Source organism: Poecile atricapillus, chromosome 1, assembly GCF_030490865.1.
Source record: "Poecile atricapillus isolate bPoeAtr1 chromosome 1, bPoeAtr1.hap1, whole genome shotgun sequence".
In the NCBI taxonomy this organism is placed as follows: domain Eukaryota; kingdom Metazoa; phylum Chordata; class Aves; order Passeriformes; family Paridae; genus Poecile; species Poecile atricapillus.
In genome coordinates this window covers 33,159,744-33,376,288 of record NC_081249.1, presented here as the reverse complement: position 1 = coordinate 33,376,288, position 216,545 = coordinate 33,159,744, and the positions used below count along the sequence as shown (strand labels likewise).

At 40.1% G+C, this 216,545-nt stretch overlaps 6 protein-coding genes and 1 long non-coding RNA gene across 23 annotated transcripts; 2 read left to right on the top strand and 5 right to left on the bottom strand.

The window, feature by feature from the left end:
- Positions 1–11,731: 11,731 nt before the first annotated feature.
- Positions 11,732–18,588, bottom strand: CHST7 (carbohydrate sulfotransferase 7). Its single transcript, XM_058832643.1, has one exon. It carries the CDS (start codon positions 18,467–18,469, stop codon positions 17,066–17,068), a length of 1,404 nt encoding a protein of 467 aa, XP_058688626.1. The 5' UTR covers positions 18,470–18,588; the 3' UTR covers positions 11,732–17,065.
- A 28,640-nt stretch (positions 18,589–47,228) lies between these two features.
- On the top strand, positions 47,229–71,052 carry TUBGCP5 (tubulin gamma complex component 5). 2 transcript variants are annotated; one of them, XM_058862889.1, is made up of 24 exons: positions 47,229–47,484; positions 49,999–50,052; positions 50,136–50,244; positions 52,221–52,317; positions 52,914–53,024; positions 53,552–53,631; positions 54,100–54,235; positions 55,626–55,743; positions 57,171–57,260; positions 57,974–58,067; positions 58,383–58,629; positions 58,744–58,946; positions 59,608–59,723; positions 61,026–61,294; positions 62,193–62,391; positions 63,787–63,975; positions 64,525–64,707; positions 64,952–65,036; positions 65,140–65,260; positions 65,962–66,140; positions 66,875–67,000; positions 67,609–67,697; positions 68,808–68,908; positions 70,013–71,052. In XM_058862889.1, exons 1-24 carry the CDS (start codon positions 47,333–47,335, stop codon positions 70,057–70,059), a joined length of 3,195 nt encoding a protein of 1,064 aa, XP_058718872.1. In that variant the 5' UTR covers positions 47,229–47,332; the 3' UTR covers positions 70,060–71,052. The 2 variants fall into 2 exon arrangements, with proteins under 2 accessions (XP_058718872.1, XP_058718879.1); XM_058862896.1 differs by lacking the exon at positions 52,914–53,024.
- Positions 71,053–71,797: 745 nt separating this feature from the next.
- On the bottom strand, positions 71,798–77,383 carry LOC131575104 (uncharacterized). Its single transcript, XR_009276706.1, has 3 exons — positions 77,206–77,383; positions 73,945–74,092; positions 71,798–72,302 (listed from the first exon to the last, which is right to left on the bottom strand). It is a non-coding gene; the product is annotated as an uncharacterized LOC131575104 (long non-coding RNA).
- Positions 77,384–77,644: 261 nt separating this feature from the next.
- On the top strand, positions 77,645–151,723 carry CYFIP1 (cytoplasmic FMR1 interacting protein 1). 2 transcript variants are annotated; one of them, XM_058830019.1, is made up of 31 exons: positions 77,645–77,714; positions 96,104–96,227; positions 96,785–96,874; positions 97,465–97,542; positions 98,577–98,678; positions 100,161–100,342; positions 101,392–101,488; positions 101,627–101,755; positions 103,187–103,291; positions 103,453–103,544; positions 104,800–104,917; positions 105,618–105,740; positions 108,259–108,384; positions 108,683–108,849; positions 110,587–110,734; positions 112,605–112,758; positions 113,968–114,124; positions 114,684–114,780; positions 115,170–115,246; positions 115,343–115,451; positions 116,026–116,145; positions 117,976–118,175; positions 124,898–124,985; positions 135,874–136,017; positions 137,489–137,579; positions 145,342–145,472; positions 147,729–147,801; positions 148,911–149,005; positions 149,454–149,692; positions 150,539–150,686; positions 151,125–151,723. In XM_058830019.1, exons 2-31 carry the CDS (start codon positions 96,111–96,113, stop codon positions 151,287–151,289), a joined length of 3,762 nt encoding a protein of 1,253 aa, XP_058686002.1. In that variant the 5' UTR covers positions 77,645–77,714; positions 96,104–96,110; the 3' UTR covers positions 151,290–151,723. The 2 variants fall into 2 exon arrangements, with proteins under 2 accessions (XP_058686002.1, XP_058686003.1); XM_058830020.1 differs by lacking the exon at positions 112,605–112,758 and adding an exon at positions 112,153–112,300.
- Positions 130,296–130,967, bottom strand: LOC131575097 (fibronectin type III domain-containing protein 9-like). The gene has a single exon (XM_058830122.1). It carries the CDS (start codon positions 130,965–130,967, stop codon positions 130,296–130,298), a length of 672 nt encoding a protein of 223 aa, XP_058686105.1.
- Positions 151,724–154,353: 2,630 nt separating the features above from the next.
- On the bottom strand, positions 154,354–167,252 carry NIPA2 (NIPA magnesium transporter 2). Of its 15 annotated transcripts, none has more exons than XM_058830059.1 (9): positions 167,116–167,248; positions 166,231–166,291; positions 164,096–164,152; positions 160,238–160,298; positions 159,645–159,860; positions 157,836–157,892; positions 156,969–157,059; positions 156,273–156,433; positions 154,354–155,309 (listed from the first exon to the last, which is right to left on the bottom strand). In XM_058830059.1, exons 5-9 carry the CDS (start codon positions 159,781–159,783, stop codon positions 154,672–154,674), a joined length of 1,086 nt encoding a protein of 361 aa, XP_058686042.1. In that variant the 5' UTR covers positions 159,784–159,860; positions 160,238–160,298; positions 164,096–164,152; positions 166,231–166,291; positions 167,116–167,248; the 3' UTR covers positions 154,354–154,671. The 15 variants fall into 15 exon arrangements, with proteins under 15 accessions (XP_058686042.1, XP_058686051.1, XP_058686023.1 ...); XM_058830068.1 differs by having other exon boundaries at positions 166,231–166,294; positions 167,116–167,237; XM_058830040.1 differs by lacking the exon at positions 167,116–167,248 and adding an exon at positions 166,828–167,044 and having other exon boundaries at positions 166,231–166,294.
- A 3,752-nt stretch (positions 167,253–171,004) lies between these two features.
- NIPA1 (NIPA magnesium transporter 1) lies at positions 171,005–186,443 on the bottom strand. The gene is made up of 5 exons (XM_058853981.1): positions 186,205–186,443; positions 182,945–182,992; positions 178,898–178,988; positions 177,508–177,668; positions 171,005–176,269 (listed from the first exon to the last, which is right to left on the bottom strand). Exons 1-5 carry the CDS (start codon positions 186,362–186,364, stop codon positions 175,758–175,760), a joined length of 972 nt encoding a protein of 323 aa, XP_058709964.1. The 5' UTR covers positions 186,365–186,443; the 3' UTR covers positions 171,005–175,757.
- Positions 186,444–216,545: the final 30,102 nt, after the last annotated feature.

The following is a 216,545-nucleotide window of genomic DNA, read 5'->3' as shown; positions in this document are numbered from 1 at the left end:
TCCAGTAGAAACAAGCCTGCAAAGTGAAAGAGGAGGAAAGTGTGGAGGAAACAGTGAATTACAAAGCCAGGAAATGGTTTAAACAGGCAGCTCTACTGTGGGAACAGCACTGCAAACAATTACTATTCTTAATCTTGCAGTCCTAAATGCTGAGAAGTTATGTTGGCTTCTGCATACCTTATCTAAAACAAGGGCAGTGGGATAATGCAAAAGTAATAAAACCGCCCCATCCTGACTGATCATAAAATCAAAGGCTTTTACAGGGCAGAACTGACTTGCTTCTACTCCAGAGCAAGGAAAATAACTTTGAACAATTTTTTTAAAGTAACCTCACATCATTACTTATGTTTTCTTGATTCTAAAATGCCTATAGTAATGTTGAGACCAGTTCTATGGTAACATTATTGTGATAAAATATGGAGGTGCCTTATGAAACATGCACGCATACAAACAGGATGCAAATGCATATCTAATATTTGAATCTGTGTTGCGGACTCAGATAACATTTCATATCTTCATTTGATACTTGCAATTTATATAAGGTTTTTGTTATGGAAATCAAACACTTGCAACAAAGCAATTGAATATTAGAATCAGTTCAGGTTTTCAGGTAATAAAATGACCTATCTGGTTTGGCTGCTTTATTCACTCTGCCTCTGGTATTTCTTGATAATAATCTATTTTGCACTGCCCCACATGGACCTGATGACATCCAAAATGCCAGTGGGTTTGAAGATTTATCTAGGGACTGAATGTTAACTGGGTGAGACAGCTCATTATAATTTATACTAGAATAAAAGACTTTATTAGTTGCCTGCACTGTCTCTGTCAGGGAACTTGCTGGTGGAGAAAGATATCTGCAGGGAGGGAGAGAAACTCTGGCTTATTGGGCACCTGCTAAGGTGCCATGGGAAAAGCCAGTGCTTCCCTCAGGTTCTTGTGCAGTGGTACAGAGCTAGAAAGGATTTCTATTGGTGCTTGCAAGGGAGCAGCAATCTTTGTCCTAGGAAAATTAAAAATATTTGGGTTAGTTCTAGCTTTTATTAACATAACAATTTTAAATTTAATTTTCTGAAGCCACATTTCCTGCATTTTTTTAACCTTTTGGAGCTTGAGAATGTCACATAGAAATACATTAGATACAGATTTTAAAAAAGGAGAGAGGGAGTCAGAATAGTCAAACTTCACTTTGGTGCCTGAGTACAATTTCAAAGCCATGCTATTCTGCTAACTTATGCAGATTTGATTAATTAAATGGCAATAATTTGAAATGCTGCAATTAAAGGTTGCTTTTCTGCTTCTAATTGAAAAAAAAACCCTCCAGATTTGCATTCCCTCAGAGAAAGTGAATGCCCAACTTAAAAGGTTTTTGCTGTAATGTTAAAATACTTAACTTTAGGCTATGAGAAATGAATTGGATTTATTTTTTAACTAGTAAAATCTCTGAAGTTGTTATTATTGAGGCAAAGAGAAGTAGGTCACACAGTTCCATGTTGTAATATATTTATGACTTTTGTTTCCAGACTTTAGTTTAATCAGGGAGGTTATCCTCCACTGCCTGATTTTGAATTTCAGTCCTAAATTGCTTGGCTTGAATGTCTCGATGTTGACACAGATTAATACCAGAAAGCAGAACACCAGAAGGCATTCTCTGGATCGTATCAGCCGATTAGTAATAGCTGTTGCAAAATAACAACTCCCAGCACACGGGGTCATTTGAGGTAAGTTTGTCTGATTTGAGTTTGGGATATCAGAAGTAAAGAAAGAGAGGTAAAATCACATGACCTATAGCTGATTCTGGTGGACAAGGAGAATGTAAGCCATCTAAGGATGTTCCTAATTTGCTTCCTTCCTTCAAGGGAGACAGGCTGCTATGCCTTGCCTTTGCAGTTACAGGCTGACTGCTACAGGTTGCCAGTTAATTAGTTTTGGTCAGTTCATAATACTCAAAATCAGAAGCAGCACTTAACCTGAATTTTCAGGTTCTTGTAGCTCTTACCGTCTTGTCACTTAAGATATAAGCATATCAGTAAGGTTTCAGGTGGTGTCTTAGGGTTATCCCAAACATAAAAGTGCACTAGGTATCAAAAGCATATTATGCTGTCCTGACTAAGACTGCTGTGGTAGATAGTCTGTCCAAAACTTTTGGTGCTTCAGTTCCCCTGAGGCACCTAAAGCCTGCATGGTGTGATAGTTTCAAGCTGGGAGCAGTCCAACCGCTGTCAGGGAGGGCTGTAATACATCTTAAATCCTATCCTCCCAAATAAACACAGCTTTTTGTGTGCAAGAAACTGGGTGCTACTGCACCAAATGTCTTTAATGATGCTGAAGTAATTGCTGCAAGCAGAGATTAGTAGAACTGGAATATAGTACTGTATCCCCTGAGACATCTTCATTGTGTTGGCAGCTACACAACTGTCCTTTCAATATTTGCACTTGAAGCAGTGAGGATATAAGGAGAACAGCAACTCTCTGCAGTACCAGGGCTTGGTTTCTTTGCCTTCAGCACACCAACGGTGTGCAGGTCTCCAAGTCCCAGCTTGGGAGCTCAGTATCCTAAAGAGGTTAAACGGCAAGGAATTATCATGTAAATACAACAGTGGGTGGGGAGGAGAGAGAAAGCAAAATACTGTGAAAGCTCTCCATGTTGTGGGGATAGTAGCAGTAGAGGATGGGGAATAAACACCTGCTAGGCTTTCTGCCACTGGCTGGCTTGTGTACAAGCTTGGCTAAACTTTCATTCATGTGGACAAAATGCTGCAGTAACTTCAGCTTTGGGTCTCTTGATTGAGGCTTCATCCAAGGAAAGAAATGTTAGTGCTGGTTGGAACTCCTATCAACAAATTTCAGGTTAGTTATGAAGATGGTGTAACTTGTGGGCAAACAGTAGAGGTTCTCAGAAGCCAGGAAAATAGGCCTCAGAAAAGAAAAAGCAGAGAACTTAGAGCTAGCTGCAGCTGCAAGGCCTGAAAGTAACAAAGATACAATAATACAATATGCAAGGACATGAAACAATAGTTGAGATTTTAGGCTTGGCCAAGATAGACCTTAAGACTGCAGAAAAATATGCTTGCCAAGGTAACAGAAAGTTTTAAGCTTAAAAATAGAGTACTATGTATTGTTAATAGAAAAAAAGCAAGCATTGTTTGAAGAAGGTGTACGTGTGCTTTTAGTGATTGGATAGAACAATTGTCTGTAAGCTTTAGCAATATGCCATTGGCTGAAAAACTTATAAAATGTTCTGTAACAAAGAGATCTCTGGCTGCTCATGGAGACATGAGCTTGTTCCATCTCCTGAGTCTGTAGCTGAGAGTGGTGCCCAAAATAAAAGCTGGTGACGCATCACCCAGCAGTCCATCCCATTTGTGAAAAACCTCCAAGAGTAACTGTTCTAGGTCAGCATCATCTTTCCATTTATTACTTCCTTACTTCAAATAGACCTTGGAGTCTCTGGGAAATAGCAGGTACAAGCTGGTGTTGGCTTTTGTGGAGTTGCTTGTTTCACACTGAGTTACACCACTGGCTGTGCTAGAACAAGTAATCATAGTTGTCATTTGTAGTCAAGTCAGAAATAGGTCTTCTCTTCTTATTTGGCTGATAGTAATGCAAAACTTACTGTGGCTTGACACATTTGTGATACACATGAACTTTGTATTTTATCTCAGAAGTGAAAAAGGCTGGTCAGGTCTTTCCTCAAGGCAAAGCCAACGACTCAACTCTCTTCTCACAGTAAAGAACTGATTTGGAATTCCCTTCCTTAAAATCTAATTAATGGTTTCCACCTTGGAGCCCACCAGTTGCTTTGATACCCTTTTAGGAAGGGTTGCAAGGCACAGCAAAAAGTAAACATTATTATGTAGAGAAATAAAATACAGATTTACATCAACATGGCTGGGATAGAGAGGTGTTATAACTTCTAAATCTGTCGTTAGAAAGAGTCAATGATCATGCAGACAACGAAGGTCTGGATGACATACTTAATTTTGTAAGATATTTGGAAAGTCCCTTCTCAAGAAGCCTTGGCTCATGCTGTCTTAGTCACTGTAGGAAGATGAATCTATGAGGATTAATAACTGACTATTTATTCTCTGTTCTGTTTCTTATCTTTTCACCAGTTCTCACAGTGGAGAGAATTTACTAGCACTGTCATCTAGAGATTTGCAGGGCTGGATCTGGAAAAGGGGACCATAGGAAAGTGAAACGTGGGGGATATTCAGGTAATTTTGGAACCCAAGGTTGATTGTAAAATGGGATGTTGCACTTAGTGAAAAGCATCTCCAGTGTGTGTGTGCCTACAAGTGCAATGGCCTATAAAATAGCTGCTTGTCTGTCAGAAAGAGCTTGGAATCATCCTGGTTAGTGTTCAGAAGACAGCAGGAGTGATTAAAAAGACAATGCTGAGAGCTGAAGCCAAACTCACAAGCCATCTGTGGCGCTATAAATCCAGTGCAGGAACTGCTCAGCGGTGCTGTCCAGAACAGCGATGTGTGGGTGGCTTTGCCAGTCCTCTGGGAGGATGTGAGGTGGAGCCTTGGCAGAAATACCAGAGGAGAGTCTGCTTTATCTCACATTGTCCTATCATATATAATCGGTAATTTTTCAGTATGCTAACATCAGCTGAATATTCGAACTGGATCAAACAAAGGAGGAGTGGAAATAATGAAAAGAGATGGTGATCAGAATTTAACTCTGCTTGAAGAGCTACAGAAGTTCTGCACACTGGATTTCTTTCCCCAGCCATTCTGTATTTTCTTAAACCTACTTAATAAAGGATATTTGTCAATCTAACATTGCTTCTGTTCCAAGACTAGGGCACCTTTGCCATGACTAAGTTCAATATTCTCAAAGCAACTGAAATTTGTTAATCCAGCTATCTATTATTTTTCCTAACCAAGAGTGAGTTCACAAAGTAAAAACTATTCCTGCTAAAGTAATCCACAGTCGAAGACAAAGTGATTTCTGAGAAGTACTAAAAGTAAAAGAAGCCATGTGTGGTTTTAAGTTAGGAGCTGTTTTATTTTTCTTTTAAGAAGAATTTAAAGAAGAATAAAAAGTGACAGCTTACATGCAGTTTTTGTTTAGGGTAACTCTTGAAAATGTGATTATTTCTATATACACTATATGTCCTGAGACGTTTAATCAATAAAATAAAATTATCAAATCCATCCATATTAATAATCTCAAACAAAACCATGTCTGCTCTCTTATTATGGGACAAGAAATCAAATTTAAATACTAAATGTTTACATACAATCTGAAAAAGGGAATTATAACCCAAGGCAAACGTACAGCTATCCTGAAAGCACCTTTTGTTCGAGAAAGGATGAGTAATTAAACACGTCACAGCTATAGAGAGAAACTTGGTTTATGGCATGAAATTTTCTATAACAATTGCAGTACTGAAATGCACCTGTCTTTTGCTAGAACTGCCAGCCTAGTCTGCTCAGCAGTGCTTTTAGTTTTTACGCTGCAATGAGGAGAAAGTGCTTCTCCACGGTTTGCTATGCCCCACTTCTCTCTGTACATTGGTCATCCTGTGCAGAAAATTGTTTCTGTGCTATTACAGCAGTGAGTTTGTCTCGTGTGGTAGGTTTTAAAACAGCAAAGAGAAGTTGCACTCAGTAGGAAGCAGAGCTCTCCTGGTAGCCTCCGCTGTGTGGGAGGCAGCCACCTCCCAGCCCCTGGACCAGACACTGTGGGGTTGGATGTGGCTGTGGAGCTCCAGCCACCTGCTCCCACCCAGTCCCTCGGTACTCAGACCTCCATAGCCCAAAAGAGCCAGCTGGGCTAACTGAAGAGTGGGATTTGAACGGTGTGTATCCACGGTCAGTGATGTGGTTTCACGCCAGCCAGCAACTAAGGCCACCTGCTCACTTGCCACCAGTGAGATGGGGGAGGGAATCACAGGGACAAAAGGGAGAAAACTTGTCGGTAGAGATAAAGACAGTTTCATAGGGAAAGCAAAAGCTGTGCACACAAGAAAAGCAGAACAAGGAATTAATTCATTATTTCCCACAGGCAGGCAGGTGTTCAGACATCTCTGGGAAAGCAGGGCCTCATCTCACACAACAGTGACTTGGGAAGACAAACACCATCACTCCAAACGTCTCCTGCTTCCTTCTTCTGCCCCCAGCTTTACATGCTGAGCATGAGGCCACGTCCCCTGGGGGTACCTCTGTGGCCAGCTGGGGTCAGCTCTCTTGGCTGTGCCACCTCCCAACTCCTTGTGCACCCCCAGTCTCCTCACCGGTGGGTGAGGAGCAGAAAAGGCCTTGTTTCTGTGCAAGCACTGCTGAGCAATAAGGAAAGTATGCCTGTGTTATCAGCACTGTCTGCAGCAAAAATCCAAAACACAAAGCTGCTCTGAAAAAATCTTAACTTCCCCAGCCAAAAACAGCTCAGTTGGGCTTTTCAGCCAACAGCAGGAATTTGGGGTTAGACCCCAGAGAGCCAGTGGTGTTGAGCAGCTTCAGTGAAAGAGAGGGCCCCCAAAGTGCATAGTGTATCTTCATCTAATGGATCATGGGAGAAAGTCTCTTCAAGCACAAGAAACACCCATGTTGGTAAAACCCTACTGGAAGAATAAACAGGGAAAGATGTGATTTACCCTGAGCACTGGTATTTAAAAAGGGAGGAGAAGGGAATGCCAGCAAATTCCCAGATTTCCCTTCACAAGGAAGAAATTAATTGTTATAACACTATGGTCAAATGTAAACAGAACTTCCCTCAGGTTACTATAAGCTATCCATAGGTGCATGCTTCAGTACAGATGCCCTATCTGTGTGGGGCAGGACAACAGCAAGTAACAAAAAAAAAAAAAAAATCCAAAAAGCTTCTAAAAAGAAAGGTGGTCCATACTGGGCCTTTAGCCAATAAAATCTGCAAAGATGGATGTGCAATTTTTCTTGTAGAATTACATACTTTATTTGGAGAATAATACTATGCTTGTATGAAAGCACTTGGTTACAAAAACCAACCTGATTTTACCTTTTAGCAGTTATTCCAAAGTTTGACTGTCAAGTCAGGATGTGAAGGATTTCAAAGGATGCAAACTTCACTCTATTAATTGTACTTATGATATTACAGGTATGCAAATTACTGCTTACAGTTACATATGTCTAATACTACAGTTGGCTTAGATTAAGGAGTAACTATCACCCTTCCTGGATGCTTTTTACTTTCACTAGTTTAAAACCTCTCAATATCGGAATTAACTTCTCATGGGTAGAGCAGTGATGGAGCCCTGCAGGCATTCAGAAATAAGTCCCAGGAATAATTCTGTAGGGCCCTAGACTACTTGTGCATTCCCCAGATCAAAGCAGAGTTAGAAGATGAAAAAGTTTCATTAATTAAATGTCTAGCTCAAAATTATTCTAGCTATTCTGTAAGAGATCACAAGAGACTCGTCTTCCACTTATCCCTGGACCTTTTCTTTCATGCAATAGTACAGATTTTTAAAATGTTTGTTAAAGGCACAGCCTAACTCTTCTGAAGGACAGGATTTTTGCTGAAAGGACTGGGGCATCACTCACCTGCTCAGCAGCCAGTAAAGGAGTTTTACTCTCTGCATACTGAGGAGTGCTCCAAGGTCAGCCCTCAGGAGCTCAGTGTCTCAGAACTGGGATCCCTCCTGGCAGGAATCTGTGAAGCTGTAAGTACAGGCATGACCAGACACACTTTGACAGCTCCAAGCAACCTGAAACTCAGTTTAGAAATAAGGCAAGTTTATGCAGTCTTAAAATTGCTGACTAGCTGCTTCCTTCAGGGGTAGAATTACCAATTTACAAGCAACATGTTAAACTATGGTATAGAGCTAAAAGCAGCAGCAGGGCCACTTTCCAGGGCAGAACTATCAAGGCAGCTACACATAACCTACACTGCTTGTCAAGATTTTAATTCCTTTCCTATTAAGGAACAAAGTTTTAAAAATATTGGCTAGCTATTATTATTATCACTCAATCTGAATAAAACTGCTTTGACTGTAAGTTCTTAGAAGAGTCAACTAGCAAATATTTTAATAAGAATTTACAGAGTCAACAGGAAGATATGGTTTCCAATTTAAAAATTTAAGGATGCAAAATGAAATTCATGCCAAAGCAGCTCTGCATTTACTGCAGCAGCTTGAGGCTGGGTCCTGCTTTCTAGAAGTTTCCACACTTTAGACATAAAATACCTTGTAAACAGACAAAACCAATTTTCTGGTAAGCAAAAGCACCTCTTTTCACGCAAGAAATTGGTGTTATATAAATGACTGAAATATTTATCTGGTTACCTGATTTGAGGGCACGAAGGCAGAACTGGGACTTAAGTATGGAAGTGAATCAATAAACAAGGATGAACAAACCAAAGTGCTCTATTGAAACAAAAACTGTAAAATAGAGACCTCAATTGGAAATGAATAAGTTTGAAAGCTGAGTATTTGGAGAGTTGTTATTGTTGTTTAAAAATATAGTTCTATAGTTATATGCTTGTGACAAGAACAAGTTAGCACAGAGCAATGGTAGCAGGCTGTTTTCTGTATCCAGTAAGAGAAGTAACAGGCTTAAACTAAATCAAGACAGATTCAAACAGATGATCGAGAGCAGTTTTTTAACAATGGGCATACAGACATAACAGAGTAAATGACTGCTAAATGAAGTCTTTATCCTTGATGATTTTAAAACCATCTTGGAACAAGCGACTCATCTCTAAACCCACTGGAGAAAGAGTTAAGTATCACTAAACATTCTTAAACTGGTTTTATTAAAAAAGGGAAAAAAATAAGGGATGGGGGGTGAATACTCACAACAATTCAGTCAAGTCATCCCTGCTCAAGCAGCAGCTGAAGTGATCGTGAAAAGCCAGTGAAAGTTTTTCAAATCTTCCATCAGAGAGGCCTCTGCTGTACTTGGATTCATCTCCCACAGTCCTTTCCCATTACTTAAACAAGTGCTGCACTTAAGATCCTATCCAGAGCCCACCTGAAACTAGTTTCATGCCTGTGCATAAATAAACAAGGGACTAATCATTTCACAGCTGTATGGCAAAGCATTAAAGGCAGCTCAGCCACAGCAAGGGCCGTGCTAAGGCTGGGTGGTCCCACATCCTGCACTTGCTGGCACAGCTGGGATTTCTGCCCATGGCAAGTGAATAAGCACACAGCCTTTGCTTACAGAAACACACCCCACCTTTCCCTTCAGCTCCTCTCATCTCAAGAAAAAAAGGGGCAACAACTGCTATGTTAACGGTGCGGGCTTTGTGCTCCTCTTGATTTATTGTACAGCTCCAATATATTTTATTCAAATACTGGCAGAGGCACAATTACCAGATTTCCTCATAGGAAATGTTATGAGACACTAACCTATTGCAGAGTACTCCAGAACAAACTGGAGTGTGGAGTTAAGAACATTTCCATGAAGGTCAGCACTCCTTCCTTTTCACAGAGCACAAATGAAGCCTCTTTAAACTAGGGCTGTGGTCTTTGTGTACATTAAAGCTGATTTTTCAGAAGACATCAGCACTCTGTACAGATCTTCCTGTGGATCATGGGGCTTCTGGACCACCAGCTTCATAGCTAGTCATAACATGGTAGTCTACCATATCAGTTCCTAAATTATAGGAGTTATCTTTTAAAATGAGTTGTTTCTTCCATCCCTTCCTGCCATGCTGTTCTCATGGTTAAAAAAACCCTGCCTTCTTCCAACTTCCAGGCTGAAATGATTCATTGCTGATGTGTAAAAATCTATTCTTATGCCAGTATTGTTCATAGCTTCATTACCTCTCTTCCACACTGCTGTTCATGCTGCTGTGCGCTGCTGTCCTCTTTCAACCTCGACTTTGAGACTAAATAAACCACACAGCTTGGTCCTCTCCAAGTTATTCCACCTGACATTTCTCTGTATCTATTAAAAATATTACTTCACCCCCTTGGGGCTCAGGTGCCTATGACAAAGAACAAGTTAGTACCACCATACATTTTCCCTTTTCATGACTAGCTCACTCAGGGCTTCAGAGTCACCCCTTGAGCCATCAGTGCTCCTTGACCAGGCACGCCTGAACGCTGACTGCTGCTGCTACAGCAGTTCTGCAAAGCCAGCTCCAGCATACCAAAACTGTCACTCAGCTTCTGCTTGATTTGGACTTGGCCTCTTCAGAAAATCTAAATGACTTATCTAACATCTCACAGACGCTGTGGCACCAGGGACTAAGTCCAGCTCCTCTGAGAGCTTTTAAATACCCCAGCCATGAGATACTGCCTCCATCCTTTTTACCTCCTTCAGTCTCCTACCAGATTGCTGCCCGCTTTCTAACCTCTGGCACAGACCAGGCGGTGCTCCTGGTGCCAGACGTGCTGCACGATCCATTCCTGCCCCAGGCGTGTCCAACCCTGAGTGTTGATCAAGTGCTGCACTGGAGAAAAAACCACCACTTGTGATACATGACTGATGAGGAGCATGAAAGGAGAGGCAGCAGACACTGAGTCTGACTCTTTCAGCGGTTGACTTTGCAGCACAGACATTGAACGCCTCTGTAAGCGTGCATAGACAAGAGTTTTCCTGGCATTTTTTAAAAAGCTTATACTGAAAACAATAGATGTCAGTGATATGCATGTGAGTCACTGCTAGAACTGGGACTTTTAAATACAGTGTACAGATACCTGTCACTTGAACCAAGGACACAGACAAGGACTTCCCCCAGACTGTTCTGGTGACTGGTGGTAATGCCCACTGCAGAAGTGACTGCAAAGGCACTCCCAAATCGAGCTCAGACAAAAGCAGCTGGGTGAGACAGCTCTCACATCATCCCTTGTACTCACAGACCGAGCCCAACAGTAGCAGAAGGTGGGCAAAAACTTTATTTTTACAAATTTGAGCTTTAAAACTTCAGTTTTGCAGGAGAGCACTTCTTCCTGTGCATCCCACCCTAATCCTGCTAGGAGAGCAGGTGGGCAGTTAATAAATTCCTTATACAGAGGGAAAGAGGGGAGTCTCTTTTGCAGAAGAGATGTGTTTATGTGGGCTGGGAAAGATATAGGGGAAAGCAAGTCACCATTGCCTTGTGGACCAGCTCGACATCCAGGGGCTGGTCCACTGCCAGTTGTCTGCACAGCCATTTGAACTGAGACATGGCAAAAGCAGCTGTTGAAGAGTTACCAGTTTCCCCCTGCAATTTGGACTCAGACTCACCCTGCTCTCCATCTTCTCCCCCTTCCTTCCCTGAGCTTTCCTCCTCTGCCTCCTCCAAACAATACACTCAGGGCAAGTCCCAGTTCTTGGTCCCTACTTCTAGCTTGTCGTGTCCATGTTCCTTCCTTCCCTCACATACTCCTAGCCAACTTTTCCAACTAAAGCAGTCACAACTTCCTGTCTCTCCTCATCAAATCCCAGTCCCTAATTCATCCCACACCCAAGTCATTTGCCCAACAAATCCCACTACCCTCAACTAAAAGTGAATTACTTTCCCCATTCCCTCATGTTTACCCCATTTATCATCAATGTCTTCTCCCTCTCGCCTATAGTATTTTCCATTATCAAGCACTGGAAAGCTGAACACTGGATTTGGGGGTCTTCCTTAGGAAGAACTACAACAGGGAAAAAGGGGATAGGGAAGAAGGCATCAGTGGGAACCAGGAATGGCAGCCTCCTCCCTGCTGAGCCCAGTGATGCAGCCCCTGCCATAGTTACATGGTTTTGATTCCCGCTGTACCACATTGAGTTTTCTATGGGAAAGAAAGAGGTTTGCACATGCTCACTGGAGATAAGACCAATGCAGTTTTTATTTGGTATAAAATAAAGATACACACACATACCAAAACCACTTTTACTGAGCACGTGCTATCCATTTTATACAAACATTAATATATTTGGCCAAATCAGAATAGAAAGCAGAGGTAAAAATAAAAACATAGGGGACATCCTCTACAAAGAGGTAATTTCCCCCTACCCAAACTGGAGTTCCTGTCCCGAAACACTGAACCGGCAAATGATTTCCAAGCAAAAATCTTTGAGAATATTTGAACACAGGCTAAAGACCACCACATCCTAAGTTAAAAAAAATATGCAACTGTTTTGACTGAAATTCCAAGAGACTTAAACCTTATGCCCATCACAAAAAGCTTCAGTCTATATACAGTTGAAGTTTGTCAAAGTTGGACCTTTAGAAACACGGCAACAAATTTGGAAGCTCCAGGGAAGGACTGGATTCCCACTTAACAACAACCAGAAATGGCACTGCAGGTGCCCCAGGTTAACAGCAGAGCTTAACATCTCAGTGCTGGAAGCAAAAATTTCACAGTATTCAGTATCCAGACTGTGGATCCTAAAACATTAATCAGCTTCCAGCCTGTTGTTCAGAGCTGAGACTGCCAGATATACATCTCAGCAACAAACAACAGGCCCCTTAATCACTGAAACCCACCACCTCAATGTGTTTGCATCCAGCATTCATGTCTTTCAAACACAGCCAAGAGAAGGACAGTCTGGACCTGGCCCCTCATACACACACACACAGAACCAGCAGGGTGTTGAAAACTGCTAGTGCAAGGTTTGACAAATCGTATTTCTCCCCTGTCATTCTCCATAGCAGTAGGTGTCACATCAAGTTAAATGGGAAAGACAAAACAACATCTCAGGTAACCCCAGTGCTGCATGGATTGCATGGTGACTGAGAAATGACATGCACCATCAGAGAGTCTCAGTGACAGCTCTCTGTGTCCAAGAAAGGAACAGAACATGCTGTCAGGCTTGTTGGCTCTCAGGGTTTCAGTTGTTTAATTGCGTTACCATAACAAACCCAGAAACTCTGCAGTATTTTTATCATTGAGCTTCACTGAAAGTGGTGATACTGAGAACTTAATGCAGAAACTCAGGACTTTTCTTGATGCCCAGACTGATGGGGAGGAGGGGGATAATATGACTCATGCAATACTGAAGTTGTTAAATAAGTAACTTCAGAACCATTCTAACACTTCTATTAGGTACTGCAACTGATGCCAAACTATTTCTATTGTACCTGCAGTATGTAAGTACATACTGTGGATATCTACAAGGACTCCATCAGTAATATCCTGAGGAGTAGAAATAAGGCAGGGCCCAAGTATTTCTTGGCCCTGGACTCCCATCATTGCCCACAAGAATGTCATTAGTTTGCCTCCCCAAAAGAAACAATTTAAATACAGGTATGATGTTGTAAAAGAGCAGTTAACATGGAAATATCCCAGCCTTTTATGAATAATTACAGTACTGAAGTTTCCAGCTCTCTTAACTCAGTGACAACCAGAAGTAAAGTAAACACAGACGACAGAAATGTCTTGTGAGCATTTGTCAGTTTTGTACCCATTTCCCACTATGATTTTTAAATAAATTAAAGTTCTTAATTCATTCTAGCACAATGTAGCACAAGTAGGTAATTTTCATCAATCTCAGTCTGAAATACTAAAACTTTATGGCTGAGTCCTGCACTCCAATTCTAAGCTTTCCAAGTTCAAGTTGGCTATAAAAATGTGTTTACTGTTCTCTTGCTTATCATGCCATGCTCTGCTCTAAATGAGCAGTTACGGTTCAATTTTCTACATCATTCAGTAGAACTGTGACTTCACCTCAAGTGAATTACTGCCCAAGCCATAAATGCCCAACTGCTCTCAAAATGCAGTCTAACTACGGATGTCCTGCTTTCAGCAAGTTCTGGTTGGTACCAAAGATCTCTGCCACTAAAACTCCATGCTAGATGTCATAATCAGTCCTGTTTCTGTCTTTTCAGGTAAATACCAACACTGACATTTGCTTTTTCTTCACGGCCTGAGTTTCAAGACCAAGTACATGCTGTAATGCTGAATGATGCTGTCCAATGCCAACAAAGCACCCTGAAGAGAAAAATGGGATGCATTTGTTGGTGAGCCTTAGTTGTCCTCCTTGGGCAGGAGAATTTCAGAAAACCTTCGAACATGTGACTGAAGCGCACATGTCACACCACCAGTCATTAAGCAATTGTCATCCACATACTGTTCTAAGATGTCACTCTGGCCTACTTGCTCCTTTCTCAGCTTTGGATATTCCCTATGGGTTTTTTAGATGAGTTTTCTAATGAATTCAGGTGCACTGAATACAAACCAAAAATTGCACTTGCTATACTTTGTACACTTTTCCCAATGGAGGCCTTTTCACATTATACCAAAATTAAAAAAAAAAAAAAAAAAAAAAAAATCACTCACGGAGAGCAACCGGGCTAGTGAAAAACTTGCTGACAGAAATAATTCCTGACACAGAAAATGCACCTATCATAGAATATCCTGAGTTGGAAGACACCCACAAGGATCAGCAAAGTCCAACTCCAGGCCCTGCACAGCCCCAACAGTCACATCATGTGCCTGGAGCATTGTCCAAAAACTTCTTGAGCTCTGTCAGGCTGGTGCTGTGACCACTTCCCTGGGGAGCTGTCCCAGTGCCCAGCCACACTCTGGGTGAAGAACATTTTCCTGATATCCAACCTAAACCTCCCCTGACACAGCTTCAGGCCGTTTCCTGGGTCCTGTCACTGGTCACCAGAGAGAAGAGATCAGTGCCTGCCCTTCCACTCCCCCTCATGAGGAAGCTGTGGACTGCAATGAGCTCTCCTCTCAGTCTCCTCCAGGCTGAACACACCAAGTGACCTCAGATGCTTCTCACCCTTCTCCACCTCTGCAGCTCAAACATGGAAACAGTTTCAGAAAATACCAAATAATTTCCAATAAGAGGATTTCCTCATAGCTATAAGAATCTAGTAAAGCTACATGTTAGCACTTCTTGGCTCATCATGATGAACCATTTTAAGTGCAATTAAGTGTGAATTTTGAAAGACTTATGAAAGATATTTACCACCTGAAATGGCACGATGAGATTCCCTGTCAGGGTGAGGAGAATGCTTAACTGTTGCATCACACAATTCTGTGACTGCAACTTGCTAAGAACAAATCGACAGGATATACTGGATTTTAATCTCCCATTCAATTTAAGAAAATAAGTACCGTATAATCTTTTGGCATGCACAAAAATCTTAATTTCTTTCCAAACCTGTCAGTGCAAGCCAGGCTGGGTGTAGTCCCAGAAAAGCCTTCCAAAATAGGTTACCTGACACAGGTTATCAAGGCATTGTACAGGTATTGTCTATCTATACAAATATCAATATTAAATGCCACTGAAACACCCAGAGACAAATTCTGGTGTCACAGGCACTGTGAGAGAATGCAGAAACATCCCTTAGATAATACACAAGGTTTCCCAGCACAAAATGAAACCCTTTAATTCTTACTTCAAGCAGAAGCCCAAGGTTGCAAAACTGTAGGAAGTACGCTACAGGAAAATGGATAAATTTGTTTAAAAACATTTTTATGACTACATTTTCCTGTCAGATAATGAAAGAAACCTGCTTCTTGTGCCAACATACTCTCAGATGGGAAGATCAAGGGAAAAAAGAGCTAAAATAAATGAAGGTTCATCCTAACAGTGACATGCTGTACAGCATAACACTCAAGAGCACAAAAAATGTACAGTGCAATTCAAACACCTCCTCCATGATAACATAACATCTTTGAACTGCCTTTATTTTCAGCATTTTATATAAATACCGCTTTCTTTCTGATCCTGGATTATTCTCAATTTGAAACCCATATTCTGGGTTTGTATGAGGACCGCATATAAGCATCCCTAAAATCTTTTACAGTCTTGTGGGGCCATTTAAAGACTACCAGACTGTAATAGATTCAAAAGCAGTCTCTATGAAATGAAGGAACTGCATCCCTAAACTACAACTGAACCTTCTATCCCCACATCAAGAAATTAGGAAACAAAGATACTTGCAGATACACACACACCTTCTGGCACAAGTTGCAGGATATCTGCAGGAACACATAATTTTAAAATCCAAAATAAAACTCCAGGGTTTTTTTTGTTTGTTTCATTTGTTTGTTTTTTCAATGTAAGATTTTATTTGTGAACTTCATGATTAATTTGTCTTAGCCTCTTAGGAAACATTTGTTTTTGTCCAGGAGTTACCAGCTGAGAGGATGTTATTGTTTGGCAGGGATGTGATCAGGAGGACGCTAAGCACGACACAATGTGTCAGCCCGGAAGAGAGAGAAGAAAAGTGATTCTCTCATCTGATGGAGAAAACAAAACGGAAATGTCGAGCATTTGCCTTCCAGTTTCATTCACCCCTACACGTGTTCCAAAGAAACATGTTAGTCACCAGTATCTCACATGAGTATCACCAAACTATATCAATATATGTATATAAAAAAAAAAATCCTACTTTCAAAACAATTACAGATTTCTTATGAAAAGCAAAGATTTCTGCCACAAATATCTTTGAAACACATAAGCAGGCGAATGCTTTCCCTCTCTGCATGACCGCATACCCTGCTGCTCAGAAGGATGGACAGAGCTGGACACAGTTCCTCTTCCCTCAGCCCCCTCCCTGCAGCACCAGCAATGAACAGGGGCAGAGACCATCCCTGCAGAGCAGGTTTGGAGCAGGAGAGCTGAGTCCCTGCAGCAGCAGGCACCCTCCTGGCTGTCCAGGGCTCTGCTGACCTCTGCAGCGACTTCACAGAAGCCTCTTGGTTTTACAGTAGCAGTAGGACAGAGGTCAGTGTGATTCAGAGCTCCAGAAGGGCAATGCTCTCACAGAAGCACCTTCTAGGCCCTCTAGTTCCTTGCTGAGAGTCTTCACCTGGGGGATTTTTAAATTTTCATGCAGTTTGTTTGTAGCATACCCGTGCTTTATACAGGGTCACGGTTTCATGCTAAAAGGCTCCAAAAGTGATGCCGTACTCGGAGGACGCCTCTCACTAAACCCTTCTCGTAAATAAAACATCCCCCTGCCCTCTCCACGCAGCCCAGAAGGAACACACACAAACCACAATGAAGCCACAGCGGCAGGGGGTGCCTGGGCTCTGCAGCCCTGCCTGTACCCGAGGCGAGGCGAGTGTCCCTCAGCCGGGGTTGCCCCCGAGGGAGCGCCCGGCCCACCAAGTGGGCGCCTACCATGGCAGCGGTGACCCCCGCGCTCAGCTCTGCCCGACGGCGCCCGTCCGGGACGTGGGGCTCGGGCGCTACCGGGTATCGCCGGCGCTGAGGGGGTAGGCGAGGATGCTCATGGCCTCTCCGCACGCCGCCTCCACCTGCCGCACTTGCTGGCGGCTGAGGCGCTCCCGCCAGGCGTGCACGGCCTCCCGCGCGTCCCGGGCGGAGATGAGGAAGGGCCGGTCGGAGGAGTAGGCGGCGCCGCGGGTCATGTTGAGCACGAAGTCCTCCAGGGCTGGCGGCACCGTCAGCCCGGCGAAGCGCAGCAGGCGGCGCAGCTCGGCGCGGGGCTCCCGCACCAGGTCCTCGTAGCGGAGCTGCGTGTAGCGGCGGCGGAGCCAGTCCGGGGCGCGCCGGGCCAGGAGGAGATCGCGGAGCCAAGACTGGCAGATCACCTCCAGCGCGCCGCCGAGGAAGAACTCGGCGCGGTGCTGCGGCTGCGGCGGCCGCCCGCCGCCCAGCAGCCCGGCCGGCAGCAGGAGATGCTGCTGCTGGTGGCGGGCCGGGCCCCGCGGCTCGGTGCGGTGGCGGCTGCGCAGCACCTGGACGCTCTCCCGCAGCAGCGCCTGCCGCGCCTTCAGGCGGGAGTTGTGGACGGCGCGGGGGTCGCGGAAGAGCTGCACCACCCGCAGGTTGAGGCCGGGCTCCCGCAGCAGCGGCAGCAGCGCGCCCAGCTCCAGCAGCCGCACGTCCTTGATGACCACCACCGGGTACTTGCGGCACTCGGCCTCCAGCTCCCGCAGCGCCCGCGGCGGACACGTCTCCTCGCAGGTGGCGCCGTCGACGAGGCCGATCTCCCCGCGGGGCCGCGGGGCGGCGGGGCAGAGCGGCGGCGAGCAGATCACCTTGTTGGTCCGCCAGCCGAAGATGCTGGTCGTGGTGAGGTTGTCGGCGGCGGGCGGGGCGGGGGCCAGCGGGTCGCGGGGGCCGGACGGGGCGGTGTAGAGGCGCAGGACGGAGAAGTCGCAGCGGAAGAGGGCGCGCAGCATGTCGCGGAGGGCTCCCTGCAGGCTCAAAGCGTCCCCCGGGTAGAGCGCCTGCCAAAGGTGCCACATGGGCTCGTACAGGTAGAAGACGTCGGGGTGCTGGTTGAAGAGCTCCCCGAGGAAAGAGGAGCCCGTTCGCCAGGTAGCGTGCAGGTAGATGTGCCGCTTCCCCGCCGTCCCCGCGCTGCCGTTACCCGCCGCCCCGGCCGTGCCCGCCTCATCCTCCTCCTCTTCCTCGTCCAGCGGCGGCCGCTGCTCCCAGCCCCACTCACTCAGCGCCTCCTCCAGACTTGGGCAGCGCCGCAGGAGCGGCTCCTCGTCCGTTCGCCCGCGCCTAGCCCCGTAGTCCAGCGCGTAGGGCACCAGCAACAGCAGCAGCAGCGTGTACAGCACCAGCACCGCGGCGAAGCGGCGATGTTCGCCTCGCCACCGTCGCCGGCCCTTCATCGCTGGGGCCGGCTCGGACCCCGGCTCCGCCGACCCTCTGTCTGCCGGCGGGCGGCTCTTTGCGGAGAAGCAAAGTTAGCGGCGGCGGCGGGGATGTGGGCGGCGGGCGGTCCTCCCCGCCGGGGAGCACGCCCACGGGCACGCCGGCCCGGCTCCGGGCCGCTGGCCGCGCCGCCCGCCGCTCTCGTCGCCGTCTCCTCCTTCTCGTCCTGCTCCTCCTCGCAGCGCGACGCGGAAGCGCCCGCACCTGCCCCCGCTGCCGCCTGAGAAGCCGCCGGCGGTGGGGCGCGGGCTGCTGCTGCTGCTCCCGGAGCCGCTGCGCCGGGCTCCGGGCCGCCCCTCGCCCGGCCTCCCTCCCTCCCCCCGGGCAGGGCCGGAGGGCGGGCTCGGCACGGCGGGACTCACCCCCGCCCGGGAAGGGGCGCACCGAAAAGGAGGTGTGTTAGCCAGGACAGGTACCGAGCAGCCGAGGGGGTCCCGAGGAGGACAGGTTGGTCCTGCTATTCACCAGCGCTCCGGAGAAAGAACACGTAAGACACTACAGTAGGGAGAAGAGGTGCAAATGTATTTTTAGAGTAGACGACAGATATTAAAATCTGCAGTGAGTTTCAGAAATGCTGCAGTTCGGCGCTATAGAGAGCTGCGGGGTTTCTCAGCCGCACTTTTGTCTACGTGTGTGTGCTGATGGGATGCGGACATCTCGATCATGACTCACTGCTCCAGTTCTCACACCTGTAAGTTCCAAAGCTGTCTGAGGGGGGTCACCCTTTGCAGCTGGAAGGAAAAAATGGGCACCCACAGAGGGACGTTCAGCCTATTGTGGATGTCTTCCTGGTAGTCCTCACCAGCAGGAGAGGAGAGTTAAGAGTAGTAACAGTAGGAGCATAAAGTTACCAGTTTAGAAGTGGACTTCTAGTTTTTTTGACATCTAAGATTAATTGAAATCTCCCGGGAAATGTAAAGTCAACAAGATGTTGACGTCAGGTATTTAAATTAAAATGTACAGTCTCAGAGTCTCCAGCCCAGCCCCTACCTGACCTTGGAAGATGCTCACATAAGGAGATGGACCATGATCCCATGATCCTGGTTAAGGCATCCAGACGTCGGGAAAGTGAGGTCCCTTTCCTGCTGATAGCGTAGTGGGAGCTGCTGACAGTCCTGACCTCTGCCTCCAGAGGTGGTATCCTCTGTAAAACACTACTAATATTTAGGTATGGGGTGCAGGGAGAAATTTAGAGAGGATAACCCAGTTCTTGCCCTCGACGTACGATGCTTTGATTCCCAGAAGAGCCTTTGTGGTATATAAGCACTTGTGGTTAGATACATGACACAGCCTTTGTCAATGCACAACAGAGAGCATAAACCCATTAGTTTCATGGGTTCTAAAAATTCTCCATCTGTAGTATAGATATATAGATACACAGCCTGAAGATTTTAGACATAGTGTGAATGTCTAGTTATTAAATAATAATCTAATTATGAATTTGTCAGGCAAAGCCCAAGGACCAGAAATCAATGTGAGAGAGAAAAAGCATACTTCTGTACAGGTGGGGAGCCAGTAGTCTGCCTGCTAATGCTTTACTTGCCCCATGTTAGTAAGTGTTAAAGGCTGGGCTTCCTGCCCTTTATAGCGTGCTGAGTGAGTACGTGGTGCCAAACAAGATTTGTGAGCTCATCAGCAGAAGAATGTTGAAATTATACATTGGAAAGGAAATTCTGCCTCAACATACATTTTACTGTTTATATCTTTAAACACCAAGATACACCAGTATCTCACACTTAGCAATGTGAGTTTCACCTCTGACTAAGTAATATCAGGATTTCATCCAGACTCTCAAGCAACTAAAGGAGGACAACAGAATAAAAAAACACTTGCCAAAATCAGGTTACAGTCTTGCAAAAAAAAAAACAAAAACCTTTCCCATCCAAAAAACCATGCATACTAAGTATTTTGAGTCTGACTTGTAGCTGATTTGTGTGGCATCATGCAAAATAGTAATTTGGATAGATTTACCAAGATGGGATCCTGAGAAGTGCCAATGAGAATGGGTAACACTAAATTGCCAGGATTTCCCCTTTTTAAGATAAAATACTGGGTTGGCAGTAGCATCAGCACCACTGGTGGCCAATGAGCCCTCCCGCAAGATGTGTTAATTTAAACTAATTTTGTATGGATTTCTATGACACATCCTTAGGCCTAAGAACTAGAATCAAGGTCTTAAACCTGCCTAACTGAAGTAAAGCTGTCTTTCAAAGAATCAAACATCTCACAGAGTAAGACAACCTGTCAGAAAAATGTGAAACCATAGAACTAAAACTACATATGTCTTAAGCTGATTATTTTTTGCAGACAGTGGAGCTACAAACTTCTGTGGCAACTGTTCTAGAATAATTAAATAAAATAATTTTACCACAAGTTACATAATTTAGTAAAAATAAAACCATAGTTGTTAAAAGATTAGTAGATCAAAAAAGAATGACAGTAAATGTTTTGTTCTGCACCTTCATAACAGTTCCTCTCCTGCAAGAGGATTAGACTGTGTTTACTTCAGTTGTTTTGGGTTAGAGCTTTTTTGGCACAGAGGGATTCCAGCAAAGCCAGTATTTATTTTGCCACCCAGCAGGTGCCTGAACTAGGCACTAGTAATCGTTGAGTTCCAGCCTTCTTGAAGCAAGTGTGTACTTCACAAGAATGTATAGAATACCTAACCTGAGCACTGGGGAGCAGACTGCTGGTCTGAATGGAGTGGGAAGAGATCAGCTTTCTCTTTTATCGATTTTCAGTTCCGTACTGTGTTCTCTCTTCAGCACAGATAAGAGGGGTGATTTTCCTATTTAGGCTTTTTCTATAAACCATAAAGACACCATTTACATATACAAATGATCTGCAGCTCCTTCTAAGATCAGGACAGTTCTGTAACCAAGGGAGATAGCCAAGTTATTCACTGATCTGTGAAGCAGTCTTCCCATTTGGCATCCAGGTCCTGCCATTTTTTGGTGATAATTCTGTGCTTAATATTATTTTTTTAAAGAGGGGGAAAATAATATAGGCATAACATGTTCTGCATACTTCAGTATTGCAGTATTTCCTTTCTAGTTTCCAGGCTTGTCACTGTAAGTACTGGTTGTTTTTAATATAACATAACATTGGCTTCCTGTGTATTATCTCTCTAACTTAATTTTTGCTCTTCTGTCTCCCACGGTGCTTCTACTGTCAAGAGAGGCAGTAAATGCTGGAATTCAGCATTTCAGCCTCAATAATTTTTATCTTCTCAGCAGAGGCTTCAAAATAGAAATAGTTGCCTCTATATCTTGCAATCTTTCAGCTCTCCCATGCTCTTGTCATTTTCACAGAGTACTTTGTGAGTAAAAATAGCTTGATTTGCTGATAAAATTAAACATGCTTTGCACACAGAGCACCGCCCTCAAACATCCTGACTGTTAATGAGCTCTCTGCTTGCACATGTTGTCACTCACAGGCTTCAGCCAAGAGGAAGTCCGTGGTTAGTAGCAGCTTAAAAACCTTCCAGAAGCCAACAAGCTAGGACAAATGTCCTTATTTTTGAAGTTACTTTGTCATCAGATGTTCCAACATGTGCAATACCACATGTTTTGCATATGGGATCAGACTTAGTAACTCACATTTTAGAAATTACATGTTGAGAATAGTGGGAAGGACAAGCTGGTCCAGGCAAGATGGCTGGTTGCAGAGGGACTTTTTGTAGTGTAGTTTTCCCCAAAAGTGGAACAGAGATTGAGGACCTGAAAAAGGTCAAAAATGTCACAGAAATTCTGAGAGACTCAGTGGAAATTTAGAGGATCTGAAGAAGGTGGGAAATAAGAGAAAAGCAGAGTAGACTTCTAAATCCAGGGTTGGTAAGCAGTTGGGTGGAAGCAGCTTCAGATGCAAAACCACATTCAGAAGGTAGCAATTCAGCTTTCTGCATGTACACCTGATGTCACTCTTGAGCATCTGCAAGGAAGACAAGGAAATGATGCAGGGAAACTGAAGCATTCTTAACTATCTCAGTCTTGTCTACTCCTGATCATTACACTGGCAGAAATCCAGACCTCTGAATTTCTCTGTGGGCTGATTTGAGAGAAGCCAGGTGTACAGTTACTGGTCACAGCCAGCATGGCTTCATGAGAGGAAAGTCCTGCTTAGAAAACCTGATTTCCTGTTATGACAAGATAACCCACTCAGGTGATCAAGGGCTTGGATTTCAGTAAAGCTTTCAATACTGTTTCTCACAGGATCCTCCTGGACAAAATATCCAGCACACAGCTGGATAAACACATGGTGAGCAACTGGCTCACTACAGGTCAGGCATAAAGGATTACAGTGAATACAGACATTAGGCTGGTGACATGCCCCTAGTGGAGCACCACAGGGCTCTACCATAGGTCTTGTGCTCTTACACATCTTCATAAAGGGCTTGGATGCAGGACTGGAAGGGATACTAAGCAGGTTTGCAGACAATACGAAGCTGGAAGGAGCTGCTGCCTCCCTCAAAGGCTGGGAGGCTCTGCAGAGAGACTTGAACAAATCAGAGGCTGGGCAATCACCAACAGTATGAAGTTCAGCAAGGCAAAGTGCTGGATTCTGCACCTGGGATGGGGCAGAATGTATGGACAGACTGGGGAATGAGATGCTGGAAAGCAGCACCATGGGAAGGGACATGGGGGTCCTGATCAAGTTGAACATGAGTCATCAGTGTGTTCTGGCAGCCAGGAGGGCCAACTGTGGCCTGGGGTGCATCAGGCACAGCATCACCAGCCGGGCAAGGGAGGGGATTGTCCTGCTCTGCTCTGCTCTGCTCTGCTCTGCTCTGCTCTGCTCTGCTCTGCTCTGCTCTGGGGCAGCCTCACCTAGAATATTGTGTGTGCAGTTTTGGGTGTTGCAATATAAGGACAATATAATACTATTAGAGAGTGTCCAAAGGAGGACAACAAAGATGGTGAAGGGCATTGAGGGGATGCTGTCTGAGGAGTGGCTGAGGGCATTTGGTCTGTTCAGGCTGGACAAGACTGAGGAGAGACCTCATGGCAGTCTACAGCTTCCACATGAGGGGAAGGGGAGGGGCAGGCACTGTTCTCTCTGGTGAGCAGTGACAGGACCCGAGGGAATGGCCTGAAGTTGTGCCACGGGAGGTTTAGTTTAGATATTAGAAAAAGTTCTTCACCCAGAGGGTGGCTGGGCACTGGAATAGGCTCCCCAGGGAAGTGGTCACAGCACCAAACCTGACAGAGTTCGAGAAGCATTTGGGCAACACTCAGGCACTAGGTGTGACTCTTGGGGATGATCCTGTGCAGGGCCAGGAGCTGGACTTTGATGATCCTTGAAGGTCCCCTCCAGCTCAGCATATTCTGTGATTCTGTACAGCTTCAGGTTTTGGCTAATACAATTACACAGCCACCATGCAACTCATACCAACCAATGGCTCTGCAAAAGAGCAAGGGTAGCAGAAAGGCATGAGACTCCTCTGTACCCCTCAGACTGAGGGAAGCTGGCAGCTGAGTCTGGGGACCGACAGCGTATGTGGAGTTGGAAGGGAGCAGATGCATTGCTCCCTTCTCTCAAAAATTTCTCCAGTTATTCCTAAGAACTGGTGAAGTTGTAAAGTTAGGCCTGCTACTGCTCTCTGCTTCCTGACATACTGGCTGGGTACAGAGAGTGAGCTGAGAAGGTGTTCAGGTTAAGCCAAATTCAGCACTGTAGTCTGTGCTTGGGCTCAGGGTTGCTGCAGCAGCCTGATGAGTACCTAGCTATGGGAGCTCTTCTGTGCCCAAGAGAAGCAAAGATGTTTTATTTCTGCTTTTGATTTATTTAAAAATGAAGATATAGTTAATATACTACACTGTAATTGTCTGAGTAGAGGTTGTCTGTGGCTTTCCAAGAAGATGAGATCTGAGTATTGAAATGGCAAAAACCAAAAAAAAAGCAAGCAGGAAGGTTTGGGGTTTTTAAATTTAAAACATGGTTGTGCCATCAGTGATCTTGTGAGCTCCTCTAACTTCCTCTAAGAAAGGAAGCTAATGCCATCATTGAAGATGATAGAAAATGCCACTAGGAAATGTAATAAGAAAATGCAGGAGGTGGAAGGCAGAGCAAAGTAAGCTTATGTATTTGTTGAGGTTCCAGAGGAAGCTCAGAAGGAAGTCTGTTAGTATTTATAACAGTGTAAATTCAAATAAATCAGCGACAATGAAAGAAAAAAACACCTATTCTGTAATCCAACTCAATGCTAATGTAACTTGAGTTTTCCTGAATTCTGCCAAGGATGACTCTAATCTGAAGACTTTAAGTCTCTTCTCTGTCGAGTGGGCCCATTATCAGAAAGGCAGTTCTTTCACAGCCCAGAAACACACTACACCAATAGCCAGCACCTCCATCACACTGCCTGGCAATTAACAGTAGCTGCCACAGTAAAATTATTCCTATGGTAATGTGTTTGGGGTCTCACAGCTTTGAGTACAAGAACTGCCTCTAACTCATAAAATGAGTGGGAAATAATAGTTTTTAATGGCAGAAACTGTGAATCTTTTTCTGCTTTCTCTCATTGTCACAGGCTTACTATTACTGACTTAGAGATGCTGATTAACAGCAAGCTTTTGCAACTCGACAAGTTAAGCCATTGTGTTGGCATAATTAGGGAACTAATTCTTTCACAGGTCACTCAAGCGAAGAAATGAACTAGAAAATTTAAGACCTATTTTTAACGGGGGATTTTTTTGTCCCACAAATCAACCTCTCTGACAGCTATTGTAACAAAATACTTGCAATTCTCCTGCACTTTCTTAAGGCAACACTTTCATGCACAGAATATATTTTTTGGACTGAGTATCTATCGGCCCTTTTATTCACTTCAGTCGTATGTGCAAATCTGTACTGGCATATGCAAATGAAAATGCTGAGTGCTCAATCACTGCACCTACTTTATAAATATGTCCCATCAAGTTTTCTAAAGATAATTTTGTAAATTCAGAATTTCTGAATAATTTCTGCAAATTATTCCCAGGAGACATTACTGTGCCTGTATGGAAGAAAGACAAATGCCAGAATGTATAATTCACTTGAAAATTAATCTTGTATATGCTTGTGCCAGATTATTTAACTTTCATGAGGAAAATGTTAGCAGGGAAAAAGATATTGATTCTGGGAAATTCCTGGGTTTCTGGAACTTCTGGGTACCAGGTGAACTCTGTGCCTGTCATTACTGGTTATTAATGAGGAAGTCTTCTCTGGGCTTGTTATGCTGTTAATTGGGGGTTTCCAACTGGAATGGTAGTCAGCAGACCACAATTTCTTTTTTCAGCTGTCTAATGAGTGCAGCAGATTTGAAAATTGGTGTTAGTCTCTTGCTTTGGGCCTTCACTACCAGCTTTACAAAATTTGTCCAAAACAACCATAGCACAATTATGCACCTGCAGCACACCATTTATTTAGTGGGGCATCCTTATGCCTGTATGCTTTAAACACTGGATGAAAACCATTTTGGTTTTACTGTAAACTTCTATAAACAAAGAACTTGTACACTGCTTTCTGTAAAAGGAGACTGCTTAATTATTCTCTGGGCAGTTTTTGGCATACAAATGTTAATTATCAGGCTTTGTTACTTTAGCTACATAGACAATTTAATGCACTTTCAGGTTTTATATGGCTGTGAAAATTGCCATGAAAGTTAAATAATTTTGAGCACAGAAATCATCTGCTCTTCAGTAGCTTCACTCTTATTATACCTATTAGAAAAATGAAGAGAAAATACACAAGCCTAGCTCATGAAAGAAGTGGGTGAACAGGGAAAAAAAACAGAGTAAAAGGTCATTACAGGATATATGGGCTGATTTTCTAAGGAGAGATAACTGTTGTTCTAGCTGAATAACAATAAAAAAAGTTACATGCAATTGCTGAGCTGCTGCAAAAATTTATTTCAACCATGCAGCTCAAAGAAAAAATATTCAAATACATCCTAAAAACTTCAAGCTGATTTCGGCACAGTTTCTGCAATACTCCTCAGGTTCTCAGAAGAATTGGGCTAACTATGGAAATGTTCTGGGAAAACCTGATCCTCTGCCCAGGCAGATTTCACACATTATTTATTAGCTGCTGAACTTTTCTGTAGGCAGAAGAGCATGTAGGCATTGCTGGTGGTCAAATCAGGCTGCTCCAGCTTGCTGGCCATGAGGAATGGCCAAAGCTGGAGCACATATTTGAACTCCCTATACCTCTGCTCTGCTTACAGGGAAAATTATTCTAGTTTCTTTTGCTGTATTCCTTGGTGGTGGTGGTGGTTGATTTTTCCTTTGTCCTTCCTTCACTGTCTTCTATCCTCTTACCTATGGGTTTTTTTTATGTTTATCCTTTTGCTGGATGGTCGTATCACTCGGCTTCCAAGAAAAAGTATTGATGCATTTGAATCTGAAGCAGCTCCCCAGGCAGGAGCTACAGAGGACTACAGAGGACTTTTCATTGGGGTTTTTTTTTTTTTTTTTTTGGGTTTTTTTTTTTTGGTACTGTGGTGAAATGCCCCTGCTTTACATCTTGTTTTGAGAAATAGTCGTACTTTGTGGTTTTACTGGGTGGAGATTTTTATTTGTGATTTCTTCTCCAACCTGCCATTGGGAAATACCCCCTGAAAACACTGCAAGACTACTGGCAAAGCAGGAAGACACTTTTACTAAATTTTCTAATATTTTAAGTATTTGAAATTCTTGTCACAGCTGCTTCCATCTGAGTTCTGAGGAAGGTAAGTTACCTCAAGGAAGGTAACTCTAATGGGGACCTTACCTGACTGATAGGTCCAGGCTAGGCTGAATTGAGATCCTTGACCATGGGGGGGGGGGGTGGGGGAGCCCCATGGGATTTGGGCAGGGACAGTGGGTGCCCTGAGGGGCTCAGCATTTTGAAACTGACAGTTTTCTGCACCTTTGGCTTTCTGCTGGGAGTCACTTTGCTGACACCCACCTACATTTGAGCTGAGCTGCTGCTGAAAGGGACTAGGCTTTCCCACTTGCACTCACTCAGAGTTGCTAAAAAACATACTAGTGGGTTATTGTCTGTGTATCTTCTTGAAAACATAACACAAACATGACAAGGGTCTGTCTTCTCTGAGCCTCCTTGATGCACACACAGCTGTTTTGCAAAGGGGCTGGGATGTCCTCTTGAGTATGGGGACTGAGTCCAATAACTTCACCATGAAGAGTCGTGACTGCTCCCAAACTTAGCCAAAGTAGGGAGCTAAACAGTTGCTTTACATTTTAGTTATTTGGGGGTTTTATCTACTTGGTCTCGGTGATAAAAGCTTCCAAAGAGGTTTCACCCCAGTTCATGGTCTATAGAATGACTTGAAATAGAGGCATTTCTTAGCAGTGATATGACCTTGTCTCTTGAGTAACTCAGCTACAGCAGACTCATCTGCGGAACACTGAGGACCTTCCTTGAGGCTCTGGTTTAAGTCATCTCCTGAGCGACACCTCCTAAAAACACAGACTTGGTCAGGAGTACATAGTCCTCATCCAGCTCTCCTGGCATTGTGACTTACTGATAGTCAGTTAACGAGGATATCAGTCAATTTAGCCATGCCTGGTGCTTTGAAAAACTCTAATTAAAGTCAGTTCCTTCATTCTTAACCCATTTTGTTTCTTGCTCTTATAAACCTGGGTTGTTTTTTTCTTTTCAGTATGAACCGCCTTTATTCAAGAGTGTCTTGGGCTTTGATGTGCTGCACCTTACAGCATCATCAAAAGGGTTTTGTATAGAAATCTAAATCACTGCTTTTCACAGTAGTTTGCCTTTACTGACTAGAAGGGTTCAGATGAAGCCTAGGGATTTCTCAGTGCCATCCCTCTTCCTCTGGGGAATACTGACAGTTATCCTGCAAGGAAGTCAGATAAATCACTTTGCTTAAATGTTTTGTCTGGGATCTAAGATGCTCTGTGTCTATTTACTTTGTTAACTTACCTTTATCCCGTGGAAGTCCTAAAAATTTAGTTTCTCTTTAAAGGGCTCCTGCAAAAACAATTAAAGTAATTAAAATTATCTCTGTTTGTGTTAAGAGACATGTTTTCCTTCCCTACGTGGCCCAAATAAGAGCTTCCTGTGATCTGATTTCCAGCCAGGCATATTGTAGGATGGAGTTTTACTGCCTCAACCACAATTCCTTCTGTCCAACAACATGCTCTAGTAAAAAGTAGTTGATGTCTTTTCTGATTTAATTAGTGATGCCTCCAAATGTCTCCTGATGAAATTATAACTGATGTCAACACCAAAGTTGTGGCTTTGCTGAATGCTGTCTCAATTTCTGCTGCCATTGAATCAGAAGACTGTCAAGAAATTTAAAATAACTTGATGTGCTTAGTAATTATAGTGACAAATCTCAAATTTTCAAATGATGGATATTTGTCAGTCATCGGTACTCTCAGCAGTAGATAAGTAGATAAGTATCTTCACAGCTGCAAAAATGCACAGGTTTTCACTGTAATCCAAAACACCTTGAACAGTATCTACAGGAAAGGAAAAGCAGAAAAGCATTGTAAATTTAAAAATGTGTTTATCTATTTCAGTTTGGAAAAGAAAAAAACAGTCCAAATGAAATCGCACATGGCTAATATTTCAATCCCAATTAATTTCCAAACAAATTGAACTGCTGTCTTTCTATTACCATTTTAAGATGCATAATTTTGAAGTTCAGGAATCAGAAAGGACTAATTTTCTCCATGTCTCTTTGAACAACATAGGTTTTATAACAAACTAAATTAATTACTTAAAAACAGAAAGGGTATTTCCTGTCTGCACCTTACATTTCTCCTGCTTGTGTTAACTCTGCTCTTTTCCCTTTCTGTGTCAGCCTGCATCAGTCCAGAAGGAACATCTTTGGAAGCATGGGCTTCTGGACCCAAGGTCTGGATGTGGCTGCTAGAATCATAAGCTTAATAACAGGAAATGGCTGAAGTTTTATTTTGAGAGAGTGGTGTACTCATCTGTGTTACCTGTTGACAGAAATGCAATTTATTATGTATTTCTGATGTAAAAGAATGTATTTTGTGGTTGAAACACAATAAAATTAAATGAGTTACAAATCTCTCTTTAATTCTTATTATGCAGGTGGGATTATTCCTGTTGATCTCACATTACTTTCACAGAACCTTTATAATATGAATATGAGAAAAATAGTTTCAGTAGGTCTTGTAACAAACATTAATTAAACAAGAGCACACAACAGTCTCAAATCTCCAGGGTATTCTAGATGCAAAGAATTGTTCACTTTCTTGATGAAAATATTTAAGATCTTGTTAAAACTGTGGAAAATTTTCTCACCTACATTCTCCTGCCTTACTGACAGGTTTTGTTGGGTTTTTTTTTCCTCCCCCAGTCATATAGTATTCAACTCTAAAAATCACTCTATGCAGCTGGGGACCTCCTTGCAGCTCTGGCTGGAGTGCTGCTGATGTATTCTGAGCTTCTGCAGTCTTTGAACTTCTGGTGGCCAACACTGTTGCTTTTCCAGCCATCTTGGACAAACTTAACATCGTTAGTTGGACATACTCAAACCAGTTGCAGGAGCCCAGCTGATAAGTGTATTCACAGCAAATTTGACATGTTTGAAAGGTGCTGAGACTTTGAGACTAATATTTTTGGCTGTGTCTTTTTGGCTGCTGATGTTGGCTGGGCTGTGTATAGACATGGGCCTCTTACACCAGTCATGTGCAAAGTTATCAGTATCCTTGTTGCAACGAAAAACAGGTAAGAACATGGCTATAGATGTTCCTTTGGCAATGATAATAAATAACTGAAAATAAAAGGTAGGAAAAGCTGGGCTCACTGACTCTTTCTCCAGTGCATAGGATTCTGGAAGGGCAGAGTCTGGCACTGCAGGCAATGAGCTCATCGCATAAAATAATGTTTTCTCACTGTTTCAAGGTGAACTGGAGAGCATCTTGGGAGGCTTAGCTGTTGACATTGGGATGTTTTCCATGATTTTCTGTTTTGAGGAGTCTGGAAAGTCAGTCTCTCCTCAAGTATCAGATGTCTCAGACTCATTTGATTACTTTTTAGGGGTTTTGCACAATCCAAACTCCAAGATTTATAGATCAATCAGGTAACAGAATCATGGCCACTTGAGTTTGAAGCAGACCACTAAAAATGCAATCATTTTTATGCAAGCAATGGAAAAAGCACTCACAATTTGCAATGTTATAGGCTGCTGTTCTGATTTATTTCTTTAGAAAAGTGGTATGACACATATAAACAGGTTCTTAATTTCTCAGCACAGCCTTATCAGACAATGGTTTTAAAACCACATTGCCTTTGTTTTAGTAGAAGTCACTACAGAAATTACTGTCAGGAAAAAACCTCTAACACAACAAAGCTTGCTGCTCAAACATAATTTCATTGAAAACTTACAACAAAGAACTAATGATTTATTTAATCCACTCTTCTTTCTTTAGATGTACTTAAAATCAGAAGACATGCTCACAGTAGCATAACAAGTTGGAATAACTTTCCTGTTCAAAACTGGGTCATTTATCACCTGACTCATTTCTGAAATCTAGATAGAGGAAACCTACACGAAAAGGAAACAATATCACAGGTAAACCTATTCCTAGGACAGCTTTTCTCTTCTGACATGAGCCTGTGCCTCAGCAGCTGCAGGTGGTACTCACTAGTCCACTGCTTTTACAGCTGATGCAGGCTGATTGTCATTGGGATTTTGTACCTGAGGCAAGTCTGACTTGACCACGTAGCTTCTAAGTCCACATAGGGGTTTAAGGGTGTTATGTTTAAGAGAATCACTAAATTAAAATCCCACTGCTCAATTTGAAAAATCCCCTGTGCCAGCAGGTTTCTAATTTGTTCAGGCACTTCGGCAGAAAACATCTGCTGGAAGTAGCTGGCATGATTGAAGGAGGGTATCAGAGCAGACTGCAAAATGTCACCTGCTATAGCAGGGTGGTCTTTTTAATATTTAAAAATACATGAATATGCCAGTGCCTCTCATTGCTATTCTGATATGTCCCATGTCCCTATATCTAAGTGAGTTTCAGCTATGAAATGCAAATGATGACAACGATTTTATGGTTATTTAAGTGCCAAAGGCTTTGCAGTGATATTCCAGGCACCTGAGCCTGAAATATCAGTGATGTTTCTAATTGAGACCTGAGCGTGGTCTCAATGTGTGCCTAATTCTCTTTGTCCTCAGTGCTATGCACAGCATATATAATATTGCAAATAGTTTCTTCCTGCACGAGGCTGTCCCCTCTCACCTTTCCATTTCTGTTGAAAGTGAAATGTGGTCCTGCCATGCCAGAATTTAAATTATAATCTGTTGTATTAAACCTTATATTAATCTACTTTAGTTACTTTTATTTTAAATGCAGTGGCGTAATCATACAGATATGCAGCCTTATAAAAAAATTAAAGTAGGCTCCATTTAAGAGAATAAAAGCTTGGAATTCTGGCTTTGTTAATTAATTGAAGCTCACTGTGAGGAATACTTAGGATTTAAATGTCCTAATATAAAGTGCTAATTTAAAGGGTGGTAAGTGACAGCCACATAGCAGATAGTGTGTTGTTACAGATAAGGCATGAAGGTAGGATTTGGGCTATCTGGATGCTGTTGCCTTTTCTTTTATACTGAATAACTGCATGACTTGGGACCAACTTGAGCCTCTCAGCATTTGTTTGTGTTGATCTTGACTGGGAATACTACTGCAATCAGTGAAATACAGACAAATACATAGCTCTTTGCAAGTATTGAAAATACTATTATCATTAAAAGGACACAACACAAATATCCAGGTTTCAGGGTAAATTGGAAATTCACTGCTCCTCTAGCCACACCATCTGCTCAGGCCTACAGGCAGAGGAGACTGGTGTAGTATCTAGAGATAAAACAATTTGTAGCACAGGGGAATAAAAGTATCTCTGCAGTGGACATATTAAGCTGCTTTTTTTTCACTTCTAATCTGTTAATCATGCACAGGGCTTAAGTATAGCTCAAGGCAGACCAGACCTTGAGTGATTTAATTTTGTGCTATTTATTGAACTGGATTTAATTTGAAGATATGTTGTTACCCACTGCTCAGCAGTTCTTAAAAAAAATGAATGTCCATAATGAGATTTCTGCCATGAATCAGGGATTGTGTGTTTAAAATGGGTCATGGGGCTGGTCTTTCCAGGCTCCTGCGACAGCAGCTGCACTTAGAACAGTCATGCAGGTTAACCTTTGCAGGATTCACTTGAGGGGCAGATTTGGGGGCACTCCTTTTAAAGCAGCACCTACCACCCTTGTTTTTTTCAGTTTTAATTTGTTTAAAGCAACTGCAGCCAGCAGAGAAAGCAGAGAATAAAAATTAAAAGAGAGAGTCATGTTTGAAGGTGAGGGCGTGCATTAGTAAGTCTGAAGTAGACCACTGAAGATGGAAGCTGGTAGCTCTGCCAGTCCAAGAGAGAGTCCACAGGAATCCCTGATGAGAAAGGGATAGGCCACAATTTCAGAAGCTGCAAAGGGTTGGGAGACTGAGAATCCCTAAATGTAGTCAAGCATTTCCAATGCTTTTTTGGCCTAACATTTGTAACTGCTGAGGACATCACAGCAAATCTGAGAAGGAAAGAAACAATCAAACATTTAAATATGTTTTGGGATTATATGAAAAAACAGGAAAATAATGGAGACTATTAAAGTGTGCTGAAAAGAAGTAACTATTAATTTAAAAAATTTTGCTTTTCTAGTTTCTGGAGGACCGTGGGCTGCTTCTGCAACGCTTTTACCAGAAAAGCATTACTTGATGATTTTTTTGTCCCCTGTGTATTTGTGTGAGTGACTTCAGAGTTGAATGCATGAAATACCAGAAAATTCACTGGCCAGGCCTGGAGATGCTGCTCTTGTTCAAAGTAAAGTCAGATAGACTGGAAGCATTGTAAGATCTGGGACAAAGTGATTTCAAAGTGTCCACACCACATCCTTGCTGAAATAGTGTGCAGGAGTACATGTTTATAAGGTTTACTCCTAGTTTGCATTGATTGTGCTGTGACATCTGCTGCTGTTCCTTATTTCATATATGGGACTTGGAGGTGCTGACCAGCAGCAAAGCCTGTCTGCTCCTTCAGGACAGCAATTGTTGGCAGTTTTGAGCATGGCACGTTCTTTGGCTAGGAACATGAAGAAATACTTCTGTAAGGAATTAAAAAATTAAGCAGCACTATACTAAAATATTAAATACGCCTGTTAGATCATCTACTTCCTTTCCCCATAAGCCAGTTTGCTTCATCTAGCACAGTGAAAGATACAGATATTACCTTTCATGATTACCTGATTTCAAACTGCATAGCAAAGTGAGGAATCAGATCCCTCATGAACTAACTGTATCAGAAAAGTAATAAAAAGGTTGAATGTAAAACTGCCAATGTCAAACTAATGCATTTCTTTTTCTCTCTCTATCTGTTTTAGAGTCAGACAAGGAGTAGTTTCAAAAGTCACCAAGAATTCTGACATTTTGTTCTTCCTTCTTCACCTTCTCTCCTAAATTTTCTCTTTGTCATGATCCTGGCTTGCTTAACAAAATTTATTTGTCTACTAAATGTATGTTTTTGATATCGTCACTGTACAGCCAAGCGTTTTCTTGGAGTTTGCTTATAAAATCCTCAAGGCTGAAAGTGCTGAAAAGAGAAAGGGCACATAAAGAAAGAGAAAACATTTTTCTGAGCAGCATTAGTCCAATACAGCTGCCATGGAAGCCCACCTGTCCAAGCTATCTGCTATTACTCAGTAGTGTTTCGGGCAAGTGAAAAAAGTTACTTCTGTTTGTTGGGTTTTTGTTTCTGTTTTTTGTTTGTTTTTTATTATTGTTTGTGGTTTTTACTTGTTTCTGTTTGTTTGTGTTTCTCTTTGCTTGTTTGTTTGGTTTGTTGGTGGTAGGTTAGCTTTTCTTTCCCAAATTCATTAAAAATATGAAAGAATTTTTAAGGGTTTTTTTGGGGTGGGAATTATGGCCATCACAGGTCAAGACGCTCATGGAAGCCCTAGACAATTGCATTAAAACACAAATCTGAAGAATACTGAAAAAAAAATAATCCTGTGATGATTATGAAATGTATTATGTTTCCTCTGTAATGCAATCAGCCTATGGGCAGTTGGATGCTGTCTGTATCTGACAGCAGTCACAGAGGATCATTTTCTTTTCCTCACACCTCCATATTTCTTCACACCTCACCAGCCCACTTTAATCTCACTCATAAATGGCTTGGAGATGATTATACTTACCCCTCTGAGTTGATCTATTTCCAGAAACTAGTGGCAGAATGAGGCTTTCAGGCAAATAAGGTGATCTTTTCCTAGTTAGCTGCTTCTTTGACCATCATAGTCTCCTCAGAAACATGCCATTTTTGTTGTTTCCTTTTCTTATGTCAGCTGCACATTTATTCCCTCCAGCCCGAGGCACTTTATATTCCTCAGAGGCTTGGACATCAGTTCAGCATCTGTCTCTCTGTCCACAAGGGATAAAAACCATTATTTAGTAGTTGGTTAAGTCTTAGAATATAAAAAGTTGTACACTCTGTTCCCGAGAGTCACAGTTTCAGCTGATCTCTTCTTAAAAACAGCCAATGGCACACGGATCAATATCTTAACAAAATTAAGGCAGTCAGTAACAAGACAGACATTTCAGTAAGTTTTCTTTTGATTTTCTGACAACCACTTAGTGAGCCTTAGCACTTTTGTCATACTCTTTTGTCAAAGTTTGCATTTTTTTCACCCAGATGAGTAAATTAAGGGATAATATCACTGACCCCTCATGCCCATCCTGCTTTAATTTAAAATGCTGTGAAAGACTGGATTTATAGCTAGTTTGGGTGACCCGAGGGGCAGCTGCCTTTGGCTGCTCTAGTTTTACTTGTTGGCACTTGGCCTAAACTTCACAGAATGGTTGAGGCTGGAATGGACCTCTGTCAGTCTTCTGGTCCAACACTCAATCTTCTAATCTTCACATGTTTTTGTGCATCTATGTAGGAAGCATTGGCAGCTGAGATGATCACCCTGTCTACCCTCATCAGTCACTGGAGAGAGAGTGGCAATCTCAAAGTGCACTTTGTTTGCACAAGTACCAGATTTCAAATGGGATGAGTCATGGCCAGAAACATCTATTGCTCTCAGTTGACTGTAGAGAGAGCCCAATGCCAAAGCAGATGTTGAATTGGAGCAAATTTATCCTCTCTCATCTTTGTATTTACCTTTTAAACTCTCCTGACAGCTTTATGAACCCTTTGTGTTCAGCTTACTTCTGAACTAGAAAATTTCACCCATGAAAACAGGGTTGAATCTGCAGTGCCCTGTCTGAACTAGCTCACATTTGATAAATGTTTTGAAGTTCCAGGTAAGTGATGATGCCAGACTTTCGCCATGTGTCTTCAGATCTGGTGCTTCCTTACTAGGAGTCCTTAAAGAAATAAAAAAGGCTTCAGTGTATTGTCCATATATGTCAGAGAGGACAAATACAGTCCAAGAAATCTCTCCATGGGCAAAGTGGAAATGGGGTACTATCACGCTTTAGGTATGTGCACTCTTACTTACACTCAGGCATACCCTCAGTAATTTACTAGCCTCTTTCAGACAAGTCATTTTTTCTGACTCATGAAAGACAGAGTCCAGTGCTTCTTCCTTTTTCACCACCCTTTAAATAAGAGCAATCTGTTTCTATTTGTATTACCTTGCAATAACTTAATTTGCTAAATACACTGAGTAATATCCCCATCCCAGTAGCTTGTGCACTTAACCCAAGTAATTGCTTTCTGGCAGTCTTCTCTAAGAATCTGGTCTGTGCCAGAGAGTATATTTCCTGCTCATGTGAGGAAGTTTCCAGTATTTTTAACTAGAAGTGTCCTATGGTGCGTCCTTAGACTGAAGGAGGCAAGATCTTCTTCCTGCCCCCAGGCAGTCTCTCTCTCACTCCTGCCTACATGAAGATCAGATTCAAAATATGCATGTCTCAGCCTGTGCAGTGTGAGCTGGGCTACTACTGGTTTATGCTGGAAACCCACTTCCAGAAAAGCGCTCCTCAACCTCTCTGTGCTTTTTCCACCCTCTTCTGTTGTTTTAGTATGAGCTTCATGGTGTTTTGTATGTAAGAATTCCATTTCTGCATTTGTTTAAATGACCAGCTTGAGCTAGTTTGATAAGAACTTCTTTCAAGTACCTGAATATCCACCTGCCCTCAGGTATCAGATCATCATATTTCACATAGCTCTCGGATTCTCAGAAGCTGCCCAAATTTATTGCCATCTGCTTCTTGGTCTACAACTTCATTGCATCATTGACTGATTTTCTTGCTCTTTGTTATAGCTTTTCTATTTCCATTTCTTTTCCTCTTTTTCTTTTTTTTTCTTTGCATAGATATTTCATGTTTTATCTAACCAGTATTAAGCCAGCTTCTCTCCAAGTTTGACTTGTTTAGAAGGCATCACTTCTTTCATAGCTTCTCCTTGCACAACTTCCTTCCAGAAGGTAGCAGGAGAGTCTAATTTAAGCATGTGTGGCTTAATGCCTAGGTGCAATCTAGTGGATATTTGTTATACTGCTCTCCTTTGAAGTCAGACCACCTGAACAATTGCCAGCTTCTGCTGAAAGTATTTACCAAGCCAGGTGACAGCTGCCAGATGACTGGATGAAAAGCAAAATAAATTAAGAAACTAGAAAGTAGATTCAGAAAACAAACAAAAGAAACAGAGCAACCACAAACTTCATTGGCTCTCTGTGTTTAAGGAGATTCCCAAGGTCCTCTCCTTGTTTTGTTCAGCCAGGAGCTGCCAGGACATGTCTGCAGCTGGCTCAGGAGCTGATTCCCTTGACAAGCCGTGTGCTCTGGCATTATCCCCTGAGCTACAACCTGCTGTTTACAGTAAAGCTTTTCCAATGAATTTCTTTGGCACACTGGTGATTCAGCTGAATATAAACACACTTCTGGAGACATCCTGTATCCCACGGTCATGACACTTCAGTTCTAAACACAGTCCTAATTTATGACTGCCCAATTTGTGAAATACTGTCTCAGATAGCACTAGCTTGTGATCTGCCACTGTGCTTTGGAGAGTCCAGGCTGGCCACCTGGCCTGCCCTCTGTTAGTATCAACTTACCAATAGATGGGTCAATTACCTTGTGAAAATATCTCCCTTTTGACAAAGAGGCTAAAAAGCACCGGGATTTATGAGAATCTAAGCACATAAATTTTCTATATTGCAGGCCTCAACAGCTACTTATTTTACAGTGGTTTCAATGGGAACAAGAAATATAGCTTATAACTAGCTTTAGACAGTGAGTAATTAGCATCAGCTGGGGATTGCTACCACTACAGCTTGCAGGGCCCTTTTTTTGCTAACAGGAAGATGACAAGTTTGAAGGGGCTTGTGAATTTGAAAGTGATAAAATGAGGTGCTCTTCCTTAAAAGGATTAGAGTTACATCCTAGTGGTATAAAGAAGAACTAAGTCCAAGTAAGTTACCCAGGTGTGCCAGCCCCAGAAGGAAATTCATGCATATACAACCAGTCAGGGCAGGAATGGCTAGTCTTCAGACAAGTTAAGCACTTGTGGGACCTACAGGAGTACAAGTTACTAAAGCATACCTGATCATAAGAACAACCTACAATGGAACCCGCAACCCTTTTACAACTTTTCTGCAGTTTGTGGCAGTGAAAAATGTGTTTCAAAATTGTTAGGACACATCACAGCAAATAATGGCAATTCCAGCCAGATTAAAATCTTTCTTTGAAACCTTGCAGAATTAAGCATTTGCTCCCACAAAGCCCTTAATTCTCAGAACTTCTTCACCCATAAGCATGCTAAGATTATGAGGACTTTTATTATATATAAAAAAAATAATCATAGCTAGGAACTTGCACAAAAAATAGCAGAAAAAAAATAGAGAATAACTTGACAGAAGCTCATCCATATCCAACTCCTTTTCTGTGGTTTCCAGATGGCATCCATATTATCACTTGTTATGGAAGTCATATTGATGATGTCCTAAATCTGTCTTTCAATTGTCTTTCTGTGCTTAATGCTGATGTGGGCTTGTCCTAGTTAGAATTCTTGGTACTGTTAGAAGAGTCTTCCCTGAGGATTTCCTAGGATCATTTACTTTGGAATAAATCAGTCTTTCTTAATAGATATCTTAGTGGTTTTCCATGTCCCCTCACCAAAAAAAGTGTGAAGTCTGCACTGAAATCATATATTTCTGAGAGATATTCTTAATTTATGAAGGTGATTTGTTGCTTAGACATTCATTGCTCATTGTCTGTATAGATAGGTGAAATTATTTTTTTCTTGCTGTTCCTATAATACTATGCATTCTGGTGTTTTGGAATGCATCTAGCAATATATTTCGATTTCTTTTTTTGAAGTACTTTTTTTTTTTTTTTTTTTTTTTTGCATTGAGTAATATTTTTGACAGATCAGGACATTCATAATAATCAAGATAATCCGAAGGAATCCATCTGCTCACTACAGTCACCCTCTTCATGTCTAGCAGGGCAGAAACAATACTGCAGTTAGGGTGAGGTGCATCACACTTGTAATTGCGGAGAAGTTAGCACTGGCAGGTGCAATGCTCTGTGGCTACAGCCTGTGCCCAAGTTGGTAAGGCCTGCCAGCACCTAAACTGCCACGCACAGCTCACTACCTTAGTCCACATGGAAACAGTCCGTAAGTGGGAGGGATCATGGAATCATGCATGCCATCTCTATGAAGAAGCACTTCAGTGTTGTATTTCTGAGGTCCTTACAGGACTGTGCTCCTCAGTGCAGCTGGAGTGTGGTCTAGACACATCTGGGTGAATTATGTGTAGGAGCCTATCTGAACCCGATGGGCTCCTGTCATTCACTTGGGTTCAGGGAAAGCGTCTACATTGTCTCTGGACTTTTTTCCCAGAGCAATGTAGCTACATTCCTGTCTGGTACCAGCCTGTACGTCCTTGCACCTGGAAAATTCTTATGTGTCAGACCAGGAGAAAGTGGCAAGCAGACCATGGCCCTTGCAGCCACTCCCAGTGGCCTGCTTAGCTGCTGTGTACAGAGCTCAGAACATTTTTTAGAAACTGCTTCTCTCCACTTGTTTTGCTTTTCTGAACCTTCCTTCAGTCTTCTTTCTTCTTCTGCTTCCCGTTAGGCTGTTTTGCTCTTGCTGTTTTCTCCCAGCTTTATCAGTAGCTCTCTCATGTTTTTACATATTTTCATTTTCACAGTTGCTGTTATGAAACTGAAGCAGCTCTTCAGATGCTGTAACACTGAGTGTTTCTGTCTTTTATGCTGAAACACTGAGTGTTTCTTTCACTGGTGGGCTACTGAAGAGGTGGCTATAGGCCGTCTCTATTTCAGGGAGTTTCCACTCATATGCCAGTGTTATGACTATGTTTGATATCCAATGGGGCATGTACATTTGCCAGTAATTGTTAGATTTTCCTCAAGTGTCTTTTTGCAGCACACTCTGGAGAGTTTCAAGGCATTTTATATGTCTGTAAGTAGAGCCCTGTGAACCAACAGTGTATTCACACAGCAACATCTGACTTAATCATTCACTATTTTGATTAGACTCAAAACCAGTCAAAACGTGCCCAAGATTTTAACATCACTGTTATTTTGCATTAGAATTGCTACCTAGGCACTATATGTCATCCCTAAAGGCCTCAAGGAACACATGCTATATAGCAAGCTATAACAAGAGCCTTCACCTTTACTATTTTTAGTTTTCCATTACTGTATGTTTGCTTTCTATTTTTCTGGTGTAGAAATAAGCTCTAGTAGCTCTTACTCTGAATGGTTTTCCCTGTGTCAATTCTTCTTCTGTTTCCAACAGCACTGAGACAGCCCTGCCAGATTTCTGTCACAAAAATTTTGGAAGTTGATGACAGTGATTTTTGATGTATAATTTGCTCAAAGTGGGCCACCTGTTAACATTAATTTTAAGGATATTAACATTTCTCTATTTCACCAGAAATTTTGTCAGTTTCTCAAATTTAATTTCACATTGTTCAATTAAATTTTTGTTACTGGTGTGATCTGCAAGGGCCTTGTTTCCTGTATTTTACAAGAGACCATTGCATTCTCCAGATTAAGTTGACCTCTTGCTGAGGCCAGCTTGGCTTCCAATAGTTTTTTCCTCAGTGAGACTTGTTTTATGCAATGGGACATCCTCTGAACATAGATGTTGTTGGGTACAGATGAAAATATAATCCTCTACCTGGGGTTTATCTCTTGGGAATGATATGCTAAATAACATTATTTTAATTTCCCAAATCCTCCCTCATTGATTGTGTCTTTTTTTGGGAATGCTGTAAGAGGTCATGGTGGGCAAATTCTGGTCTCATAACTCTAGTCTCACAACTCTCATGGGAAAATGTTTAAGTAACTGGATAAACATTCCTCCCCTGCTGTTCCCCAAACTATATACTTTATATACTTAGTCATAAATCAGCTGGATTGTTCTGGGTTTAGCTGGGGCAGAGTGAATTTGCTTCAGAGCAGCCAGTTTGGGTCTGTGCTTTGGAATTGTACAGGAAAGTGCTGATTACACAGGGATGTTTTCCTTATCTCTGAGCAGTGCTTACCCAGAGCCAAGGCCTTTTCTGCCTCTCATCCCACCCCATCAGTGAGGAGTATGAGAGTGTAAATGGAGTTGGTAGGGGACACAAGGACAGCTGACCCTAAGTGACCACAGAGATATCCCATACCATATGGAGTCATGCTCAGCATATAAAGCTAGAGGAAGAAGAAGAGGAGGCTGTTTGGAGTGATGGCACTTGTTATCCCAAGTCACTGTTACGTGTAATGGAGCCCAGCTTTCCTGGAGATGGCTGAACACCTGCCTGATGATGGGAAACAGTGAATAAATTCTTTGTATTACTTTGCTTGTGCGTGTGGCTTTTGCTTTCCCTAATAAACTCTGTTCATTCCAACCCACGCATTTTCTCACTTTAACACTTCCAATTCTCTCCTCCATCCCACCAGGGGAAAGTGAGCAAGCAGCTAAGTGGGGCTTAGCTGCTGGGTGGAATTAAATCATGACATAGATGAAGACTCCTAGTTCCCTGATAATCTAGAAAAATGGGCTAGTAAAACCTTCATAATTTATAGAGTTGATCCTAATTTAGCATCTCCAGAGGGATGTATTTGCTAAATTCAGCAAAAGGCATAAGATAGCTGTACTGTAAGGCATAAAGCAAATGCTAATTAGTCTGTAAAACTGCAGTCATGATCTAATGCAAATACTGCTTTTTCTGTACTGATGTGCTACCTGCACAAGTTGTGCGACTAAACTGCATGCAGGCATCAATTTCATCCCCACTCTGACAAAAGGTTTGGGCAATATACGAGTGTGGGATTTGATGCAGATTATTTGACTTTAAAAGGAGAACTCAGGAAGGACCTTAGTCTTCAGCACTGTTCTTTGTATCAAAAAGAAAGCTCAGAATTCTGTTTTCTTGAACAGAGAATCAGAAAAATTGACAGTTTTTGTCACCAAGCTCCTTCTCACCAAGCACCCAACAAATTCCTCTGCACAGGGTTGTCTGGTTAAGTCTGTTTAGACTGTTCTGAGGTCTGTCTACCTCTTTCATCACCTGGACTATCTCTCATCCTTCCAAATGTCACTGGATAAACAAAACAGTTCTTAGCTGCCCATAGTAATTCCTGAGAAACTTCTGAGCATCTGTCATTTTACTTCCTTTTAGGCAGAGATATTTACCAGCGGTAGAAAGCTTCCTCAATCTCTGCTGCCAGCACAGGTAAAAGAACTTGCAATTTTCTTGCAATTATCTCAAATGTAAAATGAAGGATTCTTCCAGTTATTTCAACTTGTTTTCACAGAATCACAGAATATACTGAGCTGGAAGGGACCCACAAGGACTATCAAGCCCAACTCTTGGCCCTGCACAGAACCATCTCTAACAATCACACCATGTGCCTGAGAGTGTTGTCCAAATGCTTCTTTGGACTCCGTCAGGCTGGTGCTGTGACCACTGCTCTGGGGACTTGTTCCAGTGCCCAATCACCCTCCAGCTGAAGAACCTTTTCCTAACATCCAGCCTAAACCTTCCCTGACACAATTTCAGGCCATTCCCTTGGGTCCTGTCACTGGGCACGTCTAATCATATTAAATTACCAAGTTTCCAACAAGTTAGCCTATTATATACCAATTACATCACTTGCTCTATGTTCATTAGAAATTTGCAGCTCAAGGACAAGCTAAATTAATTCCTTGTACTTAATTTTTTCTTGAATGTCATCCATACACTGTTTTATCTATGTCTGCATATCACTGCAGCTGACAAAATTGAGCAACCATACCACTACACAAGTCATAACATTTCTGCAAATAGGGATAGAATAACAACACGCTTCCAGAATGATCTCTCCTGGGTAGAAACTTAAGCCAGTGCACTTATAACAAAAAGAAAAATCAAGACAGTTCTAGAAGAGCAATACAGTTTCAGTTAGGGTACAATGGAAGAAGAAAGCATCTACTTTTTTTTCTGGTTTTGGAAAAGAACAAAGCAGTGTATGGTAAAACTGTCTAGGGAAGTTAAGCGGGTGGGGAAAATTAAGAAGTCAGAAGCAGTATATAAATGGCTGTGACAAGCTCCACAAACTGAAACACTTGCTACCATTTGTGGAGGTCAAGTTTGCTTCCCACAAGGGATTAAAAGAACGGTTCCACAGCCTAATTTACAAACAGGTAAGAAAACCAGGGGCCAGAGCAAGTCCATTCACCTTTTGCAACAATATTACTGAAGGAAATGTACTATATCCAATTAAAAAGTCAGAGTGAAGCATCATCATTTCAGCAAAGAGGTGAAGATCCAGTTTCACTAAGCTACAGCCTGACAGCTGAAGTGCAACTATTCAGTGACACTAGAGATCATAGAATATCTTGAGTTGGAAGGCACCCATAAGGATCATCAAAATCCAACTGTTGTCCCTGCACAGGACAGCCCCAGGAAGTACATCATGTGTCTGAGGGCATTGTCCAAATGATTCTTGAACTCTGGCAGATATTTCAAACTCTTAACAATTTGCTGTCCAGGAGATAATGATAGTTGAGATACAACAGGATTCCGATGACCTGTGACTGGGTCTTCCATGACACCAAACAGTAGGTGTTACAGCTACACCTACTGCCCTGATGGGATGGATCACATAAACCTAAGCTGAACCTTACACCAAATCTTTATCAGTCTTGCGCAAAGATGTTTTGGATTTACAATCAATGATACTCTAAGGCCTTGAAATGTCTGTTTAAATATACATGAAACTAACAGGAAGTGCAAACAATTATAAAATGAAGACTTAACATTAGTCTCAGCATTTTTAAAAAATCTGTCCTGCATTCAATTGTGAAACTCCATCAGATGAAAAATTGAGTTTAAGAAGCTAGAATGCACTTCAAAGATAAAAAGTAGAAAGTTATCAGATGCCCTCCTTCCTGTTAAGGATAAAGATCATGTACATCATCTTCCTGTTGCTTTTCAGAGGCAATTTTGTGTGAGTTCTAGTGTAAATGATGAGCTATAGCCTCCTCTAGTATTCAGTCATCTGGATTGATTTTTGCATGACCATAAAAAAGCAGCTCAGCACATCAGTCTCGTATATCTTAAAGATGGTGTTAAAGTGAAGTAAAGCCACAACAGTGTTCTGTAACCCTCCCCCCCAGCTAATTATTAAATGACTGTTTCTGTAGATTTACTGAAAAACTACACACCCCCCCGCTCCTCCCCCTTTCCATAAAATCTTAAGCACTTCTTCAAACACAGTGTTTTAAATATACCATCCATCTGTTCTGTGGAATTCACCCAAAGCTTTGTTGGTAACAGAGGTGGGAACAGTGATGCATGAAGCATGAACTCCTGTGGCTGGCTTGCTGAACGATCCCCTGAAGCCTGATGGGTTTCACCCCATGCATTCCTTCACCTGCCTTAGAATGCTGCTTAGCAGATTGGCTCATCAGTTTGGATTGAAAAGCAGAGGAGATGTTGCCTGCCCAGAGCAGTTTCTCTAAAGAACACAGTTCACCAAAAGGTTTGCATTGTAATTCCTCCTCCAACATGTGACTAGGCACAGGTGACATTGTAATATGACATCATTACAAAAAGGGACACATCTCCCAAACATAATCTAATCCAATGAGAAAGTGAAGATTTTACTTGAAATACTTCTAACTCATAGCAGTGTGACATGGAAGGACAGTTGGATGGGAAAAGACTGTTATCACATGCAAACGAAGGAACAATAAAGTAAACTATTAAGTTCCTAGTATTAAACCTTTCTTAAAAACCCAGTTTAAATTTGCTTCTAGAGCAGGTCTTCATGCCTTCTCCCTGCCCAGTGCTCCCTCCCCAGCTGATACCGAACCTTGCTACTGTAAACTGGTAAAACAAAAAAAGAAATGAGGCTTGTGATGAGGGGAAAAACAGATTTGCAGCTTTAAAGACTTTTATTACTTTGGCAGCACAGATGTTACACATTTGCCCCAGCCCTGATATCCTGTTTTGAAAACCAGCAACAGATTTCTGATTCACCAGTCACAAAAGGTGTACTTTCATTGCCTGGAGGCTTTCCACTGCCTGGGAGAGTGGATCTTCCCTCACTTCTTGACACCTCCAAAGGAATGGATCAGTGAATTGATCAGTTAGAACTCCCAGCAAAAGAGAAACAAGACTATTTTTAACTTATTCCCTGTTTTGTTTCACCATGCTGCTCCATAGGCAGCACAGCTGAAGTTGTGCTTTGAGGGGAATTGGGCTTGTACAAGACAGTTGGGAAGCAGGAAACCTTTCAGACATCGCTGTCATCAAAGTCCATGTTTCATGACACTCAGCTTGTGACAAGGCAGCTAAGATCCAGAATCCTTCTCACAGCAAATATATCGCTATTTCTTTTGTGATGGAGGTGCTGAAATAGTTGGCTGCCACACTCCTCTTACCACAAAGGGCACAGGGGACACACACATAGTCTTGTTGTGCTGCAAAGCCTGGAACTTCCCCTCTGAACAGTGATTACAGGGGTAGCACAGGTATGCTTAAATACATAGGAGTTAAGTGATAACCGCAGTTATGTTCTATAAAGAACACTTGAAGTCTTACTACATAAAATTTTTGTTTAAAAGCCGATCACAGCATTCCAATTATTAATTACTACTGGACCAACCATTGGAGTGTCTATTGACTGTGCAGACTGTTAGTTAACAAATAGAACAAATTATGGCTGATGTTTGGCTACATCAACTAAAGAGTAAAAAGAAAAGACTGCTGCTAATCTCATGTGGAAGACACGGGCAATGCCAAGAGGAGATTGAGGAACACCAGTAAAATTTTAGAGACTTTTCCTCCGAATGTTCATTAAGTTAAGGCTTTATAAGAAAGGCCATGGAGCAGAGACCCTCTGAGCTCATGTTCATGCTGAGCATTCTACCTGCAGGTACACTCACGATACCACTTCCTTGCAGTTCTGAAATCTCATGTGCTTACATGCTCAGCCCTAAGGTAGGATGTAGCCTACCCAGATAAAATCATACTAGTGTTTCTTAATATGCCCTAACTTATAAGAATTTCAAAGTTATTTTATCTTAACCATTATATTTTTACATAATTCTTCACATTATGTTGGTACATTAAATATACTTTAACTTTATTAGGGCATTTCTGAGGCCTTCCTACCACTCCTCCTGATCCACTACTGGCTATTCCTTTCACTGTGCCAGTATATTTCTTAATGGAGAAGAGGAATAAAAAAATTTGGTGAGGTGGATAACAACCCAGTTAATTGTTGAGTAGATCAAGAGGGACAAAGCCCAACAGGATAGAAGGATAGAACAACTGCAGGAATGCAGGGATTGCTACAGGAATTGAACAATAATACCATCCCACCGATTTGGCTAGTTTCTTTCCAGAAAGAGTTTCATAGCTAGGCTGTTGTCCTTGAAGTCCTATAAAGCTACATGAACAGACAAAAGCATTTTAAACTGATCAGCAAAGATTAGACATGGAACTGGAACAAACTGGTTTCCCACTGCACTCCTGATGTCCCTGCTCAGGATCTGTGGACAGAACATCCATCAGCAGTGGTTTCTCCAGCTGTGCAAAATCAGAGATTCAGTCAGGGAGGAACACACCGGTTCTTATTTGGATGAGTAATCACCCTAGAAACAGTGCAGTCTTAATCTGCACCAGGGGAAGTTTAGGCTGGACAATAGGAGGAATTCCTTCACAGAAAGGGTGATTAGGTATTGAAATGGGCAGCCCAGGGAGGTGGTGCAGTCACCGTCCTGGAGTCGTTTAAGGAACGGCTGGAGGTGGCACTGAGTGCCGTGGTCTAGGGACATGGTGGTGTTGGGTCATAGCTTGGGCTCGGTGATCTCAGAAGGCTCTTCCAACCTAAGCGATTCTGGAATCAATCAGCAATTCACAGTTACTGATCCCGGGTGATTATTGGGACGTTTCGGAAGTGTCATTTCCGTGAAAAGGGGATGCTGAAGCAGTGAGGCTAGATCGGCGGTGCTTCTCCCGACGAGGAAATGTCCTGCCGGGTCCCTCTCTCCCCTTCCCGCCCAGTCCCTCACGCTCATTCCCGCCGGCTCCCTCACGGCCCCGGCCCCTGGAGGTGCCGAGTGCCCGCCCCCCGCTGCCCACAGCGCGGCCGCCAGGCGCATGCGCCGCGCGGGGAAGCCTCGCGAGAGGAGGGGCGGGAGGCGGTGGCGGCTCCGTGTGTCGCCGGCGGTGCCGCCCCAGTGTCCCTCTGTCCCCCTGTGTCCCTCTGTCCCCCTGTGTCCCTCTGTCCCCCTGTGTCCTCCTGCCCCCCTGTGTCTCCCTGCCTCGACACCGGGCCATGGCGGCGCCGCCCGTCCCCCGAGGCCGCTTCGAGCAGGAGCAGGACCGCGCCGTCCGCGCCCTGGTGCGCTGCGTGACCGGCCTGCCCGAGGAGGAGCTGGGCGGAGACCGCTTCCAGGCGGCGCTCAATTTCGCCTGGTCCAACTTCAGGTCAGCGGGAGATGGAGGGTCCCGGTGCCTGCCGCGGGGGTGTGGGACGGGGCCGCGGCCCGCCGTGCCCACCGTGCGCCGTATGTGGGGAAACGCTGAGGGCCTTGTACGAGTCTCTGCCACGCATCAATGACTGCTACTCTGTCACGTTTGAATCTTGGTTTTTTAGGGATTTTCTACTGCTCTGTTAAAAGGTGCCTTTCAGCGTGTTCATTTAGCCGCCCAAAACTTTGTTGGAGGAAGGTACATTATGGTTGTGTATAAAGAGCAAGTGAGGAGGGCTCTGCCAAATTGAGATAAACCTTCTGGCTAAGGATGCTGTGCTTCTTGTGTGCAAGGTTATCAGTATGCAGGAAGAGAATGTGTTTGGTGTTTTTTGGGCTTGTCAGAAACGAGGTCTTTATTAATTTGCAAATACGTAGTAGCCCTTTATCCTGCCACCTAAAATGCCCTTGCTCAAGTTCCACACTTGAGTGTGAAACTTCCAGTTTTCAGTTATCACAGTTATTGTTCCAGTCTATTCTGCCAGCTTGAGTTGGACTCGATGATGCTTGTGGGCTCCTTCCAACTCAGAATATTCTGTGAAAGCTGTGAAACTCTTGCATGATGTATTTCCAGTTACCGATACTATCACTAACTGCTGCCTTTTTGGAATCAGCTAGTAGCTAATCCATATGAAATCAATGCTACTTTACATTTTTCATGCTGATAGAATGCATTTTTGGAGGAGCAGTGCCATAACTGCATTGCATCTGTGATCCTAACTGCTAATAGGCTCAAATAAAATATGCAAATCTCACCCTCAGTTTTGGTCACCCAGGTGCTTGTGTAGCTGTGTGCTCTTTTGGACTGGGGAATTGTTGGGGTTTTATTTGGGTTTTTTATGTGTCAAGAAAACAGAGGGGGTGATGCAAAGTGAAACTTTTGACAGGGAGGGTTGGGAAGAAGGTTTTTTTTCATGCCAGACTCATGCCAGAGATTTCTTTCACAGATTTCACCCTTTTCTTGACGTGAACAGTCACCAAGGAATGTGCATGGAACATCAGCCTGAAATTATCTAGTATTACATTTGCAAACAGTGAGACCTTAGTTTGTAGCAGAAACTCTCCTTAGTTTCAAGTTTGTGATATTTGGATATTTGTGATTTGTATTGTTAGATTTGATGATGTTTGTGTGCTGTAGTTCTCGGATCCACCTATTTATTTACATGCAGCTCTCTAGTCCTCTTTTATTCATGATATTCCCAACTTGCCTAAAAAAAAAAGATTTTTTTTTTTGTATGTATGCTAGTCATTAATTAAAGCTTTGAGTAACAGACGAAAGGATTTTCACTGATAACTTCCCTGCAGCTTTATTTTACTTTTCAGGACAGATTCTTGGTTTGATTTTTTTACTGTCTTTTCAGTGTGATATTCTAAATCTTCCAGTTCTTATACTTACCAGCATTTTGAATTAATGATTTCCTATGTAAGCTAATGTGCTGTAATAAATTAGATATTTTCTTAAACTTAAATGCCACCTATTTAGTCAGTGCTATATTTTATTGTGCTCTTATTCCAAATCCTTATACACTGTTGAAATCAGACTAATGTGTATGTAGTTACAAAGCCTTTAACATGGCCCTATCTTCATCCTGCAGTGCTACTTATTAAAATCCTTGCTAACTGCCTTACAGTTTCACTTTCTAGTTCATTACATTGGCATTGAGGTGATTTCATACTGTCTTTTGAATTTCAGTCTATTTAGCTTAACTGTTGCTCATGACTGGGATTCAGCAGTTTTCATTTATGTCTGTGGTCATGAGAGTTTTACCATTTTCTATTGCCTGTTGCTGGAAACATTGATTTGGTTTTGAGGACATACAGAGTATCTTGACCTTGTGCTCAGTGTTGTCATATCTTATTCCCTGTTTTTTTAATCTCTGTATCTGAAGAACCTATTCATAGCCTAATTTAGTCTCCAAAGTCCATTTTACTTTTCATGAGTTCTTGTTTTCTCCCTGTACTTATATATACCTTTGTTGATATATCTGTCTTTATTTTTGATCTAGCTCTCTTTTCTCTTCGACACTCTCCCTTATCCTTTATAAAAATAAGCTTCTTTTGGATTTAGAGGCCTTGCCATGTGGGTGGTTTTTTTGCCTGTGATGCAGGTCCCAGATAATTTTGTGTATTTGACAGCAATGCCTTTGACAACACAGTTCTTGATCTCCTTGCTCTACTTGACTTAGCAGACAGCATACTTTAATTGCTTAGTTTGCTTATAGTAATTTTCCATTCAGCTTAGAGTGCTGTTTAGATGTAACCTGCATGCAATTTTTTCAATCTTTCAGGCCAATTATATTTAATCCTTCTTGAGCTAAGAGACGCCAAGATTGAATTTTGTTGATGCTTAATGCTGTTGCTAAGTGTGCATTATTAAACTAGCAGTGTCTTCATATATGTAAATCAGTTTTATTTTCTTTCTTACTTCAGCATCCTTCTAAACATATTCTAATGCAGATTTCTTACACAGATTTCACCGTTTTCTTGATGTGAACAGTCACAAAGTAGAGAGAACAATAGAAGGGTAAGTTTTATGTCTCTATATTAATAATACATTGGTTATATATATAGTTTTAAAAACCTTCTTGATACTATTTGTGTTATTAGAATACATGAAAAATTGGTAATTCATTCTGACCTTGGAAAAGCTGCAAGCTGGAAAAGACTAACAGAAAAATTTCTGAACTTGCCACTCCCAAGTACTGAAGAAACAAAGGTATGTATGTTGCAATTTCCTTGTTCTTTTCTCCATCCCTCTTGCATTTACACTGACAATGGGAACTTCGGTTGTAATGTGTTGGAAATTTCAGGTGACTTTGGAGTTGTTGTTCAGGTTATGGAGTTCCAGAAATGAAAATGCATATATTGTCTTCTCAGGGTTTCAGCACATGGAGTCTCAGGACTCTGTGAATCTCATTGCACACTCACACAGAGCAAGTGTTTTAGGGTCAGCATTGTACAAATGCTGTAGCTGGAGTCTAGGTGAATCTAGATTCTTGTGTGTTCTAAAACAGCAATGAACTGAGCATTTCTTATTCTTTGCCAATTCTTTTACCTTAAGGAATGCATCTAGGTGTTTTTGTTTTAGGGTTTCCAGTTGGAATGCTCCTGTTCTGTAGCTTCCATATTGAGACTGTGGGTGTGTTTCACCATTGATACACTTTGTATCAAGTCAGTTTAGGATATGAAGTGGATGAAGACGGCAAAAATTGTCTCAGTTTTCTTTCCAGTGTGGCAGTGTAATAATGAATTGGATCTTAGAAAATTCCTGCTGTTGGGAGATTTAAGCTTCTGATTTAAAAGGTGGTGCTCCATGTAAAGATGCTCTTTAATAGAATTGTGTCTTCTGAGTTGTAGTCTGATTTTACTTCTCATCGAACTGACATTTATCTTTCTTTGCGTTTTCTAGGTTCCTCTTAATTTGTGGGGAAAATCCAGGGGCCCTTAATAGCTTACACATATTCAGTTACTATACTGAATAGTAGTCTCTGGATTTTTGAAAATGTACCTTTAATAGTGCTTGTTTTGAGATTGGAATGAAATTAAAACCAACCAAACCAAACACCCAAGCGAGTACTTAATACATGAATTTTGCAAGTTTCCTAAGATTTTTTTTTATTTCCTTTTCTTTTTAAAAATGCAACTGGGGTATGGCTGGAGGTAGATTAATCTCATATTAGGGAAGTTAAATGGCATTTAGTTTTTAGCAGTGACACATAACTGGAAAGATTAGGTATTTACTGGTTTCTGTGGCTGGTAAGTGGAACACCAGCTCACACATGTGGTTCTGTCAATGACCTGCTGGTTTTCTTTGACAAAATCAGTAATGTTCAGTAGGAACATGTTATAATCCTTGTATAGTAGGTGAGTATCATGCTGCTTTGTCAGAAATTTGAATTATTTTTTTCTAAAATGCAAGTGGAACTCATTCCAAAACAGCTTTGTGTGTTTATGAATGTGTGAAAGTGTATAAGGATTTGGACAGCACAATCTCCATGTGTCTAGATGTGAAATGGTTGACTGAAGATCTTTGTAAAGTTACAATGAGGCCAAAGAAAAATCTTTTTATAGTAAGAAATGGTTTTATACTGGTAAACACATTTTAGGGAATAGACAATAATACAAATTTCATCCCAGTTTTGGCACAGTATTCTAACCTGATTGAAAGCCTTTTGTTTCACAACTGTAGTATTGGAGTTTTAGATTCATCCTTAGTGATTTGTGTAGATTTTCAGATCTGAGAAGATAATATAAACATGATTAAAATGTAGTGATTTTAGCTAATGTAATTTTAGCCTGTATGAAATAATTGGCCATGTGAAACGGGAAGCTAAGACTTGGTTTCCTGCTGGCCCATACCTGTGTCCTTCCAGTTCATCAACATTTTTGTGGCTGTCCATTATCCCTTGTCCTGTGGTGACTTCTTACTTTGACTTGCATTTTTTCCATATTCTCTGATTATCAGCTCAGTAAGAGGCAGCATATGCTATGGCTGCTTTTGAAGGATTTGTATACTGTTTGGCTAATTAACAGGCACAAGAAAATGGACAATTCAATGTTGCAGATGTTATTTTTGTAATTCAGGACTGGGGAATGGGAACTAATGGGGAGCAGATAATAGGCTGACTTAGTTACTGGGCAAAATCTTTTAGACCACTTACAGATTTGCTTTTTTTCTAATGTGTTTTAAAGACGGATACGCACTATTCCATACTGTCTCTTCTGTTGTGTTTGTCTGATTCGCCGTCCAACACCACCTATGTGGAAAAACCAAGAGTCAAAGAAGTGGGTAAGTTTACAAGATGTTTATATGGCTAATGAAAGATACAATCTGCAATGCAGTCTGATAAGAAGGACATTTTTCATTTCCATTTTATTGTCTCCTTCATTTCACATTGCTTTACTGATTGTCTTTATAATTTATACATTTAAAATACCTTGCAATACCTTCCCCTTTTATGTTGCATCACTTACATAAGTTTTCCAGCCACTGATGTACATTGGGAACTCTCTTTGACTTGGACCACTATCACAAACAAACGTTCTCCATCTGTTCAGCAGTGCTTATGTGCTCAAAGACAGACAGTGGATTTCTGTCCTGAGTCTCTGTCTTGCATCTCAATATTAGATCTCTGGAAAAAGTTTTGGTGATGTAAATTCCTGATGGTGATGTAAATAATCAAGGAAAGGGAGATACATTTGAAGGTTTCCAGAGGGAGATCCCAGCTGCCTGCTTTCTAAAGTAGGACTTTTTCACTCAGTGCCTGAAAATGAGGCTTGTGCTTAAGTTTGAGTGGATACCATCCCCCATTTGTTTACAGTGTTGTATCATAGACTGAAAGAAGACTATTTCAGACTAACCTAAAGAAAATCTTGCATCTTAAGATTCCTTTTTGAATGATCTCTGCACATTCCCTCGGCGGTGTTTTGAATGCACTTTCAGCCCATTCCAGGAATGTGAATATGAAGAAGTTATCTCAAACAACACTAATTACAGTTGAGTAAGCTTCATGTTTAAGATATCATATGTTGTAAGTGTGGTTGTTACTTTGAAAGTATCGCACATCAGATCATGGATATGTGGTATCTTTTTTGGACTTTTAGACAGTTCTTGGTTTACGTTGTTTACAGTCTGGGATCCTTGTGCATATTTAAATTATTGAGCTAAATGGGACTTACTAGTCGCAGTAAGTGGTGTGTTGCATTCTTGCATGTTTTTCCAGGACTAAAGTGTAGCGTAGCGTAACATAATGTTAAATGTGCTGATGGCACGTTGTGTTGCATATTTTGAGTGTATAAGCAATAAAGTTGAGAATTAATAAGGGATATACATGGTTGATACGTCACAATTTATGTCATATTGAGCCTTGTTAATGGAATGGTGGTGTAACCTTAAGTGGAAGGGAATGTCTTTTGTTTTAGCTATAGATTATCAAGATAGTTTTAACTTTGGAAGTGTTTTGGAGGAAAAGAAAGTCAGAGTTATGTGATACTTACTATTTTTATATTTATTTTTCTCTTAGAAAAGGAAGAAGAATTTGATTGGGGAAAGTATTTGATGGAAGGAGAAGAAATTTACTTTGGCCCAGGCATAGATACACCAGTAAGTAATTTCTTAAGGTAAAACCCCAACTGTATAAACTGGTTTGAAGTGTGTTAAAGACCTGATTGAGTTGTCCTAGTTTGTATGCTCTGCATGTTGATTCTTGCAGGATTCCCCAGTACTCTGCTCAATACCATGAAATAACACAGACTCAAGCAGATTAACAGAATAACTTCTGTTTTTTACAATGTTTTGACTTAGTTCTGCAATTAAACTGCCTGCTTCTGCTGGCTCTTGCAGAACCTACTGCAGTTCTGTCAACTTTTCTAGAACTCTGATTTGCTTTAAACATTATTAATGTTTATATAACTTAAATAATTCTCTGTTAGACAGTTATGTTAGTCCTATTGTCCTGAATTTACTTCATAGTGTAAAAAAGAATAGTTAATGTTGGATTGAATAGGAGCTGAATATAGAAGTGTCTGCTATGTTGTACTGAACTGTCTTGGGGTTTATTGCACTTCACAGGATTGGTCTGGAGAAAGTGAAGAGGAAGAGGACACTCAGCCCTTGAGCAGGGAGGACTCAGGTATTCAAGTAGACAGGACACCTTTGGAAGACCAAGATCCAAATAAGAAGGCAGTACCTAATGCTTCCTGGAAAGGTTAGAATAAGCTGTAATTATTCTGATATATGTACTAAAATTTAGCAAGATAATGTAGCTTTTTTATTATTCTTTTGTGAGGTATTGTGTTACAGGTCTAGAATTGTAATAAAAGGTGCATGTTACTGTTCTTTACTGATTTATTTTTTTCCAGTAAAGAAACAATATATCAGAATGTGAAGCAAAATTTATTTTCCAACAGAAATAGTTGGCTCAGTTGTGGGTATGAAATGTTTCTGGGAAAAAACGGTTTTATTTAGTTAAAATACTAGTGGCTTTCTCTTGAATAGCTTCGGAGTATTAAATGTAGCTGTATATTTTTTTCACAAAATATTGTGGGATAAATGACAGCTGCTTAATATATATTATATAAGCAGTAGCTATCTATCTGGGATTAGATAAAGTTCTGTTGACAATCACATTTTAGAAAAAAACTGTTTTAGGTAATGTACTAAATGTCTGATAAAAAAAGAATGTTGTGATAAAGTTGATGACACTTGGCAGTTTATTTTTTAAGTCAGCCTGTTTTTGTATATAGCATTTGAGAATTGCCCAAGACAGAAACACATTTTTTGAGGAAGAATCAGGACAGATACAGGAACCATGTATATCTTCAAGCTTATAGAATCATATATCCTGAGCTGGAAGGGACGCTCAAGTATCATCCAAGCCCAGCTCCTGGCTCTGCACAGGATCATCCCCAAGAGTCACACCTTGTGCCTAAGAGTGTTGTCCAAACCCTCGAGCTCTGTCAGGCTGGTGCTGTGACCACTGCCCTGGGGATGTTCCATTGCCCAGCCACCCACAGGGTGGAAAACCTTTTTCTGATACCCAGCCTAAACATCCCCTGACAGCTTCAGGCCATCGCCTCGGGCCCTATCACTGGTCACCAGAGAGCAGGGAGTCACCAGAGAGTCTGTTCCTGCATTTCCCCTCATGAGGAAGCTGTGGACCATGGTGAGGTCTCCCCTCAGTCTCGTCCAGGCTGAACAGACCAACTGACCACAGCTGCTCCTCATATGGCTTCCCCTCTAGGGCTTTCACTGTCTTTGTAGCCTTCCTTTGGACCCTCTCTAATAGCTCCTTCTTATATTGTGGCACCCAAAGCAGCTCACAGTACCCAGATGAGGCCTCAGCAGCACTGAGCAGAGCTTATTTTTTAGGAGTTTTGCAGCATTTGGGAAATGTGCAGAATTACATTTCTATATAAATTAATTTGTGCACAGTGGTATTAAATTCCCAATGCAGTAAAGTGTAAATGGTAATTCATTTGAAAACATTTGTGATTCTGCAGCTGAGTGAATAGGCTTATTAATAACTTCTTCCTGTGTTTTGTAAGCATTTCCTGCATAAATAAAAACGCCTTGCTGCCTGTCTCATGTTTTCACAGTCGGTGAGCCTGATGCCCGCAGCTGGCTGGAGCAGCACGTGGTTCCTCAGTACTGGACAGGAAGGGCTCCTCGCTTTTCACATAGTTTGCACTTGCATTCCAACCTGGCTGCAGTCTGGTAAGAAAACAATATCACTTACATACTCCTTCCTGGCATACAATGCTAAATACTGACTTTTTAAAGCCTCTTTACTGTTGGAAGCATAAAGATACTATAGTAATTGCAATTCACTAAAGAACAGAATTAAAGGGATACAAATTAATAAGATGAACAAATGAGCTGCTTTTTCTATTGTAGATTCTTATCCTTTTATTTAATTTTTACTAAGTTTCTCATGTCAGAGAGAAGGGTTTAATTTGTCAAAGACGTGCATCTGACTATTGAATTTTGTTTAGCTTGACCCTTATAAGGTCTTTGAGGACCTAATATAGGTGGGTAGTAAGTGGTCCTGGAAGTGAGGAGCCCCCTAATGTTTAAATTTTTAAAATGTTTTTGGTGCTTCCTGTAGAAAGTTAAACGTAAATTTTGTGTGGGGAAGAAATTTAAAACAGTACATTGCCATAATCTACCATGGCCTTGAAAAGAAAATGAGAACTAAAAATAAAAGGGAGTCTAATTCTTTCCTGTCCCAAATTTTGATGTATCAGCTATGAAGTTCATTAGATTTGCCCTGTGTTTTCTTAATGAATTTTTTTAATCAAGGAGTTATTTTAGTATAAGGGGGTTTTCTAGCCAGTTATAAACCATAATTTGCAATCAATATTAAAAAATGGGTAACATGAATAAAACAATACTGCTTTTGCTGCAGTGTTGTTAGATGTATGTTTTACATATATGTATGATATATAGGTAGTATTACTTAATTTGGACTTCTTGTTTTTGAGTGTGATTGCATAACTTTTGCCACTGATGATATTTACAAGTAAAAATACTAAAAATGTACATGATCATTCTACACTTTAATAAAATATGAAAAGGTACTGAGGAAGGTTTACAAAGAATTGCGTAAGACAGGATCTTTAGAGAAAATTCGTAGATGGATATGAAAGTTTCCACTTCTTAAGTAAGCTTTTGAGCTAAAGAAAGAATTTTCTTATGTGGTTCAGAGAAATTGGTATTTTACTTTTTAGCTTGGTATTTTTTCTAGAAAGTAATGATAAATTTTCACAGCACTGAATGAGAAATAACTGAATAGAAAAAACTGAATAATTTAAAAAAAAACAAACCCCAAACCCACAGCCTCCCTCCCCCTCGCCCCCCAAAATAGTGGAAATTCAGTACTTCAGGCATTTGCTACTTAATTTCTTGTCTTGCTATGTAAGATGAGATGATATTTGAGTGTTTTCCACAGTATCTTGCTTAACAATATGAAAATAAACTGTGCTTTTTTTTTTTTATATACTTAAAATGTCCCCGTGAAGATTGAATCTGCTCAGATGTGAGCTGAACAAAACTGAGCCTAAAGATTATTGCTTCATTCTTACTTTCAGGTGATTTAGCTGTTATTTCAGCCATTAAATTGTTTTAATTTCCATTTCTCTAAGGGACCACCATTTGTACGCCAGTGATCCTTTGTACGTGCCAGAAGAGAGGACTCTGGTCACAGAAACACAGGTTATACGAGAAACTCTTTGGTAAGTGCAACATCACAAAGCTTGCATTTTAACATTTAGTATTTCTCTCAAGGAAATGAGAGGTCTCTCTTTGAAGATCTCCAAAGAAGGAATTCTTACTGAGCTTTTAATTTATACTGTTTCTGACAGTAAAGGTGCTGCATGTGTGTTAACCATTCACATTTGAGGCACTGGAACAGGTTACCCAGAGAAGTTGTGGATGCCTATGATGCCCCATCCCTGGCAGGCTGGGTGGAGCTCTGAGCAACCTTGTCTGGTGAGAGGGGATCTCACTTCATGGCCTGAGGGCTGGAACTAGATGATCGTAAGGGTCCTTTCCGTTCTGTGATTCACAAAGAAAAGAGTAGCTTACTAGTTTTTTTTGGCATTGATTATTCAAGTCTAATTGTTAAAAAGAACCACTTTGTTCTTATCTTGTCCCTATGGATTTATAAAACAGTGCCCGGTTTTGGAAAGCAGACTGAGTCATCTTATAGCTTGGAAATTATCTCAACTGGAAATAAACTTCAGGAAATATTTACTTCATGCCAGTGTTTAATAGTTCTTGTTCTGGCAACAACTTACAGTACCAATAGCACTGTACTTGATTTGTGGTCTCCTGTTACTCAAAGAAAATAAACTTTTAGGCAAGGAAGAGCTAGTTTTTTATTAATTATATATAATTATAAGTCCATTAAGGGGGAAAATTACTACTCTTTTTGTTTTTTTTCAAGGCTACTTTCAGGAGTGAAAAAGCTTTTTATATTTCAGCTGAATGATGGAAAAGTGACTGTGCGGAATGATATTATTGTAACTCATTTAACCCATGTAAGTTGTTTCTGAATCTCAGAGGAATATGTCATTAGAAAGATATAATTTGTGGGAATAGGAAATTAAACTGCTTGTGGAAATTTCTGCCATTTTTCTACATATTTCTACAATTGTGTTTTGTCTAAAACAGCATCTGACTTAATAAAACTGAATGGGCTGCTCCTGTATCTGAGAACATGATGAAGCAGTAGCAATTGCAGAATTCTATAATATTTTAATTAATCAAAATAATATTGTACTGCCATTCTTAGGCTTTATGAAATACAGTTTTTGTTAGATGATTTGAAAAAGTTTTTTTTGTTTTTATTTTAGAATTGCCTGAGATCTGTATTGGAGCAGATAGCAGCATATGGTCAAGTTGTGTTTAGACTACAGAAGTTCATTGATGAAGTGATGGGACACAACCCAGAAAGCATAATGCATGGAACAGTTTCCACTCCAAAGAAGACTACAGAAGCCCCATTCAGAACCTACCAAGCTTTTATGTGGGCTTTGTATAAATATTTCATTAGTTTTAAAGAAGAACTTACTGAAATTGAAAAATGCATAATCAACAAAGGTACAGTGCAAGGGAAGTTTTACATGAGGGGGACACACAAGTAATTAACACTGCCAAAATTTGCTTTTCTGTTGGATGTTATGTTATGCATCTTGGGTTTTTTTTTATTTTCAGATAAAACAGTCACACTTTCAATAGTAATAGATAAGCTGTCTCCCAGACTAGCACAACTGAAGGTACTTCACAAGGTGTTCAGCACAGGAGTAGCAGAAGTGCCACCTGACACTAGAAATGTTGTACGAGCATCTCATCTGCTTAATACACTCTACAAAGCTATTCTTGAATACGATAGTGTTGGAGAGGCATCTGAGCAAACGGTAGGGGAAATAATTCCTTCCTTAACACAACAACACACTAGAACTAACTAAATTACTAGAATTAGTAACTAAAGCATTATTGTTTTTTGACGTGAGTTCACTTAACCTGGCTGAAAATGGATTTATGACAGGATCAAGAGCAGTAATTCCTGAGGACTGAGGGGAAGGACTGTGGAAAATCAGAGGTCAAGAAGCTGTTTTGAAAGAGGGAACTTGGGAATAGCTTTCCCTCCTATTTCTACAACTGCATAACTCAGTTAATGCTGAAATGTGGGGGTTTGGATTTTTACAGTAACTTGATTATACTATTGAAAATATAGTTGATGTCGTTATATCCTTTTGTTTTCCTGATTTCGATGTTATGAAACCACAAAATGTTTTATGACTATCCGTTACTGTTTCAGGGATGTTAGAGTGAGAAACTGTTGTTTGGATCTGTGATGACAGGAGTAACAAGAGGGGCCATGAACAATACAGGCTTCCATTAAAAAAAAAAAAGCTGTAATTTTTAGTTTAACATTTTATCTTTAAAATCCGTAGGTGTAGTTATGTATATGTAACAAACTGTGATTGCACAATTTAGAGATTAGACTTCACCATATTGCTTTCAATGCTTAATATAAAAACATTCAGCCAGTTCTATTTTTTCCTTTAAATTCAGGTATCCCTTTTGTTCTCTCTCTGGGTTGAAACTGTGAGGCCATACTTACAGACAGTGGATGAATGGATAGTCCATGGTAATTTGTTTGATCCTGCAAAGGAATTTATTATTCAGAGGTAGGGATGCTTGATACTAGACACACATAATGCTGTGCAAGTAAAGCTGTTGTAGAACCTAGAGTAAAGGGTGACAGTAAAAGTAGGTTTTCACATTTGTTATTTTGCTTAAGAAATAAATTCTTAATCATATTTCTATAACTTGTCTCAAACTTTCCATTAGGGAAATTATATAGATATGGATTTCTACCATGTATTGTTGTAGAGTAGAAATCAATTATTTTGGGTTTTTCCCATCTATAGTAAATAGCAAGCAGGCTGACTCTGAGTGTACTGAGTTTTTTTAATAGCAGGTAACCATTTCTCAAACCCAAGAGATTTGCAAAGATTACAAGATTTACTTTTAAATTCCTCTACTAATCTTGTTATGAATCAAATTCTATTTGGAATTAAAATACTCATTGCTTCTGACTTCTAGTAAAGTTAATAGGTGTCTTGAATTATATGTGTGTACCTTAAACATTACTTGAGCTGTTAGTTTTTGTTCCATTACTATGCTACATTTTGTTGGTCCCTTTTTTTTGACAGCTTGGAGTGGAAAGTGAATATAGAAATTAAAGTTCTGGCTTGTAATTACAAATCCATTTTTCCCTATCTGCCAAACTTAATTGAACCTGTCTGTTAACATATATTGAAGTGAGCATGAAGAAAGACAACACCTATAGCAGTACTATTGTAATAATTCCTTGGTAGCAGAGATCCTTAGCATCCTTATTATATCCTCTTTTTGTGGTTCTATAATTGTGTTTTCAGTTCTTCCAAGAGGGCTGATCTCAACTTATACTTCATTTTAATTATCTAATTTTAATGATGTAGTTTAGGTTTTTCCATCTGACTTCAAAGACTAAACTGTGTATCTGATGTAAACAAAAAAAAATCCAAAGCGAACTACAAATTGAGTTTCACTTACTCAAGAATTATTCAGCTTTCCTAGTAGTTGTTACTTGAGTTTGAGGTTTGAAATAAGTCTGCAAGTCAGTCACTCATTTTGACACTAAGGATGCATGCCACTGTGAATAGTTAACATCCTGGATAAATTTAATTATAATTACTCTGTTTGACTTGCTTTTGGGGCTTATTTGGTCGTACAGTTATTTAATCTCCCATGAGCTAATTGTTTATCATTTCCAGAGTTTGAGATAGTTTGCAAATAAGGATGAGCTAATTTTATACAGTTTTGAAAATGCTTCATGACTGTTCTAAGAGAAAAGCAAAGCATAGAATAAAGAGGATACATATCCTCTAGTAATGAAGTTTCCTTTTGGAAAGGAGAATACTCAAGAGCTTTTTATTTCTTCACAGAAACAAAAATGTTCCAGTTAATCACAGAGATTTTTGGTATGCTACCTACACATTATATAGTGTGTCAGAAAAGACAGAGAATGAAGAGAAGATGAGTGATAATGCCAGTGCCAGTTCTGGCAGTGATCAGGCTCCTTCAAGCAGACAGCACACAATGGTTTCTTTTCTGAAACCTGTGCTAAAGCAAATTATCATGGCTGGAAAATCCATGCAGCTGTTGAAGAATCTTCAATGCAAAGATGGTTCTCCACAGCAGGCTGCATCAAGAGGTGAGATGTACACCATTATGCCTTAGGCTGTCTAACAGTATTGGGTGTATTTTTGGTAATGGGCTTTCCATGGCTTTAGAATAATATAACACTCTGTTGAATGCCAGTACTGTGGTTGGTAATTTCAGGTCTGATGGAAAATACTCTTCCAATGCAAACAAGTGAAAAGAGCAAAGTGAATAAAGTTGACAGTTCTGTGTTCTTATTATTTCTTTAAATTTTTCTCAAACTTCTTCTCACGCGCTTACAAAACAATTTTTTTTATGAGACAAAACCAGCTTGTATGTTCTAGTAGTAAACTGATGTTTTTTTATGAATAATTGTTTTCCATTACTCAGTGGTTGAGTAATCTAAACCAGCATGTGGAATTTTTATTTTTTTTCAAGCTTTCTCATAAGTAGATCAAAGATGTTTGGCTATCTAGGATATTCATCTTGAGTGACTGTAAAAGATATTACAACATTGTAACTAATGTTGGGGTTGAGGTTTATTTTGCTTTTTTTTAAGGAAACAAAATAATTTTTTTCATCTTGCTGCTTCTTCATGTTTGAAAGTGGAGATAGTTAAATTATTTTGGAGACTCACTTCAGTACATACTGAAAGATTGTCAGGTGCTAAAAATTAATTGCCTTTGTACCTGAGGTAGGAAATTCTTTAACAACCTCCAAAATATTTCATGTTTCAGATATTCATTCTGTGGATATGCATGCAGTGCTTTTGAACATACGCCTGATGTTAGGCATTGGCCTAGTCCTATTATTTTGAATATATATTTGAAGGTATTTTGTTTTCTGAATAGTGGTCTAAATGTAATATTTTAAAAGTTAGCTTGTGAATGTTGGACTGTGGAGTTCTTTCAGTTCAGACGATGTTTTCTCCAATGTGTTGCCCAATTCAGATGCTGAACGGAAGAGTTTATATACACTGTTCTTGGAATCAGTGCAGTCTCGCCTGCGGCATGGGGAGGAGTCTGTCCCAGACATTATTACAGAACAGCAGGCCACAAAGCAGAGCCTGATAAAGATGCAGTCTATAGCAGAAAGACACTTGGAGCTGGATGATGTCCATGACCCGCTGCTGGCTATTAATTTTGCCAGGTAAATGAATGATCTTCCTGCTGTGTTGTTGAGAGCAATATTCAGCCTGATGACATTTGGTAGATCACATTTTCATTATTGTTGCTGCTGCTACTGGAAACAAGCAAGTTCAGAATAAACACAAACACCAACAGTCAGTTAGAGAAGCTAAATAGGCACTCTGCTTGTGCATGGTTAAAGAAAAACTAAATCAGTGAAGAATGTGCTACTTGCCATTTGTAGCATAGAAAATTGGAGTAGTCCTTATTATAACAGGCTTTTAGCAAATAAGTGGTTTAATAGTGAATGCCATTTTAAAATCTGAACTTTGCAATGAATTTGCTTGGTTTTTGTACACAATGTCCTTGATTTGCACCAAGTATATTCTTAGAAGAATGCAGCTTCGGTTTTGCTGTGCTTAAGTAATTTAACTGTAAAAGCCTTCCAAAACTCAAATTACTTGCATAAAAATTCTTCATTCTACATAGTGAGGTAAGTCCTGTAGGGAGTATAAATGTCTTGGAAATCAGCAGGAAAGATAAACTCTGAAAGTCTTATTAGGTGATTACAAATAAGAAAATAGTTATTTATGTTCTCACTAAATATTGTGTAAATACATGTTTTAAAACTGACATTAAAAAAGGAAGAATTTATTTTAAAGAAATCATAGATAGGACTTAGTTTCCCTTCTTTATTGGGACTATTCTAGTTGTCAGAATTGCTACATTAATTCAATATCCAGCTCATTCAGTCTATCCAGGCAACATCTGCTATGAGCCAGACTTCCTCTTAGAAGGGTTACAACTGGCAACTAGCTTTTTACAAAATATTAGAATAATTCGATATTTTCTGCGTAAAAAAAATTAAACTTACCAAATGCAGACCACAGATACTCTCTTCCATCATATAATATGTAGAGACCCCATAAATAAGATGCGTCAAACCAGTTCTCCATGTCTGGGTTGGTTTTGTTTTTTTGGTTTTTGTGTTTGTTTGTTTTGTGGGTGTTGGTTGAATTTTTACTTTTCTTTAATTTTATTTTTCTTTCCTGGGAAGCTCATTTGAATGCTGTATATGCACAATAAAGTTATAAAAGTTCCTATCAAAGTGGGTTTGTTTAGTAAGCTGTATAAAATTTGAACTTGATGTTTTTCAGAAGTATGCCTTAAGCAGTTATGTTATTGTAGAATGCTGTCCTCTGTGATCCTCTCATGTCTGGTGATACACAAACAGTATGATGGATCACTTTATAGGCTGGATGCATGCTCTGCTTATAATCAACTTTTATTATCCATGCACCATATATTTCAGAGCAGAGGACCCAAATCTGATCAAAATCTTTGAAGGCATGACATTGTTTTATACTGTGTATGAATAATGAGCCTTCTTCCCTAAGTATCTTGTTTTATTTTGAAGATTGTACTTGGAACAGAGTGACTTTCATGAGAAGTTTACTGGTGGGGATGTCTGTGTGGATAGGTCCTCAGAATCTGTGACGTGCCAGACTTTTGAACTGACACTGAGGTCTTGTCTTTATCCTCACATAGACAAGCAATACTTGGAATGCTGTGGTAATTTGATGCAAACTTTAAAGAAGGATTATAGGTAAGTAAGTAGATTTATTTTTCCTTAACTTTGTTTTTTTATTACCAGTGGTATGTCATCATAAAAGAAGCAATTCTATGTTGTGTTTCTACTCCAGTTTGATAAACGGCTATAGAAGTCATTAAGAAGAAAAGGGGGATATGACATGATAGACTCTTGGGTAAAAACTTGGTCTAGCTTGAATCAACAGCAAAGCTGTTATTTGTCATCAGTGGATGTTTGGTGTGATATTATTTCAAACAGTATTTATTAGTAGTGTTGTCATTTTAAATTCATTTCAGGGAGAGGGATGGGATTTCCAAACTATGCTATTTCTGAAAATTTCCTAGCCTGTAGGATAGCTTCCAGTGGAGTTAGTGAAGCTGTTAAAGCTTAGAGGGAAAAATGCCTTGGTTAAACAATGGATTCACTGTAGACTTTGTTATGTTTGTATCCAATACTGAGTTTTTGCTGTGAAGAATTTTTAAAATTTTTGTTTCTGTAACAGTTGTGTTTTGCATTCACTTGTATGGTGAGACTCAGGAAATGTTACATGTTTCTCTTGTTCAGGCTTGTAGAATATTTGCAGGCAATGAGAAATTTTTTCTTACTTGAAGCTGGAGATACCATGTATGACTTCTATACATCTATTTTTGACAAAATTAGAGAAAAGGAAACTTGGCAGAATGTCGCTTTCTTAAATGTTCACCTACAAGAAGCAGTTGGACAACGATATCCAGAGGACAGTACAAGGTGAAGTGTAAAACGTGCTTTAGTTATGTTTCTTTCACGCTTAGCTGTATTAATGTAATGCACACAAAACACTAATTAAAATAATGTGTTTTAATGAAGTTTTGAGCTGTTTTCTCTTTCCTACCCATGTGCTCTGGATTAAATCAGACAGTTAGTAGCTAGAAGTGAGAAATAAAAATTAGTGAAACTAACACCTCATTTAAAACAGATTCTCACCAATTACATCACTTGTTTCCTTGCATAGGTTGTCAATATCATTTGAAAGTGTTGATACAGCAAAGAAGAAACTCCCTGTCCACACCTTAGATGGTTTGACATTGAGTTACAAGGTAGCGAATTAAAATGGCTGCAGTTCTTAATCTAGAACAGATTTTAAATGTTGTATTAAAGTGACTTATATTTTCTATCTTTATTATCTTCTCCTCCTCCTAGGTTCCTTGGCCTGTGGATATAGTTATAAGCTTAGAATGCCAAAAAATTTACAATCAAGTTTTTCTGCTCTTGCTGCAAATAAAGTGGGCCAAGTATAGTCTAGATGTTCTACGATTTGATGGTAAGATACTTCTTCAGTGTAAGATACTCTGTTTTGTGGTCTAAGGATATGATTAGTCCTCTGCTTTCTACAGTAAGCAGTATAAACTAGTTAGAATTTTGATTGATTCAATAAAATAATAATCTCTGCTAGTGTTGCAAATTACCTGTATTAAGCTGAGTGTGTTTTTCACTTCTTTTCAGCCTCAGGGACAGCTCCATTCATGCATTCTCTTTGATTCAAGTCTAGTTAGTTATACTAGAAACTTGTTAGTTCATTCTACAATTAAACTTGTTACTACATTCTACATTCTACTTGTTACTACATTCTACTGAAAGAAAGTCTGTCTGCCACACCCTAATGTTTATGTATAATCTTTTTATGAGTAATACCTTGCAGACAAGTTAAGAAAACAAGATGAAAAAAGTACTCTGTTTGAGATTGAAACAGTAAACTGTTGGGGGATTACACAATGAGAGTTTTTAGTATTTCCTTCACCAAGTAATGTTTATGTTCCTCCTGTCCCATGTAAAGTGGATATAGACTTCATGTCTTAGAAAAAGAAATTAGAAAGTTGATGGGTTCATCTATATTTTGAACATCAGCTAAGTAATTATCTTCATAAAAGTATGTGTTTTTTTACTGTTTAAACTTTATGGGTATGACTTTTTGGTTAAATCTTTTCCCAAAAAGCACAACACTCTTTTTTTTTTTTTTTTAAGAACTAGTCTCTGCTGCAGAAAACTCACAGAATAAGGAAGGAACTTCATTAGAACAAGGAACACTTCCTGTATTTGGACCACCAAAAGAAAATATAAAACAACAAATACATCGCATGTTCCTCTTAAGAGTGAAACTTATGCATTTTGTCAACAGCCTGCACAACTACATCATGACTAGGGTTTGTCTTATATTGCAGTTTAATTTATATTAGGAGCTTGTAACTCCTAATAATTTTCCTTTAAAATTATTATTTTAATTATTATTTTATTTTTATATATTATTATATATAATATATATTATAATATATATATTTATATTGTATTTTTATATATTTATATTTTTATAATTATCACTATGTAATAAATTTTCCTTTAAAACCTAAAAAAAACCCCCCAAAACAAAAAGCGAAATGGAAATATAATATCCTTTCTGCACGTTTCAGTTTCAACTCGGCCATTTTAAATCAGTAATTCTAAAAATGCTTTAGAAGTTCTATATGCATATGATTGATCTTTGTGTATTACTGATTCTTTTTTCTGTTTCTCCCAGTGCTAGATGACTTAAGCACAGTAATGTAAAAAGAGGTTCTCAAAAGGCAATGTCTGTAGATACATACCTGCTCTATTGTTGCCTATTTTGCTTTTAATAAAATTAGTGTATATTCCCGTTCAGCCTGTCTGGAGATGGTCATGCCCTTGTGTAGTGGCAGTATATCTATTTATGTGAGGAATGTGGCTGTGTAGTTATGAGAAGAGCTTGAATTTTTTGCTGTTGATGGTAATTTGGAGGCTAAATTTGAGAGGGAAGAGCAAATGAATCATGCAATTTCAGGTTTTTAAAAAATATATTGGAAGAGAGGCATAATCACTTGTGTGCAGCATGGAATTTAATAGCTTCGGTTTTCTTTTTAAGATTCTCCACAGTACAGGCTTGGAGTTTCAGCATCAGGTAGAAGAAGCCAAAGATTTAGATCAATTGATAAAGATTCATTACAGATATCTATCTACAATTCATGATCGCTGCTTACTGAGAGAAAAGGTGAGTAAAAAATTAGTATATTTGATGTATTGAGTTACCAGGACATGAAAATAGTTTTGTACTAATCATGCTGTCTGTTTTGCAGCATACATACTAAACAATATATGGGTACTCTTGAAGAAATGGTAGCTTTTCATGCTCCAGTGTGAGATCCAGTTTCCCTTGCTGTTCTCAGCTCAATTTTATCAAGGAAAGAGGATAAAATTAAATTCTTTATATTGGGTACTGAATGACTTGTTTGTTTCTAGAAGATGGGAGGTTCTGAACTAGCTGAGACTTTTTAATGTTAGGAAGATTATACATAGTGGTATGGCAGGAAATGAAGGTACCTGGATAGCTTTGTAACCTTTTATCCCACATACTGTCTGTGCAAAGTCCACATCCAAGTAGTCAGCTGGGAAATGAATTGGAGAATAAATACAAACATCTTCACTTTGGAAGAATCACATTGTACTTAGGAGATGGTTTTTACAGGTCAGATTAAATGGCATATGAAACTTTGTTTATAATAAGAAAAATAAAACCACTGTTTATTTCAGTGTAATAATGAAAATTATTATGCCTAACGATGAATTTCTGTCTTACTCCTTGTGTTTTAATTATTTTAGGTAAGCTTTGTGAAGGAAGCTATAATGAAAGTGTTAAATTTAGTACTGATGTTTGCAGACCGTTGGCAAGCTGGTTTAGGGGCTTGGAAGTAAGTGCACATACCTAAAATTCTTCATGGTCATAATTTTGCAGCTCTGAGTATGACTTTGTGCCCAGAACTGCACCTCCAGGTGAGGCTGCGCCAATGCTGAAGACAGCAGGACAGTCACCTCCTTTGTCCATCTGGCTGTGCTGTGTTTGATACACCCCAGGATGGAGTTTTCCCTCCTGGCTGCCTGGGCGTCCTCCTTGCTCACTCTTCTTGAGTTCTTGTTGACCAGCACCCCCAGATCCCTTTTTGCAGCCACACCTTTCTGCATTTATGCTTCTGTTTGTGCAACCTGCTGCTTGAAGGATGATACTGGGCAAGTCTCCAAGGCTTTGTCAAACACTCAGAAGTTGATGTATGGTCCTGAAGCCAGCTGGTGTGGACTGGCTTATTTCATATTTTCAGTACTATTTTTCTTCGGCACAGATGCTACCTAAAACTTCCATCCCATTCTCCTGTGACATTAGGAAGTTGCTATTTTTGGAGTGGTTTTTCTCATTCAGAGTGTCAGAAATAATTTGTGAACGCTGTTGTTGAAGTCTGAAACTCAAGGCATGTGGTTGCATGTTCTTGCATGTGGCAGGAAAAAGTCATAACTGGTGTCATCTGTATCTTCTTGGGAGGGGAAAAAGGAAAGGAGTGACTATTGTGAACTGTCTTCTCCCTTGTGTGAGTGCTATCTGACAGAGTACTAATTGGAATTCTAGAGATTGCCAGACAGTAAAGCACTGTGGGTGTCATTGTTTTACTGACCATGTAGGTCCCGAGGTTCTCTAAAGCAGTAAGGACCTGGAAAGGCTCTCTTGCTTACAAACCTATGTAGGAAAGATAGGTGCCAGTTAGAATCACACAGCTCCTCTAAGTCACTGCAGAGATTTCTAAAATTATGAGGAAACTATTAATACCCCTTTGATGGCGCACAGGTGATCCTGTCAAAATTGCCTTTGCTTTTCAGAAGTAGCATATGTAGGCAAAACTGAAGTATTTTAAGTTCAAGCCAGAATTCTATGTAAAGAGTACTTTCGTCATTTACTGTGAAATTTTCGTCATATTTTGAAGATAATATAGGGGCTGGTCTGTTAAGCATTCCTCTGTTAAACTGTTTTGTAGGATGGAATCCATAGAGAAGATGGAATCTGATTTTAAAAACTGCCACATGTTTCTTGTAACTGTTCTCAACAAAGCTGTCTGTCGAGGCTCTTTTCCCCATTGTAAGTACATGAGGCTTTTCACATGCCTGCACTCACCCAGGTTTGCTAGGAATGTGTTTATGTTTTAATTTGTTCTAATGTTTGTTGATATATTTTAAATAATCTCATTTTGTGAGATATGCACAGATACACCAAGACTTTCCTCTTATTAAGTTAAAGTTGTTATTTTTTTTGAGTATTGTTGCCAAGCTTCTCTGTGACAGCTATCTTCAGTTCATCTGTTTACTTGATAAGGGGAAGGTGTGTAGCCAAGCAAGTGACAAGCAGTTTTCTAAATTAATGAAACTAAGTTCTGGGGGCATAGATGAGCATTCTTTTTGATGGTATTGGGAATGACAGCTGTGATACATCTTGACCAGATAAGATTTTGGTATTATGGTGCCTCAGCTGCAACTGCCCTGGGCTCTTGGCTCTGCCCATCTGTTGGAAGTTACTCCCTTGGCAGTAGAAACAGCAGAGGATGACATATCTATGCTTCTACTTACGACCTAGTATAAGCTTAAATTGTTAATCAGTGCCAGTTTGAATTAGGGGGGCAACTGCTCAGTGTGGTTGTGGGGCATCAGGGTTAGCTGGGACACAAATGGATGTTCTCACAGGTTTTTACACCATCTGAAGATATGCCCAGGGTACATGACTTAGTGGTGGACTGGGCAGTCTTAGGTTAATGTTTAGACTTGATTATTTTAAAGGTCTTTCCCAATCTAAAACCTGTGTCTAAAACAGACAATATCTGCTGTCATCACTTCTACACACATCTACAAGAGCTTGTCTGCAGAACCATCTGTGAGAATGGCTTGCTGTATATAAACCTATGCAACTTTTTTTTTGGTGCACAACAGTATTTCAAACAAAGTAGCTAATTTCTTACCAGTTGTTACCACATGAAATAACAAATGGGTAGCTGATGATGCATGTGGTGAAACATTACCTAAGCTGTCAGAGACTTACAAAATATCTCTGCTGTCTGAAGTCCCAGAGTACTGCAATTTAAAAAGTAAACCGGTATCTTCCTATTAAAGGACAAAATTGAATATTGAAATAAATGTTTGCAGAGTGCTGCAAATGCAAATATTAACCACGTTTTTATGGCTTGTTTCACAGTGGAATCTTTAGCTTTGTCACTGATGGCTGGCATGGAACAAAGTTAACACCCACTTCCACTGAATTAAGGAAGAACTGATAGCAGGATTTATGTTGAAATTCCTGTGTTAAAGAACCATAAGCATTTTGCACTCCAGTTAAAATGTATATAGCTAAATAATGCCGGTGTTTCGGAGCTGTGTAAAATATTTTAAAATGTAAATAATGTACAGGTAAGTGTGTTGGTTGTGGCAGTGTGTGTATATGCTTCAACATCGAAAAACATGTATAGTGTAAAATTCATTCCATGTAAACAATCTTACTTGAAAATACATTAAATGTGTTTCATGCTGAAAAATGAACTTTTCTTTCTTTAATTATGAGTAATTGATGGTTTACTTTTTCAGCTAATTTTTCAGCTGTGAATAGGTCACAGGGCAGTGTGCAGTGGTGTGACTCAAATCTTGGTGTTTAAAAGGTTGGTTGACTTAATTTTTGGCCTTTTTTTCTTTTGCAAAAAGGCTAAGAAGCATTCATCTGCTTTGCTTAGTGGTTCTTAAGAAATCTTTAAGAACACTGTAAAAGAAGCTGATGTAAAAAATACAAGATTAATTTATCAAAATGGATTATATCAGAACATGAAACACCAGTATTTTTTATGTTAAATGTTCAAATTCTTACTAATTTTAGTGGTAACTCTGGTCAGTTTAAGTAGGATTAAGATGACAGTGTGTAATGTATTAGTTTTAACAATTGGATTGTTGAGATGTTTCAAGGGTGGTCAGATATGACTTGACCTTTATCATTCTTTTAAGCCTTTTGCAAGCAAACTTCTACATCTAATAGCTAATCTCCTTTACAGCAGTAGATTGTTGGTACATTTCTAGCCAAGTAAATGCAGAACTTGTTCTGTACAAGATGACTTGCCTTGTCTGCTCTCCATTAAAGTTTCTCTGGAATTCTGGCATGAATATACCTGCATTAAAAAAGACAAAATCAATCATAGCTATTTATCTAATGATTTTTTTTAATAAATAAAAGATTTGATAATTAGAATTTCACTGTTGTGTGTGTTTCTGCTGAAATTCAGTCAGTAACTTAAAGTTTGAGAGGTGTTTCTTTAAGGTAAATGAAATATATTGCTACTGAAACTAAGTGGCTCATTATAAAACTATTTTTTTTCAGCTGTAAACTAATAATTACTTCATATGAAAGTGAATATTTGTGTTTGTGTTTGAACAGGAGATCTCAAGGTTCTTCCAAGGTATAAGTATTAAATGTTTTGAGGAAAATAAGGTTATTTTTTTTCAGGTAAACTGAGAAATTTTTTTTCAGCAGAAACTGAGAAAGTTTCTGCGGCCCCGTAACATGTTCTTTTTTGTTTGACTGAGTGGAGGTTTTGCTTTTGAGACAGTATGTTTTTATTGTCCTTTGCTACCACATAACACACTTTTCCAAGTGGATGTTTTTTGTGGTAGGTGGACACCTATTAACAAAAGTAATTTGTACTTCTAGTTTACGGTGACTAGTTCTCATTTAAAATTCCAGATTATGTATTTATTGCTAGCAGAGACAGTGCATTGTTTAGTAACTTTCTTACTCAGAGTAAAATTGAGTAGCATACTAAGAGTTTTAGAAGACATACTTGTGCTTGGAAGTTCAGCACTTCTGTGCACTGGTTCATTACTTTTTGAGTAGGTCCCGTACTCTGTGCTTTTGAACTATTTAACATGTTTGCTTTATTTCTGCTTCCTATACAGTGATTACCTTCAGTAAAATTCCTACTTTTCATAGCCTTACCTTGGATAATATTAGCTAGATATAGGAGAAAAAAAATCCTTTAATCCTTCATGTTGTTGAAACAATAATTCCTAGTTAATTTGTTTGCAAATTTTACTTATTTTATGTGAAAGACCCTGTGAGATTTTGCTGTTTCACACAATTTCCTGCTTAGGGATTAATGTTGCATTCTGCAGAGAGACTTCTTTGCATTTTGTAGACAAGTGATGCCTGCATGCTGTTTATTCCGCCAGCTTCCAAGATTTGCTCATCTCTCATCACAAAAGCACAGTGGAAAATCTGGCTCTGGAAACATTTACTGATTCTAGTCATGGACATCCTCAGTGTTTAGCTTTCTGTGTGTCAGTAGTACTTGGCTGACAAATTCCCTTCAATGAGTCTGTCTTATGGCATTCCTTTTTCTTCAGAGCCACAGGAAAAAACCCAGGTCCTGTTTTTTAGAGTGCATGCCCTGTGATGCCACCAGAACCTTTCCATCGGTCTCCTGGCAGTTGTTAAGATGGTTATTTACCTGTTAGGAGAAAAAAAGTTTTTTATATGAGATATGGGGTATTTTAGCTATAAATTTACTCAGATTTGCTTGTAATATTTTCTGGTGTTTTTTTTTTACAGAGGAGTGTTGTTACTTAGATTCTGTCCTAAATCTGTTCCTTCTGGACATTTTGACCTTGTTTTCAAATTCCTGTTTTTGTCAGTTATTTCTGAATTGATTTGAATCTTAACTCTTGGATACTTTTGCTTTTGTTAGAGGAGACACAGCATTTGAATATGCTTTACTTGCACTTCCGGAATTTCAAGTAAGCAATTTTGGAGATTTTAGGAAAGGTGTAATCTATTCTATGTGTGTATAGATTTAAAGGATTTCTGCCATAGTCTATTGTTTTGTGGATTGTCAAGTTTAGCTAAAGGAAAACATAAAATACTCAGCAAAGCATGTAGAAACAGAACTTTCTAAGCTTCTGGGGTATAAAATTCTTTGGAAAAGAACACACTCCATTATTGGATGCGGTCACAATTTCATTTCTACCTTTATTTTTTTCTCATTAACTTCTGGATGTAGTCTTAGCAGAGTTGCAGCATTGAAGCCCTTATCTGACTCATAACTTTTCTTTCTTTATTTTTTCCTGTGGGCTTCTGTTATCTCTAGGCCACATTTTAGCACTGAGTTCGTAAATTCACCAGTGCTTTCTTTGCTGTCTATTTTTAATAACCCCTAATTAACCACTGGGTCGTTGAGGACCTTTGCTTGTGTTAAACTCTTGATAAAAAAAGTTAGCAACCAGTTGTTGATTGGATGGTTTCCATGGGAACATGGATTAAAGATAGCAATGCTAAATTACTGGCTGATTAAAAATATAAGATATTCCTCTGACGTGCTTTTTAATCTTACTAACTAAAGATTTGCAAATTTTTCAGCTTTCTTCTTGTACTACTTTGCACGCTTAGAGAAAAACCTTTGCTCACTGATTACATTGGTGTTTGCTGGCTGTTGTAGTGTCTTGTTGCTGCACTGTGCATTGATTGCTGGGAAGGCTGCACAGGATCACATGTCTGAGGGCCTAGGGAGCTAATGAAGTTGCCAGGGATAAAGAGGCAGGGCTGGAGTGAGCGGGCTGAATTGTCTAACATACATGCTCTGATTTCTGCATCCATGACCTGCACGAGCAAAATTAATGTAATTCGTAATAGGATCAAGAAAGGATTTTACGAGTGCTATTGTCTGTGAGGGAATTGGGGGGCTCTGGGGTGGTTTGGCAGCACAGTGTGCAGCAGGCTTGGAAAGCAGAGATGGGGGACATGGGCCCATTGTATACACATAAAGAGTTACATCCCTATGGGTTAGGAATAGAGCCTTGGTCTAGTGTTTCAGGGAGCTGGAAAGCAGAATAAGGGAACCCTGCTTGCTCAGATCCCTTTCAGATGGTGTCACTCAGCACTAGGAGGGATATGGGAACCAGAGAGCTGCAGGTGTCATCATGTGCTAATAAGTATTTATGAATATGAAGCACACTTGCCATTCTCAGCTGTGCTTTTGGCAGGACATGGGCACTCAGGGGTAGGAATCTGGCTTTTCCTGGAATTAAAGGTAGGTATGAGTGATCAGATCATTGCATTTGTGTAAGGCCTTGTGGAGGGCTCATAATAGGAGTTACCTGTTTAGGTAGCTGGTGTAGGCTTCCTGCAGTGGGTCAGGTTCTCCCTTCACTCATTGTGACTTCTGAGATGCTGCTTTAGGCTTGGTCTCTTCTGCTTAAGCTCTCCCAAGTGCTGTCCTCTTCATAGGTGCCTATCTCCTGAGAGCTGAAACAATGCATTACTCTATGTAGTGTGGAACCATATATTTTTGTAGCCTTGCTGAGCTTTAAACCTTTTGCCACATACACCACCAAGTCTGTGCTGATTTGTGGTGTGAAAAATCTTGTCCAGTTTTTTAGAGTATGGACAGATGGCTGATATGTTGCCAGAAGTTGGATTTAATTTTTAAACTGATTTGTAGACAGTTACCTGCTTTCTTGTATGATGTCCTGTTCTTGAGGTCATTGGGACCATTACCTATCATGATTTTGTAAATACCTTTCTGTCTCAGGTCATGACTGTTTCTTGTGCTCTTTATGAGGATGAAAAATCTCTGAACTCAGCAGGTAAGAAAAATTAAATTAATAGCTAGATATGTTGTTAAGCTTAAACACCAAAATATTTGCAAAACCAGAGAGTAACATCACCATCTTAGACACAGTAGACCACAAGATTCCTGTTGAAGTTCTCAGGCTGCTGTGGAATGAAACTCTTCTGTGTAATCCTATGGGATCCTGGAAAAGATTCTTTCATTGCCTTTGGATAAATACTTAAAAGCCCAAAGAAGAAAAGTAAAAATAAAGTGAAATTATCTAGAATTCAGGAAGTAGACCTGTGGCTGTCCTGCAGCATAGGGCCTTGAACAAAGGTTTTATCCAGACTTCAAACAATTTATTAAGCTTGTTACTACCATGTTATCTGATACTTGTGTGGTTTTGGTGCAGGGTACATAAATTGCCAGGAGTATGATACATTACTGTTGCAGATCTTCCTAAAGATTGTTGACAGGCGTGGGTTAAAATCAGGTTAAAATAAATTCCACCCAAGAAAGGATTTCAAAATGCCAGTTAGTCTGGCCTGATGAAAACCACACCTAACTTCCAGAGGCTAAGATATCAGTTAGTGAATTGGATTGATTGGGAATATGTAGATACGTGTATCTTTAGCTACACCTAGAAGGTCTGTATTCAGTGTAGCAGGGATCATTGAGAAGGACGAATACAGTAGAGGGCGAAGAAGGTCATGGAGACCTCCTGAACATCTTTAATCAAGTACTGTCATTGCACTACTTAAGTTCCACTTAAGTTTCCACAGAAAGAGCAGGGAGTTGTGGGGGTATTATAGAATTAAATCAGGCATCTGGGATGGTATTAGGTGGGCTCACTTAAAATGGTTCTGATAGGCATGCCACATGTTACATGAGACCATAGACTTTCAGATGGTAAAATGTGATTGTCTAATTCCTATATCAAATAATAGAAAAAAACAACACAGATCTTGAGTAGCTGTGTACCATAATCTACTTTTTTTATGTGATCTTATGGGTTATTATAAACTGATGTATAGGAATGCTAATAAAAAAGCTGATTGCCTCAGCAGTGGGGGAGCAGCTCCTTTGCCCAGTCAGGTATTTAGATGAAGATAGCAAGATGCGGGGCATCAGCCAGTCCTTTGGACAAGCTGTTGTTTCCTGGACAGGATGGTGGTGCTTGGCAGTCTTGCTTTCATACAAAGCAGCTGTTCCTGGCACTAGCTGGCTTTCAGCAAGTAGGGGAGCCACAGTGGTGGTCTAGCATGGGACAGACTGGCAGACTATGAAGTATTGCCCATGTGGGGTCAAGCTGGTGTTGATCAGATCTCATGGGGAGCGTCTGACTTTGCTGTCCTTGCTGCTCTGTTGTGGCCCCGTAACAGATGTGTCTCATTGCTGACGTAAGCCGAGTGGTTGCATTAAGACAAGGCTGTTCTGAATTTGCACTTGCTCAGGACAAGGAAACAAAACTAAGCCTGCATTACAAAGGCAATTAATTTACTTAATCAAGCTCCTTGTCCCAAGCAGAGTTTTTAGAAAAGGGCATAGGATGGATAGCACTGGAGACAATCAAGTGTCATGTTAGAAACAGAAGGATCCAGCTCTGGTTGTATATTACACTTTTGCTTGAGCTGAGTTAAAAAGTTAGGCTGATAAGAAGCTGTGATGGTTGAAAGGAATTGAAATGAATTAATTTGGTATATGCACTCGAGATGTTTACAAATATATACAGAGAAGAATAGCAGCCATGTCCTAAAGAATTGTTTCATAGAAAAGACTATGGTCCAGTACTAGGAAAAAACATGGCTATGAGGATGTGTCTGATATGATGAAATAGTAATGATAACATCTTGCAATGATGCATAACTTCTCCACAAGCTGTGGAAATTCTTGATGATATGGAAAGGGTGGAATAATTGGATTGGATCACAGTTGAAATAATGAAAACTGGGAGTTTAGCACCTTATCCCCGTTCTTCACAGGCTTTCTTGTAGATGCTATTACAAAATGGTTATTTAAAGAAACTTGAGGCAGTGCAAACTTTTTGGGGAAAAACCCAACTACCAATAATTTAAGTAAAACACTCTTCTGTTCTCAGCACAAAAATCATATTGTGCAGTGTCCCCTGAACAGCTGTTGAAAACAGAGCCTTAGAAGTGCTTGCTTTGGCAACAGGGTGAAGTCTGATTATGATTAGAGAGTGTTTTCAAGAGTAAATAAAATGTTGGATGCAACTTAAAGTAGACAAATACAAGCAAGTAGGTCTTGATGAAAAAATGTTTGGAAGTTCCCATGCTCTTAGGTGACTATTCCCTACGTGGAGCAGTTTGTGAATTCCCTCTGCCATAAAATAGTGGCTGGAAAGTGCAATTTTGACAAACATCCATCAAAAAGAACAGTTTCCGTGAAAAATAAAAGGGCAGTTTGATTTTGTGGTGCAGTGTGAAGTTCATTAGATGGAATCTTGAACAAGTAAAGCTGAACTTCAGTGGGAGAACACTGCATGGAAAAAGTAAGAAAACTTTAAAATGGGAAACTACATATGTTTGATGTGGTTTACAGAAAAGTTAAAGTGGGAGGTTGTCAAACAGCAACTTGCCGATTTTTTATGGTTTTGCTTTTAATTAAGTGTGTTTGTTTCGGATACAAACACCACAGGCATGAGCACTCTGCAGGATGTTTAAAGGTTTTTTCTCCCTCACGCGATCCCTTTTGATTTTTTAAGGTTAGGTTTTTCATCTTTACGGCTGGTGTCTTTCATTCGCCATGCTAGCAGAGTTGTGAAGTGGGAAGCCCCTGCACTGACCTGTTACTGCCCGCCCCGGTGCCCCTGGGGCGCTGGTTTTCTCTGCGGACGCCGGATTGTACCGTCTGGGTTTGTACGAGTGGGCACGGCCGACCTGGGCGTGGATTTGTGTTCCGAGAGACAGATTGCCCCGTGTACAGGGCGTAGGAAGAATCGCTTTCATTAAAAGCAAAGGGCCGGTCCGGGACGCAGCTCCGCCGCCTGCAGCAGCCCCGGGAGTATTCCCGGCTCCCCGGGAGGAGGAGGAGCTGGAGCCGGAGCCTGCAGGGGGCGGGAAGGGGCGGCAGGTTTGGGATGAGGCGGGAGGAGGAGGAGCTGGAGCGGCAGGAAGGGTGTTTCCCTGCGCAACTCCCGGCTGAAGTGAGTCAGACAGGAAACTCCCTGCCAGGCGCGGCCCAGGAGCGGAGCCGCCGGGCCGACGCGACCCTCGGCGGCCGGGGCGGGCGGACAGACAGACGGGCTCCTCCAGCCGCCGGGCAGCGCCGCTCCCGGGAGCCGGCGGAGAGCGGGTGAGCAGCGCATCCCGGGGCCCCTTCGGGCGCCTTCGCCCCCTCCCCTGAATTCGGGCTTTTCGTCTGCGGGGCCGGGCTGCTCCGTGCCCCAGCTGCGCCCGCCTTGCTGGTAACCGTGAGCCCCGTACTCTTACTGGGGGGTTGTTTATCCCCCACCCGGTGTCTGGTGCTCCCCGGAGCTGGGAGGTGCCGCGGGGGTCCCGCTGCTCGGGCGGTGTCCGGGGGCGCGGCGGGCAGGGCCGTGCGGAGCCGTGGCCGGGCGCTGCGGGCAGGCGGCCGTGCCCTCAGGCGGGTTGGGTCCCTCAGCGGTGCTTACCTAAAAGCCTTCTTAGGTTTATATTTCGGGGTGTAAGGTTTAGCTTGTTCTCTCGCCTGCTTGGCCCGTGTGTCTGTAGCACTCGAGTGGTCAGAGTTCTGCCTCCTAGGCTGTCTTGGAGTGGGTTAGATGGGAAAAAAAAAAAAAAAAGTAAAAAGCTCTGTGCAGGTTCATCCCACTCTTCAGAGGAAGTAGTGTCTGTCTAAGGACGTGGAATAACTTCCTCATGAGGAACTTGAGAATTATCCAGTAAAAATAACTCTGTTGTTAATGACAGCAGCACTATAAGCTTGAAAATGCCCAGATGGATGGTCTGCAATCCCATCCCCCCTGTCTAATGAGAAAAAGTGAAGACAGACATGCACTTCATCTTTCTGAGTTTTCCTGTAGTTCACCAACATCTCTGCTAATTATTTGCCTTTCAGTAGGCTCTCATTGCTTTGATTTTTATTCCTGCGCCGTTTGATGGCAGGATGGAGTAGCATTTAGACATGTAAATGGTTGTTTGTGCCAGGAAGGCTGTTGGGAGGAAGTTGTCTTTGTGGGATGTAGCCAGTCTGCCTGAAGTGCTGGCTGGAGAGCGAGCATTGGAGGAGAAGGAAAGCTAGCTGGAGGAATTTCTTCTTAATTAGAAGGTCAGGCTTTTCTGTAAACTGTGGGAAATGGAAAGCTTAGGCTAATGAGCAGCTCCAGTCCTTATTGCATTCCGGTTACTTATTTGGCATAACTTTATTATAATCAGCTTACTGAACATGTACATATGCTGTGTTGTTGGGTAGTGTTTTCTTCAAAATTGAATTTCTAATAATACTGTAATGCAATTCATCCATCTCTGAATTATGTTTTTATTAATTGTACTTAAGGCATTTTATGCTCTGAGAATGTCTGAGCTATGTGATAGAAAAAACATTGCTACTCCTTACTTAAATTCTGATTCTTAAATTAAGTGGTACTTAAATTTACTTCTACTTTTAAAAAACTGGTTTTTTGGGTTTTTTTTTAACTTTTGTAAACACAAAGTTTCTCCTGTTATAGTGTAAAAGGCTCTTTAAGCTTTCTCAGGCAACTGGTCTGTGAAGTCTGGTTGGTGTAGGCAGCCAGTTGTCTCTGTAGCTGCCAGGAGGGAGGAGGAGGAATTTGGAAGTCTGTACAGCATTGGGAAGGCTTAACCCCAGTGTCATCAAAGATTGTTTGGCTTGCCCTCTAAAAAGCATACATCAGTCTTTCTTTGTAGCAGCTTAGATTTTTAATTTTTTTTTTAAAAGGGACTATGTACTTGGTGGAATATCTCTAATGTACTTTGGTTTTCAGGTTGTTGCAGCTAATTTATGTATTCTGAGAATAAACCTCTCTGAGTCTTAGAAAAACACCCAAATACTCTCCCCCCCCCAAACATCCCTGCTTGAAGATGGGAAAGACTTTGTTTTGTTTATAGGTCTTGGGTTTGTCAGTTTCTTTTGAGGGTCCTGATGTGAAGAGTGGAGTGGTCTATGAATTATTCTCATCTCTGCTAATTTAAAATTTCTCCCATAATAGATATCACAGTGTCTAAACTTAAAGGGAGGTAAATATGTAAGTTGTTTAAATTTTTTTTAAAAATATATAAGGAAGGGAATGTTCCACCAACAATTCAGACTTTTCAGTTTTTAACTTCTGAATGTGTGACTTACAAAAAAAGCTCATTTAGTAAATTTAGTTTCATTAAAAGTCCTTTAGTTATGTACCTGTAATGTCCAAAGTCTTCATTAACAAAATTCTTGTTTCTTCAATTTGCCTTAGATGGAAATTGTCCTCTGGCCTTAACCCAACAGATTCTCTTGGTCCATTATGCTGACTTTGTAGCATAATTAAGTAACTACCAGAAATCTGTTCCAGCTATGTGTTCCATGTTAGATGTTTGGTATACTCCTTAAATTTTGTTTAGTGCTTTGTTTATTCATTCTGGGAGAGAATTGTCTTGGAAGGTGGCTTGTTCCCAGTGGTAGGTTTTAAAATCTTGCTGTTACTCTCTTGTCAGAATCATCTGATTTTTATTTTTACACTTGTTTCTTGAAGATTTCCAAGATATTCAGGTTGAGGTGGAAATTCCAGAGTGGTTGGAATTGAGCTGCAAGGTTGGAAGAAAAAGATGAAACAAAAAAATCCCCACAGAGCTCTTTTTTGTAGAAACAGTTTTATTCGTCCTCTGGCCTGAAAGCTGCTAGAACTGCTTGTGATGCTATACAGGAGAAAATTAATTTTAATACAATTTCCATGCCTAGTTATGTGTATGTCAAGTGAGTTTCATTTTGCATTTTTTGCCCTGTGTTCTCTGGGCAAGTTCTTCAAGTGGTTCCTTTGCTGTAAAAGAGTAAAGTGAGTAAAATACAACAAGTAAAGTGAACTTGAATGCTGGGCAGCAAATTTTACCCTGCTGAGTCGGAAGTCAGCTGTGCCATTGACTTCACTGCTCTCGAAACAGTGACTGTGTGAGATTTTTAATTTCCACTGCTTATACATCTTAAAATAACTGCAGCTACTATGGCAAGCCCCAGCTTAATAAGCAATTATGCTTGAATCGAGTTAAGTGCTTGTTTACCTAGGGATGCTACAGGAGTTTGGCACAACCCAGGCGTGAGTGGCCAGTGAACTGGTTGGAGGTGGATCCATCCATGCGCGTGGGAATGGGATTAATTTAAAGGGTCCTGAGCTTCCCTGTGAACAGCGTTCTCAGGGATGAAATAAATGTAACAGGTTTGTAATTTTTTTATATCTGTAGAACATATACCTTGTTACAAGTGGCCTCTGGCTGACTTTATTCTTGAAGGGCATCTTGCTACTTTTTGGCTACATTGTTATTTGTATTTAGAACAAATAAAGTCACCAACCCTTGTCCTGGTTTTTATGCAGAACTGAGAAAGTAAAATGAAAGAAGGACCTTTTGATATTGTGACATATGACTGTATACCTACAAAACCTCACAGCTTGGTAATGGTGCTTTATATTTTAAGCTACCTATGTCAGTTCAGGGCTATTTACTGCACGTCTGCCCTTAGAAGCTGACATTAGTAGGGCTCGGGGGCACACTTTCCTGTGTAATACTGATAACAGAGTGCGCATTGATTTGCTTTGTCAAAACGTAATTCCATTAATCCACATCGCTGCCTTTCTGGTGGTAAAACTAATGTATGATGCATTGATGAGACTTGCTACAAGAGAACAGAGGTTGCAGAACAGCAGTTAATCTTTCTATCTCTTGGCACCTAAAATATTGCATGATACCTAGGGTAGCTCCTTATCTCTTGTAAACACACTGGCAAAAATCCTGAAGCTTATTTTCTCTGTAAGATTGAAAAGATCTTCTCTGTGTCAGTATGTACTATTTACTGTCTACCTCTATTATGTCTCTAAATATATGTGCACTCACAAATGTGTGTGAAAATCCTGTATTCACACACTTCAGTGTTTTGGGGGAAAAGTGGCTATCTTGGACTTGAACTGTAAAAAGTTGAGTTGTAGTAAATGTTGGTATGGCACAAATAATCATCAGGCATTTGCCATCTCAGAAGAAATCCCCTTTCCCTCAGGCTGACCATCAGCAGACAGCAAGTGAATTTATAGCTGTGTAGCTTTTCTGCAGAAAGACCATTGTGGGAGAAGTAATTTAAGATTGTGGGCAGGCGAGTTGAGCACAGATCTGGCTTGGGGTGTTGGAGAGGGAGCGCATCTCTCCAAGCCTTCCCAGCTGGTGGTGGTCCCTGCTCCTGAGGAGCAGCACTTGTGTTCTGCTGCTCTGTCCCTTCCCCACATTTTCTGTAGCTGTTTTCATTCTGCCAGACCTCTGCTCCTGCTGGAAGGGATGGGGTGAGGGCAGGGCATCAGTCTGATGGTGAGCTCAGGGAGGACTCTCAGGGTGGAAATCCCTTCATTGCTAAATTAGCTGCCTGCTAGGCACCCCCTGTGTGGGACTTAGCCAGCTGTGGTCTGCTGTGGATTTGCAGCCCTTTTAGTCATTACGTGAGGTCCCTGTTGTACTCTTCTCAAAGACTACAGAGAAATAAAAATCAGGTAACACATGTGGAATGTTCTTGATTTCATCAGAGGTAAATGCTAGGGCAGCAGACTGTGGTGCCCTCCTCTTCCTGGTTTGTGAGTGCTCCCAGCTTACACAGTGTTTTTTTTGTGGGGTGAACTTGCCTGATTTCTCTTTGCTTGAGCCAAATATTGGTAGTATTTACTATTTTATTATAGTTTAACAGTCTATCTTTCAGCAAGCTTTTCACATGGCTGGTTTTTGCAGATCTGCTTTCTGGCAGTGTTGGTCCGGAGGTAATAGAGTGACAAATAAACTTTTTTAAGCCAACAGTTGTGCATTTGGTGGGAAAAAATGCCATCCCTCCTCCCCTCCATCCACTGAAAGGCATCTTAAGAATCCAGGCAGTGTACAGACTTATACTTACTAGATGACACTCTGCAAATGATTAGCAGGGTTGAGTCTCAGTAATGTTCCTATGAATTACTGTATTCTAAAGTAAAAAGGAAAAAAAAAAATAACGGTACTTTTGGTTTTAGAAACAAACATTTGAAAACCAGTACTGTGGTTTTATGTTAGGATATGAGTCTCAAGAGTTGACACACTAAGTAGTGATTCCAGCTGTGCAAATGACACAACGTGCTTTTGGAGATTCTTGCTTTATACACTACACCTATACAAGAGATTTGTTTACAGGGTTCAGATAAAAATATGTTAGTGCTATACTTCATTTTAAAATATTTTAAATTTCTGATAGGGACATGGACACTTCGTTGGCAGGAAATAAAAATGCTGTTGACCTGAAGCTATTTATAGCGTTCTTTCAGTATAACTCTAATTCTTTTAAGTGGGTTCAGTGATATAAAATCAATAAGGAGAGTACACTGAGTTATAGATTCTGAGTGCGAAGTTCAGGCAAACTGTCATGACACATGCCTCAAGATAGATGTGAATGCTTGTTAGTTGATATCTGAAGCAAAGCTTTGGATGAATTTTCACTGGAACTGCATATTTTTTTGTATAAAATACTACATATGGTGAGCTCTTTCTGAGGAAAAAGAGCTTAAGAAACTAAAATTTATTTATTTTTTGTTTTCTCTTCTACTTTGTCCTGTACTATTTCCTAGTTTTTTTTAAGAGAACTACTAAACCGTGATTTACTCCTTGTCTGATTCACTCTCTCCTCACAGAAATGCACATAATGATAGATTTTTTTTTTAACAGCTTACGAAGTCTGGTTGGTTTGGGTTTTTTTGTTTTTAAATACTGTAATTTTGCAAAAATTGTAGATTGTTTTACTGATTTAGATAATAAAAAGCTACTTTTAAGTGTGGATTATACAAATTTGCCTAAAATATCTTCCAACTTACTTTTCACAGATGAAGCTGTGTAATTTTTTTTAACTGAAAGTGGAGAGTGTTGTATTGTTGACTTACCAAGTACCTACAGGTACAGAGGAGTGGGAATGACAGCAAACAGCCTCCCTTTCAGACTCATTTTTATTGAAGCCTTTGTTCAATTTTTAAACTCAAAATAAGGCAACACTGAAGTCAGAGCTTCAGCTGCAGGCTTGCATTCAAAGAACCCACTGGATTTAATTAATGCCTATTCTGTCATTGGAGGACATATGCTGTAAGATGGAGCTGGATGCAAAATGCAGAGGCACTGTGGCAGGGAGACCTGGAGAGCTGTCCCTGCCTGGACAGCTGCCCCAGCAGAGGTGTGGTGGGTGTCCTTCCCACAGGCAGGATGTTGCCAAGCAGATTCCCCTGAGAAGCTGTAAGACTGACCCTGCAGCAACCATCTGTGTAACTGGGCTAAGGAAGAGAATGCTGTCCTCCCCTCCCCTGAGAAAACAATGTTATTTTCCTTTATTTCTCTCCAGTCTTGTGAAATAAAAGTACAGAACTCACATGCTTTATAAGGAACTGTAGTGATAGGACAAGGAGTAATGGGTTCAAACTGAAAGAGATTAAATTTAGCTAAAAGATGTGGAAGAAATTCTTGACTGTGAGAGTGCTGAGGCACTGGAACAGGTTGCCCAGAGAAGCTGTGGGTGCCCTATCCCTGGGAGTGTTCAAGGCCAGGTTGAATGGGGCTTTGAGCAACCTGGTCTAGTGGAAGGTGTCCCTGCCCAGGGCAGAGGGGATGAACTTTGTATGATCTTTAAGGTTCCTTCTCTGAGTCTAAATAAACAGTTTGTCTAAGGCTGATGGGTTGTGTTGTTGCTTAGATGGAGATCTGAGGACTCCAGACTCTTGTCTTTCTCTCCATCTTTGAGGCTTATCTCTTTTTACCTGTACTGAGTCTTCCATCTGTGGTGCTCAGTTCCCCCATCCCCAGCTCCATTCAGCCCATGTACGTAGGTGTGCCCTTTTTGGTTAAAGTACCAGCACTCTCCTTACACCAGACACAAAGGGCAGCCACTGAAACCCATGCTGAGCAGATGTGAGCAATCTGTTGGATGGAAGACTTCATTCTGAGCAATGCCAGACTAATTCCATGTGAACTTGCTCTCCTTTCTCCTTTCTGGGGTGGTTTTTGCTTTTGCTGCTCCCTTTCTCAGTCTTTGCAGGATGTTCACAGTGGGACTGTTGTCTTTGCTAAGCAGTGAGAGAGCTTTTCACAACAGTAGTTGTAGTTTTCACATGCTTTAAGTGCTGTGCTTCAGTGCTGTGCTTCTGTACTGAACTTCAGTCTTGTCCAAAGCACTGCTGTGCAGCATTGCTTCCTACCACCTGTGCAGCAGCAGGATGAGGAACAGAAGTACAGAAGAAATGCATGTTGAGAACAGCTGCAGGAGAGAAAAGCACCAGCAGAATGCAAAAATGGGTATGGAGGAGTGAACTGTGTGAGAGGAAAAGAAAGCAAAAAAGAGAGAGGGAGGCAGTTGGTCAGGAAGGTGAAATGGTGCAATTCAAAAGTGTAATACTAGAGACTATTAATAGGGTAAGGCAAGGAAGTGTAGCAACACAGATCTCAGCATACCTAACCTAGAATGAAACAATGCTTGAATCTTTAACTTCATTGCAGTCTGAAGAGAGGCCAAATATTGCAGAAGGGGGTTCATTCTGTACATTAGTTAGTTCACTCAGAACTAAGTTCTGTGAGAATTAATTAGTAAATCAGCACAAACCCTCTCAGGCATCTAGCCCCATCAACAGATTGTTTTTAATTTTATATTTGTGACATATCTTGGGCTTCAGACTTAGGTTCACAGATGAAGCAAACCAGACAAAACATCTCTGTGAATTCTTGTAGCATAAGTGCCGTTGCAGAGGGGGGCTGCGTGCTGCAGGACAAACTTGAGACACAGGCCCTCCATCCTTGTTCATCTAAGTGAGATACTTTTGGAGGAGATTTTAGAGGCTTAGGCTTCTCCCATGCCATCATAATGGATTCTCAAATAAAATAAGTGGAATTAACAGAAATAATTTTTCATTTTTGAAGTATGTGCATCCTCTGCTTGAGCTTCCTACAGAAGTACAGCATATCACCCTATATTTTAACATCAGTTAAAATCAAGTGGTATCTTCTAAAGCTTCAAGATGTGGAATGATGCTGCAGCTGCATAGTACTGGGCCAGGCTGCCCTTCAAAATACTTGGTTGTTATTGCTGCTATTGTCATCCACTGCAGATGCTGCTGCTGTAGAATTAGTATGTGCTCATCCATGTGCTTCTGCTGGCTGCTAACACGGCAGGAAAAGATAAATACATTCTTGTGGTGCCTTGCTAGCAAAAATATAGTGACTCTAGCCTGGTGCTATGGTGCAGGAGTGCTAAGTTTGCACTGTGTTGTCTTGTTGTGAGAGAATTTCTTACTGATGCTGTAAAAAGGAGTAGTTAGTAGATACACATGTGGTGGCAGGCATCAGGAAAGGCAATTCTGGACTACCATGACTCACCAGTCTTGATCTAGACTTCATCCAAAGAGCCTGAGGCTCCCCCGTTCCTAACCTGCTGTGATGATAGTAGAGTGTCAGACCTTCCTTTTATTGGAAAGTGCTTGAATTCATCCAGGATAGTGGAAAGAGAAGTTACTTGACCAGCATAACCAATTGTCCTCTGAGTCCTGGTGGTCAGTGTGTCAGCAAGCCATTTCAGCTCTATGACAGCATCCTTAGCAGTGCTGTTCTTCTGACCTTGATTATCCTGTGGGAGGAATGGTACTGACTCACTGAAGTGTGGCTTTTAGGTTGCATTAATGGTGCAGCTGTTGCTTACTGATTGTGCCCAGAACTCAGTTTTCCAAGTGATAAGGCTGGTGTATCACTGAGCACTCGAACCTGTGCTTGTCATAGCACAGGCATTGCTTTTGTAAAGAGATGGAAGGGATGGGCATTGCTTGTTGGGATGTTTCCCTGCCTGCAGGGGACAGAAGCTGGACAGGTAGCAGTACAGATTGCATGAAAAATTCACATGTGACTGAACACAAAGCGCTTTTAATTTAGGAAGCTAAGACTTAAAAAAAAAATAAAAATCCATGCTATTAGCCTCATGTTCTTCTCCCAGTCTATGTCTGCTTTTGGAAGCATGCAGTTATTGTGAGCCACATCACCCTATAGGAATCTAATACTAAATTAATTGTCTCTATTATATGGCTGTTCTTCTGGGACTCCAGTGATGTTTGGATGGGAAAATACAGTGCTGGAATTTTTTTCTCTTTTTCACATATAAGCCTTTTTTAAAATTCCATTTGGAGATGCATTTTTGAAAACCTAACATGTCAAATCTGTTGCACAAAGGACTGTCAGCTGCTGTTTGCTTTCTTCAGTCTTTTACTTTAATCAGGCAGGCCAGTAAATGATGTGAAAAGCATTTTTCTTTGCTCCTTCAGCTTATGCAAATCTGTTGCTTAGGAACGGAAAGGAGCTCCAGTCCCAAAAGGAACATCTTAGGCTGATCCGCTTGGCAAAAAGGCAGATTGTGCTGTCCAGAGCACAGAAAAAGAGCATTCAAACAGAGAAGATCCATCGTGTTGCTGTTCTCTCAAGTGCTTTAGCTATCAGGGTGTTAAAATGTTTTCTGCTCAGTCTGAATTGATAGGTAAGCAGTTGAATGGCTGAGGTGTTTGAAATTTAGTTGAAATAGAACTAAAAGGGAGTTTTTCAGAGAGATCTTGGAGGTTTGAAATAGAAATGAATATTTTCCTAATTGCTGTGCTGTTCGTGAAGAGAAAGTCTGTTCCTTTTGTTCTCTTTCCATTACAAAGGCCCTTTGTGATTGGAATCTCATGGTTTAAATCAAATAGGAACATTACACAGAATACTGAATCAAATTTTCATAATAGAAAAATTATTTAGTTGTTTTTCTGCAATCCAGTAGCATAGAAAAATGACACAATGGGGCAGAAGAAACCTGAAAATGTTGTGTTGCTATAGTGATAAAACTTCTGCTGCTGGGCTGACCAATTCTGTTCTTGTGGGACTGTTGTCATAAGTTGCCATGGAGTTTACTGGGGTTGGTCCTGAAGACCCCAGTTCAGCAGACCAGTCAATCGTCTTTTTAAGTATACTTTCATTTTAATTTCTTTCCTTCAGTGTGTGGACTGTGGAATTATCTTTGCTTTTTATTTTTATTTTTTGTTGTAAATAATATACTTCTCTTTACCCTCTTTAATTGCAATACATAAAATTTTCCTGATTTTCATCACAGAATTCTGTCCTTTTAAATAGGGTAAGCTTTGATTTATTTATGCAAAAAGCATTTATAATAATTTATTAATATTTATATTAAATATATAATCATTTATTTTAAGCAAAACCACTTGTGGATACATATTTCAATTAATGGATTGCATGGCAATTTTAATCTTCAGTATCCATGATACTGTATTTTAATTTAAGATTCAAAGATTCTACTTTTGCATACTTGGGAATGAAGAGAGGCAATGTCAAAGGAAGTTGCTGATTAAAGTGCAGACATGCTTCCTCTTTGTCTTATTTTGAGCCTGGAGACATGTACAAGCACTTGGAGATTAAATGCATCTATTTAAAAACAAAATATGTCCAGTGGACTGCAAAAAGGCATGGGGCATCCCCTCCCGACATAATTTTTTATTTAAATGAAACACTATTTTCATCTGCAAAGTCAGAAAATATTCAAAAATTCCTGCAGTTCAGCAATTTTTTATCATTGACACTCCACCTTCATTAATTCATTCTTTGGCATGATGCCTCTCCATATTTTTAATATGAAATATATTTTTTCCACTTACAATTCCAGTGTTGGAGAACTTTTTGGGTTACGTAGAGAATGCTCTTACCAAAACCAATTCCCTGGATGTCCCAAAACTCCCCTGCTTCCTTGGGCTGCATTCTCAAGCTAATATTTGCATGTGTTTTATTGCTGTTGGACATATACTGTTCTAAGCTTATGCTGTCCTGGGTGCAGCTGGAGATGGGGTGTGCTGAGTACATCTGCTTGTCCCACTCACAGGTCTCTGAATGTTCTGTGGTAACTTCTCCTGCCATGGGGAAAGAGAGAGAAACTGTGCTTGAGTGGGTCAGGCTTTGCTGATCCCAGCTCAGAGTGTGGTGTGAGGCCCCTGGCTGCCAGCTGCAGCCCAGAACTGCTGATTCAACCCTTTGTGACCAGGGGCCCCAAACTCTCCTCTCCAGCACTGGGAACTTGCCCTGCAGTTTGATGACTATAGGATGTATTTTTCCTGGACTGTTTCAGGCTGTTTGAAGTGTAACTATTTGCATTTTGAATGGATGCATGCTAAATTTAAATTCAGTTTTCTGTGTGCTTTTGGTTAAATTAAGTTTAAAGATGTGGAGAATTTATTTTTTTTTTCTCCCAGAGGCGTATTTAAGATACTGATACAGTGTGTAGTGTGGTACCAGGAATGGTGAGGTAAGATCAATGCTGATATTCCTCTGACTCTTCTCACCCTGAGATTGAGCAGTGACTCAAATCTTTGCACGTTAAGCTCTTCCCGTGTGCCTGGCCAGGTGCTGTTAGAGGTGCTGGGGTGGATGTGTCTTTTGGGGCAAGTAGGGCAAGGAAAAGAGACAGTAGCAGTAGTTGGGCTGCTCTGAAGAGTACGGGACTTCAGGAGAGGTTTGCTCTGCTGTCACTGCTGTGGGGATGTTTGTTCAGGAGCAGATGGGACATGCCTCAGTTTACAGCACCCTTTTTCAGAATCAGTCTGAAAAGTGAGATGAATGATTCAAGGGAATTTATTTAATCCAACACATTTTCATCTACCCTTACTAGCTTGCTGCAGCACTTCATGGCAGGGCAGCCTGAAGACGCTGAATAGAGATGCAGTCTTTGCTCTCAGGCTGGTGGGGATGTCCCAGTAGTGCATCTGAAGTTGAGCTGAAGAAAGTGTGCTCCTTTACCTCACATGTCTTTTTTGCTTTTATTTTTATTGGCGGTTAATGATAGAAGGAAATCATCATCCCTGAACAGCCGAGCTGTTGCCTAAATGAGAGGAACCTTGTCAGCCCTGCGTGGTGAGGATGGTTACTGCATATCCATGTGTGATACTGGTGTTGGGGGAAGGTATCATCCACAGCACTGACTGCTGACTCAGATCTTTCCCCTGCTGTGATATCAGCAAAACCCATCTTTCATTTTCCATGGAAGTTTAATTTTCAGGGCACAAGATGAGCATGTGGTAGCAATAGACACAGTTGTGTCCACTGTCTGATCTTTCCAGTATGCAGCAATATACCAGAAGGTGTACTGTAAGGAGCTGACAGCAAAAAAACACCTGGAAATCCATTTCTAAATTATTACTTACTGCAATCCACCTTGCTTCAAGAGGGAAGCCTGCTGTCTTACTGCTCTGATGGTTGTGTGAGGATAAATCCTTAGGGATTTCAAAGTGAGGGTGCTTAGAGATCCTCAGGGTGTCAAACCTTTGTGAGTGATGAAAAGCAAAAAAGTGCCTGTCAGAAGTGGGATTTAGATTTTAATTATTTTTATTTCAGGGAAGTTTAACATTTTTATTTCAACTTCCATAAAGTAAAGCAAGAATTGTCATAAAGTAAATGCCTCTGCTTGCTCTAAATCTTCTGAAGAAAAGTTGGCTTTCACTGTAGCTTGGTATTCTCTACCTTTATTTTTATAACTGAAGGACCAAATTATGCTGTTTATCAGTTTTCTGTGGGAATGTTCACTTGACAGTCTTGGTATGGGTGATAATGACAGTTTGCAAGTAATTTAAATGGCATATGTACTTGTATTCTCCAAGAACTTTCTGTTCTTTCTCTGTGTATTTTCAAGATACTCATATACCTTTTGGGTTTTCTAAAATGTTTTGTGGTAACATGATACCAACCTCATCATCTCCCTGTCTTGTCTAACATAGCTATAACATTGCATCTGATAACTTTTGGGGTGAAGGGCTTTATTTTTCACCAGTAAGTAGATATCATCAAACTCAGTTACTTGAGGTAGAACTTTTATGTTGTGAATCAATGTCTTTTTGAAACTCGGCTGGATAGATTCCTAAGACCATTAGAGGGCATTTCTGGGAAGTCTTGGCTGTAGGCAAAAGAGGAAGGAACTGTGTGGTAATTTCTACATTTATAAGAAGATCTCAGTAAGGATACAGTTACCTAAGTTCATTTTCTTTACCCACATTTATTTAGTTCTTAACTTGGTTGCTAGCTACAAGCTGTATCTGTTGGATTCTATGTACTGCTACTGAACATGTATAAGAACAATCTTGCATTATCAAGCATATTTTTTCCTGTTTTAGCTATTTATAGGCTGAGTCCTGCTTAACTCTATCACTGAAAGAAAGCTTAAAAGCTTGTTACTTAACTCTCTAGTGTTTGGGGGATTTTTTTTTTTACCTCTAAGCTTGGGAACAGAATAGTTACAGCAATCCTTTCTCTCACAGTGATCCTGAAATTAATGCTCTGTTCTCTTCTTTCTCAGTTCTTTTTTTCTGTTGGAATACATGAAATAGAAGCTTCTCTGAGTCCCTCAGAGAGAGAAAGAAATGCAGGGATTGAATTGGAGCCTTTAGAGAAACTAAAATATATTAAGCCACAGACATGAAGTAAGAGTGTATGCTTTAGTTTTAAGTAAGTAGAAATATCTCTTAAGTGCCTTAAGAGACTGTGTTAGCTAGTAAAAAGCCCTAAAGTCTAGTTTAAAGTTCAGTAGTGTTACCTTTTACCAACTTAACTTAGCTCCAGACATAATGAAAACATTGTAGAATATTGCTTACATTTCTAGATAGAACAGATAGAATTATTTGTATAAACAGATAAAAAATACACATAGATTTTGTGTAAGAACTGACACTACTTTCATACATTAGAATTAAGCTTAGATTGTGGGAAGAATGTTTTAGGATTGTGTTTTTAGCTGATTGGATGATATATGAATAAAATTCACCTCTATTGGGGTGAACAGAACAACAACAGAAAGAAGGAGGGCAACAACAGAAAGAAGAAAGGAAAGAAACTGCTGCTGGTCAGAACATTAGGATTTTAATACTCAGAACTCTTCGCCTTCGAGACTGATGTATTTATGCAATAAACAACTTTACAACAAGCAACAAATGCTCTTGTCTCTTTGAAGACCCAAGACCCATGAGAAACTTGACAACCTTCTGTAGTTCTTATTATTTCTTCTGGTCAGTTTTCTATTTTTTTTTTTTTTCCCAAAACATTTTTCCCCATGATTTGCTCCTGTTCATATTTTCTTCCAAATAATCTGAAACTTCAGGAGGCCCAAAAGAGCATGGCTGAAGATGCATGCTGGCTGTTTTCTGATATGCTTGGAGTTAAGAATACAGACCTTGTGCAAGGACTTAGACATTATTCTGTAGTAATGGAGATGTGGAAATGATATCTCTACTAGGACTGACAATCATCTCCTCTAGATACCAAAGCAATGTTAGCAGGGCTCTGCTTACCATGAAGTTACATGGCTGAGAGCAATGGTGCAGAATTACGACATTTTAAAAAGGTTGCCAACTCTTTTTGTGAATATTTTCAATAATAATCCAGTTCTGAAGTTAAATCAAAATGTAAACAATGCTAGAGGAGCTTTCTTTTTTTTTGCTTGATTTTTCACATGGAGAAAATGTGAGAGGCAGCTCAGTGAACTTCTCCACAGTACAAGCTCTTCTGAGCAGGTCAAGCCCATTGTGGTGCTCATCTCTTTCAGAACTGAAGAAAAAGATGATATCCTAGTTTAAGTTAGTCTGTGGCCTTGCACTAACATATTGAAAAACCCCAAACCCTGGGACTGGTATCTCTTGATCCTTGGACATGGTGGGACTTGGTACTGTGAGGCTGAAGTTTGTTTTGAGACAGGAATTTTCTTACTTTGAAATCCAGAAGAGGAACTGAGAATCAGCACAGGCATGGCTCTCCCCTGCTTAGAAAACTGTGTGTGCTCATCAAACACCAAAATTTAGCAAAACAGCTTGCTGGTGTATGATTCTCCTCAAGGGAGAATGTCAGATCATGAATGTTGGATGTTCACTATTTAACTTGTGCACAACCAGGAAAACATGTTCTTGTTAATGCATTTTCACTTTAGTGCATTAAGGATGGGTCATAATCCAAAGATACCAAAAAGAAAAAATATAATTTCAGAAGTAATGCTCATATGTCTTCTGCATGAGGAAAGCTATCCTGGGAAATCTCATGTGGGTACAGAACTGAAAACACAGCTTTGTAGGAATTTAGTAAGAAAAAAATTATCAGTTTGGATAAATGTCCTCATATAACTATAATGATGAGCATGACTACAGCATTTTAGTTTGTTCTCATTTATGTAAACTCCTAATCAAACTTTTTTTTTTTAAGTAGGTCTTTTAAGTTTCTTATATTTGCTGTCATAAAGGAATCTGTTAAAATATTAGCTCTCCTGCCCAGTAATTTAATCTGTTAAAAACTCAAGACTCTAAAGGAAGCAAAGCTATCCAATTTTGTGTCTTAGAAATTTTAGCTTTTCTTAAACTTATTTTTCTGAGTTTAGGGAGAAAAAAAAAAAATCTGGTTTTGCCAGCCTTTCATCATCCTACATGAGAAACAGCTGTTGTCTTTTGGAGCTTGTTTTATCAACAAAGATAAAGAAGGGGAGAAAAAGCCTGAACCAGTTCCAGCTGTCACTCTGCCATTGCTGTTGTCAAAACTCCTGCTCATTTCTGGGGAGGCAGAGGGGAAACGTGAATCATGCCCTTACAACGTTTGCAAATGTGTCAAAGCTGGGCAGGAAGGAGCTGCTTCCTCTTTCATGTCTTGCTAGATACTGGAGTGCAAAGGCTGGAGAGCAGGGACATTGAACTTGGCCAACAAAACACCAGGCATGTAGATACCTTTGGTAAAATTGCAAAGTGGAGCTGTCAGCAAGCAACCTCAAAACAAGAAGACATTTACAACTGTCTGTGCCCAATGGCCTTTGTTTTCCTGCTCTAAAAAATGCTGATCTTTAGGAAATCATGCTGAAGGACACATACCACAACCCAGAGGGCAGCAGGAAGCTTTTGTTTCTTACTTGTGCCCCTGGCCTGTTAGCGAGGGTTTCCCAGACCTGTGCTATTAAATAGATGGCAGTGTAAGTCAGCTGGGATTTTGGGGTCTATTTTTAAATTGTTTTCTAAGTATTAAAAACAAATCCACAGATAGTCTAATGTCTTATAGTCTGAACACAGCTGATGCTGGAGGATTGCTCCTGTGCAGCTGTAAATATTGAGGGTAAAAGCATGCAGGTGTGCTTTCAGAATTGGGATGTATGGGCCACATCTTCAGAATATTCTCTTGTAGTGCTGAGGAAGTGCAAGTCAGGAGCTTGGATTTTGTGAATGACTAGCTCTGTTCAGCTGCAGAACTGGAGGCCATTGGTGGACCATGTTTTAGGAAAAGAAGAAAGATGTGTGGACTGGGGAGAGGGTGCTGATACTTCCCTTGCATGCAGTCACACCTTGCTTTGCACAGATAGTTGCAGATAGTTTTGCAGCAGATAGTTTTTGGTGTAGAACAGCTGGCCATTTTTCACTATGGGTTTTAAAACATTTTTTGTACTGCTTTTTGTGGGGGAGAGGGCTATGGGCCCACTGATCCCACCCCTGGCACATCCCAGAGTAGCTGCACACTGGGTGTTTGTACTTTGACAGGGAGGCTAAGGGGAAAAAAGTCTCAAGCTGGAAGGAGCCTCACAGTTAATCTGTTATCTTTTTTAGCTAAAGCTTGATCTGTAGATACTCAGACTCATATATAAAAATATAGATATAGACTTATCTGTAGATGTTATGACTAACTTGTCAGCTCGGTTTCCTCTAGAGTAAAACTGTTCAGTCTGGCCTCCTCACGGGACTTTTGCCCAGCCATTGAAGTTTTTTGGTGTGTGTTGGTTTATTGAAGGGAGGATACCATGTTCTTTGCTGGTCTCTAATTTGGGAATAATTGTGGTTCTTGTGTTGGGGCTTGATCTGGGTGTAGGCAGGTCTTGGGCAAACATCCTGCTGCAGGCTTCCCAGCCAGCACTCCTGTCAGTCCAGTCCTTCATCCCATTTTTGGCAAGGACTACAAATTGCACAATATGAGCACTGGCTTGTTTATTTATTTTAACAAAAACTGATATGCTCAGGCTGGGAGCAAGGTTTGGGCTAGGCATTCAAGAAGAAACAGATCTATGAATCTTTCTGTTGGTTTTTGTTTATAAAGTTGTTGGCAAGCTCTCTCCATATGTGGTACATTAGCTTTGAAGCAGTGGCTTGGTTCACAGGGTTGGTCTCTGGAGATAGACAGGTAGTCAATCCTGGTTGCTCTCTCCTTGGGGTCTGGGTTTTGGTTCTGTTTTTTTTTTTTTTGTTGGCTGAGCCCTTCCTTGGAGGTAAAGTTGCTGTTTCTGTGGATCTTTCTCCAGGAATCTGTAATTAGGTAAGAGAAAGTGAGGAGGTGTTTCTGCCAGGCCAATAAAAGTGCAGTGAGTGGTGGCATCACCAGCCCATATCAGCTGTCTTGCAGTGAGTTTTTGTCAAGGCTGCATTGGGATCTGCTTGTACTCTCCCTATATGTGGGGATGGTACATGCCAAGCAGGGTCCTGCTCCTCTGGCATGTGGGTGTTCAGTGTTCCCTTCCTCCTGCTTAGAGCTCAGGGCAGTGCTCAGCCGCTCCTTGCACCATAGGTGTATGGTTTTTCTCTGGTAAATGGGGGAAAATAACTTGCAAAAAAAATGAGACATCTTGATTAGAGATATTACCTAAAAATCAATATTTTTTTCACTCCACTGAGGAGAATGAGTAGATCATTATACAAAAGTGGATTACTGAGTTGTTCCACCCCATGTTTTCTTCCTAAATTTTCACAGCATCATAGAATGGGTAAGGTTGGAAAGGACTAAAGAGGCTCACCTGGTCCAACTTCCCTGCTGAAGCAGAGTCATCCTGGAGCACATGGCCCAGGATTGAAGCCAGACATTTCTTGAAAAGTTCCAGTGAAGGAGACTCTACAGTTTCTCTGGGCAACCTGTTCCAGTGCTTGATCAGTGGTCACAGATGGTCTAGATTTCTTCCCATTGCTCTTCTTGGTTCAAAACCCCAGGCAGTGGCAGCAGTCGAAGGTTATGGAGATTGCCATGGCCCTGAGGGGTCTGTCATCAACTACCCAAAGCAGATCTGGATGTACTAGGACATGAAACACTGGAGACTGCTGTCATCTTTTGACAGCCTGGTCTCCTGAAGATGATGTGGTTATAGAAACTGTAGTGTATAAAGTTTTGAAAGCACATTGGCTCAAAACTGAGCTTTAGAATCATCCTTTCCTTTATTGTTGATATATTTCTGGTGTCCAGCAGAACAGGTGGGGGAGGAGGAACATTTCTCAAGTCCTACAAGTAAGGACAAGGGTGTTAGTCTCAAAAGTTTTATTTAAACTTGTATTTGAAAATCAGCTGAGTTTCTTTTTGACTGTTTCCCTTCTGTTTTGGTTGAAGGGAAACTTCCCATTTCCCACAATATAAATTGCCTACTCTTCATGTTAGTCATTTGTTTACTGTGAATATACTAACACATATAAAGTTATGTCTGTGTGTATACATCTACATATCTATATATATGTATTTTCTAACCAGGTGCAAAATGACTGCTCAAGTAACTCTGGAGGATGCCTTGTCCAATGTTGACCTCTTGGAGGAATTACCATTGCCAGATCAGCAACCATGTATTGAGCCCCCACCCTCATCTCTTCTGTACCAGGTATTTTCTCATTACAGGGAAAAGTTTCCATTTCCCAGTGCTGTTAAGAAAGAGTATGTTCTGCCCAAAACCAAAGTGTGTTTATATTGGCAATATATATAAAAATTCTTTTCATAGAACCATAGGATGGTTTGGGTTGGAAGGGACTTTAAAGATCATCTAGTCCAATGCCTCTGTCATGGGCAGGAACACTTTCCACTAGACCAGGTTGCTAAAAGGCCCATCCAGCCTGGCCTTGAAGACTTCCAGGGATGGGTCAGCCACAACTTCTCTGAGCAACCTGTTCAGAGCCTCACCACCCTCACAGTCAATAATTTCATGCTAATACCTAATCTAAAGCTACTCTTAGTTTGAATCAATTCCCGTTTGTCCTGTAACTACATGCCCCTGTAAAAAGCTCCTCTCCAGCTCTCTTTCAGTACCCCTTTCAGTCCTGGATGTTGCCATAAGGTCTTCCAGAGCCTTCTCCAGGCTGAAAAATGCCAGGTGCTGAGTTTTCTTTCATAGGAGAGATGCTGCCATGGAAGACTTAATTCCATGTTTTCCTTTTTCTGCAGCCAAACTTCAACACTAATTTTGAAGACAGAAATGCATTTGTCACGGGTATTGCAAGATACATTGAGCAAGCTACAGTCCATTCTAGCATGGTAAGTAGATGTTCTGATACACACTTTTGTGTTACATAGAATAAAAGGACAGGAATGTGTCTTCTTGTAGTTCATTATAAGAATTATGGTCACAGAAAACAGTTAACCTACAACATTGCCAGGAGGAGGTAAGATGAAGAAGTGTGACTTTTCTTTTTTTTCAAGCACACGTCTCAAAAAATTTTTAAATTGCAAGTAAATTTTTAATTTTTAAAATTTTTAAATTTTTAAATTGCCTTTCCTCTTGAGCAACTACTGTTGTACAAAAGTTCCCTTCTTTCATGGCATTCTTGGAAAATTAGGAATAATATGTCTTATAATTCTATATTTCTAGAATTTCTAGAATCTAATTTCTATTTATACTTATAGATCACAGTGTCATTAGTTTTGGGAAGAAAGAAACCAGTCTGATCTGGGGAGCTAATAACTGATGATGCATTGATTCAGCTTGCAATATATGTGTGTTTGTACATATACATTCTCATAAGAGAAATAGGTTCATTTGGACAAGGGCTTGGAATGACAGAAGACACATGGATATAATGCTTTTGTATTACAATTCCTAATTGTATTGAGTGTCTTCCCTACAGAATGAAATGTTAGAAGAAGGTCAGGAATATGCAATCATGTTGTACACATGGAGAAGTTGCTCAAGAGCCATTCCCCAGGTAAAGGATGAAAACTACTGTCATGCAACGTGTGAACTTATGTATTGTTTTAGTGTGGAGTTACACAGAGATTTGTCAGTGAGATACAAAGTGGATTCTGCTTTGATTCCTGAATTGTTAAGCTGGACATGCCATAGAACAGTGTCTTTTAGCACTTGGGAACCAGTTGAATTTTTTTTTTTATTACAAGACATCTATAGCAATACCTCACGGACCTCATGTCAGTCTTACTTTTTGGTTCAAGAATAGTATAAGGTTAATGTGCTTTAAAAGGAAAACTTTAGATTATGGGATCTGCTTGAGATCAACTTTCCATTCAAGGGAATGGACTCTTCCCACTCCCAGTTTAATACTTGAATTCAAAACAGGTAGCATAGCTTGTAACAATTAATATTCAGGTTAAACACGTAAGTTTCTAGACACTACTACTTCAAGGTAGCCACTTGCAAAAGGTCAGAGCTACACCATGCTTTCTTGACCTGTATACAAAAAAAAACAAACCCTCCTGTGAATAGGCACAAATCAGCTTCAAGTGTCATGGGGTGGGAAGAATATTAAGAGGTGTCAGAAAACTGAACACAATTATTACCACAAATTGACTCCTTCCTTTTTAACGAATTTGTAATGCAATTATTTTTATACTGAAATGCAAGGAAGGCTTACCTTGTGGTTTAAGTGTTTAGAGTGGAAGTAAGGTAACCTGTTTTAATTTACAATCTGGCCCTATTTTAGTGCATGATTTTGCACTAGTGGCTTAATGTGAAAAGGTTATACCCTATACACCTTACAGAGGTGTTTGACAACTAAATTACTAGCTGTAAGGTAGTAGGAAAATCTTAGATTGTTTTGGCATTTTTTACACACAGTTAAGCTTAGAAGATTAGCATAAGATTAGCAAACTTGGAAGTTTTTGTTTTTAAGTTTGTCTCTTTATGATGACAACTGATTCATGAAAATGAATGAATGAAAATCTTAGTTGCTGAGGCTTTATTGGGGAAAGTTCCAGGTATAACAACCTCTTCAATTATCCACAGGTCAAGTGCAACGAGCAGCCTAACAGAGTAGAAATTTATGAGAAAACTGTGGAAGTTCTGGAGCCAGAAGTGACAAAACTGATGAATTTTATGTATTTTCAGGTAAAAGGAATGGGAACAATATTTGTCAGTACGCTTGTAATTTTATATTTCTGCTTCATATTGTATACTGTATACTGAGTACTGTATGTACTCAGGTTCTGAACCTAGTCATTATATGTTAGTAAAAACACACCATATTCTCTCACAGAAGGCCAGAAATTTTAATGCCTATCTTAAGAACTTGAGTCAATCTCCATTAGGACTTTCAACAAAGATTCAAAAGTAGCTGTGTATAGTCCCTATGCAGCACATGGCGACAGAGATCTGTCACTTTAGGAAGAAAGGAAATAGAAATACAATGTGTTTCACATATAAATCTCCGCACAGAAAACATTTGCTGGGGAATGAGGGATCCACAAGTCTGGACAGCAGAGCAGCAGGTGCAACTTTGCTATGGTGATTCATAATTGAGGCAAGCCCAGTTGTTGTGACCTGCCAGCCACCCGAGCTGGAGAATAGCAGTCTGTCTTGCTTTCTCCTCCCTCCTGGCAGCTTGCCATCCATTTCAATGGACTGAGGATGTTTCCAGGCATTATTCAGAGATGGAGCAACTAGAGCCTGTGAGACCCGGAGCACACAGGAAGGAGGAGATTGTTGAACTCAGTAAGACCCCAGGTTGAGGAAGGCGACAGGAAATGTTACATTTCATTCAGTCTCCTTTCATTCAAGCAGATTAGAGCTCTAAAATCAGAACAGATTCCTTTCTACATTTGAAGGTGCTGTCTTTTTCATATTTGTAGTCTCCATCTGAAATGGCGCTGGTGTGCACTTGGAAATAAGCCCTCAAATAAACATGTGCCAGGATGACTTAAGAGAGCTGGCATGTACAGTGTGCTGTGAATTTTTGTTTGTTTGTTTGAAGGGAGCGTTCATATAATTTGCTTTTTAATTCATATATATTTACCAAAGAGAATTAAATTCCTTTTTTTTGAGGGAATTGAAACTTCATGGAATCATAAAATAGTTTGAGTTGGAAAGGGTCTTGAAAACCATATAATCCAACCCCCATGCAGTGAAATGGGGTATTTTCTACTAGATCAGGTTGTTCAGAGCCCCATCTAAGCTGGCCTTGAGCACTTCCAGGGATAGGGTATCCACAGCTTTTCTGGGCAACCTCTTCCAGTGCCTCACCACCCTCACTGTAAAAAACTTCTTCCTTACATCCAATCTAAACTGACACCCTTTTAGTTTAAAAAACATTACCCCTTGTCCTATTTTTTATTTGTATTTTTAATTACTTTTATCTGCAAAGAAGATAGGTCAGGCAAGCTTGGTGGCAACAATCACTGGTGGCACTTGTAGCACACATCAAGGAGGAGCTGAAAGGCCTGTACTCATGCCTTGCTAGTTTTGCATGCTTTAAACATTTTTCTGCTTCACTGGAGCTTTCCACTGAACCAGCTCTACGTACATCATAAAACTTTGTCCCTGGAAATGTCATGGCTTTTAGTCCCTGTTTTTTCTGTCATTTCCCCCCATTAGAGAAATGCAATTGAACGGTTTTGTGGAGAGGTGAGACGCTTGTGCCATGCAGAGAGAAGGAAGGACTTTGTGTCTGAAGCCTATCTGATCACGCTGGGCAAATTCATCAACATGTTTGCGGTGTTGGATGAGTTGAAAAATATGAAGTGCAGCGTGAAGAATGACCACTCAGCCTACAAGCGGTAAGTGGCAAGGGGCAGCAGGACCCGAGCCTTCACTGCCGGGATTCAGGCCTCCCACGAGATGGCAGCAGCTGCTTTTTTTCTGACAGCTTTTTCTTCAAAAATAGTCTCTTCACACATGGGACAAGCTACCTTGAAACTAGGGATGGCTTGACTGCAGTTAGGCAGTTTTCTTTGTCCTGTTCTTCCAGCAGCAAAAGGATTTTCTGCCTTTAATGCCAAGCTGCCAATACTTACATCTTGGTGTATACTAAATGTAATGCGTGTACTTTGTTCAGTAAAGTTTCTGTTTTGAAGTTTGAGAGGCAGCTGGCTTTCTGGTCTCTTGTGCTACTCCTGATCTATTCTATTCTTGGCACGCATTTTGGACATTTGTAGCTAAGAGTTGTTATACTTGTTACTAAGATGTTTCAGCTTTGCTGTTCAAAATCATTATCAGGCATAGCAGGGAAGGGAGTGGGTGAGATACCTGTGGCCAAATTCTGTACTAGATCTACCAGATGGTGTCGGGTATCTTCTGTTGAACACAGCAGTCAGAGCAGCAGGGCAAGATGGCCTTCATGCCAGCTCTAGCATCTGTGGTCTTTCATGCAGAAAACTATTCAGTCAATGACTAGCCAAATTTACCTGTGTTGCTCCTCCTTACGTGAGATTTAGTTTCTCCCTCCACCTGTTGTAGTTGTTGTTGTGCATGGAGACCTCTTAAACTTACTTGGCTTGCTTTTCTTTTTCTTTGGAGGTGTGTTTCTAGAGGCCAAATGCTTGTTTTCTGGAAGACTGACTTTCCTGGGTTGTTGAGTGGCTTGGATCTATAGACCCACAGCTGCACGTAGTTGGAGCCCTATAGCCAATGTTTTTTTTATTTGTGCTTTATCGCACCTTCTAAGTAGGAATGAAGTGAGGAATTCAGGATAGTAAACCAGTTTATTTTGGATAGATTAAGTCCCTCCCTCTCTTCTAGTGAACTTTTCACCTTTTTTTTGAGGAGATAGGTTTACTTACAAACAGTCCTGGCCAAGGGAAATACAGTTTTTCTTCTGTTTTTAAAGAGCTGCTCAGTTCCTGCGGAAAATGGCAGATCCTCAGTCCATTCAAGAGTCTCAGAACCTTTCCATGTTCCTTGCCAACCACAACAAGATAACACAAGTAAGCTTGAATTGTCTTCTTGCAAGTTACCTAATGCTTTGCAAAAGTATTAAAAAAAAGTTCTTCCACTTTGGCAGTAACTTTTTTCCCAGTCAGTGCAACTAGTTAACTCATATACTTTTTTTTTTTTTCCTCCAGTCTTTGCAGCAGCAGTTGGAGGTGATAGTTGGCTATGAAGAGCTGCTTGCAGATATTGTGAACTTGTGTGTGGACTACTATGAAAACAAAATGTATCTAACACCTAGTGAGAAACATATGCTTTTGAAAGTAAGTTTCTTTTGGGTACAAAATTTAAAACAGAAAGTTGAGGAAGAGTGCAGGTGTTTGAATTCCAGATTGTTTCTGGTTCTTTTTTTTTAAAGGAACCAGATTAATCAAATAATTCAAATTACTGCTTTTCCCCATCACTTTTCTTTTTTTTTTTGTATTACATGCTAAAATTATTTGAAAGCTTTTAATCCATTTTTGTTTTTCATAAATTGAAGTTGACCCATTTGAACTGCATTCAATTCTGTGGAATTGTGTTTATATGAAGTTTGATGACAGCAGAAAGCAACTACTGCATTTAATTTTAGATATGTGGCAAGATAGTTTAAAAAGCTTTTGGAAGTAAGGTTGAGTATCAAATATTTCAGAGAACAAGTATCTTGAAATTAGGATTAATAAATCAGTTTAGTTAGCTGGAGTATATACTTGTAATAAGAGGGTGCTGGGAGGTATGAAATGTGGCTGATATCAGCTGCACGTCTTGCAGTGGTAGAAAAGATAAAGAGTAAGAGCTAAAAATTTGCATCATGACAAATATTTTAAATCACTTTAATGTTTAACTTCTGTAGAGCTCTCTTTATTAGGAGTAAACAGAAATCCTCTGAAACCACACATGAACTCTAGAGCATTTGCGTTCTATCTACAAGGGTGCCCAGTGTGACTTTTGTATTTAGGCCTTTTATTCAGTTGAGATGCTTAGAACACAGTAAGTTGCTCTGCTTGGCTCCTTTAAATACTAAACAGAATCCAAGAATATGCTGAGTTGGCAGGGACCCACAAGTATCATTGAGTCCAATTCCTGGCCCTGCAGAGCACCATCCCCAAGGGTCACACCATGTGCCTGAGAGTGTTGTCCAAACACTTCTTGAGCTCTGCCAGGCTGGTGCTGTGACCACTTACTTCCCTCTGGAGCCTGTTCCAATGCCCAGCCACCCTCTGGGTGAAGAGCCTTTTCCTGATAGATTTCTGACCGTACGTTAATTCAATACCTTGGACAAAATGTAATTAAATTTCTTCTAGATCCTTCTGAGCTCTTGTGGAGGTACTGAAAGCCAGAAGAGCAATCACTCATAGATATTAAATCTAAACTTCTATTACCAAATCAGTTTGCATGTACAGAATTTAAATAAAATGGAAGTGAAAAGAAAAGCACTAAATATAGCCAGACTCTTGTTTCAATGAGATTATTTTTTAATGCTAAGCCTTTAAGGGTAACTGATCAGTCTAATGTTAATGTTAAAACTGGTAATACAGGTAAAAAAAGATACAGGTACAGAAATGTATGTATTTGAAAATGTATTCTGTTTGAAGGAGGTTGGGTGTTTCAGGATTGTTTTTAAAATGTTACTTTTTTAATTATATGTAGAACAGACTTACAGGTTTTTACTTTTGCAGTCCTTTTGTGGAAGGCCTAATTTTTTCCTTTTTCAGGTAATGGGCTTTGGATTATACCTGATGGATGGAAGTGTCAGTAACATCTATAAGTTGGATGCAAAGAAAAGGATAAATTTAGCCAAGATAGACAAGTACTTTAAGGTTGGTTAAGATGTGATTTTAAAGGTAGTTTCTCTTGCATTTTAAATATGTTTAAATAGAAAAAAAAATCAATTTGGGATATAATATGGATAAATAATGGTTTCCTTTCACTACAATTTATGTTAGTAATTTATCTAATCTGATTTGTTCCCTGTGTACAGCAGTTGCAGGTTGTCCCACTGTTTGGTGACATGCAGATTGAACTTGCCAGATACATTAAGACCAGTGCCCATTACGAGGAAAATAAATCCAGGTAGGAAGGAGAAAGAAACAGAGTGGAGCATCTGGGATGGGGAAGATCTGACCCTTGGAGTATATTTTCATACTCAGCTGTTAGTCCATGGGTCTGTGGTAATTAATAGGATTTTCACTTCATCATGCTTTTGGTGTGGGTATTTCACTATAAATGTATTCATGTAATGGATATAACTAAAGAAACAGATGGTTTAAAAACCTTTCTCTGCTGCTGAGCTCATTCATGTATCTGTGACATTTATCAGCTGGGTTGGAAGAAATTAATTTTATCTTACACTAATGTAGTTTTTATTTTTTCCTTTAAATTTGAAACTTTCTTTAAAAGAAATGAAGGATTTTACTAAGCGAGGTGAGCAGTAGTAGTGCATGGGTGACTAGGCATGTGTACATTGTACATGGAGCAGCAACTTAGCTTGTCTCCCCCCTATTTTTATTTTTTTTTTTTTTTGGCTAGGTGTGCAGCACACTGAAATGGTTGGAAAATGCAGCCAGTTGTTGCATTAATGGATCCATGGTTTTTGGTTATTGCTTTGTTTTAGTGAACCTTTCTGTACTCCTCCAAGACCTTGCCTCCATGCAGTTACATGAATTTAGAATGTTGTGCTTTGCATTTTAATTCCTGCAGAAAAAAACCACATAACTTGCATGTAATTGCTAAGAGAAAATCAATGGCAATGGGCCTACTGAGCTACTAAAAATGTGAGGCTACTTAACATGACGTTCTTGGTAGCATGTTTTTTGTGTGCCTCTTCATAACATGTTAATAGTACTTGATAATGTGTCTTTTATAGCTGGGAGCATACTATACACTCTTCAGAGTCCAACAAGAATAAACAAAAAAAAATATCTGCAGGTGGCTAGATGTATCTTACAGCCTATACCTGTACTTCTGCCCTACCTTTTAATCCTTTTTGATCTTGTGCTCTTGAAGCGAGATGCTGGTTCGTATTTCATAGCAGCAACCTTTAAAAAACAAAAAGTAAAACTCCCAAAACAGAAAAGAAAAACTTCACAGTTTTTGCTTAAGACTTGGAAGAAGTGCTATTTGAACTCAGAAGGGCAGTTCATCACTAATGGCTTGTGCAGGGGTAAAGGTAGAGGTGTGACGAGACAAAAAACCTCAAACAACAGGGAAGGAAAACATATTAAAAAACAAAAAAAGTAATGTATTGTGGATCTTTCTTTGCTGTATCAGTTGTGCTGTTTATTGTCAAAACTCATCTAGATGGGGTTTTTCTTGTCTTCTGAACCAGATGGACGTGCACATCTTCCAGCAGCAGTCCCCAGTACAATATATGTGAGCAGATGATCCAAATTAGAGAAGACCATATGCGTTTCATATCTGAACTGGCTCGTTACAGCAACAGTGAGGTGAGTGGGGTTACAGCTACATATGCAAATTACACCTCACTCATTGACAGTTAATGGCTCACTCATTAAGTATCTGAAAAGCAGGTAAATCTCTGGCTTGCTAAATGACAAATCTTGGCCACCTGAGTCAAGAAAAGCTGGCTGTGAGTCTAATCCTCGTTCTCTGACTTATATTTGCACTATTTAAATTTACCATAATAATGACACATCGTACAAACTCTAATGTCCTTCTGCCTCTTCCTCTCTACCTCAGATTTATCCTAGAAATTCTGGTATGTCTCATTTAGGATATACTGTCTAGTCCTTACTCCAAACAGGAGCTTGTAGCAGTTTAAACAAAACTAGGTTAAGAGATTAGTAAAAGAATACGGAAATGCATATGTATACACACTCTTACATATATAGTATATAGAGACAACAAATAAATATGTATATAGTATATAATTGATATCTTGAATTCATCTGCAACAATATTGGGGTCATTAGGGATACCAGTGATTTCTGTCTCTTGACCAAAATCTGTGAAGTTTCATAAGTCTCTGAAGAAAAAGCTGATGTTAGATGACAAAGCAGGTGTTAGTATATGATGCTGTTTTAGTGCTTCAATCAATGTAGAAATTCAGCTGTAGGTGCTGAATACAGCATGTTCTGATGTGGAATTGGGTGTGGATTTTTTTGGTGTTTTTTTAATAATTTCTAGGTGGTGACTGGGTCTGGTCGACAGGAAGCTCAAAAAACAGATGCAGAATATCGGAAGCTCTTTGATCTCTCTCTCCAAGGCCTGCAGCTTCTCTCCCAGTGGAGTGCCCATGTCATGGAAGTGGTATGTAACACGGGAAATAAAAACAGATGAAAAAGAGGAGACTTGCTGAGGTTAGACAGAATAAAATAGCTTTGCTTTACTGGACTGAAAAATGCATGTTGTGTTTTCAAAGGATCACAGAATATTCTGAATTGGAAAGGACCCAACAAGAATCTTCTTCCCTTAGTTTCCCTCTTCCTTCACTCCTTTTCTCCTTCTGCCTCAAACCTCATTCTTAGAGGGGTGGCATATGAGATTTTCAGAGTCTAGGAATAATGTTGCTGCTTTGAAGATCCAGTAGCACATAGCTCACACAGTACATTCAACTTGTTCTATTTAATGGGTAGGTTGTCACCTGTGAACCTTCACCAGATGTTTTAATGTCACTCTTGATACAAATATTTTGTAGACTAAGAGTTCATCATTTCCTTCTAAACATTATTTAAAAATGATATTGTTAGAAACATCTGTACTGACATGCAGTCACTGAGGAAGTGACAGAACAGCTCCAACTGGCTGTGTTTAGACATCACTGCTGAGTAAATTGAAGCATGTATGGTTTTAATACACAAAAATGGATGGAAGGTCTCCCATTGGCTTTAGATGGGGCTTTTAATCAAAAGGAAAGTGAATGCAGGAAAACCAAAATGTGTGAGGAGATAAGGGAGAGGAAATAAAGAACATGCTGAGTTGTTGCTCTATATTGCAATAGTTTATTTTAAAAACAGATGTCAGTTAGGAAAGTGACTGTGCTTTTTTCCAATAAGAAGCTGTTTAAGGCAGAAATTGAATAGAAGGATGCAAGAGTCCTTGTCATGCTGCAGACATTGGATAAAAGCTGTGTGCCTTAGCTGAACCAAAACATGTTATAGGAAGGGTTGAAATGTGATTTACTGTATGAGAGAAGCCTGACTTGCTCCTCTTCTGCCTCAGATATCTCAGGGGGCATGAAATAATTTGCAGTATGTGACTCCAGTGCAGTCACAGTGTGCATAGCTGGAGAACCAGTTTTCTGTCTCGTTTGTATTTTTAACTGCCTCTTTTAAAAGCCAGTAGATGAGTCATGATTTTCCCTGTATTATCCTATTCCTATTTAAATCCACAGTGTATTTAATGGTGAAAATCTTGTTCTCCTTTTCTCTTCTAAAAGAAGAATTCCTTTCTTATTCCTTGCCTCTGCAGCTCCTAGACTTGCACCCTTTATTTCTGTCATCACAAATTCCTGCATCCAGGTCTCTTCACAGTGAAAATCTTCCTATTTTATTATATCTCTGAAGGAAGTCTCTCATTCTTAGCTCTGTTTCTATCCTACTCATTCCAAGACAAACTTTCTCTGAGCATCACAGCATGTTTTTTGGCTATTTTCACTGCTTTTCATTGTCTTTCTAGTTTGTATGGATTCCCATAAATACTTCTTACCTAAGTTCAAGTTTGTGTTCACCTTCTTCCTGTCCTACTGAGAATTTATTCTGATATGGAGTATCCTAATTATTTACTTGTCTCCACCTTCACTGAGTATCCATGAACATAGTCACATGCATCATGTTCAGATAAAAACTTGCAGCATGTGTTTGTTGTGCATCTTAACCCTGCCAGTTTAATGCCCCCAAAGAGCTTCATCTTTGTTTAATCATTTCCTCAGTGTCCTCTTTGTGGCACTCAGGTTTCGGGGTGTGATGCTCCCCTTTGCCATAGGTGAATTCATGCCATTAATCCATTATAGTAGGCAAATTTATATTGCTCTGTAATCTAACGTTTATGCTAAAGTGGTGTCAACCAGATCTTACTATGTGATGAACTCAAACTGTGAGAAAATTGTATTTAAATGTGACTAGGATTTTTCACTTGATGTACCCTGATGGATATTAGGCCAGCCTGACACTGCTCAGGAACATTTTGAGCTGTTTGCAGTGACTGAAAAGGCAGTATTTAGGAGAAGTGCATGCTGTGCAGATCATATTGTCACAGATAATTCCTCACAGCTATTTCCTCACATTTCAGCTGCGTAAACTTAAATATCAACCCCCCTCTCTCTCCAGAAAAAACCTGACAACCCAAACCTGTAGTTTACTTGTTGTGTTTTGAAATCTGAATGTGAATATTTCATCAAGTAGAAAGTTCCTCTTTTTGTGTGTGGCTCTGATGGATTTTTTTTTCTTATGTTCTGAAGTCTTCCTGTGTTTCTCATATTTGAAGCAGAGAAGAAACTTTTGCCTGTGTTAACATTTGCACAGTAGAAAACGCCCTTAAGTGCAATACCTGTTGAGTTTGAGTGGCAATTCTTCGGAATAATACAGAATCACTGGTTTTCAGGAAAAGATTTTAGGAAAATTATTGTTTGGCATTTCCACCAGATAGTCGTTTCAGAATTTATGCAAGGCTTGAACGTAGTATCAAATACTATTCCTCAAATATTCATGAGAACACTAATTCTTGAAGCATGTTATTTGTGTCCATCTGCATTTTGTGTTTCTCAAGCATTTTTGTATTTTTTGTTCCCCCATCTTTTTTCCTCCCTCTTCTGCCTTGTGAACTGCAGTACTCATGGAAGCTAGTTCACCCAACTGACAAATATTCCAATAAAGATTGTCCTGACAATGCAGAAGAGTATGAAAGAGCAACAAGATACAATTATACTAGCGAGGAGAAGTTTGCTTTGGTTGAGGTAAGAGAAATGTTTTTCTCTAGAGATTTTCTAAAGATTAATTCTATACAAAAGAGAACATTCTCTATAAGCCTTTTGCATACCCAGTGCAGAAAGCCAGCCTGCCATGTGCTGACTCTGAAGCAACATGTGCTCCTCCATTCAGTGCATAGGAGGAGCACAGCAAATCTATCCTTTATCGTTTGCAACTTGTTAATTCCTCTTTTCTCATTTTTTGTGTTTAAAAATGCAGTTTGTACAAATATACAAACAAAATACAAAAGATACATTTGTCTGGGTTGTTTGTTTTTTTTTTCAGGTGATTGCCATGATCAAAGGTCTTCAGGTGCTGATGGGACGAATGGAAAGTGTTTTCAATCATGCCATTCGTCATACAATTTACGCAGCTCTTCAGGACTTTGCCCAGGTCACACTTAGGGAGCCATTAAGACAAGCCATTAAAAAGAAGAAAAATGTCATTCAGAGGTAGCATTACCGTTTTTATCTTTTTCTATATTCTTTCCTCCAGACCTTAGTAAATTAGTTGCAGAATTACACAGATGTTAAATTCGATCTCTCTAAGTCTGTACTCCCAATCTGTCTGGCATTCGTGGTTAGCTTGGCTGGATATGAACTGGAAGTTGAGGAAGTCTGAAGTTAAAAATGAATGGCTCCCAGCATGGCTACAGCAGGAATCCAGGCTGTCCTAAGATAGGACTACTTTAGGAAGTCTTGTTGTCCCTGTTGTTTATTTTTATTTTAAGAAAATACAAATACAGTAATACTGAAAGCAAGATTAGTGTTTGTATTTTGAAGAAAGGTTTCACTGTCCACTTTATTATTCCATTGTGTCCTTTCCTTGTGTCTCATGTTTATTCCACTCTCTCTTCTCACTGCCTCTCAGCATTCTGTCTTACTTCTCAGCTGCTGCTGCTTTTGGCTTATTAGCCTTACACTTCTCTTCCATCTGCCCATGCTGATGAGTGACATTTCCTGACCTTATTTTTTTTGTCCCTAATTGTTTGCTTTTAATATTGACTTGTTTATAATTTGTTTACTCCCACATTTCATTGCAAAGCTCTTAGAGGTGAAAGTCCTTAACTAATTAGGCTATTGCTAAATGCTCTGACTACCACAAAAATGTCATTGTAAGCTAAGAATAAATAAATTGCTCCACATTATTAGGTTTACAGAAAGAGTCTTTTTGTCAAAGGATTTTAATGAAGTAGAAAAATATTACTTTCATACCTGCTCAGATTTGAGATGAGACATTTTCTTGATCATTCAGCATGCCACAAGATATATCTGACTATGTTCCTGCCAGATATCTGAGTTCCAGTTCAGTATTTGGAGATGAAGCTGTTTGTATAAATTTCAGCTGAATTTTGGAATCTGGATTTCTTCTGGAATTCTGTTTTTTTATTCAAGTCATCATTGTCAATCAATTTGGTTAATAATCTGCTTTGGTTTGATTAAATATTAATTGATTTCATAGTGAATATGTATTCAGATTAGTATAAATTTGGTTTGATTCATCCAGTTCTGGGGTCCTCAACACAAGAAAGATAGAAAGGGTTAGAAAGGGTCCATGAAAATGATCAGAGGGCTGGAACACTTCTGATATGAAGACAGGCTGGGAGAGCTGGGGTAGTTCAGACTGGAGAAGAAAAGGCTCTGGGATGCCTTATTACAGCTTTCCAGTACCTTACAGGGGCTTAGGACAAAGAGGGAGAAGGCCTTTTTATGCAGGCAGACGGTGACAGGACCAGGAGCAATGGTTTTACTGAAAGAGGAAGGCAGATTTAGATTAGGTATTAGGAAGAAATCCTTTATTTGGAGGGTAATTAAACACTGTTACAGGTTGCCCAGAGAAGTTGTGGATGCCCCATCCCTGGAAGTGTCCAAGGCCAGGCTGAATGGAGCCCTGAGCAGCCTGATGTTAGTGAAAGGTGGCTCTGCCCTTGGCAGGAGGGAAGTTGGAACTAGATGGTCTTTAAGGGCTCTACACTACCTTTTCTGATAAACAGCATGGAGTGTTTATTTTGTGGATGTGTCATTCTTGAAGACATTGGTGAAATTGTTTGTTCTTGGTTGGAATTACTCTGAGCTCCTAAATTCTGTTGCAAAGTTTCTGTGCTCATGGAGGAATGCTTATAAAAAGTAAAGAGTTCTATCAGGGCACTTGGATGCGCTGCAGTCTGAAGGAGTGGGAATTGTGTTCAGTGTTTTGCAGGCCATAAGGAAGACAGTGTGTGACTGGGAAGCAGGTCACGAGCCATTCAATGACCCAGCTCTAAGGGGAGAGAAGGACCCCAAAAGTGGTTTTGACATCAAAGTCCCAAGACGTGCAGTGGGACCTTCCAGCACTCAGGTATTTTCCTGTCTGGTGGCTGTAGTATCTGTCAACAATTATTGCATGAGGTGTTTTCTTTCTGTCCTGAACTATTTTAAAATTACAGGTTTTATTGCAGTCTTTTTTTTTATGCTAAAATTCTACTCTGATTTATATTTGCAAAATTATATGCACTTAACCAAGATCTTCTGCCTGTAATTGCAGATTGCTGTGATTTTCTACTCTGATACATAATTTTTCCAAGTGTTCAATCTCTTTAATTTGATTTTCTGGGAACAAATATTTTCTCATTGAGCTCCTTATGTTTTTAAAATAATATTTTTGAACTATATTTTGAATTATATTTGAATTATTTCTTGTCTGACTCAAGACTGACTTTTGTCTCTGGTATGGCTGGTAAAAACTTTTGTTAAGTCACACTATTCAGTAGATGTCTAGTAGTTTTAAAATATGTTTAAATTATAAGTGAACATCTGTTAAAATATGGGAAAGAATATTACTTCTGACAAAATCCCTTGCAGTGTTCATTAATGAATGATAAATCTGGTCCCTAGAATCTAATTTGTCTGCTGCTGCCACTAAAATGACATATTTCAGATGTTTTCTGTGGTAGTCATCAAAATTCCATACCTAGATGCTCATTCCTGTTACCTCCATATAGTTCTCTTTTTTATTTAATTTGTGGATTTGTTTGGAGGGTGTATGGTCTGATATTCATAGCTCATCTGAGAAATTGGGGTGAAAAATTGAAGGCAACTGTGGTTTGTGAAGACAATCTTTTAATACCTAAAATTTGTGGGAAAGACAGCACATATGGTTAATAATTTTGGGTAATAAAAAATTGCTTAATTTGTGATAAAATTGGTTTAATGAAGATTTTGTTTTGATAATTGCAGAAAAATTGTTTTGATTTCTAATTTCCTGGGGTGAAAGAAAAGGTTAAATATCACTACCAGTTTGCTTCTCCAGTGCTTTAAGGGCTTTGCTTCACCTTTGCAACAGGCTGTTTAGAGTATGTGTTTCTATCTGCTTTTTCTTCTCTTGGGCTGGCACACTTGTCTGTCTGGGTAGACAGGAAGGCAAGAGGTTGAATATATCCATTTTAGATAGGTTTTCATGGGGCTCTAAAATGGCTGTGTATGAATGGGTAATTGGTGCTACCTGGAAATTTTTTCTGAATCGTTTGATAAGCTAATGGCTCCCTGAGCATCCTCTGAAATGAGCAGGAACTTTCCCTTTGCTTGAGGGAGCCCCAGATTGCAGTGATTATTCTGAACAACCTTTCTGTATGACCTCCTCTGCATGCTTACTGTGCTGCTTTTCATTTTTAACAAACTAACATGTTTTCTCTGCTTCTCTTTCCCGTTCCTTATTTACCCATGTGTTTTTATTAACGGATTCTCTTCCCCTGCCTGCCCCTGTCTGTTGGTTTTTAGCTCTTCATGGTTCGCACTATGACAGAGTCCTTAAACTCTGCTGAGCTGTTGAAGCAGCTCAAGTCTCTGGGACTGGAAAAGCTATTGCATGTGACACACAAGTTTCTGAGGCAGTCCTACATCTATCCGCCTCTTTTAAACTTTGGTGGTAAGACATTACTTATTACTTTTACTTTTTGTGGTGATGTGAACTGTTCCACTGCAAATGGTCTGCTGCTGATTGTCAGTGGAGGTCCCCTTGGCATGGGTAGGCATTTGTGCTGGTGTGTAGGCTAGTGTTGCATCTGTTCCTCTTGCCTCAAAGGCTTTTGTCCACACAGTGCCAGTTTTCAGTTTGAAGTGGAGCAGTCGCTTACTGATAGTAATTCTCAGTGTTGCTCAACTAATGTACCATGTGTATTTTCCTTTTTTCCCTCCCCTTTCCACCATAATTGTTTCCTTTAATGATACAGCTTTACATGGTGAGAACTATGTTAGAGTCCCTCATTGCTGACAAAAGTGGTTCCAAGAAAACCTTGAGAAGTAGCCTTGAGGGGCCCACCATATTGGACATAGAAAAATTCCATCGCGAGTCTTTCTTCTACACTCATTTGATAAATTTCAGTGGTAAGATATGTAGATGATCAGTGTCCAGCTTAGCATGTCCTAACACCTCTAACACGACCTGGAAAATGTTTCCGATTGCCTAAGTCAACTTAACCTTTGGTTTATGTATCCAAAGCCTTGGTCTGTCCAAACTTTTTCTGAGATAGCACTTAGTATTGTTGTGGGATTTTTATTTTGACTTGTTATACGTTTGTTTCTAATGCGTCAAATTTCATATTGTTACCTCCCTTTTCTATTTTCTTTATGTATGTACTTATATAAAAAATAAGCCTCTACACATTGAAATTTTTTAAAGGAAGTAGTTTTTGTGTTTTGGGAGATTTTTTTGGTTGTTTTTGTTTTAAGTACAGAGGAAACAAATTCTCTGTTGTGGTAAATTCGATGTCATTTCACTACTCTTACTATTCAGTTAATTGTAATCGGAAACATGCTGTCCTAAAGAATTCACCTACTGACATTGAGTGTACCTAGTCCTTGTCATCACCATGCTGTGTTGTCTTTCATTTTTGTTTTGCTGCTGGTCTCCTTTACCCTTGGAGAAGGGGGAGCCTGTTAATATCATAGTGCTACTGGGGAACGGCGCTGCAAAAGGTCTTCAGAAGGTCTTAGTGTAAAAAGTTCATTCCTGTTTTAGTTCACTAGCATTTGGGAAAAGAAGGATGGTACCAAATATTTTCTGGAGAGGTGGGAAGCACACCTCTGGGCCCTTGACAGCATCCTTAGAAACTTGTTGTTTTAATCCCTACTTCATGTGTCTGTCTGTCATTTTCTGCCCATCTAATCAACAGGAACATGTGGAGCAATTCAGTCCTCCATAGGGAAGGATGGTACTGGGAGTTCCAGTGCAATTTTGCTTCCTTCACTTGCTGCTTCCCAAATTCAACGTATGGCTTTCTCAGCCCCCAAGTGAGAAATTGAACTAGAAATCCCTTTTTACTGGTGTACACAGTTTTTATGTTTACCTGATAGTCTCATCCACTTCCACTCTTCTTTTTTTTCTATAAGAAGGCACCGCTTTGGGGGCCAGTGAGGAGTTCAAAACTCATGGGCTTTACATTTTGAATTTGCTTTAGATTATTTGGCCTATGTACAGCTTTAGTGACTTGCACCTGCTTTTTTTGTTTTGCATTGCATCATCCGAATCACAAGTTGTATTGTACCTGATGTATTTCTATAAGAAGTATAATTCTCCCTTATTTATTCTGAAAGAAACCCTGCAGCAATGCTGTGATCTGTCCCAGCTGTGGTTCAGGGAATTCTTCTTAGAGTTGACCATGGGCAGAAGAATCCAGTTTCCCATTGAGATGTCCATGCCTTGGATTTTGACGGATCATATTTTGGAGACAAAAGAGGCATCAATGATGGAGTAAGACCACTTGTGCTCTTCCACTGAAATGATTATTCTCAATGATTGCCATTCCTTATTATAATGTTGCTGCTTTAATTGGTTTTAACAAGTAGTCATTAAGAAGGTATTCTAAACATTAATAAACTTCTTGTCTTACATTTGCCCATTTTCAGATTCTATAAAGTTTTCTTTTTGAAGTGAGTCATTGAAATACTAAACCTTTCATATAGGTATCATTGCACCAGCCACTTACTTTGCTCCTTGAGTTCTCCTTACTTATTCTTCAAAGATGTCGAACATACGAATGGAAGCCTAGTTCCATTTTGATGGACAGCTACGTCTAGAAAACAAGTTTGGGACTTCAAATATATCTACACCTTTTCTTGAACCACCTAATATTTTCTTAAACGAAAAATTGTGATCTTTTTTATATAAACTATAAAAAGAGAAAGATCCTGTTTTCGTGAACCACTTGTGGATTACAATATTGACTGGCTTACATCATCTTGGCTGCACCATCTGAAAGAATCATAACTTTTATACACATGTAACTCTCGTGTTTTATTTTTTCTTGCAGGTATGTTCTGTATTCTTTGGACCTTTATAATGACAGTGCTCATTATGCACTTACCAAATTTAAGAAGCAGTTCCTCTATGATGAAATTGAGGCAGAGGTAAAGTAACCTTACCTATTGGAGAAAAATAACCTGTACCTGAATGTGAAAATCATGCTAAAGGGCAAGGCCTTTGTACAAGATTAAGAACAGCTGGAGATAATAGAAAAACTGAGAAGACGGATCAGAAGATGAGTAACTGGTTGGGTAATATGTTGTGAAGGAACCTGTAGACCTGTGCAAAAATGCCTCACGTTAATGCTGAAAACTGTAGACCTGTGCAAAAATCCCTCACATTAATGCTGATAATTGAATGACATCTTCTCTTGTATTGGGAAATATGGATCTATTAACTTTCTTGACTATGTTTGATGAACAGTGGGAGGTCTTAGATAAGCTCTTTTTTTAATTTTAGGTGTCTCTAAACATATGATATTTTTCTCCCCAAGGTAAACCTGTGTTTTGACCAATTTGTTTACAAGCTGGCAGACCAAATATTTGCATACTACAAGGCGATGGCTGGCAGGTAGCTATTCCTTCCACTATGAGAGCTTTTTTTCACACTATTCTGCTCTGCTTTGCTGTTTAGTATATCTTAAGCATTTTCTTCCTTTCTTCATAGCCTGCTTCTGGATAAACGGCTGCGTTCAGAGTGCAAGAACCAGGGAGCAACCATTCAGCTGCTGCAGTCCAACCGCTACGAGACACTGCTGAAACAGAGACATGTTCAAGTGAGTTAACTCCTACCATGTTGTATTTGAGTTGCTTGGCAACTTTCCAATGGTGTTGATTTATGTAGGGAGACAAAACTCATTTTGTGCTTAATGTTCTGTCATCTCAGTAGCACAGCTGAACATTTGAGATCTGCTTTGTTGTCGCATGAAGGTGTAAATAAAGAAAAAAGCCTTAAAAGATCCCATTTTAATGCAAATGTCTGTTGCAGTTAAGAAAACATGAACCAAATAGGAATGCCATGGGTGGTAGCGTTGTCTTCTTAGTAATGTCTTTCACCAGTGTTCAGTGTGTTGTTGGCACGATGTTGTGGAAGCATAAAATGCTGATATAAGTACTTAAATGCAGATGCAATGTGTACTTTTACTTCTTTTTGTGAGAATTGGGATGCAAATTGTAGTACCGCATTTGCTCATGAATGTATAAATTTTGTCCATCTGCTTTGTTTCAGTGTATTTGGGATGCAAGCTCCCAAAGTGAGAGTCTGTTCATCTGTGGAATCTCATAATCCTTGTACAGTTTGTCTTGTAACCTGACTGTCAGTTCAAAACCTCACAGCATGTTTTCCTTTAGCTCCTTGGCAGGTCCATAGACCTGAACCGGCTGATTACTCAGCGCATTTCGGCAGCCATGTACAGGTCGATGGAACTGGCCATCGGCAGATTTGAGAGCGAGGATTTGACTTCCATTGTGGTGAGTGTTGTGTTGTGTTGCCGTTTTGCCAGATCACTGACACAGCAGTTGAGGTGAAACAACTCCTAACCTATCGCAGCTGAGGGCCTTGGGAGTAAAGTGTAGAGGGCATGTACTCAGAGCCATGAGAAAAAAAGGAGGGCAATCACCCTGTGACTTAAATTTTTGTAAGAGCCCACTTCTGCCCATGCTTATAAATTGCAGATCAAAAAATCAGCCTTGTGCTTGGTAGAATCAAAAGGCATTTATTTACTCAGGCAGCTTGGTTTTGTAGCATGACAAAAATATTTTTTTTGTGGAGGAATGAGATCTGACTTGTGCCTATGGAAGAAGAGCATCTGTGCAATATTGAGGTGTCCTTTTGAGTTAGTTTCCTGATTAAAATGCTAAAAAACAAATTTTATTTCAAGACAGCGTGAATTTGACAAGTAAACATGCAGTCAGAAAGAAAAATATCAGGCACTCAGTTCTGCTGGAATGAAAAATAAATTAAAAGCTGGGCAAAAGAGTTTATGTTTTTTCTGTAATAAGATTTTTACAGTGACATTTTGTCATGCAGTTAAATATCTTGGTTTAATTTTGTTGTCTACTGAAATCAAATACTGAGGCCATAGAGCCTCTTGACTTCTGAATGCTTGGTTTTCTAACTTAGAATTATTGAAATGTAGTTTTTCTTTGCTATGTGCAGTACACTCTTAGTGGCTAAGTGAACAGAAACCATCAGTTGTATGTTCCTTAGGTCACAGGTTGTGTTTTGGGGGTTTTTTGTTTTTTTTTTAAAGTTAAATATTTTCTGTTGAAAACTGGTTGGTTTCCTCAGCAAGAAACTGACCCTAATAGATTAAGTAATCTGTAATTGCTGCTTTTTTTCAAGCACAGTAAATTAAATTAAGGTATTTACAAGACTGAGCTATTTTTTTCCCCTCAGACTGGATTTTTGTAATAATAATCAGAGTAGGTTTTTTTTTTTCTTGAACGAACTTGCTCACAGGTTTAAAACTCCTTTGAAATATGGAACACTTAAATCAGAGAGCAGGCTTTGGGAAGATGACCGGTAGTTTCACACACAGCTGGAAAAAAGACACTGGATATTTCTTCAGTAGATCATTGCACAATAATATTTTAAAGCAGTGCTTGGATTTTTTGGAAGCAGATATTGTGTTATTTTTGGTGTTTTCAGTGTCTGACGTCAGATATGGAGATTTTGGTTTTTGTTAATTTTAAAGAAATTACCAGAAAGGATAATAGGAATTTCTTGTCAGGAGGAGAAATGTTATAACATGCAGTATTCACATATAGTTTTGTAGCCTGCAGCTAGTGATTTTGTGGGCACAAAAACCTTCACAACATTTGTAAATGTTTGATCTGGTCTTTCATTGCATCTTAGTACATACTGGAATAGATCATGAGAAGGATGGTAAATGTGATGTTATTCCTAACATTACCACTACAATAGTTAGTTCTTCAGTTACTCTAGTGGTGAAATAACATTGTGATTGCTTGTAAAGTAGGAAATACAGAAAAGTGCTTTTGGCCTATGTCTGACCCCATTTAAATGTTGGGGTTTTAAGTTCAGTTTTGTTAAGTGGAGGAGATCTGTGTTTGAGACCCCTCTGCCTCTGAATACCCTTAAAGTCTCAGAAGGTTTAAGAAACAATCCCAAGAGTACTGATTCTTTCCAGTCCTTATTGTTAGAGACTGGGGGAGAGTCAACTGTACATTTTGACTTCTTTCTAGTCTTCTCTTCCCTCAAGGTTATTTATGTACTTTGTTCATTTCCTCCACTTTATTAAATGCATCATTCTCTTTCTTTCCTCTTGTGTTTTGTAGGAGCTGGATGGCTTGATAGAGATAAACAAAATGACTCACAAGCTTCTGAGTAGGTATATGACCTTGGACAGCTTTGATGCCATGTTCAGAGAAGCCAACCACAATGTTTCAGCCCCTTATGGCAGAATCACTCTTCATGTCTTTTGGGAACTCAATTACGATTTCCTTCCAAACTACTGCTACAATGGATCTACTAACAGGTTAGCAAGGCAGCTTTTTTATTTGCAGCTTTTTATTTATTCTACCACCCTCCTGCAGCTTTCTTCCTAGCAAGTGCTGACAAGTTCATCTCCATTCATTTAGTGTTTTCCATTTCTAATGCTTTACTTGAAATGCGGCAGGATGAGTCATTTTAACAAGTACTGTTAAATGTATGAAAGCCTGTTATTTGTCCACAATAGAAGGCAAATGGAACCACAGCGTCCAAATTCTGACAGTTTGATGACGTAGTTATGATATGCTGAAAAACAGAGTGTGTCAGAACACTGCTAAGTGCATATCAGGAGGGTATTTTGAAACAGGATCTTCAAGTGTGAGATGACAGAAATAAAATTATATTCCTGATTCTGTGCTAATGTGAAGAAAAAGATTTTCTCCTGGAGACAGAAAGAGTTCAGTATTCACTGCAAACTGCAATTGCAGTCTTTAAAGAGAGTGAGTAATGGAAATAGAAAGAGGAAGGTAGGTTCTAAGGTTTGAATGGGGGAAGCACAGTGTTCAAGATTTTGCATATCTGTGCTTCCTGCTTGTGTGCTGTTTTTGGAATTTGTGTTACTTTTAGTCTTTACTCAGGTTTTGGTTAAAGCCCCATGAAGTGACAGTAAAGTGATAGTGAATATTGAACTGTAGGAAGAGGAGGAAGCCTGTTCTCATCTTTTACTGTCTCCTTGGAGAGCTTTCCTTGTCTGACATGTTCTGTGATGGTTATGTTGTATTTTAGATCCAAGATTCTGTCTGCAAAGGAAAAAAAAAAAGGGTGGTTTTTTTGTGGTTAAGTTTTACCCAAGAAACTTCTGTTACAGGAATCTGTTTGCTCAGGAAAAGTCGAATGTATTTCTGAGGGAGCTTCTGGCAGTTGATACGTCTGGAGATCAGTATTGGAATATTCAGTGTGCTGTATTAAGACTCAAATAAGCATAATATTAAGAGAAATCTTGATGAAATGCTGCTTCTCTGCCTGTCAGCTTTATTGAAAGACATTCAATAGCTCCTATATGTTTAGTCTGTGTTCGTCCTAGCTACAAGGGCTGACACAGTGCAGACCACAGCACTTGGGAAACAAGTGTGAGGTGCCAAAGGACATTAGCAGGATCCTGTAGCACTGTTGCTTGTCTGTTTTTAAAATCTGTACGCAAGAATTGAGTTAGGCTCAGCCTGTTGGGTAATTAATTCAGGATAATTAATTTAAGATATATTAAAGGGAGCCAGATCTTAGGCAGTATGTGTGCCATGTGTCTGATTTCATCAAAGAAGTGCTTTGGTTTCAGTCAAAAGCAGCAGTGTGGAGAGAATTAATGTATGTGTTGCACATGCTATACAATGCCCTTTGATATTTTTGGTGAGAGAGGGAACAGGCAGTTTTTAGCCTTTTTATAGTCCTTAAGCATGTTCATTACTGCCCTGCTGTTTGCATGAACTTTAAATTGATTGGCTCTCACTGCAGTCAAGTGTACAGGTTATTGAGTGCAAACACAGTACACAGTGAGGAGCTGTGTGAGAGCTGCTGGTTTAACGCTTGGCTCTTGATAGGTAATGTCTTTCATGAAGGTTATGTGTAAACAAGGGAAGAGAAGTACCAATTAAAGGCTGAAAGAAAGAGGAATAATCAAGATGAAAGCAGAGAGATTACTTGGTGTTGTGAGGGGCTGGAGGCAGAGTTCCCAGAGAATGTGTCATACCTGTGACTTATCTTCTTTTAATTTGACAGCTTGGCATAAGGGTTCTTCTTTTAAAGTTAGTGTTTTGGTCACATTATTATGTTTCCAATACTCTTTTCCCAAGAATGGTTGAATGTGATAACTACATACATGTGTAAAAGAGTTCAACTACTTAGAAACCCTGCAAGTTTAGTTCAAAAGCTAAATCTCTTCACGCAGAAATGCTGAAACACATTGCATGTTTTATTATTTGGGACTTAGGAAATTTTTTTTCTATCTGATAATGTACTGAGATTAAAGAGTGAGACTGCTATTAAAAGATTTAGCAATTTAATAATTGGAGTTGCCATTTATCTGAAATTTAGTCTCATTAATGCTGGCCAGCTGCACGGACTCAGGGACAACAGTTTGTGCAGAAGGAAGGGGGAGATGAGTGAGAGGACCTTTGCAGATGGGCCTTAGCAGGGAAATCCAGTATTTTTAATCCAGCTGTTAACCATCATGAAAGAAAGAAAACAAATCTTTGGGTAGTGCACAAGCATATGAACTGTAGGTGAGGTCTAAGTTGTCTCTAGTCCAGTATCCTGATGCTGTCAGCAGCCATAAAGGGGCTGAATATGAAAACATGAGAGGCTTGAGCTGATATGTTCTCCCCAGAACCTGCCTGCCTCTAGCAATGATTAGACATTTCTGTAAAACAAAAATGGTGGGATGTTAGTGCATTCATAACCTTTTACAGAGGTATTTATTTTTCCCCATTGTTTTCTCCCATCCTTTTTATAAAGCTATGTGAGGCTTTGGCATTCATTATGTACTCCAATGAGAAGTCTGCAGTGAAGCTTGTGCTGCATCTCTTTTAGATGTTCTCAGGCTCTTGTCCACCAGTTCTTGTACTGAAAGTGGCCATAAACAGGTGTTTCCCATTGTTGTCTTTTCTGTGCTGCCTGGGATTGTTTTTCAAGAGCCCTCTTTCATGTTGACCCTCAGTTGCATGTCTTTTCAAGTCAAGTCTTTCCGCACCAGGAATATTTGTCATGCTTAGGCCTGCATCTGAACTTTTTCCTTATGAAATTAGGTTACCTAGATTCAAATGACTCAAATACAACTTCCACATTTTTGTTCTTTGTTCCTTTTCCACTGTCTGTAATGTCCCTTTTTCTGCCTTATTTTCTTTACTGTTTCTAAGTTGGTCTTTTCCTTCCTTGACAGCTTGTTTTGTATTAAGGCCTAACAGAGGAGCAAGTGTGAGACAGACTTATATTTATTTGAATGAAACATTTTCTGTGCTTTCTTGACACAAATGATACAAGCTTTTGGAGACAGTAGTCAAACTAGTAGCTCCATCTCCTTTAACGCATTACCCAAATCTGTGTTCTCTAGTATAAATTCATGTGTATAGCAGTCTTCCAAATGCAGTATGACATGTTTTTTCCAAGGATACAGATTTGTCACAGAAGGAACAAAAAGACCAGCTTTTTATTTTTCACTTTTCCCGACTGCCTCTCCTGCTTCCTTTTGTGAGCTCTCTCTCATACTGCTTTTGAGACTGGTTTTCATAAGAGAGCAGCTGTGTCTTGTGTTACATATATTCTGACAGTCACTGTTCAGAAAAATTTTCAGCCCTTGCAAATAGTACTGGAGCAAACCTGAAAAGTAGCAGTGAAAACCAACTAATTTCTGCTACAAAGAGCAAAATGGTGCAGGGATATAGACTCATGCAAAGCAGGGGTGACTGCAGTCAACTCCCTTTCCCCTTCTTAAAAAACAAGCAACCAACCAAAGTCTTTCTGCCAAAAGGAAAAGCGACAGCAATGGATTGGCAGATCTGTTACTCTCTTATGCACTGTTTTCCTTGCTGTTTCCTCTGTTCTCTCCATCTTGGCATCTGTGTTTAAGAAGGGTGAGTCAGATCTAGTGTTCACTGAGAGGAGGTGTAGGGCTACCGTTAACTCTGCTAGACAGGACAAACTAATTTGAAAATGCTGGAAGCAAAAAGCATTTATACCAGTTAGACAGGGAAGTGCAGGAGAACGTTTCTGTAGGAGCAGGGAAGGAAGACTGTCATATCTTCTTACTTCTAAAGTGAAGCTCAAAAAGTTTATGAATGAGATTCGTCTGACTGGTGCCTGCAAGGCAGCAGGCTCATTGACTAAAGCAGTCTCTTTCAGTTGTCTCCTTAAATAGATTATAGTAATTAAAATCACAGAATCATTTAGTTTAATTTGTGAAGTGCTCACTATGAACTCCTTCCTAGTAGGTATCACAGAAAAATGAATATTAAATGATTTGATCTCTGAAATACTTACTTTGAGGGCTCATGTTGTCCACTGGTAATTCACTTGCAAAGCTTTGGTAAGCCAGAAGGCTTTTCATCTGCTTAATCTACTTTGACTGCTTACAACCTGTTCTGATTAAAATGGATAAATTGCTGTGAGATCATCAACACTGATTAAAAATGAAACTGATTATCTTGGAGTATGCTGAAACCTCTATCCAATCAGTATTTTACTTTCAGGAGAAAGTGAAAGTTTGCTTAGCTTTAGCTTGATATTCAAAGAGATGTTCTTTCTTGAAGGAGGAAGCAGAATTTCAGAAAGAAAGTGCACACACACAGACATTGAAAAAGTGTGAAGAACAGTAGATGATGCTGAGCTGTAAGGTTTTTATGTAGCCCTTAGCTTTTAGGGAAGAAATTTCTAATACTTACCTTAATGATATGTTGGGATTAGTCACATGCCTTCTAGGATGATGCACTCTTTAGGCTGCTTTAGCCTCAATCTTAGATGTTGTCTCTCCGTAATTTAACAAGTGATTGTCATCTTTTGCCCGTTTCTTTACTCTTTTTCTTCCTCTCTTGGCGTCTTCACCCAAGAAAATATAAGCGTGTTTGCTTCAAGTCTTTAGGAAAACTTTTAGACTATTTTGCTACTATTCTGAAGCATTGGAGATGGAGAAACCTCCAAGCATGCAGAGAATGCTTGAGCATTTACTTGCACTGACTGGTTTGCTCCCAGGCACTAATTACATTGTAATTGAGATATATACACACAATAACTTTTTGAAAAGTCTAAGAATTACAGTTACAGCTTCCAGGGTTATGGGATGTGCCCATTTATATGTTACTTGGAGTAAAAATACTCCTTGACGTGTGAGTATTTTAATTTAGTGGTAACAAATTTGCTCTCCCCAAGTACCTCTGCACACTGAAACCCAGTCTTATCTCAAATGACATAATATCTCTTTTGATTTAATTTTAGACATTCTCTTGGGGCTTGAAAATTGATGTCAGTTTAAAAAGGAATGGGATTTAGAGAGAAAAAAGGGACAATAATCTCTGGCACTGTCGTATGTTGCAGATTACTTTGAATTCCTTCAAATGTTTACATTATCTCTGGTAAACTCATTAATGAAGTATCTGCAGAATACAGATTCAAGTAATTGCTCTCAAAGGACAGTTTTCAGTTTCTATGTGAGAGAGAAAGGGGAGAAACTTGTAAACTGAGGAACTGTGAATGTAAGGAGATCTAAATAATATATATATAATATCAAAAATAATGCATATAAATAATGTATTTTTCCTCAAAAGCTCTAAATGCAAACTCTTTCTGGAGGACAGCAAGTACAAGCATTTTTGGGAAGAGTGGTTAAGCTGTGTATGAACAAGTAGCTGTACCTATTTTTGAGAAGGTTAAAAATGCAGAAAATATTGTTCTAAAGTTACAGATTCCCACAAGAATGATTCAGAAATAAAACACAGTAGAAGTAATTGTAAGCAACATGGTGCAGTTTTTATTGGTCTGGGTGAAACAATTTTTGATTAACATGGCTGTTTTTGTTTTTAGCTAGAAGAGGGATATGTTAAAAATAGAATGCCTCTGTTCTTTCTAGGAATAATTAATAATGAATAATTAATTTTGTGTGCTGATGAAATGTAAATACTTTAAACAAAAAAAGATCAAGATACAATTGTATCATATGATCTTATAATGTAAGTTTCTTTCCTGAAACATTTTCTTGGATACATTTGTTTTGCTCAGGTATCACTCAGACCAGCCTATTATACAACCCATTTGATGTATGCTTCTTAAATAGCTATTTTCCTTCTTTGCTTGTCATATTCAGCTTTGCACCATTTATAAATAAAGACTTTTTAATTACGGTAAAAAAGAAAGTAGCCATCCAGCTTGTAAACACACATCTCCCAATAATTTTCCTCTGTTTAGTGAGGTTAAGCAGAATCAGAGTTGTAGCAGATATTGATTTATTCTTCCAGCACTAAAACTGTGGTGATGCCAAATGTGCATTACACAGTTAACAGGGAGCAACAAGGGGGAAGATTTGTGCTGCTTGTTCACAAGAGGACTGGGAATGGTGACTCTGGTGCCCTCAGTTGTGAGTGGGATGGCTGATCCCGTGTTTGGCAGTGCTCCCTATCTTTGCAGTTCTCTTGCCATCCTCTTAACAGTATACAAAGATAAAGCTATGTGTGATTTCTATTGGTACATGCTCACACTGAAGTACGATCAAACTTTTGAAACACTGATTTTGCTGTGAGGATTATACCCTTCATCATGACTTTTTTAAAGGCAACAGTTTAACATATTTCTCCTGATGTGAATTTTGGAGGAAAAAGCACCGAAACATTAAATAGAAATGTCATGTTCTTCTTTGAAGGTGTACTTCTTTCTCAAGGACTTAATTTTGCAAGCAGAGGGGGTTTTCTTATGCCCTGTGAGAGGCTTTGGCAACTTCGTTAGTTACTTCCCTATTTGCTGGCCTGGACTAGAGTAGAGGTGAGGAATATTTTTAGATCCTGCACACCATGGGAAGAACAGCAATTGTTGAACTGCAGTATAATTTGTGTCCATGCTTTTTCAGGCTGTGTGCTTCCCCGGTTTCTACTAGGGCTGAAAGGCTGCTGGTCTGCCTTTGATTGTATATGCAGACAAAAGCGGTCTTCTACAGGGTAAGGTGCATTAAGTGCACACCTGCTCACCTAAGTATTAATAATAATAAAAAATTCTTGTTTTTATTTTTTTATATAGATTTGTTCGGACCGTGCTGCCATTTTCTCAGGAGTTTCAGCGTGATAAGCAGCCTAATGCACAGCCACAGTATCTCTATGGATCAAAGGTTGGATTTAATTCCCTTTGTCATTATGGTTTGCTAATGTTTAAAGGTATCTTTTAAAATTATGGCATATAAAAGTATTAGAAATGGACTGAAATACATTTTGTGTGTATTTTAAATGGAACATACTTTTTTTAAGACTTTGCTGGGAAGTTCAGCCAAAGTGCAATTGACTAGTCTGATGGTTAGTCTTCTGTAATAAAGCAAAAAATAAACCCTTCTCTCAACCACCTTGTATTGTTCAGTTGCTTATAGTGGCAGAACAAACTCAAAGTAAAGATTAATTACTCATTTGGTGAAGTGAGAACAAGAGCCCACCTTGGGTGCAGCTCTCCCTTCTTCCAGTGATGAAGACTGTGATGACATACGAAAAGGGAATAGATATGAAAACCTGCTTCAGATATTATCTGACTTAAAAGGAATTTAGATTAGAACCATCTTAAACTATCAGATACCAAACTACTTCAATTGTTTTTTTAAAAAAATGTATCATTTCTTTGGCATCCACAACCCAAGAGCCACAAACTCATTGTGGTGAGCTTGGTGTCTTGGCCATCTCATCTCTGTATTAGCACCATGTTTCTTGCCTTGCAGTTAGGTGGGCTGGGAAGGTTTATGCAAGTTTTCAATACAAGGGTATGCGATGTGCAGTCACATACTCTGTCCCTGTGGCAATCCCCAGTGCTGAGGTTGGAAAGGAGCTTGTGTGGGTGACAAGCTGGAAGAGTACTTGGCACAAGGGAACAGCTGTGGGCTACCCAAGTGAGGAAAGTTAGCCTATACTCACAGGACCAATGCTGTGCCCATGTGTGATAGATTTGTTCTCCCTGATCACTGCAGATTTATTTTCTTATTCTTCAGAATTATTTTCTGAGTCTTAATGACAGTTAAAGACATAGTGCATTAACATATATTTGTGTTTTTAATATTTAGTCAGAAATATTGATCTACTTCAAACAGCAGTAAAAACCAGCAGTGCTATCTTCAGCAAATAATTTGAGACTATATGACAAGATGTCACTAAATTTTTCAATGTTTTATTGAATATCAGGGTGGCAAGCTGAAGCATGGAAAAGAGAAATGAAAATATAAGGATTAAATCAGAGGATGGACAATAAAAATATTAAAATTATTTATTATTATTTACAATTATTTAAAATATGTACTCAATTGTATGTCTAATTTATACAAGTGTGCTCTAAGTGTTATGGGTGGCTACTCTCAATATCTACCTCCTACTTAAACATGAACATAATTAGTCCTTGTCTTACTCTTATTTTCTGCACATCATATCATAGTTGTATGGTGCAATTTCAACCCAGTAATCTAGGTTTTGAGGTACTTCAGGAGTTAGAAATTTCAGTGCTAAAATATCTGCTGCATTTGTAAAACTTTCATGCCTTTAAAATGTAAAGGAGGTGGAAAAGGGTTCACATGTCTTAATGTGGAATGTAACAGCTGACTGGTCCTGTAAATAGTGTTTTATGTAATTGTTCTCCAAAAAGTAAATTATAGGAAAGTGGAATTTTCCTACGTTAGAGTTATTGTATTCTTTATTATTTTAGGAACTGACCAGATGCAGCATAGAGCAAAAACCTGACTGAATTTCATAAAGGTTGCGAACTTAATTTATCTAGATGATGATACAGTGGGGTGGGTGGCAGAAGATTAACTGAGGAACACTTTTTTTACCAGTCAGGTTACATTATTAAAACGAGTTTAGGTATCATCACACTGAGAGCTATACATTTTCAGAATTGTTTATTTTTCTACTTGAGCAGCAGCAATCAAGGTGGGGGATCTTACTTGCATATCTGGGGCAAATTTCATAGCTAGAAAATTACATAACAATTTTCATAACTAGATAACTATAGATTTCATAACCCATATTAGAAAATACTCATGACTCTGTAATTTTAAATTTTAACAAGAGTATATTTTTATTCTTGAATTGAGTGTATTTTGAAATTGAGGATATCTGAATGAAGTTTTTAACATTTCTACTTTATATAGCCAATAACAGATAGGAATTCTTGCATTATAGAGGCTGCACTACTACAGGAATAACTAAAGAAATTTTTTGTTTGTATCTCAGAGCATTCACATATTCCCAGATATTTCTAAATGGCTCAAAGCATCTGGTCTATATTAATGTGTATTGATACTTAGCATAGAAAGTTGTAGCAACATTCTCTTTAGCGCCTAAAGCTTTCTGAGTGATATCTTCATGTAATTATCAAAACAAAAACCCACAGCCACAACTTACTTCTGGTTGATATGGAAGCAGAGCTGTCAGGTGGGAAGGAGCCAGCCTGCAAATATCTCGTTAGCCTTTTAAATGAGGGGGATTATTCTAAAAGTTCGGTTGAGCACGATCATTGAAACCCCTTTTACTCGGATAAAGGATGCGTAGGATTAATGATATCAATGTTAGCAGGATGGAATTTGGCAACATGGGGTGAATGCATGAAATATTTTGTAATATATATATAAGAAAATGTCTTTTCTGGAGACTTTAACTAACTTTGCATTTTAATGAAATACGTGGTTTTATAGAGGTTGTGTAGACCAGAAGGCTTGCTTTCTGTCTTATCCAACAGTTTCCAAATATTGTCATGTTTTTTGTGTTTTCAGCACTTTGTAAATGCTAAGTCATTTATTTTGTGAAAAATACACGTTTGAAAGGTACTTCTCACTGTGAATATAATGGTTTTTATCTACTGCTGGTGCACAAATTAAAATCAGTTTGCACAATGTTGCAACTTGTATCACTTTGGAAATCACTTAAAATGTTTGCCCTGTACTGGATGACTTAATATTGAGTGGTGAACTACCAAATCTAATAAAGAATTGTCTGTATGAACCTGAATTAATCTGTAATGAAATTTTCTCAGCAAGAAACAAAGAATAACGAGCATGTGATGAATTTTTCAAAACTAGAGCAGAAAACAGATGACACTCTGCATGAGTTGCTCGTTTGCAGCAGATGCGAGATGGTCCATTGCTTGTGAGATTATATAAATGTTTATCTTAGTAGTGCACTGTAAACTCTGTGGGTGGAGTGATTTTATATTTAGAGAAGGTAAATCCCTTGGGAAGCACTTCCATGGTAGTAGCTCTTTGCCTTCTCAGTCAGATATAGGCATGTCTTTTGTTTATATGTGTTTGTGTACAAATAACAGAATGCAGTAGGTGAATTGCCTCAAAACTGCTTTAAGACTGAACTACTCCTTGTTCTCAGTATGGTATGTATATGTGTATATAACATAAATGTGTATATATATATATATAGATAGATAGATATGTGTATTGGGCTGCCTTAAAACCCACATAAAGAAATGGACGTGCAGAGAAGTGAACAGGTTTTCAGGAGCCCAAGATGTTGGATGAGATTGACTGTGTGTCTCTTGGCATCATCCCTTTAATATTAAAATAATTTTTTTTGATGAAAACCTAATCAGAGAAGTGTTACTGTTAACTTGATTGCAAGACAATTTTAAAGCATTCTCTCTGTCCTCACTACCCAGGCATCCCTTTTTGTCAGTAAACCTGTTGTGTTGTCTTCCTGCTCTGGTGAAGGTTTTTCAGTGCCTATTTCATGTAACACCATCATTTGAAGCAGCAGTGAACTGTTATTCTCACAGTTTATTTGAGACTGACGTGCAAGACAAAGGAGAATGTGTCAGCTGGAGGAAGTGCTCTGCAGGAGGTGGAGAACACGTTATTGCTAACTTCAGACAATAAAAATGCCTTTTGAAGTATTTTCTGAAAGTCATACTCGCCCCCGTTTAGCAAACGTTTCTGTATGTCATGCTTATCCTACTCAAAAAAAACCCAAAAAATAACAGAAAACCCAAAAAACAAAGATTCATCACACTTAGGCCAGCTTCTCCCTAGCACTCTGAGAGTCGATGAATTTCACAAGTCGTGGGAATTGTTGTCAAAATAGAGTAGCTGAAAAGATCCACTACCTGCTGTGAAATATTCATGGGGAGCTCTCTTGCCAAAATTGGACCCCCCCCTGCCCCAACTTAGCTCCCAGGGCCCGGTGGAGAGGGATGGCAGCAGCCCAGCCAGCAGCTGGTATCAGCCTTCACTGGGACAACTGAGCTGTGTCAGAGAGATGACTTCACACGTACTTTTATACCAAGAGCAATTAAGTGCCTGCAGTCACAGTGCACCTTTGGTTTTTTTGGTGTATATACAGCAATACAAAGATTTATTATGTTTTTAAGGAACACAAATGCACTTACGAGGTTTAAAACAGGATGACTTATACATGTAAATCAGACAACACTTGTCACATTGTGAGGGTGAACAGATTTCTCTCTGAAGGACCTTGGCCCTTTGCCATGAAGCTCAAGGCAGAGTGAGATGATCAGCAAGTTTTCTTATTACAAAAAGAAAATGCATTTTGGCATGTTTTTGCTATTTTGTCCCCCTTCATTACACAGAATATACTGTGCAATTAGAAAGAAATTTGCAGCTGATTAACACATGTTGTTATTAAAACTGAAAGGGAAGGGCCAGGAGCTGTGTCTCTGAATTCCATTTCCTCTGCAGGGAGTCACTGGCCCACGGAGCTGAAAGTAGCTTGTGGTAGAAACAGAAGAGTGCAAAATGTGGTAATCTAGGATATTTCCTCCATTAGACGTGTCCTTACAAATTCAGTATCTTGCATTGTATTTAGAGTGAAGGAAAATAAGACAGATGAGAAGATACACGTGAAATTCTATTGAGTTTGCAGTCTGAGACTGACTTCAGTGTATATGGGAGGGATGGACAGCACTTTGGGTAGTGAAGTGTGTTGTCTGAGTGTGGTACTGCTTGTAGTGTATTTTGGGAAGCAGCTGGGATTGTCAGGATAAAACTCACACTGGCAAACCACTGCACTCTGTGTGTATGTTCCAGTTGCCTATAGTGTTACAGCCTGGGTTGCCATCTGGAAACTCCTGCTCAGTTTTGTTCATGCTAGTTAACAAAAATTCTTTTGGCCACTTTTGATTACTTTTTATATTTGTTTGCTGTTTTAGACTAAAGAAAAGCAACAAAAAAATCCCCTTGAAATGTAAACCGGTTACTTGCTACATGCTTCATTTTTAAATGATGGAGGGTGGCTGAAGTGCTCGCTTCTTGGGCCTGTGAACCTTTGCATACAGGCTGCTGGAAAGGGGTGTGACATCAGAGGTACAGCCAGGAGTGCTGTGGCAAGCAGTTGGAGCTCCCTGTTGTGAGCACCAACAGTGCATGTGATGTGTTTGAAGAAGCTGGGATACCTTATGTAGCAAAAGCCTTCTCCTGGACAAAACATCTCTAATTTATAGCAGAGCACTGTCCTGTTACTGGGACTCGTTCCTGACTTTTAGAAGATGGCATGGTGGGCTCATTGCACACTGAGGGATTCTCTATGATTGTGGCCAGCTGGATGCCACCTGGATGCTTTTCCTCAGTGTCCTGTATCTGCTGCCTCTGCCTGCTGAACTCAGTTGAGGTGTATTCCACGCTTTTGGTCCATGGCTCCTCATGCTCTTGTTTGGAGGTCCTGTTCCGCTCTTGCAAACGCTCGTGTCTCCTGCGGCACAGGAGATGCAGGCAGCCGTAGAGCAGGACTGCAGCGATGATGAGGAGCAGGACGCTGCTGGTGAGCCAGATGCCCAGTGCCAGCTCTTTCTTGGTGTTGCTCGCTGATGCTGGGTCTTGTTCCAGAGTATTAAAAACTCTGCACTGGTCGCTGGAGGGGTTTGCGGACTGGCAGGTCACACACATGATGTATGTTGTGAGGGGAGTCAGGTTTTCAACAACGAAAGAGGAGCGAGTGGTGGGTACCCTCTCTTCCTTCTGAAAGCTCTTTCTGGAGTAGCTGGATAGCATACTGTTCCAGTTAGGGTGGTACATGATGCTGTAAAAGCTGTCAACACAACTGGCCATTTTTGGCCAAATTACCATTGCTGTGTTTCCTGTGATGTTTTGGACGGTTATTCCCATCAGGATGTTGCTTGGGAGTTTTTTTTCCTCTCTTGATGCTGATCTCCCTGTGGAAATGGAAGATGTTCTTTGGAGAAGCTGCAGCACTCTGAGGATGTTGTTTGGATCTTAATCGTAGTGCTCTGTAATGTAGGAATGGAGTTTGTTAGGAAAGTATGCTCTCATCTTTGGTACTGCAGTGTAAGATTGGGAATGAAAGTTCATAAAGTTTGTTTTCAAATGTGTTTCTTTTCCAAGTGAAAGGGTAAACATAAACTTAGAGAAATTCAACCAGAGCTGCTACCTGTACAAGCTGCCAGTTGTACCTTGAGAGATGGTGAATTTTTGCAGAACTTACAACTGGGGAATCACTTCCTTTCACTTTTTCCCCCAGGTGATTGGAAAAAAAAAATAGCAGTAGTTGTTTTTTTCTCTAGTCTGTGTATCTTGCATTTTATGTTAAGTGGCAAGAGGGCTTAGCAGGAGTGGATATTGAGGAATAAATGCCACTACCATGCACAAGTCTTTATTTTTGCCAGTCACAATCAGTTGAAAAACAAAAGCGTATGTGGAAACATGACCACATATTGTCTCCAGTATCTTACATTAGTTTCTTATTCACAAGTTAACATTGGAACACCTTCTTTATGAAAACAGGCTGAGAGAACTGGGGCTGTTCAGAAGAGAAGGCTCCAGGGAGGTCTTACAGCACCTTCTGGTATCTGTATACAGCAAGATACAGCAATACAGCTGGAGAGGGACTTTTTACATGGGCAGATAGTGATAGGACAAGGAGGAGTGACTTTAAGCTTAAAGAGGGTGTATCTAAATTAGATATTAGGAAGACATTATTTACTGTGAGGGCAGTGAGGCACGGAATGGGCTGCCCCAAGAAGCTCTGGAAGGTGTCCCTGCCTGTGGCAGGGATGTTGGAACTAGGTGATCTTTAAGGTCCCTTCCAAGCCTTCCAAGGTTTAGGGTCCCTTCCAATCACTGTTCTGTGATTCTGTGATACTCTCCATGTTTTGCCGTTGAGTTGCACATCTGTATCCACCGCAGCTACACTGCGGCAGTGGCTGTGAACACTCTACATTGGTGGTATCGGTATCACAATATTTAGTTTTGATGCTAATCAGCCTCGTGGAAAAGCTTTGTCAAGCTTAGTGAAATACAGCTTTCACTGCAGCCTACCTTTTGGATAGATAGTGGGGATTTAAAAACATTACTAATGCTCTTTGCTGTTCTAAGTAATTTTATGTAATCCCATAGTCTGTCTGCCCTGAATTTATACTCCTCCTCGTCCTCAATTTAAATTAGAAAATCTGCCAGTATTTTGAGATTCTCAGTATGTGTTACCACAGTAAACAGTGAAAGGAAAACATCTTTTTTCTGCAATTTCTCTAAGCACATCAATTAAAGAATATATAATAACAAGCAGTGAGTACTTTCATTTGCCTGGCTTGGATTTTATGCTTTCATGATTGTGATGGTAACTTGAAAAAGAACTTACCTCAGCAATTTAATCTGATTCCTTAGTTTGATTGTCAGTTTCCAGTGGTACTCATGGAAGTTATTTTCACTTTGAAAGTTTCTCACTTTTTTAATGACTATAAATGCCCATGACAGTAACACTGTCATTGTTTATGACTTTGTTGTGAAAATTAAATCTAATATTTTTTTTAAGATCGAGTTTAAAATCTAAGGAATCTAATTTCCTGGCTAAATAACAATTAATTATTGAAAATTCTCCTGAGGAAGAAAGCTTATGAGATTTGCTCATAACATGTTATGAAATTATTCTGTAATACTTGTATTTTATACTAGATAGGAGACTGGGAAAATGTATATTTTATGGGATATTTTTTCATGGGATTTAGATAGTGACATAACATTAATAGTAAGAATTCTGTGCCTGTTTATGTACGAAAAGGCTTTTGGGTTATACTTACTGGGAAGTGGGAAGAAAAATATGTATGTTTATTTTCATGACAGTATAAAGCCACGGATATGACTGATCTGATTAGATGCTGCTTTTCTAAATCTGTGGTAAATGCACCCTTTTTAATACAGTAACAGTATAAAGGAACTGAGTTTGCTATCAGATAAACTTACCAAACAGACACATTTTGGCATCTACCCAACTACTGCAGATATTAAAACAGGGCGCATTAGTGAGATCAGAGCTTTTACTTGCTCAATTACCTTCTCTTTAGCTGGTAGATCCCTATTACTTAAAATTATAATTATTTTTTTATAGAACACTTTCTAACACAGCCTACGAACAATAGTTTCAACAGTTTAATCCTCATAGCATTTTGTAAGTAGAATGAACTATAATTAAATAACAATAACATATTTCTATTGTTACAAACCATCAGTTATTAGAAAACATACAATTACTGACATGTAAATGTTTGGAAAAGCCATCTGATGTTTTTATGGATCATAAAGTCAGTACTTACCTTCACTCCCTGATGGAAATTCCAGAACAGAATTTCTTTACGGCAATGCTGCTGTGAAAATGTTACAAACACCAAATTTTTTGTATCCCTTTCTACATGAATTATTTCCTGACTGATCTCTGTTTGCCAGTTTGCTTTTTCTTCTCCTCAGATTCTCTGGACTGAATTCTCATTGCTTGGTGATTTCAGTTTTTTCCTCCGATGCTGCTGGTGGCATGGTTTCTTTGTCTCTTCCACTTAAATTCCTGCAAGAGCACATCTTGTCTAAAGATGCTGTTGCCTTGCTTTTCAAAGACCACACAGGAGAAAAAAAATTTCTTTTCCCCCCTCTCTTGCTTGCCTCCCTTTGGCAGTATGCTGCCTGAGCATCCCTGTTATATACTCTTGTGTGTGGACCAGTGATGCTGTGAGTGATTAATGTTAGCACTTTGATGACATCAGCAACTAACAACTCTCTCCTTTTTTTTTTTTTTTTTTAATTTAAGTAGGGGAGGGAGCAGGTATAGCTTAAAAAATAATGAATGGCAACATCCCTTCCCTCCCTTTCCGCCTCTACCCCCCTCTAGTTAGTGGCTTCTTCCCTAAGAATTTTATGCTTTTGTGTTTCACTGTGGGGGAAGTGGTGTTGGTGTGTAATGTTGTTTTTCCAATCCCTTGTTACAGTTTGGAAAGATCCACTAATCCAACATTTACAGGTGGACTGTAAATTTTAGGTACTTCCCCAGGAGGTTTACATGAAAGATGTATTTTTAGATTGGCTGGCTTCTTATTGTTATGTATGGGCAAGTTTTTTAAATATTGAAATCATGTTTTAAGGGCTTGCTTTTCTATGACAATTACTGCTGTGTGAAGAGAGGTTCCCTCCCCTTAACCTCATGGCAATAAAAGCCTTTAACCCACTAAAATAAAATTCTCCTTGTGCTGTAGCCAAAGTAGATAATTCTGACATGTTTGGTATAGCAGACCTACCTATTTGGAAACATCAAAACCAAAAAATGAAATCTCATCTTTTAGGGGAAATTGTATAAATCCTTAGTTTATCAGGACATTCATCTGCACATATGTTCTTAAGGTTTTACTAGTTCTCTCTGCTGTTTTTGCCCCAGACCCCATTTTTGTATGCAGAGAGCTATGGAAATGCACAGGTTATACTAGAGGGACACAGCTTTAGGCTGTCCCCTGGTGGGACACATTTGGAGTTTGGCCTTTTAGCCAGCTCTCACATAACAGCACGACTGTGTTCTAGGATTGTAACAGTTATCCAAATGTCTATTTTAGTTTGCATCTAGAATTTTTAAATTTCTAAGACCTCAGCTGGAAACTGGTCTTTATATAGAGACATACGACATAAATAGAAATGTGCATATTATAAACTGATTGCTTCAAAATGTGATTTTTAAGTCCTTTTATGAGAATAAAATCCTTTAAGAACTTGGTAGAGTTTTCTGACTTGAATTCCAACTAACTTAATGCCATGTATTTACAGTCTCTGGTGTTGACTTGCATGGGTAGTTAGAGTGGGATCTGCATTGGAGGGAGTTTCTTCCTGGAAAATCTTCTGTTACAGCTGTGTGGGAAGTTGAAAGTTTAACAGTATGCTGTTTTCCATGTGTGTATTAGAGAGAATAAAACTGCAGAAAACTTAAGGAAATACAACAGTGCCTTCTGTAAGAGATGGCCAAGATTCCCGCTAAAATAAAATTTCAGTGTATTAGGAGAACAACCCACTGGCAGAAATGGAGGATGCTAAGTTAACCAACACTCTCTTATCTGCAGCTTCAGCAAACGGTTCCTAAATCCCCACATCACATCAGTCTGTACAGCCTTCACTTTCATAGAAATAAACCTGACTATTTATACAAGCCTTCAAGAATTTCAAGCATTTCCATGAGGTTACATCCCAGACTTAGATTTGCTTTTATCTTGTGTACAGTGAAGAAGTTTGAACAAGAAAGATCCTTATTAATGAGTTGCAGAGACTAGTAATTGCAGAAGGCTTTTTTTTTTGTAGATGAGTACTCGGAGACTTAAAACACCTATTATGAACAGAAAATTTAAGTAATTTCTTTCAAGATGTTTTGTGCATAAAATGGAAGATAAAGGAACAGGAACTGTGCTTTAAATTCAGGGATCTAGACATGGCATTGACTACTTTTACCCTTTTATGCTTGTATAAATATATAAGTACAAAAGAGAAAGTGTTTGTGGCTTTATAAATGATAAATGGAAGATGTGTGCTTGAAAAAAAAGTGCTCACAAATTTGTCTTGCTAATAAAGAGATTTTTTGTTGAAGTTCCTGCCTTACAAAAGAGAAACTGTGTATTTAAACTTCTTTCAGAGACAGTGAGATACAAAATTTTCGTTTCAGTTTTAATGTGCTTAAAAAAGATATTTAAATTACATTATTACTAAGATAAACAGGCAGACAAAATTCTCATTAATCATATCTGTTTTCCTGTTTTAGGCATTGAATCTGGCATATTCCAGCATTTACAGCAACTACAGGAATTTTGTTGGTCCCCCTCACTTTAAAGTCATCTGTAGACTTCTTGGATATCAGGGCATTGCTGTGGTGATGGAGGAGTTGCTGAAAGTTGTCAAGAGCCTGGTATGCTAATTGTCTTTATTTTTCTGTTAGTCCAAATTGTTTCTTATAGGAAATGTCTCAGGAAAAACAAAGTGAAGGTGAGATCCTGGATAAAAGCAATTAAAATAACTTCCATTGAAATTCAATATAAGCTGTATTTGCAGTACTCAGTGTCTTGTGTGAGCAAGAGAAAGAAGTGCCTTGGTGGCCTGAGCAGTGTTTCGAAAACTTTGAACTCTTCATTGGAGATTATTTGAATTTACCGTGACCTGAGCTGTTAGGGCCTAGGTAGGCTCTGGAAAAGTATGAATATTTTAAATTAGTTGATTTCAACTTAAAGACCATACTGTACCTTCACTGCCTTGATACTTTTTGAGAACAGCTGTAGTGTGCTTTCTGCCTGGCACCTAACTTCAGGGCTCTCATTGATGATACCACTGATAGATGACTCTTTAACAACAGGAGTTTAACCTCTGTGCTTGAATAGCAGTGCTGCTCAGGCCAGTTTTGAAGACACTATCCACACAGACTGGGTATCCTGTATTGGAAAGGGCCTTCCTTGTAACTGGGAGGAGGTTGAGGCACTGGCTGTTTGCTATACTGTTAGAATCTATATATACAGCTATAGTGCATTGCAGTTAATTTAAGCCAAAGAAATTATATTTTCATCCCTGTTTCTTGTAGGAGCATGCTGCCAAAATAATCCAACTGCACCAGGGAAAGCTGTGGTATTCATAATCGTACTTCAGGCACTTGACACATTTGGCAGTTTGTTTACAGTAATTCTCACAATGTTCTAAGTACATTTTTGGTGTTCTAGAAAGGGCGAATCCTGCTTGAAAAGGTGCTGTGATTTAATCTTCAGGGAAAGAGGAAAACACTTATATTTTTCAGGATTTGAGTGTCAAGTATTGGCTTGCTGTGTTTCACCAGAGGGGTTTTTTTAATAAGTTAGTGGTAAATTGTCTCAGTTCATTAAAAGTGGCATCTGCTTGGATGCCTAGATGTAGGGGGACAGATAAGAGAGAGGTATCTAGTGGTAGGAAGACAAGCTGACTGGAGGCTGGGACTAGCTCAACTGGTATGTCCAGAAGAACCAGTTTGGGCTGTTGCAGACATTCCTATTCATAAGGCCTTTTTCATGTGGCTTTTGAACGCATTCACATGGTTTTTGAATGGTTTTGAAAGCATTCAAATGCAACCTTTTAAGCAAAAAAATAAAAGTTAGTTAGACAGTAAAGAGTCTGTAAGAGAAAAACATGTTTTCCTCTTTTTTTACCTTCCTGGTCTTAGCTGTTATGCCACAAAGGTGGCTGATGCCGTGTGAACTCTTTAAATTGGAAAAAGTTGCGTTTTTAAAGATGATGACTGGCAGAATCAAATGCAAGATTTTTAGAGCTGCTTCGGTCCATGTATAGTTTGAATGCAGTTTGTTGTAAAGTTTCATGGTTCAACAGCACTGACATGTTTGCATACATCTGTTTTCTCTTAGCTACAAGGGACCATTCTTCAGTATGTCAAGACCCTAATGGAAGTGATGCCTAAGATCTGTAGGTTACCAAGACATGAGTATGGTTCTCCAGGTTAGTTTTTGTTCTACCTTAGCAGCCTTAATAAGATGATACTAACCACTGTCTTCTGAAAGTCTTATATCTGTCTTTCCCTCCCTCCTTTTTCTCCTGATCATCAGTTTTTCACCTGGCTTTGGTTTGTAGTTTCCTTTTTTTTCCCCATAAAAAGAATCATTGAATGCTGTGCTTTTTGAAACTACTCAATGAAGTTTTAAGACTTCTGTATGTGGGGAAAAAGGATGACAGTCCACATAGAGACAGCCTTATAACATAATTTATCTTGAGATGGGATGTCCACAATAGTTTCTGTTTCTCATCTTTCTCATAAACGTGTTGAGCTTTTGTCTCAGCAAGTTAGCCTCTCGCATTTTTTCTGCCTAAATGTCTAATTTAGATAATCCAGTTCTCTGGAACAGCTTCTATTCCTTTTGCCCTCACCAAATGCAGGATAAAAGGTGCTGGGAGGCAAACTGGTCCTGCCAGAAAAGTTATGTCTGAGGCTTGTGTGGGGTGCATCTTAGCCTCTCGACAGGAGGTGTGACAGTTGCAGAAGAAGAAATGGCATTGAAAGCTGCTTGCCACTATGGAGAAATAATTGGCTAATTAGTATTTATCACATTGTTCCCTGAAATTCTGAATCTGCTTTCCCCTTCAAAATATTCCTCCTCCACAACTTCTAATTAACACAAATTAGTCCTTCCATGTGCCACCCACCTCCCGAGTTTATTTTTCCAGAGTTACTTAGTTTTATTAAATGCCACTCCAACTGGAATGAGGTTGGGTTTTTTCTGCTTCCCACAGCTTGCTTGACGTTCATTACCAATGTTAAACGAAATTGAGGTCTTACTAAGTGTTTCCTTCCTGTTTTTCTCCCTGGAGCATAGAAATGGATGAATCATGGTAGGTAGGAGTATAAAAATAATCTCTCTGGGGCTTTTAGCCATTCATTAAGGTCTGACTGCAGAAGCAGTAGGTATTCTCAAATACAGATAATGCATCACCAGGATCTGTGATGCTACAGGTGACATAAGGAAGCTTGCCAGAAATCTTCACCTTTAAGGGCTAAATATTTGGCAGGAGATGCCCAGGGATTTTAGGAGAAATCTTTCTGTTAAGGTTGAAAGACAATCCATCCTATAGGAAAGGCAAAACTTTACTGGTGCAATGGTAACACACTATTTTCTCCTCATATTTACTCTTCCAAAAGAATTGTCATTTGTTTAGATGCCTACTGTACCAAGAGATCAAAGTAACTCTTGGTTTTACAATGGAATATCATACTGAGTTTTAGAATTGGACCGGATCTCAAAACCCCACCTGATTCTCTGCTCTTTTACTGACCCTGTTGCTGTAAGGTTTTGTCTTAACACATGGAGTTTTCATGTTCTGAACTATTTCTAGCAGAGGACACATAATAACCCCCTGGAGAGTCTCTTCCAAGAAATGCAGAAACACCCTTTATAGCACTCTCATGCCGTCTCTCCCTTTGCTTTCCAAGTCACCAGACAGAAAAGGCTTGGGGAAGATCAGGACACCTCCATCGCTCTGTCACATCAAGGGAAAACTGCCCTGTGCTCTGACACCTCCCCATGATGGAGCTGTCTGCCCTTGGAACAGCACTGGCTGATAAAGGAAAATGTTCTCTGTGATGAGGATGTGCTGTAGATTTTCACCTTTATCGGGAGAGGAACTGCCAGACTGTAGAAGGGCAGGCTCAAAGCGTGCTTCCTTCGGTCACCGTCCTCTTGTTTCTGTGCTAAATTCTCATCTTTAGCAGTCTGCCACACCTTGTTTATGTGTTTTGTCACAGAAAATGCAAGGCAATACACACGAGCTGTTGTCTGTTCCCTCCTCTGCCTCCAAAAGCTTCCTCAGAAGTTGATAGTTTTAGTAGTGAGTGCTGTGGGGTATGTCTGTTTGCTGTTTCTGTTCTTTCATAACAAATAATTTAATAACTTCTTTATAACTGGCACAACCTACATATACAGACCAAAGCTGTGATTACAGTCTTTAGAATGAAGTATGTAGATTTGCATCTCTCTAGAGGTAACATGCATTTATTAATTCAGAATTAATTTCCTGAGTCCATTCTCCACTTGCAAAGTGATTTAAGCATGGTCAGTAAGTAAGCCTCTAGCTCTTTCATGCACTTCAGACTTTTCATTTTGGAGAGTTTTGTTTGGACTTTGCTGATTGCAACTCCTTGGCTCCGTACATAATCAGCCTTCTAGACTTGTGGATTTCTAAATGGTGATTTATTGCTGCTAAAAGGAGCAGGGTACAGACAGTGGCATCAGAGTTGTTCAGGACTCCTCTTTGCCAAAGGGTTTGTTTCCATAGGAACAGTCTAAAGCAGTGGGGAACTTGTTCATCTTGTAGACATAAAAATATTTGTCTAAAAATACATTAAGCATAAGGATTTTTAAAGGGACCTTTTAAAGTTGCTAAAGCTCTTCAAGCAGTATTTGCTTTGTAAGAGTTTAAGCTTAGAAATTTCATCTTGGAGGATAATGTTTTCTTCTGTTATTTTTTGAGTATTTGAACATGTATTTTCTGCTTTTGATGAATGAATATCCTGCCACTCTGAAGTGTCGTTGAATACCATGAGAAAAAGTAGTTTGTCAGCTCTGTTGTGAGATGAGGCTTTTGCAAGTGGTATACCACCCTTCCAAAATAAACTTTTTAGAAGCTCAATGACCTTAGAAAGATATAAACTTCATGAGAAAGTAGCCAAATTGTGTATTTTTTCCTAAGTGTAATATTTCTGTGTTTCTTCTTTTTTTAAAAAAAGAAATTAACAAAACCAAACCAAAGAAACAGAACACTCAAAGGTGGTGCAGGACAAAGCACTTGTTATTCCAGGCCATGACCTCTTGAAATCCCACGAGTTGGCATGGCAGTTTGGGGAAGCCCTCCAAAGCCCCGTGCCACCAGCTGCTGTGTTCCTGTCTCTCCCTGAGCTGATGGTGCTGCTGGCAACACTTTGAGAGCTGTTTCTGCACAGCAGTCTGGCAAAAAAGAGTCTTCCACCCCTTCTTTTTCTGGAATACTTCAGGTCAGAGTCTAATAAGAACTGCAGCAAGCCTGGGCTGGGAAGCATGGGGAAGGGCAGCAGTGGCTGGAGGCTGCAGGGAAGCATCACTTGGGGCATAGTGCAAGGGTTTGTAATTCCACCTATTATTGCAGGTTTCTGATCAAACTCAGATAAGGAGGAGAATAATTCAAGTGAGGGCACAATGGCTTAAATCTGCTTTGGATGAAAGAAATGTATTCATAGGTCTTCCTGAAACTGTCAGTGGAGAAAGATTTGGGAAGGCATCACAGACTATTTGAAAGAATTTAGGGGAAACCCAGATCACCTTGATGATTTTAAGAGGGCATTATGAACTCATTAGATACACAGAACAGTGGAATATTTCTTTCTAGCAAAATAAATACAGTGCACAGGCTCCATGGTCATAATTCCTGGGCACGTTTATGTGCTTAAACCTGATGAATTCCCATTGAAGGGAATGAATGCCATCACTGTTGATATGCAGAGTTAATGATGTCTCTTGTAAGCCAAAGAAGTATTTGGATGCAGCATCTGAAGCTCTTTATGAAAGTGAATATAATCTAAAGGTCATTCTAGCACCCAGTTTCTTGGGAGCAGCTTTGCTATAGCAGATTAGTAGATTTTGATAATAGTCAAGTCAGTTCTTTGCAGAAAATAACCCAAAACAGGACTAGACCAAGAATTATAATCAAGATCTGATTTGTTTGATTCAGTTCTAGAATTAATAGCTCATTTTTGTCCTAATCTTTTAGGTACCAAAATTGTTACAAGCTCTGAAATATGTTTGATTTCAGTCTGTAGGTGTGAATTGAGAAATGAAAGGTGACCAAAGTGAAGGAATCCAACCAGCTTTGAGTTGCATGTGTTGATTTGCTCTGACTTCCTAAATTAATCAGTGTACAGACTGCACAGCTGAAACTTGGCATCTGCTGTTTGAGTGCTGTTGAGATAGGATTTGATTGAGCAGATAGGGACCCTAATCCTTTACTAATCTTCTGTACTGTATCTATTCTAGACCAAAAGTCTTCGCTTCTGTTGAGATCTGTGTAAATCAGAAACTGGGTTTATATAATCAATTACTATGACACCTAATGTCGTCCCATCTGCAGGAATAGAGGGATTTAATTAAAACTTCTTTCTGTAAGAGGAGGAGCAAAAAACCTTGATTCATTTACCTTGCAAAATTCTGTGTATATATAACTAACTTAGTAACTTATGAATTCCACCCTCCAACAGAAATAGAGGAAGAAGGAAGATTGCAGGCAATTAAGTGAAATTAACTTTCCTAAGACACTTGTTCTTTTTTCCAGGGCTTTAGTTGGCGTGCATAGTCTTTCATAAAAATACACTTCTGTGTACTGTGCATAAAAGTGCAATTTTGAATGGCATTGCTCAAACATTAATGAAAACTTGATGATGTATTTCTGCCACAGGACTCCACTTGGGAGCAGATTGGTCTTTCATCAGAAATAGACCATGTAGCTCTGTAAACTTTCTTCTGTTTTGCTGGTAAATCAAGCTCTTGATCTAAAGGGAAGAAGTACACTAATGATGGCAGCATTTGGAACACCTGAATGCTAAATACTGGCTGTCAGATATTCAAAATAATATCACAATTTGTTCATGAATGTGTGTGGGTGTGCATATTTATATATCTGTATATGGAGACTGGGACTTTGAAGAATTAAGGAACTTTGTTAAGGACTTTGAAATGGGCTCTTGTCACCTGGAGTAATTTTTATAGTATGAACCTCAAGCCTCTTTGACTTTTACTATCCTGCTGCTTTTGGGTGGACTTAATGTCTCATTTTTGTTTCAGTCACACTTTCAGTATGACTCCCTTGTGTCTGGTCACACTTCTTTGTGCTGCTCATGGTTTCTCTCTGTGCTATCCTGCTCTTTTTTATTCGCTTTAGGTGACATGGGTTATTCTCAGGATTTCACTTCCCATGAAAAAATATTTCTTGTGTTTTCAGATGTCAGCCTTTCTTCTGAAACTCCCCACAAAACCCACAGGCATGGTCGGAGATTGAGTGGAGTCTGAAAACTCTACTCTTTTCCATCCCTGTCATTACCAGTGTTTTTTTCAGTGTTGCAGCAGCAGAATCTTCCTTGCTGTTCTGCTCAGCTTTTGTTTTTCACCAAGCTGCTCCCCACCCACCCACCATACAAGCTAAAGGGAAGAGCATGGCCATGACCATGCATGTCACCAACATCCTGTTTGCTCAGATAGTGTTTTCTCTTCATGGTGACCCTGTGCAGGAAGTCTACAGTTCCTCATGGTGTTTCAGGGAGTCTTCCAGGCCTTCTGTTGGCTCACCATCAATCTCTGTGTATGTGGCACAGATCATGAGAACAGAAACATTGTTCTAGTTTGATTTCCTCTATGGCACAGACTTAAATCCAGCATAACGCATCAGACTTTTGTTTGCAGGAAGTCTTGGAATGAGGAGAGTATTTGACTTCTAGCAGTTCATCCTTAGAAGTCCTTTCTTTCTAGATGTGGAAATCCTTTCACCAACAAACACAAAAGAAATACTAGGGTATGAAACTAAGACACACTGGACATTTGTGATAAAGCTGATTTCAGTTCCCTAACTTGACATTTTCTTTCTAGCATCAAAAACTTTTTGAGGAAAAATTTTCAACCTTTTCAGTCTCATCTTTAAAATGGAAGTCCCAGCATTCAGCACTGCAGCGTCCCATTGCCACGGTGGGCAGGTGTGGTTAAATGACAAACACAAAACACAAGTGTTCACTGCTCCTCACCCACCTGGGGATTGTAACTGGCTGGTATCCTGCAGTGTTCAATGAATTCTGACAGCCTTTCCCACAGCTTTTCCATTCCACAGTCCCCGTTTTGTGGGGAGGTGGGAATTGGTGATGTGCTGGCATTGTTTGCTTTTTAGCTAGTTGTAAATGTGTTACCATGGAATAAATTAAACTCAGCAAGCACTCGCTTGTTTTTCAGTTCTGTTTTTCTCTCAAGTCGCCAAAGTACTAAAGTTAGGTCTGAAATTCACCTCCACTGAATACATGTGGGGACACTCATTTACTGTTAATTTTCTATTGACAAAGAGTTCTTTGAGATGTAACAGATCCAGCTGTGCATCCCCTCATGATGCACTTTACTGATATTTTGTATTATGAATTTTAATGATATGAGGCTTTCTGTAGAGGTGTGTAGGTTACCTATGTAATTCTTTCCTTCACTGTATGTTTTCAAGTTCCTCTGCTGAACTTGAGGAATTTCCTTGCAAGAGATATGCTGCAGGCTGGATTTCATGTTTGTGTGCTCCCTCCAGCCATTGCCTCATTGGGTAGTTAGCCAAGTGTGATCTCCTGCATGAGAAGTGTTCATCAGTTGTGTCAAAGGAACTCATGGGAAGGTGCTGAAGGGCATCTATGTTCTCTTTCCTTGTCTTCTCTCAATTGCTTTAGGTGTAGCCGGATGGAGATTTATCTGGCTTGTTTCAGTGTAATGGGAATGAACTGCCACTGCCATGTGCCGCATGCAATTTGGACACTTTTTATTATACATTTTCTTCTCAGTCAAGTATTTTGGTGGGTTTTTAGAAGGGACAGGCATGTGCAGAAAGATGGAGAAATGCTGCTAAGAATTAATTTTTAAAAGCTGAAGAGCTGTCTGACCTAGTGTAGTTCTCTTCCTCTCTCATCCTGCACATGGCTTTAACCTCTGAAAGGTAACCAGACTGGGGCTCTGCAGAAGCTACTGAGCCTGTGGTTTCCTGGGCTTCTCTCTAACCAAGGGACTCTGCAGCCTTTCTGGGGCTGGAAGTCAAGGATCTGGAAGTCCACCAGCATGTTTTGCATCACCATTTTTTAGGGGAAGTTTGATAAAAAATATGCATGTTTATATAAACTATGTGGATTTGAAAATCATAATTTTAGCTGGTTTTAACAACTTTTGCAAAACTTTGACAGAAACTGTGTTCTGGTTGTGCTTGTCAGCAGGATCTGACGTACCCTTGCCTGCACACCTTGACTTGTGATCTCTGTATTTGCTTTGAGAGATTGGAGAGCACCTCTGACCCTGTGGCACTGTCAGAGCCATAGCCTGACACTACCTCTCTTCCCTGTGTCTGAGCTCTCTGCTCCTTGCTGGCTCTGTCATCCATGAAAACAGCAAATGTCAATTGAGTTTGTCAGTGGTGCAGCAGGCTGGGGAGTGGTGGCTGGAACAGGACTTAAAGTAGATGAGAGCTCTAGTCTCTCTTCATGCTCTTGACAATTTTTTCTCTTACCTCTCATATTCAGTTCCTTTTCCAGCAGTGAAAAGTTAGGCACTCCACTTTGCATGATTTATCTAGTTAAAAAGGTCAGTGCACTGGCTTTACACTTCATAATCTCTGAGTTTTAATGCATTTAAATGCTGCTCCCTTCCATTTCCTGTAGGCTGCACATCTGGAGATAAAATCTCATGTGCTGACACATGGACAGAGAACTCTAAACCTGCACCCTCGGTTATTTGTGTTCTCAAACAATGTATGGATGCACTTTTGTGCAACCTTTGAATAGACAAATTGGTTAGAAAAGGGCTTTTGAAGCAGAAATTGAAATTAATCCTGATCTCTAGGATTCTTATTCACATTGCTGGTATCTTGTCAGCTTTCCTGAGGTAACAGTGTGCCTGTGTGGTCATCACTTGATTACATTCTGGCTCCTGAGACTTTTTTTTTGCTTCTCTTCTGATTTCAGGTATCTTGGAGTTTTTTCACCATCAGTTGAAGGACATTGTTGAATATGCAGAACTGAAGACTGTCTGCTTCCAGAATTTACGGGAAGTGGGAAATGCTGTCCTGTTTTGCCTTCTCATTGAACAGAGTCTGGTAGGTGCCTGCTGTGCTAGTTTAAAATCCATCTGTCTCTCAGAATGTACTCTCATATTTTTGTTACTAACGTCATCAATAACAAGGTTGAAATCTGTGAGTTTGCTGTTACTGATGGGCAGATGGATAGAAACAGTTCCCTGCACTCATCTCTTACAGTCTTGCAGAGGCTTTCATGTCTGTTAGACATGGTGATGCCTGACTTTGCTGGGTGAGAGACGTCGCCTCTTGCGTGGTACCTGAGGATCTGACATTGCAATCTTCACCGTAAATTAAAATCACATATGGCACTCCTGCAGCCAGCCACAGTGTGGCCACTCTTTATGTCAGCAAATTGTGCATCTGGTACTGCTGTATTCCTTTCCTGCATATCATTCCTGTTGAGGTCTGAAACATCACAGGGTTAACGTGGACATCCTTGGACATCCTTCTTGCTGCCTGGATGGCTGACAGTGGTGCAGAAATTCACTCATCTGTCCTAGCCTGAATCAAGCTGTGAAATGTGTTTCTGATGTGTTTGAGCTGCTTCTGATATATCTAGAGTCTACCTTACACCTGCCCACTCCTGAGGGCACAGTGCTACAATTGATCTTTATCCCTACCTTCAGTTTTATTTTCCCACCCTTCTTCCATGTAATTACTATTTGCTGTTCAAACAAGATGCCCAGACCTGTAATTGCTTTGTTTTCAGTGCTTTTGGGTGCTTACAGGGGAAAGGTGGGCATTGATAATGGATCAGAACAGCAACAAGTGTGCTGGCTTCCCTTTCTTTACCCGCATGGTGCTGTTGAATGTTGTGTTGGGGGGTCTCTTCCTGCTGTGCATACAGGCACCCTGCCCAGGCTGTGCAAGCTCACAGTGCTGCTGAGGTTGGGCAGCACGCAGAGATCTTTGCTGACTGCAAACCGGCCACGTCATTTCCTCAGCAAGCTGGCTGGGGGCCTGCTGTTGGACAAAAATAAACCCTCACAGAAGGCTTCTCTAGGGGGTATTAAAGCTGTTGGTGTTAGATAAGGTAATGAAGACATGCTGTTCCTCAGGGTTCCTGCTCATGATGTTATAGGATCCTTCCCTCATGTCAGAGAGTAGTTTTAGGGCCAGGTGACAAGCAGCATACCTGTAGTCAGTAATGGTGCAGCTGTAACAAGATGAGAGAAGCTGGATTGCTTTGGATTCAGAGTTTGTGCATGGTGAAAGGCCAGACAGGCAAGGGTTGTCACTCCCTCTTGGGAGGATTGAGGGTGTACCAGAGTGACACCAGCATGGAGGTGCCTTCTGTGGGACACCACTGAGGTTATCCTTTCCAGTCACACACCCGTGCTCACTGCCTCTCTTGTTTTTGTCCTCAGTCAGGCCCCCATGTCCTGTCATGTATTTCAGTATTCTTCCGCTGTGGTCATCCCTCATAACTAACCTAGATTTCAGCACAGTGCAAAGTGTAATTCTGAGTATATCTGTGATAGTGGTTGGGTCTTGTTCATCCTGACTGCCTAACACGTGCATTTCCCTGGTTGACATCAAGGAATTAGACCTGGAAAAGGCACATGAGCCCCAGCACCCTAGCCTTGCTGAGAGTATGGACGATGACCAACTTTTCTAATATTAGTGTTGAGGAATTACAAATTAGTAAGGTCTCTGCTTCAAAAACGAGGAGAGGGTCGTAGCAAAGTCATGCATCTGCTTCTGGTCATCTCTTCATTTTTCCTGTGTGTAGAGACAGGAGCAAAGAAACAGAAGACATCTGCCTTCCTTTCCCTTGTCCCTAAAGATGTAAAATACTTCCTAAGACGTGATTCTCTGCTGCTGTCACAAGTCTCTGCCTGCCTGGCAGGGAGACGCTCCCATTAGGATAATGGGTTGTGGCTCTAGTAAAAATAACCAAGCAGTGAGTCATCTTCTTCCCCTTTTTGTCTCTTTGGAGCTGTCTGCCACTTTCCCACCAAAATTACTCATTCTGCATTAGTTCATTTAATAAATACCCTGCCCTTTATGAACTGCCAGCCAAGGTTGGGAGGGGAGTTGCTGGAGTTTATTTGGGAGTTCAGAGTACCCTGGTGAAATGGAGTGGTCTTGGGAGGGATGCATGAGGAGAGGCAGGGCTGGGAGCAGCTCGCTGCCGTGGTGACAGAGGTTGCCTGCCCTCTGGTGTTTCTGCAGTGGCATCAGCCAGCGCTTGGAATCCTGTTGTGGGGGTCTGGTGTGGTTTGGGGATTGATGCTTCTGTCCTAAATGCCTCTCGTTTTCTTTTTGTCCTAGTCTCTAGAGGAAGTGTGTGACCTGTTGCACGCAGCGCCATTCCAAAACATCCTGCCCAGGGTTCACGTCAAAGGTATTGGCAAAGTGAAAATACCTTCCTTGAGTAATGCATTCCCCTTTTCCTTCCTGCTGCTGTGGTTTCAGTAACCACCTCCTCCACCACAACGCTTGTAATTACAGGACAGAGGTATCAGATCCAGGCCTGTTTGCCTGGCTGAAAAAACAAATGTTTCCTGGTGGTGTTCTGTGCAAATTACAAGGGGAAGAGGAGGAATGCCATAGACAGGGAAAAGCAGGATGGTTGCCCAGGGCAGCATTATCCTGCTTTGTGGATATATGGTGAGAGGCTTTTTTGAAGCTGCTGTTTAGCTTATTGAACTGTCAGTTAAATGTGGTGTAGGGAGTCTGTCAGCAAGTAAGTAAATAAAAGTGGTCCCTGTAGATTTTTCATTTCCTTTTCACCAAACTGAGTATGCAGTACTGAGTATTTGCAGGATTGCTTCCTATGGTATCTGCTCTCCTCATCTTTCATCATCAGAAAGTGAGCTATCACCCCATCCCCCTTGCCCTTTCTTTGTGTTTCACCTCTGTCTCCTTCCTTTTCCATTTCTCATTGCTGAAGCAGCTGATTTGTTCTGCTTGGAGAAATCCCATCAGCTACAAAACTCAGAGAATATCTCCAAGCTCACAGTAGCTGCTTGCATCTTTACATAAAACTAACCAGACCATTACAAACAGTGTTTTCCCATTTCCAGAGAACATTTCTTACTTGCCAGTGCTGAGGAAGTGCCAGCTGCTTTTTAGCCTTGCTGTACACGACTCCATCCTCATTTTACCTCACCTTCTAGAGATAAACATTTTATGTGTAAAGACAACTTAGTTGTCTCAGTACAAGTGGGGATCAAATATCTTGGCAGCAGCAGCATAACAGAGCCTTATATTCTTCCTTGAATTTAGTTAATTAGATGTACTCTACAAATCCTTCTTTCTGTTTGCACATGTAATGTAGCATTTTAAAATATGTATTTCTCTAAAAGTGAAAGATTAACCAGCTATTTAATACTTAAATTGCCTAAAAAGAACTCTGTTTTCTTCCTCACTGAATAAAGAGTGTGTTAAAATAAGAATTCTCTTGGTTAATTGCAATTTATAATTGCGCTCTTCACTTCTTTTTCCTTTCAGAGGGTGAAAGACTTGATGCTAAAATGAAGAGACTGGAATCAAAATATGCTTCACTACATTTGGTTCCTCTCATTGAAAGACTTGGCACACCCCAGGTAATCTCTCTCATTTGTGTCAGAGGCAATTCAAGAAATTTCTGAGCTTTAGAAAGCCTGTCCTGATAGCTCTGTCAGAACTTCAACCTGCACATCCAGCTGCTTCAATTAGTTTGGTGAGGTTATTAAAGCTTAGGAGTTTAAAACATTTGAGACTGGGCCAGAAGTGATACATTTGGGGAAAAATGCTAATTGGTATGTATGTACCCAGTGTAAGGTTCAGCCTGGGAGCTCCTCCTGCAATTTCCACCAAAAGCACTCAGTGTTCTTGTGCACACATATATATATATATGTGCGCAGTGTCTGACCTCACTTGAAGTCAGAAGACATTTCTCCTAGCATAAACCACGTGAAACTGAAAAATGTGTTGTATTTATTTTTTTTAAGTAAAATTTTGTGGTGAAGTGGCTTTTACCAGGGTTTTGCGTGTTGTTTTTCTCCACTTCAGCAAATAGCAATTGCGAGGGAAGGGGACTTGCTGACCAAAGAACGCCTCTGCTGCGGCCTGTCCATGTTTGAGGTCATCCTGACAAGGATCCGCTCCTTCCTGGATGATCCCATCTGGCGCGGACCCCTGCCCAGCAACGGGGTGATGCATGTGGATGAGTGTGTGGAATTCCATCGCCTCTGGAGCGCAATGCAGTTCGTCTACTGCATCCCCGTGGGAACACACGAGTTCACTGTGGAGTACGTGCTGCCAGCTGCCCCTGGGGGCAACAGTGCTTGGCTTGTCCCGTCGTGGAAGTGGGGCTGGAACGGAGGCGTTCGTGTGCCTGTCTGCAAGAGCTTAGTGCAAAACCAGGGAGAAGTGCTGCCATCACCACAAGGGGCTCATCATCCACTAACACAGATGCTATTGTATCTGCAGTGAAAATAACCCTCTATTTTAAGTATGGCCAGTGTATTACAAATGATGGTGTGACAAACAGCCCTAGCACGTGTCTTTCAATAGGGGCTGTACCCCTGTGAACACCCAGCTTAAATAAAATAGCAGAATATTTGTGCATCTAACTTTTAACATGTATTTCTTTGAATCAAGAGCAGGAATGAGCGCTTGGAATTTAACAAGTTAACCAGGCACTGTTTGTTCTTGGTTTTGTTGGTTTTGAGAATATCCTTATTGAAAAATTGTTGAGCTGTAACATGCCTTTAACTGAGCAATTAGAAAACAGCACAGGACATTTACTCCCTTTCATGCCTGCGGCCTAAAGGAGCAGAGTGGTGTTGAATTCCTGTTTTGTTTTCCTCGCAAGCCTGGTTTCCACTGAAAATGAAATGTAATGCCACAGGAGTCTCATGGACAGTAAATGTTTTTGGAGTAACTCTGTTATGTGAAATTAAAGGAGGAAGGGAGTTCTGGTTTTTTTTGTTAAGCATCTATTTGAATTGCTTGTGATATCTCCAATGATAATCAATACACCCGAGCTTTTGCTTTCTAGATGAATGTCTAACGTATTTATTATTTAGCGTGTTTGCTGTGACTGTTTTGAAGATGTAGTTGAAACCTGCTCTGTGGTGTGTTTCCTGTTCCAGGCAGTGCTTTGGGGACGGCTTGCATTGGGCTGGCTGTATGATCATCGTGCTTTTGGGACAGCAGCGGCGCTTTGATGTGTTGGATTTCTGCTACCACCTGTTGAAAGTCCAAAAGCACGATGGCAAAGATGAGGTTATCAAGAATGTGGTGAGTTGAAAACATCTGTATTCACTGTACTAATAAAGACAACAATTCATATAGAGTGGCAATCCTTTTTCAGAATGAATTGCTGAAAATGAGGGCACCAGGATTTCCAGAAACAAAAGATAAAGGCATTAAGGCTGGAGTTCGAAAACTGGTCAAACAGAATTCTAATGTCACAAATATATGAGATTTTCTTAATGCCTTCCCTCTCATATATGTTCATTCCCATAATGATAAGGCTGCCTTAAATTCAGCTTCTTTGTACCCAAAGCATCACTGTCAAAAACCAAAATGCGCCTTGGATTTTCACTGGCTTAGCAGTGCAAGAGAAACATTTGTAACGTTGCTGGGAGAGGTGAGGTAACGGCATTTGCTGCTTTTCTGACTAACGTTTTTCATATCCAAAGCTAATTCCTGTGTCTGTTCTTTTGATGTTTGCAGCCTTTGAAGAAAATGGTTGAGAGAATTCGCAAGTTCCAGATTCTGAATGATGAAATAATTGCTATTTTGGACAAGTATTTGAAGTCCGGTGATGGAGAGAGCACACCCGTGGAACACGTGCGCTGCTTCCAGCCACCGATTCATCAGTCCCTTGCCAGCAACTAGATTCTCACCTAACAATACTTTTTACACCTCTTTAGGCTAAAAGTGTGAGAAAAAAAGCAAGCAGCAAAACCCACACCAACAGTTTTAAGAATACTCTCATCTGTGTTTTTCAGTATGCCTGTGCCGTTTGAGTGGCACACTGTTCTCTCTAGTCTCCAAGCACAGTAACTGTATACAATCCATACTTATTTTTCTAGACTAAAATTTTATACACTTTGATTAAAATCCTGTAAGATTTTTGAAATCTCTTTGCATTCCTGTCCCGAGATGGCCATTTTAGACTGGACTGGTATAATTTTCCCCTGAAGCTATAGAAATAATGGCTGTGGAGGAGAAAAAACGGTTCTGTAGAAAAAAATTTTTAGAAATCAATGCATAATTGTTTGTATTAGAGCCTTAATTGCTTAATTTGCCTTTATTAAAAAAAAAAAAGAGAAAAAAACAACAAAAGAAAACAAACTCTGCTGGTGCTTTGTGAATAATTTTCTAGTCAGTTGATTCTTCTTCCTCTTTGCAAAACTCTTCTCAGAGATCAGTAATTATGGAAATGAAGGCTATTTAAAGTATAGCCTTTCTATAGGCTACATAAAAGTTTCAAAGTTATTTGACATGGAGGTGCCCAATAGGATTCTGATCTTTTTAAAAGGTGGAAGTTTTATTAGAATGGGGTCTGTTTACTCTTTCCTAATGAGAGCTTCTAACACAGTTTATATTTTGGTTTGCAATACATACCTGCGTACCCAAACATGTTTACAAGTGATGAGAAATTCTTGTTTATGAGAATCTTGACTACAGTGATCAGGTGTAATCCATCCCAGTACATAAACTCTAGTGATGTTAATCATGATTTATTATGGAAAGTATTTGCTAAATTTCACTTGCTGTATAATGCAAACACTGCATCAGTAAAATCGTAAAACTTTGCAACTATAGAAGTTGAATTTTAAAGCAAACTATTCAGCCAAAAGTAGTTGGTTTGCCAAAAGCTGCTTGCTTACTCCAGGATTCTGTCAGTTTGTCAGCTGGCTTTGGGATCAGCCCTAACTAAGATGTTAAGATGGCCAGAACAGACAGATGACGTGTTTCACCCAGGATATGGATTCATGGAGGTGTTACTTGGTTAGTGTTTCTGACCCATAGTGTGAAACCAAGAATGCATCCCTTTGAGAACCTGTTTTTTTCCTTTCCTCTTACTTGTTCATGGTTAGGTTACAGGTACATCTTTTCTCCCAGTCAGCTCTTTCCAGGAGCTTCACAGCCACGAACTGACTCCAACAGTGGGTAGAAATGAGCATCTGACAGAAGAGGTACACAGGAAGTCAGAAATATGTAGGTATTGGAGTGGCACAGAACTCGATTTTGAGGAAAGAAATTAACTGAAATTTCCTCAGCAAAACAGGATGGAGATTTTCCAGGCAATCTATCAGCAAGTTTCCACAATCACAGGTTTCCCTAGGACATCTGTGCTTGAGAGCTGCCATTCTGGAGTGGTGTCTGTCATGGTGAGAGTGCACACAAGGGTGCCCGGTGCGTGGGAGACAGAAGTCAGAGGCACTTGTGCTTTGTTACACCAGCTTATTGCAGGATGTCTTTTACAAGGTGTTTAACAGATTATTTTCTTTAAGAGACAGTCTTTGAGTTCACAGAAGACTTTTGGTCAGCCTGATGCTTCCCTGTGCTTCCAGCTTCTATTAAGCAAATAAACAACTTTCATATTTGCTGACATCATCATTGGTTTAAGGATATCTCACACGCCTGAGCCTTTGGCTCTGCGCTGGTGCAGAAATGGTTAATAACGCCTGATTTTTTATTTAAGAACTATTTAAAAATAACTAATCATGATGTGAATAATTTCTAATTCTTACCAGTTAACTTTCAGCAGTAAGAGAACTGGTCTCTTAACACCATAAAGCTACTATTAAATACATACTTTATGATCACTGTGGGGAAAGTAGTTCAAATTTTGGACAATTCAGACATTAGTCCTAGGAGATGTTTGTTTCCCATTTTTATAACACAATTTTTTATTATTTTCTAAAGAAGGATTATAGACTTGACCGAAACTAAATATTTTTTGCCTGGCATAACCTTTCCTACCTAAAAGGAAAAATGCAGCAAGGTGCACAAAAGGTTTAACTTTTTAATTTCCAATTAGTTCTTATTAAAAACCTTTTTCTTGTTTGACACCTTCACCCCTCCTGTGTGTTGTGACTCATACCAAAGGAAGGCAGCAGAATCTTGTTTCACAAGTGGTAACTTGGGGGTTTTTTCTGCCCTAGGAAAAAAAAAAATCTTAATTTCTCTTAAACACTAAGCACTAAACCTAACAACATCCAGCAGTGACTAATCAGTATCTGTCCCAAGTATTTCCAACTTTCACATGCATGGTAGAAAGTTTATAAAAACCTTCCCTAATTTTTATTTCCTGCCTTTACAAAAGTGAATTACCATCTACCTGCCTCACTCCTACCCTTTTTTGTTTTTAAGCAATGTCATTAATGTGTAATTTTTTTGGCTCTTTTTGAAAAACTCAGTGTTGCAGCCACTGCATGTGTTGCTGCAAACAAAATAGTAATTCTGTAGTTCAAGCTGTAACAGCAGGAGCACGGAACAGGTCTGCAGAGCCAGGGCAGCATGGTGCAGCACAGACAGAACCTGACCTCTGTTACAGAAGAGGGAGCAGCTTCTTTGTCTACTAGTAATGATTCACATCCTTCCTTCTGCATAAATTGTCGTGGCCAGGAGGTACTATCTCACCTATCCGTGCAGAGCACAGCTCCTGCCTTCCTGTTTCTGCCACCCAGTTACTCTGATTTGGTAGAGCTGGGGTTTTTTCATGCAAATCCAGCACGTTTTGCACACAGCTTTACCTAACCAGTATTTTTGAAGGATCAGTTGTGCTTATTTGTAGCCTTCCCTTTTCTCTTTTATAAACTAGGACAGGAGTAGTTGCTGCAGCTCCTGTTTCAATATGGTTACAGTCACTCCATGGTCAGTTGGGGCACAAGTACAAAGGATCCAGGTTCACTGCAACCTTTTTACCACCAATGCAGAAATAAAGCCATTTATTTTTGATAAAATTGTAATTAGTGCAATACATCTTAAAAACAGAAGAATGAAATGAAAGTATTTACACATAACTTAAGCAACAAAACCATTTGTGGTCTGAGGTCATTTTAGTACTTTTTAAAGTAAAAAAAAGGCAAATAAAAAACATTTCAGTGTTCTTTATCCAAACTAATTGAACTCAAAAATCAACGATTGTCTACACATACTGTTAAAAAGTACATGAATTTCCAGACAAGCTCAGACATTTCACAGCAGAAAAAAAAAATTCCAGGGTTACAGAATTGTTCTTTTCTTAAGTAACATGTAGATATTTTCAGAAGGCTGACAGGCTTCCATTTCTCCTGGCTGAGAGACTCTCACTGGATTGCATTTCACCTAGGCAGGCAGAACTTTCTTCATCATCATTAAAGCTGTCATATGCGCTCAGCAGAGTGCCATTTGCTGCTCTATCATCCTTCCGCAGAGAGAGGGGCAGGTTTGCTAGGGTGAAGTTAACATCTTTGAAGGCATGCAATAAAAAGATCCCCACAATAATAGTCAGGAAGCCGCTGAAGGTGCCGATAATGTCATCAGCCGCCATGTGTTGCCATTCCTTGAAAAGGATGGCAGAACAAGTTAAAACAGATGTTGTAAAGATTACGTAATATATTGGAGTCACTATTGAAGTGTTGAATATATCCAGAGCCCTGTTTAAATAGTTGATCTGCGTGCTCACACAGACAGTAAGGCTTAGCAGCAGAATCCAAGACAAGGGATGTTTCAGCACTGGTTTTCCTGCAAAAAGTTCCTTTATAGCGATGCCCAGACCTTTGACACAGGAGACTGATAAGGCTCCAATTACAGAGCAAATTGTTATGTATACGAGAATGTTGGTCTGTCCATGGCGAGGTCCCACCACACATATTAGAATTAAAGACACAATGACAACCAGCGTTGCGAAGACCACAAAACCTGTGGTGGGAGGGAAAAGAAAATCTTGTTATTTACAGACACTAATGGACACACTTGTTACTTATGGACTCTATTTATCAGCAGCACAGGTATTTATCTTACGGGTGCAAGGAAAACACTCATTAACAAGAGGACTGACTCAGCTTAAACAGAAGAGTTCGGGATGTTTTTCATTCTTCCTCCAACATCACAGTTTAGATGATTTTAGATTGAGCTAGCCAAAACAAAGGAGGTACCTCAGGCATACTGTATTCCCTTTACCAGTCTGTATTACCTTTGCCAGTTTGGCAAGACTACCACAGAAATAGATTGATAAACTGCCTTACACCCAGACTCACTGAGGTGTAGATGCCACCAGACACAGACCTGAGTCTGAACTGAGTCTTTTTTAGGAGATACTTTGGTAGATGGCTGTATTCATCAGCAGGTTTCCAATGATCAGGTCATTCCTTGAGAATAGATTTTTAATCTCTGTGCTGACTATTTCCTCATATTTAAGATGAAAATTGCCATTGTATAAGTAGTATTTTGCAGATGTGCATTTGTGAGTGCCTCTTCTACCACGTAGGCATAGCAGCTCATCTATAGGACTTCACTTCTCAGCAGACACCACAACACCTACCTTTTTATTTTAAGGACAGGTAAAAGTTGCGCTTAGAGATGACACACTTCAATCAAAATTTATGGAAGTTTTGTTTATCCACCTGTGCTGCTGCATTTGCTTAAACAGTCACTCAGTGGTTGCCATCAAGGCACTTTATTCAAGGCCAGACAAGTTCATTGGCATCATGCAAAGTTCCCTATGGAATCATGTTACAGAATTCAAATCTCTACTTCATTTGGACAACATGTCTACATGAAATAGACACAGGCCATCTTCCTGGAACTTGAAAACAGCAGTAATGAAACTATTAAATGAAGAAATGATGGGCTCTGTATATATCAAGCCGGCATTTTTCTTACCTGGATCACCTAGTTTGTGAGACATTTCATCCAAAGTTTCTACTTCTTCCTCTTGTGGAGCATGAATTACCATCACAGTTGATCCCAGTATACTTAACAAACATCCAATTTTTCCATGTAAATTAAGTTTTTCATTTAAAAAGAAGGATGACAGAATGGCACTGAGAAATAAAAAAGGCAGCAAGAAACATGGGATTAGTAATATTCATTTGCTCACCAAGTTACAGGTTGTTCTGACAGTACAAGTCACATGCATACACAATCTGCAGCTTAAAAATAGCTATTTTCTATCTTGAGATACTTGCCATGGACAGAACTACTGTTAATATTTGGCCTCTGCCCAGAACCCCTTTTCTATGCTGCCTGCCAAAAAAATGGTCTATCTAAGAACCTACAAAAATAATTTTAGAAAGACAAAAATCTTTCCTTAGGAATGAAAATACTGCTCTGCTGTGATCACCATGTTTTTGAAATGCAGAATAGCTTTTCAGAGATGGACATATAGATGCATTGCTAGAACCCTTTTATATCATAGCCACTAGGTATTTGGAGAAACTTAAAAGTTACTCCTGATGTTTATAAGCACTCTATTGTGAAGAACAAAGCCCATTTATTACAGCATAGTTCAGTGACATATTTCTAATGAAAGTTTTACTGTTCTCTCAAGTCTCACTGCTTTCTGTTAGTGTTTCTTACCTTACAAGAACACTGAGAGCTCCTAGAGGAGTCACTAACGTAGCTGGTGCAAAAGCATAGGCAGCAAAGTTCGCTACTTCTCCAGCTCCCACTGCAGAGGAACAGGAATTAAAACCCAGGAGTTAGGCTGTCTCATGCAACAAACCTCTGATCCAGGGGAAGTGTTCATGTGGACACAAACATGCAGCAAGAGAACAATGGAAAATTCTAATGATGGCATTCAGCTAACAGTACTAGCAGAACACACCCCTGCCTCTCTTCCCCACTATTAAATTTTAAAAGCTGGCTGTGGAACTACAAGAGGTATTAGAATGAATTCTACCAAATCAGAAGTTGCTTCATTTTAGTGTCTGTGCTGTAGCTTCCCAGCCTGCCAGCTTGACTCATGAAGTTCTGCATGGAGAAATTGGCAATAGCAGGATATATCACAGAACATACAGTAAGCTATAATTACCTGAATACAGCCAGTAAGGTGAGAGTTCAAGCAATGAAAAAAATTCAGAAAACAGGCATAATCCCAAAATATGCTTCCCTTTAAGAAATCCTATCTATCTAAGCACTTCTCTGCTAAGACAAAAACCAGAGTGCATATAGATAGCAAAGACATGCAAAACCAGTATCTGCCTAGTACTGCTGCACAAAGAAGGCAGTTACCTTAAAGGAAGAATTTCTGGTGTGAGAGAAGTTATATTAAAATCATTAGAACTGCATCCATCAAATCACCAGGTAACATTATCATGTATTGTAGAATCCCAGTCTCATTCCCTTTTTTGTAACCATGCTGCCATCTGTGGCATTGTTATTTATTAAAATTATATAATGCAGATTGTGTTTTTGACACTTACATGAATAATTTTTGATACTTACTTGAAAGAAGTCCAGCCCACCACAGCCATTCCTTAAGGTATGCATGACCACCTTGACCTAAAATTGAAAGAACATTGGCTATTCCACTAAAAACATTGACACCCTGTCACTAGTAACACTGCCATGACATAAAATCCTTTTTGCAACCCATGCTCTTGAAAACATGAGCAGCCTTTTGATACCTAGGCTCTGTAGGCAGAAGGGTTGAAATTAAAGCATCTTCAATTTCTGATGTGCCTGTGCCTCCTACAGCCTACTTTGATAACCAGCTATTTTATTTCTTTTGTATTAGAAATGGCACTGATGATATCTGCATTACCCTGAGAAACAGTTCTTTCAAAGCTCTGAAATTACATGAAAAGTTAAGTTGTGTCTCTTACTAAGACTGCTGCTCTGCAGAAATTGTGCATGGTTTATATCTGGTTTATTACATGTGCAAACATCACATTTTCTCATTCCAAGCCAGGGTGCATGAATTATGTATCTCAAGATCAACCATCTTTTAGAAGCAAAGATGACAGGTACTGAATAAAAATATTCAGAGTCAACCTTCTGAATCATCTGAGGATGCTGAAACTCTCCTATCTAAATCCTAATTGTCTTTCAATTTAAAACCATTACCCCTCATCCTGTCAATGCAGCACTGATTAAAAAACAAAACAAAACGAAACAATCTCCCTTTTTTATAAGCCCCCTTTAGGTATTGGAAGGTGCTATAAGGTGTCTCAAGACCCTTTTCTCCTCTAAGCTGAACAATCCCAACTCCATCAGCCTATCCTCAGAAGTGTTTTGTCCCTTTGACCATTCTCATGGCCCTTCTCTGGACTTGCTGCAACCGGTCCATGTCCTTCCCACACTGGGAATCCTGGAGCTGGAACAGCACTGGAGGTGGGGTCTCACCAGAGCACAGCAGAGGGGCAGAAGCCCCTCCCTTGCCCTGCTGGTCACACCTGATTTGGACAAGTTTGGCTTTCTGGGCTGTGACTGCACATTACTGGGTCATGTCCAGCCTCTCATCCACCAGCACCCCCAGGCCCTTCTGGGCAGGACTGCTCTTCATCTGTCCATCCCCAGTTTTGTGTTGATACCAGAGGTTGCCCTGATACAGGTGCAGCACCTTGCTCTGGTTCTTCTTGAGTCTCATAAGGTTTGCACAGACCCACTCCTCAAGCCCATCCAGGTTCCTCAGGATGCCACTTCCTTCACTCTAGAGCATCAACTGCCCCCCTCAGCTCGGTGTGATCCACAAACCCACTGCCAGCACACTCAGTCAACCCCACTGTCTGTATCACTGATGAGGATATTTAATAGCATTGCTTCCAGTATGAATGCTTGAGGCACAAAACTCATCACACTCAGTTACTACATTTAATTTTAATTTCCTAAAACAATCACATTTAGTTGCTACATATAATTTTTAGTTTTCTAAAACAATCTCCTGACACCCCAAAACGGTTAGCACTCTTAAATTCACTCATTCAGGAGCACAGATGTAGTTAACAGTGCTGCTTGCAAGTTCAATTTGCAAATGCAACTTAGACTTAACTGACATACAAAGGAATCCTTTGACAAGTGTCCCCAGAAGGCATTACATATGCATTAAATAGCATGTGTCACACAGAGTTAAGGGTGTCTGACACCAGAGAAAAAACACACCAGCTCTATGCTTTAGGTTTCATATATATGTAACAAAATCCCAAGAAAGAGAAAACAAGATGATTAGTTTAATGAACTAATGAACAGAAGTAATCTTCTGTTAAACAGGAAAATCTAAACATCAGCAATTCATTAAAAGATGTATGTATTTACCTGCCCTCATGGAGCCTTTCCTGGCTAACCGAAGGAGACCTTTCTTTTTCAGGATGAAACTTCCTCCAATGAAAATGCTGGAACTCATAGCCAACACCAGACCAATACAGAAGTCATACTTCCCACGAGTTTGGCTCATCTCGTAAACTACTGAACACTGTCACATTGATCAATAAGGAGCAGAACTTCTGTTACTCAACAAAATATGATGCAACACTGAAATATGAGTAAAATAAACACATTAGAATTATGGTAGGAATAGGTGCTGTATAGGAAAATCCTCAACAGCTCACGTGACTGGCTCTCCTGCAAGTGGCCTCTGCTAAGAGTGGGCAACAAAAAAAAAAAAAAAAAAAAAATAGGCAATCTGAAGCATGTGTAAGCTTGCACTAAGGATGAGTAACTAACCAGTCTGAACACAAAGAAGGAAGGGTTTCTGGCCCGGTGTATAAAAACTGAAACCCAAGCAAACAGAAATTCTTTGAGAAACTTTAGTGAAATTTTATAAATATGTCATTCATTTTTCTTTTTATTGAGTATGCAAATCTGTGGCACTCCATGTAACTGATGATGCTGATCAAAAAATTACTTACATTGAAATCAGTCTGTAATAGAGTTTGAGAACAGTCGCAGCATTTCTTCCATATAAACCCACTAGAAAAATGCAAGAGAATATTACAAGGATGTTTAATCATACAGCCATCTTCAGAATATAAACAAACCTCACATGCATGCACATGCAATTACTCTAACAGGAAAATCTGGCAAGAAATAAGGGCTATGTTAATTTATTTTACACAATTTTCCATACTTGTATGAAGCACCTTTCAATATTACTTTTCCCTGTACTTTTATGCTTTCATCTTTGATTAGTTTGCTATACCTCTAGGAAAACCTAATAGAGAGCTACTGGTAGGTTAGCATTAAAACCAAACACAGATCCTCTTACTTGCATCCAGTTAGGCTGTGAAAAAGTAGAGGACAACAATATGCACTAAACATAACACTGCTTCAAATGCTGCACAAGCCACAGTTCAAAATTCTCAAATCCATTTCCCTTAATCCTTGCACAGTAATTTTTAATATCTTATGCTGTTGGATAAACTAAGTAAATGACCTACAAGAGATTGCTTTCACTTTCTAGAAACTTTTAAAAAGAAACTAGATTCCTACATGATACGAAACCACCTATCAAACAAAACCAAGAAAGACAAATCATAAGTGCATGAGACCAAACCCAGCCACCTCACCAACTGTATAAAATATCATCCTGGTTTTGGATTCAAACAGGACTCTCAGTCCCTTGAAGAAGTTTTTAATGCAAGGAAAAGATTTTTGTGACTGTTTTCTCCACCATCTGTTCCAGCAGGTGTAACGCACTCTGTTCAGGTAATTGAGCTAAGAATGTTCTTCCAACTCCAGCTGGTGCAAAATGTGACAGTGGTATAGCAGCACCTGGGGGAGGTGCACCTGGGGAGGGGATGGTTTGGCTAAGCTTTATACTTCACTGGTTTTTTCAACAGTTGCTACTTTAGCTGTATTACTTATGGGATTATTTTTACTGGTGTAACTGTTTACTAAAAGACAATTCTCCATATTGGCAAAGCCACTTTTTTTATTTTCCTTTTCTTTTCTCCCTGGCTTGCATACCTTCACCTACACTGACAGAGGAAAAGAGCATCAGTTAGTCCCATCCTGACACCTTCCACCCACTGCATTCCAGAAACAAGGGAGAAGCACAGGCTGCTTTTCTTTGCAGCAGAGGAAGAATTTGATTGCAGAAGAATGAGAAAACCTGTGTGCTCACAGGTAATTTTACGAATTTAGACTTGAGAAGGATGCTACACTTCAGAACTAGTATTTCTACATTCTCCCATGTCCCAAATACACTGAAGTGTCCTGTCAACCACTTTGTTAACTTTGTAAATGACTCAAATCTCAACCACTTCAATCACATAAATTCAGATAAATTACTGCTAGCTCTTCCCATCAAGCTGATTTGTCCTCACAGACATAGCCAGTCCCATTATCTGCTTGGACTGGACTGTCTTATTTCCACCTAAGATTTATTCAGATGTCTACAGTTGCAGACAAATGTCACACAGTCATGGTGGACCCAGCTTCCCTCTGTATACAGCACAGATATATTTTGCATGTGTAGAACTGACACGTGCCAGGTCAAAGCAGTACCAAGCACTGGAAGTTTTACACTTTAGGAAATCAGGACTTTAATTCTAACTCTAAGACTTAATAAAAGAAGAACTAATGCATGCTCATAAATATAATCAAGAAAAATTATCTATGGGCATGAGAAAAAAATGCCAAGAAACGAGCAGTTTCTGGAATAAATAACGCCTCTCATGTTTCTGCCTTGGGACATGCCAAAGCTGTTGCATTCCAGCAGCCAGGGCCACTACTAGGTTATAAACAGAGAAAAGCCAGAAAATGTAGGAGCTAAATACAGCTGGCAGTCGTGCAGTTCTGCAAAGGTTCTCTAATCAAGTTCAAGCTGATTTTAACACATAGAACACTTCATCCACTCAAGACCAGCAGTGTCATGGAGGAGGAGTAGTAGTTTCCTGCTCTGATTTCAGAGAAGTAATGAAGGGCTGAGACTCTCCTATTCACAGAAGCTACATCTACCACGCCTCCAAGAGCCACTCATTAATGAACTGCCTGTGGATCTGTTGGTGTCATGAGTCATAACTCTCAGTATGCAACAGTGCAATGACACACTGCACAGGGAACTGGGTTTGAAGGTTATCATTCAGGGAGGGATGGAAAAACTCAGAATGTGGAAAAAAAACTGTGGGAGATAAACAAATTCAGATTAGCCACAAAGTTCTTTTGCTTATTTTCAAGCTGTAACCAAATGTATCACAAATGCTAGCAAGATACAGACTCTCTGGTCCAAAACACAGGGTAACACACTTCTTTGTCTCTTTGTTCAGAAGTTGTTTTCTCTCAAAAGCAGCACAAACACAGTGCTCAAAAATGTTACATTTATTGTAGCAAGTGAGCTCTCTAAATATTCAGAAACATTTAAAGTGGTGTAATGAGAAGAAGTAATATTTTACATTTAAAAGCAAATAAGCATAAGTAAGAATGTGGGAGTTACCAGCCAAAGAAAATTAGTATCACTTCCACAAGCTGTAGGTTGTATGGAAGCAATAATTAGAGCTGGGAAAGGCAGACACGGTACATTGTTCCAACTTTGCTTACTTGGCCACAAGCCTTCTAGAGTTCAGTAGACAGTCTTTGAAAGACTTACAAGAAAATTTAGTGTAAATATACATTAAATTATTTAAATTCAAGGATCTTTTCTAAAACCTGCTCTTATCAACTATGATCAGGATAATGCCATTGAGCAAAAAATGACTTTACCAAGCCATTTACTTCAACCCTTTGCCATGTTCTACATAATTCACTGCTGCTCCTCATTATAGATAATTCAGCCAAGCTTCTCCGATGAAATACGTGCAAAGGAAACTTCAGAAACATGACAGCTATGCTTTGATGCCATTAGGAACTCCCATTATTTAATCATCTTCACTTTCACTACCAAATCCCATTGCTGAAAAAAGATGCAAGTCCCTTTATCTTTGCATCCACATATCAGCATTACTCTGCAGGTTAGGTGCTTGGCACCTCCTGCTGTGCCACCCTCTGGGTCCTTTCCCAAAAGCTTTTTTCAAGTGCAATTTCCAAAGCTGCATACAGCACTTCAGCTTGAGTTATTATCACTTCTGCAATACAATGGTAGACTGTGTTTCTTTCTAAACACCAAAATAGGTGAGTATTTAGCCTTTTTTCTGCAGTCATCTAGTGTTGACTCATTTTCAACTTCTTTATTAGTATAACCTCCTGCATTTGTACAGCAAATTACTCCTGCCTGGGTGTAGTATCTTCCATTTACTCCAAAAAACATCTCTCTTTTTAGAAATGTTTGCTGAAAACATTCAACTAAGGTTACACACTGGCAATCCTTCCCTGTCCAATGTTATTAATTATTTCTTTGTCTTTTGAGCCAGATCAATAACATTAAACAGCCAAAGATTCAGACACTATGGAAGATTTTTAAACAAAAGCCTGCTTTGGCAAGACAGTAATACTCTAGGTACAGCCATTCTGCATCTTTTGAACTGTTCTGTGATATTATACTGTCAATTCTGCTTATTTACTTGAGCTCCATTAGAAGTTTTATGTTTCTAACATTGGAATTAAGCACCTACTTAATGCCCTTCTAGCCATAAGGCTTGTCATGGGAGAAAACGGGGTTGAATCAACAAGTTGCTCTGACAAATACACATTGACTATTATGTGTCATGTTCACTATTATGTGTTCCCTTGTTCCTTTCCACAAGCATAAAACTACATGAAACAAACATTCCCTAACAAAACAGAAATCCAAATGTTCGGTAATGAGCCTGTAGAAGGCTCATTATACATACCAATTTTGTTTCAAAATCCAGAGGAAACCACTTCTTAAGTATTTAGAAGTTAGGTTTCTAAAAGAGAAGTTAAAAATAACATTAATTGGCATGTTGAGAATTTGGCAAAAAAATTATGCCCATTATTTCAAGCCGATTTTCATGCATGACACACAAGACTTTACAATGTCCATCTATGCTTTAAAAAGGAAGAGGATTTTTGTTTTAGAAACACTTGAATAACAAATCAGTGTGATTTTAGATTTGATCTTCCTTAGATACATCTTGCCTGACACTGTAGTTATTTAATCCCTTTGCTTTTCACTTCACAAATTGAAGAAACTAACCTGTGATCCAAGTTATTCTTTAGAAGTACAGCATTAAAGTTGAACAGAAATACTTTCCTAATTCTTTCAGTTTCATTCTGTAACTAAAGTGCTAAGGCACTTTTATTGCAAGATAACTAAGTTTTAATTATTGGTTTTGGTATGGTGAGTTTTCAGAGGATGTTTATATAGAATCACAGAATACGCTGAGTTGAAAGGAACCCACAAGGATCATCAAGTCTAGCTCCTGGCCCTGCACAGGACAGCCCCAAGAAACCTACCATGTGCCTCAACACATGTTTAAACTATGTCAGGCTGGTGCTGACACACCAGCACTGGGGAGCCTGTTCCAGTGCCAACCACCCTCTGAGTGAGGAACATTCTCCTAATAAACTTTCCCTGATAGAGCCTCAGGCCATTCCCTGGGTCCTGTCACTGGTCATCAGAGAGAAGAGATCAGTGCCTGCCCCTCCTCGTCCCCTCATCAGGAAGCTGTAGACTGCGATGAGGTCTCCCCTCAGTCTCTTCTTCAGGCTGAACAGACCAACTGCTGCTCCTCATATGGCTTCCCCTCTGCCCCTTCACCACCTTGGCAGCCCCCCTTTGGATACATAGAACGCTGGGGCAGTGGGGAGTATGAACACAGAAATATTTGTAGTAAGATTACTAAAACCCTCCAAATATACCTAATTATTAAAACCAAGCCTTCCTTGCTCATGTTCCATCCACTCACAAACATCTATTTTAAATGCTGGTATAGAGAAAATGTTGAAGGACAGACACAACAGAGTGTTAGGATAAAAGAGCTCAAACCTTTAAAAGGCACGTGCACCTTTAAAAGGCCAAGATGGATGCACACAGTACTTACAGAGTCTGTATACACTGTTCAGGAAATAATACATTCAGTTTTGTACTGCGCATTTTCCCCAATACAGGACACAGTTTTCCAGCTCTTGCCCAAACTTATAATTATTTACATACTACACATAGGCAATTTAAAATCATATTTATATTATATATATGCATATACATAGTGTTAGAGGCACTATCAAGTGCTCAGAAAGCAAAACATACCTTAACTATCCTAAAGTTGTCTATTTTAAAAGGTTTAGATAAACTATGGGGAAAATTAATTATTTACAGCAGATTTCTATTTATAAAGCAAAAGCAACAGCATTCCATTTTATGAGCTTAGGAAGAAACAAAAAAGTGCCACATTAAAAACCTATTCTTTCCATGAGCTACTTTTATTTATACTAAGTCATTAAAAAATGACCTTTAATTAAAGCACTTTCACATAAAGCTAAAAAGTACCTTCAGTAAAACAGTGTTATTCATTAACTGAATACAACCTACAGACAGTGCTTTCTGACACTGCATTGACTGTTTTCATGGAAAGCTATCAAAATAGACTCAAGATAAGACTTGCCTCATCTTTGCTGTACCTGGCACATGAATTCCACTCTTGTGGAAGGAATACCAGCACAGGGTCACTGAAGTTCCCCCTTTGGTACTTAATATGGGCAGTTTCAAAAGTAAGAAAATTCAGGAAGTTAAAGTCTTAGATTGGACTAGTCATTAGTCACGGCTACTCCTTTGACACGACTCAACCTGTTATAACCTGCCTTCTTGTCGCCAGGATTTCATCATGAGAATGAGGCACTTTAACAAAAGCAGAATTAGTGTGACACTGAATTCTAAATACAATGATGCCAATGAAACCTTATGGAATAATTTTATCGACAAAGCTGTTACCTTCCAGGGAGAAAAACCCTAACTGTATACAATGAGGCACATCAAAGGCATTAAGACAGAACCACAATGACTTACATTTATCGTGTTTTCAGGACAAACAGTGTTAAAGACATCATAGTGTAATAGAGAAAGTTGACTGCTTGAAAAAGATTGGGGAAAAAACAGAGATGAAGGAGTTAGATCCAGGCAACAACTTCATAGTGTATGAATGAAGAAAATCTTCACTCTGAATTACAGAATCAACTAGGCTGGAAAACACATGTGAGATGGAGTCACCTATGACCCAACCACCACCATGTCAACAGACCTTGGCCCTGAGTGCCAGGTTCTGAGGACAGTGACCCCACCTGGTACCTCCCTGGTCAGCCCATTCCAACATCTCATCACCCTGTCCATGAAAAAATTCATTCCAATGTCCAACCTAAACCTCCCCTAGTCAGCTTAAGACTACAATGAACTACGATGCAAAGCTACGATTACTTCTTCCACGTAAAAATGATGCACCAGGGCTCTGAAGTTCTGCTGAAGGTGCTCTGGAACCAGGCTGCACAAGCCTCAACCTGGGATAATTCAATCCTGGATCAAACCGAAAACGAACCGGTTTAGTTCCCTGGTTAACCACACGCACACGCCAATACAGGGCACAGCTGCTCTAGACCCAGCACTCTGTACCTGGATACCTCTGCGCGGTCAGAGAACCCCGCAAACAGCCCGATTTAGAGCTTTTAATCTCGGCCTTCTCAGACCAAACCACAAGTTTCCCACTACGGAGACACCACCTTCGGGCTCGTACAGGCAAACCCAAGGCCCGGAGCCCCGCGCCCTCCGGCCCGCTCGCTCCTCACCCGCAGCGCCCGGCCCCGAGGGCCTTGCGCCGAGCGCTCCGCGGGGAAGGAGCCCCGCCTCCCCCCGCCCCTCAGGGGCCGGCCAGGCCCCCTCCCCGCCTCTCCCCGCCCTTACCTGCGGTCACGGCCCCTCTCACAACCCGGCCGGGAGCAGCGAGCCGAGAAGAGACGGGGGCGGGGGAGGCCGGAGCGGGCGGCGGGAGAGGCCGGTGCCCGTCCGCTCCAGCGCCATGAGGGAACGGAACGGAACGGAACGGGACGGGACGGGAGGCGGAGGCAGCGGCAGCGCAAGGCGAGGCGGTGTCCCGGGCCCGTCCGCCCCCTCCGCTCCGCGGTTCCGGCAGCAGCCGCCGGAAGGGGCGCGGCCCGGCCCGGAGCCCCGCCCGCCGCGGGTCACATTCCCCTTCCCTCAGCCGCCTTCCCCCGGGCCGGCCGCCGGCTCCCGGCACAGCCGCGGCTCTCGCTGTGGCCGCCCTGCAGCCCGGGTAAGTCATTCCCCCGAGCCGCCCCGGGCGGGAACGCTGGCAGCATCCGCGCTGCCCTGGTTTCATACTCCTCCCAGAAAATCGCAGAATCACAGAATGGTTTGGGTCGGAAGGGGACCTTGAAGATCATCCAGTTTCAACCCCCCCGGCCGTGTACAGGCACACCTCCGACTAGACCCGCTCGCTCAAAGATGCGGCCTGTCCTTGACCACTTCCAGGGATGAGACATCCACAACTTCTCTGGACAGCCTGTTTCAGCTCCTTCTCACCCTCACAGTATGGAATTTTTCCTAATATCTAATCTAAAACATACCATCTGTCACTTTGACACCATTTCCCTGCCCCGTCGCCATGTAAATAATCTTGCCCCATCTTTCCTGTAAGTTTCTTTCAGGTACTGGAAGGCTGCAATTGGGTCACCCCGAAGCCTTCTCTTTCGCAGGCTTAAATAAACACAAGCTGTTTGCCATAAGGGAGAGAGACATTTTACTGGGCCAGGTAAAGGGAATGGTTAATGATTTTATTTAATCTGGGTCACCCACTCTCAGCACGTGCTTTACCCAAACTGCTTTAATCTCATACAAAGTAAATGGATAAATACAGTTAGACAAATATTTGCCCTCGGCACACAGCAACGAGTCTTTGAAACAGTCATAACAAGTGTCAGGCTCAGAGGGTTCTTTGGTTTCTTCGGGACTATCTCTGAGTATGCTTTACACAGCTGCCTTGTCACATTAAGTATGAACAACCAACACTGCCAAAATACCCGTGGTAGCTCCACATACAAGATGCAGCTCTGCCTTTTTAAACTCAAGACAGTTTCGTCACATGCCTTAGTGACAGCCGTTCCTATTTTTTTAGTCTTCTCAGGATTTGTGGTGACAATATCCCAGTCTGCACAAGCAGCTGCTTCATTTTTGCTACACCTGGAAACAAAACCAATCTTGGCTTTCCCTTGCAGGATACCCATAACAAAGCCACTCCTCAACATGTTACTTTCTGTGTTGTATCTCATTAAAAATGGTCCTTCACTGTCACAAAAATTAAATTTCTACACCCCTCAAAGCACATGCATAAATGTTAGGCCTATTTTATTCTTTAAGGCAACATTCCATTCCCTGATATAAAACTAATCTAGCATTCTTGACATGAACTTTCCACTTACAAAATAGTGTTATATGTGTGTGTATATAAAATATACATGTGTATGTAAAATATGTGTATATATAAAAAAATACTTTAAGATAAAAAAGCTGCTAAGCAATTTACAGTCATTACCTAAGTAATTACATGTAGGACACTGGCTTTTCTGTGTTTTACCAAAAGATACCAAGTGAAATCTTTGAAAAAGTTAACAGCTGGTGAAAATGGTTTCTCAAATGGATTAAAAAATTAAAACCTATACCACCTAAACCATACAGTACAAATAGAAGCATCTAAGTACTGATTGCTAGGTTCAAAGTTTAAAGGAGCTAAAGAACTTCATGTGCTTGTGATCATGATAAATGCTGATAAAGTGTATGTGTACATATTCCTGAGCTAAGAGCAATGTCTGAAGCAAGTCAATTTAAGTCTTCCCTTTTTACTCTTGTCTCCCTCTGCTCTCCTCCCTTCAAAAACACCTCTGAACCAAGCTAAAACAATAATGAATAAATACCTGAAAATATTAACTGGACTCCTCTAAGTATTTTAGACACTTGTGGAACTTCAGTTATTCTGTTAATCCTCTCTCTTGTGTTTTTTCAGTTGCTAGTCCTGCTTAACATACATACATCTGCTCAAAGTACAAATTTAAGTGCTTTCAATTTGGCACACAATTTGGCAATTGTTTATTTCTAAGCCAAGGGTTGTGCTCAGTAACAGAAAATACTCAAACTATCTCAGAGAAATTTACAGCAAGCACAGTATTTCTGGCATGTTTGCTGAGTATTTGGCAGGAACTCCAAGCATGAGAATGGTGGTAACCTGCCTAATTTAACCCGTTCTCATAGGGCAATTCAGGTGCACAAACCATCCTTGTGCCCAATGAATTTCATGAGAGTGGTCAATGTAGGTTCTTTTGCATGGCTATGGACAGGATTTTTTAGGGCATCTACTATGTGTATAAACGTCTTGTAAAGTTAAAGGGGCAAAGGACAAAAACACGCCTGTACAACCTCAGGAAACTCTAACAGGGTTCCTGGTGACCATTTCCCTGCTGGTTTTGTGAAGACAGCTGAGCAGAACAAAGAAACCACATCTGTGAGTCCACTTGTACGACATCTACACTGTCACAAGGAACTTAAGGGACACTGCTTAAGACTTAAATTTGTAGAACAAACCTCACAAAAATCAACAGGAATTTTTTTTCTTTTGACACAATGAGATTTTTTTGTTTAATGCTCTTCCACTATGAACTACATTGCTGAGATAAATATATTAACTGTGGTGCTGAGATAAATATGCTTAGGATTGATTATGTCCCAGACTTTCAACAATATCAGTGGTGTAAATGGCACATTTGCCTTTACCACAGTGCTGCTGCCTTAGAGATGTAGCTCCTGAGATGTACAAGGATAGCTGAATTTTCTTGCTAACAACATACAGACTCCTTATCCTACCTACTTAAAAATCAGAGATGCTGCATGCAGAAGTGAAAGCCTTTCTTGGTCTATCTTGGTCTATCTTTGTACATTGCATGAATATCATCAATACCTTTAAAAACAAAATTGCAATAAAAAATCCATACCCATCACTTCTGCTGCATACATTTAATATTATTGATGAGCTAGTGTCCTTGTTTAAAGATAACTTTGAGTTTTGACTGGCAGTAATATCAATGCATCCCCTAAAACACAAATGCACAGAATGAAGCAGTTTTTAATCATAAATCCCACCACTAAAAAAAACCCCAGCCAACCAAAATCTAACACATACACACACACACAGACTCTTAAGTTATGTATTTGCCAGCACCTGATATGAGGGGCTAGGAATTTCAGATGAAGGATGAGATGGGCAGTCACTGTAATTTTCCAAGCAATTCTTTCTACAGAGAGCTGTTATGACAGACAGTAAATTAGACTGGTGACACGGACTCCTTTACAGCTGTTGCCACGAGATGCACACCCAACTGTGGAGCAGTAAATCTTGAAATAGAAGCTCTAGCAAGTAAGCAATGTACAGCGATGCAGGAACAGAGCTCATGTTAACCCTGAATACACAGTTTGAAGTGACTCAAGCCCCAGCAAACATTTCTGCTAGAGAAGTCTTCATTCTACCTGTAATCAAACTTCAGTCCAATGAAGACATTAAGCCTGGTGGTAGATACTGGTAAAGGGCAACTGAGCCCTTTGTAGGCCAAATGATCTGTACCCATGCAAGAACCTGTTATTCTGATTAAAAACAAAGCTGCTATTTTATTAAAGGGTAATAGAAATAGTTTAGGCTTATGAATTTGAATTAGCCTGTAAAGCGGTGTGTGGGAAACTTGATTTCTCCCTGACCCCATCTGCTAAAAACGAGTCACAAAACAAGCACTGAGCTAGAAATAAATCATTTATTTCAAAACAATACAGGTTAATAAATAGATTAGTTATCAGAAAACTTAATAAATAGCCTTTTATAATTTACACAAGGCAAATACAACATGCCTATAACTATTTTTTAAAAAGCAAAGAGAGTAAGCTTGACTTGTAAGCCATTAACAAATCTATATATACATTATTTGGAAGCTAATAAAATAAACCGTTTTTGTGTAATCTGTAGTAACTATATTGCAAAAGCATTGAAGCAACCAAACCTAACATTGTTGCCAACTACCTTTTCCCTATATCCCATTAGAACTACTTTTTACATTCAAGAAACAAAAAAGGGAAATTAATAAAAAGGAAGAGAAAGTTCCACAGTTTAAAAAAAAAAAAAGACTTAAAAATACCCCTTTTGTGTAATATTTTCTAATATTTTCCACTTTACAGAGCAACTATCTGGGGAGGGATGTAGACATGGAAGGACCAAACACAACCACAAACAATAAAGAAACTTATTTGCAACTTTTAAAAAGAAATTTCTTAATCCTTAACATTTCAGCATTGCTGCCTGATATACTTGGGCACTAGTAATGATAACTGTTGACAGCATTGGTGCTTAACACAGTACACATTAAAATTCTGCATTCTCTAAGCCCACAGATAGCACCAAAGAATTATTACAAAGATAACAGGTAAGAGATAAACATTTGATAATGCTTGATTTAACAGTAAAACTTCAGCAGTTACACCATTTCATGACAACTGGGGAATATCTGTAGAATCCTTGATGTCTTGGATTTATGAAACAAGAATGCGGGGGGGGGGGGTACAATGTGCAAACAAATTCCCATTTAAAGGATCCCCTAGCCCTAGTTATTAACCCCAAATTTCTTCAAATACAAACCCTGTATTTTTTTTTCTAAATCAAATGAAAGCTAAACCTCACTTTCTAGTGTTTCAACAATTTAATCCAGTGTTTCGATTTTGCAGTGCTAGTTGCTTCACAAAAATACATATGTTCCAATATAAATCAGTATTATTAATAGGAAGCCTCACTTGTCGAACTGTGATATGACATGTTCTTATTAATGTTAGTTGCAGCTCACTAATAAGTAGGCTCTATTTACACATACAGAGTCCTGGAAAGTCAATACAGCAGATAACTTGTTTAGATATTTTTCTTTTTTACAGAAGTATTTAAGGTGTAACAAATGTGATTTTTCGGTTGTATCAAAAAGGTTTCTATTCTCCTACTGAACATTTGAGGGAATTTTGTGTTTGACACCTAATAGAGATTGTGACTGACAAATGCAAATCCTCCATACACTGAAGGGATAATGATCAAAGAGCTATCCTCAAGTGAGTACCATGTAAATATGTTTGACAAGTGTAACAGAAGTCAGACATAGGAGTGAAGCGCCTTTCATATGGATTTGAATGTCATTCAAATGCATTCCACCACTGTAATGAGTCCGCTTTTTGTATGTGTAGCCTCTCCCACTTCTACTTTGCAATCAGAACTGAAGTCATCTGGCTTGCAGCTATCAATGCATATAACACAATGAGAATGTGGAAAGGGCCGACCCATGAGGGGTGCCAGAGCTCAGGAGACAACTGTGCACATTTGCTCCCTGAGATGATGGAACTCAGATATCTGTCTTATTCAAAGTGCTTACTTGTCAAAGGCGTGGAAAAAAAGGGGGAACAGCTAAAATTCAACAGTGCCTCCTCTCAAATCAGAAAAGCAATGTGACTAAAAAAGGTAGGACACCTAGAAAAGGAGGGCGTGGGATGGAGGGGGAAAAAATCATATCAACAGTGACAACAGAAAATGCTAATACATTTCTAAACTTAGAACTGAACCAGATCCAGGTACAGCAGAACTTGAAAGAACACTGCTACACACTGAACAAAGTAGCAAAAATAAAGCTTTCAGTTACTTAGCATTCAAGAAGTAAAAGGCTGCAGATACAAATTATGTGCAAGGCCACGAGAATTTCTTTCACCTTATGTGCTGGCTTTTGATATATTTTAAACATCAAGGTTAATTAGACATTTCTAGAAAGCTCATCACAGATGAGGAGCAGCCAGGGAGAAGAGAACTATGCTGACATTTATCAGTGGTTACAATGGCCAGAGGACCACAGAACATGGTTGCTACTTTATTCTTCCTCTGCATAGTGAGCACTTACCAAGTAAACTTTGTGTGGTGCAGAAAATGTCAAGGTTTAGACAGGGCAATCAAGTTATTTTGAACCTAATATTTACTAATAATTTGCATATGCATCTAATGTACTAGGACAGGCACTTTATAAATAATTGAGAATTAATTTTAAAACCAACCAAGACAGACAAATATGGCCAAAGGAGGAATGAGACCACAATGATTTCCATTCTAACCTGAAGATTTTCATAGAAGTCGTCAGAGATTAAAGGCCAGTACAAAACCAACATACAACTCATGAACACTGAAGCTGAATTTTGAAAAGATGACTGCTTCAGAAACTGCATAACATTGTTTTAAAAAGTAGGTTAGTATAAGTCTTGTAACCTATGTGCAATTCCAGGTTCAGTCAAAAGAAAGGGAATTAATATGACAAAATATAAGTGTTTTCTGAGAACCAAGATACCATCTTCCAATCAGTAATGGACAGAGGCTAGTTTAACCAGATTTCATAGCCTAATTACCCTCATCTACAATTCTCAAACTTTCTAAAAACCTTGCACAGTATTTGAAAATCCATGAAGATGGTATTTTCTCTGCTAGTGCTACTCTATTTCATTAAGATACCCAGTTACTGTGTGCTGGCCTATAAGTGCACATTTCTGCCAACTCAGAGCCATTCCCCTGCAATATGGAGTTTTAAAACAAGCTTGCAAATAATAGGGCTTTTACTCCCTCAGAACAGTCCCTTCAGAACACTAAATCTTTTTGATTCACTTTTGCAATTATTGCTGCCATTAGTAGGGCTTACAGCATTCATTTTAAATGAAAATGGAAGTTGAGTTTTAAGGAAACCTCAATTCAGGTCAACAAAAAACATCACAAGAGCAGACAATATTACTCCCCGCTAATCAATGTCCATGTTCCTGTCAGGCAGCTACAAAGCTACATTAATGATTCCTTGATAAAGTGTTGTGAATTTTCTCAAATACTGTCTTGTAATTACACTGGGATTTTCTGTTTTCTCAGGAGATGTTCTGATCTAGAGATGTTGAGTTCCACCATACTCTTCCACTTTTGTACTTACATGGAAACAAACATTCATTGCTTTTTAAGCTTTCAACTTTTTGACTCATGATGGTTTTGCCACCAAATATAAGTAGAACATGAAATTAACTATTTAGTTCTTTAACATACCAATGTTCTCTAAATGGTTTAAATGGAGCTGTTTGGACTTACCCTGTTGTAGCTTAAGCCGTCTGTACTACTTGTGAAAATATTACAACTGAACTGATCACACAAGTCTATGAATTACTGACCTGAATGTCCCTATCAGTTGCCTAAAACTCAGCTCTCTGAATGCTTTAGTTTTTTCAGTTTTTCACATGTTGCAAGAATATCAGATCATCTTTTTTGAGTTATGAAAATCTCATGCTCTTCTCTCTCTTTAGTTTCTTTTTTTTGTGGTCCCTATTTATCAGCTGTTTCACAAAATGGTCTCCTGCATTTAGTCATTAAACTAAAAGTATGCTGGACTGATTTCAACACTCCTCTTCCCATTAGGACTGTGAGTTTTTCAGAAGCTGTCAAGGCATCCAGGGGTTTCAGTTCAGGATTGTAAATTCTTCAAAAAACATATGGTCCTTCTAGATGCTTTATGTGTTTAGAATTTTAATATAGTCCAATATTGTAGACAGTGAAATTGAATTATTAAACCAGTATAGGCCATCTGAAACAAATACATTCACAATTATGCAGTATTTTTTGATTGCAAAGGCACTGAAACAGTTCTGAGCTGCTTACAGATAAGCCACCATGTAAGCAATGAATCTGTGCATCATTTCCACATCCTTCACAGTCTTTCTACTTGCTCCTAATTAAAAACTCTCAGATGAATGCAGTATGTCTTAATGAATGTAAGTTACAAAGAAATGCATACCTGGACACTACCATGAGCTGATAAGTAATTAGTGAAAGATATGTAAGGGTCCACTGCTCTGTATAAAGAACTCAATTTAAAACTCCCCTATGTCTTCACCGCATGGCAGACAAAGTTGCCAAGACTGTCACTAAAAAGAACAAATCTGCAGTCCATGATCCAACCAACATTTGTCTGAGAATTCACAGCCTTGATGGTGAAGACATTGCTATACTGAGATTCACAAATAGTTCCACTTACTTTTCCCCCCTTATTTTAAGGTATACATCACTTATGATGAAAGGTATCAGATTGAGTGCATTAGAAACTGATGTCCTCTGCCCACAGAAATGGTACCTCAGAAGACACAATACAAGTTTTCACACAGGTCTGTCAGAATATTCACAGAGCTTTTCTGATGGACTTTCTTTTACAGTGAGGAAATACATTGGTCTCTATGCTGACTCAATCAGTAGTTCCAATTAAGGTCATTTATTGTGTTGACTGGGTTACATGGACAGCTGTTCCTTTGAAACTGGATGGAGGCGTTCAATTCATTTGACATAGGCCACCAAATTGTCAGAGGGTAGTTACCAGCCTGAATCCTATTTGAAACAGTGACCTAGAAATGAACAGCTCTGCATCCTTCCCTGAGCCATCCAGTTTCCCCGCAAAATTATTTTAATCTGTCTTCATGTTAGGCTTGTTTAAATCTCCAATATTAAAGTTGAATTCCTTGAAGACTTGTATAAGAACAATTCCAATAGATACTGTGGTGAATCCACAAGCCATGCCCAAAAAATCTACGACTCCTACATTACTCCATTCCCTGAAAAGGATGGCTGAAGCCAGCAGGACTAGGGTGGTAAACACAACGTAGTAGATGGCACCAAACACAGAGGAGTCAAAACACTCCAGTGCCTTATTGATGTATCTGAACTGAATGATAATGCTACATCCTAATACTGCCAGAAGCACCAGACAGAGGTACAGAGCCCTTTGACTTGATGGGTTATTGTGAAAGATATCTTGAGCAGCCAGCCCTATGCCTTTTGTACTGGGAACAGTAAAACTGCCCAACAGAGAGCAAATACTGATGTAAACCATAATATTAGTAGGTCCATGAGCTGGAGCTATCCAGAAGATAAGCAGGAGAAGCATTAGCAGCACTATGCAGAGATAACCCACGAAAACTGGAAAACAAAAAGAAAACAAGAAAATATCAAGATGAGAACTCTTGGTCTTTTAAAGATTTTAGCAGACACATCATGTCCTAGCAGTGAATTTCAGGTATACATGACAATTAAGATTTGCTATTGAAGATAGATCCAAATCACTGAGCATCCAGAAATACTGGCACCTATGACTGATGATGTTGTCATGTTCTTTGGGAAAAACAAATAACCATGTAGAAAATTACACACTCTGGCATATTTGAAATGGATTTCAGATGGCTTTTTAAAATCTTACTCTCTTTTCCATTCTCCTTAAAGCCTCCTATGACAGACAGAAGGATAACACCTCATTCATAAACAGTTCATTAAGGCACAGTGTGTGGATTCAGCAAAGCGCTTAAACATAAAGATCCCACTAAGATGAGCACATGAGTAGGGACAGTTAGAACAAACATGAGGCCATGTTATTTACATTATACCATCAGTACATGTGTTTTAGTTTTAAAGAAATATATAGCCAATGCACTTTGTTCAGATTTAAATGGTAAATTGAGACCAAGGTACTTGATTTCTTTTCTTTGTTTGCAGATTTTCTGAATAGCTGATGTTATTAAATTTGAGTTTCTCTTGCTTAAAACAAATACAAGAAAAACAATAGTTGGCAGTTTAGCTCTTAAGCAAGAAAAATAAAAATGGGCCTGGAACATATCCGTACTAGTATGTGTCCTCCAGCAGCTGGTGAGAAAGAACAGGCATTTCAGCATATGTCTCAATAGCCTATTTCTACATACCTTTATTGTGCAAAGAAATCTGGGAATATAACTGGTATTTAGTTTAAACTTTTAATTAAAAAAACATGGAGAAATAAAGGAGAGAAGAAAGACAATATTTTTTTGTTTTGTATAAAACAAATTGAGATCCTAGATTTATACTTTTCATCTCTAACTAGCAAGATACAGTTTTTCACAATGTCAAAAAAGTTCAACAGGCCATTGTTCTGAGCTTGCTGTGCAGGATAAGGTTTTCAAAAGTATCTACATTTTCCTTTCTGCGCACATCCCAGTAAATATGACAAGTTCTAAGAAGAGTACGGCATAGTTTTCTTACACAAAACCTGTGCTGGTTTGCCTCTGTCACATCATGATTTCTTCACAAGTCAATTTCCCTACCTGGTAGAAGTGGTAAGCCTGTTCCTCAAGAATTCTCCTGCTCAACCTCAGAAAATCATTATGAATTAATAAAAAAAAACAAACTACCTGGATTTGTAAGCTTCTCTTCAAGCTCAGCCTGAGTCGTTACACTTTCGGACTTTGGGGAATGGATAATGAGAACAACAGACCCAGCACAGCTTAGCAAACATCCCAGCTTGCCAAGAATGTTCAGTTTCTCTTTCAGTAGGTAAGAAGCTAAGATGGACCTTTGAAGAGAGGAAGAAAAATAGAAGGTTGACTACATCCTTAATAACAGTCCTGTGCCATATGAATTTCCCTTTTAAAGGAATACTATCAAATGTTGATGAATTCTCAAAATGTATTTCTGAGTTATCTGAGGAATCAGGATCTTCATCCATTTGCAGTTTTACTCAGTCCTTGACATCTCAGGAAAAAACCCCAAAACAACATAACAAAACAAACACAAACTCCAACAAAACTCCTAGCCACAACACCCCAAAAACCAAAACCACATCACCCCCTCAAAACACCCCACAAACCAGACATCTGTCCCCTGAGGCAGACATCTACCCATTACCAATTTGGTGAGCTGTCACAAAGCCCCATTTCATAGGTAAAGCAATCATGAGGTAAAAGTGACTTTTGGTTACAAAGATCCCAGGGCTCAGCTCAGACATATAGCAGAACAAACTAAGGAAAAATACGTGGCCTAAGTTAAAATAACAGGTGGTACTTAGAGCACCATCAGTGTGTTTCATAGTAATAGAACTAAAGACAGACATGAAGCAATGCCATCTACACTCTGAAGCAGCTGACCAGTGCAGTAACAATTCAGCAGACAACAGAAAAATCTCAAGGCAATGCCCAGCTGTGTTTTCAAAGTGTTGTACTTTTTCACAGCAGTAGTTCCACAACTGTATTTCATCTAGTCACAAAACATTAGGTACATATTAAACTCCTTAAACTCACTGCCTTTTTGTGTGCCTCCTACAAATCTAACTTCTAAGAAGCTGGGAGCACAGTTATGCAGGGAACTCCCTTGAGTTTTCCTCCTTGGAAAGAGGCCAGACCCAATGAAATGAAATCAGCATCAATAAACACATGTGGGCTATGGATAATGGGGTAAAGACAGACTGAAACAAAGGGAAAGATCTACATAGTAAGGGAACTGTGAACAAGAGAATAGGCAGAAAAGTCCAGAACAACCACAGAGAAGGGGCAAAAAACAATGTTTATCTGTTCCAAACCATAGTGAGAGCTAAAAGCAGAAGATACTCAGGAAAACCCTTCTTCACCACTGCCTTCCCCCAGCCCAGCTTTCCTGGGGAAAACAGGAATAGGTGACATTATAGCCCATCATGAACAGCTATTAGCCTGACATTCCTCAGTGGACCTCCAGTGAGCACTGAGTTCATCTGACATTTTATTAAGTAGTAATGACATGCAGATAAGAACAAGAAAAGCAAACTCTTACCCAAATGGAACGCCAAGAGCTCCCAAGGGCGTCACTAGCACAGTTGGGACTGCAGTGTAGGCCAAGAAATTCCCTATTTGACCCAGTGCCACTGTTGAGAGAACCAGAAATAAGCCTTTAAACCCCTTTGTAAAAATAAGTAATCAAAACTTTCCCAATACTGTTTGGGAAAGACTGACCTAACTGGAAAACAGATGTTACAATTTGCTTAGTTCTGTTAATTTTGCATGTAAACAAAATGGCTGGAATTTTTCTATAGTTTTGTATTTCTTAATACAAATTGTTCATACTCTTGTCACACATGAGTATCCAAGTGGGCACAATAAATAATCTCATTTGTAACTTAGTTAACTATAAATAAGACTATGAATTAGAAACACTCATGGATCATAATCTCAATGTTACACAAATATTTGTATGAGGAGGGGTAGAAGTATTTATAATTCATGGTTTCATCTTTAGAACATGCATTTATGTAAAACAAATGTACTTGATTATAGTTCCTAACAGCAGTGTTATTTTTTGGACGGGAAATAAAGACAGTGCTGAGGAATCTTCTACTGAAACACTAAGCACATGCATAAAGGCCCTTCAATACACTACATCAACTTTTCATAACACTATGTAATATCCAAAGTCATTCCTGACAAGTGTAAAAAGAACATGCCTGACAAGCCACAGTAACAGCCTCAACCTTATTTTGTTTTTTCTTTATTATTATATTATTCTATATCATTATTTTATTTTATTTCTTTCCTCCAGGAAAAGCAAATTCCAAGATATACCACAGTATTGCACATCACAACTGTGATAACAGTTCACGTGTTCAAGTTTTCAGTTAGAAAATAAAAGCTGGATGGTTTTGCAAGTGCTGGCAAGTTTTTAATAGGTCAGCATACTTGCATAGTTACAAGGTCTGTGGTAACTGGCAAGTAGCTTGAGATTGAGCACAAATTACATAGAGCTCAAATTTCCAGCTGCTGTTAAAAGCTATTATCAGCATTTAAAAACATTTCAAGAATCCAAGATGTCTTTATGCTCAGGCTGGCACCACCCTCAACTATCAAATATCGTTATTATCATCCAATTTTTTTACATCTCCAAAGCACTCTGCAAACATTAATTAATTTACCAATTTAGCTCACATTATTAGTAGAGCTGAAGACCTGTGTAACCTACAGGAAATATGAAGGAGACAAACAAACTTGCAAAACTGAAGAGTGTGGCAAAATTATACTAATTAAATTCACTGAGGCTTTCTCTATGTGCAGGAGTGAGGCAGAGAAATGGATGAACAGCATTTCTAAGGCACAAGAGACAATGGTGGTCTCTCTGTCCTCGGAAATAGAGTAACTCGGTTATCAGCCTCAGGCTGTTTGGAGATCTATGTGGCAATTCTGGCATTATCTTCAAGGCATCTGAAGGCACTGGGGCAGATCTTGGATGGAGAATGGTGCACAGCTGGCACTCTGCATTTCTGCAGATTACATCCATTTCCAAATGACATGGACAAAAGATTGCTATTTTTTGGAGGTCAGGTGTCTTAACTTCCTGTTGGAAGAACTCTCAACAGATGGCACCAACATCAATTCATAAAGTAGATCTCTGAAGCTTCAGTCAAATGGAACATATTGTAAGGCAACTGAACTTACAGGAGGTTTTCCATGTCACCACGGAGTAGTGGTAACAGTCCCTTACCACCACAAATGACAGACCAGGATAGTTAACACCAATTAAAAAAAGAATCTCAGTAATTGTTACCATCTACCTGATGTTGAGGACCTTTGCTGCCAACCTATCCAGTCCTCTCTGAACAGAAATTCCTCATCACATACATCAGTGCCGTAAGTCAAGACATTGACTTCAGTTCTTGAAGGCACACCAAGCTTTTAATATGATAAACAACTACCAGTACCCTCAAAGTTACTGCAACACAAAACTTGATGCACTCTGGCATGTCTCCATTAGCAAGGAGACCAGGACTAGACCTGTACAACAAAAGATATATATTCTAGGCATGCCAGGGGGTTTATTTCAGCCTTCAGTTTATTTCAGGGGGTTAATTTCAGCCTGCTCCCACTAACTCAAAGGCATTTTGCAGCTCACATGCATTAAGTATGTTCCTAGAATTCATCTTCCAACCTAGTTTCATTCTACAGACCAGGTCAGGAGCTCCAACTCTGCTATGAAATGTGAAATACAGCCCAATCTGTGGTGACAAACAGGAGATGCACTTCGCAAGTGTACTCCCCATCTGTAATACAACACTAATGCAGATGTTTTCACTGTAAGAACCAGCCACATCTATGCTGCTATCAAAACCTGTGCTGAAACTAATTAATTAGCCAATTAATTAGTTTAATGCTCATTGAAATACCTGTACACATGCTGCAATCAGTCTTTTGACTAGAGTAAGGAAAAGTCCCTTAGCAGAATCTGCAGCCCTTCCTTTGAAGTCTTCAGTAATCCAGTGGATCCCAGGGCCCCAAACGGTTGGGCAGCATTATGCTGAGTCAGCATGGCAACACAGAAACATTTATTCACCATCTGAACAAATACCACGAGAACAAGTTGATAGAGTTTATGTGGGTTTTCTTAGTCATCCAAACTCCAAATTCTCCGCTTGAGAAAATTATGTCAGCTGTTATCATTTCACCCAGATAACTGGGGTACTGCTAATTCCACAAGTAACACCTTTCCCCAAACAGCACCTTTCTCTGCATCACATAGGTGCCTACCTAGCCCTTGCTATTGCTGTTTGTGACTGTGCTGCCATTCTGAGTCTATAACATCCAAGCAATTCTTCTTGCTTGGTTCCTCAGTTTTGTTTTGAAATACCTGCTTCTAGCTACTGGAAAAAAAGCCAACTGATATCATTCCCTTCAGCAGTTTTGCCTTCATTCAATTCAGTCAGCTCTTTTAAGCATGAAATTGTTTTCTCTGATTCACCAAGATAAGCCCCGTAATAAAACCTCCCTTTTTTAACTTCGTCTGCTTAGAGATTACAGGAGCCTCAGGAGTGATAAACAGTGACTGATGCACAGATTTATTTCTACTTAGGCAGTAGTGATTCTGTCAGAGGAGGAAGTGGTCAAAGAACTACTTAAACTCAGGTTAAATTAGCTGAGGACTTTTCTTCTGAAGCTCTGCTTCTACACTTGCTGTGAATTTTGTCCTTCAATGGGATCTATCGGTTTTCATTCCTTTTGCATAGCTTTAAGACAACAAAACCAAAAATCAGAGACTTACCTTGCTGGCACAAAACCAGGGGCACAAGTGGACTCATATACTTCTCAGAAACAGCATCAGAACTTTCCAAATAATTCACAAAAGGCTGGATTAGAGTCTAAAAGTGGGGTATGATTCTAAACTTGTGGGTAGAACTAGGGCTGATGTGTAAGAAGAGAAAGCTAGTTGCTCCCCATGCTCCAGATTCACATCAGAAAATGAACTTGGTGTTAGCAGAGTTACAAAGATATTAAGGGTAAAATTACACTGATCTCATATCAGCACCACAGAAGGCTTTGCATTGATCTTGCAGATTAAAAGCAAAACTGAAACTGTATCTGTTGAACCAGAAACCAAAAGAGGTTTTCTTTTTCCTAATTGAGGCTGGTTAAATGCTTTCTGATCTAAAACATAACATGTGCTCAATGAGCCCTTTTGTGCAGAGCAACAATTTTTAATTTGGCTTTGACTTTTATGAAAAACTGAGCTGGCCAGTGCAATACAGAGACACAAACCATGCAGGAACCCAGAGTCAGAGCAGTGTGTGGCTGCCAAGGGCTGCAAGTACTAAATGGTTCAGAAATGTGGAAAGATGTCTGACTCATGTCCCAGCTCTTTTCCTTTGCAAACACCACTAGGCATGGTAGCCATGGTAAGAGTTTACTAAAAGTGGGATATTTCTAGGGATGGGAATTTCATGTCACGTGAATGGAATTTCATGGAGCGTGAGATTCAAGATGAAAACCAGATTTCCTGATGTCTCCTATCACCATCTAAGCAAAATCTTTAAAAAAAATTAAAACTTTTTAAGATACTTACTTGCAATAGTGCCCGACCACCATACTATATCAGTTAAGTACGAAGTACCTGGAAGTATAGGAAAATGTATTAGAAAAATGTGAAATAACAATACTGGAACTATGAAACAACAGTCTCAGTTAGTAAGGACCTTCATCTTAAATCTGTTCTTCAAGGTGACTGAATGTGAGATGAAAAAAAACCAAAAAACAATTTTGGGTTTGGCTTATGTTTCCAAGTAAGACTTTCTTAAGACAATGTGTTAGAAGTTCAGGTTTCCAGTTTGAAGTACCTATTTGACAGTAATGCACTGTTGTGTAGAAAAGCATCCAAAATGTCACCAAATGCTTCTGAGGGTGACATTTAAACATACAAATTAGAACCACTTCTCAGAAACCTATGGAAACAAGGCCTTGATTTGGCTCACTTAGTTTACTAATACAACCTCAGTGAAAATGTATTGGAAAAATTGTAGCTGAGAAATTGTTTTGGCACATAGGTTTGGCAGGATCATGATGTCGCCCGATCCTCCTGCATTTAAGCACTGGAAAGTGCTACAACTGAAGCCTCTGAATTTCTGACATAGTGGCTCATTTCAGAGAGGAGTAAAAGCTCTGTATCGTCCTTAGTGCTTCCCAAACTGGAGGATGATTATTTTCACTGTCAAATTATAAGCTCTTGCCTTGGGATGTGCACAGGTGGAGCCTGTGCACCACAGAAGTTCTGCTTCTGTAGAACATCAAGATTCATGACCACTTCCTAAACTAAAGCATAGCCTACTCTGAGCACAACTTTGGCATCAAGTTACGCTCCTATGTTTTGCTCTTCTTTCTAGCAATACAGGTCTGCATTAATTTGGGAAGATGCCCTCTCAAAAGCTGCTGGAGTAGTAGGCAATATTGTACCTACTCTGAAATCCCAAACGGAAAAAAACCCACAGTCATCACTAACTCTGGAGACATATAAAGTATTAAGCACTTGGAAATCACACTATACAATTGAAGAGATGAAATATGACTAATGAAAATGGCCAGCTTTAGAGTGGGCGTAGTAATTTTTTAGACTTTTGTTACTGCATATAAAATAAAAACACGGTTGGTGGCAGAAATTATAGAAAATATTGACTCAAATAAGGTAACTTTGCAAAATATTTGTCACCCACTGCTGTTTCTAACTAGACAAGGATTGCTAATTACATCAATACTATATTATTGATTCAAGAGAGAAGACAGAAGAGACTTGAAGTGCCTCCTTGTTAATTATACAACACCTGCTGAAGACAATGGAAAAAAGACATCATTTGACACTGGCCATCTCAGACTCACAGCTCCAACTCCTAGATTCAAGGCAGAAGTCTACTGCTTCAGAACATGAAATAGAGAGAAACCTGGGGTATTTTCCTGGATACCTCCTCAATGAGCATGCCAACAGAAAGCACAACAAAATGCTCAGCAAGATGCACAAACACCAGTAATATCTTCAAAACAGGAAGTTTTACAGCTGCTAGCACTGAGAAAGCAGGCACACGCCCATCACACCACTGAAAGATTTTCAGGAGCAAGCACACTCAAAATGGAAACTTCCTCTAGCTGCCTTGGGATGCAAAATTATTTTTCTCTTGTGTTTTCTCATTGTTTCCCTTTAAAAAAAAAAAAAAAAGGTTTGTATTTATGATGCAAATGCAATCTCTCTGTGGACAATCAAAATGGGTTACAGCCATCTTGGAGGGAAAGGGAGACTATGCTTGCAAAACAAAAGTTTGTCTGATGTCCTTAAATATAAGGTCATTGCAGAAAAAGCAAAAAAAAAACCTTTTTAGATCAGGCTGCCAGGTTGTAGTAACATAGTTCCAAGCTTGCTTTGCTCCACTGCATTCACCCTGAACATGCTAGATGCAGCAGGAAATGGAAATGTAAGTACAAATATATATATATATATAAAATTTATTTGTATATTATTTGTATGTATACATATATGTTAGTATTTACATATGTGCAATGTATACAGAGAAAACACCCTGTCCTGGTACTAAAAAGGTTTTTTCGTAAAAAAGAGTTCCTAGAACTTATGGACACATGCTCATACACAGACACCATCACCTACAAAAATAAATGGCTATTGACTACAGTAATACAATTCAAAGGCACCATGCAACCTGTGTTTACGGTCCTCCCCTTACATAAAAGCATTGTACTATAAACAAATAAATAATTTTTTTAAATTGCATTTTCCTATATTCAAAGCATGAATAAATATGCTTTGAATAAAAAAGCATTTGCAACTAGTAAATGATGTTCAGCCGCATGCTTTGGGGAGCTCCAAATTCAAAACAAAATACAGATCTTCACACTTGTGAATTTACAGCTTTGTTTTGGTTAAACTGTCTAGACAGCACAGTCAGTTCCCGAATATGTTCACCTCAGGAAATAATAATGAGGCATGGGATTTCACTATGAAAAACATAAGCAATAAATTATTTCATGTTACTGATCTGTCTCTTCTCAAAAAGCAGAAACCGCCATGTGACTGATACAACTTGTGTGTGTCTGTGGAAGAGCTGGAATAAACAAACGACAAGATGTGCTGGTACTGTTCATGGCAAGAAACTATCTAAGCCACGGAAACTGGTGGTAAAGTCCCACAAGTACATGAAAAAGAAGAACCTGTGTATGGGCAGGAGCGCATACAACACGCAAGTCCCAGCGCTGTATTACAGCGTGACAGACCAGCGCGCTGACCATGCATCAGGAAGCTGTTGCTGATGCGCAGTTAGCAACCCCTCGCTGCTCTCCTCCGCTAATACATCCTGACTGACCCCCACCTGCCGCCTCTCCGCTCCTTTATCCCTTCCCCTGCGCCTCCATCCAGTCATGGACCTCCGATGTCAAACACGCTTAAGGTGTTACTGAACTGAAGCCGGCTCCCCCGGTCCAGACGCCGGGAAGGTGCCCCGCGCACCAGGCGACACGGCCACCCCCCCGACACAGGCTCGGACACAGCCGAGGGTACCCGTCCTCCTCGCCGCCGGGTCCCTGGGCGGCTCCCCCGCCTCCCGCCCTCCGCTCGGGGCCGGCGGCCGCCGCAGCGCGGGCAGGGCTGCGGGGCGAGGGAGGGAGCGGCCCCGCGGCTGGCCGGGCCGCCCCGGCCGGGGGCCGCCGTCCCGCAGGGGGCCGGGGCCGCGGCCCCGCACACCCGGGAGGTTACCGGGGGGTCGCGGGGTGCGGAGGGAGCCCCCGGGAGGGGCGCTCCCACCCGCCGCCACCGCAGCGCCGGGCCCCTACCTCTCCCGCGGGCCCGCACGATCCCCTTCTTCTGCAGGACGAAGGTGGAGCCGTTCACCAGGCTGGAGACCACGGCCACGCTCAAGCCCAGCGACACGGCGGCGGGGCCGGGGCTCTGCGCTGCCCCCTCGCCCGCTGCCGCACCGACCGCCATCCGCATGGCCCCGCCGAGAGCTGCAGGCGCGGCGGCTGCCCGGGCCCAGCGCTGCCGGCAGCGGCTCTGCGCCGGGACCCGCCCTGCGCCGCGCTGCGCCGCGCCGGGGGCGGCTCCGGGCGGCACCGGCAGCAGCCGCGGCTCCTGGCGCCCGTCCCGCCCGGGGACGGCAGCAGCGCGACGCCACAGCACGGGCAGCTCTGCCCCGACGGCCGGTCTGGCATCACGGCTCTGTGCCGCGCTCCTCCGCGCTGGCACCCCGGCGGGAGAGGCGACCCCGCTACCGCCGCTGTCGGGGGTCCCCGGCGTGGGGAGATACCGGGCAGAAGCGCGGAGCTGCGAGCGTCCAAGGGCAGGGGGTGCAGAGATCAGAAGGATTTGGAGAAACGTGCACAGGGATGTGGAGGGAGAGAGGGTGACAGCGGGGCAAAAAGATGCGGAAAGACAGAGAGGTGCGAGAAGACGTGCAGAGGGATGTTATGCAGGGCAGACGAGTCCCGCCGGGCCAGTGTTTCTGCTGCGGGAACAGCGCTCTCGTTTTCCCGTGGGGTTTCTAAAATTCACGTCGGCTCCCCGGTCCGCCCGAAAGCGTGAGATGCTGCTAGGGCAGGGTCAGGCGGGGGTCAAGGCTGCCATTAGAGGCCACCACCGTGACCTGGAGCTGCGGCTCCATCCACCCTGCCAGGTCAATGTGAGGGGCAGAGTTGGACAGTCAGCCAGGCACCTGTGGGCCTACACACTGGGAAAGCTTGGCCTCTACCAGGAGTCATGCACATTGCCTGAAAACTGGGGGGTCCATAATCACTCCTGCAGTAAATCCAAGAATCCACTTTTATTTCCGTGAAAAAAGTTCACTGTCTTCTAATGGCACAGAGCAAGGTCAGATGCTCACATTTATGAACCTCCTCTCTCAGCTATCATTCAGCATCTCCAGGTTCTGGGAGGGCAGAACATAAGCCATTGTGCCATTGCAGAGAAGGGCTGGAGATCCCTCTGGTAGCAATACATCTGGGTCATCACAGGGCCACAGATCTCTCTTTGCGAGAACTCAGTCTCTCAAAGATGAAGTGCTGAGCTGAAAGTAATCTTCCTTGCTCAGCAGAAATATTTTGTATCAGGTACCTCACTGCAGTTCTTACCATTTCCAGATATATGTTGAAATAAATCAATCCATAATGGATTCCTGTGGCAACAGCCGTCTACGGAAATGAGTTATAGTATCTTGGCTTAATGTAAATGGAAGTGGACATTTTTGTAATTTTGAGCAATTGGGCATAGTTCTTAGCATATATTTTGGCATTCCCAGGAAATATGAGTTTAGAGAAGAAGCAAACTCCTGGAAATATTTCTCTTGTCTGTATATTTCTTGGTTTGCCTACACCACTTGAGGCAGCTGTCCTAGGAGGGCACAAGAACACTGTGATGACTTTTTAAGGTTTAATGGCAAGATATGTAATACTTACAGCAGTAGTGCCCGTATTTTCACCTAGGTTGCTTCATCAGGTCATTGTATCAATACTGAATGTGACAGAAGAGAGGATTCATCCTTGTGAGACTCACAAGACCTGCAAAATGAGTACACAAGAGGTGGAAGAACAGTTATCCATAGCAACCCTTGGAAACAAAGATAGAGGTGAAGACAAATACAGGCTAATTATAAATATCCATTTCTGATCTATATACAGCCTAGTAACATGTACAGAAACATTTATTGCAGGAAATAATTTATGCTTGCACAGTGGAAAAATGATATATATTTAACAACCTTTGCATTTAATTATCAGGCAAATTTCTAAACACAGCTCAAACCTGGCCAATTTTTATACTCAAAATCTCTCTCTGGTGTGGTTGAGCCAAGACAAAAACAGGTACCAGAGATCTCCAGGAAACAGTTCATTTCACTCCAGCCATGTCATTTTAATATCTTATAAATTTAATATCCAACTTATAAATCTTATACATGCCTTTGCAAAGTATGTATTTTGGATAGGTAATTCTAGCATACTTAATTTGCCTTATTCAGTTAGTTACTCTTGCCATATAATAGCTATAATGCTCCTAAGGATTAGTCATAGACTAAAATAATATGCGCAGCAGTGATAAATATTAAATTTGCAAATATCTTGAAAAACAGCCTGAATTCACCCAATATCTGCATTATTAAGTTTATAAACAATTCGGACCAATACATAAAATTACTTCAATGAAAACAGCTGTTATCATTACTTGAATAGAAATAAGATGACCTTTTTTAAACTATTCCACGTTTACTCCTTAGGTCCATCTAGTCTTCTGGGGCTGAGTTTCATAGCATCATTGTGATGGCATTATTCCTCCTGCCCAAGCTGTGCCATCATGTATTGCAAAATAACAGGCTTTGGGTTAGTTTGGCTTTGACCTTGCAATGCTCAGTATTACTGATGTCATATCAGCCTGATGTCTCATGAAAACACAAATTGTATAGGAGGAACCTCAGATTGATGTGGCATTTGCTCCAAAAAACTCTGCTCCCCTCCGTTTGCATGAGTATTTAGGGTCAGCCAAGAGATAGGAGGAGTATTTATTAGACTTTTGTAAATCTCCTGTCCAAAGGAAGGGATAAGTGAGTGAGGTAAGTTGGAGTTAGAAGTGAGTGAGCAAAGTTGGTAGAGGTTAAATTTTAATTTTTTTTTTTTCAGGGGCAATGGACCTTTTCTGATTAGGATGTTTTTTTCCCTGATTTTAGGAGAAAGAAAAATGTTTGTGCCTGATCTAAAGGAATTTATTGCTTCCTCTGTAATGTCTTGGATTCCTCTATTATGTTTGGTTTGTGTACAAAAACTATTTTTTTTTTAATTAAATCAATTGTTGGGCTATTTTATCAAGGCTAGAGGAAAATCAGATAATTCTGTATCTGGCATAGAATGAAAATACAGTAACTGAGCCCAGAAGATAATCTGAAACTCCTTATAAAATAGCTGGGAGAGCAGGGTGGAAGTTTACCAACAGCTTGATCAGACCCTGAAGCAACAGCAGTGAATCTCCTTGGCAGAAGCACTTTAAAGATCCACTGTGCCAGCAACTGAAGCAGTGGGAACTGAGATTGCAAGCTAAACAGCAAGAAGATGGTGGCAATCCTATTTTTCTAGCTAGCTCTTGAGAACCAAAGTAAGAGCAGTTATATGAAGACTTGTGTAATAATCCACTGAACCTAGGCCAGAAAAAAATCTTGAAAAAATCCTTTATAGGCAGTCTTGATCAGTTGCTTGGAATATAAAAAGTGCCTTTGGTATAAGTGGGACATCACTGGTACAGGTAGTCCTGCTTTGGAAAGGAAAGGACTTGAATTTCATTCCAGTCCAGCTCTTGATTTGCTGTGGGCATCTATATATATGGATGGGAGAATGAATGAAAAGGTACTTTTCTGCAAAGATGGGTCCTGTCAGCTTTTTGGCTCTCTATTTCATTAACAAGGACTTCATTGAGTCTTTGGGTCCAGATCTGGGCTTTTAAGTCCAGAGTGATCTTTGTGAAATGAAATTGTAGTGCTGACTTCTACTGCGCTGTTGACAATGGCCACAAGACTGGCTCCTCTGCAGCTGGAACTAAAACTTAAGCTCAGCCTTGATGTTTGAATTTGACTGTCTAGGACTGCAATGAAATACTGCCTTCTATCTGCAATATTAAGCTCACACAAGCTTCTGTGGTGTCTCTGTCCTATGGGTTACAAGAGGAAAGGTAGACCCTGGCATGCACCAGCTCTCTTCAAGGACAGGACAACAGGCTGCAAATCAGCTCAACTCACTGCAGTCTTAAGCAGAAAAGTGAGGGGTGGTTTCATTCTTCAGAGGGTCCAAGGCTGATGCAAGGAAGCTTGTTAGTGATGTGCAATTGCAGAATTGCAGAAGTCTGGTCTGAATGAGTAATGGAATCTTGCTGCCACTTTTGCCCATGGAAAACAACTCTGCTAAATGACAGTGGCCACACATACTGTGGGATAAGAGAACTTCAGCATCCTGAAGAGATGGTGCAAGACTGATTTTAAGTTATTGACACAGGAAGTACAGCAAGACTACTGCAAACAGACCATACCATTTCAGCTTTTCTCCAAGGAAAACAGATCTCTTCAGAGAGAGCATGTCCTTCGTGCAGCAGGCTGAAGTGAGATAGCTAGTTCTGATAAGGATACATGATCATGCTGCAGAGAATCCACATTAACACCGTGGATTCTCTGCAGCATGATCAAATTCTGCTCACATTTGCTCTGCAGAAACTTCTGGAATTCTCTATGACTAGGGAACACAGAAGAAAGCAGAGGTTTCCCAGTTAATCCTGTAGCAGATGTTATACTTCACCTACATTAATTGCAAACTCTGACCAGGACATTCTTTTCTATCCTGATTTTCAAAAGTTGATTGCACAGCCTTAATATGATGTGTATAGTGTGTGTAGATCCAGCTCCATTTCCTCCCATATTAGGAGTGTGGTAAAAACTCAATATTTTAGCATGAACTTTTAGAACTGGGCTTCCAAGGTCATCACAGTCATCTTAAAGGCCCCCCCCATCTCCCCACGCCAACTTCATTACAATCTCTCATGTGAAGAATTTGCCTGTCTTTCCCATGCCTTGTCTATTAAATAGACATATTGGTCTTCTGTTTGAGATAAAGGGACTTCTGGCCTGTGATTCAGACTTACCTGTATGTTATCATAAGCTTTGTCATGGTGATGTTTTTTGCTTCATAAGCAGCATACCTAAATTAAGTGTAATAATCATTGACACATGGTAGAAGTCTCTTCCTGTTAAGCTGGCCAGCTGCTGAATTCCATGAGTGAAGACTACATTTTAGGGCATACCTTGGAGTTTTGAAGAATTCAAATTCTCCCAAGTGAGGAACATTGGAGGCACTCTTATTAATCAAGTAAATGACTTATCAGATTTGCTGGGTAGTTCCAACAGTGCATGTATGGATTTTCTACTATATTGTTCTTCAGCAAAACATTTTTTCTAGCAAACACCTCAAGGAATATTACAGTCAGCTGCCTGTTCAGAGATCAGTCTTTGTACCCTTGAGTGCATACTGAAGCTGGAATGTCATGATAAATTTTATTTTTGTGTATGTGCTTTTGAATGGGGTTTCACTGTTCAATATTGTTGGAAAACTGAAAGTTCATTGCAATGTATCTGAACTGGATTTGTTTTTCCTTCAAACCAACTAACAGGATACCATGAAAATGACCCCTATTTAACTACTTTCCTCTTGAAGCTTCACTTTCAAGTCACCATGCATTTGCAAACTGTAAAGCCATTGCACTCCTGGGACCCAGTTACTTAGTTCCAGGTGTTTACGGTATGCCACCATAGTAATATGTTCTATTTACTAAATATGTATCTGCCCAGCAGCGAAGCTGCATCTTTAGCCTCACTCACCATTGCATCTGAGAGCACAAAGAAGCAGTCTGTCTGCTGTGGGAGAACAATGCTGAGATGCTGGGATTCCCAACTAATGGCCTAAACAGAGTCCTAGCTGAAGAAATGATGATAGGCTGATGCAAACTGTTTCGAGGGAAAGTCTACCAGACAGTGCATGATGGAAGGAGGCTTTCTATGATGTTCTACAGATCAGGGAAGCTGCAGATACAGCTAGTGCAGTAATTAATATTTGTTGTGGTTTAGCCCCATCCAGCAATGAAGATAGCCAGGGTGGGAAAGAGAATCAGAAGAGTAAAAGTGAGAAAACTCCTAGGTTGAAATGGGACAAAAAAGGAAGAAAACTATGATGGTAATTATGATAATATCTAGAAGAAGTGTTGCAGTTGCTCACCCCTCACTGATTAATGCCCAGTCATGTCCTGAGCAGGGACCCTGGGCCAGCTCTCCCCAGCAGTTTATATGCTGAGCATGTTGCCCTATGGTATGGGGTATCCCTTTGGCCAGTTTAGGGAAGCTGTCCCAGCTGTATCCCCACACAACTTCTTGTGTCCCTCCAGCCTTCTGACTCTCAGTGTATGAGAAGCTGAAAATTCTTTGACTTAGTATCAACACTACTTAGCAAGAACTAAAAAATTTGTGTGTTACCAACATTATTCTCCTACTAAATTCAAAGCACAACAGTTCACCAGCTACTTGAAATCAATTCTATCCCAGCAGAAACCAGGGCAGTATTTAATACTTAAAATAGAGTTTAATATATAAAACATCTGGTTAAAGAGTTGTAGTGAAAGCCAGCTGTTGTAGTTATTGACCTATGCTGGAAGGAAACCATTTGGCAGGAGGTTAATCTCACTGTGCTCAGCAGATGTTCAGTGTTGTGCCACAATCATTGCATGTGCTGATCTGCACCTTTTAATAAGACAAGGCTGTATTTATTTGTGCTAAATGTGAGATTAAGATTTCAGGCAAGGTCAGAATGGTATTGTCACCTTCAAGGGAAATTTATCTTCTCTAAATCCTGTCAATGTCCATGCTGAAAAGTAATTTTTCCTAGTAGTTAAAGGACCTGTTATCTGATAGGTCATTATTAATGCCTTGTTGTACATCCTGGATCCTAACACGATTGGGGTTTTAATGATTACTAAAATATTTGGGTTGAGTTTGGTCTGACTTCATGCAAAGCAGCTGACAGGAATGCTGACTTCTTAGGTGAAATTGGAAGTCACGTTTCTTGTCCTTAGCAGATGAGGAGCAAGAGATGTGGGACAACTGAACTACTGAGTTTCTTCTTACTGCAGATATTCCACTTAGGTATTTGAGTCTTTCTTTGATGTACATCTGTCTTAAGGATTCATTTGATAATGTTTTTTCCTCAAAAACTTACTCCAAAGGATTTGATCCCTCTCACAGTTCTACTGATAGTTATCACAGTGTTATATTTATCCAGGATATATGGAGATTGTGATTACTGGCACCCTGACAGCAGCTGACTTTTGCACAAAAGGTATTAGGTACTCAGCTGTCAGAATGTGTTTGGAGAACAGGAATCCCTGAGCTTAGCTGTCACTAACTTTGAAATGCCAAGAAATATTTACTGGCTATGAGATGTCCAGCAAATATTGCAGGAACCTTCAGGGCAAGTCCTCCTATGTATAGACTGCAGAGAGATAAAGTGGTCTTTGATGTACATCATACTGTCTCTAGTTTTACCGATTAAGAGTATTTTAATTATGATTTTAATGATAACCACTGCTGAAATGAGATCTTGTGGTAGAGACTCATGGATGACTGTAACAAAGAATAGTGTCTCAGGTTTAATGAGCTAATCTTAAATTCAATGAAATTATGAGGTTCCTTTGTCAAATAAATGTCACTTAGAAAAGGAAACAGAACAGAACAACACTTTTTTAAAAGGAACTTGTGAGCAAAAGAGTATTTTTAAATCTTTTATTTCAGGACAACTTTCCTTCAAACGAGACTGCCTGCATAATAGCACTGTGAAAGGGAAATAAGATAGTTGCTACTTCAGCAACAGAACAGCAGGAGTGCCTGGAGCTCCTTCCTGTCTGAGATTTAGACAATAGCTGGAACAATTCTCTACCTTAATGTTTCTTTTGGACTCTGTTTGGCTGACTTCAGTTTTGTCAACCCCCAAAATTAATATCTGGGAGACTTTCCTCTTTGTGACCTTAAATAAATAATTGTTTTGTCTGTTTGTTTTGTTTGTTCTGCCCCTGTCCCCCCCCCCCGTTCCCCGTTCCTTTTTACATCTTCTGTTATACTCAGGGACAATGACAGGTGCAGAAACATCTGCCATGTTAGAGCAGGGAAGGCTTTCAGACCTGGCTGTTAGAATTTCTTCAAAAATAAAAAAAACCTAATTGATCTAAATGATAAAATCAATAATAGCAGAATTAAAGCCATAGCTTGCCTTGCTGCTGGAAGGTGGGCTACCACCACATGGTGGCTCGAGGAAATGATCCCCATGCTGAGGTACTCAGAAAAAGTGGAGGGATTTTTTTTTCCTAGCAAGTAAGAAAACAAACAGCCTACTATTTGCAGTAGTGCTTAAAGAAAATGCATGTGAACATTTGCTGATCTGAACTGTGAAGTGAATGCATTACTGTTAGGTTCTGAGATTCAGAGCTGAGCTCTTCTCAGTATTTAAATTTGGGCAAGTGGACCTGCTAACAGCAGTGTAGTGAGAAGAAAGTGGCACACTTAAGTGCCACCTGAGTGTCTGGACTGTGAGCCTACTTTTCCACTGGTTCAGTAATATTTGGGCATCTTTTTCCATGTGCAGAGGATTGCAAGCAGGAGCATGCAAGTTTTTGGGTACCCAGCAATTATTCCCTGGTGAATGTGCACAAAAGGGAGCTAGGTCTAACCCATGGGGATAAACAGGCTCACATGTCTGGCATGCAAGCCTCAGCACCCCAGGGCAACATGTTCCTCTTGGTCACAGCATTGTCAGTCATGTGGGAAAACATCAGTCTTTGTTGCTCCTTGGAGCAGGATATTCCTCTGTCTTGATGAGCTGTTGTCTTCTACTTGCCTGCTGAGGTTTTTCCCTCAGTTTTCTAATTTTCACATTAACACTGTTCTCTTGAGGCCTTGAGTTAATAATGAATATGAGTCAACATTTTCGCTTTTTTTTTTTTTTTTTGTGTGTGTGTGTGTGTTTTGTTTTGTTTTATGCATGCTTTACTTATCCTGCCTGGTTTTCTCACTGCCTGACAACAATTTCCTTCAGTCAAGCTGCACATCCTAATTAATTAATTGGATGCTGGGCTGTTGGCTACTGTTTATGATCTTTGGAGAGGACATGGCATTTTAGCACAGCTATTCTCAAACTGGTAATGGATGCTTCATTAGGGATCCGGGGAATACATCTCCTGGTGAGGGAAGATGGTCTGTCCCGGGGGAACTGCTGAAAGATGATCAGGGGAGGTGGGAAAGCAAGAAAATTACCTGGGAGCAAAGTGCTTAAAAGGTTCCCTCTGGGTGAGAGACAGACTTCACCAAAAAAGTGTGAGTGAGGCAATCTGTGGATTTTGAGAGCTGCGGGGAAAAGCCTTCTTCTTCTATTGTCTCCTTGTCCTGCTCAGGGGTACTGGTTTGGCTCTGTGGCTTGCAGCAGTTACAGCCTTGTCCTGAGTCTGTTCTCAGCCTGGCTGTCAGGGGCAGCTTTGTCCCCTTCTCCCTCTGCCCTGTGCTTGCCATCTTCCCTGCTGCACTCCAGCCAGCACTCACCCTGTGTCCATCCAAACCAAAAGCAACTCTAACGTGGGAGGAGCATCCAAAATCCAGAACACACTTACGGTGAGGAGGATGTAGAAAAGCAATCCCAGGACTGCTGGCTCGGCGCGTCTTCTTCCACACTGCAGAGGAAAAAGTGGCACTTCTCTGCATTCCAAAATAGCGTGACAGCAGCTGAATGCCCAAATGCCACCGTGTGCATGTGGGACAGGGGTTCTCCTTTGTCACAGGAAATGCTTCTATAGGGGACAAGTTGTGCTAGTGCCTGTCTGGCTCCCAGGGAAACAGCTAGGGAACCTGGGGGAACAGATGTCCACTCCGAGGAAATTACAGGCATCATCTCCTCACTTTCTCTGTCCCCTCCTGGCAGCTGTCCAGCCTGTCAGACTTGCACCAGTGACTCGGGAGTAAATACTGCAGCGCACCGCTGTTGTTAAGCCCCCACTGCCTTTGGGAGTGCTCGGCGGAGCTCCTTCCAACAGAGGGAGCCTCAGGTCTATCTCCTGTCATCACACGACAAGAACTGCGATCTTCATCATTCATACAAAACGTAACTGCCAGGAAAACTACAGTTTTGGCTGCTTGGCTTCACTTGTTATTCAAATTTTGACAGTCCCTCTCCTTGTCTGAGCTTTCAGAGCTACTTCTCTGCTGGTTTTTTTCAGTGAATTTTTGTTCTAGGATTTGTTTTCAAGCTTCAAACTCTTCTTCTGTTCTACTCCTCAAAGTATTTTTGGTTGTTTACCTGTGTTCCAATGACTAATATTTTTGAAAAGGGTGAAACTTTGTGTTTTCTATCTCTTTTCTAGTGAGACACTTAAATATTGTTGCAATAGGTTTCCTACAGTGAACTGTAGAGGAAATGGGAGATCAATATGGATTATTGAGCTTTTACGCAACAGAAATCATTATCTTTGACCCCATACCTATATGCTAGAATTAATTTAACAAAGTCTTTGCTGTGAAACGATTTTTCTTCAGTTTAAGAAATACTTACAAAGTGAATTAGCAACCTAACAGTAGTGTGTATATTTTTTTACTCTGTTTGAAAGTCTGGACAGTTCAGATGGCCCATGTGGGTTTAACATAAATTATATTTAAAATGGTGTTTCAGACAAGAAACGCCCAAATTTAGCCTTTCCATGCAATTTTAATTTGACCCTCTAGTGAAAGTGTATGCTGATATAGAAATATTGCATCATAAACACATGAATCTCTGAACCTGTACAAGAAGAACAGGAGTCAGGGAAGAGACCACTACGAGGCAGAGATCTTCCCTTCCTGGAGAAGTTGAAAGATGTCAGATGGCTTAGGGGTCCAGATGGACAGGACTGTCATTTTCTTCAATGCCCGTGGGGTGGCTGGGCTGTACTGCACTGCTGTCAAAGCCATCAGGACCCTGCAGGCACAGCTTGCCCTGAGCAGCCCGATGGGGACCCCCTCCCACATTCTCTGCAGGAGCTCCCCTGAGGCTTGGGCCGGTGTGTCAGCTATTTCATAGCAATGTGTGCTCCCAGCCAGCTCCCTGACGTGCCTGAGCTGTTTGTATCTCCAAGACTCAGACCTGATTTGTCACCCTGCACCGCTGTGCCCTGCTTGCCCAGCTCAGAGACTGTGCCCTGCTGGAGAAGGCACTGCCTGCCCTGTGGTCACCCTCAGCTCCTGGCCAGCTTCCCTGACAGAGCAGCTCTGCTGCTGCTCCCTGGCAGTTAGTGCAGGTCTTCCAGAGCCTGGAGTGCAGGGAGCCTGCTCCCCTGCAAGAAAACCTGCCAGCAATGCTGGTGAAAAGGGGTGATTCTGACATTAAAAACTGCATGCCACCCGGGGGGAGGAGCAGAATTTGGCCTCATGAGAAAAAAAAAAAATGTTACAGAGAATAGGCTGATCACTGTCACTAACAGGTTGGAAGAATTATTTTTTAATTGAAGTTTTTGCCAAGTACAAAATTGGCAAAACAAAATGTCATCCAATCATGGCATACAAACAAAATTTTATGGTACTGAGCAACTTCATTTTTAAAGGTCATTGCATTCTGATTTTCATATCCTGCATTTTAGATAACTAATAGGCAGTACCTCTTTTATGAAATTTTCTTAAAAATAATAGAGGTAAACATGCAGTTTACTTTTTAAAGTCTAAAATTCAATGAGAAACTAAATAGGTATGAAATGACAGCATAGAAGGTTCTAATATAGGCACTTTCGAAATAGATAATTGCCTCAGCAAGAACACATTTACTAGCTTCAGATTTAGCTGTTTCTGGATGCAGATCGGTGCCTATGGTTCCAAGCCATCTAAACTTGCCATCAGCTTAGCAGAGTCTGTATTTAAATAGTTGATTGGACTTGGATGGCTCTCTACTTCCCCATTTCCGTGCTGCATCTAACATGCTTAGGAAGACTAGGATGAAACAATGTTGTTTCATAAGTCTACTCTCCTTGAAAAAAGAAATATTAGAGTTTTTGCCTGACATTATTATATCAAAAAAACTCATTAGTGAAATAGCAGAGTAAACTTTGGGTAATGCTTTCTCTTCTCAGCATCCCTTGTTCTTGTTGCTCCTGTGCGTGTTCCTTCCACAATGTGGAGCTCTCTCACAAGGGAAATAGGTGGATGGGTTGGTAAATCCTAAACTTGCACTGAAGAGCAGTCCTGTGCTGGATTCTTGGGCAGTAGGCCACCATTTTGGAGGGAAAGATGGTTCTTAAATAGGAAAGCATCAATGCTATGTTTAACACCTTGTTGTAATGCCTTAAATAATTTTCTATACACTTAGGGAAGGAAATTCAGTGTTTAAGGTAAGCCATCTTTTGCAAACCATCAGCCAAATACTTTCAGCTCTCAGGGTTACAGCCCTTGGTTCTTCCCTTTCTTGCCCAGCATGAATCTGAATTTTTACAAATTATGGCTCACTCAAGGGCAAGATACTGGAAAGCTCAAATACACAGGCAGCTCTTGTGAAATAGGCAAAAAATAGATTCTTGAATGCATGTATGAAAGGAATTTTTATGTTCCTTTCAGAGAGATAATTCACTTAGTCCTTCAGAACAAAGGCAAGAGCTGGCTCCAAACCCTGACAAATGTCATTTTAAGCCATTTCAGAATAGCTTCCTTAGGCCAGCAGCTGTACCTGTACTTCATGGGTTGCTGTACCTGTATAGACTGACTACACCAGCATGTAGGTTTCCTCCCAAGCTTTATGTCAAGGAAGGGCAAAGGTATCTGAGATGTTTTTGACCATTGTATAGGTCTTGGTATATTCTAATCTTGGGCAATGTGACTACAAAAATGGAGAATACCACTATGAGTACGAAGTACTATCCCCGTAATGGAATTATTTTTAACTTGCCTGTGCTTCAACATGGGAATACTGCATGTTAGATACCTATGAGAAATTCATGTCAGTAGGCAGTAGGGACAAAAACTGCCCACTTACCTCATCCCCAGCTGCTGAGTTGTGATCACGCTGGTCCTTGCGGCAGCAAGGCAGAAGGGACTGGCTCCTGTTCTGTACCAGCAGCATGAACTGGCAGGTAAAGTGGGCAGAAAGTGAGTCAAGGCTGAAGGAAGTATGGAGAGAGGCAAGAAACTCTGGTTGAAATGAGGAGTCTGTCTCCACAGAAGGTAGTCCCATAACCATGCTTCAGAGGTCATGGAAGTGAATTCCTATATATTCTTCCTGGGGTGCTCTTGCACCTGCTTAGGACAAATCCTGACTGCAAAGTGCTTTTAGACTTCAGGGATATGGGAGAGACCTCACAGCTCAAAGGACACATTTTCAAATCTTTTTAATGTGGTTCACCTGGCAGAGCTGAGGGTGGGCAAGATTCACACAGAAGCCATTTGGCATGTTTACTCAAGGAATGCTCAGCCACTGGAATTGTAACAGGTGAAATTATCGTGTTGAAAATATCATTGGTGTTCAGGTAGGATAAAGCCTTAGATGTATCCGTGAGAAGAGAAACATTTGGAGAAGAACAAAGGATTTACTTGTTCCTTTACTGAAAGAGCTTCAGGGTTTCACAGTGCTTCATGCCTCTGGGGTTTTGATCTGTTTCAAAGGATAAGCTGGGTAGGTTGCTCTTAACTGGTAATTTTTGATACTGCATGTAAGTGCTCACTAATGTGCAAGATGTTTATGGTCTAGTTTGTGCTGAAAAAATAATCAGCTATGCAATCTTTCGTACAATTGTTTCACTGTCTTGTAACTTCGAATGATGCACTTCAGCTCAAATGTCTCCATTTCAACCCACGGGAGACTGAGTTAAAATTAGAAGATCTTATTTTTTGATACAGTTTCCTGTACTGAGAATTTAACTGTATGCAATATTACTGTTATGCTATTTCTGCCTTAACAGAAACTCAACAGAAGACCTGTGTGGTTAACGAAGTTAAAACTTAGAAAAGTGATGCATCAAACACTGAGGCAGAATCAAATATAGATGATTCCTTACAGTATTAACCTATGTACAAATATATGTGTAGCCTGTTACTCCTAAAGACTAAGGGAAAAGATCTAAAGAAAGGCAGTGTCAACTGGGAATTTCCATTTGTCCAGGTTTCCTTCAGGCCTTTCCCTGAAGCCCAAAGCTTCAGAGATAGCTAGGAGGAAGGAGATTGGAGGCTGAGGACAGGCAGGATTAGGTGGCAGTTAATTGTCCTCTTGCTGCTCAAGGACCTTTTGCTGTCCACAAATGTTGAAGCTGAATTCTCCTGTGGAGCACTCGCTTGCCTTTAGAGGAGCAGGATTTGCAGAAGGTTTGCTTTTAGTAAATGAGTGGATGGTGCTGAGGAGAACAGATGCGCCTTTGAGAGGCTGGGTCTATCTACAGCAGAAGCTAAAGCCAGCACAGGCAGGTGAGTCCCTGGTAGCACAGTGTGGGAGAACAAGAGCACCTAAAAGGGCAGCCAGGTACAGCCCTTGCTGCTTCTTACTCATAGGTAAACTAATAGCCTCTTCCTCCCTTGGAAAATAAAGCTTGAGGATAATTGCTATTAACACAGGCAAGCATCCTTTCCCTGTTCCTCACAAATAGTCTTTCAACCCCAAAATCCAGTCCCTGTAAAATTCTTATATTACTAAATGACATAGAAATGAGACCTATTTAAAGGAAAAATGCTTTTTCCTTTTGCATAATTCCCCTTTTCCCTGTTTTTCTCTTCAAATTTCAAGTACAGACTGAAGTTGATTTTTTTCCAACTAGAATAATTACCTCTTTTCTTGGACTAGAAAAGGACCTGATTATCTCTGAGAGGATGGAGGTAAAAAATTAACTCATGCAACAATTTTATTAAGACCAATGCTGACAGAGGCACGGAATAATTTGTTTTCCTACTCATAGTGGTATCTTACATATAAATCAATAATTACATTTCTTGCCTCAATCTTTACCGTGATGAAGCAGGAGCAGTATCTGAGGCTGCTGAAAATGTTCTGCAGTACAACAGCTGTAGAGTAAAGGAGCAAGGACCGTGCACAAGAGGTGCCCAGAGCAGGAGCTGGGCTGGGACTAATGCAAGCCATGTGCTGCTCTCTGCTCTGCCCGTTCATGAAAGATGAGGACAAAGCACAGTAGCTTCCTCAAGTCAGAGAGCAAGGTACTTTCCATCTGAGGTATCCTCTGGAAGAAAAGTTGGCCAGTCAGCTCCAGAGTGCAACAGCACGCAAGATCTTGATTTTCTTTGCCTTTCATGCCAAAAGTGGATCCAGCCACTTCCCAACACAGGGACTCAAGAGAATTTTGACAGTAATTAAGAATACTTCAACTACATAAAATATGATTTTAGGCTGAGTCTAGCTTAAAATTTTAGGTTGAGGCTACTAGGATAATGTTCAATGCGAATTTTGCAATTATAAATGGCTGTTCTTTTTCAATTAACTCTTAAAGGCTGTTTCAGGAACAGCTGCAGTTACAAGACTAGTGAAAGATGAACAATAGCTAGATTTAAACTAAGAGAACACCGAGCCCTCAAAACAGTCACAAACAAATATATATCTTTGAAAAGCGTGATAGAGAAATAAAAGCAGAAGGACAAGATATGATATGACTTAAATGAATTTCCTTAGGAAGACAGCTAGTACTGGCATTGGTCCAGAAATGTAGCTTAAAGAGGCTGAAAGAAATATTAAGAAATAAACCAGTCTGAAGCATAATTGTGTGGGTGTTTTGATAAAGTGGAAAGGATTGTGGGAAAATGATGGTTCAGGAAAAAAGGCTGAGCTTCTTTATTTTAAGGAAAAATTTCAACCTATTTTTCATTATGATTGAGACCCAAAAATCTAACTCATATTGGTCAATGGGTGTAGATAACTCTATTAGCCCTGTCTCCATCCAGTAGGCAAGGTACTTTCCTGCTGTGCCAGGGATGAGGGGCTAGTGCAGCAGCGCCATTTCCATCTTCTCTGGCACAAAGAAGAAGAAACTCTTTAGAGCTGCCCCGATGCCTCTTGTGTAGCATACTACTCCAGACAGTTATCTTTGTGTAAAAAGGTCATAATGTGTGTAGGAAAGGGATAAAATGCTCTGGAAGTCTCCTGCCTATAACTTTTGAAGACTTTGTGCCCAAGCCTTGTAGTGTGAACCTGTTTGTAGCGCAGACCTCAGTGTATAGTGGTTATCTGAATTGTCTTACTGGCTTCATAAGGTCAGCCCTTAGGGGCTGCAGACTTAAACTCCATTCTGTCAACTCCATAGAGCCTATGTGAGCAGTTCCATCCAACAGGTGTGTGTGTCCCATTGTGCAGGTTGCCTTCTCCAGTGCTCCTCTGACCTCATGGTATGATTAAAATCCCCATTCTTCTCTTCCAGGAGTCAAAAGATGCGGAATTAGGCTGTCTTCAGAATCACTTTTCCATGGGTACTCTGAAATCAGCAGGTCTAATTTAATTCTCACAAAGTTACTTGAGACAATCTCTGCATTGGTTATACAAATACATCTGGAAACACTTTGGAAATTATAGAAAGAATGAGGAGTTAACGTTTGTCTGGCCTTAGGATGTCTCATTTACCCTTTTTTGATAACTAGGTGTGTTTGATTTACACTGATGCTAGGCAAAATAACAGAGAAAAAACAGCTATAACATTACTGTAGGTCTGATCAATTCAGTAAGGACTGGGAACATTCCAGATTCATTAATTTACTGAGGCATCAGGCAAGCAAGTTCAGTATTGTGGGTGATTAATGCAGCAACTACTGAGTGCTCATATGTGCTGCCACAGAAAGATTAGTAAGATCAAATCATGCTATATATGTATAAATGAATATTCCCAGCTGTGTTCCAATGCAGCTGGAGATGCAAAGCTCACATAAAGGCTTCCCTTTGGGAGAAGAGGAGAGACATGGTCTGTTGACTGACCTTGAGCAGACAGAGATGTTTTTCCCCTTCAGCCCTTTCTGCCCTGAAGCCCCCCTTGTATTTGGTAGTTTTTGGTCCATCCCAGTAGGATAGAACAATCACATGTTATTTGGTCATACGTGCATTACACATCCCATGTTCTCCTTCATTTGCATCTCAAGGGGTGCATAAGTTAATATGTAACGAGGGTCTCAGTTACATTTGGTCAAAATTTACAGTTGACAAAAGAGAGAGAATAAACACTTTGATCCTCTTCTTCCATGTACTGAGACAGCAGTAGGGTCCTCTGACCTTTATTAGAGTGTCTTCGTGTGCATCTTTATCTCCTCAACAAACCAGATTCATAACAAGGCTTGTTTTTTCCAACCAGCCTCATCAATTCTTCACCACCTTAAAGCAGCACTGCTGTTCTGACTATTTAGCATACGAAGGACAGCACAAGTGCCCTGCTCTCATTGGGCAGAGAAACCCATGTTGCATAATTGGGATTTCATCAAATTTGATCTAAGAATGAAAAAGGCAAGGAAGGGGATGGGACCTGAGAAGAGGAAGGGTAAATGTATTGTCGAAAGCAGTTTGCAGTGAGCAGGATGGGGTACCTCAGTGAACAAGCATCTGAATAAGCAATCTTGATATGGCAGAGCAGAGGACTTCCAGAAATAGGTAATGTGACACAGAACAGGATCTCCGTATGATGTGCTTGATATAACATAAAGAAATAGGAGATGCTGCTCTGCTTTTAATGCTAATGATGTATAAAAGGGCTTGTAAATTATTTGAGAGATAAAAGGAAATGTCTGAGAGTGAACAACTACAAGAACTTCCTTTACATCCCTATAGGAAATCAAACAGCAATTTGATCAAAACACGTAATCCCTTCCTCATGGTGCGGGGGCATTGATGTTCTTCAGTTCTGTGGGAAAACCAGCAAGAATAAGTAGTTACTAGTTAAAAAAGATGTATTTCTTTGATTTTGTTTTGCAGAGGTGATGAACTGCTGGAGCAAACTCCCAAGAGAAGTAATGGAAGATCTGGTCCAACCATGAGCTGCCCAGCAAAGAAAAGGCAGAGAGCTGTGGCAGCAGGGCAGGTGGGGGTGAGGGTAACCAGATTCAACCAACAGTCCAGATTTGTGTACAAGACTGAAATGATGAATCCAGTCTGAGATCAAGCCTGGAAATCAAGACAGCAAGTCAAGGTCTGGGTCACTGGTAAACACAAGGCATGGCAGAGATGCCATGTAGCTTAGGCAGAGACCAAGGACAAGAGACTCATCTTGGAAGCATCTCTAGAGACAAGGTCCCACCAATGAGACTTGTTACAGTTCTCATTCAAGGCTGGACAGCTGCATAGCCTGAGGCCCAAGCAGTCAAACCCCTGGGAAATGGAGGAGAATATATTCAGCCTCTGATACATCTTTGATTCTAGATGGCTTCATATCTAGACTGGGTACATATTTTATGCCAACTGCTTTTGATCCCCAAAGCATAAAGTTTTAGATTTCATGCTATACCGAAAAAAATGGACTGGATGATGTAATAATTCTGAAATTAAGGTCTACAGTTGTATGCATGATACTATTATAGAAGTCAGGTTAATTTAAGATGTGGAAGGTAATAATGTAAGAATGTGGGAATTGATCAGAAAATATTTAATGAAGAGGAGCTCTTGTTTCTTGCCAGCTTTTTCTTGTTCACCTCTGCAAACAGGTAGTACAGCAATTACAGCCATGGTCTCCTTTCGATCCTTAGTTGCACTGATATATTTTATTAATGTTGTTTTAGAATCTGCAACATTAGTCTTTTCTGCTTAGAACTTTTCTGGTTCTATGGTCTGTCATTCATTGCCATTTCTTGGTTCATGTTATTCCTTCCAGCTCCACTGTTTTCAGTAGCTTTGCTCTCATGAGTCACTCGATCCCAGCTCCAAGTATTCTGGCCTGAAATGCTGGCAAATGTCTCTTTTCTGCCCCTGCTGCAGAGAAGGCCCCTACCCCCCAAGCCTCTCGCACTGTGTGAATGAGCACTCAGCCCCATAAGTGTGTGTCTTCCAGGCTGCTTTCAGGTGACATTTATTCAGCCTGTTGGCCGTGCTCCAGGCCATTGGGTCTTTGCTCTGGACACATTCAGATGCATCACATGACACAGTCTCTGAGCCAGGGCTTGGGCTAGTCCAGCCTCCCTTAAATTGTATAAACAGGCCTTGGACAGACAGGCAAAAGTGGCCATACTTGAACTCCAGGAAATTTATGCTGTGACCCTCTCTAATAAAAATACACATGTTGAGCACTTCAGCTGCTCTTTTTTCATGGAGAGGCGGAAGGCCTCTTGTACAGGCAGACGTTGAATTAACCACTTACATGGGGTTTCAGTCTCCATACCTCTTAGCTTCTTGAAGTTAAGGAATGTAATTCCTTGGTAATTACAGAAGGAATTTTCTTGTTTCATTCAAAGTACTCTAGAAATTAACAGGTGTTTTGCAATGTATATTTATTTGGTGCAATTTTTAAAAAACCGATGCAGTGTAAGTCCAACTCTAAATAGTAGAGTACTGGCAATAAAAACCTGTTTATCTGCAAGGCACGCAGCCAGTGCTGCAGCTCCTAAAATGTTTCTTCTCTCCATTAATGGTAGGGTGGATAAAAACCACCCTCTCCTGTCCTTGATCTCCACAATGTCACCATTGTGAAGTGGATGAGTTCCAAAATACGCAAAACTGTTAAACCTAATTGTTGTACAGTTTCAAATGCAACGGCTGCACAAATATCTGGCTCTTCTCCCAGACATTGATTTTGAACTCAAATAAACCTGTTCTAGAACCAAAGAGGAGGGGATTTCAAGTTCATTGAGATAATCTGAGATTTTTGTCACAATGTTTTTACACACTGAGATTATACGGTTTGCTTAAAATTTTGGCAGTCCAGAAGTGGTCTCAGCATCAGCCATTTGGTTGCTGCAGCTCAGAAATTTTTAGCTTTTTTTTTGCAAAGTACTTTGGAGGTCATTCACCTGCTTGTGCAGTATACTGTAAATCCTGGTGAATATTTTTAGCAAAGTAAGTAATTTATGAGAAGTTCTAATCAAAGGATGCAACAATAAATTTTTTCCAGACTTATCCATGACATAGCAGTGCAGTAGGACAGAAAATGTTTGTAGAGTTTAAATGATGTGACTTTTGAAGGCAGAGACTATAACATCTCATCCGAGTACTTTCTCTTCTGTATGATCTCTTCTGTACTTAGCCTTGTTGGTCCTCTCTGGTAATACATTGGCTTTTGAATACATTTCAAAATGTATTTCAAAATTGGGGAACTCTGGGAATATATTATTAGTTCCAAAGTGCACCAAATAAAAAAAAAAAAATCAAGCAAAAATTGGTTGATATATTGTTATTGAAGCCCATAATAAATTACTACACACTGTAGTGAAGAAATAGAACTTGTGTGGTCTGTGTGGCTTTCTAATAGTCTAGTGGAAAATCAGGACTGCTCAAGGGTTGCAATCTTTAGTTAGACGATGAATTTTTTTAAGTACTAAAAATGGCTCTGCAAGATGTCTCCATTACAAAAGGCACTGACCAGTGAAAAAATGGATTGTTTGTTACTTTAGTTACCAGTTGGGTTGTTAATGGAGACTAACTGGACACCATTTTTCATTTCTTCTCGTGTCCAGGATGGATGTGTCAAGAAAATACATGGGATGCTTCTGAGAGCTAAATTTGAATGTAATATTTGCATAACAGGCAAAAATATCTTACAGTGCAAAGTCATATTTGCTCTATATCACCAGCACAGTGTTGAAACAAGACTCTGAAAAGCTGAACAGCAAAGCTGAATTAATACATGCAACATAATTTTCATTTGCAGGGTTATTTATTTTGTATTTTTCTCATTATCATCATTCTTTACTTAGTTGTAGTAATATTTTCAATGTGATAGAATTAGTGACATGTTATTTGCTATTGCCCATTTTGATGGACATTAATGCTTTAAGGTTCAGACTCAAACTTAATTAGCCCAGTAGCAGCTCTTTCCAGTGAAACTAAGCTGACAAGACTGCCATGTAGATTTTAATAGCAGGTACTGTATATCAATGAAGTAAGGCAAAGCATCTTAAAGTCAGTCTATCGAAATTGTCTATGTGATCACTAATCTACAAAGCATCCAATGTACCAAGCAGCTGTAAAAGCACTGGGATTGTTTTAGTTTTTGAATTAGAGTAGTGAAATATTAAAGCTATATTGGATGTCCTCATTGCTGCTGGAATGCCACTTGACCAGAGTCAGCAGTCAGCAAGCCTTTGTTACATGCAGAGGAGTTAGTGCCGTGCTACCTACTAAAATGAGAGCTGTTTGCATAAATGCAAAAATTCTGTCCATATTTAGCTTTGACCACTCAAAGTGTCATCCACAAAGCCACTTATGACAGTTATGTAAAGTAGTTGGAAGTCTGTTTGTTGCTCATCTTGTAAAGAACCAAGGTGTTGGCTATTTTGCCCCTCTTGGACTCTGTCAGGGAAACTAATTTACCGCTAAGACCATGTGAGACTCTCCACACAGAACAGCAAAAGATGCTAAAATCAGATGTAACATATGTTTTCCAAAATGCTGAAGATAACTAAAACTTACACTAATTTCTTAGTATATGAAAAATCTTCCAGAATAGATAGAGCCATATATGTGCAGCATCCCCTACATTACTATCCTTGTAGTCAGGGGATTGACATATTGGTGAGGATGTTGCCTCAGCATTGTCCAATACTCTGGACAATTGGTAAAAAGGGAAAAGTTAGGCCACTAGTGGGTTGATGTGCAGTAATATTTGTATGAGCAGGCCCTTTTAGCTCCTCCCTTTCGTGTCCAATTCAGTTTGCCTTCACTGTGACAGAGGAGTTTTCTCTCATCTACTCTGCGAAATGTTCTTGTGACATAGTGCCTTAAAAAGTGGAGGAGCTCCCTACACTTCTTTTGGACAGTGGTCTGAATAACTCCTGTATCTGGGACCCAACAGAAAGGATAGAGGCAAATTATTACTATTAATTAAGCGGTTACTGAACAGTGAAAATAGACAATATAGCCTAAAATACTATTCTAAGGTAATTTGTAAAACAGAGGTTTCTGGAGCTCTTCCTCAGGGCTGGAGCATCAGGGAAAAATCTTCAATAAAAGTCTTCAATAAAAAGTATCTCCTAGTGAAACTCATGTTGGCTTGCAGGTCCCAGGAAAGAGATGAAATTGAGGCAGCAGTGATGGGTGATGACCCCTCTCTGGTGACCAGTGACAGCACACAAGGAAATAGAATGAAGCCCTTACAGGGAAGGTTTAGACTGGACATCAGGAAAATGTTCTTCACTAGAGTTTCACCACAGCCGGCTGTCTACTGGAACACCCAGCTCCCCAGGGAACTGGTGATGGCACCAAACCTGTCAGAGTTCAAGAAGTGTCTGGAGAATGCTCTTAGTCATATGGCTAAATTTTAGGTAATCCTGTGAGAAGCAGGGAGTTGAACTTGATTATCTTTATGCATCCCTTCCAACTTTAGAATAACATATCTTGATATTCTATGATTTTATAGGCTTAAAGGATGTGGTTTTGCCTACAGGTTCCCAAGTAGATTCAGTAACCTTTTTGTTAAATATATTGTCATCTTACATTTTGGAATTAAACTATTTTCTTAATTTTTGTGTACACGTGAAATACATTATCATACCTTGTTATTTTGCTATTACTGTAAAGTTAATACGACAAGAAGGATTGTGATGAAGTGATTTTTTTGTTGAGGTGACTAAGGTAAATTTTATTTAAATTTGGGCATCATAATTCTCTGCTAAAAAGTATTCTGATAGTGCAGAGAAGCTGTAATGACAATTTTGAATTGGCATTTTCTGAACAGAGAAGTTTACAGTCAACACATGAATTGCTAACCAAATCTAGTTTATAATTTCCTGGGAGTAAGTCAGCTGTAATGTAATGTAACACAACTAACATAACTGGAGTAACTGCATTTAACTTATTATCAGAATTGATTTTAGAAATGAGATGAGAGTCCTGTGACTGCTCTTCTTAATTAAAAAAAAAAAAGAAAATAGAGAGAGAGAGAGAGCAAGAGAGAAAAGTATTGCATATTTTTCTGAAAGGTCACAGAAAGAACCAAGACAACCTGAGCACCATCTGTGTATGTCCATTCTTTCAGCCTTACAATCTTGCTTTAGATTTCACTTTGCTGTCTTTCTTTCTTGTGTAGTGAGCAGAAAGATGCCTGTACTTCTCAGTGCAATTCCTCCATCTCGCTTTGGGGTAGAATGAGTTGCATTTGAGGCGTCTTGCCCTTGCCACTGACTCTAGAAGTAGTCCAGAGGACTATCGTAGAATGGATAATGCTAGCTAAAATCAATCCTACCTGTACTTTACAGCAGTGTAAGTGGGAGGAGAATTGATGGTCACTGATTATAATAAAACTATAAGTTTCTACAGTATTATATCTGATATTTTTTATTTTATATGCATAATCTTGGTGACATACGTCCAAAGTTTATTTGCATAATCTTGGTGACATACGTCCAATTATATCTAGTTTATACCTCTGTAAATCAGTTCTAACTGATTTACTCCAGGTCAGACTTCTTGTCTGAGAAATACAGCTGCAGACACAAAGTAAATACAACTGCATAAATTTAAATGGGATTTCAGCTGTTCATCCTCAAAACAGGAAGGAAGATGGTTGAAATCTGAGCAACTCATAAAAGTAAAGTGATCTTTTTACCTATGACATATTGTACATTAGTAATATATTAACAAGCATCATTAATATCAGAATCAGAACTATTTCAATATAAATGTAACAGGCTATAAAACAAGATTTACCTTTTGGCTCTGCTTTCAAATGCAGTATGTTACCTTCAAAGCCAGTTTCAATTTTCTCAGGTTCTCTTGAGGCTGTGGTAATAAATAATATTATCAAAGAGAAAAGCAAATTATCAAGCAACAGAAAAGAATTTAAAATGCCATCAGCAATTGAAAGGGTTGATGGTACGAGTGACAAATGCTAAAAACTAAAAATCTCTTGACTTTAATGGATTATGGTGAAAGATAGAGTCCCTCTGGAAAGAAGTAGGAGCAGGAATCAGACTCTTCAGGTGGTGGAAGGAAGATGAATATTGGTGTTTTGAAATGCATGTATGTACAGAGCCAGAAGTGCACACAATTACTAGAGATCATTTGTGTGAGTGGCAAGGAAGCAGCAGAGGAAAGGCTCTGAGCTTTGTGCTAAAGCAGTCCTCCACCCACCATAGCATGGCTATCACAGCTTTCTATCACAGAGGAGCAGTCAGTCAACCTTATAGCAAAGGTTTCATAAACATTTGTTGAAATCTTCAATACTCTCTGTAAATACAGCAGTAATTTGGAATTGATACAGATGAGGAGATTCATAACAGCACTTTCCCAGGCTCTCATTTTCTTCAAAGGAATATGAATAAGGCTTTCTGCCTTATTCACCCTTACCTTAGATATTGGAGGTCTGATTTTTCAAAAATACTTATAATACTGATAACTGGCATGTTGAGTCTGATTTTCCAAAAAAACTGGCATGTTGAAATGATGTGTCATAGAGACAAATCTGTGATCTGGTTGAAAGGGAATGCTCTGAAGAAAGCATTCAAGGATAGGCCCTGGTCCTGCGCAGTGTTTTGTGGTGTTAATACTCTTGTACTGAAAGCACAAGAGGCAACAGGTGCAAATGCTGTTGGTTGCAACAGTTTATTGTGCTTGCAGCCAGCATAACACAAGTCAACAGAAGACCTAGTGCTGGAACAAGCTGAAGCACACATTGTCCCAGTAGATTGTTTTCCTTCCTGTTTGAGCTCATTAATTTTAGATTACTAAACATTGTTGGCGTCCCAACCCCAAACTTTACAGGCGCAATATACATTATTAGCATATCTGAAATATCATGCCGTTCTCCCTTGAGGATAAAACAAGTTCCTGAAATTGTAGTAAGTGGGGTTGGCAAAACAAAAGAGCTGCAAAAGACTCCCTTTATAAAAGGGCATGCCGGAGAAGCCCAGCAGAGATTCTCCACAACAGTTTTTACACCTCTCTGTAATCAGAGCTGTGGACAGTTGCTTGATTCATTAGTGCAAGTACCTGATGTTATTTTGGGCTGGGATTTATTTAAAATATTAAACGACAGACCTAACAATTTGTCTTTATTCCCTTCCCTCCTCCCCCACTCTGGCCATTATACCTGGGATTGTGCTTTGACCCACCTGCCCTTGACCTTTCTATTCCACTGCTAATGCCCCTCCCAACACCCTGTAGCCAGGACAATCCATGGCAAAAGATCAACTTGTCCTAACTCTATGTTTTACAGTAAGTTTGTTCTTTTTTCCTTATGAGGCATTTTTGTATGAAAGGATACCATAAGGCTCTAGGTTAACAAATCCTTTATAGAAATACTGCTTCCTTTCCTGCTTAAATGAGTACAGGTTCTCTATCAACATTCACAAAGGATTTCCCTATATACTGAGCAATGTATAAAAGCTAAAATGATTTTGGCCACCTTCCAGGCATTAGGAGAAATTCAATACTCGGTAGCTTCTAAATGGAAAGAATTAAAATTAGCATCCCACTTCCTTCTCATATATTGTGAGATTTTTCTTACACACTGATTACTGGCTAAATGTTCTCATCTCCGTCTACGCAGGACACTATTAAAGTTTCCATTTAAAGGGCATGAGACTTTTTTATTTTTGAGATCAAATGGATTTAAGGCTTTTTCTCATTTTGGCAAATCACTGTAATTTTGGTTCTAAGTTTTCTGCAATGACCTAGCTTTGCATAATGACTTAGGAAAAAAATTGCAACATTCTTGTTTAAACTCAAAATTCGAAATGGTCTTGCTGCTGAAAGTGCCTACTGAACTCCTCTCCATCATTTTAAATGATTGTGAAGCACTTGGGTTGCATTGTCCATTGAAGGATTAATTTGGAAATCTAAATACTGATATTTGAATACTGATAATCTATTTCCATGGTATTAGGACAATTCTTCCCTCAATATACAGGTTAGTATAACAATGATGACACATTTCAATTTCCAGTGTAATACCATGCTGATTTTTACCACCCTTAGCATTTCCTTGTTGTTTGGGTGGATTTTTAAATTACATCTTGACCATTTTGCAAATCTAATATTTGTAGGTGAACAGTTTTACGAATACACTTTAGCACAGTAATAAATCCTTAGATGGCATTATTAGCTAACCTCATATAGAATGTTCCTGTACTTGAAAAGGCCTTTTAAATGCAAGCATTTTCTTTTTGGCTTTCAGCTGAGAATTGTATTTAATTTGAAAATTATAGACAGCCTAGGGAAGCTGCTGTTTTCTAGTATATAGAGGATGCTATTTTTTAGTATATGGAATACATTTTCCATCTGAATTACTGACATATCCATTACTGTATGCCAAATGTTTCTAATTTCAACAGGTCTGTAATGGATATCTGAATATCTGTGTGATGTATGCTTCCAAAGTCTCATGAAGATCTGTCTAGTGGGCATACTCAAGCTGGCATTTCCAAAGCTACTTTGCAAGTCAGAGAACAACATTCATCTCGAATATTTTATGAAGTGATTGTTTTGAATTGATAATTTAAAGAAATAACTCAAAGAGCCACAGAGCATTAATTATTGTTGGTGAGTTTAGGGATGTAGGATGAAATCTGATCAGACTGGTTTGGGCTGTAAAGCAAGAGACGCCCTGGATAGAAACACTGGGTCTGGCCTGGGGGAAGCAAAACAACCTTTCTTCTCTAATGGAAGACATAAGCTGGAAAGCAAGCTTCTGGGCCTGTGTTTTTCTGGAAGACTAAAAACTAGTGTGGTTAGCATTGTGTGAGTAAGGCTATATGTATAAGTAAGGTTATATGAGGCTGAATTTCTGAGCTTAATGAAGTTGTTGAAAACGTTACTGCTTGCATTAACAAGGACGGGATTTGCTATAATATTAAAAATAATTAACTATGCAAAATGTAATTAACAATGAATTCTAATTAGCTACCTGTGGAAATTGTGCCTTTATTGTCACAGTTTTTTCCTTTTTTTTTTTTTCCACTCCTCTGTACTCTGAATTGCTTTTCCAACACCACCTCTGCAGCTGAGCTGTGTCAGCTGTGTAATATACTGTGATTCACACACTGTTTTCACAAAGAAAAATTGTCACAGAATAAGAACTTGTTAAAATTTTGGCTATAAGCAGTATTTGTCATTTTGAACTGGACTAATGAAAGACGGGGAGGGGTTAACCTAATTCTGTTTAATGGAGAACCAACACAGTTTTCATGCTAGAACTTACATGACTGCCCAGTACAGGAAGGAGTGAAATCACCTTGGAAATGCAGAAGAATGTAAAGGATATAGGTTGGAAGGGAGATCCATTAGAGAAATGGATGAGAAGTAGCAGGGCAGTTACTACTGAAAATGAGAAAGGAGCAGAAAGCCATGCACACAGATGGAAGATCTGGTTTCATTGTTCTGAGGAGGTGTGAGAAAGGACAGGATACTGGTTGCAAAAGGCTTGGGTTTCTGAACATGGAAGCTGCTTCCTTTGGCTATTCTTATCCTTATGTAAATAATATTTATTCAGTAATGAAAATGGTTAATAGAAAGTGGTTTTGTGACTGTTTAGAAATACTAGTGAATATGGGAAAGGAGGAGAATCCTCTTGTCTCCTTACTGTCCTGTTTTCCCCCCTGAAGAAAGCACTGGTGTGGCATAATAATATGTACTGACCAATTTGAACTGATGACATTCTTTGTAAATAACAGAGCAAAGAAATAATGGGCTTTACCATGAGCTTTTAATTGTATAAAACTGAAATTTAGACCAACTGCTCCGTTCAAAGAATATTAAAATAATAAAGGCTAATTGTAGGAATTTCTCACTTTCTTTGGGAAAGCCTCCATCCTTCAGAAGCCAGGGAATTCTCTGAGACTTGTTTTAAGCCCAAAGTGGACTTGATTTTGTATTTTTTGTATAATAATACACAAAGGCTTCCAAACTCAGTGGGGGCTCAACACAAATGGCTCTTGACAAAAAAAGTTACAAACAAAACAGGCATTGTCTTGCAGGGAGCAGCTAGGCACTGCTTTTACAGAGATGGTTTTGTGTCCCATTCACATGCATAACACTTCTTGTTATTCACTAATGAGTGACAAAAACGCCCCACATTCCACTACTGTTATAAATACAATGGATTCCCTAGAGCAGACACATTTAAAATAATTATTAATTAGTAAAGATTTCATGCTGACACCAAGAAGACCTGCAGGTAGAACTAGATACTACTCTTATGTAAACATATACTTGCTTATTTTACTCCCTTTTTCATTAAAAAAAATCAAAATAAAAATTGTTCTCACCATTTGCTCATTGGCTCTTATGGTTTTGCATTTTGTTACTTGAGACTGATCTTATCAATACTTATGAACTCATTTTCACAACTGAAATAGAAATATGGCGGTGTCCAGATTGTCCAAAGATACTTCTCTTTCTTCTGCCTGTTCTGCTTCAGATTCTTGTGACAGATTTACTTTATCCAACTAACATTCCTCCTCACCTCCTTAGTCTGGCCTGACAGTGGTACTAAATGGAGGTGAGTGTACTAACTGCATGGAGGTGAGGGTACCATTCATGCTACCAACCCTACCTTCTTCAGCCTTTTGTGGTTTTCACAGTTCCTGTGTGCACCACCATCCATTTTTCCTCTACATCCTCCACCTCTACAGCATCCTGCCTCTTGTAGAAGGCAGTGTGGCTCTGCCACATTTACAACAAAAGAAAGGTCTCCTGCCCACAGCCTAACATTTTTAAAGTACTCTGTACTGTTTGTAGGTGTTCTAAGAGGGGGACCAGAAAATATGACCCCTAAATTTTAGTGTGCTTTTTATTTTGATGTATTTAATTTTTGCTTTAATCTATAATAAGAATGAATTGATCTAGAATATGCCTAGAAGTGGATACAAGTAGATGAGTGACTGTGTCTGAGCATGGAAACTAGATTTTTCCATGTCTAACTATTTCTCTGGAGGAAGTAAGAAAGATGGGCACAGGTTTTGACAGATTTGTAGTGAATGCAAAGAGCTGAGGTTCCTTCCACCTCACTAGCTCTATGCCCTACAGCTCCTGAGGATGTTGGTGTCTCTAAGGCAAAGCCATTATAGAATCACAGAATGGTTTGGGCTGGAACAGATCTTTAAGGTTATCTCATTCTAACCCCTTGCCATGGTGCAGGGACACCTTCCACTAGAGCAGGCTGTTCAGAGCCCCGTCCAACCTGGCCTTGAACGTTTCCAGGGATGGGGCAACCACAGCTTCTCTGGGCAAACTGTACTAGTGCCTCAAGACCCTCACAGGGAATTTCCTCCTAATATCTAACTGGGGTGTGCATTTGAAAATCCACCAGATCCACTTAATGATTATCTTGGGTGTAAAGCTGGTTGCTTGAGCAAGCTGCAGCACTAAGGATGATGCCTGGAGAACTTATTTGCAGGATGATATAACCCTGATTTAAGACTGAAATATGCATCAGGAGAGTGAAACACAAGGCTTAGAGTGGTAACACTTCAACAGTTTCTCTTGAATTTGCCTTCTGAAGTCTGTTGGACCTTCATTACCTTGGTCAGTCTGAAGTGATACAGCTCACCGTCATTATGTAAATAACCTCAGAATAACAGCTATTGGTGGACTTCAGTCCTGCAAATGCTCTGTATAAAGAGAATCTTCAGGTTCCTGAAATGTCAAATTTTCTGATTATTTTAAAAATAAAATTATTTTTAATAATATAATAAAATAAATTATTTATGTAGTTGTACCAGCCACACTTTCTGGAAAATGTGTTGAGTGCATATTTTTATAATCAAGAATACCATTTCATATTGCCCCATGCTATTGCAGTGCATTTCAAATGGGAAAAAAATATGTTCATCAGAAGTGAAATCTAAATCTGGAAATACAAAATAATCCATAAATTCTTCATAAGTATCTCTAGCTTTGAATTTCCATGGTTACTGCACCCTAATATGATTTTTGTTGAAGTGAATGTGTACCTGCTAATTGGACCAGTGATTCAAATCTAACAAGCTGGAAAGTTGGGTATTTTTCAAATTCTTCATATCAGGAGTTCCAGCAAAGGCTTTTGCCATTTTTTGTTCAATAAAAGTGAGAAAACTTCTGGGCATCAGTGTGGACTGTCTGAAGATGATCATCTTGAAAAGCCAAACCAGAACTAGCAGTGAATGTTGCATATGCAAATTATCTTATTTAGATATGACTTGCAAATCATTTAAACAAGCAGTAGGCACAACTAGTGGGCATTGTGGTTTCAAGAAAGTTTTCATAATTCCTTTTAGACTGTACTTCATACATAAAATAATGAATCTTAAAATATCCTGAGTTGGAAGGGACTCACATGCATCATTGACACAGGACACTCCCAAGAGTTACACCATGTGCCTGACAGTGTTATGCAAATACTTCTTGAATTCTGTCAGGCCTTGCTGTGAGCACTTTCCTGATGAGCCTCTTCTGGTGCCCACACTCTGGGTGAAAATCATTTTCTTAATACCCAACATAAACCTCCCCTAGCAACTTCAGACCATTTC

Coding starts and splice junctions, on each gene's coding strand:
- TUBGCP5 (XM_058862889.1), top strand. CDS start 47,333: ATGGCGGCGCCGCCCGTCCCCCGAGGCCGCTTCGAGCAGGAGCAGGAC. Junction 50,245..52,220: donor CAAGTACTGAAGAAACAAAG/GTATGTATGTTG, acceptor TGTGTTTTAAAG/ACGGATACGCACTATTCCAT. Junction 59,724..61,025: donor AAGGAATTTATTATTCAGAG/GTAGGGATGCTT, acceptor ATTTCTTCACAG/AAACAAAAATGTTCCAGTTA.
- LOC131575097 (XM_058830122.1), bottom strand. CDS start 130,967: ATGGGAATAACCGTCCAAAACATCACAGGAAACACAGCAATGGTAATT.
- NIPA2 (XM_058830078.1), bottom strand. CDS start 159,783: ATGAGCCAAACTCGTGGGAAGTATGACTTCTGTATTGGTCTGGTGTTG. Junction 157,893..159,644: donor GAAAGGCTCCATGAGGGCAG/GTAAATACATAC, acceptor TTTCAATTTTAG/GTCAAGGTGGTCATGCATAC. Junction 156,434..156,968: donor GCTCTCAGTGTTCTTGTAAG/GTAAGAAACACT, acceptor TTTATTTCTCAG/TGCCATTCTGTCATCCTTCT.
- CYFIP1 (XM_058830019.1), top strand. CDS start 96,111: ATGACTGCTCAAGTAACTCTGGAGGATGCCTTGTCCAATGTTGACCTC. Junction 104,918..105,617: donor CTCGTTACAGCAACAGTGAG/GTGAGTGGGGTT, acceptor AATAATTTCTAG/GTGGTGACTGGGTCTGGTCG. Junction 116,146..117,975: donor AGGATTTGACTTCCATTGTG/GTGAGTGTTGTG, acceptor TGTGTTTTGTAG/GAGCTGGATGGCTTGATAGA.
- CHST7 (XM_058832643.1), bottom strand. CDS start 18,469: ATGAAGGGCCGGCGACGGTGGCGAGGCGAACATCGCCGCTTCGCCGCG.
- NIPA1 (XM_058853981.1), bottom strand. CDS start 186,364: ATGCGGATGGCGGTCGGTGCGGCAGCGGGCGAGGGGGCAGCGCAGAGC. Junction 182,993..186,204: donor CGTGCGGGCCCGCGGGAGAG/GTAGGGGCCCGG, acceptor CTATACTTCCAG/GTACTTCGTACTTAACTGAT. Junction 176,270..177,507: donor AGAGAAGCTTACAAATCCAG/GTAGTTTGTTTT, acceptor TTTGTTTTCCAG/TTTTCGTGGGTTATCTCTGC.